We start from the raw sequence: 288,358 nt of genomic DNA on the forward strand, positions 1-288,358 counted from the left end.
CACAAAGCAAATTGATGGAATCCTGTCGCACACTGCAAATAGAACTACACTTCCAGGTGTACACTGGTCCCTTAGGACGTCTCCCTAAAACCTCATCACTTAACACCTCTTCTGCATCTGCAGACACAAGTATTTCTTTTTCAACTGGACGACCATCTTTTACCTCATATGCTCGACCACTGCTGTCAACTGCATGCACCAAATCATTGTCCTGAAAATAACTCTCCTCATTAAAAAATGCCTCACTATTTGAACTATGCATCCATTCTCCTAAGAAAACTTCACAAAAATTATTTCGATTAACTTCCCTCTTCCATCTACTATTTGATTTGAAAACATAGATTACCTTGTTTAGTTTCCTAATTTTATTAATTACCAAAATAAATAACTTTCGCTTAATTTCGAAAGCCTGATCAATAATTTTCTCTACATTTTTCTTTTTCTTATAAAATGCCACTTTCTGTTGGCCTTTCTTAAATTGTTTTAGCAAATTGACAATTACCCTGTTGCGGAACATTCGCCTACGAATGTCCCTGAATGTATTTTCCCTTCTACTGCCATGCACAGAGTTATCTCCTGCTCTAGCAGAAACTTTTTTGATGGGCCTTTCCTTTCCATTTAAATTGGCTCTCTTTTTCTGGACTAAAACTTGTTCTGTAGTTATAGTTTTGTTTCTACAAATGTTTCTAAGGAATGATTTCGTTCTCTTACCCGGAGCTTTCTTCGTGCGTTGAGGTGATTTTAATGTAGAGGACTGCTGCAAACATTTAGTAAATTGCTGTTTTTGACGTTTCGTAGCCTTTCGGATTCTATCCTTAGACGGCATTGTCTAATTTCTAAATAATCTGCAGTTGAATCTGTGGTAAAATATAATAAAAAATGTTATTAACCACTATTACCAAACAGTAAATCAATAACAGTAAGGATTTGATTCAGCAATGCTATAAAGATGATTCAGTGAAATCTTCTTAATTTTACTGTGATAGTGATAGTATTACAGGGCTTTCATGCAAATGACTGCCCACCCTGCAACAAAAAGCCCACATGAAACTTTACGCACATTAAATTGTGTACTTACCTGCAATAATACATATGCCAGTGTTTAGGTCCCTCCACCCTGCCCCTCCCCCTCCCCACCTCCCTGCCCCACCGTAACTCCCTCCACGACCCGCGGCTGCTATCTTGCAACATGGTGCATCTTGTAAATCACTACTGCATTATAAAAGTGACGCAACAGCAGCACAAAATAGGCGCACAACCATCATAAATCTGCCCCTAACACTTTAAATGATTGATTCAGGATGACGATAAGGTGTGGACTATCTAGAAGTTTGTTTGAGGTGATGCCTACTCAGGGTTGCAGATGAAATTTAGACTTGTTGAAGAGTACAGAGGTGATAAGACAAGTACAGGCCTACCAAAGAAGTGAATCATGTCCACTGCACTCTTGAACAAAGGCCAGACCTCCTCTATCTCCCTGAACATCACTAAATATCATCTGTACAATGTGATTCGTAATGTTAGGAAACACAAGTGATGTAATTGAAAAACGTGAAAATATTTTTGCAAATTTAACAATCACATCACCTGTATTTCTTCAGCTTACTTATCTCATTATGCAGATGTAGTCTACGTCCTATGTAGAAGCACACCCTATCAATACTTAAATTACCCAAGCACACATGGGAGTGTATTTACAAGGACCTTGCTCCAGGGGAAATGTCTTAAATTAAAATTGGAAAAATTACATCAAAGGGACTCAAAGGCCTTGTAAATATGCCCCAAACAACCTATGAAACACTAGCAGTACATATCAAGAAACCTAATTGATTTCAAAAAAACGTTTTTAAACCTTTTTTGTAAAACAATTATATACCTACATTCATGGGGAACTGACTTAAAATGCCCTAATACACATGAAAACGTTTTTTTAAGGTCCTTGCACCTTTTTTTCAATAACTTTTAACATGGCTATGTAACTCAAACAATCAAAATCAAAATTTTTCAAGCACAGCTCCTATGTACAACCACACCTTGTCAGTACTAATACTTTACATTATCTGCAATTACAATTGGAAAAAGAATGCAAAATCTTCTTTGAAAGCATAATGCAAACACTTGACTCAAAACATCATTTTAAATACACAGCTGGCTTTCTTATTTACGCAAAAAAGCATACAAGTCTTTATCTAAAATATAGAAACGATAACTCACCTTAACAAATGCTTTTTGAATTTCAAAACAGTCTCAGAAACACACCAATTTTTCTTTAGCAGAATAAAAGGTATGCACTCCAGAGGCTGGAACCAACAAAGGCACTGAAATGCTGATATTCATCACACATATCTCTCATGTCAGCCAATCAAAACTCTTCCCTCACTATTTTCAAATCAACACCCTTCCCCCCTCTGCCCTTTCTGCCCTTTTTCCATAGCAACTACTGCCTGCCAGACCTCTCATGTTTACAAGTTCACATAACAATGTTTCAAATGAACTCTGAACTCTCAGTACACCTGCTAATCCACTGCAATCTTTCATAACATCATTTTTTATTAACCATTCAAATTACATCTTTCAAAGAACACATCCATGCACCCTAACTTTCTGTTTTCAGCAATGGAAATACACCAATCACTACTAATGAATCATTTGCACTCAAACTCCACAATTTTTGTTTTCATTACAAACTTCACTATTTCAACTGCCATTTCATTCCCACACTTCATCTGACTGCAGCAAAAACTCCTCTAGCCATGTTTCCAGTCTTGATTCTTGGACATAGCTACATCCACTGGGCTCACATGTATGCTGATAACAGAAATTTACACAACCTCAATTTACAAAATGTGGAAATCAAATGGATTGGCCGAAGAGGATTGAAATGTCACCAATTGATACCATTGGTGAAAACCTTTTTACATTTGCCAAACACTGACCTCATAATAGTGCACTGTGGAGGAAATGATTTGGGCACTTTGACTGGGGTAGGTCTGGAAATGCTCTTAAAAGACACCTTTGAGCAATTGATGACACTTTTTCCTCAAACTGCCTTGGTATATTCCAATATATGCCAAAGACAAAAATGGAGGTGGTCCAATCAATTTTGTCCACAAATTGAGAAATCGAGGAAGCATGTAAATAAGTCTGTTTCAGCTTACATGAGAGACCATGGAATGGGCTGCATCTACAACAATAACTTGCGTTACTACATGCAAGATATCTACAGAGGAGATGGCGTGCACTTCTCAGATGAGGGCAACAGAGTTTTCATACAAAATTTAAGACTGTGTATTGGTTCCTACTTATAAGTACCTAGAACTTGCACAGAACACAAAAGCTCTTTTCAGAGCTACCTTAACTTTATTTACTCTTTTGAAATTTCGAATGTACCTTGTTTTCACTAATTTTCACTTATGTTCGCTTCCCGGTTTGCTACCCGGTTCGCGTACCGGCAGCTAACAGCGCGAAAAATTCAAAACATTTTTTCGACATATATGAGCCTCCTCAGCCACTCTCAGAAAACATAGGGGGTCAGGGTACGTCTAAAGTGCCCCCTTCTACCCATTCTGAACATTATTTTTTTTTTTAAAACCTTTATTTATAAAAGCACAGTACACAGCGTCTGCCTACAACCCAGCGGGGCCGGCCGCTATGACACATACGGAGGGACATAAGAAGAGATTAGAAGACAGTACGCCGTTAAAGCAATCTATTGAGCATACATTGTCATGTGGAACATAGCACCATACCTAATAGGATAAGAAAGGTTTAATTTTATGATTTTGTCGAGAAGAACAACAACACACAAACACATGGTATCATACTGGCAAGGGTCGTAGAAGGGGGGGGAAAAGGGGAGCTATAACAGACAATTAGAGGAACGCAGCTGGTGAGGGGGGGCGAGTACGAAGGAGAAAAAAACAAAGAGAAACCGGAAAACAAGAAACGGAACGTCAATCATGGGGAAGAGGGGAGAGGAGCCTCATAGTCAAGTGGGGGGGAGCAAATATCTCCGCGGTACGAATTCCACTGAGCCCTGACCCTGGACCACTTCCTGGGACGCCCACGTGCCTCATATACCGTTTTTTCTCGAAACATGCACCAGTCCATGTTCTCCTTCCAGGCACTTAGCGATGGTGGTCTAGGGGAGCCCCAGAGCTGAGCTATATCTCTCTTCGCGACCATATTGCCCAAGGTGACCCAGAGCGTCTGAGCAGCATTGCAATCCGAAGGCTCCCACACATTGAGCAGGCAACGTCGTGCTTCGGGAAGGAGGGGTATTCTGGTAACACGACCCATAACATCATGCACTCTAGACCAAAAGGCCGAAACCATCGGGCATTCCCACAAAACATGAAGGACGGTACCTTCCATACCGCACCCACGCCTGCATCGTCCATCCGAAACTAAACCCATTCGTACCAGACGCGTTCCAGTCACATACACATGGTGGAGGATCTTCAGCTGGACAAAACGAAGCCGAGCCGGAATAGCCACCTCCTTAGGGGAGGACACAGCGGACTGCCAGTCCTCGTCGTCGAGTTCGAGCCCGTCAGCCGTCCAAGAAGCACGAAGTTTCTCCAGTTGGTCAGCCCTATTGTTAATGAGCTTTTTATATATCAAGGAGATCGTGCTATTGGGGAGATGTCCGTCCAAGACACGGTCCTCCAAGGGGGAGGACTGCGGAATATCAGTACCAGGGGGAAAGACGGAGGACAAGGCATGTCGGATCTGCATATACCGAAAGTGCTCCCTGTCGTCGAGCCGGTATTCCAGTTTCAAAAGAGCGAAGGATTTCACCGCGCCCCGTGCCCACAGATCCTCCACCTTACTAATCCCAATCATGTCCCACTTATCAAACCCTTTCGTCGTCCACAGGTTGCCCAGCCGATCCGAGTCATACAGCGGCGTCATACGCGTCAGCTTACCGCCCCAGCCCGTGGCCACAGTAGCATCCCTCCAGGCCCGCACCGCACACTTCGTAGGACCTGTAAGGAGACGGATGGGTGATTTTGAATACAAAGCCCTATTAAAGTTGCCACCGGGCAATAACATTTTATCCAGAGCAAAGGCGGGAGCAGGGTCCGAAAAGTACGCCGCATGATTGATAGCGCTCAGATGTGAGGCCCAGTAATAGCGTCTAATATCCGGCAAAGCAATACCCCCATCGTACCAAGAGAGGGTGAGCTTGGACAATGCAATACGGGCGCGACCGTCCCAAATTAGTTGTCGCTGCAGACTCTCGACCTCGCGAAAGTAGCGAGCAGGGACAGGGTCGAAAAAATTCTGCAGGGCGTAGAGAAAGCGGGGGAGCGACATCATTTTGAAGAGCGCCGCTTGACCCAATGGGGATAGGGGCAATTCACGCCACCTTCTCACACCCTGCTTGAGTCGGCGGAGCGGAGCATACAGGTTCCGCTCATAGCGGACTGAGGAGACCGTAGAGACATAAATCCCCAAATATTTGAAACCGTCCGTCGACACCAAGATGGGGAACCTGCGAGGCAGAGGTGGTAGAGTCCCGGCTATAGCGTAGACACAGGACTTGGTCCAATTGATAACTAACCCGGAGTTCTTACCGAAGGATGTAAGAACGTCGAAGAGGACATTAAGAGACTTTTGAGGGGAAGTGAGATAAAGGAGGATATCATCGGCATACAATGAGACGCGATCCTCGAGATCTGGTGTCCACCGAATCCCCTTAATCGAGGGTTCCCACCGAAGCCACGCCGCAAGGGGTTCAAGCGCCAGCACGAATAGGAGCGGGGAAAGCGGACAGCCCTGCCGAGTGCCACGGCCTAATGGGAAGGGGTCAGAGCATCTACCGTTTACCACAACTTGAGCAAGTGGTTGTTCGTAGAGGAGCTTGACCCACTCGATAAAGTTAGGGCCAAAGCTGAACTTAGCGAGGGCCGCCCACAGATAGGGCCATTCGATGGTGTCGAAGGCCATAGTGGCGTCCAGGGAAGCCACCACTGCCGGCTCTGCGAGAGTTGCAGCCCTCGCGAGAACACCATGAAGCCTACGCAGGTTAAGGGCCGTGTTCCTGTGCGGGATGAAACCGAATTGATCCGGATGGAACAAGTCGCAAATCACCTTCAGCAACCGATTGGCCAGAACCTTGGCCAGGATTTTAGGTTCCGCGTTTAGCAGAGAAATGGGACGGTAGGAGGTGCAGTGGTCACGAGGTTTGCCATCCTTATAAATGACCACTATGGTAGCTAGGCGCTGCTCAAGTGGGAGGCTACCAGCCTCAAGCGCATCGAGAAACATGTTGCGCATATGAGCGGCCATCTTGTCCGGACAGAGTTTGTAGAGTTCAATGGGCAACCCGTTCGGGCCCACCGCTTTACCCGAGCGTAACGATCGGATGGCGAGGGCAATCTCGTCTACGGTAAAGGGAGCCTCCAAAGCAAGGCCATCTTCTTCCGAGACAGTAGGGAGAGCTATATCACGCAATAACAGCCTGGAATCAGCCTCATCACGATCACTCACCGGGGTATAAACCTTCCGGAAGTGGTCCACAAAACAATCAACAATCTCGCCAGGGTCGGAGACAGTCACACCAGATTCGCGAACAATAACAGGCACAACACGACTCGCTCGTTCAGCCTTATCCAGCCATGCCAGGAGTTTGCTAGCTTTGTCACCCACATCATAAAGCCGGCCCAATTGATTCTCTCGCATCTTCTTAGCAGCATCAGTAACACAAGCCTTGTAGTCAGCCTGTTTCAGTTCCAGCGTGTGCAACAGCGCAGGCGTGTCGTCCCCACCCAGCTCACTTTCAAGCGCAGTGATCTCAGTCTCAAGGGCCTGAACAGCCTCCCTCTTAGTCCTTCGCTCAGCAGCAATGAGAGATAATGCGGAGCCCCTGATAACCGTTTTAAAGGCTTCCCACAGAACAGTAGGGGAGGTGACAGAGCCCACATTTTCGTCAAAGTAACAGTCAATCGCCTTCACCATATCTGAGCGGAGCCGGGGGTTTCGGAGGTGCCAGGGAGGGACAGGGGGAATCCTGTTACCAAGCAAACCACCCACAGAAACCCTAATCATCAAGGGGGAATGGTCCGAGATACCCCGGGGGAGATGGCGAACCTCCCGGACAGTGGACAGAGTGGAAGCCAGCATAAAAAAATAATCTATACGAGATAGGCTGCCATGCGCACCAGAATGGAAGGTATACTGTAGGAGGGACGGGTGTAGTGAACGCCAGACATCTACCAGACCAAAGGTATCAGCCATCTCATTGAGCCACATCTGGGAAGGCGGCAGAACTCTTGAGGGCAGCCGATCACATTCGCCAGACATAACAGAATTGAAGTCCCCACCCATGATCAACAGTCCATCTGGAAGACCAAGAAGGGTCTTGCCAAGGTCGGCGTAGGTGGTAGCCTGCAGCCCCGGGGGAATATATACAACCACTAACACAATTGGTTTACCCTCCCACCTCCCGGAGACAGCAGCATACCGCCCCGATCGTCCAATGTAACATCGTCAATTGCAAGGGCTAGGGAGGATTTCACCATGATACCCACTCCCCGGGACCCAGAGGTGAAACCAGCGTGAGCTACCAACCGGTAGCCCCGACGGTCGAGAGCCTTACAGGCATTACCGATCAAGTGGGTCTCCTGAAGGAACACAACATCAGGGGCATGGCGCCTCAAAAACTGTAAAACAATGCCACTTTTGATTCTGTCACCCAAACCGTTGACGTTCCAAGAAAGAACCTGCATCTCACCCCCCCCCCCATCACAGCAAAGGCAATCTGCCCCGACCCCCTCCCATAACCCCAGTGTCGGAATATTTGCAATCAGTGAAATACCATGAAAAAGAGAACAGAACAAACAGAACGAAACACAACCAAGACCCCAAGAACCATCCCCCAACCAAGAACCCGTTACAACACCCCCCACCCACTTCGCACTATCCGCAAGGTGTCCCGTTTTTTTTCTGTTCCCGCCCTTAAGCTTATCCTCATGGCCATGGTGCTATCGCGCCTTGACTATGGGAATGTGGTCTACAATGGCGCCCCAGACTACCTGATCCGTCGCCTTCAACAGATTCAAAACCAGGCTGCCCGCCTGATTTACGGACTCCCTAAATTTCATCATGCTACCCCGTTGCTACAATCTTTGCATTGGCTACCGGTGAAGGAGAGGGCTCTCTTCAAGCTGGGCTGCATGACTTATCAGGCTAGGTCAGGGACTGCCCCTGCCTTCCTCTGTGATGTCATTTCACCCTACCTTCCGGCCAGAGAGCTCCGCTCATCTCACCAGGCCCTCCTGACAATTCCCCGCTTCAGGAAGAAGAGGTCCGGAGGGACAAGATTTGCGGTCCTAGCTCCATCTTTTTGGAACTCTCTTCCTTCTGCCCTCAGAGCCTCTACCTCCTATGCGGAATTCCGCAAACATCTCAAGACCTTCCTGTTCTCCAGATCCCTTGCAGTCTAGTCTCTGTCCCTGTCCACTGAATCAATGCTACCTAGCGCCATGAAACCGTTTCGGTATAAGCGCGCTCTACAAATATGTTAAAATTCAAATTCAAATTCACCCTGCACCCCTGCGGACTGAAAAGCCACCCCAAACTGCAGTGTGCCTGTCGCCCCATCTGGTCTACACAAAGAACCCCCCGAGGAGGAAGGGAGAAATCACCCGCACCCGTACCGCCCCAGGCATAAACATAGAGCACACAGTGAATTTACTCAGTAGAGTCCATAGTCTCAGGTCGGACCTTCGGGGGCCCACGTTACTCCTGGGCCGTTGCGCCACCTTCCGCACCACCAGGGCCTCCACTATCAGTATCATCTGTCGGCAACGAGTCCAACCAGTCATTAGCACGTCCGGCTGATCAAAGAAATAAGCTCGTTCTCTGAACTCTATCCACAGGCGAGCTGGAAACAACATGGCGTACTTCAGTCTCCGGTCCCTTAGACGACGCTTCACTCCGAGGAATCCAGACCGCTGTCGTTGCACTTGGGGAGTGAAGTCAGGATAGATGGAGATAGAGTTATTGTCGTATTTCAACGGGCCGTGTTTACGAGCCGCCTGTAGGATAGCTTCTCTGTCCCGATAATGAAACAGCCTCGCGATGATAGGCCTCGGCGGGCCACCTGGCTTCACTTGACCTCCTGAGAAATGATAGGCACGCTCTACGGCAAAGAACTTGCTGAGTCCAACTGGAGTGAGTTTAGCGACAATAAGTTCCTCGACCAGTAAATCGATCGAGGCAGCACCATCACTTTCCGGCACTCCAACCAGGCGTATGTTGTTCCGCCTGGCCCTATTGTCGTAGTCTTCCATGCGTCTGAGCAGTAGGTCGTGTGAGGAGCGCAGGTTCCCAATCTCGGATTGTGCCTCCGCCATGTCGGTCACCAAGCTCGACGCCTTCAAATCCAGTGCCTTCACCCTCTCGTTCGTCTTGGCCAGATCGGCTCGAATAAGAGTAACATCCACAGCCACCGTGTCTATCTTGGACACGATGGCTTCGTATTAAGACCAGAGATGGCGGCCAAAAGGTCTTGGAGTGACACTTCAGTGGAAGACGACATGTCCGTTCGAGGGCCTTCAGAGCCACCACTAGTGACACCAGGGGAGCCTCTTGGCTGGGTATAGCGCTCGATCATATTAGATTGGATCGACCCACCCCGAGTCATAGCCTTCCTGCGTTTCTCCGCCTTGGGTTTTGTCGCCATGTTGCATTCAGCTACAGCCGAAGACACCCAGGTGCAGCGGGACGATGATAAGTCCAAAAAACTCTGAGGTGTAGTGTTAAGAGAGAATGCCACGGGTCTCCTTGCAGCCCGAGGAAGGAGAGCGTGCACCGTGAGAGTGGCAGGCGAAGACAAAGTAGGAGGAGACAGAGACGATGAGGCCGGAAACCGAAAGTGAAAGTGGCACACCACCGGTGGGCCAGATGCCAGGCAGCCGTTGTTGTTGCATTACAGCTCGGCCATAACAGGCAGGCGAGACCCCGGTTGCGTCGGTGGATAGGCCGAAAAGTTGAGGACGGTAGAAAATTGGTCCCCAAGGTCCGATTTCGACCAAAAAAGGATCAACAGCATCAGTAAGAGTAGTACTCCAAAAGCCCGTCGAAGTAATCAGGATATGTGCAGGATAGATCAGGAAGGGCGGCGCGGGTCTCGGGAGCTCTCTGCTCACGCGACCATCTTGGATGCCCGCGTAGCTCCTCCCCCCATTCTGAACATTATTTACCCTCCATCTTGTATCTCAATTCTACCGAAACACAAAATGGAGGACTCCCGTAACGCTGCAGGTTCGCGTACCGGGACACGCACTGACAAGCACTCGCTCAAAAAAGGTGGGAAAGTAATTTACAAAAAAAAACACAGAAGACACTTTCACCAATTAAACATTAGCTCATACTACATACCAATCCCTACCATTTTCACAAATTTGGTTGGAATTCCATTTAGCCATTTAGCATGTAGAACTCTCTAAATTCCCTGAGATAAATTACTTCACAAAACACATTTGAAGTGTTGGAATTGACAACCAATTAAAATGTTACTTTAAATTTCTACTATTATATCATGACATTTGATTGGTTATGTACCTGAATATATATAAAGAAAGAGAGAGAAACACAGCCATTTTGACTACTACTTCTTGAAGTACATATCAAGTACATTTCAACTGATAACTTGAAGTTCGATTTGAAAGGTAAGATATTATTTTAAAAACTGAAGTATGTTCTGTACTGTAAGCTAATTAGGAAAACATTTTCTGATAGTTATATACTATCCCTCTGTAATACTTATAGAATAAAATAGACTTCTCTGTTTTAGTTATGGATGGAGTTAGACTTGTCTTGTATAATTAAGAATTGACTTAGAGTTTATTTCATACATTTTTTCATATTTCTACTTCCAGTTTGATACCATACACTGCCCAACGGGCTGCTTTGGGCTGTCTTTTAGTCGGCTTTTGGCTATAAAAAGCCTACAAAATCCGTCGGCCTGTGAGGCGGCGTCAGTAGCGGACCATTGTGCGAATAGGCCGAAGGCAGCACAACGCGCTGAGATCCGGACGGCACCGAGGTGGTGTCCAGCAAGTTGCCGCACTGGTCTGGCCATCCTACAATGCTGCGCCGAAAGACGGCGTGGGGCGCCCCGGGGGGGGAGGCGGCGCGAACGGGCCTCCCCCGCCTCCTCAGGTGGAGGCTTCTCAGCTGCAGTGGGGCGCCCCTTGGCATCCAACTGAGTTGCGCCCGCTCTTGCGGCACAGTGCCTTATCCGCCATCCAGCTGAGTTGCGCCCGCTCTTGCGGCACAGTGCCTCACCCGCCATCCATCTGAGTTGCGCCCGCTCTTGCGGCTACAGCGTCTCGCCCACCATCCAGCTGAATTGCGCCCACTCTTGCTGTGCAGCGATAGGCGGCTGCCACAGGACTCTCAAAATGGCGGCCGGCTCTTCGGATTTGGGCCTGGTCCACTAAAATGGCCCTGGGACACCTTGGAACTCGGACGCTTGCCTGCTAGGGCATGGGCCCCATTTCCGAAAGCGTCCCCTCAGCCTTGAAGATTCTACAAAAGTCACCGGGGCCCCCGACTCCCGCAGGCTTCCGGTGGGGAGCGGCTGTCATGATTGCTTGTGGAATGGCCACGACGGAGCCACGAGATGGTGGTGCTCTCATGCTGACGCCAGCTTCAGTCTGAATCATCCAGAAACACTGTAGACTACCAATTCGATCAGTTCCGGTGGAGCCCCAACGTGACCCGGTAGGGAAGAACTTGCCCTCCCCTCTTTTGACTGATGGTTCTTGTTGCCTATCTCTTCTGTTGCCATTTAACTGAACCTTTTTTGACTGCCGAAAGAGGTTCTGGTCCGACCGCTGCTTGGTGGAGACATTTTGACTATATCCTGGACCTGCCCGGCCTCGCCCAAAATGGCGCCGGTATAAATGGGACTCGCAACTCCTTGTTGTGTACTGGTTGCCCAGCCTTGATATCACGAGATACGTATGCAGTTTTGAAGCACATGGCGGCGGGGACGAGTACTGATTGAACATTTGGACATTCCTATTGATATTAAGTTCTGATGTGTTATTGATTAGTGTACTATTGAAAGTTCAAATTAACATCACCCATGGTACTTGCCCGCAAATGTATATCTAGATAATTTTTTTGTAAGTGGCCCTGTTGTATTTTAATTACAAAATGTACGTCCACCGATTCCGCAACTGTTAGACACCTTAGTTCTTGCAACAGTGTAAATGTCCCCTCATCATATACGATTTCAGTTTGCTCCGTGGCCGGCCCACGTGGTTATAGGCCCGTATTTGTATACTGACATTTTGACAATAAAGGTTTTTAAAACAAAACATGGTAGTAGTATTTACATTGGTAAAGTTTTTACTTTTAGTCACTGTTTTCGAATCAGTAAAAGGCAAGTGAAATAAAGCAGTCCAATTACATGACGGATAAAAGGTATAATACGTAGGAACGCAGTAAAGATAAATGGTCAAGGGCAGTTGTGTTTTCCACTCCTGCAACATAAAGTGATCGATAAGAATCTGATAATCAGGCGTATCGGCGACTAAGACAGCAGGCCAAGCCTCTTTTACTCAACGGCTCCGTCATGGGACGAAGAAACGCCCTTTTTCTCGAAAAAGGAATATATTTTACTTGCAGGACAGTTGTAAATTTTCCGGGAAAGTACATTAGCCTGGAACATTATAACATATATGTTTAAAAAAAAATAATGTACGAAACCAATAAAAAGCGTCATTTTTAGGTCATATGACCAAGCTTTTCATCATTAAAATAACAAAAGTAAAATGAACCAATGAAAAGTTTTATTAACAAGTCACGTGACCTGTTATGCTTACGTTACGCGCTGCGCGCCGCGCCCCGGATCACTTCCGGGTGCGCTAACGCGGCGTGTCATATAACGCATTACGCGACAACGTAGGTCAAGAATATAGTCAAAATGTCTCCACCAACCAGCGTTCGGAACACAACCCCTTTCAGCAGTCCAAAAAGTTCTGTTAAATGACAATAGAGGGGACAGGCAACAAAAACCATCAGTCAAAGAGGGGAGGGCACGTTCTTCTCTACCGGGTCATGTTGGGGCGCTACCGGAACTGATCGAATTGGTAGTCTACAGTGTTTCTGGATGTTTCAGACTGAAGCTGGCGTCAGCATGAGAGCACCACCATCTCGTAGCTCCGTCGTGGCCATTCCACGAGCAATCATGGCAGCCGCTCCCCACCAGAAGCCTGCGGGAGTCGGGGGCCCCCAAGACTTTTGTAGAATCTTCACGGCTGAGGGGACGCTTTCGAGAATGGGACTCAAGCCCTATTAGGGAAGCGTCCGAGTTCCAAGGTGTCCCAGGGCCATTTTAGTAGACCACGCCCAAATCTGAAGAGCCGGCCGCCATTTTGAGAGTCCTGTGGCAGTCGCCTATCGTTGCATCGCAAGAGCGGGAGCAACTCAACTACATGGTGAGCGAGACGCTGTAGTCGCAAGAGCGGGCGGTAAACAGCTGAATGGCGGAAGAGGCACAGTGTAGCAAAAGCGGGCGGAATGGCAACTAAAACGGTAAAGGGGCGCCCCACTACAGCGTGTCTTCAGGTCAAGCGGATTGTGGGACAAGGTCCAGAATAGAAGAGTCATCAAAAGGCAAAAAGTTCCGCCGGACCCCGGGAGCCGGCCGCCTATGTCGGGGCGATCTCAGGCTACACCAGTGCTATAAGACTTGGGGAGGGGGTCGGAGCCAAGCGTCTTCTCCGAGTCCGTGCCATCACACCACCCCTCGGGGGCCTCCGTCAAGCGGTTTAGGGAGGTACCATATCACATTGTTTTCAAATGCAGTCAGGTCCACAAACGACCCTCACTTACTTTGAGAATAGTGAAGCTGCAGTAGGTGCAAATAAGCTTCAGACAGTGTTACAAGCGCTGCTCAGAACTCTGAACTATGACACCCAACATCCAGAACTTATGCCATTTGAGAATGGCAGTGACATCGAAGCAACTCAGGGACCAAAACCATTAACGTACTTTGACGTATGAAAATCTTACTTGGGGAGGGGGCAGGAGCCAAGCGCCCCCTCCCAGTCGGCGCCAACTCACCGTATGTTTAAAATCTGAAGCCATCGTTCTACAAACTCAACCAACCTTGGATGGAAAAATCTAGAAGAATGTACAAACTGAAAACCAGTTTTGGTCTGCATAGCATCAGCAGCAACGCTTGCTATCAGAGTGCATGAGTTTCATGCTCGATCGATTGAGCTAGCCGGATCGGGCAACAAAAAGTATAAAATAGTTATGTAAATAGTTATATAATAAAATGTTTTACCCTGTTACTTTGCTGGTGTGTTGTATATATTTATAATATTTGCATAGAGTTTATCGTTATTTTGGGCGGGGTGGGTGGTGGAGCCGAGCTGTCTTGCAGCCATCATGGTGTCGAGCTCAGTTCATCTCACTATTTTCGTATTTCTCATGAAGGGTTGTTCCTAATGTTTCTATTTTAGCAAGGTCAAAAAGAGATCCAATTAGTGGCCTACTGATTTTGCTTGATTCCTTTTGTTTTTTTAAACAATTTTTCACTATCTGCAAAAACTAAACAGAGTATTGCGACTCTGTGCTTGTTTGTAAATAGAGAATGAACCAAAGAGAACCAATTCCAAAACAATAAATGCTTGGATAACAATGAATCAAATGGAGAGGGAAGCAGGCACGACGGATTACAACGGGGGCAAAGGCCTGTGTTACCTACTCTTCACTATTTGCAAAGAGAGAATACTCCTAAAAGAAAAGAGGAGGGGGGGGGGCAGCGTTAAAAGCACATCAGCGTGCATAAATACGAAAATGTTTTTACCTACCACGTACTTGACATTTGACAGCTTTTGATATATGCTATTAAAAAACCAATGAAATTTACTGAAAAAACCATAGGTTATAGACCATATATAGTTAGGAATTAGCATTTACAAAACCTTGAAAATTCACTGAAAAAACCATAGGTTATAGACCATATATAGTTAGGAATTTGCATTTACAAAACCTTATTTTACTCACATAAAACCATTGAAATTCCATATATAGTTAGTTGCACTAACTATATATCGCGCACCCGCAATCCACTGCTGATGATGTCACATATTACATCATTCATGACATGGTCAGTGACATCACTGATGACATCACTGATGACAACACCCAGTGACTGTATGTTTCTGTAAAGTTAAAATATGTCTTACATATTGAAGAATGAGTGGATGTATAAGTGTCTGGATGAAGGATTTAGTAGGTGCATGACTGACTGTATGAGTGAGTAATTAAATGTGTCTCACTGAGTGCATGGGTAAGTGACTAAACTGTCTTAATTTGTGCATCATTATGTCTGTTGTTCTGTAAACTGCTGCATGTGTTAATCAGTAGCTATATGAGTAACTATATGGGTTATTGATTGATTGACAAAGTATTTGTATGGGAGACTGAGTGTGTGTGTGGCTGGCTGGGAGATGTGTGACTGTGCAGATCAATGTGTTCTTGTATCAATGATTGTATAAGAGAGTAAGTATGTGTTAGTATATGTTTGAAAATGTAAGGCACTCTATGTTTAACTGTATTGATTAGAAAATGGAAGTGTGATTGATTCTTTACAGGACTGACTAGGCGTGTGAGTAACTCCATGGATGAGTGGCAGAGTGTGAGTGTCTATATTGGTGTATGAGTTCATATGATAGTGTTGTAAAGATGAGTGATTGTATGTATGAATGATTGTATGAATGAGTGAATCTGTGTGTAGACTTAGGAATCAGTGAGTGCGTATGTAGTAACTAGTATTGGTGTGTCAATGGTTTAAAAAATTATATTCTGTATTTTACACTGGATGTAACAGAGGTTATATTAAAGTGTGAGGAGATGCATTGTATTGTCACATGAATGATATCATCAGTGATGTCATCAGTGATGTCATTTGAGATGTCATCAGTGATGTCATTTGATGTCATTTGAGATGCCATCAGTGATGTCATCAGTGATGTCATTTGTGATGTCACTGACCATGTCATGAATGATGTAATATGTGACATCATCAGGAGTGGATTGCGGGTGCGCGATATATAGTTAGTGCAACTAACTATATATGGAATTTCAATGGTTTTATGTGAGTAAAATAAGGTTTTGTAAATGCAAATTCCTAACTATATATGGTCTATAACCTATGGTTTTTTCAGTGAATTTTCAAGGTTTTGTAAATGCTAATTCCTAACTATATATGGTCTATAACCTATGGTTTTTTCAGTGAATATATATATATATATATATATTACCTACTGGCGGTCGCCAGTAGGTAGTTATAGTTAGGATTTTTTTCAATGCAAAATCTCAAAATTCTATTTGGAATAACTTTGGCGCCAGTTGACGAATCTGCCTGAAAATCTCCTCAAATTTGCCTCGTCAAGCTCCGGTCCTTCCCTGAAAGTTTAGGGGGGATTCGTCAAGCGGGGTCCGAGATAAAAGGGGGGTCCCAAAACGTGTTTTCCCTATGTTAATTTCCATAGGGCGATCAAACTCACTTTTAGCCCAAACGGCTAAATGGATTTCCACCAAACTTGGCAAAATTGTAGGGACTGGTAGCCCGATGTGCCTTTGCTATTTCTCAAGATATGTGCTGCAGTGGATTTTGAGTAATTTAGGTTAAAAATATATATATATATTTGTGACAGCGCCCCGGTACGTGCACCAGGGAGTGCTCCGGGCGCGCCACGCGACTTGCGCACGGAAAGCTGATTGGCTCTCGGGTGTCTGTAAACATTCGAAACAGTCCGGAGTGGCCGCCATCTTGTGTCTCGGTAGGATCGAGACACAAGAGGTGGCCAAAACAAAGGGGGAAATGACCATAAGGGGGCAGGGTAGACCCCCCCTGACCCCCTAGGTTTGATGTGGGGGCTATAAAAGGGCGCCCGGTACGCGCACCGGGGAGCGCACCGGGAAGCGCACAAAAGAGAAAAAAGAATGCCAGAGTTTAAAATTTTTTGCAATATTTTATAAATGGGAGGTAGTTCTTAAAAGAACTTTTTTAAAATTCCTTTTGTTGGTTTGAATGTTTTTATTATTTTTCTGAACATTTTTTTTTTGTATTTTTGAACAATTTTATATTTTTTTGGAAATGGCTCAACAGGAGCAAAAAAAAGAAAAGAATTACTGCTTCCTTTTCTTGCTGCATTGGTGGTTGTCCACAGCATTATTTATTAAGGTGACACTAAGTTCACCATAACATAATGTTTTGCCACAGAAAATGCAAACTATTTTTATGGTGCCAAATTTTTGTTGTATATTTGGCACCATTTGGCGTCCTTCAGGTCCAGAAAGTGAGTTTTCAGTAGAGGAGGTGCTGGCCACAGGGGGTGGGTTGTTCTGAAGTTCCTGTACTTATTGGGATGCCACCTCTCCATGTGGCGGATCATGTTAAAATTTCCAAATGAATATTTCATTTTGGGATTACCCCTGGAGAGGACTTTGCCACAAATTAGACAGGTGACTTTGGGGGCGTTCACCTTTTTCTGGTCTGAAGGAAATGAAAAGAATTGCCAAATAAAGTGCACTTTAACGTGCCTTTGCCTTGGTTCTTCAGGCTGGAAGCGCCTTGGTTGTTCCTCCTCCTCCTCTTCTTCCTCCTCTTCTTCTTCTCCTCCAAGGAACTGTGGTGGTGGACCTTCTTTTCTTGGTGGTGGTGGTGGTGGTGGGGGTGCACCAGCTGCAGCTACAAGTGATGCCATTGCACTGATGAAAAATAGCTCTTGCTCTCTCAATGAAGAAAGTTAGAATGAGGAAAAAAGGAGGGGGCTTTCATCATTTGGAGAAAAAAAATGATGAGAACCAATGAAAAGTGTTATTTTCAAGTCACATGACCCGATGCGCTTACGTTACGTGCTCCGGCGCGCTTACGTTACGCGCACCGGGCAGCGGAGCACTTCCGGGTGCGTTTACGCAGCGCGTCATAAGACACATCGCGTGGCAACGCGATACGTCGTGCTTACGCGACACGCCATAAGAAGCATCACGCGGCTGTTTTCGATCGCGGCAATAGCGCTAACGGGGCGCTCACCGGAGCGTCATCAGTGATGTCATCAGTGATGTCACTGACCATGTCATGAATGATGTAATATGTGACATCATCAGCAGTGGATTGCGGGTGCACGATATATAGTTAGTGCATCTAACTATATATGCGAATTTCAATGGTTTTGTGCGAGTAAAATAAGGTTGTGAAAATGCTAATCCCTAACTATATATGGTCTATAACCTATGGTTTTTTCAGTGAATTTTCAAAGTTTTGTAAATGCTAATTCCTAACTATATATGGTCTATAACCTATGGTTTTTTCAGTGAATTTCAATGTTTTTTTAATAGCTACTATCAAAAGCTGTAAAATGTATTCTTTTTTTTTTTAACCAAAGTACACTCCCCGGTTCGCTTACTGGTGCGCGTACCGGGCGCTCCCCCGCGAAATAAAAAAAAAATGTTTTTCTTTATTTTTGCATGTATCAAAATCCTAATCCCCCCTCCGAAAACCTAGAGGGTCACAAAGTGTCTAACATGCCCCCTTCTACCCATTCTGAACATTGTTTGACCTCCATTTTGTGTCTCAATTCTACCAATACTCAAAATGGAGGACTCCCGTAACGCTGCTGGTTCGCGTACCGGGGAGCGCACCGGTAAGCGCTCGATAAAAAAAGGTGGGAAAGTAATTTACAGAAAAACCACTACAGACATTTTCATCAAATATAGAATAGCCCCTACTACATAGCAGTCCCTACCATTTCCCCAAATTTGATGGAATTTCATTGAGAAAATTATGCTGTAAGCCTGATTAAATATCCTGAGGTAAATTACCTAACCAAAACACTTATGAAGTGTTAGAATTGTCAACCAATCAAAATGCTACTTTCAATATCTTCTATTATTTCATGACATTTGATTGGTTATGTACCTGAATATATATAAAGAAAGAGAGAGAAACACAGCCATTTTGACTATTACTTCTTTAAGTACATATCAAGTACATTTCAACTGATAACTTAAACTTCTATTTGAAAGGTAAGATGTTATTTTAAAAACTGAAGTGTTTTCTGTACTTTAAGTTAATTAGGAAAACATTTTCTGATAGTTATATACTATCCCTCTGTAATACTTATAGAATAAAATAGACTTCTCTGTTTTAGTTATGGATGGAGTTAGGCTTGTCTTGTATAATTAAGAATTGACTTAGACTTTATCACATACATTTTTTGATATTTCTACTTCCAGTCTGATACCATACACTGCCCAACGAAAAAATCACTGTTTAAAAAACCAAAATAGCTGTCTGTACTTAAACCCAACAGTGCCCTATCTGTACTGATATATTTTTTTTAAATTCATTTTACAGCACAGAAATGGAAGGAGAGCAAAAAAATAACGTGGAAATTGTTGCAGAATGCAACCAAGACACAGAAAATGATTCAGAATTCTTTGATGAATCAATGGACATAGAACTTCTGCAATGTGTTGAAGCTGTGGATTTCTTAATTGAAAATGAGACAAAATCTGACCAAGAATTATTAGAAGTTCTTTTTAATTTTGAAAACAAATCAGAAAAATAAATTTATATATAATAATTCAAAAATTGTTTGAGACATTATTCATTTTTATATGTATTTTTTAAACTAGTAGCAAATTGATTATAATGTAAAATCAGACTTTAAATATACTCTGCAACTTTAAGTTTGCTCATAGTTACTTCCTTTCTTCCACTATATCATCTCCAATGTGTATTTAACATCTCTTTATCATGTCCTGCCTCCATTGTGTTTCTGCTTTCCTGACAGACTACGCTATGAATTCCATATACCACAATACCTTCTGAAACAACCTGCAAGATATCTACTAAGGAAACAATGTATTTTTATTTTTAGACTCTGCATTTGTACCTACATGTTGGTACTTAAATAAAATAAATAAAAAAAAACAAAAATAACAATCAATAAACATACAATATTTGAACATTCTTTCATCCTATTTTCCCAATATTACGCTTCCCGGACCGCTTCCCGGTGCGCGTACCGAGCGCTCCCCCCGCAAAAAAAAACGATATAAAAATTATTATTTTTTAACCCCGCGAGGCCCTTTTAAAGCCCCCTCATCAAACCTAGGGGGTCAGGGAGGATGTACTCTGCCCCCTTATGCTCATTTCCCCCTTTGTTTTTGCCACCTCTTGTGTCTCGATCCTACCGAGACACAAGATGGCGGCCGCTCCGGACTGTTTAGAATGTTTACAGACACCGGAGAGCCAATCAGCTTCGCGAAGTTCCGTTACGCGTCAGGTACGCGAACCGGAGCGCTAACCGGAGCGCTGTCACAGATATATCTGTTTTTTAAAACGTTAATTTCTCAAAATCCACTGGAGCACATATATTGAGACATAGCAAAGGCACGTCGGGCAAACCATATCTATAGTTTTGCCAAGTTTCGTGTAAATCCATTCAGCCGTTCGAGCTAAAAGTGAGTCCAACCGCCCTATGGAAAACTCAATGTTAAAAACGCGTTTTGGGACCCCCCTTTTTTCTCGGCCCCCCCTTGACAAAACCCCCCCAAATTTTCAGGGGCTGCTCAGAAACAAAATGTGCCATTTTCCTGAAAATTGCAGCCAATTCCGTCCACAAACGCCAAAGTTATTCGACATAGAATTTTCAAAAATCCCATAGGAAAAAAAATCCTAACTATATATACCTACTTTCGCAGTAGAAGCGCTTCTCGGTTCGCGAACCGGGCGGCAAACTAACGGCTGAATGGATTTGCATGAAACTTGGAAAAATTATAGGGACTGTTAGCCCGATGTGCCTTTGCTGGGTCTCAATATATGTGCTCCAGTGGATTTTGAGAAATTAACGTTTAAAAAACAGATATATATGTGACAGCGTCCCAGATAGCGCTCCAGATCGCGTACTTTTCGCGTAACGGAGCTTTGCGTAGCGAAGCTGATTGGCTCTCCGGTGTCTGTCAACATTCTAAACAGTCCGGTGCGGCCGCCATCTTGTCTCTCGGTAGGATCGAGAGACAAGAGGAGGAAAAAAACGAAGGGGGAATTTAATGAAAGGGGGCTAGGTAGACCCCTCTTGACCCCCTAGGAATGATGTTGGGGTTATTAAAGGGTCCCGTGGGGCAAATAATAAAAATTTGATTTTTCGCGGTAGAAGCGCTTCTCGGTTCGCGAACCGGGTCGCAAACTGGTAGCGAAACGTGAATTTGCCATTTTGTCTTTCGATTTAATTAAATTACTAGGTATAAGGGGGTACGGGAGACATATCCTGACCCCTTATGTTTTCTGAGGGTGGCTGAGGAGGCTCATATATGTTGATACATGTCTTCCAGCGGCTGTGCGTGAGCGTTTTTTTTTTTTTGCTGCGTGACGTCTGTTAACGTTCGATTCGATGGAAATCAGGAACTGTTGACCGCCATTTTGTCACTGCGAGTAAATATTTTGTTAAAAATAATTGTTATAAATTAATCCTTATTGATAAACATTGTCTGCGCCATCTTGTCTTTTTTGCAATGCCACACTTTTGTTGAGCATGGCAGCCATTTTAGATGCCTTGACCAGACCCACTCTCTGCACGCCGCCGATCCTCAGCATGGCTCCCCACCCTCGCCACATCTCCCCCACGCACTGGTCACCCCCGCTCTCTCTCTCATGCATGGGCCAGAAACCTCCTCCCATGTGCGCTGCTCTTCCCTGAGAATCACACCCTGTGCCCGCCCGACACCACCCTTTCACCCTATTCACTACCGCACCCTCTGACACTCCTCTTCCTCTGTGTCCGATTGTCCAGGCCGGTCCTAGGCTATCACCTAGCCCTGCAGATGTAGTTTATGGCCCCAGCTGTAGAGAATCACCCCTCTTCAAAGGAGTTACAGTAGATCAAGGCCCCCACCCGATGAGATCCGTCACACCACACGCATTCCTACTATAACCATCCTGTATTGTGCTTGAGGAGGGGATTCTCACTGTGAGGGTGTGTGGGACCGAGCCTGAAGCGGAAGATTGCAGGGATGCCTCTTTGTAGATCAAAGTTTTTACAATTATGTGTCACATTAAAAATATATAGCACTCCAACAAAGTAGTAGGATTATAACACTTTAATAACTTATAAATATATAGAACGCAATAAAAACAGTAAATACATTTAAACATTTTTTTGAAAAAAGAAGCAACAATGGTCAGTAGCTGTGTTTTGTGCGAATAGTCCCAAGGCAGCACAACGTGCTGAGTTCTTTTTAATCCTGAGTTGTTTTAATCCAATGAAAAGTGTTATTTTTAGGTCATATGATCAAGCCTTCCATCATTAGGAAACCAAAAATAAAATGAACCAATGAAAAGTTTTATAAAGAAGTCACATGACCTGTTATGCTTACGTTACGCGCTGCTATAAAAAGCGTAGAAAATCCGTTGGCACGTGAGGCGGCGTCAGTAGCGGACCGATGTGCGAATAGGCCGAAGGCAGCACAACGCGCCAAGATCCGGATGGCACCGAGGTGGTGTCCAGCAAGTTGCCGCACTGGTGTGGCCATCCTACAATGCTGCCCCGAAAGTCGGCGTGGGGCGCCCCGTTGGCCTGTGAGGTCGTGTCAGTCAGTGGGGGCTGTTTGAGGATCTGACTGCATTGGAAAGCAATGTGATGCTGTGCGTCGCCCCCAAGATGGAGGCTCCTCGGCTGCAGTGGGGCGCCCCTTGGTGCTTCACTCGCTATCCAGCTGAGTTGCGTCCGCACTTGCGGCTAAGGTAGGCCGAAGGAAGCACAACGCGCCGAGATCTGGATGGCACCGAGGTGGTGTCTAGCAAGTTGCCGCACTGGTGTGGCCATCCTACAATGCTGCGCCGAAAGTCGGCGTGGGGTGTCCCGTTGGCCTATGAGGTGGTGTCAGTAGCGGACCGATGTGTGAATAGGTCGGAACCAGCACAAGGCGCCAAGATCCGGATGGCACGGAGGTGGTGTCATAGTTGAGAGTTCTGAGCAGCGCTTGTAACACTGTCTGAAGCTTATTTGCACCTGCTGCAGTTTCACTATTGCCCTGGTGTGGCCAAAGATCGCCCATGACATAGGCGGCAGGCTCCCGGGGTCCGGCGGAACTTTTTTCCTTTTCCTTTTTGCATCTTGTCCCACAATCCATTTGACCTGAAGACACGACCAGGTCCCTGAATGTGTGCAGGGGGACGCTATTGATTGAATCAAAATGGCGGCTTCACACAAAGCTGACTCAAGCGTTGCTGCTGATGCTATACAGACAAAAACTGGTTTTCAGTTTGTACATTCTTCAGGATTTTTCCATCCAAGGCTGGTTGAGAGTTTGTAGAACAATGGCTTCAGATCTTGCCCTCCTCTCTTTTGACTGTTGGTTCTTGTTGCCTATCTCTCCTGTTGTCATTTAACTGAACCTTTTTTGACTGCTGAAAGGGGTTCTGGTCCGACCGCTGGTTGGTGGAGACATTTTGACTATATCCTGGACCTGCCCGGCCTCGCCCAAAATGGCGCCGGTATAAATGGGACTCGTAACTCCTTGTTGTGTACTGGTTGCACAACCTTGATATCACAAGATACGTATGCAGTTTTGAAGCACATGGCGGGCGGGAACGAGAATTGATTGAATATTTCGACATCCCTATTGATATTAAGTTCTGATGTGTTATTGATTACTGTACTATTGAAAGTTCGAATTAACATCACCCATGGTACTTGCCCGCAAATGTATATCTAGATAATTTTATTGTAAGTGGCCCTGTCGTATTTTAATTACAAAATGTACGTCCACCGATTCCGCAACTGTTAGACACCTTAGTTCTTGCAACCTAATGGCCCGCTCGTTGCGTTCCTCTACAGTGTAAATGTCTCCTCATCATATACGATTCCAGTTTGCTCCGTGGCCGGCCCACGTGGTTATAGGCCCGTATTTGTATACTGACATTTTCACAATAAAGGTTTTTAAAACAAAACATGGTAGTAGTATTTACATTGGTAAAGTTTTTAATTTTAGTCACTGTTTTCGAATCAGTAAAAGGCAAGTGAAATAAAGCAGTCCAATTACATGACGGATAAAAAGTATAATACGCAGGAACGCAGTAAAGATAAATGGTCAAGGGCTGTTGTGTTTTTTACTCCTGCAACATAAAGTGATCGATAAGAATCTGATATTCAGGCGTATCGGCCACTAAGACAGCGGGCCGAGCATCTTTTGCTCAACGGCTCCGTCATGGGACGAAGAAACGCCCTTTTTCTAGAAAAAGGAATATATTTTACTTGCAGGACAGTTGTAAATTTTCCGGGAAAATACATTAGCCTGGAACATTATAACATATATGTTTAAGAAAAAATAATGTTCGAAAGCAATAAAAAGCGTAATTTTTAGGTCATATGACCAAGCCTTTCATCATTAGAATAACAAAAGTAAAATGAACCAATGAAAAGTTTTATTAACAAGTCACATGACCTGTTATGCTTACGTTACGCGCTGCGCGCCGCGCCCCGGATCCCTTCCGGGAAGCTGCGCCTCGCGCACTGGAGTACTTCCGGGTGCGCTAACGCGGCGTGTCATATAACGCATTACGCGACAACGTAGGTCCAGAATATAGTCAAAATGTCTCCACCAACCAGCGGTCGGAACACAACCCCTTTCAGCAGTCTAAAAAGTTCTGTTAAATGACAACAGAAGGGACAGCCAACAAGAACCATCAGTCAAAGAGGGGAGGGCAAGTTCTTCCCTACCGGGTCACGTTGGGGCGCTACCGGAACTGATCGAATTGGTAGTCTACAGTGTTTCTGGATGTTTCAGACTGAAGCTGGCGTTAGCATGAGAGCAATAGAAAACAGAAAGGGAGGTCTCCTCAACAATCCAATGACGGGACGAGGAGTAAGATTAAAGACAGAAATCAGAACAGTCCCTGTTAGAGTTCAATAAAGGGGATGATAATATCCACCATGTATCACCATAGCTCAAGAAATCCTACCAAATAGGTCCACTTTGATAAATTGTATACAAAAAAATATGAAAACAATTTTAGTAAAAATACAAAGCAATTTATTAAAAATATACAATGTTACGCATCAGTTATTGTGCCACAATATACAATATTAAAAAACGGTGTAAGCACCCTCTTATTGATTCAATGGTGCACATATACTAAACACACACAAAAAAAGGAATTAAAAGCAACAATTAATGGTTAAAAAACAAGTTGTCGACGGATTGTGGGATAAGGTCCAGAATGGAAGAGTCATCAAAAGGCAAAAAGTTCCGCCGGACCCCGGGAGCCGGCCGCCAATGTCGGGGGCGATCTTAGGCCACGCCAGGGCAACACGACTTGGGGAGGGGGCAGGAGTCAAGCGCACCCTCCCAGTCCGCGCCACCACACCGTATGTTGAAAATCTGAAGCCATCGTTCTACAAACTCTCAACCAGCCTTGGATGAAAAATCTTGAAGAATGTACAAACTAAAAACCAGTTTTTGTTTGCATGGCATCAGCAGCAACGCTTGCTATCAGAGTGCATGATCGATTGAGCTAGCCGGATCAGGCAACAAAAAGTATAAAATAGTTATGTAAATAGTTATTTAATAAAATGTTTTACCCTGTTACTTTGCTGGTGTGTTGTATATATTTATAATATTTGCATAGAGTTTATCGTTATTTTGGGTTGTCATCAGTGATGTCATCAGTGATGTCACTGACCATGTCAGTTACGCTCCCGGTACGCGAACCGGGGAGCTAACCGGAGCGCTGTCACAGATATATATATTTTTTTAAATGTTAATTTCTCAAAATCCACGGGAGCACATATATTGAGACATAGCAAAGGCACGTCGAGCAAACCATATCTACAATTTTGCCAAGTTTCGTGTAAATCCATTCAGCCGTTCGAGCTAAAAGTGAGGCCAACCGCCCTATGGAAAAATGAATGGGAAAAACGTGTTTTGGGACCCCCCTTTTTTCTCGGCCCCCCCTTGACGAAACCCCCCCCAAATTTTCAGGGGCTGCTCAGAAACAAAATGTGCCATTTTCCTGATAATTTCTGCCAATTCCCTCCACAAACGCCAAAGTTATTTGACATAGAATTTTCAGAAATCCCATAGGAAAAAAATCCTAACTATACATACCTACTGGCTATCGCCAGTAGGTAATATATATATATATATATATCACTGAAAAAACCATAGGTTTTAGCCCATATATAGTTAGGGATTAGCATTTACAAAACCTTAATTTACTCGCACAAAACCATAGAAATTCGCATATATAGTTAGATGCAATAACTATATATCGCGCACCCGCAATCCACTGCTGATCATGTCACATATTACATAATTCATGAAAAGGTTCTCCAAGGACTTGTTTAGCCTTGCCTCCTATTGCTGAAGTCTCAGAGACAACAAAGACTTCACCTGCATCTTGCTACCAGCACCTAGGCTCCTCTGCTGTGAATCCTACTCTGCCAAGTGGTGCCAATTCCAGCCCAGGGCCCTTGGAAATGAATTTTGGTGCTGCAGTCAAGAAACCAACACATCATCTCCAAAGCGTCATTTCGGAACCATCGCATGCCTGCGGAATCGATGCATTGTCACTGGCTGCATCGAAGCCGTAATCCCCACTCGCCGAGTGAGTAACGTATTGACCTCAACTTACAACGGTGCCCGACTTTGATGCAGCACTTCCAAAGTACCGTCAGTGATGTCATTTGAGATGTCATCAGTGATGTCATCAGTGATGTCACTGACCATGTCATGAATGATGTAATATGTGACATCATCAGCATTGGATTGCGGATGCGCGAAATATATAGTTAGTGCAACTAACTATATATGGAATTTCATTGGTTTTATATCAATAAAATGTCCAGCTAACTATATATGGTCTCTAACCTATGGTTTTTTCAGTGAATATATATATATATATTGGTTGTCATGTGAACAAGGCTCCGTTGAGCCGAAACGTCTGTGAAACTTTCTGCCTAATAAAAGTTTGTAACACCTCGAGGTCCGTGTCCGGTGTCCTGTTTGCTGGCTGTGGAAGCAGCGTGTGCTGGAGCGATACGGAGTTCGTGATATATATATATATATATATATATATATGAATGCTCATGCTTGGTTTTCCAGTTGCTTGAAATGCACTCGGACTCCAATGCGGGGTTCCAAGCTTACCCCATTAAAACGGTATGGAAGACGCCAGCCAGCTCCCCTTTCACAGTCAATACCACATTGCCTGACGCGTTTCGAAATAATTCTTCTTCAGGGGCGTGGGTGTTGAATCAAGCACACTCCCGGGACCGTCTCCTTTTATATGCTGATTTAGCGCGCCCTCTGATTGGCCGCTCTGTATGAGTCTACGCTTTGCATTCTGGGAGATGCAATGCCCAGGAATTTCCATTCTTCGTGCTTCTTTTCTGTTGGTCTATTTAGAGCTCATAGATGAGCTCCGTCCGACAGGCGTCCCCCTAGATCCTGCATTGAAGCCCCACTGCAGAGCCTGTTGAAAACAAACCCCGTGGCTCCCGGGTATGGGGTGGTGCATTTCGACAGTTCGAACCCCGCCAAATATTAATGCTCATGCTTGGTTTTCCAGTTGCTTGAAATGCACTCGGACTCCAATGCGGGGTTCCAAGCTTACCCCATGAAAACGGTATGGAAGACGCCAGCCAGCTCCCCTTTCACAGTCAATACCACAATGCCCGACGCGTTTCGAAATAATTCTTCTTCAGGGGCATCTCCTTTTATATGCTGATTTAGCGCGCCCTCTGATTGGCCGCTCTGTATGAGTCTACGCTTTGCATTCTGGGAGATGCAGTGCCCAGGAAAAGAATGCAGGCGCGGAGTGATTTTGGAAATTTGCCTGAAAATTTCAAAGTCCCCATTTTTGTAGTTTTGCTTTTTGGCTGTTTGTGGGTCTTCTACTTGTTTCCACCTGGGTTGGCCATTGCTGGGAAGGTCTAATACCGGATAAAAGTGTTTTGGAGAAAATAAGATTTGAAAAAGTTTTGCCTTTTTGCTCAGTATCATGTTTTCGGGGGCCTGTTTGGGTGGGTTCCTGGTGTTTGGGGGTGGGTTTTGGGGTCTGGGAGCACTGCTGGCACAGTCTAATGTTGATTGCATTTGTTTTCCAGGACATCCATGGTGGAAAAGTGGAGTTATGACCTAGCTGCACAGCGCGTTTGCACAGAAGGCCGAAAAATATTCTAAGTATGAGATTTTCCATTTTAGCTTTTTGCCTGTTTGGGGGTGTTGTGCTTTTTTGCAGGTGGGTTGGCTGGTCTTGGGGCATTGCTGGGAAGGTCTAATACCGGATAAAAGTGGTTTGTCGAAAATCAGAGTTGAAAAAGTTTTTGCCTTTTTGCTCACTATCATGTTTTCGGGGGCCTGTTTTTAGGGCTTCCTGGTGTTTGTGGGTGGGTTTTGGGGTCTTGGAGCAACGCTGGGTATGGATACTTTTGATTGCAAGTGGTTTGAAGTAAATCCATGGTGGCAAAGGGGAGTTAGGGCCTAGCTGCAGAGCAGGCGCGGAGTGATTTTGGAAATTTGCCTGAAAATGTAAAAGTCCCCATTTTTGTCGTTTTGCTTTTTGGCTGTTTTGGGGTCTTCTACTAGTTTTCGCCTGAGTTGACGGCTCTGGGGACATTGCTGGGAAGGTCTAATACCGGATAATAGTGGTTTGGAGAAAATTAGAGCAGAATTTTATTTTGCGCTTTTGATCACTTGCCTGTCTTGGGGGTGCTGTTTGGCGGGCTTTTAGGTTGTTGTGGGTGGGTTTTGAGGTCTGGGAGCACTGCTGGCACAGTCTAATGTTGATTGCATTTGTTTTTCAGGAAATCCATTGTGGAAAAGCGGAGTTAGGGCCTAGCTGCACAGCGCGTTTGGACAGAATTCCAGGTAGTAGGCCCATTTTTGCTTTTTGCCAGTTTGGGGGTGTTTTGCTTTTTTGCGGGTGGCTAAAGGGATCTGGGGCCATTGCTGGGAATGTCTAATACCGGATCAAAGTGGTTTGGAGAAAATCCATGCTGAAAAGCGTTTTGGCTCGTTAGGGTTTGCACTAGCAGCAGGATTGCATGTTTTTCGGGGTGTTCTAAATTATTGCAACTGAGTTCTGGGGTCTTAGAGCACTCATGGGAATGTGTAATTTTGGTTGCAAGTGGTTTGAAGAAAATCCATGGTGGGAAAGGGGGATTTGGCCTAGTTAAAGAAAGCGTTTGCCACTATTCTTAACTTAGGGCTCGTTAGGGTTAGCAGTATTGTATTGCATGTGTTTGGGCGGGGGCTGTTTGTGGGGGATTTGCGAGTCTTGGAGCGATGCTGGGTATGGATACTTTTGCTTGCTTGCAAGTGGTTTGAATACAATCCACGATGGGTAAGGGGGGATTTGGGCCTACTTTACTTTCAAAGTACGTTTTGTCACCATTTTTCTACTAGGCCTCATTTTTTGAGATCTGATTGGGGGTCTTCTACATTTTTGCGACTGGGTTTAGTAAAGGTCTGGGAGCACTGCGTGGAAGCTCTAATTTTGTTCTAAAACACAGTTTACAGTACACCTAGCTTGAGGGGAAAGATCCGCTAAATTAATTCGCCCATACTTATTTATCCTTCAAAAGGAGACTCATACAGAGTACGCACTTTCAAAAATATTGTACTGTCTATTAGGAAACTCAAAGTGTGACTTTTTGCACTACACAGCGTACATACCTTATATTTATTTGTCAGTGGTGTTCTAATATCACTTCCTGTTTTTCCATCAATAATTACAGGCCGGGTTTCAGTCTGTGCATTGGGAAAAAAAGGATGAAGTCAGGCTTCAAATTAGCGAGCCGCAATTCAGCATCCGCCAGGCAGGCAGTGGACAGGGTGTCTTCTGGTCACCAACATTGATGGACGGAGCGTCAGCTGGAATGGAGGATTTCCGCTAATGAGAGGAATGGTTTGATGCATGCAACTTACCAAATTCAACAGGACAACTACAACAACATACAGATACAGTATCCGTTCTTTTCTAATTATGTTTTAAGTAATGTTATTGCTGTGAACTTCTATGAGTGTGACTCTGCATTTCTTTGATCTCTGCTTCTAAATTGATCCCTAACAGCCATTCTATAGGTTTTACTTCTGCTATTTTCTAAACCTAATTTAATGTAAGAAGTGTTTCTCTGAGTGCAGAGATAGACAAGTGATAACGCATAATTATTACCGCAGCCCTGTACTGTCGCATTTGTCGAAAGTACTACTTACTTTTAAGTACCATGCATGCAGTAGTGAATGCACTTCCTCTATGTCACTTAAAAGATGTATGGTTAGCTTTGTACCCAAAGATTTCTTTATCTTCAATTATTGTTTGTCCATGCTGTGCTTTTTTTTTCTTCTCTCTTCTCTCAACAAAACTTTCCCAAAATCCCCCATTCCCATCCATTTTCCAAACCCTATCCCTCTTCCCCCGGGCTGTGTGGTTGTGATTGATGTGTGACTAAATGACAGCAATAATTCTACACACTTGCTGGGGAGGATAAGGTCATAGCAACAGGCTGGTGAAGGAATCCGAGGATATATTCTATTCTTACTCAGCTTGACACTCAGTCACTATTGGCAAATGAAAGCAAATTTTCATGTGCGCCATCAACTTGATTGGTCATCAAGAACATCCTCCTCCTAGACGTGGCAAATTATTACGCTGCTGTGCCCTTCACCTTCAGTACTATTTCTTGTAGTAGTAGCCAATGTCAAAGAAATTCAACGCAAGTACTAGTTATACTTTCAATACTTCACTATTTGTTAGGCTACATTGTGGCACTGTTCTAGTGTACTGTCACCTGCTATATTCTCTATCGTACCGTTCTAATGCTACGGTAAGGACAAACAAGGTTTCATTTTCTTTTTTTTTCAGGTGCTGCAACTGCCACTGTGTAACACCACAAGTACATTGACATTTCATCCGCCCAGGATTGCCAACCTTAATCGCCATTTCCCGTGCAGCTAGCCCTGCGCCTAGCCCTATTTCCAAACACAAATTACAGGTAAGATAAGCGTTTGGGGGGAGGTAGTATAATGAAGTATTAGGAGAGACGAGAGACTGACGGTCCTAGGACTATTGAATTCACTTACTCTGTGAGAGGCACTTAGTTTTGAAAACATTTGGGCCATTAGTACTTACACAACTTGAATCAAGATGCCACTTAAGTTTCTGGACTGTTAAACCTCCACCCACCAGCCTCAAAAGCAGTAAAAAACATGTATGCTAAGATAAAGTTTAAAGTATATTTATATATCCTAACATAAATAATCTCCTGCAAGACCCAACCCAACCCACCCCCCCGAACCCCAACGAATGTCCCTGAAAACTAAGTCCAAAAAAGTAGAAAACCAAACTCCCAATTCCCACCCCCCAGAAGTCTTTAAAAAAGGGGCAAGGGGCAGTCTCCTCCTACTGCTGGCTGCTGTTGAGTTTTCGGTCCAGGTCGGCATGCTCCTTGCGGAGGGCCTCGAGCAGGGTTTTGGTGTTGAGGAGCTCCTGCTCGAGGTAGGAAACCCTCAGAGAAAGGCGGTGCATCCTTTTTTTGCAACTGCTGTGGGGGGCAGCTGATTTCTTTGCTGCTCGGCGGTGGCGGGTGGCTGCGGTACCCCGGCTTCGTACCGCTGGAGACCTGCTGTGCTGACTGGCTGACCCAGGGAGCGTGGAGGAGGATGCAGGTGTCGCCGTGGATGTTGTTGACGTACTAGTCTGCGTGTCCTCCTCCTCCTGGGCCACCAACTGCCGATATTCGGCGACAGTGGCCTCCAGCCTCCGTTGCCGGGCCCTTTTAGCCAGCTCCTTCCGTGTTGGTTTGGAAGGAGCATCTATATGAAGAAAGAAAGACATAGTCGGTAACCAATGCTCTTTAAGATTAACACAAAATGATTCAGCAGAAAGTTGTGTCACAGTGGAACTAGCAACTTGCAAGCGCAGTACATAACTATTGTGGCCAGTATCTATCTAACCTCCCACCTCCCACTTCTTCATCCTTGCTCTAACATTAGTGGGAGTTTAACGAATCAATTCTACGAGCACTATGGACTCACTCCATTTGAGTCGACTATGACAGTACACCAGTCTTATTCTTCTTCTTCTCTCTTGTTTAGCAAAATTGGTACGTTAACTTCTGCAAGCCGGCATAATGCCAGCGCAGTCAACTTGCACCCGAGAAAAACAGACACCAAGCATGATGAGTGAGACAGACTTGTGTTACTGTACCAGTCCAGTACATGCAGGTGGTGATGCTCTTACTTTTCTATTATGGGTGGCGCTGAGAATACTCTGTTACAAGGGCTACTGCTTAATTAATTTAACTTTCACCCTACAGTGCCAATGAATACTAGAAAAGGAAAATGAAGAAGAAAAATAATCTGATTATCTATCACTGCACATGGTATGTATTTGCTTACATATGGGATGACTTTAGGTGCTTTGCTTTTTATTGAGTGAACAGTGATACATCCACACATGAATGACCGAGTTCTACTAAACTTATTAACAGAGGTAGTGAGTGGCCATCGTAATAGCCGGATATATGCTGTGCTTGCAATACAAACTACTGCTACTATTCATGGTAGTATTCAGACAAAATTACAACTTCTTTTCCTTGCCTTTCCTACACTGGGACGGACGTGTGGGTGCAGTGTTACATGCTCTTCAAAGTAACACTTAGTTCATCCAGTGACCGTCTACTCTCTCTAGATATACATATGCTATCTAAGAGTCAGATAGTACCATGGTCCAGGCATCCATCCATTCAAACTATAAGTCAATCATTCTTCTTCATGTCTCTCATCTGGACAAACCTTACATTTTCTCACAGGGAGCACACTATGCAGTCTGCAATCTCAATAAGTAAGGAATATAAGAGCTTACCACTGCCCGCCACTACCGTGGCAACCCGCACAGCAGTTTGGTCCGGCACTTGCACCGCCTCCTCCCCAGAGCTTTCCTCCTCCACCTCCACGCTGGGCCCAGCACCAGATGTTCCACCTACAAAGTACATTTAAGAATGTTAGATGTCATAGACATACACCACTCACTAGTATGAAGAAATGTGAATACAGAAACCAATCTAATAATTGGTGACTGTCTACTCTAAAGTAAAAATGTCCCTTGTGGGTGTTGTCTTGCTTCACTTTTTGGCACAACTGATGAATGCTTGCTTTTTAACACGCACCATTTTTCTCATAACAGACAGAAGCTTCACTTCTAAGAACAAATTCTCATCACCACTAGGACAGAGGGACCAACGATTCAGCACCAAAAAGAAAAATTAAAGTTCAAACCAGGTGAGGGCTCGGCTCGCCCACAATAAATATGTGAAATAAATCACTATAAGCACTTTTCCATTTCTAATCAACCGTTTACGTTTTATGACAAGCTTGATTTTAATAAATATTTTTACTTTTAATAAAGCTTTAAAACTTAAATAGACTCTGTGGTTTTTGGTAAAGAGTGAATGAGCAAAAGGTTTTGCAATTTGCAAGTATGAGTCCGTGCCTCTGACACTTCTGGACTCTGACTCCGTACTCTTGTCCTGCGTTGGATAATCATCATTGGGTATCAATCATCGATGAATTCGGGAGCTAAAAGACTCTGCCACACATCTAGTCAGTAAGGAGATTGGGGGTTCTTCAAAGACTGATATCACTGAGGTATGTGGAAAGTCTACCTGCACCTATTATAATTGATAAACAATGCACTATTTAGTGTCCATAGTTCTGTTCGTGCAGATTTGTCCCTGCAACAGTAGTAGTATGGATTGTCCTCCTATCCAAACCAAAAGTAAAGTAGTATGTTATTCTTTCTTGGTGGTCATTCACCTTTTTATTGTTGGTAATTGTCAAAGCATAAACATTTAGAAGACTTGAAAAGACATTATGGACAATCCCAGAGGACTGCACTCAGTGCATAGAGCTATTGCTGACTAGAATGGGAGTTTCGTTTAACACCTTTTGCCAAATGTGCAATCTTAGTTAGCTACACAGACAGACTAATAAGAATAATCTAGTAATACCACAGGGAGTCATAGTCGAGGCAGGATAAGAATTTAGATACAGTCTACAAGAAGATCAAAGACGATTTAAAAAAAATCGAATGAGGAACGCTAGGAAAAAATAGGTACTCTATATTAAAATTAAAACTTACGGGGGCCAGCAAAAGAGCCTTCGGCTGACCAATCCTGGCCTTGTTCAGCAGCATGAGCCTCCTCCAATGTCCTCTTGCCCCTGGAGGGAGCTGATGTACAACATGAAAGAAAGAAAGACCCGAAAACATGGATGATTGTTGTCAACCAAATCAAACATTACAAAAGAACAATAACAAAATATTTTGGCGAAATAGCAAATAGACAACCATTCCACGGGATATATTGACCTATCTCATGTGGTCTACTACGATATTAGTATTGCTTGATTTGCGGACCGTCAATTTGGAAAGTTATGTGACTCACTAAACAAACTACTAAAAAGGTTCTCCTAGTGTCATATGGTTATTACGTTTCTATATATTGTGTTAAGTTAGCATGTGCTTATTAAATGTTTAAACGCCATATTTTCTTTCTGCTTCGGTTTGCACACGACACCTAGTTGTTATTGCAGCTTTTAACCTAGACGAAAGAGGTGATTTATTTGAGAATAATATGTTATTGCACTGGTATCAGTCGTGCCTGGAACACTTGGTACAACTGTCTGCACACTGAGAACTGCACACTCTCCGAATAACCTAACACAAGGTTGCTGCAGGCCTGATCCTCGCACCACGTTGGTCATAACACAAATAATGTTTGTGCCAACATTTGGCTCTACGTGAGTTTAAGATACAGTTACAGGGAATGAGAAAACACACACTTGATGCTGAGCATGCTGAGAGCTGGTAGCTGTTGATGTGATCTCCTCCTACTGAGAATTAGAGGTATGGGTCCGCCCTGCTAAGAACCCAGATGAGACCTTCTTAGATATAATAATATGCTAATTAGGGTGCGCGAAATATAGGTGATACAGAATTCTATAGATTTTTGCATCATAACATGTTATCACCTTTTGCTTACTATGGATTAGTGACTATGCTGCTGACTCTGATTTTTATAATATGTATGTTGATATTATACAAGATACTGCGTTTGAGAATGCTGCATTGAAAAATAAACATTTCAAACTTGCACGTGTTTTCATTGCCTCCCAGTTTCGGTTTGGAATGATAATATAACGAAAGAGTGTTCATGTGTTCCACGATACCTGAGGTATTCTAAGTTCATGTTCTGGATTGTCTAAGTCATTGGGAAGTATTTACTGCCGATGCAACACTGTAGCTAGCTTGGTAAGGGGATTTCTGAAACAAAGGTGAGTTGTGGGTCACCCTAACTCACCCAGGTTCTAGATCTCTGTGCACAGTTCTGTGAGAGAATGGAAACCCTGCGACATGGCGCCCATACGTTGATTGGCCTTATATCATGACACTCGAGTAGTATATCATTCAAACCTTAACGCCTTCATTCCCGTTTCCGGAAAACGGCAGTGTCGGAAAAACCTACCTATTTTTGAAATAGGTCTTTTCAAGCTTGAATCTATCTAAAACTGTTTCTTTGAATTACTACCCAGTTGTGCTACAAAGTAATCTTTGTGTTTTCACTTTCCTGTGCTGACATGGCACAAGCCGTGGACATCCCGCAGCATAGTAGCATTGCGGTGCGTGACCATTTGCGGATGTATGATGTTCCTGTGGAAGGCTTGGCTGTGGTTCTGGTGGTGAGTGCGGAACATGCTTACCCGTACGAACTTTTTTATTCATGGGTGACATTTCCGGCAGTGAATGTTAATACTGGTGTGTTCCACTCATACACTGCTTCGGATGTACCGGCTGCGTACGCTCCGTACAGAGCACTGGAAGTTCCTATTGACGCTTGGCAGCATGGAGTTTGGTTTGGTGGCACCCTACCGCACGCTTTAACCGCTCCGAGGTTAGGTCCTTTGTCCATTCCGGGCACTCCTTGGCCTGCTTTGGCTGGATTTACCCCTCACCCTCAACGTGCCACTTGTAACGTGGCTGATCTGCGGCGGCTTCATGAAGTCGCGGTGGGAGTGATTAGAGCGCTTGTTCATTACACTAGCCGTAATGTTCAGGACGCGGCCCCTAGAGGCGCACAGCTTCGAGCAGAACATGCTGGTCTGAAAATCAATCCGGTCATGGTTAATTCCGTGATGGGTAAAAAGCCCCAGGAAAAGGACGATTTTCCGTTCTGGCTTGCTGAAAAGTTCGGCCAGCTGGAAGCTGTGTTTCCCAATACGAGTCCGGGTGATAAACACCGGATTCTTACGCTAAGTTTGCCGAAAGATCTGGCTCCTGACCTTGCTGACTGTGAGACCTGGGGAAAAACTTTTGCAGCGGTCTATTCGAGGTGCTATGGCTCCCCGTCCGTGACCAATCTGGGTGGGGTCCTTAAACGTGTTCAAGACGAACACGGACCAGAGGCGGCTGTTGAATTGGGCATGCGCCTGTGTGGCTCCTTTGATGTGGTTTGCGATCTGATCCTTGCGAATGTCAAGGGGGATGCAGTGAACTTTCAAGTTGCTAACGCATTAGCGTTGGTTCCCGAGGCCGACCGACCCCGACAGTTGGCAAAGATTATTGTGACTGCTTACAGAATGGTTGGCCGCAATGCGAAGGGGGTTAAATCCTTTCCTGAAAAGGAGAAGAAACAGCCCCAGGGTCAGACATCGGAAACTAGTGGTCAACAAAAGTCCAAAAAGCAAAATTGGCCTAAAAAGCAGAATCAGGGTAAGCAACAACAACAACAAACACAGGTTTCTGCTCCTGCGTCTCCATTGCCTGCGCAGTCGGATCGTGTTTATGATTTGCGCGACCGCGCGATGATTAAATCGCCTGAGAGGTTTCAGGTTTCTGACCAACGCTCTCCTCGTTCCTTTCAGGACTCATCGGCTCCGTCAACCGGTGGTGGAGGGGGCGGCAGGGGCCGGGGTGGCCAGCAAGGACGTGGTCAGCCCCGCCCACGTGCCAGTGGAGATCAGCAGGAAGGCTCTACGCCCAAGAGACCACAGTTTACCACGAAGAAAGTCGCTGCCCTGACCGCGCATCGTTATGCCCCAGATAGTGAGAACGCGGCTTCGGAATCTGACGTGGGCTCTGACCTTGCTGGACAGCGCAGCAGAGATTACCATAGTGAGAGAGGCCCTCCGTCCACTGTTGAAGGTGACAGAGACTGATTCTTATGTTGTGATTGAAACGGCTGATACGCATGTTGCTCCCCCTGAACGACTTTTTGAAATTGTCCTGTTAATTGAAGGTGACATGCAGCGAACTGTAAAAGGGGTATTTTGGGAAAATCTCTCGTCTACGTATGACATTTTGCTTTCGGAGGCTGACTGGCCCTCACCTTTTGTTCTCGCAGCTCCGCGAGGGGAGGAGGTAATCCTACCCAGCTTCGCGCACACTGTGCCGAGGGTGGAGGCGCTGCATTTTGCAGAAGAGTGGGCTCTGGCGCTTGCGCCGGCTGTGTACCGCAATCAGTGTGGCTGGGATAAATTGTCACCAAGCCACGAGATTCCTTTACGGTCACAACCACAGCCTCAACCTCAATATCCCATACGGCGTGAAGCGAAAGCTTCAGTCGCAGCTATCCTTGAACAATTGGAATATCAAGGTGTAATTGAAACGAGTGTGTCACCGATGAATAACCCCCTTTTTACTGTGAACAAGCCGGACGGCTCATATCGTTTGGTTTTGGATTATAGGCATTTGAACTCGCATTGCCGTAACTGTGCAGTACAGAATACGCACGGCTCTGCGTTAGTGAATAGTCTTGAGCGTAAACGGTTCAAAACCACGCTTGACATTTCCAATGGTTTTTATGCCCATAGATTAGACGGTCTAAGTTCCCAATTGACCAGTTTTACATGCGCCGGTGTGCAAAAAATGTTTAAACGACTCCCAATGGGCTACAAGAACAGTCCTGGAGTTTTTTCCGCACGCATTGTCTCTCTTTTGGAGAGCTTCGACCCAGTTGCTTGTTCGTATGTGGATGACATTTATCTCACAGACGACGATCTTTGGGAGCATCTGTGTCGAGTAAATAGCATAATTTGTAACTTTGCTGACATGGGTTACAAGTTTAACTTTGCAAAGTCGCACATTGCAGAGTACACTGTGTTGTTTATAGGTTACGAGCTTAACCATGAAGAGAAGGGTTTAGCACCCCATTTCCTGGAGAAATGCGCACAATTGTGCTCTCCGACAACACTGAAAAAATTACAATCTCTTCTGGGCTTTCTGAATTTCAGGAGGACATACATTCCGGAATATGCCCAGCGTATCAAGCCTTTGTATGCTTTGATACAACCATCTTTTTCCAAATCATGCTGGCTGCCTGAGAATTCGGCCATTCTGCAGTCTTTGCAGGCTGATTTGCTCGCTTCTGAATACTTACAGACTCGTGATAACCAGACCAACCTGGTGATAAGAATTATCCCTGGGGCGGTGGGTTTCACGTACCTGACTTTTAATGAAGGAGATACAGTACCTATTGCTTACAAGTCACACTTGTACACTTCGGCTGAACTGCTTTTTTCCACTGTGGAGAAAGTTTTGGTGGCTGTGCAGATGGCAATTCTTAAGGAACGTGCCCTGTCACAAGGAAAGCGCATGTTGGTTGTTACCCCGTGCCCAGCCTTAGAGGCGGTTTTGAAAGCCAGTGTACCTAATTCCAAAGCTTTGCACCCTCGGTGGATTCAATGGGCTGCATCCTTGACGTCCCAGGATGTCACGTTTATTTTTGACGCCACTTTACGGTCACAGGAGTATTTACAGTATGAATTTGTTCATCCTGCTCCTCTAGCAATGCGGCCGTTGGAGGATTTCCATTGCATCATTTACACTGATGGTTCGGCGCAGGTTGCGCATGGCTCTAAACATGCCTACTTTTCCGCTTGCGCCATTGTGGTCGGTGCCATGGTGAAGGATGAGTTCGAGTCCAGTGTCGTGCACACGCAGACGCTTGGGGACTGCACCGCACAATTAGCAGAGCTTCGTGCGCTGATGCTTGCATTAGAGTACGCTGATCCTAGTGTGACGACTTTGATCGTAAGTGATTCTTACTACTGTGTCCAGTCTTACAATGAAAACTTGTTCTTTTGGATTCAGAATTATTTTCGTGACTCCAAAGGTAGCACAATAAAACATAAAACGATCTGGGTCCGAGTGGCGGAACTTAAAGAGAAGTTGCCACTCGTCATTGTGATTCATACTCTCGGTCATCAGCGCGTGGGGGTCCACGCTGTTGGCAACTCGCTTGCTGATGAAGCAGCGAAGTCAGCGGTATCAAAATACTTAGTTGCAGCAGTCACGAGGTCCAAAAGCAAAATAGATGATGACATCTTGGCAGCTATTGCTGCAACGGAGAAGGGAAGTAAATATCCTGCGGGGTTCCCTTCTAAATACACATACCACTTAAGTCCCAATAAGGTTCCTTATGTGAAAATCCCTGAAGTTGGCGAACGTCTAGTTCCCAACTCGGATCGCAGAGCTGCTTTGATTACAGCGGCGCATGAAGGTGTGGCGTCTGCGCATGCGGGCGCCTCGGCCACTGTAACTCAGCTACAACAGAGATTCTGGTGGCGGGGACTGTACAAACAGACGCGTGAATATGTTCTTCAATGTGACATTTGCCAGCAGATTAAGCCTTCAACTGCTGCGCGTCCGCCTCAGACACAGTTGTACATCTCGAATTAACCGCTTGGATGTGTTTATTTGGATCACTGCGGTCCATTTTCTTCTGATGCTGCGTATAAGTACATCTTAGTAGCAGTTGATTCATGCACACGTTTTGTGTGGGTATGGCCGCATCGGAGCGCTGATTCACGTACTGTCATTAAGGATTTGCGAGTCTTTGTGGGAATTTTTGCCTGTGGTACCTTCCATTCGGAGCAGGGTCCGGCATTTGCCTCTAAGGCGTATAAGGATGCTATGGTTTCGATGGGGGTCCAAGTCAAATTTTCGAGTCCCTACAGACCCGAGGGTAATAGTGTAGTTGAACGAATGAACCGCGACTTAAAGCAATCTTTGACAGCTCGAGTTATAGGCACTGGCAGAAACTGGTTAGCCCACCTCATAGGCGTGCAGCGTGCGCTTAATAATCTCCCTAGAAGGTCTCTGGGTGGGCGGACCCCATACGAAATGCTCTTTGGTATCAAGATTTTTGTACCTGACCTCGATGGGCTAGACAGCAAGGCCCAGGCCACGTCCTTTGACGTAGATGAACATTGCAATGTTTTACAGAATCTACAAAAGACCAGAGACAGTCTTGCAAAGGAGCATTTGCCCTCCACATCGGATGATGCGCTGCAGATCCCGGTAGTTGGCTGGCTACCCCAAGTTGGAGAACTGGTTCGAGAGAAGATCGATAACAAGAAAGAGTTTGGTCCCTCATATCGAGCACCGGTTCGAGTTCTTGGAGTGAAGGGCACAAGAACAGTCATTTTACCACCACTTCCAGGTCGTAAGGAAAACAGATTTATTTCTATTGACAATGTCAAGACACACAGGGTGGCCGATTCTTCATAGCATGACACCGACTGTATCCTGTCTTTCCATGGTGAGGCACTCTGTGCTGGCTATTACATCTGGTGCAGAACAGGAGGTGTCCCTCGAGATGCCTGCCATATCCAGTCCTTTATTAAATACTATTCATGATACTAACATTGATGAGCTAAACTACACTTATCCTGCTGATTTATCGATGCCTGATTTACAGACCCGTTTGGCAGGCCAGTCCAGATTCTCTTTTGACTCTGTTTCGGAAACTTCAAAGAAACCCACAAACATTGCAAGATATGCCACGTTGTTTAAAAAACATTTTTTAATTCCACCTTGGACATACATTTGGTTAACCCTATTTTCATTCTATCTTTTTATGTCAATTGGTTTTGTGTTTTATTTTTCCGCCTGATTGATGGTCACTACGTTAAAGAAAGAACAGGAATTCGGTACCTTAATGGAACATTGGCCCCTCTTTCCTCTTCACATTCTGCGCACAGACTGAAACGAAACTTAAATACAGTTAACATTACTGCTTGGCCTGTCCTTGATGGGATTGTGTGGGATGCGGTTAGGTTTCAGATACATGGGCCTACTGAAGTGATTAAGGTTCCAAATGTGCTTAGAGTAAACATGGGAGATGTAATTAAACAAGATATTCGTTCTGATGATTGGGATATTCAGGCCGTAGAAGCATTGTTCTCTGATTTAAAGTATTATGCTGCCTTCGATGCTGAGGATCTGTACACAGATTCTATTAATTACGGTGATTTGTTTTGTTTTCAACACTATGGTAATCATTTTTTACATAAGACAAATTCCAGGAGGGTTGCTGTAAATTATACACAATGGGAACATTGCCCTACTCCCTTTGGGGTCAGTTCCAATACGTTTCTGAAAAAATACACCTATTTCACAGACTTTAATCAATCTAATCCCGAGTCATTTTATTTTAAAATGACACAAAAGTCCATGTCCAAAGTTAGACTTACCGATACAAAATTGCTGTATTCGAAGTCCTTTCTAGACAGGTTGGCTGTAGATGGCTACGAGTTTTGGAAAGGAACAATTGACCTTAAATCGGTTTGGGGTACCAAAGATTGGCAGGTACAAGGCACTGAGGCTTTGCACCGTGCATGTCTCATCCCGAATCACATGTTGTTTTTAAATTCATCCATTTTCCAAACAACATGCTTTGGATTGGCTACTTCTAAAAAATTGAATACACCGACCATCCCAGATTTAGAGGAATATACAGGTTGGGGTAATTTTACTGATTTGTCCATTCAGGAGTTGCAAACTCTTCTACGCAATTCGTCCTTTAACATTTCCAGTTCGAATTCCAAGGGTTGGCTGGTATGGCATAGGAGTGCTGATTCTTGCCAAAGCCGTTTTCTGGGTTTGGCTAAGGGGTTCACAAAAGTCAGACTCGATCCCCGTTTTGAAGAAGACTATACTGTCACGACTTATTCTGTGGGAAAGCTGTGTCAGAATTGGTTACAACATTCCACTTTGGCTGCAGTTAAACTACATCTGTCTCTATTAAATGATAATGTGGATTTGAACGATTTTATAAAAGGCCCAGCTAAAGGTAGATCTAAACGATGGCTGTATGCGATTTACAATGAAATTTGGAAAGTTACCCAGGTTGAGGCTGCTAAACGCCTGAGAGCTATTGATCAAGCTAATTTAGAGAAAGTGCTTGCAGTTGTTGATAACAGCATTAACACGCTTTCTTCCCGAATTTACACGTTAAATAATATTGTGTCTTCTGTTGTTGACATTGTACATGATGAAGTGTCCGTGTTATATCATGGTCAAAATCAATTGCGTTCTGTGATGCAATTCGCGTGGACACTACAGACTCTTAAGTCTGGTCGAGTGCCATGGACTTTTCTGAACGTGTCTTCATTATTTGCCCCATTTAATCTGACTGAAAAACAGCGAATGCTATCAATGAGAGATGCAACATTTTCTATGTTACATATTGAAAAATTAGAATCCCTACCATTTTCTGTGGCTGAGGTAACTGCGCCAACATGGCTTATCCATGGTGTTATAACTTTACCTTTTGCTTTGTATAAATTTACAAATTGTATGAAATATATAGCCATAGGGCAATATGAACCATTAGGCAGCGCTTTCCTCCATGAGACATGGTCTTTACCATACACGTATAGATGCCTTAAGGAGGGAAATGAAGTGAATTTGAATGGTGAAGAATGCACACAGTCGCCTGACCGCTCACTAATATGCAGACACATCCAGTTGCATGGTTCTTGTAATCAGGACAAACCTAATTTGGCCTGTGTTTTGAAAGGGACACCAGTTCCTGCAATAGTTCCCACGTTCACGTTGTTGTCCAACGGTAGTTATTTACTTTTGAATAACGAGTTTTGTTGTGGGTTAGAGGCTGGTATCGCATATGTGGTTACCGTGTCAGAAAGGGTGGTTTGCTGCAAGAATGTGTTGTATCCACCCACGCATGGGAATTCAGAAGTTTTAATTTGGCCGAGGATACCAACCTTGAGAGCTGAGTTCAATGGTTTAGGCCGTATAAGAGCCCTTTTGTCTCAAAAACAGGTGGCCCTGAGCTCTGCCCGCGAAACTTATGTCCTTCACATAGCAAACACACGCACAGAAGTAGAGGCACTTTTAAGTACTGATTTGCCGTTTCATTTTTGCGAGCTGGTTCATCAAATCTTCAATGCCTCCTCCACAACGAGCCTGGCTCAATTTTTTAAAATGGTTAGCAGTGGTCTTGTGACTACATTTGAAAAAGTATTTGGTATTATCCCTGCGTTCTTTCATTCTATATTCGCTAGCCTGTTTGGCGGATTTCCTGTTTTGCTGGCTTTGGCTGCAGGCGTTCTGGTGATATTTTATTTTATAAAACATGGATGCCCATCCTGCGCAAGGAAACGCACAGCCCCTACTGATGCAGTTTCGCAACCGGATGCTTGATTATTATGGATCCCTGCCGCTTGCGACCTTAAGCACGGCTTTTGGATTATCCTTCAGATTTTCCTATTTCACCTGTGTCCAGCCTGTGTTTCATTGCCTGAGCTGTGATTTCGACTGGGCCATTGATTTGTGTCTCTGTTTACCGACTTCTCCTGACGTCAACTTTGATCAGCTGATGTACCCCGTAGTGGCTCACGAGTTGGTGTGTTCTGGCGAAAGGGTTATGGCTGTGGCAGCGATGCATGGACTAATGGGTCAGTGGGACATATTCGCAGCGGCGCATGACTTTCTGGCACAGAGCGTTCTCGAGAACCCACTGAGTTGTCCTCTGATGTTGCTAGAGGATTCGGTGTTGGAGGAGCACGTATGTTCTTTCCCATTGCTTAATTGGATGGCTGAACTGTTTTCGGATGATGGCAGTGATTTCATGTTGGAAGCTGTAGCTACCTATTTTGCATATTCATTCAACGAGGAATGACTCTGAATACTTCCATCATTATGGCACGTGACTTTTTAGTAATTCTGAATGGTGCCATTTTCAATACGAACATTCGATTTTTTCATATGTTCTAGGCCTATTAATTAAAATTAGGCCTCAAGTTCGACTTTTTATATTTTGTGTGGCCACTATAGGCATTCATACATACATTTTTGTGTTTTTGAATTTTACATACATTTACATACATTTAGCTTGGCTCAATATCATTGAACTCTGCTTTCATGTCTTGCCTCTCATAAAGTATTGGCTTATATTTTTTTCTTTTAACCGTCCTCGGATCATTGGGGGGGTGTCATATGGTTATTACGTTTCTATATATTGTGTTAAGTTAGCATGTGCTTATTAAATGTTTAAACGCCATATTTTCTTTCTGCTTCAGTTTGCACACGACACCTAGTTGTTATTGCAGCTTTTAACCTAGACGAAAGAGGTGATTTATTTGAGAATAATATGTTATTGCACTGGTATCAGTCGTGCCTGGAACACTTGGTACAACTGTCTGCACACTGAGAACTGCACACTCTCCGAATAACCTAACACAAGGTTGCTGCAGGCCTGATCCTCGCACCACGTTAGTCATAACACAAATAATGTTTGTGCCAACATTTGGCTCTACGTGAGTTTAAGATACAGTTACAGGGAATGAGAAAACACACACTTGATGCTGAGCATGCTGAGAGCTGGTAGCTGTTGATGTGATCTCCTCCTACTGAGAATTAGAGGTATGGGTCCGCCCTGCTAAGAACCCAGATGAGACCTTCTTAGATATAATAATATGCTAATTAGGGTGCGCGAAATAGAGGTGATTTTTGCATCATAACATGTTATCACCTTTGCTTACTATGGATTAGTGACTATGCTGCTGACTCTGATTTTTATAATATGTATGTTGATATTATACAAGATACTGCGTTTGAGAATGCTGCATTGAAAAATAAACATTTCAAACTTGCACGTGTTTTCATTGCCTCCCAGTTTCGGTTTGGAATGATAATATAACGAACGAGTGTTCATGTGTTCCACGATACCTGAGGTATTCTAAGTTCATGTTCTGGATTGTCTAAGTCATTGGGAAGTATTTACTGCCGATGCGACACTGTAGCTAGCTTGGTAAGGGGATTTCTGAAACAAAGGTGAGTTGTGGGTCACCCTAACTCACCCAGGTTCTAGATCTCTGTGCACAGTTCTGTGAGAGAACGGAAACCCTGCGACACTAGGACTGGCAGGCAGCAGTCCGCAGCACGCGAAGTGACAGACAAACTCCATTGTGATTGCAGATCAGCGACAACACTAAAAAGTTTCCTACTGCATTAACTAGTCATTAAAATACTCAAACTATCAATCCACCACCACTATTTCTTCTTATTGCCAGGTGTAAAAAGGAAGAACTGGACTTGAGTCTGTAGGGGCAGATTTACAAGCCCCATGCGGCTCTTTTGCTCCGTTGTTGCGTGACGTTTGTGACGCAGCGGCAGAACAAAAGAGGAGCCATGGTGTGGCGTATATTAACAACGTGACGCATATGGGAGATGCATCACGTTGTAAAGCCCTGCGCCATCAGGGGGCGTTCTGGCGCAAGGGAGGGCGTTCCTGCGCAGGAACGCATCCTAAAAGTGCTGAGGGAAATCTACAAGATTTCAATCAGTCACTTTTAGAACAATGATGCGTGACTCAAACCCTGCGCCTGTTTGAAGCAGACGTACGGCTTGACGCAGCATTGGGGAGATAGGGCACCCCAGAGCATTGCTGGAGCTGCGCCATCGTTGAGACGCAACTCCAGCAATGTGCCGCCTTTACGGCACAGATGCGTAACTCTTCGGTGACGTTTTGGGTCAATGGTGCGCCGCATTGTATCTACGCCGCACCATGGGTGGTGGTGGCGTGGCGCACAATTACTGGCGCATCCCTGCTACTTTGCAGGGAAGTGCCGGTAATTAAAAATCTGACCCTTAGTGTCTAGCATTATGCAGTTCTTTAAACTACACTCATACATAATTTCTCAGGCCAATGAAATGAACACAAAATCGAAAACAAATAAGCATAGTAGTAACGCTACTGAGAAGGAGAGCAGTGCACCTGAAATGCACAGAAGATTTTGAAATATAATTTACCTACAATGTAATCAGCAGCATTATTTCTCTTGGTAAAAAACAAACATTTGCAATATAATAACACACAGAGCAGGAGAAAACAGAGTAGTGAAGAAATAGCTACTACTACTCACCAAGCCCGGGGATCTCGAGGCCGAGCAGGTCGATCAAGTCACGTTCCCGGTCTAGGAGATCCGTCCAAAGGTGGGTGGCCTGGTTGTAGGTGCGCCGGACCCGAGAGTGTTGGTACATGGCCCGGCACACCTTCTCACACCGCTTCCGGCGCCCCCTGATCCCGTAGCCGCTAGCGATCTTGCCGTCTGCCATCATGGTCTTGGGGAGGCGGCGCTGGACATAAAAAACTAGTGCGGCCACATCCTCCGCGCTAAAGATGTCCCGGGCTGTGACTGTCTCCCCCCTCAAACTCCCGCAAGGGAGCTGGGCACGGGGTGAGGGACCCTTCCCCTTCTCAGGCTGCTTCCCGGCTCCCTTTACCAAGGTCTGAGCAGAAAGGAAGGTAAATAATAAAGAAGAAATAGAATAGGGAAGAAGAAAAGAAAAGAGTTTAAAAAGGTAGTTTAAAATTAACCAAAAGTAGCAGAAAACACAAAAATATAGAGCTAGAAAAATAGAGGGATAGATAATAAGTAAAATAGATCCAAAAAAACTTCAAACAAGCAAAGGATGGCAGTGATTGACAGAGGATACAGAAAGCATTCCCAGAACCATAGCAATGAATGAAAAACAAGATGGCCGTGCCCGTTCACGACCGCGTGGGTAAGTTTGCACGAGATTTTCCTCGCGATCATGCGCGAACTTGTACTAGCGAGTCGCACACTTTGCGAGATTACACATAGCGCCCGGAAATGGAAATACATGATGCAAACAAAATGGCCGCGCCCGTGAACGACCGTGAGGGTAACTTTGCGCCGTTGCGCTACAATCGGCTCGTTAAAACACACAAAACCTTGCAAACTAATACGCCGCAAAAAAACAAAACGCATATTCGCACAAATTCTCGGCTTCCGAATTGGATCTCGCGTAAATTTGCGCCCCGCGAATCCCGCGAAATTGCAGAAAAACATTTTTGCAAAACTGAAAGCACTCAGCAGGTGCAAAAGTTCAACCTCATCATTAGTAACCATTCCCTGTAGTGCTTCCTGAGGGCCCCCTCCAGAGATCAGTTGCCTACTTGCAACTATTCTATGACCCTGCTCTGACTCTCACAGCAGGCTCAGAGAATAGATACAAGTAGGCCACAAAGGTCCTGTGAAAAAAAAATTGTACTGCAACAGAAAGCAATTACAGATAAGGAAGCAGGTGCCAGACTCAGTGACACATTAATCAACCCCAAATAATTCATGTCAGTTGAAGCAGGGCAGGTGTGCTGCCTTTTCCCCCCATAATCTACAGTGATGAACCAGAGGGTGGCAGTGATGTACCAGAGGGTGGCATGGGTGAACCAGAGGGTGGCATGGGTGAACCAGACGGTGGCAGTGGTGAAACAGAGGGTGCTGTGATTAACCAGACGTAGAAACAACATAGTCGTGACCGATGCGACCCGACAAGTAAGTTCGCGTTTGCGAACTGGTACAAAACCCTTGCAAACTGGCAGAAACCCTTGCGAACACACAAAAAAAAATCTGCAAATTCACGAGAGTTCGTGGATTTTGCAGATTGCGAATTCGTGAATACGCAAATTCGCGAACCGCGAATTCACAAAATTCGCCCATGCTTAAAAAATATAAGGAGGTAGGATAGATTGCCCCTGACCCCTTAGGCCTTCTCAGGGGGTCCTTCAAGGAATCCAAAGGTTAAAAATAATGTTTATTTTTTAAAAAAATAACAGAAAACACGATAGGTCAGCGCACAGGGAGTGCTCGGTGAGTTCTCGGTGCGCGGACCTCGGTAAAAATTATTTAAAAAAATAAAGTTAAAAATCGTATTTGAGTGTTTACATGTTAGTTGGCTCTAAAAAGAGCCGTTGTGTTCATTGTGTTTTTTTTGGTACCTACAAGTAAGTACCAATGCAGAGTCTGATATTACAGAGATAGACTCTGTTCCCTTCATCAGTGAAATGTACACCATCTGTCCTATAGATGCCTTGCATGTTGTAACACAAGTTGTTGTAGTATATACAACCCATTTAATAGCCTTTCATGTATGCAGAAACAGATTTATTTACATGTTTCCTTGCTTTCTCAATCTGCAGACAAAATTGATTGGACCAATTCCATTGCATGCATTTTCTGCTTGCACCCATGTCAAACATTGCGCAAGGGGCCTGTAAATATGCCTCTCTTTTTTGTATATTGTATCTCAATTTATGCCATTAGTAAAATCCTTTACCCATCTCTCAAGGCATTTTATATTCTTGTCTGTGTGGCAATCTTATTACTCAGCATGCATTTTCTGCTTGCACCCATGTCAAACATTGCACAAAGGGCTTGTAAAAATGCCTCTCTTTTTTGTATATTGTATCTCAATTTATGCCATTAGTAAAATCCTTTACGCATCTCCCATAGCATTTCATATTCTTGTCTGTGTGCCAATTTTATTACTCTGCATGCCTTTTCTGCTTGCACCTATGTCAAACATTGCGCAAGGGGCTTGTAAATATGCCACTCTTTTTTGTATATTCTATCTCAATGTATGCCATTAGTAAAATCCTTTACGCATCTCTCAAGGCATTTCATATACTTGTTTGTGTGCCAATTTTATCACTCTGCATGCATTTACTGCTGGTACCCATGTTAAACATTGTGCAAGGGGCTTGTAAATATGCCCCTCTTTATCTTATATTCCATCTCAATTGATGCAATTAGTGAAATCCTTTATGCATCTCCCACACCAGTTCATATTGTTTTCTATCTGCTATTCCTATCCCTCTCCATTTATTCACTGCTTGCACCCATGTTAAAGGTTGCGCAAGGCGCTTGTAAAAAAGGAGCATATTTACAAGCCAAATTAAACTATTAGCACTATCTCCGTACCAGCATTGAATCCAAGCATGAGAAACACTTTAAAAAGAAGTCTACCCTGTAAGCTAAAAGATACAATCTGTGAGCACACACAGCTAACATTATGGAAAAAGATGAAAATATAATTCCTTAATTCACATACACACTCAGTGTATTCCTTGTCAAAAAACTTAAAGCCAGACATTTCAACCAAAAAATATTTAGAATGGTAAATCGTTTTAGACACTGAGAGTGAGATGAGACACACACAAACAGACAGATGGTGTAGGCAGAGATTGAGATGACACACACATACAAATAGAGAGTTGGTGGAAGGAAAGAGTGAGATGAGGCATGCAAAGAGGGAGATGGTGCAGGCAGAGAGTGATATGAGACACACAAAGAGAGATGTGATCTAGTGTTTGCTATGTGCTATGTTAGTAGTGGTCTATATTATGTCATATTTTTCTTTTTAACAGATTGTAAATATCTACAGAGTAATAATAGATTATGCCTACCAACCGCAAACAAAGAGTTTATAAGCAAGCTTTATCAATCAAGAGGACTGACTTAGAAGATTCATCCAGAAGAAAATCTTCAGAAAAAAGAAAAAATGCTCCTAGTAATGCACCTGTGCTTCCAGTTTTTTTGCAGGATAACTTGAATGGACTCTTGTGCAAAGGTTATTAGTTTCTGGCAACGAATGCATTGCATCATCAAATTCTTAAGTTCAGGTTGGATATTTGCAACCATTGATGCTTGCATTGGTGGTGCTGTTGCTTCAGAAGAAGTGCTGGGAGCAGAGCCATGCTCCTCTTTTTATTACAGATGTATTTACTCCAATTGTTTGGGTGTATATTCCGGGCATGGCATTCCCTGCTATAAGTTCCAAAGCTGTACTGTTTCTGTGGATTAACTCTTGAAAGTACTGTGTGACAGATTTTACATGTGACAAAAGGCGCATTTACCTTTTTCTCTCTTTCTGTTTTTTTTTTAATTTCTGTACTATGGACTCTCTCTGTGTTCTAGGTGTTTCAGGAACAAACTCTTATGAAGATGAAGTAGAAGAATGAACTTTTTACACAAAACAATTGTTGCATCTGTGGTTCCTGTTCTTCTGCAAAATTACAATGGACTGTTGTCCGAAGGCTACTAAATTATTGCAATGTATGTATTGCATCATTGAATGTTTCAGTTCTGGCTGAATGTTCGCCACCATTGAAGATGGCATTGGTGGTACTCCGGTTCTTGCTGTAGAGGTACTAGGAGAAGAGTCCTGCTCCTGAGATCTTTGCACCACAGCTCTACTCCAATTGTTGGGGTGTATATTTTTTACATGGCGTTCCATGCTGTGGGTTCCGAATGAATATTTTTTATTAGGATTTCCTCTAGATAACACTGTGTCACGGATCTTGCAGGTGACCAGTGGTGCATTTACTTTCTTCTGATGTTCTGGAAAGCTGAAAAACTTCCAGACTATGGACTCCTTCTTCTTACTTGGGCGAGGGTCCTCTTCAACAAAGTCTTCATTAGAAGAATGGTCAGACTCTGGATGTTCAGCCATTTTGAAGTATTTTTCTGTAGCTAGGAGCTGTAGAAAAAAGGTGTTGCTTCTCTGAAATCCAAAGAAGAATGATGAACATGGGAGGGGTCTTTCAACAATTGGAGTAGGAAGTATTATAAACCAATTAAATCTTTTGTTTTAAGGTCACATGGTTGGACGTAAGCTTACGGAGCGCTTACGGAGCGTTTATGGAGTGCTTACATAAGCTTACGTTGCATTTACGTTTTATTTACGGAGCGCTTACGTCATCTTATGATGTGCTTACGTGGTACGCACCCTTGTAAGATTTATAATTGTTTAAATAAAGTTATATATGTTGTTTAAAAGTTTAAAATAAACATGTTCTTTATTATCCCAGTTAATATGTTCCTTTATATTCTACAATGAATATGTAGATATAATGATTTAGCACCCTCGTGAGATTTATAATTGTTTAAATAAAGTTATAGATGTTGTTTAAAAGTTTAAAATAAACATGTTCTTTACTATCCCAGGTAATGTGTTCCTTTATATTGTACAATGAATACGTAGATATAAAGATTTAAAGTTTTTATATCTTTCGGAGGTAAATAATGAATTCCTGTGTACATGCATATCTGTGCATGTACATTTGTGCCATGTGGCACACATACATGCCCTAAAACCATGTATGTGTGTGACATGGCATACCAATCAGAATCAAGGGTGCAACAGGGTGTCAAAGTGACAACCTGTCTCCCTTGACAATTCGGTAATTTTACAGATTCGGTATTTACTGATTCGGTAATTGCCATTGATTCCTATTGGTCTCAAGATTTATAGGAATCAATGGCAATTACCAAATCGGTAAATACCGATTCGGTAAAATGACTGAATAATACAGATTCGGTAATTTCAAAAGAGAAATTACCTACATCCCATTTACGTACTCTTAAATATTGAATTGGTATGATTCAGTATTTAAGAGTAGGTAAATCGAGATTACCTATATCTGGCCCATAGAGTTGTAACATATCTATATAGATATGTTACATTTCAGTGCTTTGGAAGTAATACAGTATACTATAGGTAAACACCTTATAGATTTATGCTGTACCACATCCTTATAGTTTTGCACTTTGACATTCACTATGACAAACTTTTACATACAAACATAGAAATTTTGTTATTTTTTTAACTAGTAGAGGTAGTTCTTAAAAGAACTTTTTTTTGCTGGAAAAACGTAGAAAAATGAACTTTTTACACAAAACAATTGTTCAACAGGAACAAACTATGAAATTGAAAGAAAAAAATTATTTGCTGCATCTGTGGTTCCTGTTCTTCTGCAAAATTACTTCAATGGACTGTTGTCCGAGGGCCACTAATTTATTGCAATGTATGCATTGCATCATTAAATTTTTCAGTTCTGGCTGAATGTTCGCCACCATTGAAGATGGCATTGGTGGTACTCCGGTTCTTGCTGTAGATGTACTAGGAGAAGAGTCCTGCTCCTGAGATCTTTGCACCACAGCTTTACTCCAATTGTTGGGGTATATATTTTTTACGTGGCGTTCCATGCTGTGGGTTCCGAATGAATATTTCTTATTAGGATTTCCTCTAGATAACACTGTGTCACAGATCTTGCAGGTGACCAGTGGTGCATTTACTTTCTTCTGATGTTCTGGAAAGCTGAAAAACTTCCAGCCAGACAAGGACTCCTTCTTCTTACTTGGGCGAGGGTCCTCTTCAACAAAGACTTCATTAGAAGAATGGTCAGACTCTGGATGTTCAGCCATTTTGAAGTATTTTTCTGTAGCTAGGAGCTGTAGAAAAAAGGTGTTGCTTCTCTGAAAGCCAAAGAAGAATGATGAACATGGTAGGGGTCTTTCAACAATTGGAGTAGGAAGTATTATAAACCAATTAAATCTTTTGTTTTAAGGTCACATGGTTGGACGTAAGCTTACGGAGAGCTTACGGAGCGCTTACGTAAGCTTACGTTGCGTTTACGGTCTATTTACGGAGCGCTAACATCATCTTACGATGCGTTTACGTAGTACGCACCCTCGCGAGATTTATAATTGCTTAAATAAAGTTATATATGGTCTTTAAAAGTTTAAATTAACATGTTCTTTATTATCCCAGATAATGTGTACCTTTACATTGTGCAATGAATACGTAGATATAATAATTTAAAGTTTATAAAACTGTCAGGGGTAAGAGCTCGAAGCTTTTACGGTGCACGGACAGAGCTCTTACGTTGCGTGCACGTGCGACGTACCCTCACGAAATTTGTTACTACTTCAAAAAGTAATATACTGTTGTTAAAAGTTAAAAAAAAACATTTTCTACATTAAAGCAGATATTGTCTACCTTTAATATCTACGTTAAAAACCTAGATATGATGTTTTAGAAATTTAAAAAAATTGTCGGGGTAAGAGCTCAGAGTGTTAACGGTGCGCGGACCCTGTAATCATATAAAGAAAAAACTTGAAAATAAAAATGATATATATATTATATTAAATATACATATTCACTGAAAAAAACATAGGTTTCAAGCCTTACATAGTTAGGTATTAGGATTTAAAAAACCTTGCAAATTCACTAAAAAACCATAGGTTTCAGGTCATATATAATAGGTATTAGCATTTAAAAAACCTTGCAAATTTACTTAAAAAACTATAGGTTTCAGGTCATATATAGTTAGGAATTAGCATTTAAAAAACATTGCAAATTCACTGAAAAAAAACATAGGTTTCAGGTTATATATAGTTAGGTATTAGCATTTAAAAAACACGTGCAAATTCACAGAAAAAAACATAGGTTTCAGGTCAGATATAGTTAGGAATTACCATTTAAAAAACCATTGAAATTGCTCCTATATAGTTAGTTGTACTAACTATATTTCGCGTACCCGCAATCCACTGCTGATGATGTCACATATTACATCATTCATGACATGGTCAGTGATATCACTGATGACATCACTGATGACATATCAAATGACATCACTGATGACATCACTAATGACATCTCAATTGACATCACTGATCACATCACTGATGATATCATTTATGTGATAATACGATGCAACTCTTCACACTCTAATATAACCTTTGATGCACCCAGTGTTAAACACAGACAACCATTCTTGAAACCATTGACACACCAATACCAGTTACTACATACGCACACACTGATTGCTAGGTCTATACACACATCCAATCATTCACCCATAGAATCACTCATACATAAAGTCACTCATCAATACAACACTATCATCGGCACTCAAACACCTATACAGACACTCACACTGCCACTCATCCATGGAGTTACTCACACATCTAGTCAGTCATGCAAAGAATCAATCACACTTTCATTTCCTCAACTATACAGTTATACACACAACACCTTACTTATTCAAACATATACTAACACATACTTACTTTGTTATACAATTACTGATACAAGTACACAATGATCCATACAGCCACTCGCACAATCAGTGGCTCTTATGTATAGTCATTTATATATGCCAGCTACCCACACACACACTCAGTCTCCCATACAAATTCTCGGGCAACCAATCAATAACACATATAGCCACTCATATAGCTACTGATCAACACATGCAGTAGCTTACACAACGACAGACATACTGATGCACACATTCAGACAGTTTAGTCACTAACCCATGCATTCAGTAAGACACATATAATCACTTACTCATACATTCAGTCATGTACCTACTAAATCTTTCATCCAGACACTTTTACATCCACTCATTCTTCAATATGTAAAACATATTTAAACTTTACAGAAACACACAGTCACTGGATGATTTGAATTTTGAATTTTTAAAAATGTATAGAGCGCACGTTCACTATGCAGTTTCTTGGCGCTAGAGGGAATCCTGGGCGGGGAAAGACACAGGAGACTAGAGACTAAAGGCTTGCTGGAACAATAGGGTCTTAAGTGCCTTGCGGAAATCCATATAGGAGTTGGAGAGTGTTCCAGAAGGTGGGCGCAAGGACCGAGAATTTCTGGCCTCCAGAGCTTTGTTTCTTGAAATGGGGAGTGACAAGTAAGGCTTTGGTGGATGATCGTAGATCTCTAGGAGGGCAGTAGTTAGTGATGGCAGAGTTGATGAAAGCAGGAGCCGTGCCCGCCCGGGATTGAAAAGTAAGGCAACCAAGTTTGAAGAGGGCCCGTTGTTTGATGGGAAGCCAATGAAGAGCAGTGAGGAGTGGTGAGATTTGGATAGGCCGTGTACCAGGCGAGCTGCCTGGTTCTGCACCAGCTGAAGGCGTTGAAGTGCATAGGCGGGAACACCATTATAAATAATGTTACCGTAGTCGATCTTAGATAAGACCATGGCCATTACGATCAGTTTGAGTGCAGAGGGAGAGAAAAACCGGGATACTTTCCTAATAATACGCAGGGTAAAGAAACAAGAAGAAACAACAGAGCTGATGTGGGAGTGGAGTCTCAAATGATGATTGAGTGTGATACTGAGGGTCTTGACTGAATGAGAGGGGGTGGGGGTAAACCAAGAGAGGGGGGGCCAAAAAGAAGGAGACCAAGGGTTACCACTGCCGCCAGTCAGGACCAGCTCTGTTTTATCCGGGTTGAGTTTAAGGTGGTTCGCATTCATCCAATCCCGGATAAACAGCATGACGGACTGGAAGCTAGTGATGCCTAATGAGGGGGAGGAGAAATTAAATATAAATTGGAGGTCATCAGCATAGTTGTAAACTGTGACCTCCATTTGTTGCAGTGCGAAAATAAGAGGGAAAATGTAAAGATTGAATAAGAGGGGGGAAAGAGAGGAGCCCTGAGGGACGCCGCATTGTACTCTACGAGGCGGGGCAGAAAATTCGGCCCGGTGGACAGCCTGGGTGCGGTCAGCCAGGAAGGAGCCTATCCAGGCTAATTCTTGTCCCCCTATGCCCGCAGCCCTGATGTCATCAGTGATGTCATTTGAGATGTCATCAGTGATGTGATCAGTGATGTCACTGACCATGTCATGAATGATGTAATATGTGACATCATCAGCAGTGGATTGCGGGTGCGCAAAATATAGTTAGTACAACTAACTATATAGGAGCAATGTCAATGGTTTTTTAAATGCTAATTCCTAACTATATGAAACCTATGTTTTTTTCAGTGAATATATATATATATATATATGTAACCAAAAACACCCAGAAGCTTTGATGAGACTATGCTGGCTTCAGTAAAGGTTCCCTGCAGCTCAGAAAGAGGAAGCTTCATCTCTCCTAATGCCCATTGGTTGCGGGCAGTGCGATCCCTCTGCGGCCTGAAACCGCCGCATAACATGTAACGAAAAACGCCCAGAAGCTTGAGGCCGTACAGTACTGCAGGTGAGTAACAACTTTATTTAAACCAAGCAGGCAGTTTAACATCTCTTTGAAGTCCATGGCCTTACGCGTTTCGATGCCGCTGTTTGCATCTCCTCAGAGGCCATGTCAGTGGAGGTGATTAGTGGCTACCGCATCTCCCCTGTCAGGATCCAGGTCATGCGCATGCATTGCTTTGCAGACCAGGTACAACTAAGCACGGAACAGGAGTGATTTGGCCGGGAAACTACAACTCCCAGACTCCTCGGCAGAGGGGAGGTGACATCAGTACTGCTGACACGCATCCTGTTGCGTGTAATTCGTTTCGTGTCTTGTTCCTTGCCGGCTGGCAGAGGAGCAACTTTTTCTTGTTTCGTCCAGGTTTCCAGAGATTGGAGAAACCGGTGGTGTACGTTCCTGTTCCGAGGTAGGAGCGGGTATTTGTGACTGTGGACAAGTTTTCTCGGAGCGCGTTGTTTCCTACCGCGTTGCCGTTAAGGGAAGAGCTTGTCCTTGTACTTATTTTCGGAAGCGGAGCGCTGTAGTGTCCAGCTACGCGTTGCAGTTTTTCATTCATTTTACGGGAAGAGAATTCATCTTCCGGAGGCATTGTGTGATTATTTACGGAATCAACTCGGTTACCGAGGTTCCACTGGCGGAGAGCAGTAGTGGTCTCAACTATGCGCTGCCATGCGGTAATCCTTATTTCTACACTTGGTATCACACTTGGAGAGCAGTTTAGTGCCTGGAGTTCCGGGGATCTTTGGTTCTCCATATGGATTACAGAATTGTGTAACTATGCATTTACTCATGGTTTCTTTTCCATGACAGAGCGGAGTGTTTTGGTTCTTGCTCCCTACACACTACCGTATCTGTAAGATTTTGTGCATCATATTTAATTATCCTTTATTTACTTTCATGACAATACCAAAGGGAATATTGACCGGAGTGATCATTATATTATTTCCCTCATCAGAACCCATTATTGTATGGCATCCTCACACTATAGTCATGGTAGGCGGAATGGTGGTAGATGTTATTATTCATGTTGAGGCCCTATGTTTATTCTGTATGATCATAGCGTGTTGTTTATGTTTCATTTAGACGCAATATAGTCAAGGCTGGTGGTGAATGAGGAGGATCTCTTCTGGAGTTTTGTTTCCTTTATTTTGCAGGTACTAGTGATTCTTTAGTGAGACCATTTGAGAGTAGCCAATGTATATGGAATTGTTCTAAGTGCATGTTCTTTGTCGTTACCAGTTACTCCCTTTCCCTGTGGTCCCTTCCCTTTCCCTCCCTTGTTCTTTTTTCCCTCACCTAATGCTCAAATACTCTGTGTATTACAAGTAGAGTGTTTGTGACGTTGGGAGGTGGACCATTATATACTACAACCGGATCCTGCGGAGCTGAATCTGACAGAATTACACACCCAAGAATATAGCTCTGCCCGGTTCGGTTGTCATTATAATGGCTACCATGGAAGATGTTCTCTATGCATTAGTTATGGTTCAGCAGGAGTTAGCCTCTTCCAATGCAGAAACGGCAGCGTTAAGGGAGAAGGTAGACAAGTTGAATAGGAACCCTTTTAATGCATCCTCTCCCCAGGTACAGGTTACAGTACCTCCTCCTATCCCTTTGGCCAGCCCGAGCGCTATTCAGGAGACCCGGCTAAGACACAGGTATTCCTTACTCAAATAATGCTTTACTTTTCTTGCAAGCCAGCATCATTTCCTAATAACCACTCACGTGTGGCGTTTGCCATCTCCTATCTTGTAGGCGATGCTGCCAACTGGGCGGTTCTTCTTGTAAGAAAGAACGACGCTATACTATCGGACTGGTCGGCGTTTCACACCGAGTTCGAAAGAGTGTTCGATCAAAGGGCCACCACGTTCAGTGCTGACCGAGAGCTTCTCACTCTTAGGCAAGGAAAGCATGATTTAGTGTCTTATCTAACTGATTTCAATAGATTGATTGCGGAAACTGACTGGCCTGAGGAAAAAAGAATGTCTCTTTTCTATCAAGGGCTACGAGAAGGTTTAAAGGATATAATAGCGCAAATCCACCCTCAACCCGTTACATGTACGGATATGATAAATTTGACATTAAGATTGGATGGCAGGTTAACAGACAGAGGGGGCGATAGGAGACGTTGGGACAGAGTCTCTTTTAATTCTGAGGGAAACCCTCGTAGAGCCCTACCAACATCAGAGACCAGCAGTGAACCCATGGAGATCGGTGCAGTGAGAGCGCTGTTATCTAGAGAGGAGAAAGAGAGCCGCCGAGCTTTGGGGTTGTGTATGTACTGCGGGAAGAAGGGGCATTTTGTAAAAGAATACCCCACCAAACCTAAGACCTCGGGAGAATGGAATCGGAGCAAAAAGTTAGCGGTCTCTGTCATAGGTACACTCGAGAGAAAATCTGAGACACCGCAGGAAAAAGAAGAGACACAGCCTTTGAAGATTCCTTCTCTAACGATTTTGACCTTGCAAGAGTCAGAAACCCATATCACCCTTCCCATGAGACTTTAGAGTCGAATATATGATCCCATTCCGCATTCAAAAATCCTGCATACCATGACTCCGCATTATTTACAACGCAGAGCCATTACTCCACAGTACAATCACTCTGCAAAATGTAACCACGCATATAACTTTACAACGCATGCCTTTAAAACGAAAAGGCATGTGTGGTGAAGTTATATGTGGGGAAAAGTTAGAAAATTTAGAAAATGTACTTACACTATATATATATATATATATATATATATATATATATATATATATATATATATATATATATATATATATATATATATATATATATATATGTATATATATATATATATATATATATTCACTGAAAAAACCATAGGTTTTAGGCCATATATAGTTAGGGATTAGCATTTACAAAACCTTATTTTACTCGCACAAAACCATAGAAATTCGCATATATAGTTAGATGCAATAACTATATATCGCGCACCCGCAATCCACTGCTGATGATGTCACATATTACATCATTCATGACATGGTCAGTGACATCACTGATGACATCACTGATGACATCATCCAGTGACTGTGTGTTAAAATATGTCTTACATATTGAAGAATGAGTGGATGTATAAGTGTCTGGATGAAGGATTTAGTAGGTGCATGACTGACTGTATGAGTGAGTGATTAAATGTGTCTCACTGAGTGCATGGGTAAGTGACTAAACTGTCTTAATTTGTGCATCATTATGTCTGTTGTTCTGTAAACTGCTGCATGTGTTAATCAGTAGCTATATGAGTAACTATAAGGGTTATTGATTGTTTGCCCAAGTATTTGTATGGGAGACTGAGTGTGTGTGTGGGTGGCTGGGAGGTGTATGACTCTGTGCATAGATGTGTGAGTAGTTGATTCACTAGATGTATGGGTTCAAAAGTGCATGTGGAAACAGCTGTATGGGCGGTTGACTGTCTGCATAAGTGTATTGGTGATTGAATGGATTTCTCAGTGCTACATGTCAAAGTAAGTACATATGTAAAACACAGTACATGTGAGAGTTGACATATATAAATAACTGTGCATAAGAGCCAGTGAATGTGTGAGTGGCTGTATGGATCATTGTGAACATGTATCAGGGATTGTATAAGAGAGCAAATATGTGTTAGTATATGTTTGAATGAGTAAGGTGTGTATAACTGTATAGTTGAGAAAATGGAGGTGTGATTGATTCTTTGCATGACTGACTAAGTGTGTGAGTAACTCCATGGATAAGTGACAGTCTGTGAGTGTCTGTTTACACTGATTGTATCTAAGGTTATATTAGAGTCTGAAGATGTTCATTGTATTATCACATAAATTATATCATCAGTGATGTGATCAGTAATGTCAAATGAGATGTCATCAGTGATATCATTTAAGATGTCATCGTGTTGTCATCAGTGATGTCATATGAGATGTCATCAGTGATGTCATCAGTGATGTCACTGACCATGTCATGAATGATGTAATATGTGACATCATCAGCAGTGGATTGCGGGTGCGCGATATATAGTTATTGCATCTAACTATATATGCGAATTTCTATGGTTTTGTGCGAGTAAAATAAGGTTTTGTAAATGCTAATCCCTAACTATATATGGCCTAAAACCTATGGTTTTTTCAGTGAATATATATATATATATATATATATATATATATATATATATATATAGTGTAAGTACATTTTCTAAATTTTCTAACTTTTCCCCACATATAACTTCACCACACATGCCTTTTCGTTTTAAAGGCATGCGTTGTAAAGTTATATGCGTGGTTACATTTTGCAGAGTGATTGTACTGTGGAGTAATGGCTCTGCGTTGTAAATAATGCGGAGTCATGGTATGCAGGATTTTTGAATGCGGAATGGGATCATATATTCGACTCTAAAGTCTCATGGGAAGGGTGATATGGGTTTCTGACTCTTGCAAGGTCAAAATCGTTTGAGAAGGAATCTTCAAAGGCTGTGTCTCTTCTTTTTCCTGCGGTGTCTCAGATTTTCTCTCGAGTGTACCTATGACAGAGACCGCTAACTTTTTGCTCCGATTCCATTCTCCCGAGGTCTTAGGTTTGGTGGGGTATTCTTTTACCAAATGCCCCTTCTTCCCGCAGTACATACACAACCCCAAAGCTCGGCGGCTCTCTTTCTCCTCTCTAGATAACAGCGCTCTCACTGCACCGATCTCCATGGGTTCACTGCTGGTCTCTGATGTTGGTAGGGCTCTACGAGGGTTTCCCTCAGAATTAAAAGAGACTCTGTCCCAACGTCTCCTATCGCCCCCTCTGTCTGTTAACCTGCCATCCAATCTTAATGTCAAATTTATCATATCCGTACATGTAACGGGTTGAGGGTGGATTTGCGCTATTATATCCTTTAAACCCTCTCGTAGCCCTAACTATATATGGCCTAAAACCTATGGTTTTTTCAGTGAATTTCAATGGTTTTTTAATAGCAAATATCAAAAGCTGTCAAATGTGAAGTACGTCATAGGTAAAAACATTTTCGCATTTATGCACGCTGATGTACTTTGAACGCTGCCCCCCCCCCTCGCTTTTCTCTTAGCAGTACTCTCTCTTTGCAGATAGTGAAGGGTAGTTAACGAAGGCCTTTGCCCCCGTTCTAATCCGTCGTGTCTGCTTCTCTCTCCATTTGATTGATTGTTATCCAAGCATTTACTGTTTTAGAATTGGTTCTCTTTGGTTCATTCTCTATTTACAAACAAGCACAGAGTCGCAATACTCTGTTTAGTCTTTGCAGATAGCGAAAAATGGTTTTAAAAAACAAAAGGAATCGAGCAAAATCAGTAGGCCACTAATCGGATCTCTTTTTGATCTAGCTAAAATAGAAACATTAAGAACAACCCCTCATGAGAAATACGAAACTAGTGAGATGAACTGAGCTCCACACGATGATGGCTGCAAGACAGCTCGGCTCCGCCACCCACCCTACCCAAAATAACGACAAACCCTATGCAAATATTATAAATATATACAACACACCAGCAAAGTAACAGGGTAAAACATTTTATTAAATAACTATTTACATAACTATTTTATACTTTTAGTTGCCCGATCCGGCTAGCTCAATCGATCGAGCATGAGACTCATGCACTCTGATCTCCTTGGCCTCAGTCAAGCATCAATAGTAAAATTTTAATACATGAGTGTTCGTTCATGGTTTTGGTCCCTGAGTTGCTTCGATGTCACTGCCTTGCACAAATGGCATAAGTCCTGGATGTTGGGTGCCATACTTCAGAGTTCTGAGCAGCGCTTGTAACACTGTCTAAACCTTATTTGCACCTGCTGCAGCTTCACTATTCTCAAAGTAAGTGGGGGCCGTTTGTGGACCTGACTGCATTTGAAAACAATGTGATACGGTACCTCCCTAAACCACTTGACGGAGGCCCCCGAGGGGCGGTGTGATGGCACAGACTCGGAGAAGACGCTTGGCTCCGACCCCTTCCCCAAGTCTTATAGCCCTGGTGTAGCCTGAGATCGCACCGACATAGGCAGCCGGCTCCCGGGGTCAAGCTGTCTTTGACGTTTTGTAGCCTTTCGAATTCTATCCTTAGACGGCATAGTCTAATTCCCAAATAATCTGCAGTTGAATCTGTGGTGAAATATAATAAGAAATGTTATTAACCACTATTACCAAACAGTAAATCAATAACAGTAAGAACTAGATTCGACAATGCTATAAAAAAAAAAAGTATGCACAAGGGTGCAGGGGGTATCACTTTGACACCCTCTGACACCCTCAAAACAGGCATAGGTGCCATGTGGCAAGCAAACCAGCCCTAAGGGCAGGTCTGCCTTTCACATGACATAGGTGTGCGAGCACACATGTGCATGCACACCGGAATCGGTATTTTACCATGAAGTTTGATTTCATGCTAAAATACCGATTCGTTAAGGCCTTTGGGACTCAGAAGACTCCCCCCTACATAACAAATTAACAGAATCGGTAAAATTACCGATTCGGTATTTTACCGAACAAATAATTTTTCCGATTCTGTAAATGTAGATTTACCTACACGTGGCCTTGGATTTAAGCCTCTACATACCGATTTGCCGTAACCGGTCGGTAAATGGCCTGAAACGACCACCTACATCTGGCCCTAAGTGTGCATGCATTTGATTTCAAACAAAGTTTTAAAACATTTTATGTAAAACAATAATACACCTAGGGCCAGATGTAGGTAAATCACATTTACCGATTTTGAAATACCGAATATTACCGAAATTTACCGATTCTGTATTTCAAAATCAGTAAATGGGATGTAAGTACCAACATCTGATTTATTACCGATTCCTTAAAAATTCGGTATTTACCGATTCGGTAAATACCGAATCGGTATTTGTATTGAATCCTATGGGCCTTGAAGCCCATAGGATTCAATTCAAATACCGATTCAGTATTTACCGAATCGGTAAATACCGAATTTGTCAAGGGTGCAGGGGGTATCACTTTGACACCATCTAGCACCCCCAAAACGGGCATGTGTACAATGTGGCACACAGACATGCCCTAAGGACACGTCTGTCTGTCACATGGCATATGTGTACATGCACAGATGTGCATGTACACAGGAATCGGTATTTTACCATGGATTTGTATTCCATGGTAAAATACTGATTCTGTAAGCCATGTGCCAATGGAAAATTCGCTACCCACATTTCAATCTTGCATTTTCGGTAAAATTACCGAATCGGTAAAATTACCGATTCGGTAAAATTACCGAAAACGCAACATTTAAGGGCAAATTAATTAATTTTACACATGGGGGCGTATTTACAAGGGCCTTACACTACAAGGAAAATGACTTCAAATGACCAGACACACATGGGGACGTATTTACAAGGCCCTTGAACCCGGGGGAAGTGACTTGAAATTGCTAAGCACACATAGGAGAGTATCTACAATGCCCGTGCAACACTTATGCATCATTTTTTACATGTACACCGTAACATTAACAACACAATTACATCATATATCTGTTCCGCAAAAGCGACACATTGCAGGAGTCACATCATTTTACCAACAAAAACAATTTCACCAATACCTTAAGAAACATGGAAGTGGTGAAAAAAGCCAAGCTTGACGTTACGGCAGCCACGAGGTAGCTAGGCTCCGCCACCCCCCCACTGCTCCAAGCATGTCTGTCCCACCGCCCGCCACGCCCATTAACGGTAACATGAAATAGATACAAATCAGCAGATACCTACCCCCATTCCGGAAACTCCCGAAGTGCAACAGGACCACGGTTACGCCCATCCGGAAGATGAGGCCTCGACACGTGCAGGGCGGGGCCCGGCTAACCGCCATCAGCCGTGGGGCGGATGGCCCAAAATGTATTGGTCTCCCGATTCCCTTCTTCTGCCGCCTTGCAGGCCACGGGGGGGGATGTCTTGCCTCCGCCTCCGACCCCCCCCCCTCTTATCGCCTGGTCCGGACATCACGGATATCAACGCCAGGTGTCGGCGTGGGGTGCGCTGGGAGGGAGAGGCGGCGCGAACGAGCCTCTCCCACCCCCACAGGTGGGGGCCCCTCAGCTGCACCCCCAATGCTCCACTCACCCAACAAAAGGGTTCCTCCACTCTTGCGATGCAGCAGCGCTGCACTCACCCAACAAAAGGTCTCGTCCACTATTGCGAGGCAATGATGCTCCGCTCACCCAGCGGGGGTCTCGTTCACTGTTGCGGTGCAACGACGCTTCTAGTTTCCTGCGTCCAGAACCCTTCTCCTCAACTTTGAAGATTCTATAAGAGCCACGGGGGCCCCCGACCCCCGATGGGGAATGACTGCCATGATCACCCACGGAACGACCACGACGTAGCCGCGGGACGTCGGCGCGCTCATGCCGGCCTCAGTCTTGAAATCACCAAAATCCTGCAAGACTACCAACTTGATCAGTTCCAGTGGGACACCAGTATGACCCGGTAGGAGAGATTGTTCCCTCCCACCCTACTTTCACTGATGGTTCATTTCACCAGTCCCCTCTGCTACCCTTCAACGAAAACTTTTGGACTGCCGAAAGAGGTCCCGGTCCAACCACGAGTTGGTGGAGACATTTTGACTATACTTGGACCTTCCTGACCTCACCCAAAATGGCGCTGGTACAAATGAAACTCTCAAATCCTTGTTGTGCCCCGATTGCTCAGCCTTGATATCATGAGATATGTATGCAGTTTATAGCACATGAATTGATATGGGATAATGTTATGTTATGTTATACAAGGGTTTTATATAGCGTGCGGCTACTCAGAAGAGTGTCCCGACGGATAAGACTGATTATATGTTCGGACAATGAATTGATCCAGGATGGGTATTGATTATACGTTCGAACAATGAATTGACATGGGACGGGTACTGATTACACGTTCGAACAATGAATTGATATTAACTTCTAATGCATCATTGATTACTGTATTTATTATTGAAGGTTCGAATTGTCGACACTTTTGGTACTTGCTCACAATGAATTATCGATATGATTTTGTTGCACTTGTCGCACTTTTTACTATGAAATCAACGACCACTGACTCTCTGTTATGTTTTCCACAAATAAATACCCCCCCCCCCCCCATTTACAGTTCCAGCCTGCTCCGTGGCCGGCCCACGGGGTTGTAAGCCCGTATTTGGGCACCAACATTTTTATTAAAGGTTTTTGAAAAAGCAAACGTAGTTGTAACGCGTAGATTGGTAAGTTTCGAAGAAATGGCCACTATTTCCGATTTTTTTTTTTTTTAAAAAAAAGCAGGTGAAATGAAGCAGCTCAATTAGTTAAGGGTTAAAAAGTATAGTACACAGAAACATTGAAAATATGAATGGTCCAGGTTTGTTGTGTGTTTTTCATTTTTCTACAGCCTAAAGCAATCGATAAAGATCCTGGTATTTAGCCTCTACTTTATATGCTACCTGTATCAGGGAAGTTGTTTTAAATGCCCCTAAGCCACCCCGAACGAATGTCACCTGGCCCCCCTAGTACGAACGAAAATGACCCCGTACCACTGTACGTTATCTCTCTTCCTCAAAAATGACAAAAATTACTTTCTAGGACGTTTTGGACATTGATGATTTTCATATGATCTATTTATTAAAGTAATACTCATCTCTCCGCATGAAATTAACTTTCCACACGCTACACAAGTCAATCTCATCTGCCTAAAGTTCTTTTACAGATTTGGGACCGTTTCCCTTGCCTCTGACTCACTTATTGCTAAGTCATTGGTGGATGTTTTTGCCGGTCGGGGATTATCCACCAAATCTCAAAGTTGTGCTTTAGAATAATTAAGAGAGTGCCACCTCTCCATGTGCCGATGCATGGTATGATTACCATAGCTATATTTTTTTTCGGTCCCTCTCAAGAGTTTTTTTTTTGCAGATGAGGCAGGTAACGAACCTGGCATTAACTTTCTTTTCATGAGAAGGAAAAGAAAAAAATTGCCAGATAAAATTCACTTTCACATGGGACGTTCTTGGCATTTCTTTCAGAAACTTTTACATCGCTGTGTCATTTCTTTGTCTATCCTGGTTAAAGCAATGTCATGTAAATAGTTGTTTAAAAAGTTTTTTTTAACGTGTTTACTTTGTTGGAGCGTTGTATATATTTATAAGTTATTAAAGTGTTATAATCCTACAACTTTGTTGGAGTGCTATATATTTTTAATGTGACACATAATTGTGAAGACTTTGATGTACAAAAAGGCATCCCTGGAATCTTCCGCTTCAGGCTCGGACCCACACACCCTCACAGTGAGAATCCCCTCCCCAAGCACAATACAGGATGGTTATCAGATAGTAGGAACGCGTGTGGTGTGACGGATCTCATCGGGTGGGGGCCTTGATCTACTGTAACTCCTTTGAAGAGGGGTGATTCTCTACAGCTGGGGCCATAAACTACATCTGCAGGGCTAAGTGATAGCCTGGGACCGGCCTGGACAAACGGACACAGAGGAAGAGGAGTGTCAGAGGGTGCGGTAGTGAATAGGGTGAAAGGGAGGTGTCGGGAGGGCACAGGGTGTGATTCTCAGGGAAGAGCAGCGCAAATGGGGGGAGGTTTATGGCCCATGCATGAGAGAGAGAGCGGGGGTGACAAGTGCGTGGGGAGATGCTTGCGAGGGTGGGGAGCCATGCTGAGGATCGGCGGCGTGCAGAGAGGGTCTGGTCAAGGCATCTAAAATGGCTGCGGTGCTCAACAAAAGTGTGGCATTGCAAAAAAGGCAAGATGGCGCAGACAATGTTTATCAATAAGGATTAATTTATAACAATTATTTTTAACAAAATATTTATTCGCAGTGACAAAATGGTGGTCGACAGTTCCTGATTTCCATCGAATCGAACGTTAACAGACGTCACGCAGCAAAAAAAAAAAACGCTCACGCACAGCCGCTGGAAGACATGTAACAACATATATGAGCCTCCTCAGCCACCCTCAGAAAACATAAGGGGTCAGGATACGTCTCCCGTACCCCCTTATACCTAGTAATTTAATTAAATCGAAACACAAAATGGCGAATTCACGTTTCGCTACCAGTTTGCGACCCGGTTCGCGAACCGAGAAGCGCTTCTACCGCGAAAAATCAAATTTTTATTATTTGCCCCACGGGACCCTTTAATAACCCCAACATCATTCCTAGGGGGTCAAGAGGGGTCTACCTTGCCCCCTTTCATTAAATTCCCCCTTCGTTTTTCTCCTCCTCTTGTCTCTCGATCCTACCGAGAGACAAGATGGCGGCCGCTACGGACTGTTTAGAATGTTGACAGACACCGGAGAGCCAATCAGCTTCGCTTCGCAAAGCTCCGTTACGCGAAAAGTACGCGATCTGGTGCTCTATCTGGGACGCTGTCACAGATATATCTGTTTATTTAAATGTTAATTTCTCAAAATCCACTGGAGCACATATATTGAGACCCAGCAAAGGCACATCGGGCTAACAGTCCCTATAATTTTGCCAAGTTTCGTGTAAATCCATTCAGCCGTTTGAGCTAAAAGTGAGGCCAAAGGCCCTATGGAAAAATGAATGGGAAAAAAGCGTTTTGGGACCCCCCTTTTTTCTCGGCCCCCCCTTGACGGAACCCCCCCAAATTTTCAGGGGCTGCTCAAAATCAAAATGTGCCCTTTTCCTGAAAATTTCAGCCGATTCCGTCCACAAACGCCAAAGTTATTAGACATAGAATTTTCAAAAGTTCCATAGAGAAAAAATCCTAACTATATATACCTACTGGCGACCGCCAGTAGGTAATATACAGACACACACACACATAAATATATATATATATATCTATATATATATATACATATATATGTATAGTGTAAACATATATATATCTATATACATATAAATAAAAATAAATATATAAAAATAAACCAAATAAAGCATATATATATAAGTAAATAAATATTTTACATTTATATTTGTTTTAAAATGTACCCCAAAACCCAAACATACCCCTGAACCCTAAAAATACCCCTGTACCCCAAAACCCAAACGTACCCCTGAACCCTAGAAATACCTCTGTACCCCAAAACCCAAACCTACCCCTGAACCCTAAAAATACCCCTGTACCCCAAAACTGAAACATACCCCTGAACCCTATAAATACCCCTGTACCCCAAACCCCAAACATGCCCCTTAACCCTAAAAATACCCCTGTACCCCAAAACCCAAACTTACCCCTGAACCCTAAAAATACCCCTATACCCTAATACCCATACCTATCCCTTAACCCTTAAATACCCCTGCACCCCATAACCCAAACCCACCCTTAAAATACCCCTGAACCCCAAAAACATATACTCCAACACCCCAAACTAAAACCATATAATTACCATACACTTAAATATAAAAACATATGCTTTTACCAATCATGCTTTTACAACGAATTTCGTTGTAAAAGCATGCGTGGTAAAAGCATATAATATATAATGGCATGCGTTGTAAAATTTTGCGGAGTAACGGTACCTGCGTTATCATGGTATGAGGAGTAAAGGTATGCGGAGTAAAAAATGCGGAGTGACGGTGTTTTACCTTGAGAGTCAGCTACACGTCCATCAGGTTAAGGTCATGAAAGATTCGGGGGCCACGGGCAATTTTATAGACAGTGGTTTGGTGTCCTCTTTATCCTTAGAACGTGTGCCTAGAGACACGCCTGAAGAGGTGTTAGCAGTAGATGGAAACCGTTGAAATCTGGTCTCCTCACAGAACAGACTGATGTAGTGGTACTGTCTGTTGAAGTGCCCGAGGCGAGACATAGCAAAGAATTATCGTTGAATATCATAGGGGCCCCTCAGTACAAGGTCATTTTGGGAATGCCCTGGTTAAGCCATCACAACCCTACTATTGATTGGAAGGCCAAACAAATACGGTTTCTGTCGGATGAATGTAGGGAGCACTTGGAAGCTCATAAGACGTCTCATACTGCAGCTTTGATGTTACCAGTGGTAGTGGCTGCTGCCGCTGAGAAAATGGTTACCTTGCCTACTGAATATCTGTGTTATAAGGATGTGTTCAGTGAAAGTAAGGCAGAGCAATTGCCTCCACATAGGATGTATGATTGTTGTATAGATCTAGTTGAGGGGGCCACCATTCCATCTTGTCGTGTGTATGCCTTGTCAGTCCCAGAAACTAAACATCTGAAGGAATATATAGATCACTATGTGAAGATTGGGTTCATTAGGCCGTCCAGATCTAATGCTGCCTCTCCTTTGTTTTTTATCAAAAAAGCGAATGGTGGGGGGGCGTGGCTAGCAGCCAACGATGGCGGCCGCAGCTTAGAGAGGCTCCCGAGGCAAGGCGGCTTCCCGCAGCAATCCGAGCTAATTATCCGTATCTTCACAAGCTCTAAGGGGAGGACCAGACCTGGAGACCGTGCAGCTACCAACGCAGCAATTTTGGGGTCAGCGAAGGCCCGAACTCGCATCGAACTGCCGAGCGGAGACCGGAGCGGGGAAAGGCCTAATGCCAGCCTGGAAGCAGCGGAGTCGCTGCGAGTTCACAGCCGGCCGGAAGTGAGCTGGTGGCGGCAGTGCGGAGCAGGAAGCCCCGGCCCGTCGTGGATGTTACTCCAGAAACCCGGCAGAACACTTTCCGGGGATCCGAAGTCACGAGGGAAACTCCGCGGCGCCTGTCAATCCTCCACAACTCCGCAGGACTAATCAGGGGAGTGGAAGAAGAAGTGAAACTCGGACGCGACGCCGCCATTTTACTGCCTACGCAGATACCACCTCGCGGACCTCCACACGGAACGGACGCCACTAACAGTGCAAGATCCGACCTGATCTGTCCACCACCCTGCTGCAGCCTCTGGCAACACCGCAACCACTCGCATAATGTCGAACAGAGGCCTCAAGAACAGCACCACCCAGGTTAAATTGGACAAATTTGCGTATGAAAGGCAGACACCGCCTCAAGAACAACGCAAGACCTCGTGAAAAACAACCGAAACAGAGGGTGCGAAAAAGGCCACGCTTGAAGACGTCTTGGCGGCTTTAGCCCAGGTGCAGGCGACAGTTGGGGCGATGGCCACGGAAGTCACACTGATACGGGCGGACCTCCAGAAAATGAGTGAGAAGGTCAAACAGGTCGAGGTGGTCACTAAATCCTTGGTCGAGGATGTCTCCGAACTGCAAACAGCGATGGAACGTTTACAGACAGACAACAAACAGCTCAGAGAAAAACTGGATGATCAGGAAGGCCGTTCCCAGCGCAACAACGTCCGAATTTTGGGTGTGCCGGAATCCGAAGACACGGGAGCGATGGATCTCTATGTGGAGGACTTGATTAAAAACCAGCTCCAGCCCAAGGGACTCTCAAATTTCTTTTCCGTGGAGAGGGCCCACCGAGTTCCGGGGGGAAAACCAAAGTCTGGAAGCTCACCCCGGCCTATATTGGCTAGACTATTTAACTTCAGGGACCGTGACACCATATTACAGGCGGCGAGAGTGGCGCCGGCCATCCAAATTCAGAACTCGAGGATTGCCTTTTTCCCGGACTACACAGCCGAAGTCTCCAAAAGGAGAAGGACGTTCTTGGGAGTTAAGAAAACGTTGAGAGAAAAGGAATTACCATATTCGATGCTCTTCCCGGCTCGGCTCAGAGTCGTGGCGGACAAAAAAGTGTGTTTTTTTGACTCTCCTGACGCTGCCCGGGACTGGCTGGAGGGATGGCACACGGTTGGTCGGCAGCGAAAATCTCACAGGCCGGACTAGGGAAGCGCAGACCATAGCAAAAATGGTTCACAAGTGTCTGGTCGCGGGGGTGGCGCAGAGAGATCCCCCTCCCGCAGCTTTACAGGAGCAGGAGGAGAGGAATGATTCCTGACCCGGGTTTTGTCCCAGCGACATTCAATGTTTATTGACTTTACATTCTCTTTGCTGCACATGGACTCTGGCATGGCTAACCCAAGAGCACTCAGGGATGCCGCCTGCTCAGGGAGACACTCTCCCCCCTACACGCAAGTACTTTGGTTCGGGGATGGGTTAGGCACTCTGCTCAGTTGGGGGGGCGGGCAGTTGAAAGTCCGTTAGGCAGGGATGCAGGGAGGGGGGGAAGGGGGAAGGGCTGTTTTTTGACTGTTAGGAAATTGTATGTTAGGTCACTGATGAAGACGAAATGTTCACCCGAGCTAATCCCAGGAGGGGGAAATGTATGGAAGACTCCAGCCCACATGAGAACGCTCATCATCCTCCCACACGTTCACACACCCACCATGGCTGCTACACCTCTCCTCCGACACCTAGTGGCACCCCTGGGACCGAATGGTTGACATCCCGGCAGCTGAAGGGGGGAGTGTAGACCCCGAGACACAGTGCCCCTCCTTGCGTTTACTGTCTTGGAATGTGAGAGGACTGGGGGACAAGGTGAAAAGGGGGCTAGTACTCACTGCACTCAAGAGACACAAGCCCACGATAGCTCTATTGCAGGAAACCCACTTAACAGGGGAAACCACCAAGGCCCTAAATAGAAGAGGGTACAAGATGATGGTCCACTCAGATTTCACGTCCGGTTCTAGGGGTACCGGAATCTTAATGCAAAAAAACACACGCTTCCTCCCCCTGCACACTAAAACGGACGATCAGGGCTGCTTCGCAGCATTACAAGGACAATGGGAGGGGAGACTTTTCAACCTAGTTTCAGTATACATCCCACCAGCACTTCATTCAGTACTCCTCCCTAAACTGGGCGAATTTCTCCTATCTCTCCCGGATGGGGAAATTATTCTCGGAGGGGACTTTAACACCATTCTGAATACACAACTTGATAGGTTCCCAACACCAGCCCCCGCGGGAGGGGTACCCCGCCTTCAGCAATTTTTAACAGCCATGGGACTGGTCGATATTTGGGGACACCTCCATCCCGTTGTACGGCAATACACTTTTCACTCAGCAGTACATGGTAGTCTGTCTAGAATCGATCACTTCCTGACCCTGGGGGACGGACTTCATTACATAGACACGATGGAGATCCACCCGCTAGGGATCTCGGATCACTCCCCACTGACCCTAACTCTCTCCTCACAAACGCAAATGCGTAAACGCATCTATCCCATACATTCTGCGTACCTCAAGATCCCCCAAGTTCGCAAAGCTCTTAAAAAGACTACAGCACAATACTACACTGAGAATATACACTCGGTACGCTCAGCCGAGGTGCTTTGGGAGGCGTATAAAGCGGTGCTGCGGGGCCAAGCTATAAATTCTGTCACGGGCTTCAAACGACAGCGGGCTCAGGAGCTGGATGCTATGGAGTTGTCCTTACAAACTCTGACTACAACTCATGAACAACATCCCACTCCATCCACCATGCATGCACTTACCCTACAACAACAATTGTATAATGATCATCTGCGCACACAAGTCAGGGAACGCCTGTCCGACACTCAGAACAGGGTCTATGAGGTGGGCGATAAGGCCGGGAAAATGCTGGCGTGGCTCGACAAAAGAGATGGAGACTCGAGAGGCATTCCAAAATTGAAGGATGAGCACGGGGAGGTTCACGCTAACCCGAGACACATAGTAGAATTGCTTGCAGACCACTTCGAACAGGTGTACACCCCCGAACACACGGTGACGCCAGAGATGGCCAGAGATGTATTGGCCCCAGTTGGGGTTAATGCATTAACCCCGGAAATCTCGGAGGAGTTTGAAGCGGACATCACCGCTGACGAAATTCAACTAGCGATCCGTGCTTTAAACCCGGGCAAGGCAATGGGACCTAACGGTATACCGGTGGAGTGGTATCAGGCGATGCCGGAGACCCTAAGTACACATCTGCTTGAGATGTTCAAAGACTGCTTGGAAAAGGGTACGCTCCCGTCGGATCAGAGAGCGGCAACCATAGTGGCCATCGTTAAACCTGGCAAGCCGCCTGAAAACTGCTCCTCCTATCGCCCCATATCGCTGCTTAATAGAGAAGCCAAGATTTTGGCCAAACTCCTGGCATTGAGAATCTTGCCCCACCTGTCTTCCCTTATACACCCGGACCAGTCCGGATTCATGCCCCATCGTAACACGGCACTAAACTTGCGCAGATTGCATGGAGTGCTGGCACGGGCGGACATAGTGGAAACTCCAGCAGTGATAATGGCACTTGATGCTAGGATGGCCTATGACCTTGTGGAATGGGCCTACCTCTTTGAGACCTTATCACGCATGGGCTTCGGCCCCCGCTTCATTGCATGGGTGAGGTTACTGTACACTGACCCACGGGCACGAGTGGTAGCTAACGGCCATATCTCCCGAGAGTTTCCCTTGGGTAGGGGCACGAGACAGGGCTGCCCCCTATCACCGTTGTTGTTCGCTCTCTCATTAGAACCTCTAGCAACCCTGATTAGAACCTAACCCCACCTACGGGGTATCCCCTGGAAGGAGGGCTGGGAGGATCGACTGTCCATCTATGCGGACGACATGCTGGTCTATCTCACCAACCCGGAGAGGGACGTCTTGTTGAGAAAAACACATGAACACAATTTTGGCGTTCACGTGACCGCTTTGACATTCCTAATGGTTATTTTGTTTTCTTGTTGTTCGGGGGGGGGGGTGGTGGGGGGGAAATTACAGAAATCATACCGAAAACCAATGAAGCTTGAAAAGACTTAAGCTGATGTTGCACCTTTTTCTCAAGACAGCAGTACCATTGTTTCTACTACAGTAAAGTGTCTATTAAATGCATATTACTGCCATTTGATCAACATTGCTATAGCGGCCAGCCCGATGGGTTGTAGGCGTTCCGCTGTGTATCTTGTTGGTGCAATAAAGGTTTTTGCAAAAAAAAAAAAAAAAAAAAAAAAAAAGCGAATGGTGATTTGAGAGCATGTGTGGACTATCGCATGTTGAACAAAAACACTGTGAGGAATAGATACCCCCTACCACTCATATCAGTACTCTTGGATCAGGTGCGGGATGCAAAGATTTACACCAGACTGGACCTCCGGGGTGCGTATCATTTGGTGCGCATGCGGGAGGGGGATGAGTGGAAAACTGCCTTCAAGACACGTTATGGGTTGTATGAGTACACTGTCATGCCGTTCGGGCTCTGTAATGCTCCTGCGGCATTTCAATACTTCCTAAACGATGTCTTGAAGGGGTTTGTGGACATCTGTGCGGTAGTCTATATTGATGATATCCTGATATACTCTGAGAGGATCGAAATGCACCGACAGCATGTTTCAGATGTATTACAGAAATTGAGGGAACATAGGCTTTACTGTAAGTTGAGCAAGTGTGAATTCAGTGTGCCCAAGGTGGAATTTCTGGGTGTGATGCTTTGCCCCTCTGGTTTACAAATGTCTGATAGAAAGTTGCTGGCTGTACAAGAGTGGCCCATTCCCGCCTGTGTGAAAGATGTCCAGAGCTTTCTAGGGTTTGCGAATTACTATCGCAGGTTTATACTCCAGTTCTCACAGGTGGCAGTGCCTTTGTCCAGATTGCTCAGGAAAGGGGTGTCTTTTTTTGGACTAGCGAGGCAGCAGAAGCCTTCAGAAAATTAAAGGAGGCTTTTACCACCGCTCCCATTCTAGCCCATCCAAAACCTGAAAACCCCTACATAGTGGAGGCCGGCGCTTTGGATGAAGCGATAGGGGCTATCCTATCCCAGAGAAACCAGATCACAGGGCAGCTGCATCCAGTAGCATATCTGTCTAAGAAACTCAGCATGGCCAAAAAGAACTACACCATTGCAGAGAAAGAGTTGTTGGCTTTAAAAAGGGCTTTCCAGGAGGCAATACCTGTGTGGAGCAGCCTTTCCGATCACTGTCTTCTCTGACCATAGAAATCTTCAATTTATGAAGACGGCCCGACACCTCACTCAGAGGCAAATTAGATGGATGCTTTTCTTTTCAGAATCGAAAACCGGACTCGCTATCCAGACAGGTCAGACAGACAAGGCCACTTGCAAGGAAGTGTTGGAGGCCATCGTGGATCCGGCAAAGGTGGTGTGTATCAAGTGGGTGACAGAGTATGGCTGTCCACTAAGAACTTCAGGTTCAAGTTGCGAAGTATCTTCCATCCTAGATACATTGGTCCTTATGTCATCCTGAGGAAGATCAATCCTGTGGCCTTCAAATTGACACTGCCTGGTACTCTTCGGATACATCCTGTGTTCCATTGCAGCCTGCTGAAACCTGCTTTCTCTGCTAGGAGACGTGCTCCTCCTCCAGTGTTGTGTGACGGGGGTTTCGAGTACGTGGTGCGGAGCAAAGAAGCAAGTTGGATGGTGGAACCTTTCTTTAAGAAGCACCTGACCAAAATAGCCCAATTAATATTTCCCCTCTAAATCTCAACGAGGGAGTAGTGTGCACACTGACAACCACCCACCATCACAATGGCAGTTCTATATAGAACTTCGGGATACAGACGTAATTTTAAGCAAAGGTGCACCACAACAGGGACATGTGAAAACTAAGGTCTTCTAGTTTGCACAAAAGATATATACAAAAGAAATTTCTCGTATGAAACCGGACAATTTTTTTCTCAAAAAAGAATTTTTCTTTATTTATTCCAAATGTTAAAGGACACAGCCGACGCGTTTCGTCCCTACGGGGACTTCTTCAGGGCGAGATAAGTAGAGGAATCTCCTTTAGCGCGACGATGTTGTGTTGGAGAAGTCCAGATGTGACTTCTATGGACAAATTATGTGTGGTTGCTGGAACACTGGTTTCAAAGATGTCCAGAGTTTCGTATGGTTCAATAAATAGCAAAATATTCTCTTATAATTCGATAGGGGACCTACGGTTCCTGGAACTAGCATTCATATGTAGTTTGGAGGCCAAAAAGGGATGTGTGTTGAATAATGGGACATCCCATGGGGTCAATATTTTCAAAGATTGCAGCAAGTCAAAAGGAGTGCTTGGCCATTGATTCAGTGGCTTCAAGCAACATGACCCCTTTCTTGTATTGTTTTAGTTTATGGTATGATGTACAAATGTCCGTACTCATTCGAATTCCGCTACAGATTCGTAAAAACAAACGCTGTTCCAGACACGTCCGTGGTAGTGTGTCGTCCCCTTCCTGTCTGAACCAGTTCGTATAGAGCCTGGTGCGGAGCATTAAGGACTCGAAGTGGAGAAGGGGTGTGCTGTGGTATCTGGTTTCCTGGAAGGGGTACTCAGCTGAGGATGATTCCTGGGAACCGGTACAAAACATTCATGCCCCTGAAGCCATCCATTCCTTCCATCATAGGTTCCCTACGCGGCCTGGTCCTAGGAGGCGCTTGGTGGGAGGACGTACTGTCAGGATCCAGGTCTTGCAGACCAGGTACAACTAAGCACAGAACAGGAGTGATTTGGCCGGGAAACTACAACTCCCAGACTCTTCGGCACAGGGGAGGTGATATCAGTACTGCTGACACGCATCCTGTTGCGTGTAATTCATTTCGTGTCTTGTTCCTTGCCGGCTGGCAGAGGAGCACCTTTTCCTCATTTCGTCCAGGTTTCCAGAGATTGGAGAAACCGGTGGTGTACGTTCCTGTTCCGAGGTAGGAGCGGGTATTTGTGACTGTGGACAAGTTTTATCGGAGCACGTTGTTTCCTACCGCGTTGCCGTTAGGGGAAGAGCTTGTCCTTGTGCTTATTTTCGGAAGCGGAGCGCTGTAGTGTCCAGCTACGCGTTGCCATTTTTCATTCATTTTACGGGAAGAGAACTCATCTTCCGGTGGAATTGTGTTATTATTTACGGAATCCACTCGGTTACGGAGGTTTCACTGGCGGAGCGCAGTAGTGGTCTCAACTATGCGCTGCCGTGCGGTAATCCTTATTTCTACACTTGGTATCACACGTGGAGAGCCGTTTAGTGCCTGGAGTTCCGGGGATCTTTGGTTCTCCATATGGATTACAGAATTGTGTAACTATGCATTTACTCATGGTTTCTTTTCCATGACAGCGCGGAGTGTTGTGGTTCTTGCTCCCTACACACTACCGTATCTGTAAGACTTTGGGCATCATATTTAAATATCCTTTATTTACTTTCATGACAATACCAAAGGGAATATTGACCGGAGTATCATTATATTATTTCCCTCATCAGAACCCATTATTGCATGGCATCCTCACACTACAGTCATGGTAGGCGGAATGGTGGTAGATGTTACTATTCATGTTGAGGCCCTATGTTTATTCTGTATGATCATAGCGTGTCGTTTATGTTTCATTTAGACACAATACAGTCAAGGCTGGTGGTGAATGAGGAGGATCTCTCCTGGAGTTTTGTTTCCTTTATTTTGCAGGTACTAGTGATTCTTTAGTGAGACCATTTGAGAGTAGCCATTGTATATGGAATTGTTCTAAGTGCATGTTCTTTGTCGTTATAGGTTACTCCCTTTCCCTGCGGTCCCTTCCCTTTCCCTCCCTTGTTCTTTTTTCCCTCGCCTAATGGCTCAAATACTCTGTGTATTACAAGTAGAGTGTTTGTGACGTTGGGAGGTGGACCATTATATACTACAACCGGATCCTGCGGAGCTGAATCTGACATCCCCTGCGTGTTTCCGTAATAGGGGGCTTTCAGTGCTCCTTCTTTGGTGGCAGTTCATTTTTAAGGTCTCATTTTGCCAATTATCGCCCTCTAGTGGGTTACCTCCGCTGCAGCTAATTATGGACAACAGCGGCATCGAAAGTTGAGTTTTCTTCCTGAATATTTCTGTTTCAATCTTGTTTTCAATCACCTTACGTTTAATATCCAGGAAGTCTACACTCTCCTGACTGCTGCATAGTGAATTGTAGGTTCAGACAGTTCTGGTTCAATATTTCAATGAACCTAAAAAGGTCTTTTCATTGTCCTCCCAGACAAAGAAGACATCGTCTATGTAGCGGAGCCATATATTCACCCTGGTGGTCCAGTGCTCCAGGACATCACTTCTGAGCACCCGCTCCTCCCACCAGCCCACCAAAAGATTGACGTAGCTGGGGGCCAAGCAGGTGCCCATCGATGTACTCTGGGTCTGTTTATACAGTACCCCGATGAATAGGAAGACATTTTCCACCAAACACAGTTCGATCATTTGTAACAACATTTTAGAGTGAGCTTCAAGGTGTTTACTCCTTGATTTCAAGAAGTATTCACAGGCTCTCAGTCCATCAGTGTGTCGAATACTCGTGTATAAACTTTCGACGTCTAAACAGACTAGCCAAAAGTGCTTTTCCCAGTTATCCTTCTCTATCTTTTGTAGAAAATCTTTTGTGTCTTCGATGTGCGATGTAAGATCTTTCACATAATCTTTTAAAAAATGGTCTACATAATGAGAAACATTTTCTAGTAAGCTATTGGCCTGCCTGGAGGTTGTAGGGGGTCCTTATCAACCTTTGGTAAAAAGTTTAGAAGTTCTTCGTTGGCCCAACTCCTAATGTGTTGATGTACTCTACTCTGTAGGTTTGTGAGATAGGAGTGATCTACTCTGTTGTAGCATGTGGTGTTGGATAGCTGCCTCATTGCTTCCTGTATATAAATTTTCTTCTCCCGAAGGACTATATTACCACCCTTGTCTGAGGGTTTAATGACAATAGTGTCATCATTCTGTAAATCAATGAGTGCAGTTCTCATTTCAGGGGTAAGGTTTTGTCTACATAGTGGCTTGTTGAGAAGTTGTTGCATATCATTGTTCACGAGATCATGGAACAAATCAAATAGAGACCCAATCCAGTGGCGTACACATATATCAGTGACTCAAAAGTGACTCAAAAGGGGGGTCCAAATGTCCTGCTCCCCACTACTCTCTTATCCACATTATAAGGAGGTAATGCACTGTACTCCCTTGTTCCTTGATAAAACTTTTTATCGTAACGAGCCTGGAAGACGCCTTTCCTCAGCCGTCTATTAAGAGTAGGGTCCAATGTTTGGTGTGGACTTGTGCGACCAATTTTAGCTTGGTTCACTTTGAGTAGGTGTTCTGTGGTGTTGCCCGGGAGAACAGGTCTTTTAACGTGGGCAGAGTACAGTGCATTACCTCCTTATAATGTGGATAAGAGAGTAGTGGGGAGCAGGACATTTGGACCCCCCTTTTGAGTCACTGATATATGTGTACGCCACTGGATTGGGTCTTTATTTGCATTGTAGATTGTGAGTGGAGGGCGACCCTTTCCGTATTCCCTCTGAGCTCCTTGGTATTGTTTCACTGTTACTTCTGCCAATGAGCTTGGAGTTCCTTCTCTCTCCATATATATTTTATTGAACAGATTTTTTAAGACTGGCACTACATTGTCCAACATACCCAAGTATACCTTGATTGGAAGCCCATCTGGGCCAGCTGCTTTACCCCTGGCCATTTTTTTGCATTGCACTCTAATCTCTTCCTCCGTTATACTTGCTTGCAAAAATATCCTATGTTCTTCTGTCAGCTGAGGGAGAGTTATTAACTTTAGCCATTCCTTAGCTCCCTCGGGTCCTGTTACAATATCTTGCTCATATAGGTCAATAATGAAAGATCTGGCCTCCTCCCAAATATCATCATCCTCATGTAGGAAGACTCCTGTCCCTCTTAGGATTAGATTCTTTATCAGGTTCCTTATCCTGTCCGTCCTTGCCTTCCAAGATAAAAGAGAGCCGCATTTCTCTCCACAAGCAAAGTGCTGGAGCTTGCTAGCATTCCATCTGTTCTTTAGATTCTTGTCTAAATTGGCCTGAAATTCTGCCCCTAGCTCTTTTTCCAACTGCGGCACCAAACTCTGGGAGACCAAAGAAACCCTCTGTAGATCTATCTCTTTTTCATTTCAATAAACTTTATTCGGTTTACATACTAGAAAACCATAAAAAGTTACAATTCATCTATAAAAATGTACAAAGCACATAATACATAACTGAACGTACAATACAAATATTCCAATTTATATACAAAGATTATTGGAGTAAAAAGGACATCACATTGTTTCAATTTAAAAATTAATTCATAAAATGCAGCAGCCAAGTCTTTTAGGTTTCCGGACATTTTCTGTACCTTAGGGAACATTTCACAAAACCAACCACAAACGGAATACATTCAGGCTTTAATAATTGCAAAAAATAGAGGGCGGGGTGAACCTGTAAAACTTTTTTAAAAGAGATTTTAAAAAGAGCCTCCGAGGGGCTTCATAAAAATTACAGAAGAACACAAAGTGCAGCAGATCCTGAGGAGATATACTGTCGCAACCACAGGGTGCTAACACTTGTCCTTTGTGACTTCCCTTCGGTACGGCTAATAAAAGATGTAAATAATCCAATCTAAACCTGATCAATAGGAAACGCTTGTGAGCCGACAAAGACCACGAGAGATATGGCTCCATATCTAGAGATGATTTCAGCATCATGTGCTTACGGACACTATTTTTGAACAGTTCCACCTCCTCTCTTTTAGCTTTTTTACGCATAATAAAAGATTGTTTCACAAAAGCCACATCTGCCCTGGTAATACCGTCAGGTATTAAAAAAAGATCCGGACGACCCAACTCTCTAAAGCACCCCTTTAAATACTTTAACCACGGTATATCGATAATGTGGTCCAGGCTCAAGGTCTCAAGGTCTATTTCAGTAACTCTTGAGTAAGGCCAGGTCTTCATTCAGCCAACATTTGAGCCAAAAAAGAAATGGGGGCATAGCCAGAATGTCGCAAATGAATGTAAGGCCAGTTTCTTCATGAACTATTAGGTTCGAGGTCCCTTTAGGAACCCCCAGCAACTGCTTTAAAAAATTGTTTTCCGTCACCTGGACACCCTCCAAACCTGTATATCCCCACAATTCGCTGCCATAGCTACCGATCGATACACTCTTGGCTTGATAGATCTTCATCCTTGCAGCAATTGGACGATTGCCCATTTTAGCCGCGAAGTTAAAGATCGCTGCATTGGGCCTGGTCACCTCTCCCCTTTTCTTCATAAGTAGTGTGCCCCAATCCAGATGATCGTCTAGTAGGACACCCAAAAAGGAGAACGTTGAGGTTATTGGCACTCTTTTTCCGTTCACCTTAAATGTGTACTGCCTCTTGGGGCGACACCCGCCCTGCACTGCGTAGGATTTCAAATTATTTATGGCCATATCTCGGATTGTCCATGAACCCACGAAAAGTGTCAAGCAGGATCTGTAACCTTTTAGCGGTACGTTCCAGGAGAACGGCATCATCTACATATAGCAAGATGGGCAGGCCCCTGCGTCCCACGTACGGAAAGTCAGCCCCGGTTTTCAACAAAGTCTTATCTAGGTCGTTGATGTAGAGGTTAAAGAGAAAAGGAGCTAAAATAGACCCCTGCCGTATGCCCCTTTCTGTATTAAAAGCCCTGGTGACCCTCAGATCCTGGGCGTATCTAATGTTTGCTCTAGTATCTCTATGTAAATCCATCAGAAAGTCCACCAGATTTGCCTCCACCCCCATGGCCCTCATGGACTGCCACAACTTCCCCTGATTGACACAGTCAAAAGCGGAGGAGAGATCCATGAAGGCCATGTAGATTGTCTCCTGGCGGGCAACAGTGTACTTTCCGAGGATCAAATAGAGATTAAGACATTGTGCCATGGTAGAGTGACCTGGGCGGAACCCATACTAGATATCAGAAATAATCTTATTTTCTTCCGCCCAGGCCGTCAGCCTATTTAATACAACTCCGCCTATGACCTTAACCACAGACTCGATAAGGGAGATTGGTCTGTAATTCATAGTGCTGTTACGATCTCCCTTTTTAAACACTGGGACATCTCTTTTTCCTTTATCTTATTTATCCTATCCGCTTTAGCCTTTTTCATCAATTTCCTCTTACTAATCATTATGGAGCTTACTAGCCATCTTAAGTAGGCTTTAAAGGCCTCCCAGACTATCTGGTCCTTAGCTGTACCTGTATTAAACTTGAAGTATTCATCTGTTTTTTCTTCTAGCTCTAACCACACTCCTTCATCCAATAGCATGGTCCTGTCCAGAATCCACCTTCTTTGACACTTTTTTGTTTAAACCCAAGTGTCAACTCTACGGCTGAATTGTCTGATAAAATCCAAGGGATATGCATTATTGACTCAACTTCGGAGAACATCATCTGATCCACCAAAAAGTAATCAATTCTGGAATGATGTTTATATTTCTTGCTATAAAAGGAAAAATCCCTAGTGTTCCCATTCTTAGCTCTCCAGATATCGAGCAAGTTAAATTCTTTAATAATGCTTTTAAGCGCAGCAGACATTCTGGATGGGGTATTATATTTTGTTTTTGAGGTACGATCTAACTCCTTATTCAAGACCCATCACCCCCAATTATAATCAGTGCAGTAGTGTTTATCAAACTGGCCTCTAATTTTAAGAGCGCTTCTGAATTGTCTTCAATCAGCCCACAGTAAGATGCACACACTAAAGGTGTACCCCTGACTGTCAGGGTAACCACCAGCCATCTCCCTGACTGATCTGTATCAAATTCTTCTACCTTTATGCCAGCATTGCCTCTGATGATTAGGGTGACTCTCTTTGTGCTTCCTTTTTGTTCTGAACAGAGCACCCCCGGAACCCATCTGAGCTTACCAAAGCCCTGCTTGCACTCATGAGCCTCTAGGTGAGTTTCTTCTAAAAAAACAGATGTGGGCCTCACTGTTATTGACAAATTCACTGACCCGGGACATCTTCATCCTACTCCTCAGGCCATTTCCATTCCAAGTTATTAACTTGATTTTATTTGACCTATTCATTTTCATGGCTCCCTGAGCTCTACCCACGAAGCTCTAACGCTGTTAGGCTTGTTTGAGGACTACATTTTTTTGTTTTTTCCCTCTTGTTCCCTACACCCAGTGCCCCCCCCCTCTCCCACCCAGGAGGAACCCTCCTACCATTCCCTTGCCGATGAAAAACCGCCTGTTCGGGACCCTCCCTAAGCGGCAGAGGCACCTATCCTAAGAAAAGGCAAATACAAGAAGAAAGAAGAAAAAAAGAAGAAAAAGGCTCACCCATTCTGATTAAATAATAGTAAGCAATAGCAAGCTATACTAAATCAACTAGATTTTTACTATATTTATTTATTTTCTTTTTTTTTCCCCATTCTTCCACACCCTTTTTTGCTGTAACATACTCATGACATATCTCCCACATGATTTGTATTTCAGCGTCAGTGTAAGTGCCTATCTTGATGCCTATTCAAATCTGAGTTACTCCTTCATTTGTGCCATAAAAATATCAACTTCTTCAGGGGAACTGAAATTATGCATCTTATTTCTCCACATCACCTTTAGTAATGCTGGAAATTTCATTTGGACATATGCCCCCAGTCTCCTCAACTCAGGCATTCTGGATGCGAGCTCCCATTGCCTTTGCGCTGTTCTCTTTCCAATGTCTGATCGAATTTGGTAGTTCGCTGAGTCGGATTGTAGTGCAACTTCTGTTAGGGCTCTCCCCAGGACAGGTTCCTTAACTGCATAGGTGTGAAAATTAATCAGAATTTTTCTGGGGGGTTTCCTGTCAGGATGTACCTTGAAGGGATCTCTGTGAACCCTCTGAATGTCCTTCTCCAAATCTATGTCCAGTCTATCCTTCAAAATTCCCTCCCTAAGAAGTTTACAGAAAAATGCCTTAATGCCTCCTCCCTCCGAACCTTACGGTATTCTAAGGACTCTCAAGTTATTCCTTCTTGCCTGCATCTCAAGCCTTTCCAGGTCCTCCTGCAAAGTTTTATTTTGAGCCTTTAATATCTCTGAGTCCTTAGTGTTCCCTTGCACGACTTCCGAGAGGACCTTAACTTCGGATTCAAGAATCCCAGTTCGTAAACCAATATCATCCATTTTAGCCTCCAATGACTCGCACTTCTCATGTATCCCTCTCTGGTTTGCCTCAGAAATCTCAAACTTGAGAGTAAGTCACCACTTAAACATTGGAGCAGTGACTCTAGTTGTGACTGGCCTGCATCTACCCCAACCGCCCATCTGCCCCCTTTAAGGTATCTCTATTTGATCCATCCGAAACACTGTTACTAACAGCTATGGGCATAGACATGGATGGCACTGATGGGGTATTAGGAGGCTGATCTATCATTAGGGGGGTGTTTTCATATCTAGATAGTTCAACCCTGGTGACATGGCAAGCCTCTTTCTCAACTCCAGTATCGAGCATTAGGGGTGAAAAATGATTCTCGACAGAATGCGGGGGGAAACTCTGCTGGAGACCAGGTGTCTGTCCTTTAGAAATGACTGCCTGCTCCATTATTTTAAAGTAAGATTTAAGTGAAGTGGTAGTTTTAACTGATGGACGTACTACATTGGCCTCCCTTCGCCTTCGCCTTTTAGTGTCTCCGGGTTTGGTACTTTTCTTTTTTCTTGGGGTAATTGGAAGTACTTCCCCCACAGTTTTCTCCACCACAACTTGTTTTTCCTTATTTTTAGCCTCGAGGTGCCAGCGCAGTTGGTATCTATTTCTTGAGGGGAATACCAACCCTCCTTTGGGACATGGAGCGTTCAGAGATTCACCAGGCTCAGCCGTGCTCCCTCGCAGAGGTTGTTCTACAGGAAAAATAAACTTACTGTTTACTCTCCGCTCTACCACTGTGCTGCCCTTGGGGGAGCCACAGGAAAAAGAGAGACCCAGATGGGAGGAGAGGATTTTTTAATCCATGGGCCGGGCTTCACCCCCGCTGAACGCCCGTCTTACCGCATCTTTAGAGGAGCCGGAGCAATCCTGCGTTATGGAACCCTTCAGCAAGGAAACAGCCCGTCGTCGTACTGTGCTGACTCTACCTTCCATGGCTCTGAAGTTGATCCTGGCAGCAGCAGCTTGGATTCTCAGCCATAGCTTGGTTTGGCGTCCTCCGAATCAACCATACGCTTCTGGCTCCGCCTCCAGATCCATGCACGTTGCCACTCTGCCGGACGGGAAGAAAAGGAATACTGGCAACTTCCGAACCACTATATGCCGGTAAACCAGCTGCACTTAGGAGGAACCATCTATATACGGCCCAGAGAGTCTATTGGTCTCCAAAAAAACTATCTGAAGCGACTGGGAAGGAATACAATTGCCCCAGGTGTAAGTCCCCCGCAGCGGATGACATCCATATGTTTGTGGATTGTCCGAGAATTAAGCAGTATTGGACTGTGCTTTTTTGGAAGATGTGCTGCATCAGCAGTTGGAAGCTAGCCCCAGTAAGATTTTCTTTGGCCTCCCAAACGATTACTGTATGAATGTACCTGCTTCCAAATTTGTGTTCTATGTGATAATTATTGCAAGGAAGGAAATCTATAGGGCATGGAAATCCGAAACTCCCCCGACCTTTGCTGAATGTCTGAAGAATATTATTTACACCAGTGAATCTGATATGGCTTGTGATAACACATGTAAAAGCAAGATTTGGGCGGCTCTAGTGGTCTGGAGGGAGAAGTAGAGTTGGTGCTATGATTATGCCAAGGTACTGTTGGTCCTGTCCTCCTTAGTAACATAAGGTCCCCCATGAAATGTGAACAGGAGTGGGAGAAGGAAACAGTAACATCTTGTAGGGAAAGCTCCTTTCTCTCTCGATAAGCCTCACCCAAGGGTCTGAATCGGATGGCATGGATTGCTTGGAGGTATCCCATCAAGAGCTTTCTCTAAGGCATGTATGAGGACAAAAAAACAACACATATAAAAAAAAACATACTATAGCGTATGTGATCAACTAACTGACAAAATACATCATGTATATGCTGTCCACAGCTAACAAATCAGCATTAATGCAGGTAAGGCATAACTTTTATGCACAATGCATGCATTTAGTTTGCTTGAAATACCGAAAATGCTGACCTCATGAATAATTATTTATGTAAATCACCAAAATCGTTTATCACAGTGGGATTGATATGGATATTTGAAAAAAGCAGCCAAACTAGTAATCCTGTGTTGCCTTAATACAAATATATAACTCATAATTTAAAAATGCCACTGCTGTCAAACGGTATTGTTCATGTCCGCTGTTATCAGCCAATGTACCGACAGCTCCCCCCAGCTGATTACAAATCCACAACAACATGACCTCTGACCTCAACTTCGAAATCGAAGTGTTTTCCTGCCATAATATCAATGTCACAATCCTGATATAAACCAGGCACCGGGAACTGATAACTGCAGTCTCATCTCGGGGTCGCATATTCAGACAATGAGTATACTTGCAACTTTAAATCTACCGAGCACGTGCTCCCAAACCCTCAGGACTCCAAATACCATAATTCCACAGAATGGTGAACTGTTAGGTGGATGATGAACATTTGATATTGTTACTGCGTGGTCAGTGTCAAAGGCGTCTCACACCGGGGCCAAGCTATTTATAGAGTAAAAAAACGATGACAGCTGGCATGCGATCAGTCTCAATATGGCACACCCTCATGGTTGAGGGGGACCGAACATCAAAATTGATATAGCCAAAACCACCTCACCACATCAGCGTTGGCGTCTGCGGTGCCCAGTCACCAGCTTTTGAAAACAGAGATCCCATGCTGGCAGTCGCGAAAACAGCCCCACTACAAGAACTTCATCATCTGTCGCAGTCATCCTCGTTCCTCTTCCTGGCTGCACAGCTGGGGGCTCTCCCATTAGCACTCCAGTACTCCTCCACAAAAGCGGTCTGAAAATATATAATATATATATATGGAAAAACATACACAGGTCTTAATCCCCAAAAATGTAATTAATGTACAAATAATTGTAATTATTAATATAAACTAAAGTGGTGAGTAAAGCATATATATGATTATGTACATAATAAAAATAGAAAAACAATATTTAAGCAAAATTAAAAACATGACATTAAGAATATTAACAATCACTTTCAAATTAAAATGAACAAACACATATTAACAGACATATCACACAATTAAAGAGATAACATTTCAATAAAAAAAATACAATTAAATAAAAAAAATTGTAAATAACATAAGCCCCTGCGTCCCACGTACGGAAAGTCAGCCCCGGTTTTCAACAAAGTCTTATCTAGGTCGTTGATGTAGAGGTTAAAGAGAAAAGGGGCTAAAATACACCCCTGCCGTATGCCCCTTTCTGTATTAAAAGCCCTGGTGACCCTCAGATCCTGGGCGTATCTAATGTTTGATCTAGTATCTCTATGTAAATCCATCAGAAAGTCCACCAGATTTGCCTCCACCCCCATGGCCCTCATGGACTGCCGCAACTTCCCCTGATTGACACAGTCAAAAGCGGAGGAGAGATCCATGAAGGCCATGTAGATTGTCTCCTGGCGGGCAACAGTGTACTTTCCGAGGATCAAATAGAGATTAAGACATTGTGCCATGGTAGAGTGACCTGGGCGGAACCCATACTAGATATCAGAAATAATCTTATTTTCTTCCGCCCAGGCCGTCAGCCTATTTAATACGACTCCGCCTATGACCTTAACCACAGACTCGATAAGGGAGATTGGTCTGTAATTCATAGTGCTGTTACGATCTCCCTTTTTAAACACTGGGACATCTCTTTTTCATTTATCTAATTTATCCTATCCGCTTTAGCCTTTTTCATCAATTTCCTCTTACTAATCATTATGGAGCTTACTAGCCATCTTAAGTAGGCTTTAAAGGCCTCCCAGACTATCTGGTCCTTAGCTGTACCTGCATTAAACTTGAAGTATTCATCTGTTTTTTCTTCTAGCTCTAACCACACTCCTTCATCCAATAGAATGGTCCTGTCCAGAATCCACCTTCTTTGACACTTTTTTTGTTTAAACCCAAGTGTCAACTCTACGGCTGAATTGTCTGATAAAATCCAAGGGATATGCATTATTGACCCAACTTCGGAGAACATCATCTGATCCACCAAAAAGTAATCAATTCTGGAATGATGTTTATATTTCTTGCTATAAAAGGAAAAATCCCTAGTGTTCCCATTCTTAGCTCTCCAGATATCGAGCAAGTTAAATTCTTTAATAATGCTTTTAAGCGCAGCAGACATTCTGGATGGGGTATTATATTTTGTTTTTGAGGTACGATCTAACTCCTTATTCAAGACCCATCACCCCCAATTATAATCAGTGCAGTAGTGTTTATCAAACTGGCCTCTAATTTTAAGAGCGCTCCTGAATTGTCTTCAATCAGCCCACAGTAAGATGCACACACTAAAGGTGTACCCCTGACTGTCAGGGTAACCACCAGCCATCTCCCTGACTGATCTGTATCAAATTCTTCTACCTTTATGCCAGCATTGCCTGTGATGATTAGGGCGATTCTCTTGGTGCTTCCTTTTTGTTCTGAACAGAGCACACCCTGAACCCATCTGAGCTTACCAAAGCCCTGCTTGCACTCATGGGCCTCTAGGTGAGTTTCTTCTAAAAAAACAGATGTGGGCCTCACTGTTATTGACAAATTCACTGACCCGGGACATCTTCATCCTACTCCTCAGGCCATTTCCATTCCAAGTTATTAACTTGATTTTATTTGACCTATTCATTTTCATGGCTCCCTGAGCTCTACCCACGAAGCTCTAACGCTGTTAGGCTTGTTTGAGGACTACATTTTTTGTTTTTTCCCTCTTGTTCCCTACGCCCAGTGCCCCCCCCTCTCCCACCCAGGAGGAACCCTCCTACCATTCCCTTGCCGATGAAAAACCGCCTGTTCGGGACCCTCCCTAAGCGGCAGAGGCACCTATCCTAAGAAAAGGCAAATACAAGAAGAAAGAAGAAAAAAAGAAGAAAAAGGCTCACCCATTCTGATTAAATAATAGTAAGCAATAGCAAGCTATACTAAATCAACTAGATTTTTACTATATTTATTTATTTATTTTCTTTTTTTTTCCCCATTCTTCCCCTCCATTTTTTGCTGTAACATACTCATGACATATCTCCCACATGATTTGTATTTCAGCGTCAGTGTAAGTGCCTATCTTGATGCCTATTCAAATCTGAGTTACTCCTTCATTTGTGCCATAAAAATATCAACTTCTTCAGGGGAACTGAAATTATGCATCTTATTTCTCCACATCACCTTTAGTAATGCTGGAAATTTCATTTGGACATATGCCCCCAGTCTCCTCAACTCAGGCATTCTGGATGCGAGCTCCCATTGCCTTTGCGCTGTTCTCTTTCCAATGTCTGATCGAATTTGGTAGTTCGCTGAGTCGGATTGTAGTGCAACTTCTGTTAGGGCTCTCCCCAGGACAAGTTCCTTAACTGCATAGGTGTGAAAATTAATCAGAATTTTTCTGGGGGGTTTCCTGTCAGGATGTAACTTGAAGGGATCTCTGTGAACCCTCTGAATGTCCTTCTCCAAATCTATGTCCAGTCTATCCTTCAAAATTCCCTCCCTAAGAAGTTTACAGACAAATGCCTTAATGTCTCCTCCCTCCGAACCTTCCGGTATTTTAAGGACTCTCAAGTTATTCCTTCTTGCCTGCATCTCAAGCCTTTCCAGGTCCTCCTGCAAAGTTTTATTTTGAGCCTTTAATATCTCTGAGTCTTTAGTGTTCCCTTGCACGACTTCCGAGAGGACCTTAACTTCGCATTCAAGAATCCCAGTTCGTAAACCAATATCATCCATTTTAGCCTCCAATGACTCGCACTTCTCATGTATCCCTCTCTGGTTTGCCTCAGAAATCTCAAACTTGAGAGTAAGTCACCACTTAAACATTGGAGCAGTGACTCTAGTTGTGAATGGCCTGCATCTACCCCAACCGCCCATCTGCCCCCTTTAAGGTATCTCTATTTGATCCATCCGAAACACTGTTACTAACAGCTATGGGCATAGACATGGATGGCACTGATGGGGTATTAGGAGGCTGATCTATCATTAGGGGGGTGTTTTCATATCTAGATAGTTCAACCCTGGTGACATGGCAAGCCTCTTTCTCAACTCCTGTATCGAGCATTAGGGGTGAAAAATGATTCTCGACAGAATGCGGGGGGAAACTCTGCTGGAGACCAGGTGTCTGTCCTTTAGAAATGACTGCCTGCTCCATTATTTTAAAGTAAGATTTAAGTGAAGTGGTAGTTTTAACTGATGGACGTACTACATTGGCCTCCCTTCGCCTTCGCCTTTTAGTGTCTCCGGGTTTGGTACTTTTCTTTTTTCTCGGGGTAATTGGAAGTACTTCCCCCACAGTTTTCTCCACCACAACTTGTTTTTCCTTATTTTTAGCCTCGAGGTGCCAGCGCAATTGGAATATATTTTTTGAGGGGAATACCAACCCTCCTTTGGGACATGGAGCGTTCAGAGATTCACCAGGCTCAGCCGTGCTCCCTCGCAGAGGTTGTTCTACAGGAAAAATAAACTTACTGTTTACTCTCCGCTCTACCACTGTGCTGCCCTTGGAGGAGCCACAGGAAAAAGAGATACCCAGATGGGAGGAGAGGATTTTTTAATCCATGGGCCGGGCTTCACCCCCGCTGAACGCCCGTCTTACCGCATCTTTAGAGGAGCCGGAGCAATCCTGCGTTATGGAACCCTTCAGCAAGGAAACAGCCCGCCGTCGTACTGTGCTGACTCTACCTTCCATGGCTCTGAAGTTGATCCTGGCAGCAGCAGCTTGGATTCTCAGCCATAACTTGGTTCGGCGTCCTCCGAATCAACCATACGCTTCTGGCTCCGCCTCCAGATCCATGCACGTTGCCACTCTGCCGGACGGGAAGAAAAGGAATACTGGCAACTTCCGAACCACTATATGCCGGTAAACCAGCTGCACTTAGGAGGAACCATCTATATACGGCCCAGAGAGTCTATTGGTCTCCAAAAAAACTATCTGAAGCGACTGGGAAGGAATACAATTGCCCCAGGTGTAAGTTCCCCGCAGCGGATGACATCCATATGTTTGTGGATTGTCCGAGAATTAAGCAGCATTGGACTTTGCTTTTTTGGAAGATGTGCTGCATCAGCAGTTGGAAGCTAGCCCCAGTACGATTTTCTTTGGCCTCCCAAACGATTACTGTATGAATGTACCTGCTTCCAAATTTGTGTTCTATGTGATAATTATTGCAAGGAGGGAAATCTATAGGGCATGGAAATCCGAAACTCCCCCGACCTTTGCTGAATGTCTGAAAAATATTATTTACACCAGTGAATCTGATATGGCTTGCGATAACACAAGTAAAAGCAAGATTTGGGCGGCTCTAGTGGTCTGGAGGGAGAAGTAAAGTTGGTCCTATGATTATGCCAAGGTACCGTTGGTCCTGTCCTCCTTAGTAACATAAGGTCCCCCATGAAATGTGAACAGGAGTGGGAGAAGGAAACAGTAACATCTTGTAGGGAAAGCTCCTTTCTCTCTCCATATGCCTCACCCAAGGGTCTGAATCAGATGGCATGGATTGCTTGGAGGTATCCCATCAAGAGCTTTCTCTAAGGCATGTATGAGGACAAAAAAACAACACATTTAAAAAAAAAAACATACTATAGCGTATGTGATCAACTAACTGACAAAATACATCATGTATATGCTGTCCACAGCTAACAAATCAGCATTAATGCAGGTAATGCATAACTATTATGCACAATGCATGCATTTAGTTTGCTTGAAATACCGAAAATGCTGACCTCATGAATAATTATTTATGTAAATCACCAAAATCGTTTATCACAGTGGGATTGATATGGATATTTGAAAAAAGCAGCCAAACTAGTAATCCTGTGTTGCCTTAATACAAATATATAACACATAATTAGGCTGTGGGGTTTTAGGTTTAAACCTATAATAACTGATAAAACCCCACTGAAAGATAAATAGCCCTCACTGGTGGCAACATATAAACACTGAAAAAACACCTGCACAACCAAAAACTAAATGCCATTCAAAGAAAGGAAAAAGAGAGTGAAAGAGACATTTTTTTCTTCCTGATGTCAATACAATGTAACTTTCTTATACAAGCTAGCAGTAAGGAAGACTGGCTAACATTATTCTGCTTGAGTTTTGTTCTTTAGGGATGCCACTAAAAATGTTGTTTCTTCTTCCTTTTACTTTTTTCAGTTTTGTGGCCTTTGGTCTAAAGATGCAGGGTTTAGTTTCATGTTCTAGGTCTAGTTTATTGTATAAAATGTATAGAATCAGAAAATATCAAACTCATATTTGATATTTTGGCTGCATTTTATTCTTTCACTGATAGGTAAAATGGCTGGTTTCATAAAAATCTTTCCTAATATGTGTCATCACATTCACCCACAGAGAATGGGTAAAACCCCTTAATACATCAGACCATAGTTTCTAGTGAGTCAGTATTGATAGTAGGTGAATTGCCAACACCTCAGGCTTTAAACATTCAATGCAAGGTATAGTGACAAGTATATATATCACCAAGCATCTGGGGTGGTGGTGAAAACATGACACCAGACTTTTGGAAAGCATTGAACTCAGTGTCACTTGTAAGGCTCTGCAAAAGGTTCTTTCCAAGTTCAACAAAGATTGGAGTGATATTGTTTGTATTTGCAGTGATTCAGCTACGTATATAAAAAAAGTTGTGTGATGACCTGTCAAAATTGATACCCGAGCTGAAGTGTTTTCCTATAGGAGATCCTTGCCACTTGTTAGATGGTATGCTGAAAGCATATTCACCATCTTCAGAGTTAATAAGGGATGCTATTGACTTTTTCGCCCATTCTAGTGCACTGTTTTCTTATGCACAGGAACTAAAACGCAAATATTTATTCTTTCGTGCTTTATGTGGCATCAAAGAAAGAGTGATCCCAACTGTGTCCCTTAGCTGATGGTTCTCAGCCCAAGGGGCTATGAATGCTGAGAGGGGCTTTTCACAGAATATTACATGGGTAGGAAAGAACGAGCGCACATGTCCCAAAGACTCACTGAAGAAGTATTGTAGGGTGTACTACAATAAGATTAATTTGCAAAAATCTATTTGGAACTCATATACACTATAAGTACACTGTCTATATACCATGTTCTTTCAGTGCAGAAAGTAAGCAATAATAAAAGCAAAACGTTCCATAAACACCGGAAAAAACTTTTTCTGTTGTTTTTAGTGGCGCGAAAATGTGTAACCACTGATAACAACTGTTTTTTAAGATATTGAAAACACTGAAAAAAAACACCAGAATTTACCAAAAATAGAAACTGAAAACAGGACAGCCTACACATAATTTAAAAATGCCACTGCTGTCAAACGGTATCGTTCATGTCCGCTGTTATCAGCCAATGTCCCGAAAGCTCCCCCCAGCTGATTACAAATCCACAACAACATGACCTCTGACCTCAACTTCGAAATCGAAGGGTTTTCCTGCCATAATATCAATGTCACAATCCTGATATAAACCAGGCACCGGTAACTGATAACTGCAGTCTCATCTCGGGGTTGCATATTCAGACAATGAGTATACTTGCAACTTTAAATCTACCGAGCACGTGCTCCCAAACCCTCAGGACTCCAAATACCATAATTCCACAGAATGGTGAACTGTTAGGTGGATGATGAATATTTGATATTGTTACTGCATGGTCAGTGTCAAAGGCGTCTCACACCGGGGCCAAGCTATTTATAGAGTAAAAAAACGATGACAGCTGGCACGCGATCAGTCTCAATATGGCACAACCTCGGGGTTGAGGGGGACCGATCATCAAAATTGATATAGCCAAATCCACCTCACCATATCGGCGTTGGCGTCTGCGGTGCCCCGTCACCAGCTTTTGAAAACACAGATCCCATGCTGGCAGTCGCGAAAACCGCCCCACTACAAGAACCTCATCCTCTGCCACAGTCATCCTCGTTCCTCTTCCTGGCTGCACAGCTGAGGGCTCACCCATTAGCACTCCAGTACTCCTCCACAAAATCGGTCTGAAAATATATAATATATCTATATGGAAAAACATACACAGGTCTTAATCCAAAAAATGTAATTAATGTACAAATAATTGTAATTATTAATATAAACTAAATAGGTAAGTAAAGCATATATATGATTATGTACATAGAATAAAAATATAAAAACAATATTTAAGCAAAATTAAAAACATGACATTAAGAATATTAACAATCACTTTCAAATTAAAATGAACAAACATATATATACAGGCATATCACACAATTAAAGAGATAACATTTCAATAAAAAAATACAATTAAATAAAAAAAATTGTAAATAACATAAGCATTAAAGAAAAAATAAATTAAAAAAACAACAAGAAACCAAAAGAAATAACTCTAGCAAAAGTGTTTTAGACTTTACTCTAAATTCATATTTACTATCCAAATTAAGAAAAAAATGGGAAAGTGGGGGTCTTTGGAGGGGTTAGATTTGCTATTCCCACACAAAGCTAAGTAACATTAGGGAAAGTATTGGACTTTGGACCGCAGTAGTGGGGCGGAACGCCCCTCCGAGGGACAGGACTACGTCAAAGATTGGTGGTCAGCTGTTCCCCTTTTACCAGCTTCTGTCCTCTCTTAACAGAATTCCACCCCGTATTCTCACGAGGAATGGCAGTATGAGAGGATGGACCCCTATGGAACAGCGCTAAGGAAAAGAGACATGGATCCTTTAATTGGGGATTTCAATATGACGAGACTCCTCCCCTAATGGACGTCATTGCGTCTGGTTCGTCAAAAGAGGGAGGAACCAGGAAGAAGGCGGACGTCGTTTCCCCGGAGGAAGAAGAAGACGACGGAGAGCGGAGAAGAGGAGAAAAACCGAAGACTGAGGAGGAAGAAGACGAGACGGGCCGTGTACAGAAGATCAGAGACGTCCCCGACAAGCCAGGAGGCCAACGTCTTCACGAGCCACCCCGCCACGCTCCCGCGGGAGGAGCGTGGCTTGACCAGGTACGGGGCAAAGTAGCGGGTTGGGTGGGAAGACGCAACCAGCCAGCCGAGTGATAGCCCACCTGTGTATAGTTATAAATACGTCTGTACAGCCTGCAACCCTTCCCTTGTCACGAGCACTTGAGCACGGTTTACGAATCTGTACATAGCACTCGTGCACTTGGTTTCCCTCACTCCCGGCCCTTGCATTCCATACCCGGACGCCCCCCTAACCCCTCTCTTTATTTCTTTATTTTGTTTTGGTGGTTCCTGATGGAGTGTCTTTCCAAGTATCCCTGGCTTACTCAATCTGGAGTCCCCAAAGAGCACCAAGACGGACCCTGCTGTGTTTGCCCGAGAGAGACTAACGAGCCAGAGGAGAAAGGTATATATAAAAATAAATCCCTCTTTGAAATCCTTAATCAAAGTCTCTGGCTCAGTGACTCCTACCCCTATCGCCCCTACCACCCCTTTACAAGCGGTTACATCTATCATTCCAAGTCCGGCTGTTGCATTAAGTAGGGCTCTAGCCAAGTTCTCCAAAGGTTGGCTATCCCACCCACAGGTGTTGGAACTTAGCTTGGTGCGCCAATGCTTAAGTTTGAAAGTCCAGGATGTTGTAGCCCCACATAACCGCACTTTACGTTATTGTTAGTGTGGCAGTTTGTGCTTACTGGGTTACTAACAGTCCCATAAAAGGGTCAGGGATGCAGTGGTAATTCAAACCACTTTTTCATTCTTTAGAATAGCACATATAAGTGCTGCTCTTAGACAACACATTATTATTTAAACATGTTTATTTCAACAGTCTCATGCTGTTGCTTAGTGCAAGAATAATTAACCACCGAGAATAAAATTAGAACAGCACTAAGGCATGTCCGTAATAGTGAGAATGGTGTGATCATTTCCACCATTATTGAAATGTTCCTAGCAGCCTACTAGCAGACTACGTCTAAGCATTACACTGACATTATGGAGTAGCTAATTTGCCTTCAGAGGTTCTTCAGATTTGGTGCACTACATACCTATTCACAGGGAAGAGGCTGTGATTATCAGACTTTGGCCAGGAGAAAGTCTTCCCATGGAAGGAAAATAAATCAGTCTGGCTCAGTTCCTCACCTCTCTTTATCAGCTCTCAGCATAGGAATTGATGCTGTAGCAGTACGGCAGTCTGACAGGACCTCATGAAATAAGCTGGGTTGAAGACCTTTCTGATTCAGTAGTCAATTAATTAGATTTTTATAGTGTTGACCACTGACTTTTACCCTGCATTTGGGGGACTTTCCACTTAGTCCAAGACATAGCCGGTATGAAACAGTATGACAAAAACACAGTTCAGGCTAGCGTGTGAGGCTGATGTGTGCTGAGCTCCAAGAGCGCTGAAGGAGAGCTGGGGAATTGACAGAAAACAGGCAGGCAGACCGCTCTACCACTGCTCTACTGTTTTACTGGTCAACGATTGGAGCAGAACCGTGTTGCGGCGGCGGTAGCACTCTACTTGGAGGCGAAGCTCCTATATCAGCTTCGAGCATTGTTGGGGTCCTGCCCAGTCTTGAGTTACTGGCTTAAGTGAAGCGAGGAAGTAGGAGGTAGGAGCAGAGCGCGGAGAGGGCGGACAAGTGAGAGCGTGGCTGTCTTTAAATGTAAATGTAAATGTATTGCGATTTATATAGCGCACTTATCGCCCAAAGGCATCAAGGCGCTTGCCTTGGGAACCCGTCTTGGTATTCCCCTATGAGATAACCCAAGTACAAGGTGAAAGCCAGGCATCCCGCCGCGAGGGGCCGTAGTGGAGATTAAGCAAGCTATTGCCCAGAGTCGCAGAGTGTGAACCCGTGAGTCGAGTAGGCACAGGAACGAGAATTATCGAGTCCGTGGAATTTTTTGAGCCCAAGACCAGCCGAGGCGGGGAATTGAACCCAGGTCCAGGACCAATCTCAGCTTCCGGGTCTGCCGCCTCTAACCCCTGAGCCACACTTCTCCACACTTTAGTGGCAGCTGCAGAGTGTAGAGCCCAGGAAGCCAGCGGAAGCGGCCCAACTAGGTTGGGTGCGGCTTTCAGTGCTCCTAGTGTGCCCTGCTCTCGGGTTGCCCTCTGCTCGACCCCCTAGCCTTTTGTCAACCCCCCTCCTCCTGTGCGGCAGCAGTCCTAACTGCCACACCTAGCCGCCGCTGCCTCCTCTCGCTCCTCCCGCTGCTCCCTGCTGCCTTCTGTCACCCCCTCTCTGCCCTGTCCACCCTGCGGGTGACACCAGGGTTAGCACCAGGGCTAGGCATGCTTAAAGACTTCTGCCTCCAAGCAGCCCACCTGCCCACCCACCCACGAGACTCATTGCCTCCCTATTTAATAGTTGTATAGGGTGCGCAGGGAGAAGGTGTAGTCTTAAGGAGTCTTTTCTGTGCAATACCACGTAATTTCGCGAAGAATGGGGTCAGGGAAATAAAGGCTGTCAGTCACTGCCGTACTCACGGATAGGAAAAGAAAGAGTAAAATACTGGGTGAATCTGGCAAAAGACTAGCTACAGAAGGTCTCTACACCCGCACGGCAAACAACAGCTTGCCCGCAATTGACTGAGTCTCACCGGGAAAGGCATTGGGAAAGACATCCAAAACTGGCTATCAACCGAAAATATATACAAATTCTCCTGTTTGAAAGATGCGGGGGGCTTCTTAAATGGCAGCAATCCCGAATCAAGAGGGCTTCCTTCCCCATTGTACCCGAAGGTCCTATCCCTGCCAGATATAGCAGTGCCATCAACTTTACTGCTACATAGGGCTCAAAAAACAAAGCAAGACGAGGCGAGAATAGCACGAGACGTAGAGAGTTCTACTGCTGTTGAACAACAAGAAAATGATAAAGGAGCCGAGTGGTAAAAGGAGGAAGGGCAAGAGACGGACAAGCAGGAGCCAAGTACAGGTGCGGGAGGCATCTGCACAAAAACATGGAGCCCAGGGGAAAGTATGTTGACGCCGAGTACAGATCATGAAGGTGCAACACCCTCACATAGGCTTGACCACCAAAAAATGTAAATCGCTGAGGACTTGGGCAAGTGGAAGATCCCATTGGAGCCAAACATTATGATTGTTCCTAATTCAAATCTTAATCCACATCTGCCGGAGGAAGCACAGGTACCACAGGAACCCCCCCACCCATGGAATACCAACACACAGACATAATTTCGCTTGCGAAACAGGATAGTAAGAAGGGCGGTCTCTATCTGCCCACCCGAACTGTGCAAGAGCTTTCCCAAAGGTACAATCAAATAACAGAGCACCAGCAGGAGAACGCAGAGGAAGGGGAGGCTGAAAAAAATGTCAAAGCCACTCGGCCTTTTGAAACTGATGCACAGTTATTAAATACGCGAGATGAAGGGGTTAATAGCCTGGAGAGCGAAATCAATATACAACGAGAAACCTCTAAGGATGAAGAAACTGACGTGCCATGCCTCACTACTGAGGAATGGAGAAAGTTGGTAACCTCTTATCTACCTGATGTACCCCAGGCCGAAGGAAATAAAACACAGCAAGACTTACCAACTGAGGAACCCCCAATGGACTCAAAAGATTTATGGGGCTCACTCCTTAACACTATGCAGCTTTCGCTCAAGGCAATGCAATATTATTCATATAAAGTGGACATTCAATTTTCTCTCCTCAATTTTCTGGCGGTCCACGTCTCAAATATTGACAACAGGCTGGCAGAGATGAGTAATCTCATTGAGAGAGTACAAGACAACACCCACATTGTCCATCCCAGTTGTTCCTGCTTCACCATCATAGACAAACTTTCAACTATATGGACACTCATGGGGGAGCTCCTCACCGACATGAAAAAGACAAAAAAGGCTGCAGGATCGACAAATACCATCATTCAATACAACACTATGGGCAAATGCGACCTAGCGGCAATGTCACAGCAGCATTCGGTGCAAGGAGCCCCCAGCTCCCCTTATAAAACCCAAGGGCCCCTGACTCAAACCAACTTGCCGGAGGTTATGGGCGGCACTCAAGGAGAAACAGGGTCAGGGTACCTCCCCGCAAAAGGGGTTCAAATTACTCCAGAGGCGAGTCCGGGACTGGAGCTTGCCCACAACGAATTTACTAATTTTCAACAGGAAGAAACAAATTTGGGACAAGAAACGATCACTGACCCTGATACATCAGGACAAACCCAAGGTAACAAGGCGTTAGGTAAAACGAGGTCTGGGCTGAAGAACCGCCGGAAACAGAAGAGAAAGGGAAACAAGCTAATTACCAACAAGAATGCTCTTATTAAGTCATATTTTCCGATATCGTTCACAGCCCAAGTAGGAGACCAATCTTTGCCAAGTGTAAACAGGGTATCAACACCCCCAAAGCCCTTGCAAAGCTTAGAGATCTCCCCCAACCTAGCAGATGGTTCCACGCTGAAGATTTCCTCAACCCAAGGAAGCAGCACGAATGAGGAGCACATAATGAAATCAAGTATGGAGGAAACTCCGTTACCTCAGTCGATGATTACTTCAGCTACCCAAACAAGCCATATGAGTAACGGTAACCCAAGGAGCCTAAACTCAACCATCAGGATAACCAGCCAATTGTTACTGTAGAAAACTCTAGGATGAGCCATACAGCAAATGCCCCACTTAGGGCACGGGCAGACAAATCAACACTTATGGCTCTGACAAACTCCGGGATTGGAGCTGCAAGCTTCAGGGGCCCATTACAGCAGCTCTCAACAGGAAGGAATTGAAGATAATTCTGTTTATCCTGGAATATAAATGAAAAGGGAGAGGGGACATCTTGAACAGAGGAAACATTTTGTGATTACTAACTAGCAGTAGTAACCTGGCAGAAGTGGCCTCACGTGATCTGGTGTCCGTAGAATTTGAATCTCATAAACATCTGCCACAAGAGATATAAAAAAAAACATGGGCCAAACAGGAAATAACAGAAAATAATGAGGGAGGAAGAACATCTAAATGCCTAGGTTATCCGAACCTTTGCTACACAAGTTGCAATCACACGATGAATGTAATCAAGGTCATATGGGTGCTATAAAGAAAAATTATTCGGTACTCAAAGATGCACGCAGCGCACAATCCCACATCTGGAATCCCGGGCTAGAAGGTGATAATAATATGTTAAACAACTGGTCCTGGATATCTCGAACCATCAACTCCCGGTCCAGGAACATATGACAGGGTAGGAAATTTGTCAATAAAGTCTGTTAATTAAAGCTCTGTTCATGGAACATTAATGGACTAGGGTCCAAAGCACTGGACAAAGAACTTCTGTTCCATTTCCAAGATTTCGATCTCATCCTATTGCAAGAAACCTGGGTGGTTGAGACGCTGCATCTGCAAGGATATAAGTCTAATCATCTTCCGGCTTGCAGGGAAGCCAAATTTGGACATCCAAATGGAGGTCTCTCAATTTATACTTCCTTCAAGAGTATAAATACAGCTAAGGAACTACTCAACTCGGCAACAACAACCAACGGCATACAAGCAATTAAGTTGGAGTTATCAGGTCTCACTTACAATCGGCAGTTGATACTTGTTAATATTTATCTCCATCCGCGGTATAAAAAGACCGGCGCAAAATTGTTGGTTTCTAAGTTGGCAGGATTACTTGAAGAAGAGGCCTCCCCGAATCTTATAGGCTCGGGAGACATCAACATGTTTCTAACAGGGCCTTATGAAAGAGACAAAACAGTGGAAGAGCAATTCCGGGCCTGTGGGATCCCACATCAGAAAGCTAATAAGTGGGGTAAGCAAACCAGCTCAGCAAAGGAGCTCCTCAAGGATCTGAAAAACTTGAGCTGGGTCGGCCTGGACGGGCGCTTTTCAGGAGATTGCCCACCCACAGCTACGTTTTACAGCGCATTATCAAATACAACAATTGACTACACTTTTACATCATTTTCTCTGTTTAATAAAATAGTAGACTTCATGATAGGCATTTCAGACTATTGTGATCATCTACCACAAGAGCTTATTCTGGATGCTTATGGGACTGCATCTACTGAGCAAGCGGACCTGCTTAGGCTCGGTGTTCACGGACAATTTAAGAAGGAATAAATGTAAAATACTTAATTTGGAGAACTTCCTGACCGAGGTAAAATACTTGTGGGAGGAAAATAAGAGATGTGCTTAAAAGTTGGGCTGAATTTACTGAAAACCTTGGCACACGCTACTCAACAGAAGAAAGGAGGGGCGTAACCGCAGCAAAGGCCTTATTCCATACCATTGAGCATGCAAAGCTACCATCTAAGAGGAGCTTAACTGACGCAATTAAAGCAAATAAAGCAAGGAATAAATAGAGCAATATGAAATCTTCGCCGGGTAGGGCCAGATGTCAACCTCCCAGATGATTTAAGATCACTTAAAACTAGCAAGAACATTTTTTTCTGGTTAGCACGCTGCGAAGCTGCAGAACAGCATGGACCAAAATTCTACATGATGCAAAAGCCAAAAACAACGCCAGGTTCTGGCACACAGTGAAGAGATTACAGAATCCAAGGGCTCTTGGAATAAATTCTCATATCACTGAAGAGGATTGGTTTAAGTATCTTTGGGACCACTTTAATAGTGGGCAAATTAACAATATTCAGGAAGCTCTGGAGCACAGCAGAGGTCAATTAAAGCAAGATGATACAACTATCCATGGCTTCACGATAAAACATATTACAAACAGAAATTCCAAGGGCAGAGCGGAGGGTGCACCAGGCCCCAATGGTATACCACCATTTTTATATAAGCAAGACCCGGATTATTGGGCAGCCGAACTCCTTTCACTCTTTACACGCATTATGTGAACAGAAAGAATACCAGACTCTTGGAAGGGATCCATTATCTCCCCGATATACAAGAAAGTCAGTATTAATAGACAATGAGGTCAAATAATATGTGGGATTGCTGTTGAAAGAATTTACAGAATGGGTATCTGTAACGGCATCTATTACAATCAACCAATCAGGCTTCCAGAAAAGTATGGGCACTTTGACAAACATATTGGCTTTATTGCTTCTAATGGATGCTACTAAAAATATTAATAAACTGCGATATGTCTGTTTCATAGACTATTCGGCTGGCTTCGACAGCATCAATAGGAATAAACTCTGGCTAAAACTCTCCAAAATGAAAATCAATACCATACTTTTGAACCAGCTGATCTTACTTCATAGCGATACATGGATACAAATCAAGCTAGGTGCTGGGGAAAGCATATCACGGAGAAGACCCACAACCAAGGGGCTGAAGCAGGGGTGAGTGCTGACGCCAATTTTGTTTAACCTGTTTATGGCAGATCTCTTGCCAGAACTGGACAAATGCAACCATCACGCCCCCAACCTCCGAGGTCTCTCCCTTTCAAATTTGCTCTTTGCAGATTATTTGGTCCGGATAGCCGTACTTCAATTGGCTTACAACACCTGATAAACACCATGAGCAATTTTCTAGCAAGAATGGATAATGTATAAATTTGGGCAAAACTAAAGTGATGGTTATCAACCAGAAAGAGAAATCACAGTGTTTTCAATGGGAGTTGGAAGGTCTGAAACTCGATATCGTAGGAGAATTTAAATATTTGGGTGTAAGTTTAGACACTAAAGGTACGTTCCTTCTGCAAAAACCAACTATAAATGGCAAAGGAACTCTAATAGCAGTCGCATAAAAAAATATTAAACAAAAAATAAGCGGCCCGAGCTTCACACCCCAACTACAGGTAATTCGAGCAAAACTCCTCCCAAACTTCACCTATGGAAGTGAGTGCCTCAGAGGGAGAGATGCCAAGATCCTGGACAGGAGAGTAACAAAGGCTATGAGAATAATTTTTAATCTCCCAATGGTTTACATCACCAGCCCAAATAAAACTAGAGGTTGGCCTACCGAAACAACAGATAGCACGAAAGGGGGCATATTTAAAATGGTGGCACAAACTAAAGGGAGCAAAGCCAGGGGCATTAAACAAACATTTATGGAATGAGCTTAACCGGAAAAAAGAAAGTGCAGCTATGACCTATCTAAAAAACTCAATTGACAGCTTGGCCTTAAAAGTTCCCTGGGGCACCATCGGGGTCCATAAAAGCTTCAAGGAGCTTGTTAACAAAACAGTAAAGATTTTGGCCCATGTCGAGGATAAAGCTACCCTTTCAGAAAGGGCACAACCTTATCTAGGCGCTGGTTTTACCAGGGCCAAAAGGACAAATTTCTGCACCTGAGGATAGGCATTACCAACATTGTCGCACTTACCCCCATGGAAATGGATACAATCAATAACATTGTGCAGATTGTGTGCTGAGGCAAAAGGTAGATATCCTACACCTTTAGTGTATATGTAAGGATTTAGACAAGGAACAAATCGATAATAAAGCCTGACCTAAAAAGATTACAGATAAGAACATGCAGTGAGGCAGGGAAGGCTTGTTTTGAGGGAGAGGACATCCGGCTGGCCTGCTGCCTGGTTCGTTTCTTGGACGTGGCAGGAATAAAACTAAGGATGGCGGAGCAGGAACAAAAGCTAATGAACACCATCTAGCCGCATTTTTTCCCTGACAAGCAGCCAGACTATTTTAATCCTGCTTATAATATAATTTTATAGGACAGTGATCTGCAATCCTTGGAGCATCTTTAAAGACTACGGATATCTCATGGTTATTGCTTTGATATGGCAGGGATTCTCTTTCCTTTTTTAAAACTAAAACAAGGTTTTTAAGATTTATAGAGCAATCTTATTGGTGACAGTACTATCTAGTTTTAATATTTTAAGCCAATAACCACAAGTGCTTAATCATCTTATTTAGAATAACTTGATGCAAAATATGTTATGTTCATGGAAAGAATAATCCCCACTGAGACTTTGCTCACAGAAATATAGAAGTACTGAATCTGGCTTTCCTTGAAATGACTCCAGAGATGATTATGTAATGGCGAACTCAGTATCTGACTTGAATGAAATAGTAATGATCTAATCATATATATTTTAATCAGTTGTATTTTCAATGAGCAATGTTATGCAATGGTTTTTATTAACGAAACATATAATGAACATTATATTACAGTTCAGACTACATTCACGTCAGAGCAAAACCATACCCCAAAATTTGGACACCCCAAAATTAACTCCAATCCTTTCTCCTACAGTTTACTGGATCGGAAACCGTGTTATACCTCAATTTCATGAGGCAATGTGTCCCCGCAATAAGGCACCTCCCCCCAAAATTAGGAGAGTAAAAATAATTAAATAATGAGTTCAACTCAATAATTGAGTTCTAGATCAATACAAACTTAAAGGGTTTTATTGCAAAAAAGTTAAAAAGAAGTGGTACAGAGTCAATGCCTTCAAGGCTCTCAGAGTATTTAAAAATCAGATACTATTCAATGGGCAAGAAAATCATAGGAAAATTGGGCAGCAACCCTGGAAGCATGGGAAAGCTTAGGAAAATCCATGACTCACCCCCAAAATCGAGGGGTTCTTATGCGCAATTCTTCCATAGTCAGTTAGGAAAGCTGCAGAATTATAATGCTGGGAGCAATAGGTCAATTTCTTCAACAAATCAGTACTCAAGACTAATACACGGCATTACCTTAACACACAAGCACCATCCTATTTCTATAAAATGTATTCAACACCCTCTAAGCTAATGTCATCCGGAATGTTCAAACTAACATCAAACATTCAGGCAATAGACTTTCTCCCAGTGAATGGACCCAGTGAAGAAACTCGACTATATAGATACTTGTTGCAATCTTACGTCCCCACCATAGATAGTTCTGCACTAGCAAGACAATTATTGTGGTAGCGACCGCTGAGTCTGTCACCAGGCTAGGTCACCCCCACTGCTGCGTGCCTGCCACCGCTGCCTTCCAGCTAGTCACCTCGCTCCAGTTTATTTCTACGCTTCGGACGACCCAGCCGCCGCTGAGCCGCCCGCCCCAGACTCTTCCCGCCGCTGCCTCCCTGCGGCCCCGCCCCCGCCAGCCCATTCGCCGCCCCACTCCCATCACCCAGCTGCTCCTCCCTCCCGGCTCCTCACTTATGACGTCCTCAGAGCGACCGCGCAGCAAGCAGGCAAGCCCGTCTGCGCCTGGACCGTGCCCAGCACCAGAAACCCTGCATGCCGTCGATGCCAACGTACCCGATGAAGCTACGACGCCGCCACCCTCCGCGCACTCAACACCGGCCAGAACCCCACCTGCTACCTGGCCACCCCGAAACGCACCCACGGACCCTTCACCTACCAGGAGTGCAAATTTACCTGCATCCGCCAAGGACCAGCACCCGCCAAACCTACCACCAGCAAGAATCCCTTCAAGTGCATCCTGCTCAACACCCGCTCCGTCCACAAGCACGCAGTTGAACTCTGGAACCTCCTCGACACAACAGCACCGGACGTCGCCTTCCTCAGGGAAACCTGGATAAACACCTCCTCAGCCCCCGACATTGCCATAGCCATCCCAGAGGGCTACAAGATCACCCTGAGGGACCGCATCAACCAAACCGGACGAGGCATCGCCATCGTCCACAGAAACACCGTCCGCATCACAACCTACTCAGACGACACCCTCCCCACCGCCGAACACCTGCACCTCCAGATTCATACCGACCCACCGACCCCGGGACTACCCTCAGAGGCACCCTAATCTACAGACCACCAGGTCCACACACTCAATTCAGCGAAGCCATCGCAGACTTCGCAAGCCTGCACGCCCTCGCCTCCCCAGACTACATCCTCCTAGGAGACCTCAACTTCCACCTGGAGAACAACAATGACAGCAACACCACCACCCTGCTGGACAACCTCGCAACCCTCGGACTCAAGCAACTAGTGAACACCCCCACCCACTACCCCGGCAACACGCTTGATCCTGTCTTCTCCTCCAGCAAGCACATCTCCTTCAGCCACTCCACTGGACTCCACTGGAAAGACCACAGCTGCATCCACTTCGCCTTCAAGAAAACCACCACCCACCACCACCCGCAACAGGCCCCCCGCAGAAGCTGAAGCAAGATCACCGCCGACCAGCTCACCACCTCCGTCAACCGGAACCCTCCCACCATCACGACGGACCACACCGAAGCAGCCCGCAACCTCGCACAATGGATCACCGACTGCGCCGACGAACTCGCACCACTGAAGAAACCACCCAGCGGGCCCCACAGCAAGAAAGCCTCATGGTTCACGGACGACCTCATAAACTCAAAGAAAACATGCCGCTCCCTGGAGAAAACTTGGTGCCAGAACCAGACAACAGAGAATATGACAGCCCTCAAGAACGCCACCCGCAAGCACCACCAACTGATCCGGACCACCAAGAGAACCACCTACAAACAGCGCCTGGACAACAACACCCACAACAGCAAGGAACTCTTCTGCATCGTCAAAGAGCTCTCCAACTCCAGCGCCAGCAACAACGACATTACATCCTCGCAAGACCTCTGCGACTCACTAGCCTCGTTCTTCCACCGCAAGATCGCCAGCATACACGACAGCTTTGGTGCACAGACCAACGACCCAACCACCGTACCAGCGCACCCAACCGCCACCCTCTGCACCTGGAACCTGGTAAGCACCGAAGACACCGACCACACTATGAGCACCATCCACTCCGGCTCCCCCACCGACCCATGCCCACACCACATCTTCAACAAAGCTGACTCCATCATCGCACCCCAACTCCGCGACGTCATCAACAGCTCCTTCGCATCAGCCACCTTCCCAGAGAGCTGGAAGCATGCAGAACTCAGCACCCTCCTGAAAAAACCCACTGCGGACCCCACGGACCTCAAGAACGTTCGACCCATCTTGCTTCCCCCGTTTCCTGCCAAAGTCATCGAGAAGATGGTCAACAAACAACTCTCCACCTTCCTCGAGACGAACGGATCCCTCGACCCGTCACAGTCCAGTTTCCGAGCCAACCACAGCACCGAGACCGCCCTCATCGCAGCCACCGACGATATTAGATCTATGCTCGACAACGGGGAAACCACCACACTCTCCTCTTGGACCTCTCAGCAGCCTTTGACACTGTATATCACTGCACCCTGATACAACGCCTCAGCGACACCGGAATCCAAGGCGTGGCCTTAGAATGGATCATCTCGTTCCTCACTGGTAGAACCCAGAGAGTCCGCCTCCCCCCGTTCCGGTCAGCAGCTACCGAAGTCATCTACGGCGTCCCAAAAGGATCCTCGTTCAGCCACACCCTCTTCAACTTCTATATGGGCCCCCTCGCAGCCATCGCACGCAAACACAACCTCAACATCATCTCCTACGCCGACGACACACAGCTGATACTCTCCCTCACCAACGACCCCGCCACCGCCAGAGCCAGCCTCAAGGAAGGAATGAAGGACGTCGCGGAATGGATGAAGCTCAGCCGGCTGAAGCTGAACTCTGACAAAACGGAAGTCCTCATCCTCGGACCCTCGCCCTCCACCTGGAACGACTCCTGGTGGCCACCGGCCCTGGGCATCGCACCCAAGCCAACAGACCATGCACGCAACCTGGGCTTCATCCTGGACTCCTCCCTCATGGTGACCAAGCAAGTCAACGCCGTCTCATCGTCCTGTTTCAACACCCTGCGCATGCCCCGAAAAATCTTCCGATGGATCCCCACCGAAACCAGGAAGACGGTCACCCAGGCCCTCGTCACCAGCCGCCTGGACTACGGAAACACCCTCTACACCGGAACCACTGCCAAGCTCCAGAAAAGACTACAGCGCATCTAAAACGCCTCGGCAAGACTCATCTTGGACATCCCCCGCACAGCCACATCTCAGTCCATCTGAAGAACCTGCACTGGCTCCCCGTCAGCAAGAGAATCACATTCCGACTCCTCACCCACGCACACAAGGCTCTCCACGATGCGGGCCCCAGGTACCTCAACAACCGCTTTGCATTCTACATGCGAGCTCCACTCCGCCAGCCTTCGCCTCGCCACCGCCCACGTATTCGCAAAGCCAACGCCGGAGGAAGATCCTTCTCCTACCTTGTGGCCAAGACATGGAACTCCCTCCCCACCCACCTCTGGCTGACACAGGACCATCTCGCCTTCAGGAAGCAACTCAAGACCTGGCTGTTCGAGCAGTAACGACCCCCCCCTCAGGGCCTTGAGACCCTAACGGGTGAGTAGCGCGCTTTAAAAATTCCTTGATTAATTGATTGATTGTAAAAATAAACCATTAGGTCATCAGCATACTGTGTTCTGAGAAGTCTGAGGGGAGAGATGTGTGCAGAGGAGTCACAGAGATGGCATCCATCTTGATCAAAACTGAGATGTATGCAGACATATGGCCTAACAAAAACACATTAATAACTTCACTTTTATGTATTATATGAAATGTGCTTCAATCTAAATTATAATAAATCATGATATATGCAGCATCATGTGTAAAATTGCATGTCATACATTATTATTAGTGCACAAAAATTTGAACTTAAAAACAATCCCACAACTGTCAGGCTTTGAAATGTAGAAATAAGGGAACTTGTAGCACACTTATGTCGCCTTAGGTGTTAGCAAACTCATTGTTTGGATGATTTTGCACTTTCACGAGCTCGCGAAAGATAAAGACATGCTACATATGGACTAAAGGCAGAAAGTCTAACTTAATGTGCTCAGATTGGAGCCTGACTTTGGGATCTTTATGCCATACCATGCTTGTATATATGAGTATGATGTCATTCATTCAAATGTAGGATATTATTTTAGGGATTCTATTTTACAGGAATTCTAAATAAAATCCAGGCTCTCGGATTGGTGACAAGAAACGTCAAACCAAAAAAAAAACCAGAATAAAATCAGATAAATCAGCATAAAACCAACATAAAATGAATATATGTTAAATAGCATAACATTATGCAATAATTAGCACAAATAATGTATTAAGCCTTGCCCGTTTCAAGCAATAAAATAAAGTATTATATTATTTAAAAAACGTTATCATATCATGATCTCTTTTACGAAGAGATGTGTTTTGATAATTAAGAAGACTAAGCATGATATTGAAAATGCCGTATTGGGAAAAAATAATGCGTCTTGGAAAAAAAAGTAAATGAAAAAGAAAAAATATCCATGAATAACTCTTCTTCTGTATGACAGTCTTGTAAATGATGCAGGATTCTGTGCATGTTTCTTGTCAAATCAGGGTACAACTGCTCCTAATTGTTACCGTAGGATGTTTACAGGTAAGCGGGATTACAGGCAGTATAGGAGTGATAGATGAGATGTATGGGTTACACAGGCATGTTACTGGCTTCTCGTGAGATGGATGGACCAGAGAACTGGAACAGATGTTGTAGTTCCAAAGCACTCGGAGATGGTGAGAGTGCTACGATCGTTGACACAAATAACATCAGGGAACAAGTCAGTCTTCAGGAAGCTCCTCAAAGGGCGATGCTGGTCCATCATTGCGAGCATTTTGCAACATAGGCAGGTGCATTGCTCAACATTGCTTATGGTGTGACTGCAGTAGCACGTCTGTGTCTAGGAAAGCTAGTGGCAGCTGCTCCAGATGTAGTTCCAGGATGATTTAAGTGGCACAGTTCATACTTCATCCACCAGAAGACAAGTCTTAGATAATCCATTTTATGAAAAGACAAAATCCAGCTTTAATGAGTCCAGTACGCCACTCATGTATGTCCCAGATAATACATTAGGGTTTCTCTGCACTTTTGTTCAGCTGGATATGTGTACTACATGTTTTCAATTGCCTTGTTGACTCAGGGGGGAGATGACAATGCCCCAACGGATCAATAGTACTTCTTTATCTCAAACTTGCCAATACTCATAGCACTGTGTAACCAAATTTTGCCTGAACTCTTCTGAATAAATCAGTTTGTTAGTCATAATTAAGTTCTTCAGGAGTTGTTTTGGCTGCTGTGAGGAAAAGAACGCTGAGGGATGGGCTTTGTCCTCACTCTGTAAACAAGGGAATTTCTTTAGGAAATTTGGATGGATTATAGTGATGGAGCTTCACAATGCTCCCTTTGGAGTATTGATTTATATCTTTAGGATATGTAGATCAATGTTTATAAATGTCTGCATCATGATGAAAACAATATATTCAATTCATTCAAATAATGATCTTCTTTGTTTAGAGTGGTATATGCCTGTAAAACAGACACCATGGGACCCATTATGATGTCGGGCGGATTGCCTCCGCCAGGCTGGCGTTGGCCACTGCCAGCCTGGCGGAGACAATCCGCCCGACATCCATGTCCTGATTCTCCCCCACCAGATTAGGAGGGCGGAGGGGACAGTAGCGGACGGAAAGACCGTCCGCTAAGGCGACCGCGGTGGTAATAGATCAATATGGTGGCGGTGTCCGATGGACACCGCCAGCCATATTACAATGGCTATATGCAGAGGTCTTTCCGCTGCGGCAATGCCGCCACGGACAGGCAGGCGGCAATTGCTGCGGGGGTCCCCTGCGGGGCCCCCAGGTGATGACAGAGGTGGAGGGGGACATGGGTGGTACCTATGGTACCCCCCCACATTTGCATATGCAAGGCGGCAGGCACCGCGCGGTGCCTGCCGCTTTGCATATGCATATGCGCAAAACATTTTTAGCATTGTGGCGGGCGGTGCAGAGTGCACCGCCCACCACAATGCTTAAACTACAGGATGTGCCCGCTACAGTGGCGGGCACATCCTAATTCCCCCCACGGGACCCCCGCCCTTATGGCGGGCGGTCCCGTTCTCCGATAGGGTGACGGGCGGACGATGTCAGCCCGTCATCCTAATGGGGCCCTATATGTTTTACAGTCTCAGTGTCCCTGCCATCTAAAATAGAGCCAAGAATAATCATATACAGATAGATTCATGAAGCCAAATTGCGATCGCAATAGCTGCGAATTCGCAATGGCGATCGCAATTTGAAGAAAAGGAATTCATGACAGTGAAAACTCAAAAATTGCGAGTTTGCAAAGTAATTCGCAGAATCCAGGAAGAAACCCATTAGCGAATCGGAAACTGTGAGAAACCATGGATTCTGCTAATTAACTTGCGAAATTGCTAAATAATTGCAATCGCTATTCAAGTAAAATCGCAAAATGCGAAAAACCTGAAAATCGCTATTTGCGACGCACAATTTAAGGAGAACCCAAACCAGGTGGTAACCAGTAAGTAAAAAAAAAAAAATAACTTTAACAAACTACCAACAGGTGCAGGCCTGACCAAACACACTTAAGGATATGCAGGTGGAGCATGAGGACTCTCACAATGCCAGGACTCTACATGGTGGTCAGGTGGCGAAGGCTACAGCGAGCAGCACGGAACAGATGCAGGATCCAGGAGCGAATATTCCGCCAGCGGATCACCCTTCTGGGCCAACTGATGAGTAAATTTACTCTAAGTACCGCCTGAATGGGGCAATGATCATTAAGCTGAAACGGGACCTAGACCCCCTGATGCAGCACCCAACAAGGAGGACCAATGCCGTGCCCACCCGTGTCCAGGTCTTGTGCAGCCTGCACCTACTGGCCTCCGGAAGCTTCCAGGGGATAGTCTCTGATGCAGGGGGGATATCCCAGCCCTCCATGTCCCGCTGCCTAAGGAGTTTCCTGGAGGCAATGCTGACCCGGCTACACCACTACATCTCATTCCCGACCACCCAGCAGGACTTGAATGACACCAAGCTTCCTTTCTACAACATTGCGCAATTCCCATATGTAATAGGATGCATTGACTGTACCCACATCCACATCTGCCCACCAGCACAAACGGAATACATGTACCGCAACCGCAAGTCCTACCACTCCCTCAATAACCAGATGGTGTGCAACGCCAAGACTATCATCACGGACACACGGACATAGTGGCACAATATCCGGGGAGCACACATGACTCCTTCATATTCCGGCACAGCGGCATGCACACACGACTGGCCAGGGGAGACTTTGGCGAAGGACACCTACTAGGTAAGTACACATGCCCCCAAATAGTACACTGTGATCATGTATCTGCGCAGAACAGGCACTCACCCTGTGCTTCTTTCCTTCAGGTATATATTTACAACAAGGGGTGGTGAGGGACAGAGTCTCTGAATTAAGCAGAAAGCTCTCACCCAGTCAAGAGATCAGGGCTAGATCCAACACCGTTTTTTAGCTCACTGCACCATCCCAGTTTCAGAACCTGGCTGTATGCAAATTAGTCTGTTCCTGTCCCAGTGCATGATGGGAACAGGGCAAACCAAACTACAAAAGCCAATTCTTACACTGGGAAGGAAACAAGCTCCCGGGGACCGGTTTCTGGCATTACAGCCGTCTTCGGCCCGGTTTGCTTGAATCCTGATGGTGCAATGAGCAAGGGTCTCACATCTGAGAATACCCTTCCACGCTTAGGGTGGACAAAAATATTTACAACAAGGGGTGGTGAGGGACAGAGTCTCTGAATTAAGCAGAAAGCTCTCACCCAGTCAAGAGATCAGGGCTAGATCCAACACCGTTTTTTAGCTCACTGCACCATCCCAGTTTCAGAACCTGGCTGTATGCAAATTAGTCTGTTCCTGTCCCAGTGCATGATGGGAACAGGGCAAACCAAACTACAAAAGCCAATTCTTACACTGGGAAGGAAACAAGCTCCCGGGGACCGGTTTCTGGCATTACAGCCGTCTTCGGCCCGGTTTGCTTGAATCCTGATGGTGCAATGAGCAAGGGTCTCACATCTGAGAATACCCTTCCACGCTTAGGGTGGACAAAAATATTTACAACAAGGGGTGGTGAGGGACAGAGTCTCTGAATTAAGCAGAAAGCTCTCACCCAGTCAAGAGATCAGGGCTAGATCCAACACCGTTTTTTAGCTCACTGCACCATCCCAGTTTCAGAACCTGGCTGTATGCAAATTAGTCTGTTCCTGTCCCAGTGCATGATGGGAACAGGGCAAACCAAACTACAAAAGCCAATTCTTACACTGGGAAGGAAACAAGCTCCCGGGGACCGGTTTCTGGCATTACAGCCGTCTTCGGCCCGGTTTGCTTGAATCCTGATGGTGCAATGAGCAAGGGTCTCACATCTGAGAATACCCTTCCACGCTTAGGGTGGACAAAAATATTTACAACAAGGGGTGGTGAGGGACAGAGTCTCTGAATTAAGCAGAAAGCTCTCACCCAGTCAAGAGATCAGGGCTAGATCCAACACCGTTTTTTAGCTCACTGCACCATCCCAGTTTCAGAACCTGGCTGTATGCAAATTAGTCTGTTCCTGTCCCAGTGCATGATGGGAACAGGGCAAACCAAACTACAAAAGCCAATTCTTACACTGGGAAGGAAACAAGCTCCCGGGGACCGGTTTCTGGCATTACAGCCGTCTTCGGCCCGGTTTGCTTGAATCCTGATGGTGCAATGAGCAAGGGTCGAAGAGGCTGAAATGCCAGAAACCGGTCCCCGGTAGCTTGTCTCCTTTCTGGTAAAGAATTGGCTTGGTAGTTTAGTCTGCCCTGTTCCCATGATGCACTGGGCCAGGGACAGACTGATTTGCATATAGCCAGGTTCTGAGCTGGGATGGGGCAGTGAGATAAATAACGGTGATGGATCAAGCCCTGATCTTTGGACTGGGTAAGAGTGGTCTGCTCAATTCAGACACTCTGTTCATCACCACCCCCTTTTGTAAATCGATTTTGGCCACTATAGGTGTGGCAGGGTATACTCAGACATGAGTCCCTTTCTCACTGCTCCATCAGGATTCAAGCAAGCCGGGCCGAAGAGGCTGAAATGCCAGAAACCGGTCCCCGGTAGCTTGTCTCCTTTCTGGTAAAGAATTGGCTTGGTAGTTTAGTCTGCCCTGTTCCCATGATGCACTGGGCCAGGGACAGACTGATTTGCATATAGCCAGGTTCTGAGCTGGGATGGGGCAGTGAGATAAATAACGGTGATGGATCAAGCCCTGATCTTTGGACTGGGTAAGAGTGGTCTGCTCAATTCAGACACTCTGTTCATCACCACCCCCTTTTGTAAATCGATTTTGGCCACTATAGGTGTGGCAGGGTATACTCAGACATGAGTCCCTTTCTCACTGCTCCATCAGGATTCAAGCAAGCCGGGCCGAAGAGGCTGAAATGCCAGAAACCGGTCCCCGGTAGCTTGTCTCCTTTCTGGTAAAGAATTGGCTTGGTAGTTTAGTCTGCCCTGTTCCCATGATGCACTGGGCCAGGGACAGACTGATTTGCATATAGCCAGGTTCTGAGCTGGGATGGGGCAGTGAGATAAATAACGGTGATGGATCAAGCCCTGATCTTTGGACTGGGTAAGAGTGGTCTGCTCAATTCAGACACTCTGTTCATCACCACCCCCTTTTGTAAATCTTTCCTTCAGGTGACAGCGCCTACGGTCTCCGTGAGTACCTCCTCACCCCATACCTCAACCCTGCCACACCACAGCAATGGCGTTACAATGCTGCACACATACGCACAATAAATTGCATTGAGAGGACATTTGGGCTTTTGAAGAGCCATTTCCGCATACTTCACAAGACTGGTGGGGCCATCAAAGACACGCCTGAGGTCTGCTGCCGCATCGTGGCCGTCTGTGCAATACTCCACAACATTGCTACCAAGAGCAGGATACCAGTGGAGATATCTGGCAGTGAGTCGGAAGGTGACAACCGCCCACCTCCACATGTGCGTCATGCACACGGGGAAAATCCTGCAGAAGGACACAGGCGCCGCAACCACATCACTATTAACTGTTTCTAGTGCACCCATTTCCCTCACACACCACTGCACTCATGCATGACAAATGTAATAATGACATGAGTTGGAGTTAAGTGAGACCATTACATTTTATTCTTAATTCACAATATTGTGGCCTTTGATTTCCTTGGTGTCACATGAGGACAGTATTGCTTCATGCCTCCCCATGCAGGGGTAGAGGGCTTGCTTAGGTGTCCAGCATGGCCCTACAGACAGTGTTCAAGGTGTTACTGGCGCCTACGTCGAGACGCACCGAGTCGTCTCTCAGGGTCCTGATGGACGTGTTGGCCTGTGATCCTGCTGTGGGCCTGCTGCTGCGGCGGCGTTCAGGCACCGGCGGCAAGGACATGCTGCTGTTGGTCGACGCAACCTCGCTGACATCGTCACCCCCCCGGTTCACCATGGGCAGTGGGCTGCATGCTGAGCACTGCTGCTGTCAGCAGTTCAAGTGACCTGGCCACATCTTGGCAACACTGTACCATTTGCCCCTGCATGGCAAGTGATCTTCATGAAAGTTGCGATGTAGCATTGCCTACTATGTGGTTGGACCTGGTGTAGGCCGACAGGCGGGAATGTCTGACTTATTATCGAAAGACACAATATCGTATTACACTAATATCGGGACAAATATATCGACAGCACTATTAACGATTTCCTATACTTTACTATACACTTACAAAAACACCGTTATCATTTATATCGACTACATATATATCGATGTACATATATAGATCACATTAAAATACATACACATGAACTAAAATATCGAGATCAATAATATCGTGAACAATAATATAGTGTAATCAAATATATCGACATTTTATATATATACATTTACACTTTTTTTTACATATTATTATGTTTTTTGCAATAAAATACACACTTCTTATTGAAAGTTAATTTTTTTTTCATTGTTTAAAATAAGAAAAACTATTCAGTATTATCTATTTTATAACCTACACATTGTAAATGATTTTTTCCATTATATAAGTTAACTTTTTTTTCCTTATTTTACAACATAAAACTCACAACAGAAATTCAAAAATACAAACTAACCAATCAACACACAGATTTTGTCATATAACCAATAGCAAACTAATTACTAATTACAATCCTCTATATAAACAATTACACACAAAACACAAACCACTTGCTAAAAGTAACGGAAGGAGATACATCTCTGGATGAATTTCAGCACACCAACAAGAACATCAATGTTATCAAGATACAATTAAAGATTTCAAGTAAGTAACTCTAATAAACAAAATGTAAATAACTGCTACTATTTGTATTCCTTGCTAAATACCCGCTGCTCCTTTTCTTTTACTACTACAGAACACTCTACTAATAAATAACAGATAACTGATTTCGGAAAACAGAAAAACTACTAAAAATGTAAATATTATCTCTATATTACATTAATGTTGTAAGCTTTCTAATAAAATAATACTTATGAGTATAACCTAACCATTTTAATTTCTCTCCTAATGCTACAGAAAACTCTACTAACTAAAACAAGACTACACAACTCTTAAAGAAATATAGAAATATCAAAGTAAGTATACTTTAACACTAAATTAACTGGAACAATCCCAACAAATTAGCACATGTTGTAATTAATTATACATACATATTTTTTTCTCTACTACCACTACAGGAAACTCTACAGACAAACAACAGCGAACAATATCCGAAAACAAAAGATACTACTAACTAAGTAAGTATATTGTAACAATAAATTAACTTGTAAAATGTTCTAAACAAAAACACATTAACTTTTATAACACATATCGACTTTATTTTTCCAGCTCCAACTACAGAAAACTACACTACTAAAGAACAGAGAACACTAATCCAATTTCTAAAATAAAAATAACTAAGTAAGTATTTCTAAACAGAAAATTAAGTGTTAAAAACGACAATCATTAGCACTTGTTGTAATTAATAACAATTATCTAATTTTTTTACACAGCTAACACTACAGGAAACTATACTAACAAAATTCAGATCTCCAAAATCCGAATACCAAAGATACAACTCACTAAGTAAGTATATTAAAGCACTAAATTAACTGGTAACTTGTTGAAAACCTAAAACATGTTGACTGTTCTAACACATATCTACCTATTTTTTTCAGATAACACTACAATATACTCTACTAAGAAAGAACAGACAACTATACTCGAAATCCCTACCTAAAACAAAATAAGTAAGTATCTTCTCTATTTTTATAACAATCCTACACTTATTAATATCCACTTTTATAGGAAAAATTAGCACTGAAAGTCTAAATATACACAAATTCTAGTAATAACATTGTAATTATTTTTTTTCCTTACAGATCAAACAACATCAGAAAACAAAATCCACAGCAAAAGAATAAAGCATATCAAAATATTTCACTGATTTCAAAACACGTAAGTATATACATTACTATTGTTCACTTACTTAGGATTAAAAACAATTTTTCCTTTTAATTAACTATTATATATATGTCTTCTAGATATACAAACAACAAAATGACAGAAGGAGCAGAATTTGTTACCAGCCAGAAAGGAAAGCTATTACTCTGCTACATGGGTTACACTTATACACAAGAAAAGCAATATGGAATGAAAGTAAATTGGAAATGTTGTAAATATTATTCAAACAAGTGTTATAGAAGGGCAACAACGAGAGAAGCAACTGTACTGTATACTAGGGAACACAACTATCCACCAAACGTAACAGAAATTGAAGTTAGAACAGCATTGGAAAATATAAAAGAGGCAAGCACAGGTTCCCAAAAACAAACCAACGTCATATTAAAAGAAGAAATTCCTAAAATTCCTAAAACTGCCACAACACAGATGCCAAATATTCTTTCACTAAAAAGAACTATAGCACGAACAAAAAAAATCTACTACTACTACCACACCACCTCCAAGAACATATAGTGATATCAATTTAAATGCCAACCAAATTATAACTTTAAACAAACAACCGTTTATCATTTAGGACAATGAAAACAATGAGAAAAGACTTATTATTTTTGGGACTAATATGAATCTATTAAAACTTCAGCAAAGCCAATATTGGATGATGGATGGGACTTTTAACATCTGTCCCAAACCATTTTTCCAATTATACACTGTACATGGCCTCTACCAAAACTGCAACATACCACTACTATATCCCTATATCTGAACAAGTTTTGTCTAAAAAATTATTGTAAAAAAATTATTAATAATATTTAAAATATTATTATTAATTTTTTATTTTATTTACTAACATATGTAATATTATAAATAAATGATATTACATATTACATATAAGCATATTATATTTTCTTCTTCTGTAAAAATTATTTTAATTTTGTTTAAAAATTATTTGCACAAATATACATGTTTCATAAATGTTAAATAAATAATTTTTTACATTTTTTCTCTGTGCTAAATATTCAATACCTAATAAATATTTGTTTTTGAAAATATGTTTCTAATTTTCTGTGTTTTTACTACTATAATCTCACAATTATATTATTGACAAAATGGAATTAGGTGCTGGACACTAATTAAATATAAATTACTATTCCAACTCCAGTCTACATTAAATTGAAGTAGGTGCTGGACACTAATTAAATATAACTTACTATACCAACTCCAGTCTACATTAAATTGAAGTAGGTGCTGGACACTAATTAAATATAATTTACTAGTCCCACTCCAGTCTACATTAAATTGAAGTAGGTGCTGGAAACAAATTAAATATATTTAATATTCCCACTCCAGTCTACATTAAATTAAAGTAGGTGCTGGACACTAATTAAATATAAATTACTATTCCAACTCCAGTCTACATTAAATTGAAGTAGGTGCTGGACACTAATTAAATATAACTTACTATACCAACTCCAGTCTACATTAAATTGAAGTAGGTGCTGGAGACTAATTATGTATAATTTACTATTCCAACTCCAATCTACATTAAATTGAAGTAGGTGCTGGACACTAATGAAATAACAATTACTATTCCAACTCCAGTCTACATTAAATTGAAGTAGGTGCTGGACACTAATTAAATATAATTTACTATTCCCACTCAAGTCTACATTAAATTGAAGTCGGTGCTGGACACTAATTACATAAAATTTTATATTCCCACTCCAGTCTACATTAAATTAAAGTAGGTGCTGGACACTAATTAAATATAAATTACTATTCCAACTCCAGTCTACATTAAATTGAAGTAGGTACTGAACACTAATTAAATATAATTTTCTATTCCCACTCCAGTCTACATTAAATTGAAGTAGGTGCTGGACACTAATTAAATATAATTTAATATTCCCACTCCAGTCTACATTAAATTGAAGTAGGTGCTGGACACTAATTAAATATAAATTACTATTCCAACTCCAGTCTACATTAAATTAAAATAGGTGCTGGACACTAATTAAATAAAATTTACTATTCCCACTCCATTCTACATTAAATTTAAGTAGGTGCTGGACACTATTAAATATAAATTATTATTCCAACTCCAGTCTACATTAAATTGAAGTAGGTGCTGGACACTAATTAAATATAATTTACTATTCCCACTCCAGTCTACATTAAATTGAAGTTGCTGTTGGACACTAATTAAATATAATTTACTATTCCCACTCCAGTCTACATTAAATTGAAGTAGGTGCTGGACACTAATTAAATATAATTTAATATTACCACTCCAGTCTACATTAAATTGAAGTGGGTGCTGTACACTAATTAAATATAAATTACTATTCCCACTCCAGTCACAATTAAATTAAAATATTTAGTATAATTTATTAATTAATATTTAAATAAATATTTTGATTTTTTATATTTTAATTAACTACAAATTATATTAATTATTACATTTTACCAAAAATGTTAATATTTAATAACATATTTTATTACACTCCCCACCCTTATCCCCTATAAACCCAATAACCCGCTCCTAAAAATATATATGAATTGTGATTATTTTTTATATTTTTTAATATATTTTGTACTGTATTCTATTTATAATCAGTAACAATAATAGTAATTCCAATTATTTTAAAAAATGTTTATTATTTGCTTACATATATATTAAAACACTCCCAACCCTTCTCCCCTATAAACCCAATAACCCGCTCCTAAAAATATAGATATTATTTTATTAATTATAATATTTTGTAATTATGTTTTAAATTATTTTTATTTATAATCAGTCAAAATAATATAAATTTCTAATTTCTTTACATTTTTTTAATTAAATTTTTTACATATATTTTAAAACACTCCCCACCCATATCCCCTATAAACCCAATAACCCGCTCCTAAAAATATATATGTAATTTTATTAATTATATAATTATTAAACAATTTGTTTTTTCTTTTCTATTTATAATCAGTAAAAATAATAGTAATTTTTACTTTTTTTAAATATTTTATTATTTTTTTACATATATTTTTAAACACTCCCCACCCTTATCCCCTATAAACCCAATAACCCGCTCCTAAAAAATATATATGTTATTTTATTAATTATATAATTTTTAAATAATTAGTTTTTCTTTTCTATTTATAATCAGTAAAGATAATAGTAATTTTTTATTTTTTTTCATATTTTATTATATTTTTTACATATATTTTAAAACACTCCCCACCCTTATCCCCTATAAACCCAATAGCCCGCTCCTAAAAATATATGTTATTAATTATAATATTTTTTAATATTTTTTTTTGTTCTATTATAATCAGTAAAAATATTAGTAATTTCTAATTTGTTTAAAATATTTTAATATTTTGTTACATATATTTTAAAACACTCCCCACCCTTATCCCCTATAAACCCAATAACCCGCTCCTAAAACTATATATGAATTTGTATTATTTATATTAATTTTTAATATATTTTTGTATTTTTATATATCACTTTTAATTATCATTATAAATTATTTGCATACATTATTTAATTTTTTTTACTATTAAACGATATTTTTTATAGTCGATATTTTATCTCACGATATACTTACTTTCGATATATTAATATACATACTAATTACGATATTTTTGTAATCGATATTTCTTTTTTTCGATATTATCTACCTACGATATTAAATCTTCGATATTATGTCTTATCGATATAATTTTTTCGATATTATGTCTGATTACCGACAGGCGGGCCAGTAGTTGGCGGTGGCGGCGGGTCATGTCCTGCTGGGCTACCAACAGCTGGCTATTTTCAGGGACAGCGGCGGTCATCTGTCCGACATTTTGGCCAGTCTTCTGCAGCTCAAGATGTATCTCTGCCAGGTGACGCGCCTGTCTTTGGTGTACCGCCAGCATGCGGCGTTCAATGGCCAGGCCAGGATCAGGTAGATGGAGTGCCCTGCTCGTGCCTGTTGAGGCTTGACACTGCTGGCGCCTCAGTCCGCTGGACTGGGATCTTGCTCCGGCTGAGCGCCTCGTCTGCCTCCTAGCCGCTGGTGGTGTGGCCTGTACAACAGCCGTGGGTGTCTGTTGGGTTGGTGGCTGGACACCTGTGGCTGCAGGGGTGGCCCTGTCCACACGGGGTGGTGGTGGTGGAATCACTGCAGGTGGCTGGGATGGACCTGGTTGTTGGTCAGATTGGCCCTCACCCTCGGTGTCCTCCGGTACCTCCTCGATATGTAGGGCCTCGCTGTCAGTGCTGGGTTGGTCGGCAGCACCTGTGATGTACAAGGGTGCATGATTAATGATATGTATCTTGCACATGAGATGTTGCTACATGCATGCAGGCTTGTTTTCCCTGACTGGCTTTTTGAATTACTATGATTTGACAGGTCTGGCTGTTTTGGGCTATCTGGGGAATTATGATTACACTACAACTACCACAATGCATTGGGGCATTTCAGGTGTGCATGGCCTGCATTACTGGGGATGTCATATTGCTAGCTCAGGAGTCATGGGCATTGTTAGGGGACGGGGTCGCAGTCGCATGGCACTTACCTTGTGATTGTGGGCTGGGTCGGGACGAGTCCAGCTGAATTACACCCACGCAGGCTTCTGGTATGAGGGTGTCCTCGACAAGGTCCTCCAGTGGAGTGTTGAGTGTGGCAATTGGATCCCCTCCACCGGTGGAAATACGCTCCCCAAGCCTCTCCGCAATGCGCTCCTTTGCACAACCTCTCAGGTCGTACCAACGCTTCTTCAAGTCGTCGATTGACCGCTGGGTCACCCCGACTGAATTTACTTTTGCGCGGATGCGCAGCCAGATCCGGCGCTTGCCGAAGAGACGTCCATGGTCCTTGCAGACCCCCTCAATGAGGTGCTCAAGTTCTTGTTCAGAGAACTTTATTTTTCTCTTCCTTCCTTGGCCACTGCTCCCTGCTGCTTCCTGGGACATGTTGGTGGGATGTGTCCTGCTGGGGTACTGCAATATCACTGTTGTGGAGCTCTTCATAATGCTGCTTCCACTGTCTGGCTCAGTGATCTGTTTGTGGGAGGAAAAAGCCTACTTCCTGGTTGTGATGTCATCAATGGGCTCGAAAATGCGACTTCCTGTTTTTGCGATCTCGCAGTTAGCGAGATCGCAAATTGCGATTTCGCTAATTGCGAGATCGCAATTTCAACATGGAAAACGGGCGATTCTGCAAAATTTAAGCGATTGTAGCAAAAACGCAATCGGAAATTGCGGCCGATTGCGATTCGCATTTTTCAATCGCATTTCTTCATGAATGCCATTCTGCGACTTTCTAATTGCGATTCTGTATTTTTCGCTATTAGAAATTCGAAGATGGCACTTTGATGAATCTATGTGATAATTCATTGAAGCTTTCCACACATATGGTAATTTCAATGTGTCAGAGTCTCATAAACTGATAGGGAACCTTTTCCCAAACTGAGCCTTTGGGCACAGGATACGCTGTGATATGTGCAGCCTAGAGATCTTATCGAGCTCTGTGGGAACAAAAATGTGGTTGAAGCTCTGAAACCAAGGGTTGAGGAACTGTTCTTTCATGCACTAATGACCATTCAGTAGCAGCAGAATAACAGTCATCATTGTCCGCCACATGATGAAAAGAAACACTCCTGTAGTGATACAAACATAGGGCCATGGCAGTATCAGGTACCTGTTACAAAACCATTGATCAGCTAGAGGTTATTTATGGCATAAAGCAACTTGGGAGTGTGATAAAAAGTAATCTGTGCAGAACTCAGATTCATTTCCATAAAGCATTGCTTCTCAAATATTGGCACAGTTTTGGTTGATGTTGAGTTATGCGGGGGTTCATAACAAACTACGGTGTTGCTTGGAACATTTACAACTTTAGTAATTGTAGCATCAGATTCTTCCATGGAATATGATTAACAGACTTTGGCCATTTGAGAGTGTTCCCTTGTCAGGAAAACATACATCAGCTGGGCTCAGCTCCTCCACTCTTGGTATCGCCTCTTAGCAAGGAAATGGATGCTGCAGCAGTAAAGCAGTCCGGCAGGAACTCTTGCAATTACTAGGCCTGGGTGGCAAATTTAATTCCTCTTGCCGAATTGGTGGAATTTAGTAATTTTGCATAAGTCTTGTATTTCAGAGTTCCAGCCAAATGTTAGCAATCGCTGTGTGGCGGAACTTGAATCGAATGGCCCCGCGCTCTTTAGCACAACGTGGTGGTGTTGGAGATGATTGTCAGCATTGAACAGACTACAGACGCTAAATCGCAGTGCAAGCAGTTCAACATGCATATTTTCGTCCATTGGCGGAATTCTATAGAATCTCGCTGACTCTTTATGTAACTCTGTGGAATTCAGTGGACCGAAATTTCACAAGGTCCGCCCACCCCTAGCGATAACCTGGGGTGAAGACCTCTCTGCTTCAGTGGTCGATTCATTTCAGTTTCTAAAGGAGTGCCCACTGATTTTTATCCCACATAGGGGGACATTCCACTTAGTCCAAGGCATAACCAGAATGAACCAGTATCACAAAAATATGTAAATTCAGACTGCATGCTTAGTAAGCACATCCACTGTCAGACTTTGAAATGTAGATATCGGGGAACTTGTAGCATACTTATGTATCCATAGGTCTTAGCAAAATAATTGTTTGGATGATTACACACTTTCACAACTTCTACAGAAAGATATGGACATTCTGATTATGTTAAAAGACAGTAGATAGGAATCTACATGTAGTGTGCACTGTTCCTAACGGAGACACACCTGTTTTCCAAACAATAAATAACAAAATTACCAAGGTTGATTTAACACTTTGTTAGTTTATAAGTGCATTTTTTAGTCTATTTGTATTTTACATTAATTCAAACGTGTCATCTAAACATGTCAACAGTCACTAAATACCATCTGGTGTGTTTATACACCTTTCTGTAATATATAGTGAGAAATGAATGAAAAATTAAACAATCATGCTGCTACATGATACATTATGACATAAACGACTGTCATTGTACTTCTTGTATACACTTGTGTGTCAAGACAACATCATGTTCATAAGTACATTTTCAACATTATTCTTTCACTGAAGCAGCGCCCAATGCATTTCGGGACCTGGGGTACCCTTCTTCAGGGGAAAAAATCCTAGAAAGAAAAGCATTAATCACTGATACATCTATTCATATACAATATTTATGATACAAATGAAACGTAAATAGATAAACCATAGACACTCATAGGGGGGGTTGACTCTAACAATGTGTTACTCTAAAAAATGGACATGTGATTATTTCCAAGATATCATGTCTCTACTAGCAACAAAACTGTGCAATAAATCTCTAGATCTATCCTACCATATAAATGATGTATCCAAGGTCTAGTATATCTATCCACCTATATGTTACAACAGAATAGGTTTCGGGGTATCATACACTATCTAGTGCGATGAGTTAATATTGTAAAACACAAGAATGCATTCAGACTTATTCACTACTAAGGGGCACATTAGGATGGCGGGGGGGCTTTGCCCGCCCGCCACCCTAGCGGAACTCGGGACCGGCCGCCTAAAGGGCGGGGGTCCCGACATTGCCATTAGGATGCGCCCGCCACAGTGGCGGGCGCATTCCTTAATTTAACATTGTGGCGGGCGGTGCTCACTGCTCCGCCCGCCACAATGTTAAACTACAAAAGCAGGCCTTTGCACAATCGAAGCGGCAGGGTGGATGTGCCTGCCTGTGTGGCGGGCGCATCCTAATCAGCATCACGGGACCACTGCACATATGGCGGGTGGTCCCTTTGGCCGTTGCGATGGTGGGTGAACTTTGTCCCCCCGCCATCGTAATAGACCCCTAAGTAAGCCTGTCTGCTGTATGGCACATAATCAGAATGTCTATATATTTTGTAGAACTTATGAAACTGTTAAATCATCCAAACAATTATTTTGCTAAGACCTATGGATACATAAGTTTGCTACAAGTTCCCTGATATCTACATTTAATTTCTGACAGTGTTATTTTAATTATTTAAGTGCATGTGTGACTTTTAATGTGTAATCTAAATTTTCTATAAGTTTAATTACAAATTATTAATTTAGCGATGGATTTTTAGATTTGAAGGCGGATTAGTGTGGGAGCTTTTATAAAAATATTGAGTACTAGCAGCCCGCCCCAGCGTTACCTGGGAAGAGAGACGCACACCTGTACCATGAAGGACATTTCCTTATATTTAAGAATTTGATCATGAAAAATACATGTAGATAACTTGCGACATACAAATATTACACAAAGTGCAGTGTATCCCAAGTGAATAATCATTCACTTGGGATACACTGCACTTTGTGTAATATTTGTATGTCGCAAGTTATCTACATGTATTTTTCATGATCAAATTCTTAAATATAAGGAAATGTCCTTCATGGTACAGGTGTGCGTCTCTCTTTCTTTTGCCACCCTCCTTCCAATGTTTCCATTGCCATTGAGCCTGTTATAAATATTAAGTGATACAAAATCGTATGCCATAGGAACCATTGTTTTTCTATATAAACGTACTGCCCTGGTTCCGCTGTGAGTAGGGTTCCCTTGTTTTCACATTTCCCAGCGTTACCTGGGGCAGAAAAGGGCTGGGAGCAGTACACCCGCTCCCGCCCTGACCCCCTCCCGCACCGACTCCCTCCCGCCCTGACTCACTCGTGCCAGCCTGGCAGAGGCAAACCGCCCGACATCGTAATGGACCCCTTAGTTCCAGGGAGCGATTGTGTTATTGCGAGAAATGGTGTATCACAATAAATTTCACTAATTCGAGTTGAACCTAAGCAAATAATAACACACGTGTGGAAAACACACTTAGATGTTCCCTGGTCTATTTGATGTAATAACTGATTCTCAAGCCTACCTATTTATGCGATATCCCAATTAAGCAGTTCGTTCACCAAATGCTGACTTCAGAAAGTGCCAGACTTCTTGAATTAGAAATGTGCAATCTTCAGACTACTCGAGTACTGTTAAAAACAGTAAAAAACGTATAAATACTAATCTGAAACAACAGAGTTCATTGTGCGTGTATGAACTGAAAAGAACTCACGTACCATCAGATATAAAGGAGTGGTAAACTGTTCGCTCTTTCACAGTAAGGTGTCGGACATTAATCACTGTAGCCTCGTTGTCATTCTGATTATGTGCCATACAGCAGACAGGCTTACTTAATGTACTCAAAATGGAATCTGACTTTGGTTTCTTAGAACACAACATAAGAAAATGCAAGAACATGATTTTGAAGGGGTTACATTTACTTACTTACTTACCTTCCAATGAAAGCAAAAGTAGAAACGTTTTGGACTTTGGAAGGGTAACATTTACTATTTACGCTCAAATCTAAGCAACACTTGTTAAAGTATTGTACTATGGAGAGTTTAGAGTTATTAATCCACTCCAATCTAAATGACAGAAGGGAAACAGTTGGACTTTGGAGGTGTTAGATTTAATGTCACCACTCCAATCTAAGCAATAGTAGGTAAAGTGTTGGACTTTAGAGGGGTCAGAGTTACTATTTCCACTCAAACGTAAGGAAAATCAGGGAAAGATTTGGATTTTTGAGGTGATAGGATTACTATTTCCACTCAGATCTAAGCAACAGTGGGAAAGAGTTGAACTTTGGAGAGGTTAGATTTACTACTCTCACCCAAACATAAGCAATTGCAGGAAAATTGTTTGAATTTGTTGTGGTTAGATATACTATTCCAATTCCTAATCTGCCTCTTAGGCTCTGACCGCTGCCCCAATGGGATCCTGTAGCCTGTCAGAGGTGACAGTCTCTACCCCTGCCCGATGCGCTCTGACCGCCGGTATCCTAATCTGGAGGTAGGACAGCTGCTTCAGATGTGGGACGGACAGCCACCCACAGCCTGTCGGTGGCAATCTGCCCAACATCCTAATAGGCCATAAATCATTATATACACTTAACAAATTAACAATTATTTAAAATACAGCAAATAATGGATATAACAAATATACAATATTTGTATACATATTAAACAGGTAATTTTTAATTAACCTAAAAAACTCATTGCAAATTATAATTAATCTATACTACTATTATAAAGAGAGAACTTGCACCTTTTTTGCCAGGTAAAATCGGGAACCACAGCGCCAATCTACACACCCGATACATCTATGAAAATGTCAGGGTGTGTAGATGGACATAGGCTATATAAATTTAAAAAAAAAGTAAATTAAAAAAATTAAGTTTGTAAACAAAGTAGTCCTCTGAAAGTAGCGCCGGCCGGGACCTAGCGCTGGCCGCGACGCGACGTGCGTGATGACCGCGATGCAACGTGCGTGATGACGACAAAGGAGGAGCGGCGGTGCAGTGACGAGCGGCTGTGCAGTGAGGAGCGGCGGCACAGGTAAGGAAAGGGAAAGTTCAGTGCGAGACTGTGTGATGCAGGGGGAGGCAAGAAGGAGGCAGCAGTAAATGAAAATGTCAGAGCGCGAGTGAGTCGGGGTGGGAGGGGGGCGCGAGTGAGTCGGGGTGGGCGCGAGTGAGTCAGGGCGGGAGGGGGGCACGAGTGAGTCAGGGCTGGAGGGAGTCGGTTTTAAAGAATGTCAAGGTTTGGTAGGTTTCTCAGCTGATCTCAGGTTTAAATACTGTAGTCATCCCAGTTGAAGCTCCCCTATCTAAAACATGACTTGCTATTCAGAATGTGTGTTCCTGCTCAAACCATTAAAAAAAGCCACACTTGTCTAATATCGCTACACCCAGGACACTAAGGAGAGCACAGATGTTGGTTCAACTTTGGCAAGCTATATTGCTGCATAAGAGAGACTGGAGGGAATTACTGTCTTTTTGGGAAAATTCCTGAAAATCTGACAAACATGTTCAATATATGGTCATAGACAGCCAATCAGAGACAGTGACATCTGGCATCCATCAGTAGAAGCCTTCTAATGTGTTCAAAATAGAAGGCTGCGTTAGGTTTCCATAACTGCTAGTGGTGATAACTTGGATCACAGGAATCCTAAATGATCATTTCAGTTCCTGTTGCTCTTGAAAATTTCCACATGCCCTTCACCTAGTTTAATCCATACTTGTATGGTACCCCACACTAAAGAGACTGAGATGAAGATATATATGAGTTAATCCTCTTCAATGGTATGACCCTGCAACAGGGAGACGGGAGGGGATTGCCACATTTTGAAAGAAAATGTAGATTTTCCACAGCCTCAGTGGGCTGAAAATCTGGATTTTATTAAAGACACTAAGGGTAATATTATGCAATAAATCCTTTATTGCCACCACTCAGCAGCATGTTAAAAGCTTCTAAAATAGAGAATATAGAACGTTGACCAACATTCCAATACAATAAAACCCCCATCAACCAGTCCTCTTCCTTCTTTTCTTGCTTCTGCTCAATCAGATAAGCACAACTCTTTGTATCTCATATAGTTTTTAATCTTACTGGTTGTGTGTTTGTAATGAGTGCTTTAGATGTAAGTCAATATGGAATGTGACATTTAAATGGTGCGGGCTTTAAATATCTGGTATTATGTGGCTTTGTCTTTGCCATCTACTCTAGGAAACTTTATGAGATATTACTCTCTGTTATCTTGTACCGCGAGTTACTCACCCCATTTTTTCACATGTCGTGAACGTTAGTCCCCCCCCCCACCCTGTTTCCTTATCTCTTGAGGGTTTTACTTCAAGTTAGGCCTTTTTCTCACGGGCAATCTGTTTCTTTTAACAGTTTAGCCTCTTGAAGGGGTTGCCATGGTTCCTGACTGCGAGGGCTCTCTCCTCACCTGCTGCCCCTCGCATATTCGGGCACTGTGATGGAGAGCGCTGCCTTCCTGCAGGGACATCTCCGGTCTCTTGTGATGCAGCTAGAATCTCATGCGCTTGACGTCGCTCTCTGCAAACGTGTGTGCACAAGGAAAACTAGACCGCTAAAGGAATTTTGACACTTCTTTTTATCCATAGCTGACACTTTCCTTAAAACTCTCGCTTAGACAGGCTTGACTGTCACGCAACAGCGTCTCTTCAATCAGCTGTTTTATTTTGTTTGAGGGCTTGAATTTGATTTCTTGTTCATCGGAGCGCCTTTGGAGGTCTTTCATTCAGGGTTTCAGAGATCGTTTTTTGGAGGTATTTTATTAGAAACTTGTGGATAATTACTTAAGCGATCTTAGTGAGTAACCTTGAGATTTATATCCTAGTTAGTACATAACTTGGTTGTCTTCTTTCTACCTTGAGGGTAATTGTATCATGGCAGTGGTTTTGGGTACATACCTTTTGAGATTAGTGTATAATGGAGCATGGTGAAGGATCCATGGAGGAAAATTTTATAAGTCCATTGAGAAAATCACCACAGAGGTGTCTCTTAGGATGGAAAGGAAATTTGAGATACTGGCTTCAAAATTATCCAGGATGGATGAGGAACGTTTCTGGTCAACACCAGAAACAGAGGCTGCACATGGGTCAGCTAAGAAAGCTTCTCGGAAAAGGAAGCATGTGGTTACTAGTATCCCACTGAGTAAGAAAATAAGACGTCGTTGGTAGAACATGTATGCTGTAGTGACAGGCAAGAGGAAGATGCCTTGGGCATCAAGGATGGGCAAACAAAAGACCCGCATGATGAGGTGTCAAAGAAGTGTCGCAGACACAAGGCTGTGATTTGTGATGAGTCCCCCGAAAAGGGCAGAGGTAGAACTTAGTTCTTCATCTGACTTTGATTCAGATGATGATATGTTGTAAAATAAGAAACTGCAGATGGAAGGCGCGTTGAGCAAGGAGTGTTGTTCTCTGTTAGACCCCCTGGGTCAGAACATGTTTGACCCTTTACTGATTAAGCACCCCCTGTCACCAGAATGGTCTCCTTTAGATCACGTGGCTGATTATGTTCTGCATTGGATTTAAAGGGAGACACCTAAAGAGGTGCGTGTAAGACTGGGGTCCAATTGTACACTGCCCACTATTGATAATAAAGTGTTGCTGACTCCAGACCTTGATTCCAATATCATTGTCTTTATTGCAAAAGGGTATTAACAGGGGTCTTAAATCCTGCCAGGACAGGTTGTTGGCTATCGTTGGCCCACTTACTATGATTTTTGACATGGCTGAGTAGGCTTATGTCTTCAAGAACAATGTTGACATGGAGAATTGTGTCAGTGGGTCCAGAGAGTCTTTTGCCTGTTAGGTAACACGAATACTGCGCTCTCTACTGAAAGAAGGAAAAGTATTTTACTCAAGGTAGACCCGAAGTTAGTGGATCTGGCATCTAAAGAGGAAGGGCCTTCGGCCAATGGTCTCCTTTTTGGAGAAGCTTTTATTAAGGACCTTTTGAGGTATGTGGGGGCCTTTAGCTCTCTACAGAAGTCTCAAAGAAAGGTAAAAAAGGTATTCAACAATCGTGTTTTTGGGTTGGCCGGGAGAACAAAGAACCGGTTCCGAGGCCAAGGCATCACTAGAAGTTCTTTTTTACATGATTATAGAGGATACCAGGGCCAACAGTTATTCTGGGGTGGTGGATTTTACCCCCAGAGGCAAAAATCTAGGGAAAGATATAACCGCAGAGACAGGCGGAGCAGAGGAACAACTGGTAAGTCTAGGCCTTTCTGTTATCCCCTTAAAATTGGGCGGCAGACTTGCCCAGTTTTATCAGGCATGGTTTTAACAAGGGAGCCTTGGGTTTTAAAAATGGTACAGGGGTTTCGCATAGAGTTTATAGCTCAACTAGTTTAGAAAGTTTTACCAAGACATTTAGTTTTCCCAAAGGATTAGATGAATCTAATAGCTATAGAGGTTCAAGAATTAATAAAGAACGGGGTAATAGTAAGAGAGAGAGATCAAGTGAACGGTTTTGTGAGCAACATCTTTCTGGTAGAAAAGAAAGACAAAGGTATGCGTCCAGTTATTAACCTGTGAGAGCTAAACGATTGGGTGGTTTACCACCACTTCAAAATGGAGGGGATACACTTGTTGGAGGATGCTTTGCTAAATGGGGATTGGATACCCCGACTAGATTTATAGGAGGCCTACCCTACAATTCTGATTTGCATGGATCATCAAATGTTTCTGAGGTTTGTGTAGAAACAACAGATGTGGAAGTCTGTTTGCTTGCCTTCTGGTCTATCGTCTGCATCCTGGTGCTTTACGAAGGTTCTAAGGCCTGTGGCAGTGTATCTGAGAGAGAGGTGTACGCCTGAATATTTATTTGGACAACATACTGTTAATGGATCAAGACAGGAGGACTCGATACCACATATGAAACTAGCTGTTTTGCTTACTGGAATCCCTGGGTTTTGTGGTAAACCGATCAAAATCACAGTTTGTACCAAGTCAGCAAATCCAATTTTTAGGTTTTGTAGTAGACACGGTGGAGGAGGTATTGAAGTTGCCCAAAGAGACGTTAAAAAGGATTTGAAAGGAAATAAGGAATACTCTCAGGTCAAACTGTGTCTCTAAGAATGTTGGCACGCATTGTTGCCCTTCTGTCATATACAATTCAAGCTATTTTTCCGAGTCCTTTACATTACAGGGCCTTACGACGACTAAAGTCTTTTCATTTGAGGAATGGATTAAAATATTCAGAGAATGTAAGCCTATGCCTAGAAGCAAATTAAGTCACAATAGGGTAACCATTATCCCTCAGAACCTGGGCAGTAGTGAAATAGATATACAATCGGTTCTGTTGGGTGCGTACTATTTCTTCAAATTTTTTCTGAACATTTGACAAAATATTCATTCATTTCCAAGCGAATTAATCAAAAGAAATGTGAATTCAAACCATCTAGGATATCACCAAAGATTTTTATAAATGGCATTCATTTATAAATATCCTCAAAGCAGTAGTATAGAAGTATCTGCAATCCACTCGAGGTTGAGGGCAGGCAAGGGCGTAGTCTTAAATATCAGCGTGAGTAATCCTGAAGCGCTCGGGTAGCGTAAAACCTTCCTGGCCCGTACGCGATCACTGTGTGAGATGACAGCGGTCTTGAGAATCAGCGCGATTAATCCAAGGTTGCTCGGGAGCTATAATTGTTTTTGGCTCCATCTTGTGGGATCAAAGTGAATAATCCATGATCGCTTGGCAGCGGTAAATTCTTCGTCCAAGCTTGCTGTGTGATTGCAGCTACTTCTACACTAAAGAATCAATAATCTAGGGAGCCTGAAATTCCTTGCCAGCCACATACCACAAGTGGGTCGGCTTGTGCTAACCCAAGGAGAGCCAAACCGGGCCTGCTTTGAGTCTGCCGACAACCCCCCCTTCACCTAGTCCTGATGAAGACCCATATTGACCCTTTAAGAGTGCTTTTCCAGGGTTGAAAAGTCGACATTTAGAACCGCTTGGACCAGTTCTAAGGACTCTGCAAAAAGACCAACTAATGTGGTCCGCAAAACTCTCTTAGGGATTTTGCATTACCGGCCATTTTCCTCCCCCTTCCCCCTTTACCCAAATCACCACTGTGTATATTACACTTTCACAAATATCACTGAGCACTGAATGTCACCTTCTTCACTTTATGCGCAACATGTACTGATAACAGCCTTGTAAATATTTAAATAAGTGTATTTATAAATTTATGCAATTTATAAAAATCTTTTGTGATACCCTAGATGGTTTGGATTCACATTTCTTTTGATTAATTCGCTTGGAAATGATTGAATAATTTGTCAAATGTTTAGAAAAAATTTGAAGAAATAGTACTCACCCAACAGAACCAACTGTATATCTATGCCTAGAAGCAAGGCATGATTTGACTTGGTGGTTGAGAAATATGGAAGCCTGGAATGGCCAAGCAATTTTTGGAGTGAATGCGGATCTGATTGTAGAAGCAGATGCAAGTTTGGAAGGTTGGGGTGCAAGCTGCGGATTGCAGAGAACTGGCGGGTGATTGACAGAGCAGGAAAAGAAGCTTCATATAAATTGTTTAGAATTGTTAGCAGGCTCCTTTGCGATAAAATGCTTTAGGGATCAGTCTGCCAGATACTCTGTTATTTTGAGGATGGACAATGTTTCTGCTGTAAGGTATGTGAACAGGTTGGGAGGCTCTTGCTCAAAGGGTTTAGCACACTTAGCAAAAGTGTATTGGGAGTACAGCATGGAAAGAACATTTTTATTCAGGCAGAACACATCCCAGGCAAGACCAATTTAGTGGCAGATTGGTACTGACAAAATATTTATGATTCCAGCAACTGGACCTTTGACAGGACAGTATTCTTGAAACTGAACCTACTATGGGGCTCCTTTCAGGTAGACCTCAATGAAAACATAATCAATACAGAACTGGAAAGGCTCTTCGGTTGGCACCCAGATCCGGAGGTGGCCGGGATAGATGCCTTTCTCCAGGGTTTGAGGGGTCTGCATACAAAGGAATTGTGTAATGATTGTGCATATTACATTTCCTTGATAAACCCACACATATTTGTTAATGTCAGATATTCAGGGCAACATTCCTTTATTAGTGTTACAGGATTTATGTTTGTCTATTTGAGAATTGTTTTGATTACATCTTCAGGTTGCAATGAGATTCTGATGTTAGTTTGCCACACATAGACCGGAATGTGTCCCTACAAAACCCATTTAATTTGTATGGGTACACAGAGAGACCAAGAGGAACATAGGGGAGATTTCTCAAGAATTCATGCAACACAATGCATCAAGCTGCCTAGCTGCACTATATGAAAGGGAAAGAGCAGAAATGTGCCAATTTTAACATTATACGGCACATTCCTGTTCTTTCACTGTGTTGGCAAACAATGTGTTGCATAGCGCCAACACCGGAACCCTTACACCATGGTGCAAGGGTGCTTGGATTGTAAACAGGATTGTTTTTGTACAGGAAGGTATGCCTTACTGCACAAAAACAATCCTGCTTACAATGCAGGCACCCTTGCACCAAGGTGTCCCTTACTGCGCAAAAACAATCCTCTGAGTCATTTCCCTCAGAGGAATAAACAAGGAGGAATAAAGATATTTCTCCTCATTACGCCTCTCCTTTGGAGGGTTGCATTTTGACGCAGTCACAGGGATACCAGTAATGGTAAATTTGGTAATGTGCCAAAATTCATGAGTGGATGAGTGGGAACACCCATGCTCCATCCATGGAACACTTCCCTAGTGGAGAGTTCTGCAATGCAGTGATTTGTGCTGCGTTCCACTACTCTAGATGTATCATCCACTCAGGGACAAGCAAGGAGGCCTTGCATGGCTTGATAAATCTGACTTAGTAGTTGCGTCACCCTTGCCTTCCCTTGGAGGGAACAGAAGGATGCAACTCAATGATAAATATGCCTCATAGTGTCATGTCTTTGTTCTGGCAAAAAGGTATGCAAACACCCTGGCAGTGAAAGAGTTAAATCTTCTCAAAATGTCTGCTCATAGCACTCCTGCCATAAACCAGGATCTAAAATCTGTCCTATCTCCCAGGATGCTTGTTTCTTGTTCAGGGAAGACCTGGCTTGGCAGTTCGAGCTGGACTGTTCCCATAAAGCACAGGGGCAAGACTGATTTGCATATAGCTGAGTCTGAACTGAGGTGGCGAAGTGAGCTAAAGAACAATGATGGATTCAACCCAGATCTGTGACTGGGGGTGAGTGCCTGAAAAGGTTCAGAGCTCCATCCATCATCTCCTTGTGTTTGCTTTGTTCGCCCTAAGTTGGTAGGGTATACCCAGACGTGGGCCTCTTCTCACTTTCTCTTTAACAAAGAGAGGGACAAGGTGGTCTGTCTAACGGGGCCCAGCGTACATGCCCAAGTACTGAAGAAAAAAAGAGACAGTTCCCCAGTGTAGAGGGTGGGTGAACCAACGTGAGTGGAGGCACACAGGAGGAGAATCCTCCTTGTCGGAACTAGAGTCCTCACACACCCAGCAAGCTAGGTGTCATGCTTCATCATATGGACTTGCTCCTCATGGGTCGGTGGTGCAATACCCGACGGGCACCCATAAAGGGGCTCTTTAGCAGAGATCTTCTGTTCCTGCCGTATGGTGACATGGGTGTGAGGGCCCTAGGTGTGAGTGTAGATGTGAATGAGTGGTGTATTAAAAAAGGTTGGATAGATAACAAGGAAAGTTTAATAAAGTGGTAATCCACCTTCTTAAAAATGAAAATAGAGGCTGCTCGCTGGCTTAATGGTCCAGGGGAGCAATGCTCTACTCTATGCTTGAGGTTGACATGTTTCATGCTGCGTTTTCGGGATGATACCGTGCATTTCATCAGGACCTAGTATCTATCTACACTAAGTGGTCTGGTGGCAAGGTTCCTACCTCCCACTAGTATGGTGTGGTAGCACACAGTCCCGCCAAATCTAGTGATACCTAGACAGGGATGATACAAAAGAGACATAAAAGTAAAGGTAAGTGGGGTCATCAAAACAGCCCCACAGTACGAGGTTCATCAACCAAGAGCAATGGCGCTAAAGCTCTGTGCTGACGATAACAAGTGATATAAAGAGGGGAGACAACGTTAAAACACTGTTAATGACTAGGAGACAACACAGTAAAGAATGTAAACAGGTGTAAAACTGGGAAGATGCCTCACCCAACTAGGTGGCTTCAGCGGTCTTCTCATCAGTAAGCACCTCAATTCCGGGTGCCCTGTGTAGGGGGGAATAAAACACCATGGCATGGATCAAGGGCCAAGGTGCCCCTTGCAGTAAGGTGACTGGCTGTGAGTGACCCACCTCGGAGGTGAAGAGCTGACCGATCACCCCCCACCCCTTCCCACTTTGACATTGGAATCAATCTAGCTTTACTAATGAGGAGTGTTACCCCGAAATCGGTCCCAGGATGTTTGTTTTCGCTTCAGGGAAGACCTGGCTTGACAGTTCAGGCTGGACTGTTCCCATGAGGCACAGGGGGATATATGACGGTACCACGTGTACTTTTACAACGCGTACCGTTACAACGCTACTTTTACCACGCAAGTCGTTACAACGACTTGCGTGGAGGGGCGCTGGATAGTAAATTTTTTAATTTACTATTCCAACTCCAGTCCCCGTGGACTCTAGGGAAGGAGTTGGATAGTAAATTAAACTATTTACTATCCTGGAGCGCCCCCCAGCGCGAGTCGTTGTAACGACTTACGTGGTAAAAGTAGCGTGGTAACAGCACCGCGTTGTTAAAAATGCGTGCCAACCGCTGTATACCATTCAACCCAGGTCTGTGACTGGGGGTGAGTGTCTGAAAAGTTTCAGCGGTCCTTCCATCATCTTCTTGTGTTTGCTTTGAACCACGTGGCACGCAAAGTTCAAGTTCCCCAAAAGCATGTGTACATTCCTCATCTCTAGCTTCTTGGCATGCAATACAGCTCCACTCCCAAAAAAGTCAACCTTTTCCTGGTCATCCAAAAATGCATATCCCTACTTGCTGCAAACAAAATATTATCCAAATTATGAGTCAACCCTCTAACCCTGTCACAACCATAAACAATTATGATAAAAATTAACAAAGTCTTCTAAAAATCACAGAGGACATTGTTCAATCCATTGGCAAAACTTTGTCAACAAAAATCCAACTATCACACTGCAAACCCACTAATAAAAATCCTCTGGATGCTCCAGCAGTAGTTGAAAACACAATTTAATGTTGCACTTTGTAAACTCATCTCCATGCTCACTTTGACTGACAATTCTGTTCACATCATCACCACTAGCATTGTGTTCCGTGCTATCCTACAGGATCAAATAATTTACCAGCTGATCCACCAGCCGTGGCAGGTGATGGATCAAGGGAAACTCTCTCACTGTTTTCTTTAGTACAACTCCTAATTAGGACGGGGTGAAACTTAAATTACTTAATGTATGTAGGAACTTGTGTTACTGATTGAAGGGGTAAAATCCTTCTCAAGTAGCAACCGCAATTCCTGTCAGGGTGAAGTCACAAGCAAACCCAAATGAATCTGTGCTTAATCTCTGGTAGCTTTGCACAAAAATAGGCTTAATTTAGAGCCGGGGTCTCCAAACGGTCGATCGCGAGCTACCGGTAGCTCGCGGAGACCCCGGGAGTAGCTTGCCTAGCCCTTCGCTCTGATTGGAGCAAATCCGTGGATGGGGCGGGCGAAGGGGATGATGCGACGCGATGACGCTCCTCTCTATTGTCTACTCAAAACGCGCTGGCATCGCACTGTCTGCCATTGTTCGACGGGTGCCAGCACGGAGCAGTAGGAGACGTGACTTCTCCCCCTCAAGCAGCCAGGAGACGAGCCTTCCACTGCAGGTAAGCAGCGTTATTCCGCTGATCCTTCCGTCGCTCCAATCCACCCTCTCTTTGCTCCCAGCAGCAGCATGCGTGACCCCAGCCGCCCCCGCAGATGCCACCAGGACACCGAAAACTGCTCTGACTCACTCGCGCTTTCCCGGTCCTGCAGAAAGAGGTGACTCTCCCTACCCTCTCCTCAACCACACCCGAGGGCCCCCCCCTCCGCCCGGCGGAGAAGCGGCTGAACTCTGAAGAACACGCGGATGAAAGTCACCTTTTATTTTTCTGCACCAAGCCCAAATAAAGTCCTGCTGGTGAAGATGCAAAGGGCAGAAAACAGCAGTCTGTCTGACACCTCGTGGCACCGTGAGAACCCCACATTTCCCAAACACAGTCTTCTGACTCGGAGGTCACACCCTGGAACCCTAGCATCAGTACCGTGAAGTGCACTATGTTCTTTCATTTCCAAGAGGCTTTTTGTATGCACCTTGCAGCTGCTCCTAATTCACATTTACTCCCGGTTTACTGTTTCAGCACTGTAAATGACCCCCAAAAACAACTTCCATAGGCAGTGCTAGGCTAGTTACCTGGCGTTCCAGTCACTGCGTCCATAACTGATGACACAGCAGGCCCTCTGGGCCCTGAATGGTGCTCTTTCATATGTTACACATCGACACCAATCAGAATGGGAGCTATTTTTGCCTCTTGTTTAACAGCTGTACTTATTCCAAACAGTCACCTTTTACAAGTGTAAATCAGTTGAAACGCCACCATAGTCAGAGTGCAGAGTCAGTGCAGATTCAGAGTGAAGAGTGCAGAGTCAGTGCAGATTCAGAGTGAAGAGTGCAGATTCAGAGTGAAGAGTGCAGAGTCAGTGCAGATTCAGAGTGAAGAGTGCAGAGTCAGTGCAGATTCAGAGTGAAGAGTGCAGAGTCAGTGCAGATTCAGAGTGAAGAGTGCAGTCAGTGCGATTCAGAGTGAAGAGTGCAGAGTCAGTGAGATTCAGAGTGAAGAGTGCAGAGTCAGTGCAGATTCAGAGTGAAGAGTGCAGAGTCAGTGCAGATTCAGAGTGAAGAGTGCAGAGTCAGTGCAGATTCAGAGTGAAGAGTGCAGAGTCAAGAGTGCAGAGTCAAGAGTGCAGAGTCAAGAGTGCAGAGTCAGAGTGCAGAGTCAGAGTGCAGAGTCAGAGTGCAGAGTCAGAGTGCAGAGTCAGAGTGCAGAGTCAGAGTGCAGAGTCAGAGTGCAGAGTCAGTGCAGAGTGCAGATTCAGAGTGCAGATTCAGAGTGCAGAGTGCAGATTCAGAGTGCAGATTCAGAGTGCAGATTCAGAGTGCAGATTCAGAGTGCAGATTCAGAGGGCAGATTCAGAGTGCAGACTCAGAGTGCAGATTCAGAGGGCAGATTCAGAGTGCAGATTCAGAGTGCAGAGTGCAGATTCAGAGTGCATATTCAGAGTGCAGATTCAGAGTGCAGATTCAGAGTGCAGATTCAGAGTGCAGATTCAGAGTGCAGAGTGCAGATTCAGAGTGCAGATTCAGAGGGCAGATTCAGAGGGCAGATTCAGAGGGCAGATTCAGAGGGCAGATTCAGAGGGCAGATTCAGAGTGCAGATTCTCTCGGAAAAATGCGCGAGTTGATTCGGGTTCAGTAGCTCACGACGATTTTCACTGGCCAGAAGTAGCTCTGACTACACAAAAGGTTGGAGATCCCTGATTTAGAGGCAATGTATAAAGTATTTATGCAGCACTTCAAACATCAATAATTTGAAGACACAGCAGAAGACAAATCCCTCACCAATTTAGAAAAAGAAAGTACAATTTTACTTTAATTTGAAACATTAAAAAAAAGATTACTTGAGACCAAATGGCAAAAATCTAACCAGTAGAACTGGAGATATGCAATTTTGAAGATTTAGGTAAATATAGTGCCAAAAAGCACACAGCGCTTGAACTTTCCCAAGTTCAGGTAGACCGCGACGGAGTGCCGGATATAAGGACCAGGTTAATCCAGCTGAAAGAGTTTACTTCCAAAGACCAGCATGAAGAGTTCCATTTGCACTGGTGGGGGCCACAAGGAGCTGGGAGAGCATTGCGTCACTGTATGCAAAGATCAGGCCGCACGTCATGGATGGTCGTTGCTGTAGTTCGAAAATCCTGTTGGGCTTCCCAGATGTTTGTTGCTGGAGATCTGCATTGGCGGTCTCCCCAGGCTGTCGATGCAGAAGTGTGAAGTGCAGATCTTGAACTGCTGATTATCACTGGCACTCACCTGATGCCATGCCAGGGTTACAGGACGTGAATGCAACCTCTTGGGGATCAGGAACCTGTCAGATGTCTCCCACTAGGAACCACGCTGCAGGAGCGACGATATTCCCAACCCTCTATCCCTACACAGACCGCAGCCCGCAATAGGTATAGCACTGAACACTACAGCCTGTGCCAGGAGAGGGGGCAGGATAGACAGGAACCCGTCCCGGGGAAGAGGAAGGCTTCGAAGGACCCAGTACGTCTCTAGTTCTTAAGGCTTTTCAGGGGTACAGAGAACAACACACCCCGCAGGAGGTGTCAGTATCGCAGGACAGGAGACGTCGTGCCTCTTCTTTAGTATTGAAATCTTCTAGAGTTAACTCCACTCTATAGTAGGTTCCTGGATACTTTATATATACATTCGGGGAAAAAGTCTTCCGACATAAAAAACCCCTTCCGTCCTGGGTATGTGTAAACAAACAAAACGTCCCGCTTCCCAACAACCCGAAAATTCAGTGGCCACAAAAAGAAAAGGGAAAAAACCCGCCAACTAGCAGCTGGTTCGTAAATGAACCCGAATAACACAAAAGGATATCGAGTGAGGTCCAATATCCGGAAATGAATGCACTGGCGTCTTGAAAGGTCCGCACGCAGCCGCGTTCAAACTCCAATGCAGAATCAGGTCAATAACCCAACAAAGTCCGTACTCTCAATCCCGATACCGGAGGTATCCTTATCAGAGCGAAGCCTCGCTCAGCAAGCAAAATGTCTCCCAGTAGGACAACACGAACACAGAAAAGACAACGTGACCGGTAACTAAACCAAGCACAGACTGCCCGGTTTTTGCTCCTTAAAAGCGATCACATGGGTCAAGAGGGAGGGGCGCAAAAGACAGCATGTGCACAGAGAGAGGACTGGGCGCAGCCCGTTCTAAATCCCAACAGAACCCACCTCCTCAGAGGTCAGGATTGCTCAGAAAGGTTCAGTTGGAGTTAAAGGCAACAGGTCTGGAGCTTGTTATGTTCCTGTAGCTCAGAACAGAATGACAGTCAGCTGACCTTTGGAGTAATCTCAGCCTAGGATGATGAGCGCAGGCCTAGTCTTCCTTCCCAGCAAGCAGGGCAGCAGGGTAACAGTCCTTCTGACAGCAGACCAGGACAGCAGTCCTTCTTCTGTGGTCTGTGGTTTAGAGTATACTGAAAAGTTGGGTCTGAGGCTCCAATATTTATACTTGGTGCCAGCTTTGAAGTAGAAGGTTCTGAAAGCATCCACTCCCAGAGGTGTTTGGAATTTTATGCCTCCTTGCCATAACCCCAGCTTCTCGGGGTACACAATAGACTAGTGCTAAATCCTTTGTGAGTGTGCAGAGGCAGGGGCTTTGTGATGTGCAAGTGTGGTAGATGGCAGCTCCTCTGCCTCATCAAATCAGAAATGGCACACCCTGTCAACACTATTCCTCCTGTATCGCACTGTCTGGGAGCAATACACAAAGACCAACTGCCATCTACACCTAGTAATGTGACCCAGGATATAGGCTGCAGGCATGAAATGATTGGGACAAGAAAATACCAGCTTTCTACAAGTGGCATTTTCCTAACTGTGAATAATAGTGTAACCTAAGGTTATCTTATGGGGGAGGTAGGCCTTGCAGTAGGGAAAACTAATTTAAGAGTTTTTCACTACTTACCATGTAAAAGTTAACATTAAATGTACAAACTGTTAAATACACTGCACCTTGATCAATGGGCTTTTTAGGGCTGCCCCTGATATATGCATTAATAAGGAAGGTTTCGTCTTGGCAAAAGGCTGATAATGCCAGGTCAAAATGACCATTTAAACTCCACACACAGGCTACAATGGCAGGAATTTGACATGTTTAGAAGGGCACTTAAGTGGGTGGCACAGGCAATGCTGCAGGCCTTGTAGTAACATATAATTTACTGGCCCTGGGTAAATTTAATGCAACTCTACTAGGGAATTAAATGTGCCAGTTGGGTGTGAGCCAATGTTACAATATTTTTGTGGGGTGAGAACATGCACTTTAGCACTGGTTAGAAGTGGTAAAGTACACAGAGTCCTAAGGTCGACAACAAGATCAGCAAAAATGGAAGAATCAGGTCAACCATTTGGAAAAGGCTAACCTAAGGCTGACAGATCTAGCATGTGCCCCCCTCCACCCAGCTGAAAGTGGGGAGCACTATCCAACCTCCTGGGAGCTCTCATCATGAAGGCAGAAGAGTCTGGATAGACCATCAGCTTAGCGTGGTCTGAACTAGGACAGTGTTCCACCGTGAAGTCCATTCCCTGCAGGGAGATGGATCACCTCAACAGCTTAGGTTTTTCACCCCTCATTTTCATGAGCCGTCTGAGGGACATGTGGTCTGTCTGAACCCGAAAGTCCCAAACAGGTATGGTTTCAGCATCTTCAGTGCCCAGACCACAGCAAAAGCCTTCCTCTCAATAGCACTCCACCTTTGTTCCTGGCGAAGTAACCTCCTGCTAATGAAGGCTACAGGTTTGCCTAGGCCTCTTCATTTTAATGTAAAAAGACAGCCCCTACGCCAGGCTCTGAAGCGTCTGTCTGGACAATTCAGTCCTTGGAGAAGTCAGGAGCCTTAAGTACAGGTGCTGTGCACATGGCCTCCATGAGGGTGTCAGTCTTTTTGACAGGCCTCAGTCCAGATCAACTTTTTGGGCTTCTTCTTTGAAGTCATCTCAGTTAGAAGGCAACAATGGTGCCATACCTTCTAACAAACATCCTGTGATAACCTGTGAGGCTCACTAAGACTCTCACTTCAAATTGAGTTTTGGGGTTTGCCAGACCAGCATAGGGGGGTTATTATTAGTCTGGCAGTCAACTGACTGCCAGTCTCATGCAGACGTGGCAGTGGCGGTCTTCTGACCACTCTATTATGGCCTGGGCAGTCAGGCCGCCCTGGGACCACTGCTACAGTAAGGGATCGGAGATCCCTGGCAGTGGTGTGGCGGTATTGAGGCCGCGATATGCTTGGCGGGGGCTGCAGCCCCACAAACATATGATGAGTTCCTCTTTGCCACACTTTTCGTGGCTGTGCAATCGGCATGGAAAGTGTGGGCATAAGGGAAACAAAGGGGGCCTTATTGGGTGCCCAGGCAACTCACAAAATACGGATGCATACAGGGAGTCACAACATGTTCCCCCCTGTGTGCATGCATACCAGTACCAACACGGCATGGACTGTAGTAGTCCATGCCATGCAGGTACTGCCTTTGACTTTCCCATTGCCTTGAACAGACTGGAGCAGGCCCTTGGATTTCTTCCCCACCTGGAGACCTGAGGGTGAGCTCGATCCTTCTGCAGCATTGCACTGCTTTGCCCTGAGGTCCCCGCTAGAGCTGCTCTGACCCGGAAGAGGAGGCGAGGCGCTGCGGCGCCAAAGTGGAACCAGGGGTTGCAGAGGCAATATCCGACAGTCCTGGAGAGTGGAGCTCACCCGGGGCGCTTCGGTGACACACCTGGGAAAGCCCAGCTGCTGTTTGTTTGCCCTACTAGGGTCTAACAGCCAAAGAGGAGTTACAAGGGGGCTGGAGTGTGGGACCGGGAGCAGTGGGAGTGCATCCCTTATGGTTTCCAGAGCAGCCGCCAACGTTTGACCTGCGCCAGGAGGCGCCTACATGAACTTCCAGGGGCTACAGCAGCGTAGGACGCAAGCGGGCATGCCTGGGCCGCGGGCGGGTCCGTACGAGCCTGTCAGATGCCGGAAGAACCTGGGCTGGGCTACCCCCCTTGAGTGTTGATCTTGTTTAGCCAGGAGCAACTGGGGCAAGCATTTTTTTGACAATACGCTGATGTTACTACTTATTAATCTTTGCAGTACTGGCAAATCATATAACTACTAAGTGACTTGGCAAAAGAGGCATTTTTTTCAGTAACTTTTTTCTTGAAGTATTACCTCGCTGGGACTGTGACAAACATGGGGAAAAGAAAATTAACAGCGAATACCATTGCAAAACAGCCTAGCAAGCCTAAAGATGCTTAAATGCCCCTGTTAACTTACCTTACGGGGCTGTAGGAGTTATAGAAAAGCTGATATCATGTGTGGAAGAATCTCTAAATATAGACGCAACGGGGTTACCTAGCAATAGCAAAGAAACACTGCTACCTGAAATAGTGACAGACAAAGCCCGCTTCCTGGGCTTTTCAAACTTGAGCTATTAAAAAATGGAGGCATCCAGATAATTGCCGACGATATTTCCATTAATGAGCTGGATGCTGAAACTTCACCGCCATCAAAAAGACCTTGTAACCCAAAATCAGCGGAGTCACTGCTTAGTTCCCCCCGAGTAATATCTCCCCGAGAATAGATCTAAAAATAACCTGAAGAAACAGCAAGAGAAAAAAGGCAATGTTCCTTCGCAAAAGGGCAAGGGAATTGAACTGCAATTAAAAAACAAAGGAAATGGTCCCCAAAACGGAAATGAGAAGCTGTTTAAAGTGATTATGGACCTATCAGATTACGTGGAAGGTAGATTAGAAAAAATGTAATTAGGGCTGGAGAAAGTTTTAAGAAACCTGAGTCAAACGATGCAGATGGGGAACACGTGTAAGACGGACAATGTAAGTTTACCAAAAGTAACACTAGGTGTAAAACCTAATTCCTCCATAGTATCTGATATTAAAGAAAAGCATGGATCAGAAATAAACACGGGGTGAGTTATGATAAATTTGATATACTATGTCTACAGGAGACCTGGGCGACAGATGAAGTCCATCTGAATGATTTTAAAACGTACCACACCTCTGCAATTCAATCAATATACGGGAGCCAAAAGGAGGGTTATGCGTGTACATTTAAAAATTTTTGAATGTATTAAAGATCGAATTGATAAAATCTGTCAACTCTTTTATTCAAATAATAATGATTTGCATAGACTCTCGCCATATCTTGGCTTTTGTTAACTTCTGTGACAATGTAGAAAAGGGTCAACTAGGGCCTATTTTAAAACAGTTAAGCGAGGACCTAGGCAAACTAAGGGCAAATATGGGCACTGAAATGATTACTTTTTGGGGAGGGGATTTTAATGTTAATTTGTGTAAGCAAGCTAGGTTGGGCATCTGTGGGATGGAGGTAGAAGAGGATGTATTCCCAATTCACTATGTGCACACTTCCAAGGGGGAGATGTTAAATGAAATTTTGTTCTCATATGATCTTGGGTTTGCCAATTGTCTGTGTACCTCGAATGTTGAGTTTGATTACATTTTTATTGGTAGGGGACTTCGATCCACAATTGACTATATAATTGCTCATAACCTTCACCCTAATTTTATTGCAGATTATAAAATAAGTTCTAATGCACTGAGTGACCACCTGCCCCTGAGTATCAACATGTGTTTGCCCACTGATGTTGAATTACATCCAAATAACCAATTGGTATGGACCAAGGGCATCTCCCTTGCTCGTTTAAATGAATACACCTTATGTTGGTCCAGTCCCAACCCTGCTGAACTGAATAAGCAAATTATAACAAAGGCCTATGATTTAATTTTAACAAGTTTGGGGGAAACTACCTCCAATGATAATTTTTAGCAGGCCTTTTCCGAGATCACCTGGATTATTCAAAACCTACTAATTATGAAAACGAAGGGTACACAATCCTGTAAAAACGATGGTTTGATACGCATTGTACAAAAACTTGTACACAGCTTTAAGAGGCTTTACAAGGACTGTAAGAGATCAGGAGGAAATCCGAGAATGTAGAAGGAAGTACAATTTGGCTAGAAAAACAATAAAGAAAGAGTTAAAAGACCTAGCCTGGGATGCCCTTCATAAATCATCCCTGAGCAAAGATAGCTTTTCATTCTGGAGGACAGTTAATGCTCCGTTCTTCTCTAAGTCTGACTTTGCGACTTAGCGATCGCAATTGATGAGAAAACCTGGATAGATTTTTTCTCACATGTGTATAAATCACAGGTTAGTGTAGATAGTACCACAGCCATTGCACATAGTCAGGGAGGAGACCCTTTACATTTTCTGCCAATTGAACTTCATTTTAATCATGAAGAGGTCATTGGGGCGATTAACGCAAGCCGGGGCAGCAAGGCTCCCGGCCCTGACGGGGTCCCTATTGATCTTTTTAAGTTAACACCTTCAAAATGGTTCCCCTTAATAGCAAGGGTTCTCCAAGCTTGCTGCAAGAATGGCTTTATTAAAATTTGGTCTGAATCCATATTAGTACCGATTTTTTTAAAAAGGGTATAGGGAAAATCAGGCATTTTATCTCCCGATATCCCTACTCGACTCACTGAGGAAGGTAGCAGGATGGATAGTCTTAGCCAGATTGCAGACTTGGGCAGAGGAGAATAACATTTTAAGTGACGTCCAATATGGTTTTAGAGAGGGCCTCGGCACAAATGAATAGGATTTAAATGTAAGTATTTTAATAGGAAAATACACCCAGACAAAGGCAGAGAAGTTTTACGTAGCATTTTCAGACCTTACAGCCGCCTTTGACTGTGTTATGCACTGCAAATTATGGGACATCTTGGCGGACTTGAAGGTCAATCAGGTGTTGGTCCAGTTCCTGAGACAACTATATTTAAGGGCCACGGCTAAGGTGCGATATGGTACTAAAGGGGAGTGTACTGCTCTGTTTAAAGTAGAGAGGGGAGTGAGACAAGGCTCTGTCTTGGCGCCGTTCCTGTTCACTTTATATACAAACTCTTTGGAATAGGAACTGGCAGGTAAGGCTAGAGACCTGCCATACGTGAACAAATGTCCTATTGTCTCCCTTCTCTAAGCAGACGACGTAGTACTTATGGCCCGCATGCAGCTTGGTCTGCAGAAGGTCCTCACTTCGTGCACCAGATTTATCGATAATCTGGGGCTCAAATTAAATGTTCAAAAAACTTTTATTATGACTTGCGGGAGGTGGAGAGAAAAATGCAGCAGTCTCCCTTTGGGAGATAACAGGGTTGCCTCCACCAACATCTTCACGTATCTTGGTGTTGTGTTTGAGTAGTCAGGATCATGGGGGCAGGCAGTGAAGGCGAGGACCCTTCTCATCATGAAGTCGACTACGGCCGTGGTTAATTTTTCAAGGAAAATGGGCAAAAGACCTCCGGTGATCCCCTTAAAGATTTATCAAGCTAAATGTGTGAGCATTGCGACATTCGGGCGGGAGTTTGGGGGTTTTATGACGTATCTTCTATACAACGCGTGGAAACCGCTTTTTTAAGGTATATTTTAGCAGTACCTGTGAGCTCCCCAGTTTTTAATTGTCATAGTGAGTTGAGTATCTCTTAAATTACAGATGTGATTAAAATAAGACCGGTTCTTCTCTGGCACCGTGTTTGGACCTCCAGTTTTTTGGGCTCAAAGAGGGAAATCATCATGGACCCAATGAATTTAGATCATGCAAGTAAGATCACCTGGCCAAAATATGTTAAGAATTTTATATTTGATTTGGGGCATCAAGAATATTACATTTCTCCTGAGTCAATGAATTCTATATCACAGAAGGATTTAAAAGCAATTTGCATGTCTCATTCTCATCTTGAGTCGCTAAGAATGACTGCCGTGATGAATAAGTGTATGGTAGTCCAACATCAATTGACCCTGATTACTTATGATATCCAACCATATCTTTTACGCTGTACTGGGGGTTATGATAGATACCTTTTAACACGTTTTAGGTTTGGCATTTTTAATCGTCTGATCAGCTACCCAAGGATGAATGACTGGTCTAGTAACCTCAGCCCATGCCTTTGTGACAACATTTCTCCTCAAACCACTATTAACGCAACTTTATTTTGTAAACACTACAGTAAGGAAAGATCAAGATGGATTATGCCCTTATTGAAGGGGGGGGGGGATGGAGACAATGCCGTCCTGCTTTTTTATATCTGCAGCTGCTGGACAGCGTGTATTGTATTGGCGTTATGACTAGCTTTCTAAAGAACATAATGAAAGCAAGGAAAAGGATGTGTAGCTAAAATGTCTATGTAAATGAATGTGTCTGCATTATTAGTTGTAGGGTTAACCTGTTCTTAAATGTTTTAATATGTTTAGCTTTGCATTGTTTTTTCTTTTTATCAAATGAATTGTGGAATATGTGCATATCTGTATTTTATCTGCCTGCTTTTGTAATTTTAATGGCTAAGATAGAATAAAGCATATTTCATTTTGATTTCATTTGACTTTCCCATTGCGGTGTCTATTTCATAGGCATCGCCCTGGGAACGCCGTAGAACACCCCTCATGACAGGAGAAAACCCCAATTCCGGCCAGTAGTTCAAACATGGGTTTGACTGCGGGGGAGCAGGGAGGTCTCCCTCCCACTCCACCGAACTCATAATAAGTCCCATAGTCTCAATCTTGGCCTGGAGGAGCTGCAACTCACCCCTTCCCACTGGTGCAGAGACAGAATATTGAGCAAAAAATATTGAGTTGCAAAAATATCGAGTCATTAATATAGTGGTGCCGAAACATCGACAGCAAGAATATTGTGGTCAAGAATATTGACTTAAGGTAAGTAATATCGATTTTAAACATATTGGAGTGTTTAATATTACAAAAATATAGTTGTTAAAAATATGGTTGTATTAATGTTATGTATTTTAGTATATTTTTTCATATGTATGTGTTGTATGTTTTCTTGCACAAGAATGGCTTGCATTTTTATTTTATGTGTTACATTTTTAGTAGTTTTTATTTTTTTAGGTTTGCGTTTTTGGGTCTGTAGCGGGTTGTGGGTTTATAGGGGAATAGGGTGGGAAGCACTTTAGTTATATTAAATGTATTATTTTTTGTTTACTAATATTTGTTTAATTAAGATGTTATAGTGTTAAATGTGTGAAGTGATTTATTATTAATTAGTTAATAATTGGTCGTTAACTAATTTTATTTATTTTATTTTAATTGTGGTATTTATAGGTGTAAAGGGTAGAAAGTATTTATTTTTAATTTATGAATTCATAATTGGTTATCAATTAATTTTAAATAAATCATTGTTAATTATTATGGTAATTGTGTAATTAATTTTAGGTGTTTGTTGTGGTGTTTATTGGTGTAAAGGGTGCAAAATATTTTTTTTTTAATTGATAAATTAATAATTGGATGTTAATTAATTTTAATTAATTAATTGGTATATAATTATGGTAATTGTGTAGTTACTTTCAAGTGTGTGTCGTTGTGTTTATAGGTGTAAAGGGTGGGAAGAAATTTATTTTTTATTTATGAATTAATAATTGGCTGTTAATTTTAATTAATTAATTGGTGATTCATTATGGTAATTGTGTAATTATTTTTAGGTGTGTGTTGTGGTATTTATAGGTGTAAAGGGTAGAAAGTATTTATTTTTAATTTATGAATTCATAATTGGTTATCAATTAATTTTAAATAAATCATTGGTAATTATTATGGTAATTGTGTAATAATTTTAGGTGTTTGTTGTGGTGTTTATTGGTGTAAAGGGTGCAAAATATTTTATTTTTAATTGATAAATTAATAATTGAATGTTAATTAATTTTAATTAATTAATTGGTAATTAATTATGGTAATTGGGTAGTTGCTTTTAGGTGTGTGTCGTGGTGTTTATAGGTGTAAAGGGTGGGAAGAAATTTATTTTTTATTTATGAATTAATAATTGGCTGTTAATTTTAATTAATTAATTGGTGATTCATTATGGTAATTGTGTAATTAATTTTAGGTGTGTGTTGTGGTGTTTATAGGTGTAAAGGGTAGAAAGTATTTATTTTTAATTTATGAATTAATAATTGGTTATCAATTAATTTTAAATAAATCATTGGTAATTATTATGGTAATTGTGTAATAATTTTAGGTGTTTGTTGTGGTGTTTATCGGTGTAAAGGGTGCAAAATAATTCATTTTTAATTGACAAATTAATAATTGGATGTTAATTATTTTAATTGGTAATTAATTATGGTAATTGTGTAATTAATGTTAGGTGTGTAGTGGTGTTTATAGGAGTAACGGTTTATAGGATTATAGGAGTAAAGTAATTTGTATTTATATTAATTAATATATGGTTGTTAAATAATTGTAATTATTAGATACTTATTTGGCTAATTGTTTATTTTGTGTGTGTTGTTTTTACTTTTAAAGGGGTAAAGGGCAAATACATTTTAATTACTTTATTATTCGTTGTTAAAAGTAATTGTTTTTAATCTAAAAAAGTATAATTGATTTATAGTTTAATTTAGGTGCGTGTTGTGGATATTATAGTGTTAAAGTGTGTGTAGGCAATGTTTCTTAGTTTTTTAATAACATAGTTTTCATTGATTATTAAATATGTTAATTGTGGAAGTAAATGTAATTAAAAATGTTGATGTGTTTTGTTATTGGTGCGGTGTTATAGGGTAGGAAAGAATGTAAATGTATAGTAAAGTAAAGTAGAGTAAAGAACACCCTGAGGATTCCAAAGGTACCCAGGGTTTGTGGATTCCCCTGGAGGAGACTCAGAAATTAACCAAAATCCAGCATTTTTTTCTTTTTAAATGGTAAAAAAAGAATTAAGAGTCTGTTTTTTCCCTGCAAATGGTATCAACAAAGGGTTTGTGGTGCTGAAATTACAATTTTCTCCGCCTTCAGGGACAGGATGACGTTTGTCAGAAAACCAGAATTTTCTACATAGTTTTGTCACTTTATTGGGACAGCCTATTTTTGCTATTTTATGTGCTTTCAACCTCCGTAGTGGTAGAAATGAGTATAAAGCAATAATGGATCCTATACATTTCTGAAAAGTAGCCAACATTCTGAATTCAGGAAGGGGTCATTTGTGTAGATGCTGCAAGTTTTTTTATAGAAACTGTTGAAAATATAACTAATGCAATTGAGTTGAAAAGAACTGCCTTTTTATGCCAACGTTTTCCCCTAATAACATCTTCTAAGTATGACAAAACTGTTTGAAAGCAATATACCGTTACATCCCCTGGAAATGGAAAATTTGATTTTTTGCAGCTAAATTTGAGGATTGCAGGAGATTCGGGGTAGGAAAATGTTGGGGGATCCATGCAATTCACACATCCTTGAACTCTCTTGGATGTCTAGATTTCAGAAATGCCTGGGTTTTGTAGGTTTCCCTAGATTGACGCTGAGCATGGGACCAAAAACGCAGGTGTCCCCTTTGCAAAACCTGGCAATTTTGTGATAGATACTTTTGATGTCTCCACAATATGTTTTGGGCCCTTCCCTGCCACGTGTACTTGGCCCACCCCCACAAGTGAGGTGCCATTTTTATCGAGGGACCTAAGGGAAGGCTGGATGGTAGGAAATTTGTGTCAGCCCAGTGATCACACAACTTTCCCACACAGAAATGTGAAAAAAATACATTTCAGTAAAATTGTAGGTTTGTAGGGGATTCTGGGTAGGATAACGTAGGGATCCATGAATGCCACACATCCCTGGACTCCCCTGGGTGTATAGTTTTCAGAAATGTCTAGGATTGGTAGGTTTCCCTAGATGGCCGCTGAGCCCGAGATTAAAAAAGCAGACAACCCGCGTAAAACAAGGTCTTTCTGAAATCAATAATTTTGAAGTCTCCACAGTACATTTTGGGCCGTTTCCTGTTGTGGGCTCTAGGCTTACCCACACTAGTGAGGTACAATTTTTATCAGGAGACTTGGGGGAATGCTGGGTTTATGGAAGTTTGGTGCTCTCCTTAGATTCCAGAACTTTCCATCACAGAAATGTGAGGAAAATATAATTTATTTAATTTTTACAAAGTTTGAGGTTTGCAAGGGTATTCTGGGTAACAGAACCTGGTGGGAGTCACACCTGGATTCCCCAGGGTGTCTATATTTCAGACAAGTACAGATTTGCTAGGTTTCCCTGTGTGCCAGCTGAGCTAGAGCCCAAAATCCACAGCTAGGCACATTGCAAAAAAAGGGTCAGTTTTCTCTGTAAAAATGTGATGTGTCCACATTGCCTTTTGAGCCATTTTTTCTGTCACGGGCACTAAGCCTACCAACACAAGTGAGGTACCATTTTATTTGGGAGACTTTAATTCATGATGGGTGGTTTGTGGACTGCGCAGATTACAGAACTTTCCATTACAGAAATGTGAGGAAAATGTGTTTAATTCTTTTACAAAGTTTGAGGTTTGCAAGGGATTCTACGTAACAGAACCCGGTGAGAGCAACACAAGTCACCACATCCTGGATTTACCTGTATGTTTAGTTTTCAAAAAATGATAAGTTTGCTAGATTTCCTTAGGTGCCAGCAGACCTAGGATCCAAAATCCACAGCTAGGCACATTGCGAAAAAAGTGTCAGTTTTCACTGGAAAAATGTGATATGTTCACGTTGTGTTTTGGGCCGTTTTCTGTCACGGGTACCAGGCCTACTCAAACAAGTGAGGTACAATTTTTATCAGGAGTCTACCCAAACAAGTGAAGTACAATTTTTATCAGGAGACTTTGGGGAATGCTGGGTGGTGGAAGTTTGTGGCTTCCCGCAGATTACAGAAATTTCTGTCACAGACATGTGAGGAATTTGTATTTGTTTATACAAAGTTTGATGTTTGCAAGGGAATCTGGGTAACAGAACCTACTGAGAGCCACACATGTTACTCTATCCTGGACTCCCCCGGGTGTCTAGTTTTCAAAAATGTAAAGATGTGCTATTTTCCCTAGGTTCCAGCTGATCTAGGGTCCAATTTCTCACAGGTAGACACATTGCACAAAAAAGGTTTGTTTTCAATGGAAAAATGTGATGTGTCCATGTTGCATTTTGGAACGTTTACTGTCACTGGCACTATGCCTACCCACACAAGTGAGGTGTAATTTTTTTGGGGAGACTTGGGGGAATGCTGGGTGGCTGGAAGTTTGTTGGTCTCCACAGATTCCAAAACTTTCCATCACAGAAATGTGAGGAAAATGTGTTTTTGTTTTACAAAGTTTGAGGTTTGCAAGGGATTCTGGGTAACAGAACCTGGTGAGAGGCTCACAAGTCACCCCATCCTGGATTCCCCTTGGTATCTAGTTTTCTAAAATATACATGTTTGCTAGGTTTCCCTAGGTGCCGGCTGCGCTAGGGCTCAAAATTCACAGCTTGGCCAGTCAAGTAAAAAATAAAGTGTATTTAAACCATCTGATCTTTAAACCACATCACATACATTATCATTTAAAAGAAGTCTACACATTACAAAGTCATTTTCCTAAGCAATAAGAACATTAATAACCTTAAAACTAAATTCCTACCAAATTTAAAACCACTGATTTCATTTAAAATTACAAGGTGCCTTGCTTCTCTTAAGCCTCTATTGGACCAGGGAACCTATAAACACCCTGCATAAATTTCCCAATGGCTATCGCAATATCTAAACGTTCCATATCAGCGAGAAGCTCCCATGCTTGTGAACGCGCCCTAACATTATACTTTAAAAAAATTGGACGAAGTATTAATTTACGTAAATCTAAAAATTTCAGCCAGTCCAATAAAATATGTAAAATACTAATTTCATCCCTAGATTACACATGCATTTGCCATCTTGTTGAATTTGGCCAGATTTTATTGCACTATTTATTACAGTCGGATTGATACCGATTCTAATCCTTAGTACATCCATTCTTAACCAACGGTTCAGTAATGTATCTAGGTAGGGATAGGTCTTTCTCCCAGCTGTTACTCATACATTTTACAGAGTCTTTCATACTCAAATACTTTCTGTTGGCTGCTCGTGACAATTCTTTACCCTGCATTCTAACTGCACTCTTTGTTACATTGATTTGCAATGTCTTCTGATCTATTTCCACATTCAGGTGATCACAAATGGTCTTAAGATTGCGTCTTGTGGCTTTAGCCCACTTTCGCTCACTAGATTGAATCTCTTTCATGACCCACTGAGACACCTTTGTAACCTCCCCAAGACTCAAACGGTTCCAAAATCTAAGTAAATTTAGTTGCACCTGAATGTTCCAAGCCGTCAGGCCGAGTTCCAGTCTAATTGCCTGGATCATTGCCGAGCTAGGGAGAGAGAGTAAAGATTTTAAGCATTTCCCTTCATCTTTATCCCAGGAACTTTTGCCATCAATATAGATTTCTGAACCAAATTGGAGTTGCAGAGGGATCATTGCTTTATAGGCCGTCAATAGAGGTTTACGGGACATATCACCATAGCTCTGATTAAATCTTTTCAGCCCACATACATACCGTTACGTGCGCTTTTACTTTCTGCTCTTCTAGGTGCATACCCAACTTCAAAGAATTTGTAAACCATATCTCGAGGTATTTATATTCATTTACAGTGTCTAGTTTTGTTTGACCCAGGTACCAATTAAACTTCCGATTTCTCTTCCCAAAACATAATATTTTTGTTTTGTCCATGTTTACTGTAAGTCGTTTTGCCGTACAATATTTACTGAATTTATTCAGCTTCCCTTGTAGACCCACCTCGGTTTGGTCCAGAATGACTAAATCGTCGGCATACAACAAACAGGACAAATGCCTTCCATTTACCTTTGGTCATGCGCCACAGTTTAGCAGATTGCCAAAAAAAGGTCAGTGCTTAGTGGGCTTTCTGCCGGCCTGGGGGTGCAGAAGATTGGGGCTATTGCCCCAATATGCCCCCAAAGGGGGCCGAAAGTCTGTGGCAATTTGTTTTTGAGGTGGTGGCATTGGTATGCCCATTCTGGCCAGCCCCCACCCCTACATATAAAAAAGCCAGCATAAACACAGGTGTCTAGTGGGCTCTCTGTCCAACCCCGGTCAGAAAGACTCAATGCCCCCATTTAGAATGTGGCAGCAAAGGCCCATGCACAATGGGCCGCTCCCCCCTCCCTGGTATCTAGCGGCTATATCCCCTGCTTGGGCATCGCCCTCCTGTAGTGATCCCCAAGCAGGGATCCACTGGGGGGGGGTACCATTGTAAAGGGAAGATTCTCCCCTTTCCAATGATACCTCTCTCGTGTGTTTCAGTGCTCAGGGCTGAGATAACCTCAAGAACACCGAAACAGTGAAGCAGACACTAAGGGACCCATTAGGATGACGGGCGGATTGCCCCCGCCAGGCTGGCGGTGGCTACCACCAGCCTGGTGGGGGCAATCCGCCTGACATCCGCATTCGAATCCCCCCCAGCCATATTAGTATGGCAGGGGGACCTCGGCGGACGGAAAGACCGTCCGCCGCTTTTCCGCCCCGGTCGCCTTGCGGCCGGGTGGAAAAGGATTAATATGGTTGCGGTGTCTATTAGACACCGCCAGCCGTATTACAATGGGCCTTAGGGAGATGCCTTTCCGTGGCGGCGATGCGGTCTTCACTCTGGGGGCCCCCTGCGGGCCCCCAGAGTGAAGGAGAGATGGGGGGTGCACACAGGGGGGTACCTGTGGTACCCCCCTGCATTTGCATAAACAAAGAGGCAGGCACCGCGCGGTGCCTCCCGCTTTGTTTATGCAAATGTAAAAGTGCATTTTTAGCATTGTGGCATGCGGTGCTGAGAGCACCGCCCGCCACAATGCTAAAAATACAGGATGCGCCCGCCACAGTGGCGGACGCATCCTTATACCCCCGTGGGAACCCCGCCCTTATGGCGGGCGGTCCCGATACCCGATGGGATGGCGGACGGACTAAGTCCGCCCACCATCCTAATGGACCCCAAAGTTTCAGTTTCATTTTCAATTAAATGACATCAGCACGCCATTGTCATTACAGTGAAAATAAAACAAGCATTGGAATAGCCAATAGGTCTCGCTTTTGGGACCTTTAAAGTGTTTAGCTATGCAACACTTGATGTTGTTGGACGAAGGATATTGTGCTGGATAACTAAACACTTATAAGGTCCCAAAGGCGAGACCTATTGGCTATGTCAATGCTTGTTGTAATCTGAAATCCATAGACTGCAGGCGCAAAGTACTGTTCCATATTTTCAATGCTACAGACTTTAGGCAGTAGACTACTGCTTTTTTATGGCAACACAACAACCTACAGATGTCTTGGAGAAGTTGTTTGTTTTACCTTTTGGTAGACGAATGTCAAGTTTGTGTGTCAGAATTAAGTGTGCAAAAATTCGTGCACGTTTTTGGCCTCAAAAGCGAATTGCTTCCAAGAGGTCTCCTCCATCTATGATATGGTTGTGAAGGTCTAAAGGAAGGAAGGGGTACCAATATATTTGAGAAAACTAAAACAACAACAACAACAAAAAACCAAATAGGCATGGACAGATTGATTAGTGGCACATGCGCCCCCTAAAACTCATATATTTATTGGTGACTATAATATGGAAAGTAGGCTTTGTGTTTCGCTTTATGGAAGGTCAGGAAGTGCTCATTTATGACAACATTGCAGCACACTTGTAATGTCTATTTTTGTAATGCTGCTTAGGTTACATAAAATAAATAAAACACATGCACAAAAGTCAGAGAGTTCGATGGGCCTCCAGGGCCAATACTGGGCTGCCGGTACAGGAAGACACATTGGGATGCAAATGCTAAATGTAATATAGTGCAGTCTGCCTCCCCTAAACCCAGATTCCCCCAAGAGAATTCAAGAGAGAGGGACTTTAATAGCGGTATAGCCCATCTACGAAGGGCTATAAGGCTATTAGAACATTCTGTCACTAGAGGACAGAATGTTCTAACAAAAAAACAAAGCCTTTTGGAAGAGTGAGGGGATTGGAATCCCCTCAGGCTCCCTGAAGCCTTTGTTCACAGCCAGAGAAACATGTTCTAATTGATCTTACTTAAAAGGCCTTTTAATGCGCTGACCACGTCCATGCCAGCCGTGATTCATGCATGTGTGAAGCAAAGTGTGTACCGCAGCATTAAAGCGAAAAGAATATACAATAATAAATATAACAGTGTTCACATACACAGAAAAATACAGAATTGCCTCTGGTGCTTAAATAATGGCATGATACTGCATATACACACGCCTTCAGAAGCAGCCCATTGACGTGCAGCAGCATGTTTATTGTTATATTTTGTAGATCGCAGTGGTCACCATAATAGGGTTTCTTGGCACTGGTGTCAGCTTTTCAACATTTTACGAAATGACATCAGGTTATCTAGACTAAGACAGGACAGAAAATGGCAGAATATCCCAGTCACTGGCTGCAGCCACAGTAAAGACCCTACAGTCAGTCAGTCATGGGGTGGGTCTTTGGTAAATAAAATGTAAACCTGATTTATGGCATTACAATTGTGGATTGCATTATAACCCACCTAGGGGGCACCTTGACCAACCACTGGGTAGTCTAAGCTGAAATTACAACCTGCTGAGTTGACTGAATAACACGATGAGGACTAAAGAGAGGTATGACTGATGTAAGGATGTCTGGGGTGGTACTGACAGCGTTGTAAACGCTTCTCCCTTAGGGGGAGCCTTAGCTAGAAAGCCAGTTTACAAACCGTCACAAAGCTCACCCCTCAGTTGTCTAATTTTAACTGTTCATGTCCTGCAGAATGCCTCAAGGAAGGTCTTGTCCGTCTGCATTGCCTCCAGCTCCTAATTCCCTGCATGTGTACCGGTAGGTCTGAACCCCCAGTTCGTCGCCATGGAAATGAACACAGTAACCACCAGATGGCATGGAGTTGTACTGGTGACATGTAATTGATAAATTAGCAGTCCGTAAATGAAAGCAGAACCTCTAAGGCAGAATCATAGGGGCATAATGCAGACAGCGCGTATTTTTAAAACAAAAATTCAAGATATTTTCGCCATGTTTCTAAAAAAAAAAGTGTTCATACAATTGTAATCAAAGCCCATAATTCACAAGAATCACAACCTTTAAGTGAATCACTCTGTATCCCACGCAATGGAGAGTATACTTTTTACATGTAATCTGCAAGAATGCATTATATTAAGGAATCTGCTATGGCTTACTGGTGCAATATCTGGGTGAGAGAGGGGCATTTGTTAAAGAGCTCTGACTCAGTCTCCCGTTGCCAGTATTCCTCGGCATCGACACACAATTACTTTTATCATTTGTATGAATGATAGATTTCTTAATACATGGAATATGTAAATCTCACTTTAGACATACACTCAGAATATGGCTTTTTGTATGCTGCCGGCATTTCCTCAATTATCTGTGCATCTCTAACCTTGTACTCTATGTGAACTCTCCATTTGTCACATGAAGCATTAGTTATGTGTCATCCTTGGGGAGGGTATATGCACTCCCCAGGAAGTCCTGGTTCTCCGGGCAATTGTCCAACCAAAGGGTTCCGTCACTGGGTTGGGAGGCCAGGTTCAGGTGTTTCCTGACCTGGAGGGAAGGGCAACTGTAATCAGTGTCCTGACAGATTTGTCTTCTAGGGCTACCACTCCAGTTGGGAGGGTGCAGGACTCCTTAAAGGGGTGCAGAGGGAGGGAGTCCTCGCCTCTGACCTCAGTGTGCATCACTTCGGATCACAGTAAGAAACCGGTGCGTCAACTCCTCTTAGTGTGAAGAACCAACGCATCACCTTCCCTGCGACCCTTTTGCTTGTTTTGCGTTACACATCCCAGGTTGTTAGACCAGTTGATGGAGAGAGGTCCTGAACTGGTGGGAGAGTTGTGTTCTGGGGGTGCTTCTCCTGGGAGAGTACCGGACCTCAAGGAGCGTTAGGGAGAGGAAAAACTTCACTGGTGACCTCTGGTCAGCCTGAGGGTGAGGACGCTATGTTGGAGGATCAGTGGCAGTTTGTATCTACACTGAGAGGAGGAGTGGAGAATGGCTATTATGTGCCAGGGGTTACTGCCCCCCACCCTGAAGATTGGCAAGGGCCAGTGATATCTGGGTGGCCTAGGGCCTGGTCCTGGCTGTGGACAACTAGGGAGTACCAATGGGTAGCCTAGTTTGGCCTGAGAGTTTTTTTACAGAGGGAACCACATGGGTTCAGAGTGGCGTAGAACCGGAGGGTGTGCCTGCAGTTGCGGGCCCACGTCCATGTTCTATCGCCCAAAGCAGGGAAGCCCATAAAGGTAGTGATTGGTCAACCCTGCGTTTTGGCTGGAAGGGGGTTGTGTTGGACTTGGCCCTTTTTGCAGGGTCATCCCTAAACTTTTTGTCTTATTTCTGACATGGTGTTGATGGTTTTAGGCCTCTGGACACTTTATCACTAATGTCCAGTGTAAAGTGCGTGCGCTGTCTGTGTTACATTGGTCAGACTGGCCTGCCCTCTTACAGGAATGCATTAGGGATTGCCTGATCAGTGTGTCAGTGGTAATTCCTGATATAGGAGGAGCAACGTGGTCGAGTTTAGTATATTTAGAATTGTAATAATAAATACTGCGCAATGGTGTGCGCAGATTTATTATGACTAGTAGGGAAATACCACTTTTAGAAGTTGACATTTCTGTGTGCTATTTGTCTGCCTGTCTGGTGTGAATTGCATGTCTGGCTTGTGAGTGACAGGGGCTGGGAGGTGTGTGTGGCTCCAGGAGGGGAAGGGTGAGTCAGCACTAGGCTGAATGTGACATCTGCATTGGGAGCAGTGGGAGGAGTAATCACCTGACCCTGGATGGATATGTGCCTAGCCTGTACAATGATGGCTCCGCCCCCTGTGGTTTGTCTGATCATCTAGTCCCCACATGACAGAGGGGAAGAGGAGTTTGGAAAACAAAGTGCCTCAATCCCCCCCAAACCCTACACTGCAGACAAAGGAGGGAAGTGGTATACATGTAGGGGCTGTGACCCCATGTTTTTGTTCTGTGCTGGTGCTGTTCCGGATCCTGCTGGGGCATGCTGCTTCTGGAGCCCATGAGGAACCGCCATGAGGGCTTGCATCCCTGGGACCAGCATTGCCCCCTTAATCCTCCAGGACTTTTGCTGCATCTTGTGCTTTATTTTGATTTCCCCCAGAAGACGAGGAGAGCGTGTTCTGCACAGCGCTGAGCTGTAGCCCCTTATAGAGGGAATTCCGACATAAGGATTCCCCCGTGAAGACATCCCGAGCGGGAGCCCGCCCCGCTTATGGTGTATTTGAATTACGGTTGCCCACCCCGCTTATGCTTCTATCTGAGCAGGTGCCCACCCTGCATCTGTGCTGTTTAGGATTGTGAGTTTGTTTGGCGGGAGCCCACCCCGCGTTCTGCTTTTGAAAATCACCGCCGCAGCCCGGGTAATAGGAGCACCGGAGCAGGAAGCCAGGCAGCCTTGCCTGACTGTAGGTGGGGCTTAGGAGCCATCCGGCAGAACAGGGACAGGAAGTCCCGCCCACCGCAGAAGCCATCTGGAGCCTTGCGGGCTCCCCATCGCAGTCCCGGTCCATGGAAGGGGGACCGGGCGAAGTACGGCCAGACAAAGCGTCCCCAGCGAGGGAGGAGAACAGAGTGCGGGCCCCAACACGGCACCTTGTGGTGCTGGTCCCACAGCGAGAGAAGAGCCTGCAGAGCAGAGAGCCTGGTGAGTCGAGCCTAGTGGGGAGGGGGCTGCCGAGGCACACAATCGGTGCCTTCCCCCGTAGTTGTTCCGCACAAGGCACTGAGGCACCAGAGCCTCTTTGAGTTGGTCACAGCGGTAACGCCATGGCGGACCGCTGCAACATGGGAGTAATCCTTGTTTAGAGAGCCCAAGAGTGGGGCCTCCGAGCGCCAGTGCCCATTTTCCTGAAAATGTGGCCACATTCAGTTAGAGTCCGAGTGGGGACTCCCGAGGGCACCTTGAGTGCCTGTATTAATTCCTTAGGGGGCCTTTTGTTGTAGAGCCCCTGAGTGGGACAGAAGAAGCACAGTGGTGGCAGGGCTGATTTCTTTTTCCAGCTGCACTGCACCAACACAGCAGCTGCAACAATGGGGGCATTTTTAATAGAGCCCCACTGGGGGCCCAGAGGGCACAGTGAGTGCCAGTGGCCCCAGTACTTTCACAGCTGCACAGCAATTAGGGGCAGCTGCAACGTTTGAGCTGGCATTTCTTTGAGGTCATTTTTAGTGAGACAGGAGTAAGATGCACTCCCCTGCCCCAGCTCAATTGCACACTTGTGAATTCTGCTGCATTGGCAGCCACCCTGACATTATGGACATAGGGCATTTGAGCCCTCTGAGAAGGCCAGTTGGCCAGGGGGACTGTTAGATTGATAGGGCGCCAAGCCCTAATGTGATTTATGTGGTGCACAGGAAAATTTGATTTATGTACTGTGATTTATGCACCCTGATTTATGCCTCTAATGTGATTTATGTTATAAGGTTATTTGCATACTGTGTTTATGCTTGTGAGGTTATTCTCTACTGTGATTTATGCCTCTAATGTGATTTATGATTAGGAGGTTATGGTATAATATGTTTAGGTTGGCGCATAATGTATTTTACGCCTGATGGGATACTGTGCATAATATGATTTATGTGGCAGAATACTGCTGTGTACAATGTTTGCCAGTAGTTACTGGTTGTGTTCTACGTTTATTATAGGTGCTACATTTACTATGTTCACTTTGGGATGGTTCTGACAGTGGTCCAATTGGCCCTGTCATGTGTATATAATCCCCTGTAAATATTACCTGGTGCCAGTTGGCACAGTGTATATTGTGGGATTACTATTCTAATGTGTTTCTGACAATACAAAGGCTGTTTTTTTTATATAACTTTGTGTGGAGTTCCTTTTGGGGTGTGCCTAGTATGTTGCTGCTGTGTGTGTGTTGCGCAAACACTTTACACATTGCCTCTGGGATAAGCCTGACTGCTCGTGCCAAGCTACCAAGGGGGTGAGCAGGGGTTATCTTCAGCGTGTAACTTCCTTGCCCTGTCTAGAGAGATGGTTTCTGCCTTGCTTTGGCACAAGCCTTAGCCAACCAGTAATCCCAATTATAACAGCACTGAACAGGGATGCAAAGACAGTATGGTTAAGTTGTTGCTACATTTTGCTCACCGTGGACATAAAGTGTCCCTTTCTAAATTTCAATTCTGTTGACAGGAGGTCATCTATTTAGGTCACCTACTGTCGAAGGAGGGTCGCAGATTGACCCCTGAGTGCATCAGCACTATTGTTAAAATGCGTATCCCTACAACTCAGAGGGATGTGTGCACTTTTATTGACAACACTTCCTACTGTCACCAATGGATCCCTAATTATTCATTACTAATAAAGCCCTTGCTTGCGCTAACCACTAAAGATGTGCATGAGCCCCTGCCTTGGACGCCTGAATGTCAGCAGTCTTTTGAGCATTTAAAAGTTGAGCTTTGCTCTGCACCTGTGCTTGGTACACCTGATTACCAGAAGCCGATCGTGCTGTATGTACACGAGACGGCTGGTTGTGGGCTCTCTTTCTTAACACAGGCCTTTGGAGGTAGGCAACGGCTGGGTGCCTAAGTTTATTATCTGCTTGATCCAGTCCCCAGACCCTCCTGAGCTGTCTAAGAGCGGTCGTGGTCGTCTCCATAAGGCAATCGGCTGGGCTCGTACTTGATATTAACCTCACATTCACGATGCCCCATGCAGTGGACACCCTTTTGAATAGGACCAAGACGCAGCACCTTACTAGTGCGCATCTGACCAATTATGAGCTAACTCTCTTTTCCCCATGAATATCACGATAAAAAGATGTGCCACTCTGAACCCAGCCATGTTACTACCCCTCCCTTCTGAGAGTGAGGAAATTGACATACATGATTGCATTTTTCGGACAGAGGAAGGGACAAAGGGACGGGTAAACCTGACTGATGTTCCCTTATCTGACCCCAAGGGGAACTATAAGTTGATGGCTCTTGCTTCAAATTACCAGAGGACACAACCACTGGAGCATATGCACTTAGTACACTGCATATGGTGGTTGAGACATCACAAGTTCCCTATCAGTCCGATCAGGCAGCTGAACTGGTCGCCCCTATCAGAGCTTGTGAATTGACCGAGGGACTGGATGTTAATATTTATACTGACAGCCAGTACGCCTTCGGGTCGCCCATAATAGTGGGCGGCTCTGAGCATAGAGAGGGTTCCTTACTTCACATGGGACACGTATCCAACATGGTCCTTTTATACATAGGCTTCTGTCCGCCTTGACACCTCCTAAGAAATTGGCTATAGTAAAGTGCAGTGCACACAAGGCAATTTCTGATGATGTGAGAAGGGGTAATGAATTTGCAGACCAGACAGCTCGAACAAAGATGAAAAGGATGTTTGTAGCGGGTCCCGCCCTGTGGGTGCCCAAAGTCACTATGCTTGAGGATATGTTAGACAATGTGAAAGATATCCAGAGTGAGGCAGCGGTTGAGGAGTTAGCAGTATAGCAGGAAAGCACAGCACACTTAGATGAGGAGGGTGTTGGAAGGATAAGTCAGGAAAACAGAGATGGATGTTACCAGATGCATATGTCCTCTCCCTGGTCACTATGGCACACAGGCTGGCCTACATTAGTGCAAAAGGTATTTGTAGACTGTTAGATCCTGTATGGCAGAATGACAACATTCCCAAGGTTTCTGCTCATCTAGTTAAATAATGTATGGTATGCATGATGTATAATCCTGGAAAGGGCAACCATGCACCCCCTGGTAATTTTTCACCCCCTTTCTTCCCTTTCGAGGTCCTTCAGATGGATTTTATCGAAATGGAACAAGTAAACAACCTAAATATGTGTTAGTGGTTGTTTGTGCATTCAGTAAATGGGTTGAGGCTTACCCCACTAAAGAGAATACATCCATGGCGACGGCGAAGGCACTCCTAAAGGAGTTCTACCCTCGTTTCAGTTTGCCCCGTTTGATTTGGAGTGACAACAGAAGTCACTTCAATTCAAAGGTTATTCAGTGGGTGTGTGATGGTCTGCACATCAAACAAAAATGTCATGCTCCAAACTACCCCAGTGAGCAGGTCTAGTTGAGAAGTACAATGGTACTTTCAAACTGAAATTGGCAAAGATTCAGGAGAGCACAGTATTGCAGTGGCCAGATGCTTTAACATTAGCTCTTTTGTCTACAAGAGCTATAGCTCACTCTAAGACAGGGTTGTCGCCGTACGAGGTTGTGTTCGGTTGCCCAACGAATGTCTGTGGCGTCCCACCTTCTTGACGGTTTTCAGAGATTGAATACCCTTTGCAGGTGGATTATCTGCATGAGGTGACTAAAAACTTGGGTTCTATTCACCCACAGATCCATGAAGCCCTACCACCGAGGGGCCAGGACACGATATTCGGCCTGGAGATTTTGTGCTGACCAGACACTTTCAGAGGAAAGGAAGCTTGGAGCCATGATGGAAGGTGCTCGCGCAAGTGCTCCTTCCCACCAGCACCACCGTTGAGGTTCCGTGACAATTGTAAGTGATGTTTTTGACTCGCACGGATATGGTCGAGTCTGATATCTATGAACCGCAAATAACGAGTTTAGTGGATATGTGCAGTTTCGCTGTGCTAACCTAAACCGTTCGTTTGTTACGTGGGTTTTTCTATCTGTACCCATGGGTTCCATCTTAGATACGGCATCCATTTTGTCTCTTGCCCTCAAGTAGCCAGCGAACGGACGTTGTCCGCTTCGCGACCCTGGGACTCCCAAGATACTTGCGGAAGCCACATGTCCTTTGAAACTGTCTTTATGACGAGGGGGATGATACTGTAAGGCAGATGGCCCCGCTCGAGGCTCATCTTGCCGTGCCGGTCTATTGTCTCAGCCGTGCATCTCATTAAGCACGTCCCTTTGGTGCCTGTAGCTCGCGTTTCCTGATACCTCCCTTTTTACACCCTTTCCAATCCCCCACTGTCTCCACCTTCCTCCACACCTGTCCTTGTTCCTTCTTCGATCTGTTTTACTGCTGATTGGAATGTACTAATGGTGGGAAGATGGGTTTTTACAGTTGGGAACCGCCAAATGCTTCCGCACTTATGTTCCGGACCTTGTGTGTATCAAAGTGACCAAAACGACCCCTCTGGGGGATAACTATGGGAACCAAGCCATAAACCTTTGTGTACCTTGTAAACCTATGGGTAAATTGTGTATAAAAGGAGCAATCCACAGAACCAATTTGAAGCAGTCTCCACAAGTAGCACATGTTGTACTTGCCGTGATTTCTGTGTTTCCTGCAGTAAATAAAGCTCGAATCTTTGACGCCGAAGGAAGTGTCCTGTGTCTCTGTCACTTGTACGCCGGAGCAGGTTACCCACGAAGGTTTTAGGTGTTGTTCCCTGGCACCGCTGGGTCTTAAATAACCCAGTCCTTCACCGTGAAGGTGGCCGGACGGAAGAATTGAATACATTCCCAACACTGCTGCAAGGTACTCCTCCCTTTACCTTACGACCAATGGGTGCTTGACGGAGTCATTGACTCTGAAACTAAGCAGGTGCCTGTTTCATTCCTTTCTTTGATGCCCGGCTGACGTGGGTACAAACGGAGGAAGAAAACAATGCAGTGTTGAATGAGGCAGTGCCTCCTGAGATCAGGGCCATCCAGGAGCCCCTGTCTGCTGCCCCGTCTGTGCTTGAGCCCCAGTCCATTGGCTCCTCTATGTATGAGCCCCTTTTTGCAGACCCCTCTGTCCCTGCAGTAGCTAGGTATAATCTGCGCCCCGACGGAGGAACAGTGCACCAAAGGAAAAGTCAGATTAGCAGGGGTGGACTCGATAAGTCAGGCAACAGTAGCATATGGAGAGACGGGATTGGTGCATTGTTCGGACATTGGACAGGATTGGTCGAGGGTGCTCCCCTGAGAAGGGGGGTACCTTATCCTGAGCGACGTAGGATTCTTCAAGAAAGAGCTGGTCCGACAGCTCCACCGCCGGTGCTGAACAGCACCAACAATTGATGAACAATAGGAGTCTACCAGTGAGGCTCTCACAGACACTGGGAACATTTGCCCCTTCTGGTCTTCCTGTCATTGGCTCCATTGCACATCCTTTCCTCTGGTTAAAATGTATCCATTTGGTTGCCCCATTATGGAAGAGGAACAGCCATTTGCAACCCCCCGTTTTGGGCCGAATGAGTCTGGTTGGTCTAGTTGGTCAACAAGGAGTACAATTGTTTTCATAGTAATTCTTCTGATTTCTCTGATAACAGTTCTTGGAATAGTATGGTTCCTAGAAGAGAAATTTCTTTGCACTCTTTGATTGGTACAACACCTGTTCCCCTTGAACACATGTTTGTCACTTTTGCCCCACATAAAGATGAACACATAAAAACGTATGTAGATAATGTGTTTTTGCACACACTCCACCAGACCCATGATACATCTACTGTTACAAACTGCTGGATCTGTGGACTTCTGTTACTCATAAAAGTGAAAGCCTGCTGTCACTGCCTATGTCTTTTTTAGGCAGTTGCGAGGGGTGGTTTGAATTGTTCTCTATGGTATACATTCATCATCATAATAACTTTATTTCGACTTTTAGGTCATAAAAGTACAGAGATTAAAATACAACAACATAAATTATAACATCCATATCTTAAATTGCGATTTTGGCATTATAAAAAAACCAGTAAAGAGCAGCATAGGCGATAGCATTCACAAAATTCATACAGTTGTAGCATTTGGGGCCCAATTGTCTGAAAAAAATAAGTTAATATAAAAGACGTTAAAAATCTATTAAACATTATATTGGGGCCGATTAAAAACAAACATGCACTCCAGAGTGAAACTACTGAAACTAGAAAATCATGTTGTCTAGACATCGATTTCTAAGGATCGCCCTCGCTTTATCCACATTTCCTGAAGAAATTTGGACATTGCAATAACAAACAATGGTTCCATCTCAGATTTTAAAATTCTGAGTGTAACCGAATAATTCCTTATGCCCAGGTTCCTGCATAATTGTATGATCCATTTTTTCCTAGCCTGCATATAGGCCAGGCAAAAAAAGACCACATGAGCTTCTGTTTCTTCTTTCACATGGCAACCAGGGCAGAGAAAGCAAGAATCATCTGTCCACTTGTTTGTTGTTGCAAATAACGGAAGGGTGCCATATCTGAATTGGAGGAAAAGCCTCCTTGTCGACAATGGATGTATTATGTCCAAAGCCTGTTCGAAAGAATAACTAGATTTGTAGTTCAAAAACACCCAAGTCAAGCTTGCGGTGGAATACACTTGATTTAAAGACAACAAATTATAATCTTTCAGGAGTTTGGACAAGGTTTTTTTCGAGGTAATTGCACATGCTTCCTCCGGGGTTGCCCAAAAACCCTCCCTCCCAATTGCCTTAAAGGAATCCCTTACAAAGGACAGCCAAGGTATTCTTCCCACTGTTCCTGGTAGCTGTAAAAACATCCTGAGCTCCTCCCTGTAGTGGCTTAATTCAGCAGTACTCCAAAGCCGGTGCCAGTATAGCAATGATCGGCTTGAGATAAGATCCGCCACAGGGAGGACACCCAGGTCCATCCCAAGTGGGACCAGTGAGGTGTTAGTTGGCAACGCTATGGTACCTCGGAGGAATTTATTTTCAGTTATCGTTAATGTTTTGGTTTTACTGTGCCCCCAAAGTTCTGCCCCATACAAAACCATCGACCAAGCTTGCACTTTATAGATCTCCAGTAGGGGACTTATTGCCTTCAGTGTACAGCCATTGTTAACTTTCCTTATCCCACCTATTGTCTGAGTAAGCCTCAGATTCGCCTTTTCAATTTGGGGGGTCCAGGTCATTTTATCATTCAGTGTCAGTCCTAGATATTCAAAAACACTGACACGCTCCAATGGAGTATCATTCATAACTGGGTGGGGGTAGGAAGAAGATTTGGCGCTAAACACCATATATTTTGTTTTGTTGATATTAACTTGGAGTTTCCTCTTCTTACAAAAAATCTGTAAATTCCCTTAATACTCTCTGCATACCCATGGGTGACTTTGATAGGAGCAGGGTATCATCCGCAAACATCAGTGCGGGAAATTTGTGGGAGCCTATATTTGGGGAATCAAGATCCTTTGCGTGGTATAAATCTTCACCTAAACCATTAAGGAAGAGCGAAAAGAGGTTTGCCGCCAGTACACAGCCCTGACAGACCCCCTTATCAACCGAAAATGGGTCAGTGAGTTGTGCGTCTTTTCCATACCTCACTCTGGCATAAGTGCCCTCATGAAGGCGTTGCAATTGTAAACAGAGATAAGGTGTGACCCTCATGGTATCCAGGATCTTCCATAGTTGATCTCGGTCAACCATGTCGAAAGCTGACTTTAAGTCAACAAACGTGAGGTATAAACTCCCCTGCTCGAGTATTACATGCTTCCAGTGAATCAGCTGTAACCTAAATAGTTGATCCACTGTAGACATCTTGGCCCTGAAGCCTGCTTGAAGAGGGATAAGTATAGCCTGTTCTTCAACCATCGATAAGGCTAATAGGCCTGTAATTCAAAGGTTCCATCAATCAATCAATCAGGAGTTTGTTAAAGCCCGACTACTCACCCATAAGGGTCTCAAGGCGCTAGGGGCGGGGGCGGGGGGGGGGTGAATTGCAGGTTTCATTCCATCAAGGAGGGGGTCTGTCGAAGAGCCAGGTTTTGAGGTTTCTTGCGAAGATGGGGAGCGATGTTGTCTGTCTGAGGTGGAGCGGAAGGGCGTTCCATGCTTTGACCGCGAGGAAGGAGAAGGAGCGGCCTCCCGATCTGGTCTTTCTGGTGCGGGGGACCACGGCGTAGGAAAGCTGGGCTGATCGTAGGGTCCTTTGGGGTGCGTGGAATTTGAGTCCGCTGTTCAGGTATGCTGGTCCGGTGCCGTGGAGGGCCTTGTGTGCGTGGGTGAGCATCTTAAAGGTGATTCTCGCCTCGACGGGGAGCCAGTGGAGTGTGCGCAGGTGCTGGGAGATGTGGCAGTGTTTTGGCAGGTTGAGAACCAATCTTGCGGCGGCGTTCTGGATGTTCTGTAGCTTGCAGATGAGGTTTTTGTTTATTCCGGCGTAGAGTGCGTTGCCGTAGTCGAGTCTGCTGGTGACCAGGGCGTGAGTGACTGTCTTTCGGTGTTCGAGGGGGATCCATTTGAAGGTCTTACGAAGGAGGCGGAGGGTGTGGAAGCAGGAAGATGATACAGAGTTGATCTGGCGGTCCATTTTGAGCTCGGAGTCCAGGAAGATTCCCAGGTTGCGTGCATGGTCTGTGGGGGTTGGCGGGTTTCCGAAGGCGGTGGGCCACCAGGTGTCGCTCCAGGCATCGGGGTTTGGGCCCATGATGAGTACTTCTGTTTTGTTGGTGTTTAGTTGTAGGCAGCTGATTTTCATCCATTCGGCGACGGCTTCCATGCCTTCTCGAAAGTTGCTTCTGGCGGTGTTGGGCTCGTTGGATAGGGAGAGGATGAGCTGGGTGTCGTCTGCATATGACACAATGTTGAGTCCGTAGGTTCTGACGATGGGGGCAAGTGGAGTCATGTAGACGTTGAAGAGCGTCGGGCTGAGGGAGGAGCCCTGGGGGACTCCACAGGTGGTAGGTGTGGGGTCCGAGAGGAAAGGGGGAGTCTGACCCGCTGCGGCCTGCCGGAGTGGAATGAGCAGATCCAGTCGAGGGCCTTGTCCTGGATTCCTGCATCGTAGAGTCTGCGTATTAGGGTGCGGTGGGAGACTGTGTCGAACGTCGCTGATAGGTCGAGGAGGATGAGGGCTACTGTTTCTCCTTTGTCCAGTAAGGTGCGGATGTCGTTTGTTGCGGCAAGGAGGGCGGTTTCCGTACTGTGGTTTTTTCTGAAGCCGGATTGGGAGGAGTCGAGGATGTTGTGTTCTTCAATGAATGTGGCGAGCTGGCTGTTGATGGCTTTCTCGATGACTTTCGCTGGGAACGGGAGCAGGGAGATGGTGAAGGTTCCAATGTGGATCCCTTTTTGTAGATTGGGACAATCTCAGCGCCAGCCCACGTCGGCGGCGCAGGGAGACCGTACTGAATTGCAATAAAAAATGCTACAAGGTAGGGGGCCCAGATTAGCTGCTCTCTTTTAAATAAGTCACCCGGGATTTTATCCAATCCTGGGGCTTTATTGGGTTGCAATTTAGCCAGGTGGATTCCACTTCTCCTAATACAAATGGGGGTGCATCAAGTAGACTTCGGGGGTTAAAATTACAAACTGGAGTGTTATTTAAATTTGATTCTAGAGGGGAAGTAGAGTACAGTTCCTTATAATACGATAACCAGGTGCCCTCGTCAATGTTAGGGTCAAGTGTAGTTCTACCTTCTACTTTCCCGTGGTGGACAAGATTCCAAAAACTTTTACTGTCTTTGTGATCAAGGACCTTCTTGATTTCTTGCCACTTGGCTGTTTCCCATTCAATTTTTGCATTTGAGACGGTACTTTTGTGGGCCTTCCTAGCTTCCCTAATACGCAGATGATCGGACCCCTTGAATTCTGTCAAAAGGGCCTGTTTCGCTACCCTGCATGCTTTAGTATACCATGAATTCCTGGGGCCTCCAGATTTAAAACTATTCGAGCCACTCCTAAAAAAAAAGCCAGCCAGAGCCTCAGTAAGTCTGTGATGTAAGGTTCCTATTTCCCTATCAAAGTACATTAATTTCCCTGCCAGATCACTTACCCTCTCTAATACTGGGATGATACTAGCATACAATTTACGTAATGATTCCTCTGATTCTTTTACCTTGGTCCATCTTATCCGCCTCCCCCCCTCTACGATGGCCAGATTGTTTTGGAACTCCTCTTCACCAGTATTATTAGTCCCAGACCATTGGCAGTCCCAAGTCATGGCTAGAGGATTATGGTCACTCTTGCATCTTTCTCCTATAGCAAAATCAGTCACCTTTTGCCATAGCTCCATACTAATCATGATATAGTTAATGGCCGAGTACTGTCCAGGTCTTTTAAACGTGGGCCGACCGGGACTATCACTTGGGAAGCGGCCATTACAAGCCCTTAATGAAAAATTCAGGGTCAAAGATGTTATCTGAAGGGCTAGCGGAGTCCATAAACTGATGGAATACATATTTAGGGGGGGTTGACCAGGTGGAGTCCTCTTCCTCAATGATCACAGGTATAGCTCCATTTAGCGGTCAAAATGGCAATTAAAATCACCGTAAATTATGAATTAAAAATTTCCTTCCAGTCTGCCTGAAAGGTTTGTCAGACTGGTGATTGTTGGTGAAATCCCACCATACTTCACCGGGCGGGAGTAAACATTTATAATTGCAAATTTTTGGAAGTTCTTATGAGTCATGGTAATGCAGATTATGTCTGGTGAATGCGTCTCAATTCGCGTAACTTTAAAACCAAGATTTAAAGCGACCCAAACACAGAGCCCCCCAGATGGTCTCCCCATTGGGCCCTTAACAGCCCCCTCGCAATAAGCCACAAAACCTGCCCTATATTTTGGTTCCACCGCCCAGGTTTCCTGGAAAGCACATATTTCGTGGGTGCCAATATATTCCCCCCAATCTGGCTGGTCAAGTTTCGAGATAAGGCCCGCTATGTTCCAGGACAATATTTTTGAACCAACATTAGTTGCCTGCTCTAGAAGCCCTTCCAATCCCTCAGTCTGCGTACTAGGTATGCCATCACATGGCAAATTACTATCTGTGGTCGGGTTCCCAGATATGCCCATTTCGGATGGGGACAACATATCACTATATTCGACTGAGTTCAACTGTATTCCTGTGGCACTACAGGGAACTTCTTCACCTGTGGGTGCACTTTTTTTTATATTGTAATCAGACCACTCAGTGTACAAAGGCTCTTCAATGGAACCCATGCTTAGGTCTAGTTTCTCTCCCACACCCTCCTTAAACAACTTATGTTTCGAATTACAACCAGAAAAACACAATTGTTTTATGCAAATTGTTCTCTTGTTTATATCCTTGTCTACTCCCGGATGCAGTTCGTCCACCATTAAAGGTTGTCCTAATTCCTGGCCTCTAAGTCAGTCAACTCCATCCATCCCATACAAGTCTGCGAAGCGATTAAAAGTGGGGACAAAAAAAATAGTTTTGAACCCTTCCAAATCCCCCACACTTTGCATTCTCTAGGGGTAATACAGTGGTTGTGGTACATGGGACGGGCGGTAGAAGTAACAGGCATTAATACCTCTCCAATCCCTTTGGAAGTATTGGTCAGTAATAAAACCAACCACTCGTCTGTCCCTAAAGTTGACTACAATGGAGTCCCCAGGTATGTCCTTAGGTCTATGCCCCACCCAGCTTGCTCTTCTTACAAACAAGACTTCCCCGTTAATATGTCCTGGGAGGGGTCTATTCTTGTTTAACCAGAAGGTTACTTTATTCTTCAATTCTTGGTAACTTTCTGTTTTTCCATCTTTTAACTCCGGGATCCTGGTGAGCACAACAACATAGGGAAAAAAATCCGGGGGCAAGTGAATACACTTTAAGGAGGGATTTTCATATGTCTCATTAATGGTCTCTCTATCAGTTAGGGTAGTCTTCTTACATAGCTCTTCTGTATTTTATGAGCCTGTTTGGGTCTCTTTCCCATGCCTACAATGGTTTTTGGCCAAATCAACCTTATCATTTTCTATAGTGGAAATAGGCCGGTTATTATCCGTAGGGGCCACAGGGATAGAGATAACAGGCACCGGAGAAACCAATGAGGAAGCTATTATGGTAGGAACCTTCTTCGTGTTTACTCCAGATGTGTTATCTCTCATAGTTCCCTCTACCTGCGCTTTTAAAGCCTCAACGTTTTCGAGGGTGGATTGCTCGAACCTCTCCAGCCTCTCGCCAATTAGCCTTGTTCTCTCTAAAAGGGGTAGAATTAGAGACTTTACTAATTGGCCTATCTGGTTAATGGAGTCTTCAGATAGTTGGGCCAAAGGAGTGATTAGGTCTGCCACAGTTTCATTCGGGGGTGCTGTGTGGGGAGCTGGAGATGACACCGTTGATGCTTGTATGGTAGATTCAATGGTCACTACTTTGTTTGTGGACATAAGTGGTGCCCTTGAGGTTTTCGGTATCTTCGAGCATCTCCCTCGCTGAGCCCTCCCTCCCCATTTCCTTTTGGCATAATTCGCCTTTTTTCCCCATTTGTCTTTATTGGGGAACATGGGGTGACAGTATTTGGTGTATCCACACTTGTTGTTGGGCTCAATGTTGCAGGAGAACAAGTTCTATTTAACCCAGATATTTCTACCACACTTCCCTCCACATTTTCTAGATTATGTTCTGTGCGTGAGAGTCAATTTCTAGCAATATTCCCCTCTTGTTTTTTTGGGGATGGGACTAACATTAGAGGGCCCAATGAGGTGCGCCTGGTATACATTGGCTCGACAGATAAGCGGCGCTCTGTAAGAGCGATTTCTCATTCAAGTACAGAAGTGGCCCTGACGATAAATTACACTACCCCCCGCCCCCACTCCCTTCCCCCTTCCAGAGCGAGTTGCCATTGAACAATGCAGATATGCTTTTGCTCCCAGGAAAATAAGTGTCTCAATAAGTCTCAGGGGAGCAGTCCACAGTCACCGAATAATAGGGTAATAGCAGCATTCTCCTTGTAGGACTATCAATGTTCAAATGAGGGGCTCAGCCCAGCCCTGCCTCACCTGGGCTAGACATAGAGTCACAATGTATCAGGACAAAACTGTAGTATTTAGCTAAAAAGCAACAATAAGAAGTTGATAGCAGAAGTCAACCGCTCGTTTTAAGCGCCACCGGGCGCACAGTGATGGCTGCGAGAGGCGTCCAGCCGCTAAGGATCTTGGGGGATGTAGTCCCCCCTCCCGGCGGTCGCTGCGGTGTCCTGGCGGCTGCGGCTGCGGCTGCGGTGGGGAGACCAACGCTGGTGTCAGGGGCTTGTGGCTGCAGGCAAAGAACAAGAGATGCGGTCCCCAGGTAAGTCCAAAGAAGCTCCCGCTCCCCAGAGGTCAACCGCTCGTTTTAAGCGCCACCGGGCGCACAGTGATGGCTGCGAGCAGCGTCCAGCCGCTAAGGATCTTGGGGGATGTAGTCCCCTACTCCCGGCGGCCGCTGCGGTGTCCTGGCGGCTGCGGCTGCGGCTGCGGTGGGGAGACCGACGCTGGTGTCAGGGGCTTGTAGCTGCAGGTAAAGAACAAAGAGCAAGAGATGCGGCCCCCAGGTCAGTCCAAATAATACATTCACTATCATTCTTGTACAATAAATATGACATCTGCTGAATATTTCACAGTGTCAGAATATATATGTGTCCACCAAAGATTTACCCCAGGAGAACAAGGAACCCCTGATACATCATCCCAACAGCCTGCATAAATGTATATGAAAGAGAGAAAAATTTAACATGGCTTCAAAATTAAATATTGTATTTCCAGGGATTTACTGCCACTGAATACTTTTGTTCCTTCCAGATGCACAATATTACTCAGGATGAGGCAATACCAGTTCCAGTAGTCAACACAATAGCTGGGTTTTGTGTTCAAGGGTTTGGGAAGGTGAAAGTGGGTGAGAGTAATTGCAACTCACGAGTAATAGCCCGCCTTTGCACCCACCACATAATATCTACTTTGTTTGTGGATCTCAAGCTTATGTTTGGCTTCCTAGGGGATGGCCAGGTATATCTTACCTCTCTTTCCTCCTTCCCCCAGTGTACATAGCACCATCCAATTATCATAAGGACCATCGATTACAGTGTAGGAGTGCCCATCTGTCTCAAATTAGAAGGGTTGTTTAACACAGAAGACATAGATCAAACAGATACCACTCTGCAGCAGTTCACAGATGCTCTGAAGGGTATTTTACCCTTTGTGGTCATATGTCCAATAGCCTTAACATTAGTCGGCTCACCAGGGTTGTGGAAGGGGTCATTAATACCACAGCAGGGATTTTGACAAATATTACAGCTGAGCTCCAGGCTATGAGGCGTGTTGCTCTTCAGAACAGAATGGTGTTAGATGTCATCCTTGCTGATCGGGGAGGGGCCAGTCACGTCATCGGCAGCAGTTGTTGTGTGTACATACCGGACCACGCCCCTAATGTATATGCTGCTATACAGAAGTTGCATAGGCTCGCATCTGATATGCACCAACAGAATGCTACCTGGACTCTTTCTGGTTGGTTCTGGGGTTTAATAGCATCCTGGGGATGGAAGATTCTTATTTTCCTGATAATAATTGCAGTTGTCATTTTCACATGTTGCCTATGCATACATTTAATTCCTGATTGTTTTGTGCTTACTGTGTTGGAAAATTGACACTCACACCGAAGGCCCCAACACCTGGTGCTAAGTCTACGACCATGATGCTACAGGCTTTTCATGACCTGACGCCCATACATAAGGGTATTTTTGAATATCGTGAAGTAGTGTGGCTCACTGGTTAGAGGCGGCAGACCCGAGAGCAGAGGACGGCCCGGGACCAGGGTTCGATTCCCGGCGCGGCAGGTTTCTGGACCAGGGTCAACGGACTCGATAATTCTCTCGCCTCGGTGCCCACTCTGATCAGCGATCACACTCAGCAACTCTGGGCATTAGCTTGCCTCATCTTCACTAACGGCCCCACCAGACCGCCGGGGATGCCTGGTCTCACCCTGGAGATACCCATTAAGGGACCATCTCTCAGGGAAGCCAGGAAGGGTTTCGCAGCGGTCGAAGCGCCTTGGGACCCTACGGGTAAGTAGTCCGCTATATAAATGCCAATACAATATTAAAAATGTGTGTGTTAACATGTAATAATGGTCTTTATATTATGTGAGCAGTTATTGATTTCCTATCATTAGACAAAATTGCCGGTAAATGCTAGAAGGAGGGTCTGTTGGACTGAGAAAGGCGTCTAATCGACTCCTTCTTGCATTGTGCGAGTTAAGCTAGCATTTGCAGCACCATTTTGTATTCAGCTGTCATTTTGTACGATGATTAAAAACAAGCTTCTGCTTCATACTGCCTGCCTCAGCAGAAAACAGCCTCAATTGTTTTTCTTTATTATTCAAGGATGCACTTTGCTGCACTAATGAATAGATCTTTCTGTCACTGCATGCCTTTCCCAGAAGGTAGGCCTGCTCCAACTCTCAGATAGATGGGCAGGGGCAGAGTGACTTTGAAACAAAGATAGCATGTACACAGTCCCAGGATTTTAACCCATCCTTCTGTACTTTCTTTGTTCATCAGTGCCCAGACTGGAAAATTGCAGTCTGGGCAGGTCATTAGGGGTGCTCCACTTGAGTGTATGACTAATAAATAACTTTGGTTTGCATTCTCTACTGTCTTACCAACTCTTCATCTGTATGGACGGCTGAGAGGTGGTCCTGAGTGATCCGGGTGGCCCTAATCGGGTCACTTCCTTCATAGACTAGCACAGACATAATTGCTACACATACATTCTCATTATACCCCCCCCTTGCTATAAACCAAGCTTCATACTAACAATGGCTAGCATTCTATTGTACAACTCTTCAAGATAATGGGAAAGAGGAAGGCAGTAGAGGCTTTTGCAGGAAGGAAGAAGCCAGCAAAGTTCCACAAACCAGTTAAGTCAGCAGATGGCAATTGCACTCTAGCAGCAATTGATGACTTAATTGAGGAGGTGGAAACCATACTAGCTAACAGGAAGGAGCTAACCACGAATGGTACAAAAAGAGATCTCTTCGTATTATAGCAAACAGGATAAATCGAACACTGTAAAATCTCCTACCCCCTCTATCATAGTTCACCAAAATCATAGTGAGATAGCTGCACAAATCCAACGCCTTGACACCCATTGGGCAAAGTTTGCGCACAATAAGAATCTTTTCATTCATTCATTCATTCATTCATTCATTCATTCATTCATTCATTCATTCATTCATTCAACCTCCTCCCTAAAGCCTGCTACAAGCAAGCTTGCTTGTTCTGACTCCGCCTCTTTGGGTATAGTATCTCCTAGCCAAGTCAGACCCACAAATAGTGAACCTGTAATAGTAAATTCCACCAACAGATACTCGTTGCTAGCAACCTTGCAGGAAGACAATCATGTAAGACAAACAAATCAGGCCCAATGCAATACACAGCCGATAGTTAGTAGTAGGGAAACTGGGACCCAGACTGAGAACATAGACACCCATGTACTTATGACAGCCCTCTCTGCCAAAAATTAAATACAATACAAGATGAGGCTATGGCCCTTAAGAGGATTATTGGGAACCCATCACTGCGCTCGAACACTATTACAACTGAGATGAGCAAAGCCCAAGACAACTGCGAATATCCTATGGGGAAATGAATCTATACCCAGAATGTAAGCGCTCTAGACAGGCGCTTACCTAGTCCATCGCTCTCTTTCTTTTCAAAGGAGCCTGCTTGTCTAACAACTTCTTGGCTCACACAATTAATTATTCACCCATGTCATATAATCATCTGTCCACTCTGGAAGCATGCTCCATAATGCCCCCTTCCTCTAACTACGGTGGATTCAATACAAAGCCCTCAGGTACTTACATTCTAAATAGGCTAAATCGCGCAAGACAAGAAGAATTGTGGCAGAACTCTAGATTAAGCTGGGGGGCTCAGGTAGTCAACATTTGAATTTAATTGTAACAAAAGATACCAGTAGGTCAAAAAAGGAAAAGAAAGTAAACTGTCTAAAAAATGTGTTGATTAGGGAACAGTCACCAAGTCCAAACTTAAATAGTACGTGGTGGCCATCAAATGATTCCCATCAGATACCCGTCCTGTGCCGCCCTACATCATTTTGGATCCTTCACCCGAAGGAAGTGATGTTCAGCCACTTGAGATTAGGTGAACTGTAACCTAACCAAGTGGAAAAACCTCAAATGTAGTAGTTTGGTGTGTGTGGCATAAGGAGGGTAAAAGTATATAGCAGTGCACGAAAGTGGTAAAGTAACAGTGTTAGAACAGTGTGTGATTTTAAGATTGGGTTGTAGAAGTGGAAAAAACTATTTTAATGATATCCTATCCACACCCAACAATAAAAACAGTGCATGGTAGTATTAAACATATAAATACTCAGATGTATTAAAGGTCAACATGTTTCTGCGGTAGTTGGAGTCTCAAGATCTCCTCCAGCTTCATCAGGACCTTGGGTCAATACTACTGCATAGTGTGAATATTTGATGAAAAGTGAAATAAATGTCTCCTGAAATTCGCCCAATGTGTGGGGAATATGTGCTCCACCTCACCTGGCTACAGCTCAGGTAAAAAACGGAGCACCGCTCTGTCCGTCGGTACTCCGGACATCCACCTCCCTCCACGACAGCCAAGAATTCACACTATGCAGTAGCATTGACACAAGGTCCTGATGAAGCTGGAGGAGATCTCGAGACTCCAACTACCGCAGAAACATGTTGACCTTTAATACATCTGAGTATTTATATGTTTAATACTACCATGCACTGTTTTTATTGTTGGGTGTGGATAGGATATCATTAAAATAGTTTTTTCCACTTCTACAACCCAATCTTAAAATCACACACTGTTCTAACACTGTTACTTTAACACTTTCGTGCACTGCTATATACTTTTACCCTCCTTATGCCACACACACCAAACTACTACATTTGAGTTTTTCCACTTGGTTAGGTTACAGTTCACCTAATCTCAAGTGGCTGAACATCACTTCCTTCGGGCGTCATGTCATGTCATGTCATGAAATTTGTATAGCGCACTACATACCCAGAGGGTTTCAAGGCGCTTAGGAGAGGGGGGAGGATTATTTGTCAAATATCCACGTTTTAAGCTGCTTTCTGAACGCTAGGTGATTCTGGGTGAGGCGAAGGTAAGCGGGGAGTGAGTTCCATGTTTTGGCAGCCAGGTATGAAAAGGATCTGCCTCCCATGGTGGTCTTGTTGATGCGAGGTACAGTGGCGAAGGCTTGGCTGGAAGAGCGAAGTTGGCGGGCGGGGGTGTAGAAGGACAGTCGAGAGTTGAGGCAATCTGGTCCGATGTCGTAGAGTGATTTGTGTGCGTGGGTAAGCAGTCGGAAAGTGATCCTCTTATTGACGGGTAGCCAGTGGAGGTCTCTCAGGTGACCAGAGATGTGTTCGTTGCGTGGGATGTCTAATATGAGCCTGGCTGATGCGTTTTGGATTCGTTGGAGTTTCTTCTGGAGTTTAGCGGTGGTGCCTGCATAGAGGGTGTTTCCGTAATCCAGTCGGCTCGTGACCAGAGCATGGGTGACTGTTTTCCTTGTTTCGGATGGGATCCAGCGAAATGTTTTTCTGAGCATGCGAAGAATGTTAAAGCAGGAGGAGGATACGGCGCTGACTTGTTTGTTCATTGAAAGTGAGGAATCTAGGATGACGCCTAGGTTCCGTGCGTGGTCTGTCGGGATGGGTGCTTTTCCGAGGGCTTCCGGCCACCAGGAGTCATCCCAAGCCGAGGGGGATGTGCCTAAGATGAGGACTTCTGTTTTGTCTGAGTTCAGTTTCAGGCGGCTTTGTTTCATCCATTCTGCGACTTCTTTCATTCCTTCGTGTAGGTTAGTTTTGGCGGTGCTGGGGTCCCTGGTGAGAGAGAGGATAAGTTGAGTGTCATCCGCGTAGGAGATGATGTTGAGATTGTGTCGGCGAGCGATGGCCGCAAGGGGGCTCATGTAAACGTTGAAGAGGGTAGGGCTGAGTGAGGATCCTTGTGGTACGCCGCAGATGATTTCAGAGGCCTCGGACTTGAATGGTGGGAGGCGGACTTTCTGGGTTCTTCCATTGAGGAACGAGGTGATCCAGTCAAGTGCTTTTCCTTGGATTCCGGTGTTGTTGAGGCGTTGTAAAAGGGTGCTGTGGCAGACTGTGTCGAATGCTGCAGAGAGGTCGAGGAGGATGAGGGCGACTGTGTCTCCATTGTCCAGTAGAGTTCGAATGTCGTCTGTTGCTGCGATGAGGGCGGTCTCAGTGCTGTGTTTTGCTCGGAAGCCAGATTGTGAGGGGTCGAGGGATTTGTTGGCTTCGAGGAAGGCGGCGAGCTGGTTGTTGACTGCTTTCTCGATGACTTTGGCCGGGAATGGAAGAAGCGAGATGGGGCGGTAGTTTTTGAGTTCGGTGGGGTCTGCTGTTGGTTTTTTCAGAAGGGCGGTGAGTTCAGCGTGTTTCCAGTCATCCGGGAAGGTGGCGGTGTTGAAGGAGCAGTTGATGACGTCTCGGAGGTGCGGAGCTATGACGGAGTCTGCTTTGTTGAAGATGTGGTGAGGGCATGGGTCTGTGGGGGATCCAGAGTGGATGGAGTTCATCAGGCGGATGGTGTCCTCGGTGGAGATTGGGTTCCAGGCGTTAAGGGTGTTAGCGGGGGGAAGATGGTCTGCAGATGGTAGGGTGGGTTGGCTTCCGGGTTGGTTGTCGAAGCTGTTGTGGATGTCGACAATCTTGTTGTGGAAGAAAGAGGCTAGGGAGTCGCAGAGGGTTTGAGAGGGGGTGATGTCGTTGGAGTTGGCCGAGGGGTTGGAAAATTCCTTGACGATGTTGAATAGTTCCTTGCTGTTGTGGGCGTTGTTGTCAAGTCGATCCTTGAATGATGTTTTCTTGGCTTTTCGGATCAGTTGGTGGTGAGTACGAATGGCGCTTTTGAAGGCATCCTTGTTGCTGGTGGATGGGTCTTTCTTCCAGGTCTTTTCAAGGGAGCGGCACAGTTTCTTGGATTTCTTGAGGTCATCGTTGAACCATGAGGCCTTCTTGTTTCCAAGTTTGTGAAGACGTTTTTTCAGTGGTGCTAAGGTGTCGGCGGTGTTGGATAGCCAAAGGGTGAGGTTGGAGGCGGCTTCGTTGGCATTAGAAGAGAGGGCTGGGGGGTTAAGAAGGAGCGATGAGGAGATCTGGTCGATGGTGATTTTATTCCAGTTTCTTTGTAGAGTTGGTTGGTGGTGGTTGATGGGTTTTGGTTTGTTGTAGGCGAAGTGAACGCAGCTGTGGTCAGTCCAGAGGAGCTCCGTAGTGTGGCTGAAGGAGACATGATTGCTGGAGGTGAAGATTGGGTCGAGTGTGTGACCTGCGATGTGGGTGGGGGAAGTGACCAGTTGTTTAAGTCCGAGGTTGGCGAGGTTGTCTAAGAGGGTGGCGGTGTTGCGGTCGTTGAGCTTTTCGAGGTGGAAGTTGAGGTCTCCTAGGAGGATGTAGTCTTTGGAGGGGAGCGCGTGTGGGGTGATGAAGTCTGTGATGTCTTCACTGAATTTTGCGCGGGGTCCTGGTGGTCTGTAGAGGAGGGTGCCTCTGAGAGTTGTCTTGGGGTCGATGTGGATCTGGAAGTGAAGGTGTTCGGAGTTAGCGAGGTTGGCGTCGGAGTTGGTGGAAATGCGAATGGATTTCTTATGGACGATAGCGATTCCTCCTCCTGTATGGTCGGTGCGGTCCTTGCGTGTGATCTTATAGTCATCAGGGATAGCGATGGCGATGTCAGGGGCGGAGGAGGCGTTCATCCATGTTTCCGTTAGGAAGGCGACGTCAGGAGAGATGGTGTCTAGTAGGTTCCAAAGGTCAATGGCGTGCCTGTGGACCGAGCGGGTGTTGAGAAGGATGCATTCTAGGTGGTTGGGGTCGGGGATCTGTGGTGTGGTCGTAGCGGAGATGTTGTCGGTGCCGCTGAATCTGCAGGAGTAGCAGGAGAAAGGTCCATGGGTGTGTCCAGGAGCGGCTTGGACGCAGTTGGGGGCGCGGCCGGGGTTGAGGGCTAGGAGGGTGGAGGCATCGTAGGTAATGCGGGGGGGGGTGGGCATGACAGGGGCCAGGGGGAATGGCGCTGGGCGCGGTCCAGGCGCGGACGGGCGTAGACGGGCTTACCTTTGGCGCACCTTCGGCGAGGACGTAGCGCGTGGACGCTGCGCGTGGTACCATGTGGCTTAAATGGATGGTGGAGGGGGCGGAGCGTGGGAGGGTCAGCTGGGAGGCGGGATCAGAGAGGCGGGTCAGGGGAGAGGAAAACAAAATGGAGGGCAAAAATGAAAGTAAAAGCAGGGCACAGCACAATGCTCGTCAACAGGCAGCCCAATGCTATCAAATCCTGCAGAATACCTCTATCAAGGCGCCACTAACAAAGGTACTAACGTTGCACACTACAGCAATGAAGTGCAACTAATAAATACACAGAGCGCTAGTCAAAATATTACAGTCAGGTTTCAGAAAGCGCCAAGCGATAATCAGCTTCTAAGCGCTAATGCAGAAGCTGTGATCAACGCGGTTAGCTTCGCTGACAGTGAGGTACAAAGCGTGAAGCAGGCAATTCAGAGTGCAACAAGCACAAAGCAATTACATGAAATAACGTTCTCACAGCGCAGCGCGAGCAAGAGCTTCTAAGCGCTATTAATCTATCTATGTCAACGATACCAGGCGCGGTCAGGAATGCTCGGTGCAAGGGCTTCAGCTGCGATGCAGGAGTACTCAATCAGAGAATGTAGCAGGAGAGCTTGGGGGGAGCGACCGTTCAGGATGGGATCCCGGTGAAGGATCCCAAATGATGGGATCCCGGTGAAGGATCCCGGTGAAGGATCCCAAATGATGTAGGGCGGCACAGGACGGGTATCTGATGGGAATCATTTGATGGCCACCACGTACTATTTAAGTTTGGACTTGGTGACTGTTCCCTAATCAACACATTTTTTAGACAGTTTACTTTCTTTTCCTTTTATGACCTACTGGTATCTTTTGTTACAATTACGTTATAGGGGATGATACCACTGTATGGTCATTAAACATTCCCCATTGACCCTCTTCATTGTTAATAGTCAACATTTGAAGACATTTCATTCACTACCCCAACATCGAAATAACTTTAAGATAAATACCTGTACTGTCTTTTTGACAAATTTCCTTAGATTAAAGTAGGGAACCAGAGAGGACGAGGATTCACTAATAAACAAAGTGACACATTGGATCAGAACTAAACGCCAATGTCTTTCTATAGTAAGGTCTGACATTATAAAAGCAGAATGTCTCCAGCAAGAATAAGGGAACATGGATGACTTAAAGTTAACCTTCCATTCTAAGTTTATTGGCAACCTGATAGTATAAATCTACGAACCCACTCATTCTTTGAATCTAAAATTAGTTTTAGACAGAAGAAAACCTCGCAGACGAGAGAAATAGTCTTCCGCACAACGCAGAGGGGAGGAACAACCTAGATCTAGTAGATTGACTGAATGAGCGGGGCTTGGTGAATTTAATTACCAAAAGCACATATGGTCATTTACACTTTGCGTCCCCTCGATTAGAATTTGATCCCCAAGCCACTCATTGTGCTCACTTATATAAGCAACACCCACAAGACACCCAGGTAATTTTCACCTAGCAGTGTGATAATAGCATCAGTGCAACTACATCTGGCTGGGCCCCTGGCATGCTTGTTAGCTTAGCTCCAGAATCCCTGAAGATAGTATCCTGGAACATAGCCGGACTTAACCAAAAACATTCAGAGCCAGTTTGTCAGGAATAAATTTGTAACTTTGACCTATGTCTTTTCCAGGAGAACTGGGCAAGAAAGCCTCTAAACAAATTAGGCTATATAACTTTTAGCATAGAGGCTCTACCATCAAAAAGAGGAAGACCTTCGGGTGGGTTGATCATTTGGATAAAAATGTATCTAAATGTTACCTTAGAAACCTTGCATACTGCCTCAAAGACATCTTAATGTTAACGCTGAAATTCCCAAACATGACGCAGACATATCTCTTTAACATATATATAAGACCAAGGAGCGATCAAAAGAAGCACCAGGTATCCAACTGTTTGAAGACGTCCTTGATTCCATTGAACCAAATGGAGTGGTTCTTGTGTGGGTGATTTTAGTTGTTGTTATGATTCAATGGCAGGAATAGATACGATCTTACAGGAGGAAAACCTGGTCTGGCAGATCCCCCTCCTTCCCACAAATAAAAAGATGGTGTGTTCCACTTCAGCAATGCAAATACTCCACCTCACTATAGAAAGAGGCCTAAGGGCATGTAATGGACGATTCCCTTCAGATATATGAATGCTTGAATACCTTTCCAGAGGAAAGGCTGCATCACGTATTGATTATGTGATGATGAGCATAGCACATTGGGCTCACATACAGGACTTTATGGTAGCCAAAAGAGGAAAGAGGTGAGAGTGATCACTTCCCACTATGGTTAGGTTTGTCTGGGAGTTGGATTGCTACCCATCAACCTCACCTAATGGACCCGAGGAAAGAGAACATGCATCCGCTAGTTAGTAATAACCGGAGATCAGTCAAATGGCCCATTATACTACACCAAGTTGAGCCCCTTACCAACATATACAATGTCTTTTGCGAACTCTTAACGCCTTATGTGGAGTTTAGTCGGGAGCGCACGCCCATCACACAAATCCACCAAAGACTGGTAGAGAATATAAAAATTCACTTAACCAAAACTCAGACGGTATTGATAAATCAAGACCTAAGCTACAGCCTTCGAACTCCTGCTTTAATAAGGAATGCGCCTCAGCCAAACGTCAGCTCCTTGGAGCCTTTAAAGCCAAAATCATACCCCAGATCAGACATGAAAGAGCAGAATACAAAAAAGCACAGAGGATAGCGTTGAGGAATTGGGAAGATGCTAACTGGAGTGATCTCATAATAGCTGCAAAAACCAGAGACCAGTCTATGTTCTGGAAAATAATAGCTCATGGTACCAAAGAGAGCAAGACGGCTAATGATTATTTTCTGGACCCTTGTACTTGGCACAGACACTTTTCTAATTGATATGCCACACCTGATGTGCCCACTCCAGACTCTTCAGTCCCTACTGAGGGGGCCCCTGCTGTTAGCACAAACTGTACCTCTTCAGTGTAGTACAGAGGACACTGCTTTAGCCATAGCTACTATTAAGCTAGCTACTATTAAGTCAGCAAAGGCGCCCAGCTCTGATGAGAGTCCAGGGGACATTCTGAAACATACCCAAGATGTGTGGGTAGCATATGTGAATTTGCTGTGTAACGCAGTAGCCAGGGGAGAGCCCATTCCAGAATCCTGGAAGGGGGCGGAGATAGTCCCTATTTACAAAAAGGGCAGCAGGGATGACCCCTCAAATTACAGGACCATAAGCCTGATAGACATTCTGCAAATATGTTTGCTAAATAAATCTGGGCGTAGCTAAATGATTGATTAGGGAGAATGATATACTCTCACCTAGGCTGGCGTTAGACAAAGAACAAGTACAATCAATTAAGTTTTTAGACTCTTAAGCCTAGCCTGGAAGTATACAAAGCTAAAACTTGGATATTTATATGTTGCTTTCACTGATTTGAAAGCAGCATTTGATTCTATTCCGAGAGATCTTTTATGAAAAGCCTTACACCACCGGGGATTGCCAGAGGAGATTTTAAATCAAATGATAAGGCTTCATGAGGGTAACCTTGCCAAGGTACACTGGGGCACAGGAGGGGAGCCCACAGAATAGATTCCGATCAGGAGGGGCGTGCGCCAGTACTGTGTCCTGGCGCCAACTCTGTTTTTACTGTACGTGAATGATATGGTCCAGTATCTGCAATCATACTCCCATTATTCATCTAAGCTCGGAGGTACTCATATCTGTGCCTTAACATTTGGCATGATACAATCTTATTGTCCCACACACCAAGGGAGTTAAAAAACGTACTTGATAGCCTTAATAATTATTGTAAACTAAAAGGCCTTGAGATAAAACCTAGCAAAACCAAATCCATGGTTATTAGACCATATAAAACTTCAAAAACAGAATAGCTTTGAATGGGGAGCCCTTGGCGTGTGTTTCCAACTTTGCATATTTTGGCGTTACCCTATACTCAAAGCTTTCATGAAAGCCACAAATAAACAAATCGAAGACAGTTTTAATGCAAAATTCCATCCCCATTGTAAAGGAACAATATTCAACTGTGTCAAAGGTCATTACGCACACTCTGGAAGTATATAAATCTAGAGCCCAAGCCGCCACCCTCTTTGGATCAGTGTTATGGGGAGGTGAAAACCTACTTCCTTTACATGTTGGGGAAAATAAAATCTTGAGAATGTTTACATCCCTCTCCCAAAATACCCCAATGATCCTGTTAACTTATGATATTAGTATAAAAAGGCTAGGAAAACTTAGGTGTATGTGATTGTCCTATTGGTTAAGAATCTGGACTACTGTGGAATTAGAAACTTACAGGCATACCTTGAGTGAGTTATTGGAATTGGATGTTCATGTCACTTTTCCTTGGTTGGCCCATATTCGAAATTGGCTCCTTGATTTAGTATGAGAAGGTATTGGGTAAATTCGAGCCTACTGACGCTGTAATCAAAGAGAGAGCTTAAGCACATCTATTGTACTTTTATCTTGCACAAAGTCACTTTACACTGCAAGTTAGGGAGACTTACTACACAGTTTTTGTCTTTTAAAATGAACCCTAGCTTTGAGCCATTTTTAGATGGAATTGAACCTCAACTAGCAGAGACACTCCAACTGAAATTTTGATATGAGATACTTCAGATAAATGTATTTACAGCTAAATTGGTGATAACTCAAATGAAGGCAAAGGACCCTAAGTGTACATTATGTCCATTAGGGACAATCTGTACTGCAAAATTAGATACTCTGAAAAGTAATGACTAATGGCCGGATTATGACCCTGGCTGTCCCGGAACCACTGTCGCTCTATGGTGGTCTGACTCCCGGCATACCTGGAGGTCTGACCACCAGATCATGATGCGGGCAAGCAGACCATCTTCAGTCCGCCTCCCGACCAATGCCACCACCAAGATCTGAGCTCCAGTAGCAGCAGCGGTGGAGACAGCAGCAGTGGGAATTATGACCTTCCTTTCTGCAGACTTTTCATGGCAAAGACACCGCTATTGAAAAGGTTGGCGTAAAGGTAGGTAAAGAGCCACAAAAAGGGCTCCAGGGAGAAAAAACCCCTGTGGACTGTGGCAGAGGCCCATGTTGTGCTCCCTACGCCAGCACGATCTGTGTGTGCACTGTTTGCCATGCACGACATGGTGCATGGAAACAGTGCGCCCTACTTGCAGAAGGCGCAGCAGTGTGGCCAGCATTGGCTTCAGGATCTCTCCTAGAGCTGAACTATTCTGCGGCCGTGGCTGCGTCACTGACACACTGCCAGCCGAGCGATGATCTTGTAATGGGACGGTTGGAATGCTGCTGGCTTGGAGGCGTGTTACCGACCGCCATGGTGACGAGATGGCGGTGTGACTGCCAGGGTCATAATCAGGCCCTAAGTTTGGAAAAAGATAATAGAAGTCAGATTAAAAAATGCTTTGATCTGGTTGTATAGAAATATGAAGAGATGTTATCTTTCATGGGTATTCAGACAAGATATTTGGCCCGATTCACAGAACTAATTTAAGACAAAATCCCAAACTTACTACCATTTTGGTATTCACAGAAGGCACTCACTCATTTTGGTATTCACAGAAGGCACTTACTCATTTTGGTATTCACAGAAGGCACTTACTCATCAATGAGTAAGTGCCTTCTGTGAATACCAAAATGAGTAAGTTACTCAAAATGACTAAGTTACTCATTTTGGTATTCACAGAAGGCACTTACTCATCAATGAGCAAGTTCCTTCTTTGAATACCTAAATGAGTAAGTGCCTTCTGTGAATACCAAAATGAGTATTCTTCCTAATTCAGGAGTAACAGATTATTATTTTTGAAAGGGTACTATGTACTCCTATGGTGCTTCTAACATAGGTTTGTATATTAGTGTCCATCTCTTGCTTAACCCCTTCACTGTGACGGCTATTCTGCCGCAGTGCTAAGGGGGCGGGGTGGAAGAGCGGCGGGCGCATGCTGGTAACGGAACCGCTCCGTCACCAGCGTCCGTTGCGCTGTGCTTATGACGGAGCTGTTCCGTCATGGCGGCGGGCAGGCTATGACGGAACCGCTCCGTCATCAGCACAGTGCCACCGCAGCTGATGACGGAGCGGTTCCGTCATCAGCATACAAGGGGTTAATGCCAAACTACCGCCGTCCTTCTCCATACTGAACATTGTCCTTCCTATTTTAGATCCTGGGAGTGTTCTACAGTCCATGGGAGTTGTTCCCCCACACATACTTGGCATATTCATTTACAGGTATCTCATAAGAAGTAGGGTGTTAATGTACAGCCATTTACTTGTACACTAGATTAGTACTTACCTTGTGTTTTCTCCTTTAGGATTTTTGGAGACCACCCCACAGAAGAACCAGTGGACGTCTACCCCTTCTTCCTTCCCTTGTTTTGTTTCCCTCCTTCTCCACCTTTCCTCTTTTGATTTGACCTAGTTGGGTGAAGGAGGCAGGTGAGGGAAGTCGGAACTTAGCATCACTTGCATCCATTTTGTCCCTGCTGTAAGTCCAGGTGAGCCTCACATATATTTTGGGTGTGTGTTGTTTACTGTTTAGAGATATAGGTTGGGAAGTTGGTTAAGTAATAATACATTTTAAAATATGTATTCATTTATTGAAAATTGTGTTATTCATTAAATTAGATGTTGATTGTGCTATGCTTTTTAATTTCAATAACATTTTATTTGTTGGTTATTATGATCTTGAGAGTATAGTGTAGCATTTTAATTACATTAGTATTATTTGTTTCAGCTTATAATCAATCAATCACACAGGGTTTATACAGTGTGGCTACTCACCTGAAAGGGTCTCAAGGCATTGGATAATCATTATTATATATTATAATAAATATTAAATTTGCTTAATGTTTGTTCAAATGTAGACATATAATGTTTACATTTTAATATTTAATTTTTTTTATTTAATATGGTTGCTAAAATATGTTATTTATCTGAAGTGAACTACTCTCTCTACTGTTTCCCCGACTGGACTGGGGCTAGTAATTTGTACTCCTCCGAAGTCCAATACTTTCGCTACTGTTGCACAGACTGGAGTGGGAATAGTACATTTTACCCATCCGCAATCCAATGCTTTCCTTACTGCCGCAACGACTGGAGTGGGAATAGTAATTTTTATCCCTTTTGAGTCCAAACCTTTCCCAACTGTTACACAGACTGGAGTGGGAATAGTAAATGTTACCCTTCCTGAGTTTAACGCTTTCCCTACTGTTGCAGCAACTGGGGTGGGAAAAGTACATTTTACCCAACCTGAGTCCAACACTTTCCCTGGTGTTACACAGACTGGAGTGGTTATAGTAAATGTTACCCCTCCTGAGTCAAGCGCTTTCCCTACTATTGCACAGACTGGAGTGGGACTAGTAAATTTAACCTGTCCTCAGTCCAATGCTTTCCCTGCTATGTTTGTTACTCTTAAAGTCATTTAATGCAGTAAGCATGACACGTTTCGGCCAATCCTGGCCTTGATCACGTATGCGCCGCAAGAGCTTAGCTTACATTTATACTCATCTCATGGTGCATAGGCATAGAAGACATCCTGAAATATTTGATAATACTCAATAATAAAATATTCCAACTGCAGTAAGAGAAAGGGGTAAGTTGTTACTGATACTACACTGTAAAATAAACAAGTTGCAAAGTGGTTCAAGTATCCAGGATAAATAAAGTGCAAGTGCTATGTCACAATGCTGAATCCCAGGATTCGATGAATAAATCTAGGGATGTTAACCTAATTCAATTCATATTTGTGGTCTCACATTCCAAAATAGGTATATCTGCTAAGAATTATGATACATCACTGTAAAATACATTGACATATATATGGATAAATACAATATATGGAATTATAAATCGCTGTTATAAATACACCAATAAGAGCTCATTGTAAAACCATATATCCAATATCCAGAACAGATATAAGAACAAATTCATGCTAATGCTGATGTTACTCAGTGATAGAAATCCCAATAAACAACAGGATAAATCCATAATATAACCAATGTTCGGGACATGGCCAAATGGATTTCCATTCTAGCCATCCCATGGAATCCCCATGAAAAGTTTTAAAGGAGAACACAAAATTATCAGTACAGAGTACATACCACTCATCACTGCAACAAAACTAAATTACCCACATATCCACTATGCAAAATACCCCTTTATAATAACTGCAGTTAACATGTCACCAAATTGCATATGGAAACAGATACTCAAGGGAAGGGGCAGTAAAAATCCCTAAGGGATCTGATATGGGAAACAGGAAGAGAAAAGATCCCCAATTGTGCAGGAGAATATTAAAATATTAAGGAATGAAGATCAGAGAAAAACCTTTAAAGAAAGCTGTAAAAATCATAATCTGTATTACGCCCATTGGGAGCCTTGGCATCTAGATTGAATCTAGATTAAGAATATAAGGTGTCTCCAGTTGTCTAAGTACCCTCTCTCTATTGCCTCCCCCAATCAACTTGGGAACGGAATCAATCACAAAATATCTGATGGGATTTACATTGTTAAAGTGGTGCAGTTCAAATTGCCTCGCACTTGGATAACTCTGATCCTTTTTTGTGATTGCTCTCAAATGTTGAAGCACCCTCTTATGAACTTGTAACATGGTGCTGCCCACATACTACAAGCTGCAGTCACATTCTAAGACGTAGACAGCAAATTCAGTTTTGCGGTTGTACACTCTTGTTATCTGTTGTGGTTTCTCACAGAATGGGATGATGTATTCACTGATCATCTTGCCTTATGTACATGCCATACAGGAGCTACATTTGTAAAGCCTATGTTGCTGCTTTAACCACCTACTTGGGGTCACAGCTTCAGGACTAGGGTTTACAAGATAATTCCTCATGCAGGGAGCTTCGCAAAAAAATATAGAGGCTCATTTGAAAAGTGTGGGGCCCAGAACAGGGTCCTTCTGCACTAATGACCAATATCTGTTGCAAATGGCCCTTAATTCCTTCTCCTGTTTGCTGAATGTGAGAATGAGTCTAATGGCTGAATCTTGCACCTTCTTTTACTGATTAAAGAGGAGAGCTTCTCTGATTTAATGATTGGCTTTCTGAATTGCCCTTTCCAATACTGTTTGTGTGTAGCCTCTCTGTATGAATCTGGCAGTCATGTCATCCTGCATCTGAGTGACATCAGCAGGATGACTACTATTCCTTTTCAGCAGGAGCATTCTCCATATGGGATGCTGTTTTTCAGGTTTTTGGGGTGATAACGGCTTGCATGTAGGGTCAAGTTCCCTGCAGTGGACTTTCTATGTAGACAAGAATCAAACTTGTTGTCTTTGATATACACTCTCAAGTCCAAGAACTCAACCTCCTAACTGTTAATATGGGCCACAAAATGAAGGTTAACTGTATTCTTATTGATACTCTCAACAAACTCGCTTGCCAATTTGAATAAACCTTTCTAAAGAGCAAATAGGTCGTTGATGTAACTTAAACAACATATTATGTGGTCCTCCCAAAGATCACCATGATCAGCGATGAGCATGCACTCCTCCCATGTGCATACACGCCTAACTGGGGCCGAAGCTATGCTATGCTGGAGGTTATGCTAATGCTCCAGAAAACCTTGCAGGGCATTTTAGAGGTTTCAGTCCTAAATAACAACATTTTAAAAAAGACACGGCAACCAATTTAAGGATATAATCGGGGAGTTGGCACAGATTAAAAACGTGATGCCCACATTAGTAAGACCAGTAGAAGCCCAGGAGGAAAATAAAGTGCACAGGCGGGAAAGGCGAGTAGTCCCTTAGAGGATGTACCCACAGAATATATATCCTACTGCCCAATGATTATAAAAAGGTATAGGAAAAAGAGGTATAGAAAGCAAAATACAACAAGGCGAAGGAAAGGGAAAAAGGCCCCAGTTAATTGCCATCCCATGAAGCAACAGGAGTATATGGGGTGGGGGGGGGGGGGTAACCCCTGCTCATAAGATAACGGATAAGGTAGTAAGGCAAGAAATTAAAAAGTTAAATTTCGCAGATATAGGAGCAAGTAGCAGTAGACCTGTAGAACAACCCAGGAGGATAACAAGGATTAGAATGGGAAAAAACAAAAAGGTTACCAGGAGGATTCACCCAGGGGCAGAGGAGAGTGCGGCAGCAGAATGGGGAATGGATACGTCCCCAGGTGGGGAGCTTACCAACCTAAGGCACGGGAAGGGGTTAGAATAAGAGGCAGGGAAGAAGTAAGCAGGCCCACTAGGGGAGAAAAGCCAGATGGAAAACTACAACATCGGCAGCCAGAATCGCCTGCTGATACTTGTATATTTGTAGCAATAGGATAGGGAAAGGGGGGAGGAAAGAATTAAGAAACTAAACCCCTTCAATCGTTCCCAGCTCCTCTCCTCATTTGCAAAGTGCCCCAGCCTAAGATATGTTAGCACTGCTGACTTAAAAGAAGTAGGGTTCACGGTCAATAGCAAGGGGGAGGAAATAACAAAGGTTCTACTCCACTCAGCTCTAATAAAAGATGCTATAGAAAAGGCGGAGACTGAGATGCTCTGGGAAGGAATTAGAATATTCAAAAGGGAAGAAGTGTTATTGGACAAAATAGGAAATTCCTTCCTAAGGAACCACGCGGCATTGGGTGAAAGACAAATAAAAATGATTAACCTGGGGAGAGGCAAGAAAGACGCCCTTGAAATTACGATAATACCAAATGATCAGAGGTGGGAAGCTGAAGATGTCCTTGCTGGGAATAGATATAGAGAGTTGGCATACATGAACGGTGAGGAAGATGGTTATATGAGTAACATTGATTAGGAAGTAGGGTCCTTGCACAGCCTATGCATTCTGTCCTGGAATGTAAACGGATCTAATAGAATAGTGGCACAGGTAGATTTTAAAAACACCCTGAGGAAAAACGATATTGTATGCCTCCAGGAAACTTGGCTGTGCGACGAAACCCCTGCAACCGAAGGCTTCACTCTCCATGTAAAACCAGCAAAAAAGAACATAGTAGGTACACCTTCTGGTGGTCTGATGACGCTGGTCTCAACAAGGATAGCTAAAGACATCGAACCCCTTGAACTTAAGTGTAACTGGGCATTGGGTAGTAGAGTGCGAACTACAAACAACATGTTGGGGGGCAAAAAATCTATGCATAATGAATGTGTATATACAGAAAGGAAAAACAAACAAGTATAAGGTTGACCTGGAAAGCTTAAAAACAGACCTGGAAGATTTATGTGATTGCTATCCAAGAGATGTGTTCATGATACTGGGGGACTTCAATCATAGATTAAATCTCAACAAAACGGACTCCTGGCTGAGGGATCTGCTAGGAGCATACAAAATAGAGCTTGCACAATTTCCCTGCTGTGATATTTCAACTCAAGATGATGAGCTTGGGCAACTGTTGGGGGCCTTGGGACTGGTCTGCGCGAATGGAAGAAATGGAGCGGACCTGACCGCGAATCGTACTTTTAAAGTAGGGCAACAAATGTGCCCCATAGATTACGCTTTCATACAGGCCTGGAACTTTCATTTGATCAAACAGTTTTAAGTACTCAGGGTGGAGGGTAGTGATCATTATCCACTGCAGGTAGAACTACAGGTAAATAGCTCCCCTCATAGACAAAAAGTGCTATCAGTAGAGGTGGAATATCCCAAGCGACTAACCACGCGAATTATTGATGAATATATAAAGAAACAGTGCACACCGGTTAACCGTGAATTTAGATAATATAGCACCAGAAGAGGGTATAGCCTGGTATGTGGATATAATAAGGCAACTGGTGGACTGCCTCAGGATAAAATTAAAGCACAGTAAATACAAGTCAGTAAATAATGCGAAATTACACCCTAATAATATCAAACATTGGTTTGATGATGAATGCCGGAAAGTAAAGGCCGGTATTAGGAAACAGGAGAGATGCCTTAGAGGTAACTATAGTGATGAAGCGGCATTAGAACTTAGGAAATTAAAGATAAAATATAAGTCAATTATTAGAGATAAAAAAGGATCTTTAAGGAGAAATGTTGGGGGAACCTACTCGAGGTAATCGAAGAAAAACATGTGAAAGGTTTTTGGAAGTTAATATAGGAATTCACGGGAAAAGTCCTAGGGACCCTGCAGTGCTACGTGCCAGAGAACAAGTGGGTGACCTACCTAGAGGAAATTTATGGTAAATGGCCAAGGAGGGAGGGAACAATAGACGACGTCTGGCCCGGAATAAGGGAAGAAATTAAAATACGCTTCTCCCCAGACCTAGTTAGAGGTATAATAACTAGGTTAAATCTAACACAGGCAGCGGACCCAGATAATCTACCAGCTGTCATTATAAAAACGAACATAGAAACAGAGTTTTTTTCTAATATGTTCATAGGGTTTTAAACACTGCCAAATTCCCTGATAGTTGGAAAGGGGCTATTATTTGGCCAATACATAAAAAAGGCGATGTAAACTCCCCCAAAAACTATCGCCTAATAAACCTTCTGGACATAGGTGAAAAGGTTTTCTCCAAAGTAATTATAGGTTTACTAAAGGAGTGGGTGGATGACAAACAGATAGTACCCCCAGAACAGGGGGGTTCAAAGAAGGCCACTCAACGGTTGACCACTGTTTTGCTCTTTTGTCCATTGCACAGAAGTCGATCGATCAGAGGGGTAATTTATTCTGCTGTTTCGTGGACTTCCGTGCAGCTTTCGACCTGGTGGACAGGGAACAGCTGTGGTCAACACTGGTAGGGTACGAAATACAGGGTGACCTGTTAGCCCTCATCCAAGCACTGCACACAGAAAATTGGGCACAGATAACATTGGACGAGGAGGGAGGATTGACTGAGAGAATCCCAATTGGAAACTGTCTAAGGCAGGGGTGTGTACTCACCCCCCTATTGTTCGCCCTGTTTTTAGCAGACCTACCCCAAAAATTAAGAGAGGTTAGGGGGCGAACCCAAAACTGGGAGGAAACCAGATATCGTTCCTCCTTTATGCCGATGATCTGGTGATTATGGATCAGACGGAGATAGGCCTCCAGAGAAAATTAAATAGGTTTAAAGAATATTGTACAAGTAAAAAATTAGTAGTAAACATGGAGAAGACAAAAATTGTATGTTTTGGAAGGAGGAAAATTAAGTTCTCATGGTACCTTGGCACAGTTTTGCTTGAGAGGGTAACTGACTATAGATATTTGGGACTGTGGTTTTCTGGTACCATGAAATGGTATACACACTTGAAAGCATTAAAAATTAAGGCCTAAAAACGGCAGGGGAGCTTCTTAAAATCTCCCAATGGGCCAAAGAGGAAATAGCCACTAGCGAGCTACCCTGGGAAAAAGAGACTAGAGCTTCAATAAGTAATGCATATGGGGTGCTCGGCCTGAAGGTATGTCCGCCGCAAGACCTTATAACTATTGGTAAGAAAGAATTAAGGCTTCAAGGGCCGATTTGTCCCATATCTATGATCGGGAGTACCTTTTACAAAAGACCTCGGTAGCCCACATGTCATTGGCCTGGGAGAGCGACCAACATTTCCCCTATGTGGACCGGCTACCAAGTTATAGCGTAAGGCGGGAAGTTTTAAAAATGTGAATTGGGATAAACCCAAGTTATATGAATAACGGGGTTCGAAACCTAATGATAGGATGTAATGGTAAATGCACTTGCACATTAGGCACCACCTGCGATATTTTACACATTTTACTAGATTGTTTGAGGTTTTTAGACATACAAAAGGAGTTTTTATGTCCGATTTTTAAAAAGTATAAGATTATGAACAGGATGCAAGCCGTTACCTTGCGGTGGAAATGGGGAATTTAGATATAGCCTGTGCTTTGGGAAAATATATGAACAAAGTCAAGGTGTTCTTCAAGTGCACAGAGTAGAAACTAAAAAAGCTCCTCCTTAACATCACATAAAGGTGGAACAATTAAGGGATAACAGTAGTACATGCTGCATGTTGAAGGAGTTCATGTATAGGAATGAATTAAGTGATTTTCATAACTTAAATGTCATAATACTCTGATTTTAAAAAGAAAGTTACATTCTATGTAATTTGAGGTGTAATATGTTTTGTGATATCGCCGTGTTACGTTTTGTTGTTCTTCTTTTTATCAGTATAAGAGGTAAAATGTACTTTTATGGTTGTAACAAACCAAATAAAGTTTTGCTTGACTGACTGACTGGAGCCAAAGCACATACCCATTGCGGTCCCCTGCTTCTGATGGAACACCTCTCTGTTGAAATAAAAATAATTATTCTCCAGTCACCATTGAATCATAGATAGTAACATACAGTTATGGCAATACATGCACATAGGTACGTTTCATAAAATGTTCAATGGCATGCAACCCATCTTGATGGTTAATGCTAGTATACTAAGATGAGACACCAAGGGTCATTAGGAGATCATCTGAGTGCCAGGGAATGTCATAAATATGTTTCAGAAAATCCCCAGTGTCTAAGATAAATGAGGGTAGACTTTTAACAAAATCCTGCTGGAAAAAATCTATGTAACAAAAGGTATTTTCAAAAGTGCTCTGTCGTGCAGAAATGATAGGTCTAGCGCGAGGTCAGGTTACATTTTTGTGCACTTTCAGCAATAAATACAGATTGCCTAATTTAGGAAAGTAATTTTTCAAAACATGCCATTCCTCATAACATAGAAGTACCTCATCTCTCCATTTTGATAACTGTAAATGATATTCTAAATATACTGAGAGTACAACCTCCCAGCTGCTCCTTTCGTAACATGCCACATCATTCAGTTGGTTTATATATACCTCCTGCAGATAGCCCAACCTAGACCAAAGAACAACGTTACCACCTTTGTCAGAAATGCAGACAACAACTTGGTCCTGCCTTTGAAGTTTCTTTAGAACGTTGTGGTATTGAACCTGTTGGAAGTGATACTTCCTAGTCTACATTGAGTGATGTGATTCAGTTTCTCCACATTCTCTGCAACCTTGTCATTGAACATATCAATTGCATCATGAGGCATAACTGGAATGAAAGCGGATTGTGGCTTAAAGGGAGTAGATAAACTACTAGTCATATCTACAGAAAATTCATTGATTATGGTTTGCGTAGACATGCCTTGAGCTACCAATGAGCTGTCCACTTGTAAATTACAAAGATCTCATAGTACGGGAAGGTTGACAACTTGAAGTTTCTCATGTTCACATATGTAGGGAGTCATTTCATCTGCTTTGCGACTCTTAGCTTTTAGGAAGTGGAGTTTTAATTTCCGAATACATTTAAAGATGTCTATCCTTGTTTGGACATAATTGAAGTTTTCTCCGGACAGTAAGAGAGGCCTATGGAAAGAAGTTGATTTTCGGCCTTATTACATATTAGACTGGATAGATTGATAACTATGATGTTCTTGGTTGAAGGGATTATTACTTTCTTGACCAATTCTTTTTGGGTGCCTGTTGCTTTGAGGAGTCTCCTGCTGCATTTCCTAAGTTTGCTCCGTTTTTTATTTCTCCCTTGCTGCCTTTGACCCTCGTTTATCTTGGTCACAAGGTTTGTTGACGATCCCTCCATAAAAATCAAGGTGCATATTACCAAGGAGGGCGATAGGCAATTATCGCTGATTTAGCGTCTGTTTTCAGCCGCTAAGTGGCGATAATTCTGTTGCCCTATTAGCAAGCTGCTGCTAACTGATGTTAGCGACAGCTTTTAGGCAATAGCGAGCGTTTTGGGGCCTGCTTTGCATGTTAGCAATATTTATCGCTAATGATATGCAAAGTGGGTGTACCCAACCAGTTAGCGACTGAAAGCAGTCGCTAATGTCGCTATCCCCTATTAGCAAGGCAGGCGTAGCATTGGAAATATTTGCGCTAAGCGCGAATATCTCCAAATACTAACACCTGCCCATACCAGTTCTTAGCCATGTTATCCAATGGGATGTGGATAACATGGCTAAGAGCATTTCGTCGCTAATGCGTGAATATCGCTGTATTCTCAGCGATATTCACGCATTTCGCCGCTGTCGCTGGATATTTTAGCACAATGGAGAAAAACTTTGCTAATAACATGTTGTCTCCGCTAACATATCCAGCGATAGGCAGTGATAGAAAAATCGTCACTAAGCCTATTTAGCGATAAATATCGCTACTTGTTGGTAATATGCCCCCAAGTTCCTCCACCGGAGAGAACTTATTAGACCTGACTAATCTCGATGAATCCTTCCATCCTCTGAGTCTGCTTCACTCTCTGCCGCAGAACTAGATTAATTCACTGAAGCGACATCCCCTAAGCCATCGTCTTGCTTGGCCTGATTACTCTCTACCGCAAGTTGGCTTTTCATAGAATCAAATCTTCTTGCAAATGTAAATATTTGCCTGCCTTTTAGTCTGTCTTATCCAGTTGAAATGTGTGTACTTTGCGGGCCTCAATAACATCCTCCTGATTTTTTAGTCGTGGTGAAATTTCCTCCCGGTATTTTGAGATTAGCTCTTGATCTTGTGCCAAAGTGCCTGATTCCTCATTCAGTGTATGGATTTCTTTTTGGAGTGTCTCCCTATCGATTTTGGAATATTTTACCAATATCTGAACTATGCGTGTAGATGCCTCCATGTTACTTTTCGCCCACTCCTTTCACATTGCAGGGTTAGGGTTCTCAGAACTAGTTACAAGTTACATACGTAAACCGCGGGGAACACGTCCAACTTCCAAATATTTTTTAAGGGAACGTGGCTCCCACCATTTGGCTTGTTCAATTTCGTCTTTACCATTTCAGCCCGTGACACCGCTATTGTCACATGGGGCTGATTAATCATCTCCACATCGGACAAGTTCCCAAACAGCTCATCCACTGCCTCTTCCATCTCACGCAGCGTGTTGGCCAACATTATAACTGTGTAGAATGGATACTCACTAAACCTGCATCATGTTAAATGTTCAGTGAATCAGCAACACCTCCCAACCTGTATTCCCACACTCACCCCAGCGGGAAGGAAAACTTTACCCGGGTCCCCCGACACGTGCCAGGGAACAATCCTCACTGAGTGTACTTCTGGGAAGAGGGGTCTGGCATTTACTTCACAATGAAGATTGAACAAAAACGTCAGCCACCGATCAGCTGTTTGCCACTCAGCCACAGTTGGGAGGGGGTCCATGTCACGGAACCAGCCGCTGCTCCGTATTAAATTTCAGGAAACTCCCGTAAACTCTTCCAAAATGAGACAGGCACATGAAGAAATGTATTACAGATCAGTCAGCATGCTATGTCATGGCCGATCCTGGCCTTGATCACATACACCCCTGGTACAGGGATCAACGGGGAGCACCATAGGTGCCCCTAGGCTACCCTCCAGTGGCCTTGCACCGATAGGGGTCCTGGTGGAGGCCCCCAAAGTGGGATTGCCACACACTTTCCTGTGTCGGGAAGGCCGGCACAGAAAGCCTGTGGGAATCCTCCAATGTAATCCCTGGGCCACAAAGAGCTACCTGAGGGATTGATGGAGGATTTCTGAATGGCAGCCGGGCTCTCGTAGCCCATCACAACCCATTAGAAAATCTGGCTTGGATTCCTTTCCGACCGACCCCATCAAACTGGGTCGGTCAGAAAGGAATCCGAACAGCCAATTCCGATGCGGTCGGAACGTCTCAGAGGAGATGTTTCCGTTCGCATCAGAATTGACCCCTAAGTCCATTATTATGTATTTTCCGGCCTCGTACTATTAGTTGGATGCCTTAGGACAATATTTAGGAGATCTGGCTGTAGGACTATCTACCTTGTTACAAGATTATAATTTAAAAGTCAAATAAATAGAGCAATCATTATTAGTTTTATGGCATCTAATAATAGTCTGCCAGACAATTATTGGAAGGATGATGCATGTTTTGGAAATTATATTATAGGGTTTGATGCAGTCCTTAGTATTCATTAAGTTATGCATGGCTTATATAGGAAACTTCTAGCATTTACTCCAGAATGTAAATCTGGTAACTCACTGCTAAGCAGAGGTAGTAACAGTTGATAACAAAACTCATTACCTATTGCTGCTACTTCATAAAGGCCTTCCAAGCCAGGCTAAAAGGACTTTCTGAGAGTCTCTCAGCTCAGTGCTGCTTGACTGCTTTGAGTGAAAGCAAGACGGGGAAGGAAATGGGTGTGGTTAAGAATGGTAGGTAAGATTTTCTTTTTGTCATTTGAGGCAGGGAGGAGAGACCATGTTATCTTTGACTCCTCCATTACTCCTCTGCCGCTGCATAGAAATTTAAATAAGAGGCAGATATTTTGGGGGCCATACACAACATAAAATCATAGACAACTCAAGCTTTGCTCTCGTCTATTTGATGTCACTCAGAATCCCTCAGTAAAAATCATCCCTGTAATTCACTTTTACCCATCAATAATTCTTGACATATTACTTTTTCAGTTACCTGTCTCATATTCCTTTTTTAATGTATGATTGCTTTAAGTCTTCTGTTACAAAAATATTTCAGGCCTGATTGCGACTTTGGCGGTGTGGGAGCAGGCCGCCACGCCAGAGCACCGCTCCCACACCACCATAGTCGACCGGTAGCCGCCAGATTATCAGTCATTTTGTGGTCTGGAGGGCAGGCAGTGCTGCGATTCTGAGGCATTGCAGTTCTAAGGCTCATATGTGAGCCTTTGAACTGCAGCACCGAAGGAGCGCCAAAGAAAGTTTCTGCATGCCATGGACTGTTAAGTCCATGCTGTGCAGGAACTGGGTATGCATGCAGGAAGTGGGGCAAACCAGGTGCCCCACTGCATTCATCTCAATGGCCCTCAGGCACCAGGGGGCCCTGTGTTTTCTCACTTCCACGGTTTTCATGGCGGGCTCACCACCATGAAAACTGTCACCGTAAGGAAACTCAGGATATGGTTGGCGGTGCCACAGCAGTACTGCTAGCACATTGCCAAGCCAGACCTCTGTGCCACCACCGAGGGATCGCGGATCCCGGGCAGTTGCTGCAATTCAATGGCGGTCCGACCGCTAAACTCAGAATACGGCAGTTGGACCACCTGGGTGCACCTCCACCACTGCACCACCCTGGGTTTGGCGGTCCACGGACCGCCATCTCGGAATCGGGCCCTTAATGTTTATAAACTTTAGCCTACCTACAATAATTCATTGTTGTGGCAAAATACAAACTAATTCTGGGCTAATAATGTCTTAATCTTCTGGTCTGTTAGAATTAGACATAACAACTTGTTTGATAATTCTCCAGCCCAGATAATGCCACAAACAGGACATCTTATAAAGAAAATGCATTTTTAGGGACCAAAGATTCTGCTTGTATATGTTACTTATTTTCATTTCCTCAGAACCAAAATAAGTAACTACAGTGTTTATGGTCACAAAGAAAAAAAAAAGAAAAATTAACCATGAATTAAATAAGCACTTAATTGTTCACAAAAGTGTTTCTTTGCTCCTGCCAAATCCTTGTCTATTAGTGACAGTCGCTTCGTTGTATCATGGACTTTGGGTGGCAGTCACTGGAAGATGGATTTCTCGAACTGACAAGCTGTCACTGCTTCAGGGCTGCAGACGCTGCTGCCAGACAGCTTTACACAAACAGACCTAGTTTCCCACTTTTCACTGTGGATATGTACACGGTCAGCTGCTTGCTGGCATTGAAGATCCGAGGTGAAGCCTTCCTGAATAGGGCCGATGTCTCAAAAGTGTGCAATATCCTTTATCTTTTCTAATGGCCTGCAAGTGGCTCTTGGTTTCCAAACTACCAAAGGTTACAGAGACGGTATTATTAGGCTCATGTTTTACTCGTACAAAACAAGATCAATTCAGAAGTTATAGTTAGTTGAGCTAACTATAACTCATGCCCCCGCAATGCACTGCTTATGACTTCATATATTACATCACTCATGACATGGCCAGTGACATCACTGAGGCCATCTCAAATGACATCACTGATGACATCATCCAGTGACTGTGAGAGTCTAAAAAAAGTTTATGTGTGTTAAATATATATAACAGGTGTATTGGTGAATCAGTGGTGTATGATGAGTGCCTGATTGGTTGATTCAGTGGGTGTGTGAGTAACTGTATAAGTGAATAATTAATTCTGTCAGTGAATGGATGGGTGAGTGACTTGTGTGAAAGTCTGTGTCTGTCAGTTGGTGTCCAAGTGGTTGCATAGGTAATGTAATGTAATGTAATGTAACAGAGCATTTATACCGCGCAGCAATCGCTCCAAGGAGCATCTAGGCGCCAGATACTGATCCAGAGATATAGGAAACAGGTTGGGAGTAGGTGAGAGCTCATCCAACTGTTACACTAGGGCTCTAGCACAAGTGTCCTGTAGCTTAAAAACCCAGGTTTTCAGTCCCTTTCTGAAGTCTTTTTCATGTGTGTGAGTGGGTACTTGAGTTTCTGTATGGGTGGGCGATTGGTTATCAGAGTATGTATATGGGTGTCTGAATGTCTGTGTGGGTGGGTGAGTGAGGTGTAAAGGTCTGTATGGATGACTGCGTGGGTGAGTCAGTGGCTCTATGGGGTACTGAGTTTGTGAGTAAGTGGCTGTATGGGTGAATGCATGTGTGTATGACTGTGCCAGTGAGTGAATGGATGTGTCAGTGGTATATGGGTGAGTAACTGCATATGTGGAAGGCAGTATAGGTGAGTTTGGAGTAAATGAGTGACTGTTCTATGACTGAGTGATTGCAAGAGTGGCCCTATGGGTGAGAGTCTGTTTGTGTCAGTGACAGTATAGGTGAGTGAGTATGTGTTAGTATCTGTATGAATGAGTACGTATGCGTGTGTGTATCTGTATGGGTGAGTAAGTGGCTGTGTGATTCACTGTATGGGTGAGTGAGTAGGTGTTTAAGGACTTCTATGAGTGTGTGACAGTGTGTGAGTAGCTTTATGGGTGTATGAGTGGATATGTCACTGTCTACATTAGTAAGTGGGTATATGAGTGGCTGTGTGAGTGAGTGGATGTGTGTGTAGACCTATGAATGATTGAGGGGGTGTGTAAGTACTCGTATGGGTGTGTAAATGGTTTTGACAATGGTAGTGTGGAAGTTGGCGTGGGTATATTAATGATGATGTCATCAGTGATGTCAACATTGATGTCATTTGAGATGCCATCAGGGATGTCACTGACCATGTCATGAGTGGTGTAATATGTGAGGTCGTAAGCAGTGCATTGCGGGGGGAGGAATTATAGTTAGCTCAGCAGAGAAATTCAGTAGGTATAGTTGGCTCAGCTAACTATACCTACTGAATTTCTCTGATTTTGTATGGGAGAAACATGAGCCTAACTATAATGTCTCTGTAACCTTTGCTTTTTTTCAGTGAATTTCTAAGGCTTTTTTAAATGGTAATTCCTAACTATAACGTCCCTGTAACCTTTGTTTTTTTTCTGTGAATTTCTAAGGTTTTTAAAATGATAATTCCTAACGATAACGTCATGCAACCATTGTTTTTTTTACTGAATTTCTAAGGTTTTTCAACTAGCAGTCATGTTTGCAGAGTGGTGGAGAAAGGGGACAGGGGCACTGCCCAGTCCTCAGGAATCCCACTGTGTTGTACCTACAGGTGGTATCAGGATGGCTTCTTGACCCACAAAGTCCCTCAAGAGTAAGGTGAACTTCATCTCCCAACCAGTAGAGTATCACAAGCCGCATTTGCAGAGTGGTGGAGAAAGGGGATGTGGCCTTCGAAGACCTCTGAGCAATCCTGCGGTGTGGGACTCACTGGAGATAACAGGAGGGGTAGTTAGACCCCGAAGACATCCTTGGGGGCCAACTACCCCTCCTGTTACCACCAGTATGGCCCACACAGCACGAGTGCTGAGATCTGGTAGGAGGGCATGCCCCTTTTCTCTACTGTCTGCAAACGCACCTGCTGGTGCATTACTAGTAGGGGATAAAGTCCCCTTGGCTATTGAGGGTCCTTGGGGGCCAACTACACCTCCTGTTAAGTCCAGTAAGTCCTACAAAGTGGGTTTACTGAGAGGTGTTTGGTGGCCGCGCACTACTAGTTGGAGGATGAAGTCCCCTTGGGTCTTAAAGGTCCTTCAGGGACAACTACTCCTCCTGCCAAATTGAGTAAGACCCACACAGCTGGATTGCTGAGAGGTTGTCAGAGGCCATGCCCCCTTTCTCCACCACCCTACAAACACACCTCCTGCCACACTTCTCGTTGGGGAAATAGTCTACTTTAGCCCTGAGGCCCTCAGGAGTAAAATAGACATCATTCCCCAACCAGAAGCGCACCAGGAGATGTGTTTGCAGAGTGGTAGAGAAAGGGGGTGTGGCCTTCAAGTCCTCTCAGCAATCCTGCTGTCTGGGACTACTGGAGGTAACAAGAGGGCTTGTTGGACCCCAAAAAGCCTCAGCATTCAAGGGGATATCATTCCCCAACCACCACTGCACCAGGCGGTGCCTCGGTAGACTGGTGATGTAGGGGGCCTCCTATTAATAAATATTTGTAGTTTAGGGATGGGGCTGTGTAGCCCCTCTTCCCTCTGCTGATTTTTGCCCCAGGGACCCCATCCCCGGGCCAGCCTTTTTTATTAAATGGGGAGGGAGACTCCCTCCCCGGGAAGATTACCCCATACCCCGGTGCCCGGCCTTTTCCTTTTTTTTAAACAAAGGAAGGAGGCCCCCTTCTCTGGGCAAATTTTGTCCCGGGGGTGCCCATCCCCTGGGATCTTCCCTTAATTAATTAATTTATTATTTAATGGGAGGTGGGCTGAGTGGCCTATTTCGTTCCTGGGGACTTCATCCCCTGGGGCCAGGCCTTCATCTTTTTTGAATAGTGCGGATGGGACCTGTGATGCCCCCTACCCTGGGCCAATATTTCCCCAGGACCCCATCCCCTGGGGCATGGCCAGGTCATTGGGGACCGTGGGGAGCCTCAAGGCCCCGTAGCCCCTGCCTGCTCCCCATCTCCTGAGGGAGCCGGTATTACTTTTGGACAGAGGGAGCTGCTAACATGCAGCTCCCTCTGTCCAAAAGCAATTCTGCTCCGCTTCATGAAGCGGACCAGAGTTTGCTATAGCTTGACAGGAGCAAGCCGTAGCAAACTGCAATGTCCCAGGGATGGGCGGGACATTGCTGGAGCCGGAGCTGCTTTCCACCTAAATGTAAGAACTACCCAGAGTTCTCTGCTTTTTTTTATATTGTAGGCACAACTCTATTTCTGAAAGGTATTGTTTTGACTTATACTGGGTGATTCCTTGTGTCTGGACAAAGCTATAATTCTCTAAAGAGCTCTAATGAGAGCGAAACACGTGTCAGGGGTTGTTTTTATTCATTTCAGGCTGGCTTGGATGGTATTTTACCAATCCAAAGCTGTAAAACTGTGCCTGGAGTGGTAAACGCTTTGATCATTTTACAGTTCGGCATGGGTAGCACTTTGCTAATCCAATGCTTAACCCCTTCAATGCTCATGACGGAACGGTTCCGTCATGAGCATCGGTTGAGCTGTGCTCATGACGGAACCGTTCCGTCATGACCACGCCCGTTTCCATTAGGGCTCAGCACCGTGCGGTAAATCGTACCGCACGGATGTGGTTAAAGACCTTGCTGTAGAAATGGGAAAAGACTCTGTCCCTTTCTGTATCTTTGTGGATGGCACTGTGCTAATTTGAGGCAAGCAAATTTAGAGTCTTGCTGGTGTTGAGAGTGCTCTATATTGGAGGTGCTTTCCACCTAAACTTGAAAACTACCCAGAGTTCTCTGCTTCTTTTTTATTGTTGCATATATATATATATGTTCACGTTGTAAAAAATGGCAAAAACAATGGGATCGATCCCTTGTAGAGAAGTTGTTTTAAAGAATTGAACTGTATTTATTATTTTAATTAGTTCAAGGACACTCGGGCAATTTACATGTTATTTTAAATTAGCATGTTTATGTAAAATACCTGCCGTGTGCCCATAGCTATACGCTGTCTTTGAAAAACGTTGTGATTGTGTACAGTGAAAACGCATTAGGATGTTTTCTATGTTTTTGCACATGTGATCTATGACGCCAAAAGTGGGAGGGGCACCTTGCACTTTAAATGTAGACTATGGTGTATTCAAACTGTGACACGTGATCAAGGGCTTACGGGCTTGAAACGCGTTGTGTTGGGTCACTTAAAATAAAATCACTGCCCACTTGAAATACCTCGGAGGTCTGTGTCTCTTTCCTCGCCTGTCTGCTGCTGCGGAGTATCAGGAAGTGGTTCGAGTGTTTCTATATATATATATATATATATATATATATATATATATATATATATATATATATATATAAGATATTGGTTGTTCTTAACTTCTTTTTTTCCTACAACCTTTAAATAAATTGCTGGCATGTTGCTAATCTAAGAGCCCAGGAGGCTTATCTTCTACAGTAGATCATTTTTCAAAAATACCCTGTATTTATGTACATTTCAGCATGCAATATGTGTGATTGGAGAAATGCCTGAAAACATAATTTAAAAAAAAAACCTGAGAAATGAGAGTGATAAAAAACTAATGACCGTATGAACTGATTTCAGTCAGACCGGAGCCAGAATTTTTATCTAGAAAAAGAAACAATTACAAATTGAGTAATTATTTATGAGGCACACTTGAATTGGTTAAAACGTACTGAATACCATGGGCCCTAGTGCAAGCAAGGAAAATAGACCACTTTACTATTGGTGGTGCAGTAAAATGCAGCAAATATCAGGGCTCAATGGGCCCCTCGGGGCTCTGGGCACCCAGTGCACTGCACCTGCTGCACCAATGATAGCTAAGCCCCTGACAATCACTTTAACAGCTGAAGCATGCTGTGACTTGGCTGGGTCAGTGGGAACTTGTCATTGTTACTGCAGTGGAGGATGGAGCGCAGTTATCAGCATCGGGCCATTGGGCACAATACAGGACAAACACATAACCAGCATCAATTTGAATCGACTATTATGGCCTGTTCTAAGCACTTGTGACAATTGTACCCTCTTTCCTCTTCCTCACTGAAACGATGCTTTACAATCTATAATTACATCCAGTAGTGGCTGCAACTGACCAGGAGTGGTGGGGCAGGGGGAGCACACAGCCTCCCAGAAACCCCTACCCAATGACAACGCTACCTTAGCAATGTTGTGATTCGTCTGAGCACCAGAGTACGGCGCTCAGACAGGGACTGGCTGGCTGTGCATGTTCTCCACACAGTCTGTAATACAACCTGCATGGAGAACATGCAGAGTATGCGTGATGCTTTGGCCAGCTCAAGACGACCGGCCATACCCACTTTTGGTGCTACCACCACTCCTCCCCCTGTGACGCGGGGAGTTCAGTCCTACCCGCCTGGCTTCAGCTGCAAGCTGAATACAAAAAACAAAATGATAATGAAGAACTTTATTATCATTTTATTTTTTGTATTCAGCTTGCAGCTGAAGCAGTGGGGCGATGCTCCTCCATCTTAGTAGGAGGATTACATCTCATCTTAACTATGACAGCATCACTTATCTGGGTTTGACCTAAATATTGGCTGCCTCAACTGGAAGTCATCTAGAATAATGCAGCTGTGCTTATTCTTGAGCTCAAGAAGAAATCACCTTACCCTAAATAACTTCAAGGGCATACATATCAACTTTACATACTGTCAATGAGAAGAACAAAAATATCAACTACACAATAAAGAATACCAATATGGGTAAGTATTTACAATTTTTAATATTAGTTATTAATTAACTTAAAAACATACATCATCTTGAACAAATACTTTGAAATGCATATAATTTAAAAATGAATGTAATACATCACAAACATAAAAAAATATTCTTCACAATAAATGTAAAAAATGATAAGCATATTATGTAAATAAATACAATTACCAAATAAACATGAATAATTAAATAAAAGATACTAATAATTAAAAATAAAAAATGCTATGTGTTAAAACATATAAAATATAGCTTTAATAAAATAAAAATTTTATTTCTTCAAAAATAAAAATATAAAATGAAAACATGTAACTATAAAAACTGAAATTAAATGAAAAAATATATGTCGTTTTTTTTATAAAATCACATAAAAATAAATTAGACTTGGAGTGGATCGTATTCACTAATCAACATTAGAGAAAGTGTTGAACTTTGGAGGGATCAATCAGATTTATCACTCCCACTTCAACCTGAGCAACAGTTGGAAAAATGTTGGACTTTGCAAGGGTCAGATTGACTATTCCCGCTGCAGTGTAAACAGTAAGGAAAGTGTTAGACTTTGGAAGGGTCAGATTTACTATTCCCACTCCAAAGTGATCAACAGTAGGGACAGAGTTGACTTTGGAAGAGTCATATTTACTAATCCCACACCAACGTAAGCAACAGTACAGACTTTAGAGGGGTACAATTACTATTCCCACTCCAACGTTTTCAACGGTAAGGACCTTGGTAGATTTTGAAAGACTCAGATGTGCTACTCCCACTCCTAAACTAAAAGAAATAATGAAATATAGATAAAAAATAAACATGAAATATATGTCATCAAAAGTATAAAATAAATATATTTTTATACTATATAATTTCTATAAAGATTTAAAAAGTAAAAATATATTAACAATTTGGATTATAAATAAATTAATATAAAAACTATTCACCAATTAAAAGCATTAAAATATATATTTTTGAAAGACATCCCACCCTACTGCCCTGAAAATCCAATACTCATCAAAAGAAATAAAAAAATTCAAGAACCATTTAACAAGATATGTTAATTCAAATAATTGTATTACTTTAAATGGAATTATATCAAATAACTAACACTTAGTGCAATTGATATATAATTATTTAAAACAAATAATTTGCTAAATTAATAGAGTAATAAATTGTTAGTTTAAAACTGCTCTTTACCAATTTTGGAAAATAAATCTATTAAATATTTAAAAAATATAATAATCTACATAATTAAGAATCAAATTAACAAATTAAAAATTATAAGTACACTTTTCATAAACAATCAAAAAATATATGTTAAAAAGCTTTTCACCCTGTTGCAACAACCCACTAATAAATAAATAATTCAAACGAAACAGAGAAATCTTTAAGTATATTTCCAAGATAAAAAATACACTATGCTAAAAATTAATTACATGTTCTCAACATTACAATAATATTAATTTACAACTCTAAAGGTAATAAAACACAATGAAATAATTGGAAAACAATGTTGTCTAATGCTATATTCAAAATATTAAATGCGTTAATGATATTCTTATCTGCAATATTCTGCCCACAATATTCTAGACATCACAACATTTTGACATGATAGTTGTGTTAAATAATGTTTTTACAACTATATTAAGGTCACACAACTTTTGGAATTCACTCCGAAGTTGGAAGCTGCAAATGTTCCTAATTCGATCATTTTGGAAAATGTCCTTAATTCCTGTCTTTTTGCTAATTTTGGTAGAAATTCCAACATTTTTGCAAATGTTGTCCTGAATTCATTCATTTTCCGCCATTGTTAACTCTGAGTAAGACAAGACTCTTGTTTTTCAAAAAAGTATATAATATATACATGTGGTGTGCTTTGGGTTAGCCTTTTTCAACCACTGGATTATTTAGCTCAGACACTTCAATCATAGTCTGGATCAGCCCAAAGGAATCTTTCTCTTGTCTGTTTGGGTGTATTATTTTACCTCTATTATGATGCTCTGGGGACTATTTTACATCTGGAAAGTAGTCACATTCTGTTACTTAAATTATAAATGGATTTTATTTGTAGACCAGTTGTACAACTTCCTCTCAAAAGCTTGTTAGACCTGGAATCCCTGGTGTGGCTTTCCTCCTAACTTTTTGCTTTCAGACCTCCTGTTTTTGCTGACTTCATTTTTGAAGGCTTCTGACTCTGCACACTTTAACAGTGCTAAATTGTTTGTGATCTGTCCTTAAGACATGTTAGATAAGCTTATACCCAATATGCAATTCTGATGTACTTGTAAGTTTTTTTTTTTTTAAATTATATTTTTATTGCAGAGTTATAAACCACAGGATAAAATTAAACAGCCAGTGCACTAGTGGGCTCCCCCCGTCCAATGACAGTTCACAGTTGTACACAGCCATTCAGCCCGCATCCCGGAGGCCGGGCGGCATATCAAAGCGCTCGAGAGGAACACAGCACAGTGTACGTCCCGTTGGGACCCTGGCGGAAGGTCGTTGTACGTATCTGCTTTTACCCCCCCACCCACAACAACATTCCCGTCAGCCATCTCCGTGGAAATCAACGTAATTGCCCCTGTCGGGGCCCGCTCTAGGCTATTCGGGCCTTCATGCCAGGCCGTCCCACCCAATCAGTCCACCCGCCACTCAATACCCCCTGTCCCAGTAGTTCCAAGGCCTCAACCAGCAACCCTCCAATGGCTTCCGGCCCTCCCCGAAACCCCCTACAACTAACCCCCCCAAAGCCCCCCCCCCCTGGCAACTGCTAAGGTGTGTGCTTCGCCCTATTGAACTGGATGGTTCCACTACAGTGCGTAGTTGCATACTTCTGTGTTCGCCCCGCGGCGTCCAGCGGCTTAGTCCTCGCCGTCCTCATCCTCAACCAAAGCATCACGCAGAGCCTGTACCACTAACTCCCATGCACGCGCCGCATCCAGAGCCTTCTCATTCCCCAACTTCACTGCTTGCTTCATCCGGAGCACGCTCTCGCAGTCAGACCATCGCAGCAACTCATTCTTCCATCTACGCAATGAGGGACCTCCCCTGGCCTTCCAGTGCCACGATATTTCCCTTTGAGCCAATATCAGACCCAGATCTATGAATTTACTTGTCACCTTGGTGTGCTTAGTATGCGGGAACCAGAGCAATAGACACGCCGCCATGTTGAATTCTACCTCCCTGTCAGTCACTTCATTCAGGAGTTCCCCTACCTCCGCCCAATAGGTTCCCAGTTGTGGACATCCCCAAAACAAGTGGTCCATGTCCGCCCCGAGGGACGAACACCGGGGGCAACAGGCATCCGGCACCCGAAAGTGCCGCTGTAGTTTCTCTGGAGTTAAATAGGCCCTATGGAGCACATAGAAATGGACCTGCTGAAAGCGCGCGTTCCTGGTGCCCTTCCACGTGCGTCGCAGGATATGGCCCCATGCTGTATCCGGTATGGGCCGGCCAACGCTCCCTTCCCATTTAGCTTTGAGCCCCTGGAGTGGTTCCAGCCCTTCGTTCAGCATCCTATTATGGAGGCACGTCACAGCTTTGAATGTACCGGCCGCCATCACCACATATTGGCACGCCATAGTCGTCGCGGGTTCCAGGAGCCCCTCTTTCCAGTGCTTTTGCATGGCAGCCACTACAGCCGCGTGTAGGAGGAAGCCCCCCTCAGGCAGTCCGAACTGGCCCCGGAGCACGTCGAACGGCGCCAACGCCCCATCTATGTACAAGTCACCCACCACCTGCAACCCCGCTTCCTCCCAATCCGATAACGGGGACCAATCTCCTCCGTGCGGCAAAGCCGTCAACATCCCGATCGGGATCTCCGGGGCATAAGGCCGCGGTGCCCTCGCCCTCCGAAGGCTCCTCTGCCAGCACAGCCGGAGCGTCCGCTCCTCCATGGTGAGGGCCCGTAACTCGAGCCGTTGCTGCATGATGATGTATGACAGCACGTGGCGCTGTATCCCCCGACCCCGGTCTTCCTCCGGCCCCCGGAACACCCTGGCTACGTTCTGCGTAAGGACCTGCAACTGCGCCGCTAAATAATACAGCTCAAGGTCGGGCACGGCCATGCCCCCCTCCAACTTGGGGCAAAGTAGCGTGCTCAGGGCTATTCTGCGACGGCCGTGCCCCCACAGAAAGCCAGTAATCATTGACCGCAGTTCCCTAAACACCCCCTGGGGAATCCAGACAGGTAGCGTTCGGAAATAATAAAGGAAGCGGGGGAGCGCCACCATTTTCAACAATGCTATCCTGCCCAGGACTGTCAGCGGGAGGGTCGACCAGAAAGACAAGCTACCCCGCAGTGACCGGACACAACGGCCAATGTTACCCTCCAAAAGGTCAGCAGCCGAGTGGTAAATGCGGACACCCAAGTAGGTGATGCAAGAGGGTTCCCATGCCACACCCAAGTCGCTGCTAGGGGCTGGCGATCCCGCTCTCAGCGGAAACACGCAGGTCTTTGCCCAGTTGACCTTAAGGCCCGACAGCCGGCCGAACTCGGACAGCAGATCCATCGCTCCAACCAGTGCCCCCAAAGTGTCAGCTAGGTACAGAAGCAGGTCATCCGCATAGAGCGATATATAATGCCATTGCCCATCACTCGCTATTCCCGCGTATCGGTCGCCTGACCTCGCATGGACCGCCAAGGGTTCCATCGCCAGGGCAAACAACAGAGGGGAGAGAGAGCATCCCTGTCGTGTTCCCCTGCCCACCGGGTACGCGGCAGATACCAGGCCGCCCAATCGAACTCTCGCCGTCGCCGAGTTATACAAGACTCTCGTCCATCTTCGAAACCCGTCGCCCATGCCAAACCGCTCCAGCACTCCATCCAAGAAAGGCCATTCCAAACTATCGAAGGCCTTCTCGATATCCACGGACAGAACCGCCGGCGCTCCCTCCCCATCCAAGATGGCGTCCATTATTCCCACCAGGCGGCGGATATTCGTCGCCGTGCTCCTCGTGGGTATAAACCCGACCTGATCCCTGTGCACCAGGCCCGTCATGTGCGGGGCCAGTCTAGAGGCTAGGATGCGACTCAGGATCTTATAGTCCACCGTCAGCATGGACAGCGGGCGATAAGACCTCACGTCCGCGGCATCCCGGCCAGGCTTGAGAAGTGGTACTATCAAGGCCTCCCGCATGGAGCCAGGCAATGCCCCCTTCTCGAAGGCCTCCGCATACACCACCAGCATCCTGGGCGCCAGAGCGTCCACGTAGTGCTGATAGAACTCGATCGGCAGTCCGTCCACCCCGGGCGTCTTGTTACGGGCCTTATGTTTGATAGCCACTCGAATTTCCGTAAGTGTGATCGGGCTACCCAGGTCCTTCGCGTCGTCCTCATCCAGGACCGGAAGCGGCCTCTCCCCCAGGTACTCCACGATGTCCTGAACCCCCACTCCCAACTGACTCCGGTACAAGTCCTCATAATATCCCCTGAAGCGGTCCAATACAGCTGCCTGGGAGTACACCATCTCTCCCTGCGCATTAGTAATGCTGAGGATCGGGCAACCCCTAAGTTCCGGGCTAGCTAGTCTGGCTAAGAGGGTACCCACCTTGTCCCTTTCTGCGTGTGCCCTGATAATGTACTGCCTATAGTCATAGCATCTCAAGCGTTCCGTCTCCGCGGCTACCACTTTCTTCGCCTCCAATAACTGGGCCTGTAGACCTGGCCTAGTTGGCCTGCGGCGCTCCAAGTCCCTCAAAGTTTCCTCCGCTTTCATTAAGTCATTCAGCACAGTCGTTCGAGCGTTCGAGAACCTGCCCAAGCACACCCCTCTCACCACCACTTTCATTGCATCCCATTCAGTAGACCTACTCGTCGCCGTTCCTTCATTCACACCGAAATAACTATCAATGCCCTGCCGGACCGCATCGTCGAACACAGAATCCTCTAGCGTCTCCGGCCGAAGCCGCCATGTTGGTATTACTGAGCGCTCCCTCTGCCACTGAATATGCACCAACAGGGGGTTATGATCGGATACAGTCCTAGCAAGGTACTCAGCGTGGGTAATCAATGGGGCTAGGGAGCTCCCGCAAAGCACCGAATCGATCCTGACATGTAAATCATGGAGAGCGGAATAAAAGGAGTAATCCCTGGTTCCCCTGTGCCTCTCCCTCCAGACATCCAGCAACCCCCATCGTTCTTGCCAGTCCTTCCTGTGCGCGGCCAGCCTGCGCACAGGAGAGTCTACTAGGGGGGGATGGGACCTATCCAGAGCCACATCCGTAATCGAGTTGAAGTCCCCCCCTAGCACTATCGGACCCGCCAGGAAAGAGGCCAAGGACCCCGAGAGGCTATCAAAGTATCAGCCTTGGTCAGTGTTCGGTGCATAAACACAACAGAAAACCACATCCCGTCCATACAATCTCCCCTCCACCGCTACAAACCTGCCATCCGGATCTATTACCTGATTCAGCACTTGAAAGGGTATCCCCGCCCTCACCCAGATCAAGACCCCCCTGGCATACGCTGAGTAAGTGGTGCCAAAAACCTGGCCCGCCATCTTTTCTGCAAGGCAGCGCACTCTTTTTTGGTGAGATGAGTCTCCTGGAGCATAGCTATCTGAACCCCCCTTCGTACCAGGTATGCATGTACTTTGTGACGTTTCACCATAGTCCGCAGCCCCCGGACATTCCACGTTAGGCATTTCAAATTAGGTAATGTCCCCATTCCAATTCCGTACAGTCCGAATCAAACAACAACGGTCCATGACCCCCCCTATGCAGTTGCCCCCCCCCAAACAATCCCAAAACTGAAACATTCCCCAAACCCCACTCCCCAGGACAGAGCACACGAACCCAATGGCCGCCCCCATCCAAACCTTGATCCAACTTCTCGCACACTTACCCTGTGGTCTCCACCACAGTCGACCTTAGGGCCTAGGGGGGGTGAGTCGCCGCCGACCCCAGCTAGCGGAGCCCGCGTCCCGCCCTTCATCCCCTCCGAAACACTCAGCTCCCCCACCCGGCAACCCGCCCTCCAGCAACAGGATATCACCCTACCATGAAGTCCCGGTCTAGCCCCAAGTCTATCTCAGCCGCAGAAAATGTCGTCCGAAGTCTGTGGGGTCACTTTCGGCCCCTTCTGGCTCTCCGCCTCCGAAAGTTCCTCTCCTGTTCTGCTGCCTTCTCCTCCCGAGTCCGTTTCGGCCCGTTCACTGTTCTGTTGCGACCCTGTAATGGCCGCCGTCGCCGCGAGTGCATCCCTCTTCTCCGCCGCCATTTGAGCCTCCCGTTTCTCCCGCTGGCGCCTGTTGCGGGACCTGATGCGTTGTGACTGCCGCACCCGGGGCTGCTTGGGCTGGTCTCGCCGACTTTGGTGCGTCCTGTCCGTCCCCGCTCTGTACGACTCAAGCCATTGCCAGACTTCGTCCGGAGTCTGGAAAAAGTGTGTGGTGCCATCCATGATAATCCGCAGCTTGGCCGGGTAGAGCAAGGAATATTGGATGCCTTCCTCCCTGAGCTCCTTCTTCACAGCAAGGAACGATGCCCTGTCCTTCTGGACCGCCTGCGTATAATCCGGAAAGATCGTTACCTTGCTGTTCTCCATCTCATAAGGGCCCGACATCCTGGCCCGCTGGATGAGGAGGTCTCGGTCCTTATAGTGGAGGAGCCGCACCACCATCGGTCGGGGGGGGCGGCCAAGCCCCGGCGGGCGAGCGGGCACCCGGTGAGCTCGCTCCAGAGTGAAAAATGGAGTAAGCCCCTCCGGCGCCACCACAGTGCGGAACCAGTTCTCCATGTAGGCCACCGCATCCTCCCCCTCAATCCGTTCCGGCAGGCCTACGACCCGCACGTTGTTCCGCCTATTGCGGCCTTCGGCATCCTCCGCTCCGCTCTAGAGTGTCCAGTCGGGCCAAAATGTCCGTGATCCTGTGCTCCGCGGTCACCACCGATGGCTTCAGGTCCAGCAGCAGTTGGTCATGATCCTTGACCCGATCCGCCAGCTTCGCGTGATCCGCGCGTAGCAGCCCCAGGCCCGTGGCCACTTGGGCAATGTCATTGTGCAATGCCTCCTTAGTGGAGGTGATCGCCTCAAGGATGGCATCCAAGCGCCGGTTCAGCCGCTGTTCCTGGTCAAGCTCCGGGGAGGGACTCTCGCTCAGCCGGGTCGATGTCGCCGAGTCCCCCTCGCGGCTCCCGGGCATCGGCCCTCCGATCGCCGCCATATCAGGGCGCTGCGTCACAAGTCCGGCCACCCGTACTACGGGACACCCGTGGGTCCGTGCCGGCCACCGGGCACCGGGCAGTGCTATGTCCCCGCCAATGGTCTCAGGAGCAATGACCAGGCGGACGAGCTCCGTTCCGTCACCCCCACCGGGCCTGTGGGGGGAGGATGAGTCTTAGGGCGGAGGCCGACGAGAACCCCTGATCTCCTGGGTGAATCGGGCAACGTCCCCCGGTCTCAGGGCATCGCGCCACCAGTCCCAGTGCGTCGGGCAGTCGGGTGCAGGGTCCCTCGCTGCTTGGCGACAGCCGGACTCAGGGCTGAAGTTCGGGACCGTCCGACCTCCCCGCCGCCATTTTCTTCACACCCCGGACTACACCTCGGCCGCCTCTTCCTCGATCTCCTCGGGGCCAGCAGTCCCCCAGCGACTCTCCGAGTACGTCCAGCTGTCCCCATACACTTCAGAGGGCAGGAACGTCGTCTCCGGGTCGCCTAGGGTCCCGAAAAACAGGAGAATTAGCGGGATTCCGCGCGGAGCTGCGAGCTCACGCCGCCATCCCGATCGGCGTCCAAGCCACGCCCCCGATGTACTTGTAAGTTCCTATTAAAGTGGCACTACCTGTCCCCAGGGCCTCTAAATTAAATACTAATAGTGGGCCAGCAGCACTGATTGTGCCAACCACTTAAGCAGTACTTTAAACATGTCTCAGGCCATGTTGACCTGGCAAAGTGTACCATTAGCAGGCCCACACCTTCTTTTTTTTATACATATATGTCATCCCTCATGCAGGCCCTTGACAGCCCAGAGGGTAGGATGCAATGTTTTTAAAGAGTGGGACATGTACTTTTAAGTCCTAGTAATGTCCTAGTAGTCAAAAACTCTTACATTTATTTTTCTCTAATGCAAGTCCTCCCTCTTCCATAACATTGGAATTACCTTATTACATTTGATAAGGATAATTTCCAAATGGGAACAGGGAGCCAGCTCATGTTTGGTGTTTCTGGAATTGTAATGAAAAATCCTAACTTATGGTGCAGTCGGATTTTAAATTAAAATGTTGAATGTGCCACTATTAGAAGGTTGGTATTTTTTGCTTTAGCCACTTGGTGCCTGCAGCCTGTCTCTGGGTAGAATGACTCCTAAACAGCCACAAACAATGGAGAGCTTAGGTGTGGCTAGATGGGCCATCACTGGCAGGATGGGAGGAAGGAGCTGGGCCCAGCCCTCCTTACACTTGATTAGGTTGTGTCTCGTCTCCACACAAAGGGCTACATACCCCAGGAGTTGGTCTGGAACCAGGGGCAGGAAGGTAGGGCACCTGTGCACCTCAAAGGCATGCTTCTGGAAGTTTCTCCTCACTTTAAAGGCAACTTGGGTATAAATACTGGACATCATACACCAACTCTTCAGCACACTTCTGGACCTGTGGATATCCAGCCAGGAAGAAGGAATGCTAAGCTTCTGAAAGGATTACTACTCTGCTGGGCTGCTGCTCTGAAAGTCTGCTGACCTGCTGCCCTCTTGCCTGGGTGAGAAGGACTGGACCTGCATCTCTTGAACTCAGAACCCAGACTGACTCCATGGACTTGTTAGCTGGACTCCCGATCTGAAGCCTCAGAGATATAACAGGCTTCCAACAACCTTCACCTGCACCTGGACTCTGCCTTCTGTGAGTTTACCCCGCCAAGTGGTGCCACTCCAATCCTGTACTCTTCTTAGTGGCCTTAAGGTGCTCAGCCATCCTGTGTGGACCCAGCAGAATGGGCACATCTTCTCTGCTGTTCGGCGTAAACCCAAGCAGAACTAACTCATTGTTGTGCTGTGTGGATTGGACCCATCGCAAAGACCTGCACTGTTTTGCTGCCCATCATAACCGTAGCAGCACCACGTATCCTTGGGTCAGGCCGGGGCTTCTCTCGTCGACAGGAGCCCTAAAGACAATGCTGGACTCTGCTTCGCAGCTCTTCGGAACTGATGCATCACCCAAAATGCGCACTCATCCCCGGCGCCAGACTTTGCATCACAAGCCCCGTCAACAGGATCTTTGACGATGATGTAGGCCTTCGCATCACAGCTTCACTGCATGTTAGAACTGATGCATTTCTTCGACAAACCAGGATTTAAGGGACTTTGGGGATCATTACGATGGCATAGCAATCGCCACCGCCGGGCCGGCAGTGGCGATCGTTCCGCCATCACAATGAAATTTACCCACCGCCATATTAGAATGGCGGAGGGTATCACAGCAAATGCAAAGTCCGTCCACTGCTTTACCGCCGGTGGCAATCGTAATGATTGCCTGGTGGGAGGAGCAGGCACCGCCAGCCATATTAGGATGCCGGAAATGAAAAGCCTTTCCATGGCGGCGATGCCACCATGGAAAGGCTGGCGGGAATGGGGTCTAGGGGCCCGTTGCGGGCCCCCCTTGTGTCTGAGGGAGGTGGGGTGCACTTGGGGGGTACCTATGGTACCCCCTAGATTTCACGGCACCAGGTGGCAGGCACCATGTGGTGCCTGCCACGTGGTGCAGTGAAATGCTAGACATGTGATTTTAACATTGCGGCGGTTGCTTCTGTCAGCAGGACCCGCAGTAATGTTAAATTGCAGAATGCGACTGCCATAGTGGCGGGTGCATCCTAATTCGTGGTGCGGGACCATCACATGTCTGGCGGCTGGTCCACACACCGCAGGGATGGTGGGGAGACTCAGGTCTGCTCGCCATCCTTATGAGCTCCTTTGTTCTACAAGCCTAACTGGATACTTGTAGTCAGCCCACGCTCCAATGTGGTCGGTCTGAAATTGTGAGTTTGTCCTGGTCTGGCATAGCCACCTTTTCACACAAGGCACTTTGCGCTTTTTTGGCACTAATTTCACAAAAATCTTCAAAACTGCATATCTCCGGTTCTACTGACTGTATTTTTGTTGCTTTGGTCTTGTTCTATTAATTAAAGAAAGTTCTATGTTTCTAACTTGGTATGGGATCCTTTTGTGTGGTTTTTTTTCATGGTATTACTGTTTGAAGTGTTGCACAAATACTTTGCATATTGTCTCTAAGTTATCCTGACTGCTCTGTGCCAAACTACTAGAGGGTTGAGCACAGGCTAATTTACGGTTGGATAGTGACTCACCCTTGTCAACGATTGTGGTTGCTGCTTTACCAGCGCTCACACCCCAGTCTCTCAACAGCCCAATTTCTTACAGAAAGTAATTCAAATGTTAGTTTTTGTAGTTTCAAGATGACTTACACATTGCTCCAACACATAACGTACAGCCATCTTAATTTCTAGGTTATGACATTTCATGTTCCTTCAAGTTGAATGCCACAATTCCCTGATGTAATGTGACATGATGCAATGCAATGGACATCTTGAAAGTATTGAAAATAATAAGGGGAATATTTATCATGGGGTTAAGTCACTGTTACACCCCGTAATGGGGTGCAAAAGCGACACAACTCTTAAGTGTAATTTATCTAGCACCATAAGGTAATTTTGCATGGCCCGGAGTGGCTTGATGAATCCAAAGTAATGCAACGCAGCGCAAATCTCTGCATTGCGTTACTCTGCCCAAGAGAGGTGTCCCATGGGTGGTGCGTTGTTGCTGCCATCCAACACCCATTAAGTTTGGTGCATTCCCACATTTGCCTAAGTGGTAGACATGGGAATGCATCAAAACTGCTAAGCAACTCCAGGGGAGGCATAATGAGGAGATATTTCCTTTCCTCTTTCTATGCGTGCCGCATTCACCAGCACACAAAGAAAAAGGAGAATGTCTCAGGGGATTGTTTATGTGCAGGAATGTATCCCTTCCCGGACAAAACAATCCTGCTTACAATGCAGGCACCTTTGCACTATGGTGCAAAACTGCTTGCTTTGGCTCTAGGCAGCACATTGTGCGCCAGCGCTGGGAAAAGACAGGAATGCGCTTTATTATATTAAATTCTGAACATTCCTGCCCTTTACCTGTCACGCATCGCAGCACATCAAGTTGAAATGGTATGCTGTGTGACTTGTTGGTAAATATGCCCCTCTATGTGTTCATTCTTTCAAGGTTGTTGTCACATTGCATCACGTCATACTCCATCATGCAGCGTGGCTGTCTTTGAGAAATCATGAGAAGATAATTTTCTATAATTTCAAGGTAGCCACTAGATTCTTTCATACCTTGTTGCATCACATAACGTGGCGACCATCTTGAAAATATAACAAATATATTTTCAACACGGCCAGTAGATGCTACTGGATTTGCCAATGGTAGCATAGTAGAAAAGTATCCGGCCTTGACAAAGTGAAAAGCAGCACCAACAAATCTTCCACAATTTACCACAATAAGCTTTATCAATGTTTATTTCCATTTTGCATTGTTTCCCATTTTTTTGCATTCAAAGTATACATTGCCTCACTTAAAGATTGCATCCTTATATTTCTTTGTAAAAGTTTTCTCAATTAATTTAAAAAAAAATTTCAACCAGTATTCAAAATTCCACAACATGTCTTATACGCACCGTCAATTTGAAAGTTCCCATGAGACAGACTACAATAGTAGTAACTACTTTGAGCTACTGTATTAGAAGTATTCAGTCGCTGATCTTTGATGTTTGTCATTTGAATCCCCAGTTCGTTCAGGTAACATAGGGTAATATTATCAAGAAAGGGCGATACATTATCGCTGCTTTTATCGACAGAAAACTGCAGCTTAGGCGAAGATAATGGATTTAATAATATGCCCTTGTGAATTCTCATAGAAGCCCAGGTTCTGGTGCTAACCTGGGCTTCAATGGGAATTCACAAGGGCATATTATCAAGCTCGTTATCGCCGCTTTAGCGGCAGTTTCCTGCTGATAAAAGCGGCGATAATGTATCGCCCTTTCTTGATAATATGGCCCATAGTTTCCTATGTTTTGGCAGGATCGCCTGATTTTAGATTGTGACAGCGTCTTTCACAGTTGTGCACTCGTGTAACCATTAGACTTACATCCCTTATCGAAGGAAATGCTAATTCTATTCAAGGAAAATCCTGCACTTATCCTACGACAAGATTAATGACCCAAAGTGCAACATCACTTAAGGCTGTATACCAATGCTAATGGCTCTGTATGACGTCATTGTGGCTCTATTGAAACCAGACAGCTATCCAAAAAGGGACACGTATGGCATAAATGGTTTTACTACTGTGTAACTGAGTGCCAAAAGTGAGTATAATTACGCAGTAGTAAACATCACACAGGGTGCTGGGAGGCATTTTAATTTGCCCGCAGGACTTTAAAAATATCCTTAAACTTGAGAGTTTGTAGCCATTCACAAAATCCTCGCCAGTCCCTTCTCACCCAGGAAACGCTCTGAGATTTGCTCTAGCAAAGGGCAAGAGTAACTATCCTTCCAGGAAGGAAAGGAAACAAACACCGAAACATTTTTGTGGAGGTGCAAAGGAAAGGTTTTTCCATGTGGAAAAAATGTTTTCAGGAAAAAAACAGTACAAAGGAAATGTGCATTTGCGCACCCAGCTTCATTCCCACAATTTATTTCTTTGCAATGTGGAAATAGGAGATATTACATGGCATTTCCAGTAGTATGCCTGAAAAGCTGCACCTCTCATAGTTTTCCAGTCACACTACAAACATTGCTTATGAATTCACAAAAGTTATACGCTTACATTTGCGCATAGAAGTGTGTGTATTGGTGTAAATGTACAACTTTGCATTGTGGATCGAGCCTTCTATTTGTGGGCCAGATTCACATAGGCATGTTTGATAGGCCTAAGTATCTTCATTTACATGTAAGATCCTGACAAGCGTTAATGGGTTTAATTCTGCATAATGCTCCATACCAAAGGAATAGAACACTGTAGGTGATGGGTGAGCAGAGCACGTTGCACTTTGCCTTGTAAGTTTGTCAATGCCCATGAACTTGTGAGTTTATGGCCATTCACAACACCCGATTCGACCATTTCTCCATGTGGAAAAGGTCTAAGATGTACTCCAGCAAATGGCTAAGGCAACTGCCATACCGTGGGAGGAAGAAGAATGGACCACCTGCAGACTTGATAATAGAAGGGCTCTCTCCTCAGGGAAAATTCTTTGCCCATGAAGACAAAATTTCTATTTGCACAATGGTTCTGGATTGTCCCAGAACCTAATTGTAAAGTACATTAATTTTTACACCAGTGAAATGAAAGAAATGGGAGCCCAGGATTACGTCAAATGATATTTCCTCCACGTCCCTCTCTCACTTATCTCCATTACGAGATAAGATGCCCCTGTGCCTCGTAGGTACACCCACTACCAATATAAACAGGCACCGGCCACTCCAAAATACCTGTTCTTTTGTGTCTGTAGACACGGTGGGTTGGGAGCGGCTCACTCACTCCAGCAAAAGTTTGTTTGCTGCCTTTTCACCACACTGGACGTATTGTGGCTCCCTGCTGCGATGTTGGTAGTTCTTCTGGGTTGGGCACGCACTTTCTGGTGTGCTCTGGCGTTCCTGGCAGCTTGGTTTCCTGAAGTGTGGGGATGGGGGTCTGGGATACGGCTTCTGTGCTCTTCTCTCCTGGTGGTTCCTTATCGAGGCATGTTGCGGGGGCATTTTTCCTTCAGTTTAGGTGGGGGAGGTTGTCCGCATGTCGGTGTGGAGCCCCTCCCTCGTTCCCTTTTCTTACCATGCCGGAGGTCTGCAAGGCTTCGCTCCGGCTGGCTTGTGAGCATTGTTCCCGCTGGGTCGTCTTCTCTTACTCTTTCCTATTTCAATCTCTGGCTGGAGGTCAGCGTGCCTAGTGCCACCATTGGCAACACACCCCACCCACACAAACACATAGCATGCATCTTAAATAAAGAAATACACAACACAACCTTTGGTCTGGTAAATATTGCTGCAGGTTTATTCCATAAAAAAGTATGTAATATGGAGGGTTATCTTACGGGCAATCCAAGGGCAGGCAGCTGTAACCAACTGTGCTGCCTGCCCGCCTGATGAGCCAAGCAGCACTGGGGAGAACCCAATCAGTGCTACACCTTATGGGGTGATCCTCTTTCCGGATCACGTGACACATTGGTCCCTTATTACTCACGCCCCTTTCAGGGCGGATCGTAGCAAGGCAAGCTCCCAGTTGTTCAGGCCCCCAAGCGCCTGAAGGACTAACGGAACTCTGACGCGCTTTTACAGGAACCTGCAATGAGGCTCCTGGGATTTGGCTCTGGCACCCCTATTGTGCCCTGCAGAGGTACCTTTCTGTACCCATTTGCTTTCAGATCGCCCTGTAACTCCGCCACAGCTCTGGAGGCAGACTCCGTCACCGCCAGAGCCCCCCACAAATCCAGCTATATTCTCACCTGCAATCTCACATCTCTAGAGCCTCCTGCAAATCTAGAAGGAAGAGATCCATCCCTACTGGTGATAGATGAACCCCATCTATATCACAATGGCTGGATCAGCTGGTCTCTGATGAAACCAAAGGCACTTTTGGCCTGTGAACTTGTGCCAAGAACTATTCACCCTCCTGCGGGGAAGTTCCACTGCCTCACATGACTCAGCCCTGTGCCAACCCTGGGAGGGACGATTTCAGACACCATGCCTCACATTGCCCCATCTGTTTTCTTATCTCACCTAGTTGCCGTCCTTCAAGCCACGTGTGTGCCTGAACACCTGCGTCCCCCATCTCTGGGACAGTAGCCCACTTGTTAGGTGACCGCTCCCACAACCCGCCTGCCTACTTTGTCTATTAGGGCGAGAAGGATTATACTTAACATTTGCACAATCCCTTTGCTTTCTAAATCATGACGCACAGGAATGTTCATAACTAGAAGTATGTGACAATGAGCAAGGGTGCCCTCCTGCCCTTGCCATGCATCCCTGTTAGAAATGGGGGTCTCTAGTTGGCAAGGGCTTGCACCGTTGTCCAAGTAGGGACCCTTCTTCCTAGTCAGGATAAGGGAGTTGCCCTCCTAAAATAACCCCTGCTCACCCCCTTGGTAGCTTGGCGCGAACAGTCAGGCTTATCTTAGAGGCAGTGTGTAAAGCATTTGCACCTAACCAACAGCAATACAGTGTAAGCACTACAAACGTACACCACACCAGTTTAGAAAAATCGCCAATATTTTTATATACAAGACAAAAAACGATAAGAATCCACAATACAGTACTATCTACAGTTATCAAAATACTCTTTAAAAACAAACAGTTCCTTGTTGTCGATAGCTCCGTCCGGGGCTATCACAGCGTCATAAGCAAACAAATTCAAACAGGTCAGGCTGGTCTCGGTGTCGTGGACCAGCTACGGTGTCGGGAAGACCCACAAACAGTACCTGTTAGATATGCAGGGTGCAAAGGCCCTTGAAGTCACTTGCATTGCAGGTCGAGCTCCTTTCTGTTGGGATCAGGAGCGCTGGTGTTGGCAGGCGTTGTGTGCTGTGGTGCGAAGTGCAGCGGTGAGGCGTGCAGTGCCCTCAGGTTGCGTTGCGAGCAGCGGCTCAGTGGCCGCATCAGATGGCAGCATCGGTGTGACCAGGGTCACAGTGCTAGGTGAAGGCGGTGATCGTCACATTGCTGGAAGGTCACGGAGCAAGCAGCAGCATCGTCATTGCTAAAGCGCTGTTGTGGGCTGACTAGCAGGAGTCGATGGTGCCGGCATTGGTAAGCCAAGGCTGCAGTGCGTGATGAGGGTGGTGCATTGTGTAACTTTTCGAGAAGTGCCCACGGACCACAGTGCAAGCAGCGGCGATGATTTTGGCATGGAGAGGCGTCGTGGGCGAGGCCAAGACGTTGTCATAAAGCGGGGCTGGGCAGAATGCTGTGCCCACAGGTGATGGTGCGAACAACGGCTCGGGGGCGTCAGCAGGTGGCAACAGTGAGGCCAGGGTTTGCAGTGTGGTATTGCGGCAGTGCTCTCTGCTGTGTCCAGGCTTCGGCGTGGAGCAAGGCGGTGCGGAGTGCTGTGCCCACAGCTCGCGATGCGAGCAGCGGCAGAGTGGCGGAGTCGTCAGGTGTCGTTGGTGAGACCAGGGTTGCGGTGCAGCGTTGCAGCGGTGCCCTCTTCGGTGCCGTCAGGACACGGAGTTGACAGCAGTGTCTTAGATGTTGTTGAGTTACTCTTTCTCTGCTGCAGCAGAAAACACACAGTCCCCAGTGCTGCGGGCAGAAGAGCTTGAAGTCTTTGCAGTTCATGAGACTTCGTGAACAGGGTGCAAGCTCTACCTCAAGCCCTAGGAGAGACTCACAAATTAGGTTGCAATACGTCTAGTCCAGGCCTTTCACTGCCCAAGGCAGAAGCAACCACTGCACGTCAGCCTAGCAAAGCACTCAGCAAAGCTGTCGTTCTTCATTACAGCTTCTCGGGCTCTTCTTCTTGGCAGTCTTCTTGATCCAGGTGAGTTCTAAAGTTCAGCAGTCTGGGCCCCAGTATTTGTACCCAAAAATCCTTTGATCCTCTAGGCAGAGGGTGTCTGTGCCCAGCCAGAACCAGTTCTGCCTTCTCTGGTGTGATATCCCAGCAGGGGGTGGAGACGGCATTGTCAGAGGCAGACCAGGCCTTTTGAGGTGCAAGGAAATCGCCTCCCTCTTCCCCCAATGCAGCCCAAGTCTATTCAGCTCTTTTCTGACCTATCAAGACTATCGGAAGCCACCCTCGCTTCCTAGCCATCTGTCGTCCAAAACCCAGACAGGCAATCCACTTTCCAGCAGAGGCACACTGGATGACTGAGCAAGATAATACCTACTTTCTAAAAGTGGTATTTTCAAACACAGAATGTAAAAATCACCTTTACTAAAAGATGCATCGTTAGATTCTGAGTTCAGGCATACTAAATGTTATTTTCCCACTTAGTTCCCAGGGCCAGTTATGTTTATAAGATGTTATAAACCAACTTCCCATTCTGTCCCATAGGGAACAGGTAGCTCTTTGATCCACACAGGAGCGGGATACTGAAAACTTCAGTTCCCTTAGCAAAGGACTTTGCAGGTCTTACCGACCACTGTGCGGTAGACCTCAGAATATTGAAGAGATGCCCAAGACAGGCAGAGAACGGCTGTTCTTCCCGGATTACCAGAACAGTTATACTGGTTCTTTGACGCAATTAATATGGATGATACTCCACCTGGCTGCACACTTTAGTCCTGAGGAAGACCCACGGGCCAATGTCTTACACAACCTCTGTGCCGCAAGTCGGGTCAAAACGTCGACAATCATACCTCCGCACCTGGACTCAACATACACCCATTTATGACGTGCCTTCACAAGATGCAATTTGTGATTGTAAGAAATATTGTAAATAGACCATGTAAAATACCTTTGGGCCAGAGCATCATTGATTGATAATTCTTTATCAATCCCACTACGTCCAACTTTCTAAATTCTTTCTCCTTTCTACCCAACTCTTGGGATTTCTATCCCCACTCACTACCCTTGAGCACTCTCCTTTGCACGTTCGTTCAGAGCAACCTGTTTGTTGAAACTGTTTTGTGTGTTCACTCTTTAAAGAAGCAAAATAACTTTTTATGCTACAGAATACATTTATTGATTTCTGTCAAAAAACTTGGCTGTTGCACATTTTTTTAAATGTATATCTCCCTTCTTTGGATTGATCTCCAGCAGCTTGAAATTAATTAGCTCTAAATTGTAAAGTAACATTAATAAGTATTATTGTGTGTGAAATATTGGTTAAGGACCATTGTCTCTCATATCGAATTGTACCCAGGTCCTAAAACCGTTGGGTTACCCCATTGCTTGTAATAGGAACTCCCGCTTACAGCGGTTGCTGTATCTGTCAAGATGAACCCATAATCGCCGAGCCCCGGCCAGAACCGACAACCGTTTTTCCATTTGCCATTAGTTGCAGCATTCATCAATAAGACATTGAGAGGCCCACATGTATAACCCCTGGGGGCTCAAGGACCTTGTTGGTCAAGCAGCAAAATCTTCGCTCAATGCAATAAATACAAAAAAGACTTCTTACAGAGCATACAACCCACAGTGCCACCTAGGTGCCTGTAGAAAGGTGGATACCTGACTATGGTTACCCCAGATTTTTTGCCTTGTGTTTAGCTGGTTTTTGACTTAATTGGCCTGGTTCCCTGCCAATCAGGGCCCCAGGCTATCTGCTCTCTCTTTAAAATTAATTCCATGTACCCTAGGTGCATAACTAAATTGGCTTGGGTCACCTTATCAGCCCCTGTACAGAGCACTATAGGTGCCCAGGGCATAGGTGCATCCAAGGCCTACCAGGGGCTGCAGCATATCTTTTGCCACCCCTGGCTCGCCATCCAAAATTGACACAACTGGCTGATCACTCAGCTGGGGCAAGGTGGTGTAATCACCCCGTGCTTAGTTATAGTATACCTATATCTAAACCTATCTGGACACATATATACCTATAAGTCACTCCTATGGCAGGCCTTAACAATCCTGGAGGCAGAGTGCTTGGTTTTATGTGAGATGGTGCTCTAGCATGAGCTGAGCCTGTCTGCAGCGGTCAGGACCAATTCCCTTAGCTGCTCCGGGATATTGCCATACCATATACTATTAAGTGCATTATAATCCATCGCGGTTATATGTTAACTTTGGTTTGGCTTTATCAAAACATGTTGTGTAAGGTTTCATACGATTTGGAATACTATCCCCTCGACAGTCCTGTTGACGGGAATAGCATTCCACAACTCTAGAGGGAGAAGACATGTTACTTTGCTAAAACGCGGATGATTTTAAAAGAGCCTCAGCATCACGAAATGGACGCTTCTGCCACAGACACGAGTCTGACCTCCTGCTGCTGACCGAAACTCAGCTGAGGAGGCCTGGACAAAGGGTTTCCTGTCACGGGGAGGTGTCACACCAACCCAGACAGGAGATAGTGGATTGTAGCAGGGAGGTTTGAAAGAAACCAGACAGTGCCTGGGGAGCACAAGGCTTCCCCTTGCATAATCCGGTCAAACCGGTTCTGGGGCTCAGCAGCCCCAGTCCCAGCGCGACCCTGGACAAAGGGAAAGGGGTGTAAGCACCCCCTTCCTGGGTCCCACCCATAGGAGGGACCTAGCAGGTAATCCAGCCCACCAGATTGGTATAAGAGTGGGAGCAATGCCCAAGCATTCAGATTATTCTGACTGAAACTTATGAAATGAAACTCTGGACCCTTCAACATCCTACTGACGTAGAAGACTGAAGAATCTTCCTTGTGGTCAAGGAGTGACCACCCTGTGCAAACAGGCACCATCCAGCACCTCGACTTTTTCTTTGTTGCAGTTCCCGCCGGAACTCAAGTGACAGAGTTCGACAAGACCCAGCGTGCCTTCCTTCTAACAGCCCGATCCACAGTCCCTGCAGAGCTGAGACCCGTGGAGGCGACCTGAAGGATGGGGCCCGCCATCTTGGAAAGACCACGAGGCGCTGACCGTGCAGCTCCCGAGGCACCCTTGAAGCTGTGCATTGGGGTTTGAGAAGCCCCAGCCCTGAGCCACTCCTGCAGTGAAGCTCACCCCTCTACACTCACCGAGTGCTGCGTGGGGCCCTTCTGCACCTTTTGGCTCAACGCGTTGGTCCGGTCATTTGCCCGTTGGCTTGTGGCCCCAGACCTGATGAACCTTTGAATTTGACTTGCCAGTCCGGTTGCTCTGGACTGGCCCTCGCTCCCCTGAAAAGGAGCACCCACTCTGACCTTCCTGGTCCGAGTACTAAGCGATCTTTGAGTCCTGCGTGGGTTGCGCTTGCCAAGGGTTGTTTGCTCCAATCCGGAAGCCGACACAGCCGACAGCGAGAGCCTTTGTCGGACAGCTCGTGATCCACTCCTGGACATCCTCGGTGCCCCAGAGGTCACGTGGCAGCGGAGAGAAGCTTCTTAACATCGACCTGATTGCGCCCGACATTGCCTGGTTCCTTCCCGGTTCCACCCTGGTCACTGCTGAGTGACCCAGACTCTGTTCCCTCTGCTTTCAGATCATCTTTATCTCTGATCCACCCTTGGATCACACCGGACACTTCTCCTCTCGACGCCTGCCGCATCTTCATCTTCAGGCACCATCGACCTGCGTGACGAAACCCGACACTACTTCGCACCTGTGCACCCGCTTCCTGTGGGTGAGGTAACACAGCAACGCCGGTGTTCCTACACTGGTACACACCTCTAGTGTATGTGTCTAAAGTTTTATCCTTCTAGGTCAGTCGGAAGGTTCCTTAAACAGTAACTTTATAACTTTTACGCACCATTGACATTGCATTGGTGCATGCGTGTGCTTTAAGCGCTGCACCCGAATCCCACGGGCTTTTCCCGACTTCAGAATTGCTAGTCCCGACTGCTCCCAGTGATTCCCTAGGCCGTAGGCCTAACCACGGTTCGATTGGTATCTCTTATACCACTTTTTTAATATATGGTTTGCGTGGCCCCTGGGCCTCATCCATAATTGTGCAACTTTCATATGTTTAACTGTGCTTTTGTTTAAACGCTTGTGCCTCTAGACTCATAAAGAGTATAGCGGATTATTCTAGTAATAAATACATATATTTTTATAATATATAACTTGTGTGGTGTCCTTTCATTTGATATTACAGGATTGTGATTGGTAAAACAGCTCGCTTGACACAACCTCTTAAGTTAAGCCTTTAAGGCTGCTTGGTCCATGCTACCATTAGGATAGCTTGTGTAATAAGGTTGACTTACAGCCAGACACCATAAGGGTTGTTTGGACTGATACAAGGTGCCCCCAGAATTGGAGACATCATATATCAGGCCAACTTCTCACATCGGTGCGCAGCGGTGCGGATTTGAGCTTGCTGTTGTTTTATCATTGCAATCTTTTTGTCAAATTGAAAGATCACATCAAGTACCTTAGGTACATATTAACAAAAGCTTAGCATATTTAAGTTCTACTGAAATTAGTAGTTGTAGATCAAAGTGCTTAGCACACCCTGCCTACAACTCACTAGCAAGGTACAGTAGGAAAACACTTAGTGTAGGTAAGTGCACCACTTGCACCTCACTAGCAGACATGTCTGGCACAGGTGAAGCTTCCAGCTCTCTACCTGCGGTGGTTGACCTTACCAAGGCACCCTCCAGCTATGACAAACTTAGCCATAAAGACTTGAGTGCCTTATGCATTGCAAGAGGGCTAAAAAGGGGTCACAACCCCATCATTCCTTCCTTGATAGCTATCCTAGAAAAGGATGATTTGGAGAAAGCTAGTGCAGTTCCCCAAGAGCCAGGAGATGGAGTAGACCCCCCTGAGAATGAGGACACCCCAGAGGTGGAAGAGGAAGAAGAAGAACCTGAATCAGAAGAGGATGGGTCAGTTCAGGATCAGAGGGGTAACCAGGTACTAGTGGGGAGGCTTAACCAAACCAACTTGGACCTACATAGGACTGGAAAGGGCGAGCACCTCCCCAGATCCTATAACATACTTCCCTCAGGTAATAGAAGGTTGAGATCTCCCTTAAGGGATTCTCATATTTCTAGTGCCTCAAGGGAATCTCAAAGGGGAAGGACTTCCCCCCAGAGAAAAGAGCATAGGGCCAGAATGAGGGCTGTCCAACTCCAGATAGAGAGGGAAGAGTTAGCCCTGGCTCAAGCTAAACTTGCTTTAGCAAGAGAACAAAAGTTGTTTGGATTAGATTCCACTGATGGCAGCAATATTCATAGAGAGAAAGACAGGTCCTATGATACTAGAAACCTGACAAAGACTGTGCCCCCTACAAGGAAGGGGATGACATCCACAAATGATTGACTGCTCTAGAGAGAGCCTGCATGGTACAGCAGGTTCCTCAAGAACAGTGGGCAGCAATCTTGTGGCTTTCCTTTTCTGAGAAAGGGAGAGATAAGCTCCTCACGGTTAGACCTGAGGATGCTAAAACTTACACTGTCCTGAAGAGTGCTCTAATAGATGGGTTTGGCTTAACCACTGAACAGTACAGGTTAATGTTCAGAGACACCCAGAAGACACAGACTCAGGACTGGACTGATTTTGTAGATTGTGCTACTAAGGCTCTGGAGGGTTGGCTACATGGCAGCAATGTACATGACTATACAGGATTGTATAATTTGATTATGAGGGAGTAGATTCTAAGTAATTGTCAGAACCAGCTCTTACACCAGCACCTGGTGGACTCAGATTTGACCTCTCCCCAAGAATTGGGAAAGAGGGCAGATAAATGGGTCAGAACCAGGATTAGGCCTAGAAATCAGGGTAATGACCAGAAGAAGGAGTCTACCCAGCCTCAAGAAAAGGGTGGGGATAAATCAAAAGAGAAGACTTCCCCAGGGCACCAAAACCTCCAAGGAGGGGGGTGGGTCCCAAGACACTTCCTCTACACAGAAAAAGCCATACTGCCATGTCTGTAAACAGACCGGCCATTGGAAATCAGACAGCTGTTGTCCAAAGAATGGCAATAAAGAAAATATACCTCCAAAAACAGCTCCAACACCTCCTGTTACTGTTAGCAGTAATCCCCCAAGAAGTGGGAGCACCCCCAGGAATTTGGGTGGGTTTACTTTTGGAGCACAGGTGGACTCTGGCCTAGCCAGGTCCCCAACCACTGCTGTCTGTGAAAATGGCATGGGGTTTGCCAACTTCACTGATTGCCCAAACACTTTGAGCAAGTATAGACAGGAGCCCCTCATCAATGGCTTGAAAGTTGAGGCCTTTAGAGACACAGGGGCTAGCATCACCATGGTGGCTGAATGTCTCGTCCCCTCAAGGCAACTTTTACCCGGTGCCACATACCAGATGACAAACATTGATGGAATACAAACCAATCATCCCATGGCAGTAGTAAGTCTCAGCTGGGGAGGTGTCACTGGCCCAAAGAGAGTGGCAGTGTCAGCAAACTTGCTTGTAGACTGCCTACTTGGAAATGATTTGGAAATCTCAGCCTGGGCTGAGGTTGAACAGAAAATCCATTCTAGAGTGGTAAATGCCCATGGAAAGGTTAGTTGGGCTGTGTTGGCCACAGCCCCAATCCAAGATGTCCTTCCTGGAAAGGTTGGTAGGGCTGTGCAAGACTCATCCCCATCTTTAGCTAACTCCCTTCCTGAACAGAATAGCAGAGCTGTTATGATAACAGCCCATACCCAAACTGAGTCTCCTCCTGAAAAGGTTGGTGGGGCCGTGATGGCCACAGCCCAAACTCAAACTGATTCATGTGTTGTGAAGCCTGAAATGATTGATCACTCCACACAAACAGAGAGCATTAAGGAGGAAGAGAAATCTCCTCCCAGAGGTTATTAGGCCTAGCCTGACAGAGCCCCTGATGGCAGTGGACCCTTCTCAGGTGGGACCCAGTCTGAAGCAGGTAACCTGCCCCTCTCTACCTTGCCTTAGTCAGCCCAGGGCTGCAGAGGACAAGAAGGACAGTGAGCCCCAAAGGGCCCCCTGTTAAATAAAGCACCCCCATCAGCAGATTAGGGGCACCGAAGTTAGCAGCCCTAGCCAGGTGAAAACTTTAAAAACTCCTGAGGGATCCCCCTTAAAGGTAGTTAGGGACCTCCCACAGATGGATTCTGTTGGGCACAGCCAAACCTGGGACCCAAAGGGCCCAAACCTGAACTGTCCCTCCAGTAAGCCAAAACAAGGGACCCAGCCTCCAGCTTTAGGTAGCCAGAGGTTGACCCTGAGAGCACAGTGCAACTCAATTGAAGAAAGAAAGGCACACAGGGTGGAAGATAATTGGAGGAAGCTGAGCCCTAAATTAGTGGAGCCTCACTTCAATACTCCATATCAACACCAGCCTTTTACTTTGCATAAACACACCCAAGGTAGTGATTCCCTATGGTGGAGACCCTCTAATACCCCAAGGGTGAGGGATTGCTTAGTGGACCATGAGACAGGGGGTAACCATGCTAGTGCAGGTACTTCCTTTTATGGCCACTCAGGCAATATAGGCATACCTGGTCAAGAATAGCCTTATCTCCTTTCGTTTGGGGGGGGGGGGGTGTGGGAAGGTGGATACCTGACTATGGTTACCCAGATTTTTTGCCTTGTGTTTAGCTTGTTATCGACTTAGTTGGCCTGGTTCCCTGCTAATTAGGGCCCCAGGCTATCGGCTCTCTCTTTAAAATGGATTCCATGTACCCTAGGTGCATAACTAAATTGGCTTGGGTCACCTTATCAGCCCCTGTACAGAGCACTATAGGTGCCCAGGGCATAGGTGCATCCAAGGCCTACCAGGGGCTGCAGCATATCTTTTGCCACCCCTGGCTGGCTATCCAAAATTGACACAACTGGCTGATCACTCAGCTGGGGCAAGGTGGTGTAATCACCCCTTGCTTAGATATAGTATACCTATATCTAAACCTATCTGGACACATATATACCTATAAGTCGCTCCTATGGCAGGCCTTAACAATTCTGGAGGCAGAGTGCTTGGTTTTATGTGAGATGGTGCTCTAGCATGAGCTGAGCCTGTCTGCAGCTGTCGGGACCAATTCCCTTAGCTGTTCCAGGATATTGCCATACCATATACTCGTAAGTGCATTATAATCCATTGCGGTTATATGTTAACTTTGGTTTGGCTTTATCAAAACATGTCGTGTAAGGTGTCATATGATTTGGAATACTATCCCCTCGACAGTCCTGTTGATGGGGACAGCATTCCACCCCTCTAGAGGGAGAAGACATGTTACTTTGCTAAAACGCGGTTGATTTTAAAAGAGCCTCAGCATCACGAAATGGACGCTTCTGCCACAGACACGAGTCTGACCTCCTGCTGCCGACCGAAACTCAGCCGAGTAGGCCTGGACAAAGGGTTTCCTGTCACGGGGAGGTGTCACACCACCCCAGACAGGAGATAGTGGATTGTAGCAGGGAGGTTTGAAAGAAACCAGACAGTGTCTGGGGAGCACAAGGCTTCCCCTTGCATAATCCGGTCAAACCGGTTCTGGGGCTCAGCAGCCCCAGTCCCAGCGCGACCCTGGACAAAGGGAAAGGGGTGTAACCACCCCCTTCCTGGGTCCCACCCATAGGAGGGACCTAGCAGATAATCCAGCCCACCAGATTGGTATAAGAGTGGGAGCAATGCCAAAGCATTCAGATTATCCTGACTGAAACTTATGAAATGAAACTCTGGACCCTTCGACATCCTACTCGACGTAGAAGACTGAAGAATCTCCCTTGTGGCCAAGGAGTGACCACCCTGTGCGAACAGGCACCATCCAGCACCTCAACGTTTGCTTTGTTGCAGTTCCCGCCGGAACTCGAGCAACATAGTTCGACAAGACCCAGCGTGCCTGCCTTCTAACAGCCCGATCCACAGTCCCTGCAGAGCTGAGACCCGTGGAGGCGACCTGAAGCGTGGGGCCTGCCATCTTGGAAAGACCACGAGGCACTGACCGTGCAGCTCCTGAGGTACCCTCGAAGCTGTGCATTGGGGTTTGAGAAGCCCCAGCCCTGAGCCACTCCTGCACCGAAGCTCACCCCTTTACACTCACCGAGTGCTGCGTGGGACCCTTCTGCACTTTTTGGCTCAACGCATTGGTCCAGTCACTTGCCCATTGGCTTGTGGCCCCAGAACCAACGAACCTTTGAATTTGACTCGCCAGTCCGGTTGCTCTGGACTGGCCCTCGCTCCCCTGAAAAGGAGCACCCGCTCTGACCTTTCTGGTCCGAGTACTAAGCGATCTTTGAGTTCTGCGTGGGTTGCGCTTGCCAAGGGTTGTTTGCTCCAATCCGGAAGCCGACACCGCCGACAGCGAGAGCCTTTGTGGGACAGCTCGTGATCCACTCCTGGACATCCTCGGTGTCCCAGAGTCCACGTGGCAGTGGAGAGAAGCTTCTCAGCATCGACCTGATTGCGCCCGACATTGCCTGGTTCCTTCCTGGTTCCACCCTGGTCACTGCTGAGTGACCCAGACTCTGTCCCCTCTGCTTTCAGATCATCTTTATCTTTGATCCACCCTTGGATCACACTGGACACTTCTCCTCTCAACGCCTGCCGCATCTTCATCTTCAGGCACCATCGACCTGCGTGACGAAACCCGACACTACTTCGCACCTGTGCACCCGCTTCCTGTGGGTGAGGTAACTCAGCAACGCCAGTGTTCCTACACTGGTACACACCTCTAGTGTATGTGTCTAAAGTTTTGTCCTTCTAGGTCAGTCAGAAGGTTCCTTAAACAGTAACTTTATAACTTTTACGCACCATTGACATTGCATTGGTGCATGCGTGTGCTTTAAGCGCTGCACCCGAATCCCGCGGGCTTTTCCCAACTTCAGCATTGCTAGTCCCGACTGCTCCCAGCGATTCCCTAGGCCCTAGGCCTAACCACTGTTCCATTGGTATCTCTTATACCACTTTTTTAATATGTGGTTTGTGTGGCCCCTGGGCCTTATCCATAATTGTGCATCTTTCATATGTTTAACTGTGCTTTTATTTAAACGCTTGTGCCTTTAGACTCATAAAGAGTATAGAGGATTATTCTAGTAATAAATACATATATTTTTATAATATATAACTTGTGTGGTGTCCTTTCATTTGATATTACAGGATTGTGATTGGTAAAACAGCTCGCTTAACATTACCTCTTAAGTTAAGCCTTTAAGGCTGCTTAGTCCATGCTACCATTAGGATAGCTTGTCTAATAAGGTTGACTTACAACCAGACACCATAAGGGTTGTTTGGACTGATACAAGGTGCCCTCAGAATTGAAGACATCATATATCAGGCCAACTTCTCACAGTGCCAAACAGGACAAGCCGAGGTTTGAACCGAGCATCCTAATTCCAAAGGAAAGGCACCACAATCCCAACCCACTCTGCAGGTCACTCACCAAGGCACCGCTGTAAAGACCCAACCGTGAACAATGCCCCCTACATGAAGCTTGAGTGTCCCTTGTGAATAATGCAGGCTGTGGTTTGTGAGACACTGCACTTGAGCATGCCCTGTAACAGCAGGGTCCTTCCCAGACCCCATTGCTGGCACCGAGCAGCGGCGCACATTCCTACTACTCCTACACAATTGCTACTGCTCCACTGATGCCGTGCAACGCGCTCCATCTCAGGAACCTCCGGCGACAATAGACACTTGGAGTCCCTTCCCACTTTACCTTACTTTTGTGTCTGGGAATTAGGCTAGGGTACTGGATGATTATGGAGACCTTTGCACAACCGCGCAGGATAAATCATGCACAATACCATGCGGGTGTCCGCCTGTGCGCCACAACAAAGAAAAAGTATCACCTCAGTCACGCAACCTCACTCCCCTGAAACAATCTGAAATGATCTGATCACCCAGAGCGCCCGCCATTGGCATGTTTCCAAAGCACCACGCAGTCATGCTGAATGGCGCACCTTGTTTATTTCCTGCTGCACTGCGCCAGATTAGACATGAACTGGCAAGGGGAACTAAGTGACCTGCCCCGGATCACTCAGTGCTGAGCTGGTGCCAGTGCCCCCATCCTGTCTCCAAAACAAGTGCAGATACTGCACTGGCAGTCACGCAGCGCCAGCGCCAGCGCCAACGCCAGCGGGATCCTAGACCACCACTGCCTGGCCACATGCCCAAGACTGTATCCACAAATGGGCTGGACTCCCTGGCCCCATGATTATAGAAATTTCCTTTGGGCGGGGATCCAAGCGGGGCCATGCTCGGCCGGGAACAAGGATCTTGGTTCCAAAACTCGTAAGGAGTGGGTCAGCTGGAGCAGGCCACCAATGCCAACCATGTACCCTTGGACCTCCTCACAGCCGCAATCCCATGCAGTCGCACCGGCAGGCCCAAAAAAACACCGCCTGGATCTACTCACGAGCAAGACAGTCCAGTCTGCACACCCGGAGGTGAGCAAGCGGCCCCGACCCCCTGAAGTCAAACCCAAGACGGGGAAAGAACGTGGTGAGCCACCCCCCAAAGAAACAAAATTCCAAGCTAGATTCTCCCAGGTTGTAATTTTAGAGCCTCCAAACAATGTTCACATTTATTTCCTGGTCGGGATTCAAACTTCCGGCCATCCCCTTCATAGCTATCACTTTTAGTGTAGTGCTTATTGCTATAGTTATCTGGTGCCCTTCAATGCAGACATGTGGCGCCTGAAAACACAACCAAACCAAACAAACAGAATTGGTCTGCAATTTACCCTTGATGAATCAGGTGACTCAAAACCCCGTGGGTGGCCACCGAATGTGTCCTGTCTACCGTGTATGGTCTGTGCCGAGCCAATCTCGGTCCTGTGTTGGAGAGTCGCCAATAAGAATGAAGAGTTTCCAACCCAGCACACACGGGGAAACAAGGCGCATCAAAGAAATTTCGTCTCCGCAGACTCAGTATCTCAAGCGCAGAGTGCAGTTTGATAATTTTTTATTTTTCAATGTACATTGAATCAACAAACACCCGTTGTGCTACATCTTCAATTACAGAAAACTCTTACACAATAGTGCCACCAATGCAGCAACAATCATCAGCGCCGGTGCCCGTTGCTATGTGCTAGAAACCACCAGCACAACTTAAGCACTGCAAAATTACTGGCAAGGCAAACGAGGCCCTTTGTCTACCCTCAGTACAAACGCGAATTCATGTGGAGACATTAACCAGTGCTGGGCCCATGGCAATTCAAAAGAATGGCAGTAGTGAGGATGATTAGGAGGGAAGGTCAACTGACAGAGTCTGCAACAGGGATGGCTACTAAGGTTGAGTCTGGCGCCTGTCTCTTGCTTGGGCTTGGCATTCGTGCCAGGGGTCCCGGTCCTGTCACAGGGATTTTTGCAGGCCAGCTCTTACGCTGGTTTGTCGGCTGTAGTATTCTTACCTTTCCATTCCACTAGAATTGTTATTGTATATTCCTGCTTCTACGTTCTATATGTGGGAGTTGGGTAGTCAAGGTTAGACATCTGTTGGAGGTGGTTGTTTAAGCTGTCTCTCTTCAATAAACTATCTACAATCAACTTCTCTGTCTATCTGGAATACATCATAATTTTGGCGACGATTGGCTGCATTGCGCACTTTGGCTGGATCCTGTGCTTTTGAGACTATAAACTTTAAACAAGTTTTGAGTGATCAGATTATGATGCGTACAAAAAGTAAAAAGATTCAAGAACGTTTGTGGATGGGGACTGAATCTTCTCTCAGCGCAGTGTTAAACATTGCTAAAGGGATTGAACAATCTGAGTTATTTGTGGGTGAAATTAGAGGTCAGGAAGTTAAAAACAAAGTAGTAATTCCTGAAGTTTCTTTAGTAAATCATTTTTCTAATTATAAGAAATCCCCATTTTCCTCTGCTAAAAAAGAGATTGTTGGGAAAGAAAATAAAACGTTGGGGAAAAAATCTCAAGTGGTATGTTACAGATGTGGAGGTAACGATCATGTAGGAAGCTACAGGGGTTGTCCAGCATGGAACAAAATATGTTTAAAGTGTAAGAGACCAGGTCATTTTAACCAAATGTGTAAATCATCACAGAAAGTAAATTTGTTGTCATATGAGGAATGTGAAAATTTTGAGCAACCTTCAGAAATTAACAGTTTATTGTGTGTTGGAGATACCAAATGTAAGGGTTTTCCTAGTGATATCATTATAATCAATTGGGAAGAAATACCTATGCTCATTGATTCTTGTGCCTGGTATACTATTGTAGGTAAAAACGTTTTCAACAGACATTGGAGTACTATGAAATTGTCACCACCTGATATACACCCAGGTGGCTATGCTGGAAAAAAAATTGACTTGGAGGGGGTTATTTGGGCTGATATTAAGTTTAAAGACAGAACTACAAAGGGCAAAGTGTATATTGCTACTAAAGGTGCATCTTGGAGGTGGTTATTTAAGCTGTCTCTCTTCAATAAACTATCTACAATCAACTTCTCTGTCTATCTGGAATACATCATCGGCCTCTGTTCCTTGTGGCCTCTTGGGTGCCGGGCACTGGCTCCATCTGCTGCATTTAGCCTTGGGTCTTGCCGGCTCTACCTTGTCTGTGGCATTTCCTGGGTGGCCTGGCCTGTTGTTTTGGGATTGGACTGACTTTCTTCCTTGTGGGTGCTTGTCTCCTGGCCTTGTCAGTGGCGGTGCTCTGATCAAGGTATGGGTTCTGTTGTGCACAGGTTTTGGTGACTCCTTTGCCTGTAGCTGTCCCAGGTCTTGTTGCGGCTCTTCGGAGCAGTGCTCTGACTATCACTGTGCCTCGATGGCCATCTCGGTGCTGCTGTTTTTTTGGCACTTCTGGTTCACTGTTGTGGGGGGTGCTGTGCCTCTCAACATCTGCGGTGGGAGTCTGCTAGAGGGGGATGCATTGCTTCTTGTCGTTGTTGTCTCTGTCCCTCTGGTTTGGACTTACTTTCTTGTTTTGGGTATAGCTGTGCTATATTTGTTGGTTGTGGTTGGTTTTGTTCCTGCCTAGGGCCTGTCTTTTTTCCCTTGGCTGTCGGTTTTCGTCTGTGTCCTGTCTCAGCACCTGTGGTTCTGTGCTTGCACACCTGTCGTTAATTTTTCTGGGGTGTCCCCCAGGCTGCTGGGTGCCCATGCTTGATGCAGGGCAGTGCCTTGTGCCAGCCCTGCCCCTGCATTTCAGCTCTTCCTCTGTTTTCAGCTTCCTGAGGGCTGTAGTGGTGGGTGTCTTCGGGGAGGGGTGCGCTCCTGTCATTGTCCCTGTTTGCAGCATAAGTGTTTGTTTAGGCTGTTGCTCGTCACTCTGTTGTGAGTTTTCTCCCTCTTGGGTATGGCGATGGTCTTTGTTTTTGTCTTCCCCTGTGCGCTGTTTGGTGGGGTGCTGTTGTTGCTTCTTTCTGCCTGGTTGTTCCGTCTTGATTCCGCCTGTTGGCTGCTTCTTGTACCAGAGCTCTTTGCCTGCTGTTCCAGTGGTTTGCTGGCGAGTGGAGGCTTGTTGGGCGTTTGCTGGCCTCTTGTTTTGGGCTGGTCTGCCTTGCTGTGCCTGTGGGGTGTGTGTGCTGGTTTCCCATGTGCTGTTGTCCCATCCTGTGGTCTTCCTTGGTGTTGCCTCTCCAGTTCTTTTAAGGGGTTTCTGTATCCGGTGGCCATACTACCCTGAATGCAGCTGCTCTCGCCTGTTCTCTGATGTTCGACAGTGTTGTGCCTGGTTCATCCCTGGTTGGGTGTCTGCCAGGGATTGCTAGGTGCTGTTGGCTTCGCTGCCTCCTCTGATCTCCTGGCCTGTGGTCTGTGTTGTGTGGCTTTCTTTGGTCTGGTTTGAGCTTCGCCCTCTTTGATTCCATGGTGGGGCAGTGATCTCTAGCTCCTGATTCTCACGTTTCTGGGTGGTTGGGGGCAGGGCTGTGGCCCTGTATGTTCTGCTTGGTTCCTGCTTGGCCACTCTGGTTGCCATGGCTTCTTTCGGCCCGTGTGGCACTGGTCCTGGTCCTGGCCTTTGGTTGCTGTTGGCGAGTTGTGGCTCTCCCATGTTCCTTTTTCTTTCCTCATCCTTGGGGTTGCCTGGATGTTTGGTGTCCGGTTGTTTAGTTTCCCCGGTGGTCTGGTTTGGTTGCCCACTTGGTCCTGTTGGTCTTCTCACAGCACCTTTTCTCGATTGCCTTCCTGGGTCCCCTGGGTTCTTCCTGCGTGCTGTTCAACATTCCTCTTCCTTCTGTGGGTTGGTTTCAGCACAGATGGGCTTCGTGGCTGTGTTTCCGCAGTGCTGCGGGTCCCTCAGCCTGTGCTCCTGATCTGGGTTGTTCATTAGGCGCCTGTCCTGTGGCTAGTTGGTTGTGGTAGTTTGTCCTACTGGAGACTTGCCTTTCCCTTAAGGAGTGTGATGGATCACTCAGAGCTCCCGGCGGGCCACCTTGGTTCCACTGGGTTGGGTCAGGGGTGGGGGGTTTGCGATATGCACAAGGGTCTTTGTGTCTCAATTAGTTTTGCTGGTTGCATTCCTGCACACCCCCGTTGGTCCGTCTCTTCTGCGTTTTTTAGTGCTGTCTGGGCCTTTTCTGGTTCCTGCCATGCAGGCTATTTCCTGTGGTCGCCTGGGTGTGGGATGCCTTGGAGGCTGTTCAGGCGCCTCCTTTCCACTGTTCCCAGATTTTTTTGTGGGTGTTAGGGGGCGTCAGTGTGGGGGTGGTTGCCCTACAGTTTCCTTGGCCTGCGAGCCTCTTGGTGGCTTCCCTCTGTTGACCTTGTTCCAGGGTTCTGGTTCAGTGGGATGGTTGTCCGGTTGCTCTGGTTCCTCTGGTCTGTCCTGTTCCTTTGGTCCCTCTGCTGGTGTGTGGTTGGGGCTTGGTGACTGTCGGTGCCTTTGTCTCTCAGCTTTGGTAATCTCTTCTGTGCGTGCACCCTTTGGGGGTCTGCCTGGTCTTCTTGTGCTCTGCGTTGACTCTTGGCTGCGACTTGGTGTGCTCATGTGCACGTAGTTCCTTTCCCTTTCTCTTCCTCTGGCACTCCGGCTGACCTTTGGGGCTTTGCGGTCTTCTTGCTGGGGTCTGTTGTTCGGCCTGGGTCTGTTCTCCAGGTCTTTTGTGGGTGTTCCTGCCCTCAGTGGATGTGTCCCTCTTGCGGATTTTCCTCTGGTTTTGCAGGCTCCCTTGTGTTCCCCGTTGTTTCTTTCATCTGTGGGGGTTTCTCCTTCTCCCTCTGCTGTTTTCTTACTTTTATTTTCTGGTTGCAGTGTGTGTCGACTTACAGTCCTTGGCTCTTTGTCTTGGGGGTCTTCTTCTTTCCCGGGTTTGTGGCGGGCGTTCATCCGGGTTTCGGTTCACTGTGTTGGGACTGACCGGTCTTTCCTGTTTGTTTGACCTTCCTTTGGGCGCCTTATTGTGTTGCTCTGGGCTGCAGCTTGGACAGTTGGCCGGGTTTTTTCCTTGGCTTGGTATGTCTCATTGCGTAATGGAGATAAGCGAAAGGGACGTGGAGGTAATGTTTATATTTTTTACCAGTAATCACATTTCTCCTAGTCCTACTCTCGCTTATCTCCATTACGGACTGCCCTCCCTCCCGATGGTCTGGCCAACTGTGTCTACGGTGGCTTGGTACGTACAGGTATTGTGGAGGGGGCGGTGCGTTTATATATTGGTAGGTGGTGTGTCTAGGAGGCAGAGGGGCCTCTTATTACATACTGGAGATGAGCAAGGGTAGGACTAGGAGTAATGTGATTACCAGTAAGTAATATAAACATTCCCAATAGTATGCATGAAAACATGCGCTTGGCACAGCCTTTCACGCATACCTCAGGGGGTGTTTTGTAAAAGGAAAAGAGTGTAAAGTACATTAAACTCACTTGTATACTTTATTTTACGAATTGAGCCCCACAAAATGGCATGCCGGGTTCATTCCCTTTAGTCATGGTAATAACCTTATCGTGAAGGGCATCTTGAAGCAGTAGTTTTTACACGAGGTTCATCACTGGTGACGTAAGAGAGGGAGGAAGGGGTGGATAGCCACAGTGCTTGTGGGTGAGAAGAAAGGTGAAATCTAGTTTTAAACCGGATGTAGTGGCATTTTTCAGCACCATGATATTAATCCATTCCGTTTTCACGGGGCTGGCAGTCTTTTAATCTGCTGCAGATTTATAGCCGGTCAATGAATCACACTAGTGTCTGGGACTTACCGAGATTAATGACTTCTGGCTCCTAATATATTGAGGACACTGTCTCAGTGCCAGTCTATTAAACAAATGCTTTTGACCCGAAATACTCTATATCTATTTACTTCCCTGTGCTTTCTGGAATTTTTAATTGTTATGTTATGGTAATTATATTTAATATAGTGCTCGAATCACCCATGGGCATCTCGGCTCTGTCTAGGGCTGGCAGCAAGTATCCACAAGGACAGGCTACTTCAAAATGGGTAGGCAATTTGCAATAGGAAGAGGCATTCAGTAAAGATAGGAAGATTATACAGGAAGCAATTATGAGCAGTTTAGGAACATATTAAAAATGTATTCTGTAATAATAGTAAAAGTCAGTAAGAAGCGGGCGTGAGGAAAAGTTAATTAAAATGATAGAACGGCATACTAAAGGATGGAGGTATTTACGTTGCAGGTGTAGAGTTGTCGTAGTGATGGGGGATCGGGGATTGGGTTGGGAAGCAGCAGCCAAAAAAAAACTAAAGATGTAGCCCTTTCATATCCTTGGTAATGTTTGGATAGACTGGGGGTTCCGAAGAGTTTAAACATTTCAATGAACATTGTTGATTTATGCGGCTGCAATCAGCAGCCATTTTTACACACACCATCTGTCCCAATGATTATATTAAGTACTGGTTTGCAGGCCTGTTCCCCTGGGGTCTGGCCGATGAAATCTACTTTCCGTGCATCTCACAGGAAGGGAGAAATGGCACCTGCGTTCACTTCCTAATGCCATCACTGAGTGCATCGATTAATTACTGACTTGTCACATCTTCAGCCAGTTATTATAGTTACTGCTGAGTTTCTGTTATTGCTGACTTGGCGTCAAAGTACGTGTCTCAAGCAAATTCAAACTTTTGCTTATGCATTATCACAGGACCTAAGGAAGGCCTAGATTTATTATCATTCATGCAATTGAGGGCGTTGTTAAACATTTCAACCTTATTGAACATAGGCTAAAAAATGTTACAGATTCAAATTTACAACGCGCCGTGTTAATGGTATGTTTTGTGGGAGACATGCAAAAACCCTGCTTTGGGTGATTCTTAGCATTACCTGTGGCTTAAATGTGGACCAGTGGTGTTTAGCCTGGGAGTTGTACTCGAGGTATGCGTTCAAGTAGACATTTTGACACGTAGATACTAGGAGAAGGGTTAAACTGTAAGCTTTATACTAGGTGGGAGTTCCTATAAATCAAACGGTACACATAGGGATATCACACAATATGCCACTTCCCTTTTTTAGTGCCTGGTTTGACCAGAGTAAGGACTTGACAGAAAGTCAGGTTAGCCTATTTAATGTGATCTGACTGGCTGTATTTGAGATTTCAGCCTCAGATAAGTACACTTTCCAAATATTATTAGATACATGCGTTATTGTGGCACAATCTGAGGGCCATATGTACAAGGGAAGTGGTGGAGCGTGTCGTTAGCCTCTTTGACTTAATGCCGCGCTCACCACTTCTGAAACGCAGGGCTGTACCATATTTACAAGAATATGGTGCAGCCCTGCGTTTCCCTGGCACAGGCGCTAAGTGTAGCAGCTTAGCGCCAACGCAGGCGCCTTTGCACCATAGTGCAAGGGTGTCTGTGTGCAGGGGAAGATTGTTTATGTACAGGAATTTACCCTTCCTGCACATAAACAATATTGAAATGCTACCCCCATAATTATCTGTGGGGATATGAATATCAATTTAACTGGTCAGGATATAGTCGGGGGGATAAAAAAGATATAAAGGTCGGAAACCACAAGTGTGTAAAGCTCTCCTTAACATATTAAAGGATTACGGCCTGGCGGATGTTTGGAGTACTCTATTTCCAGCAGACCCTGGATTCACGTTTTACTCCCACCCCCATAAAAAGAAAGTGAGGTTGGATTATTTTTTTATGGGTACCACGTACTTAGCTAAAGTTAAAATGCAGATTTACCCTAAAATCGCATCAGATCATTCTCCTATTGCTTTAACACTTTCAGGGTGGGGGGTATTGGGCAATGTTAAAAATGTTTCCATTGACCGAAAGTTGTGTGTGAATGATAATTTTATAGATTATATGTCAGGGTGGTTAAAGGATTTTTTTGATAATAACAGGGACTCGGCTAACATTAGTATTGTGTGGGACACCTTTAAAGCTTGTTTTAGGGGGGGAGGTTTTGGGTTAGCTCATCAAACAAAATTAAAGATGGAGATGTATTATCTCGAGCTGCAACTGGCTGAGGAGAAATTGACTCGGGGAATTGCTACTCAGGGTAATATAGCCACTTTAGAGGATGAGGTCGCTAGAAAAAGGGCAAACATTTTGGGAGTTTGGGATAGTGAGAGTGCGAGAAAGTATCTGACACAGAGGAAAACCTGTCACGAATATGGTGAATCAGTAGGAAGATCCTTAGCCCTTACATTGCGAATGAATGAAGCAAGCCGAAATATTATTGCACTAAAAGGTAATACAGGGGTTTTAAGGTCTGATCCAAAAGAGATCTTGGCTATTTTTTATCAATTTTATTCTAATCTCTACACTACGGAGCAAGGCGGGACTGTTGAATTAAATCTTACTTTACTAGGGGAGCATTCTAAATTAGAATCTGTAGCGGCCGACATGTTGGATACCCCGATTAAGTTGGAGGAGCTAACCAATGCAGTAAAATCGCTGCCGATGAGGAAGGCACCAGGCCCTGACCAGTTACCTGAGGAGATTTATAAAGTCTTTTTTGATGATTTAAAAGAGATGATGTTGGTTACGATTAGGGCGGCTCAAACCGGGTTAGCACCAAAGACATGGAATGAAGCTACAATTGTAGTCTTCAGTAAAAAGGGTAAAAACGTAGAACTCCCTGGCTCATACCGGCCTATTTCACTTTTAAATTGCGACTGAAAAATATATTCTAAAATCTTAGCTAATCGCCTATCTAAAGTCATATCTTCTTTAGTATCCCAAGACCAACACGGCTTTATACCTGGCCGGGGGACGGTGACACATATTAATAAAGTTATTACTTTGTTTGATATTGCGGAGGTTGAGAGACGTAAACTGGGGTTGATTCTGTTAGACGCAGAAAAAGCGTTTTACGGCGTGGAATGGCAGTACTTATAGTTATTAATGGAGAGTATGGGATTCCGTCAAAAGTTCGTGACCGCAATGCAAGCTTTATATGAGTCACCGATAGCGAGAATAGCATCAATGGGATCAACCTCAGAAATAATGCGGATTACTAGAGGCACGAGGCAGGGGTGCCCCCTTGCTCTCCCCTACTCTTCGCATTATATATCAATCCATTTATTTTAATGCTCTCCAGAAGCAGGTTTATTAAGCCCTTTGTGGTACGCAGTATCCCCTATACAGTATTCGCATATGCGGATGATATCGCGATAACGTCAGAGGACCCGGCCTCCGCAATGATTGAGATCGAACGGTTAGCTGGGAAATTTGGCCAGATATCCGGATATAAGCTGAATGCCACGAAAACGCAGATTGTATGTACTGACACTGTGGTATTAGATGATTCAAGAGTTGTTGTGGAAGCTACATACTTGGGAGTTAAGATTCGGGCATCAATGTCTGCTGTAGTGGAGGCAAACTGGGGATCACTATATAGTAACATCGCAGATTCTCTGGAGAGGTGAGGGAGGCTGGATTTCACCCTGATTGGCCAAGCGAACATCTTAAAAATGAATATATTGCAGCGGGTATTATACCTTTTTAGAGCAATGCCGTTAGAAATCTCAGTAATCCAACTGCAGAAGTTGCAGGCTTTATGCTCTAAATTGCTATGGCGTCCTGGGAATCCGCGAAGAGCCTTGATATTTATGACATTACCAAGTGCTAGGGGCGGTTTAGCAGTACCTGATTTTCTTTTGTATTATTATGTCTGTTTTCTTCAAAAAATGGTTGTCTTACTATGTGGAGCAAATGAGGGCAATACAACATCAATAACACTCAGCAGCTCCATTTTTTATTTAGTTTTAGGAACTGAAGCTAATCGTAGTTTATTCCGGGAAATTGAATTGAGTTATTTTAAGAGAACTAGGTTTAAGACCGTTGATGCAGCAATCAAAATATGGAAGAAAGTGCGTAAACTAATTGATCTAGGAGCTCTTTCTTACTATACTCCGATGAATGTGACAAAATTGCTCCCATCTATATTTGGCGATAGGACTGCGAGGGTTTGGCAAGACAAAGGAATAGGCTTACTAGGTGACTTGTATGATCTGAGGGGAACTATTAATAAAGTTTGAGGATTTAGCAAAGGCTTATAATTTATCACAGTTACAGTTTTTTAAGTTTCTACAAATATGCGATTTTTTGTTAAAACGGAAATTAAAACTGATTTCTAATCCTCTGATTGAGGCTATAAGGTCTCAGAGTAAAATCGGAGTGGTGTATAAAATTTTAAGTTCGGGTAAAAAAGACGACTTGGAAAAACATACCTTACAATGGTCATTGATATTGGGAGAAAACAAATCCGATATATCATTTGAAGATGCACTCACTAGATCAAAAGAAGTTCTTATGTCAGCAAACTTAAAAGTTCAACTCTTTAAAACTTTATTTAGACTATATTATACACCAGCACGGATGAAAAAGTGGGGTAATCGTTATAATGGTAAATGCTTCCGATGTGGTGCGGAAAATGCTGATATAGAACACATATTTTTCAGTTGTGTTCAATTGAATTTGTTTTTTCGTGATATTGAACGCTTTTTATCTATTATTTTAGGGGATCCACTCCACATTACTCCTGCCTTGATGCTTTTCGGGATGGGGCAGCTAGTTTCAAAAGGGTGTATTATGTATAAACATTGATTGTTTTTATTTGTTGCAATGCCTGTGGCCCACTTATGCATTGCGGGGGATTGGTTATGCCCCAAACCACCAAGGTTTGAAGTTTTGAGGGCAAAAATGTATAGATTAGCTAGTTTGGAATCTAGCTTATATTCATTAAAGGGGGCAAGGAAACGGAAATTAGGGTTGATGATATGGGAGCTTTTTTGAGCTCATATGAATAATTGATCGTATGACCACCTGAATCTTATATTGATGTATATTTCCAACTCCGATTTACGAGCACTCATCAGCCATTGTATGTGATCGGGTAATTATCAAAAATTGATTGTATGACCATTTGACTCATATATTAATTTATGATTACCAATTTTGATTTTTGAGCATTTATAGCCATTGGATATGATAGTATTTGTGAACTTTCAATATTCGGATGTATTAACTCTCTTAGGCATTTAGCTCCTGTATTTCTTGAATTATTGAGTTATTTTATGTATATCAATTGAAGTGTTATATTATGTATCTGAAAATGTGGAAATAAAATATATTTTAAAAAAACAACAATATTGAAATGCTGTTTTTTAACTTCTATGTTTGCTGCTTAATGCAGCACACAAGAAGCCCTTCTTGAGGCTCTAAATGGTTGCACCGCATTGGCTGCTAATTTGTGACTAAGTTGCACTTGCTGAAATACTTTAAGCATCAGTTGTGTACAGTCAATATCAGCGTAATTGTGTTTTGACTCAAAGAGTTTAATTGCCACAGTGGCAGCAGCCTTGGCAACTTCCATCATGATTAGCACCATGGGTAGATTGATTAATACTATGAAAGATTAAGTCTCCTGTATCATATATATTTTTTCCCTTTTTATAGCTCAAAGTTAAGATTGAAATAAGTGTAATCATTTTCTTTCTGACTGCTGTAACTACCAGTTGCTGATACTAAGTTCAATATAAATACTTCCTATTTATGCTGGACATGCCCGAAGCCATATAACTATAATTCCACATTATTGTTTATATATCTGAATGGGAGGATCGAGTCTCTTTTTGAAAGTTTCTCTCACACTAGAATCCTTTTCAGCAAAATGTCATCAAATTTACTATCTTCTTTCACATCTCAATCTTCCATTTCTGGTGCACAACCCAAAATACCCCAAAATAAACCTCCATCTCCTGTCACCTCCTCCAGCAATCCTATTCTAGACAAGATCCTGAATAAAATCAGAGCTTTGCAACCCTTCATGATGGCTGCAAATGAAAAGCTTCAAGGGATTGAAGTTAGGTGGATGGCAATGGAGAATAGGTCAGAACAGCGGCGCAGATGTGCAAGACATTACTTTAGAAAATCACAAAGATGGAACAGGATATTTATATGCTTCAGAAACATATTGAAGGCCTTGGCAATGGAAATACCTTCACAACATGGCTGGCTGAGAGGATTGAAGAAGATTTTTTTTTCTTCCTAAATAAATGTTTTCCTGAATATGGTGAATCTCCCGAAGATACCGCCACTTAATTTGCAAAAAGGGCACTGACTAAGAAGAAAGACTTCTTCTAAATTTAAGCCTCGAGGAATTATAATATCATTCCTCGAATGCACAGACCTTCTATGTTTTCTTAAAGCCACTAAAGATAAGATTCTAAAATGGTCTGGTAACAACATATATATATACCTGGAATTGACACGGGCAACTAATGACAGGAGAAAATTCCTTGCTTTGAGACATGCGCTTAGAAAGTTCAAGAAATGACATGGGATATTGCATCCATGTATTACACTCATATATTTGAAAAATCACTTATAACAGAGTTACTAGATCTTTCGAAGAGCCTGCCAAACTGTAGGATCATCTGTATAATCTTTCACCATAAAAAATGGATGTTTCTCAATTGAACCCTTAGTCTTTTTTTACTTCTTCATTCATAAGCCTTTCTATTTTTCTGATTCTATTTATGTTTTACTTGTAGTTTTGTCATGTTACTGACTTGCATATTCTGTTTATTTCTTTTGCTGTAGGTTCTGAGACTTGGGTACCCGCCTTTGATCTGCTGTTATTGTTTTGTCTCTTTTATATGCATATCTTTCTTTTTTCCGATCTTATCTGATCTCCCATCTGTTATGCTTCATTGCTGGTGTTTTGCTATTATGCTTATCCACTTACACGTCTTATTAGTGTATCTTCTTCTACTGATAGTCTTGATTCTATAGTTCCCATTAATCCTGTAGAGTGTGCTGTTTGTTCCTGTTGTCCCTCCTTTCTAGATATCCTATGGTTATCAATGTCTCGTGGAATATTTGAGGCCTGGGAGACCGAATTAAAAGCCAAAAGGTACTCCCTCATCTTGCAAGGTTAAACACTAATATTGCATTTTTGCATGAAACCCATTGTAAAGCAGTGGACTCTGGAAGGCTGAATAGAAATTGGGGTGATAATTTGTTATTTTTCCCAGCTGTTGGTTAGAAGTCATAAATCTTTATTTGTTGAAGTTATATTATAGGCCTTTATATATTATTTTGCTATGCGAAACTCCGCGAAGTTACAAAAAATCTCTGTGAAGTTCCAGTAGTGGCGAAGTGCAGTGCGAAGTGCAGTTTGTGCTGGCATTCTTGCCGCTCGGGTAGAGATTTTACCCTAGCTGTCACTTGCTATCGCGAACTTACCACTCGCGATTGTGAACTTACTGCTTGTGATCGCAAATTTACAGTTCGCATTCACGAGCGGGGAAAAAAATCCTGCACAACGCGAAGCGGAGTTTTCTGCACTCCGCGAGCTCCATGGAGTGCGGAGTGCAGAAAACACCACAAACTCCATGAACGGAGCAAAGTTCACCACCCAGGCCTAGTTATATACTAAGAATGTTAAAATACTGGTTGTTGGGTATTGGTTGCTATAAAGGTGGAGAATACACCTATGGCTTTGTTTAACATATATGGTCCTGTGAAACCTGATCCTTCCTTCTGAAATAACATCAAGACTAAATTAAATACCAATTTGTCAGACCTGGCCCTTTTTTCAGGGTGAGGCCCAGATTTTTGCCTTCCGTTGCTGAGCCCATTATTGTTGGCGTTAAGACTGCACTTTACCCTTGATAACCAGTGCTAAAGTAATTGTGCTCTCTCAGTAAACCATGGTAAAACTGGCTTACACTTAATTGGCACATATAATTTACTTTTAAGTCCCTGGTATATGGTACCACATGTAACAAAGACTTGTGTAAGTTAAATGCTGCTCATGGGAAACAACACTCCTTGTGCCACCCACTAAAGTAAATATTCAAAACGTGCCACTGAAGCCTGTAATGCAGTTTTAAAACTGTTGTTTCCACCTGGCAAAATAAAACATTTGCCAGGCCTAAACTTTTCTTTTTAATATTTATAGTTCACCCCCCAGGTAGGCCCTAAAGGTTAATAGGGATGGTGCATTGTATTTTAAAATGTAGGATATGTGCATTTAAGTTTTACAGGTCCTGGAAGTGAAAAACATCTAAATTCGTTTTTTACTGTTAGGCCTATCTCTTCCATTCACTAACACTGGGTTACCTTATTACATTTATTAAGTACTAACATTAGAATGGGAGCAGATGGAGATATGTTGTTCACACTCAAATTTATTGTACTGTAAAGTCCTCTTTAATGGTAAAGTCGGATTTTAAGTCATAAATCTGAAAATGCCCTTTTTAGAAAGTTGTAATTTTCTTATATCAACTATTTGTGCCTTCTGCTAGTTTCCTGGGTGGCAGCGCAGTGAAAGGCTCTGCTGTTGGCATTTGTGTATTCCTTCCCAACAGCGACACAAAGGGGGCTTTAATGGGGACAGGATTGGATATCACTGCAGGATGACGGGGAGGGGCTGTACCAGCCCCTCTTACAATTTAAAGGACTCTGCCTCCTGCACATACTAAGGAACATGGCACAAGGTGTGCCCTGCCTTTTGTCATCCCCAGACAGTTTGGAGGCTTGTCAGGGGAAGAACTTTCCAGAACCAGATGTGGGGTAGGACTTTGAGTCCCCTACACAAAAGATTGCACCAGATATACATTTTGGACCTCCATAGCACTAGCTAAGGAACCCTCTTGAACCTGTGGACGTTACAGAAGAAGGACTTCCCTGATGCCAGAGAACTGCCCTGTTGCTTGAAGGACTGCCTTGCTGTCTGAGAAGGAAGATTGGGCCTGCGTGCCTTCATCCCAGGCTAACGTGCGTGACTCCAATGGTCAGGTGAATGACATCCTGTGTGAGCTACAGGGACAGAACATCTTCAGAGGCCTTCCTGCACCTGCCCGGCTGAATGGCGGCAACTGGACCTACTTGGACCGGCAACTGGAACTGTGTGTGCCTTGCTGCTGGCCTCTGCTGGAGTCCTTATCCCCAAGAGGCTCCCCTCCAAGTCCCCAGGTCCTGGACCCTTCATTGGAATCAGTGCGTTCTCCTACCGGCGCAACTGAGGGCTTCATTGGAACAGATGCAACATGATGCAACCCAACACATGACTTCACATCACAGTACCTAGCAACTCCTGATCTGTGAACTCATCGGAACTGACGTAATTCAAAGCAGGGGGGAAGCGATGCAATGCTGTCCAGATCAACACGGGACCTCGCATCTCAACACCAAGGTCACCAAGTGAGAATTCCCAGTGTGCTGAACTTGGTCCTGTATCCTGCCTGTGCTCCACCGTAGTTGGACCCAACTTGTGACTTTGCCCTGGTTTGGTGTGACCAGAATACTGCAGTTGGCTCTTCTTCTTCCTGTTGCTAATTTCACTTAAAAATTAAAATTTCAATATACACGCTTCTAGGGATTGGAATGTTGCCATTCTGGTACCATTTTATTGATTAAAATGTATCCTATTTCTTTTGGAGGGGGGTTTCTTCTGTTGTATTTTCACTTTATTACTGTTTGTGTACTGCATAAATACCTTTGACTCTGAGTTAAGCTTGACTGCTTTCTGCCAAGCTTCCAAAGGGATAAGCACAGGTTGATTAGGAGACTTGTGGTTCACCCTAAAAAGGATTATGGTTGTTGCCTGAGTAGGCCCCCCACCTTCTTCAGCCAATAACCCAATTTCTTACTGTGGTGTTCATGGTGGTATCCAGTGCTTGTGGTTGTGCAGTGCCACTCAGTGATTTAGTGCAAAACAAAAATCCCATATAACAAATCTGACATCAGATTCAACCTCTTTTTGATTTCTCCTTGATTAACTATTTTCCCTTTTACCTCCAAATTGAATTCATACCTAATTTTCGCTAAATGTAATTCCTACCTTATTTGTGCACCTGTAACTCATGCCTGCAAGTATGGAAAAGGATCTCAGCAACCTTTGTAGCTAAACTGTGGCAGAGCTGAAAGGGTTTTTTTTCTGGGAGAGGGGGCTAATAGTAAACAGGGCATCAATATAAAGGAACTTGCAAAGCCTGTAGGGCTTTGTCAGAAGCCCACCAGCTGTGTACTACATCACAGAATCAAAAAGTTGAGTATGTGGAGGAGGAGGTAGTAATCGCATGGAGGAGGATGAAAACCCTCTGACCATGGCCTCTGAGGAGAGAGAAGGGCCCACAGGAGTGAGATCCTATAATGGATCTAGAGCAGGCAGCAGTTTGTCTTTCCATAACCTGTCCCCATAGAAACTGGAGGACAGGAGGGCTGAAAGGGAGTTCAGGCTGCAGCTGGCCAGACTCAAAGTGCAGGCTGCCAAAGAGGAGGCAGCTTCCCAGCAGGCCTTAGAGGAAAGGAGATTGGCCCTTGAAGAGAGGCTGGCAATGCAAAGGAAGGTTGAGAGCCCATTTGAGGAGATACATATCTCGTTGGCTCATGAATTAAGTCTGAAGAAACTGGACCGAAAGACAATGTAGCTCACAGAGTCCAGCAGAAATGGTGGCAGCAAACATCAGTGGAGCCAGGACGGTTCACCTCCTCACGGATCTGGTGCCTAAAGTTTGGGATGACATAGACTAGAGGTTTCAGGCATATGAAGTTGTGGTAGTAGATGCACAGGGCCCCTGAGGAGGATTGGGGAACCAGCATCTGGAGACATATACCCAATGAAGAGAGGGATTCACTGCTGCTCCTAAGGAAAGGTCACAGGATGAAGTGCCCTCTCATGAAGGAAGTCCTTGTCAGGAAGCAAGGTCTCACCCCTGAGTAGTATAGCTTGAAGTTCTGGGACAGCCAGAAGTGATGATACTATTTTTAGAGGTGAAAAAGCTATTCCTCCTTCATCCATGAGAAAAGGCATTATTGATTTGTGTCACAAAGATCATTGCGGCATTGTAAAAACCAAACAAATTGTTATACAGTGGTATTGGTGGCCAGGTATTGATGTTCTTACAGAAAGAATTGTTTGAGAATGTGTCACTTGTGCCAATTCTGATAAAGTTCTCAACACGCTTAAACCCGACATGTGTGAACCTTTAGTTCCAGAGGGTCCTTGGCATACTGTTGCCATAGACATTATGGGACCAATTGGAGAGGATCACAAATTTATAATCTCTATGATTGATGTATTTTCTAGATGGCCTAATATCACCATTGTAGACAAGATTGATTCTTCATCTGTTTTGAATTTTATTGACAGAGTTTTTATTGAAGAAGGCCTCCCCAACCAAGTCATTAGTGATAATGGCGTTCAATTCACGTCCAAATTAACTAAATCTTACTTTGAGCGTGTTGGTATTGTTCACAAGACCACCTCTCTTTACAACCCAAGTGGTAATGGACTTTGCGAGAGGTTCAACAGGGTCCTGAAGAATGCAATACAAATAGCTGTGCAAAATGGAGAGGATTGGGAAACTTCAGCTTTTAAAGCTGTCTGGTCCTATAGAACCAACATTCATGATGCGTTGAAAATGTCACCCTTTGAGATCATGAGAGGTCGAATTGCCAGAACCAAATGTAATCCCAAATGGTTACACAAAAAATCTTGTTTAGACATATGTATGAGTGAAGTTAGAACTCATGTCATTGATAAGCACCTAGAGTATAAGAGAAATTTTGATAAGAAATGTTGCTCTAGCACTGCAGATGTTAATGTTGGTATGTGGGTTAAGGTGAAGAAACCCTGGAAAGTCCGTAAAGGGGATTCTCAATTTTCCGAACCCCTTATGGTTAAGAAAATTCTTCGCAATGCTGTCCTTCTTAGCGATGGTAAAGTGTGGAATCTTAAAAGAATTGCAATCTACAGAGGCAAGAAAAATGTAGCAAGTGACTCTGTTAATTCTCCTGAGCTTTCACTTACTACCACTCCTAATTCTATCCCTTGTGAGGATCATGGTGGTTTTAGTGTATCTGAAAATCTTTTTCCCAATTCCAATCCTCCCTCTTCCGATGTAATTGATTTTCCTCCCAATGCGGATGTTGTAGACTCTTTCCCCAGCATGGATGCGTCTGTTCCTTCTTCTAGTGTTCCTGCTACACTTGATTCCATTCCACCTAGTCATGATTTTAATTCAACATCTGTTAATGAACCTTCTTGTAGCAGTGATGTATTTGTGAATCGGAAACGCATTTGCTCTAAACCCAAGTGGCTAGAAGACTTTGTTTGCTGATTGTTTTTTTTTGTTTTCCTTTTCTTTCCCTTATTTATAAAGGGGAAGATGTGTTATGTTGTCCCTTTAATTCTTTTCAGAATGTTTCCCTGTATTCTATTGTATCCTAGTTTCCCCTCCCTAGCAACTATGGTAGTTGCTGATAAAGAAGTCCTGTGTAGGATGTTCCCTACCTTGCTCCTGTGTTCCTTTAATAAACTACACCTTTCAACTATAATAGTGTAGTGTTCAACTTTACACTACCCCACCAGTCTTGGGTAGATTTTATGGATTAAATCGGGGGGGGGGGTGAAGAGCAGTGGATGGTGGGTGAAGGGCAATGATTTTAGTAATTACAATGAGCTGTACAATCTGATTTCAAGAGAGCACATGTTCAGTAGTTTTTTTCCAGAACTGGGCCAACACCTGATAGATTCCAAGCTCATGGACCCCAGGGAGCTTGCAAACAAGGCGGACTGCTGACCTAGCACATGGTTCCACAAGAAGTACCTGGGTGTGACTCCAAAAGTGGTGATCAGGTTCCTGCCAGCAGAGAGAGTGACACAGAGACAAGTCCCAAATGAAGGTGGGAGGAAAGGGCTCCCATGCCTCTTTCTCAGAAATAGGGGTAGATTCTGGTGGGTTGAGGGCCAGAGCACACCATTTCCAACCCTGCCGTTTTAATTGTTATCAGTTAGGACTTTGTCTGCCCTAAGAAACCATCCACTGGTGGGAACTCAACAGTGGTGGCCAATGTGGCTTTAGGGGGAAGTAGAGCCCCAGGATAGGGAGACCAGAATATTAAAGCCAAAAACAAGGACATTTCCCAAAAATAAAAGAAGGACTACAATTGTACGTCAACCCAGCACACAGAATGACAGTGCTTCTTAGAAGAGAATTACAGAAGAGGCAGTAAGAGCATACATAAAATGCCATTGTTAAAGCCACTAGCATGCCTGTTATATAAATTGCTTTCTAATAACAGCTGCTAACTATCCCTGCTTTGCAAAATATAAAAATATACCTCAGACCATTGTCAGCTGACCCTCTCTAAAACCTGGGACATGATCTTAATTTTCTGAAATCTGCTGGGACAGCTGGCGAAAAAACAGGATTGTCTGTGTAAATCCAGGACTCCTGATCACCCTACACCAGGAGCTAAGGATAGAAAGTGCCCTAGTCTCCCTTAGATGGGAGATAAACTCAGAGGTTAGGCTTGTGATCCCTGAGGGTGGGAGTCATCACATTCACCAGACTACCGCAAATAGGATCTCTGTCATGGCTCTGAGGGAAGCTGGTGCAAGCCAGACCATGGTGGTGGAAAGGTTGGTATCCCCAGATCAGTACACAGAACAGGTATGTAGGGTGACTCTGGCCCATGGGCAGGACTTCTTCCGCCTAATGACTCTGGTATCCTTGGAATGGGGCCGGGGAAGTAACATAGAGGAAGGTCATAATTAGTCCCCAGATACTCATTGACTGTGTTGTGGGAAATTAAATACCATTTGTGTTAGAAGAGTTGGGAGGGGTGGCTGCCCAGAAGGCCCCAAAAGCTTAGGTTTCTGGGGTACTACTTCCCAGAGTAGAGTATGAAGGCCCAGATGGAGATGCAGGAGGTGGGTACAAAAGGAGGACCAGTGGATCAGGGGTTGCCGCTCTGACAGAAGAGCACCCCAAGGCACACCTTGGTGAGACAACTTCTGCCCTGACTCTCATAGAGACAGAGGACATGAGACCTGCACCTGGCAGACCCCTGAATAACACAGACAGTGTGTGTAACCCTTGAGAGGGGTGGTGGTTTCCCCTTGGAATTCCTGGCTTGCCAGGCAAGGGTTCAGTCACAGGGTGCATACCATGGGTTTGAGCAACCAGCCTCAGGATTTCACTGCTAATCTGGTGAAAAGGAGAGTGGAAGTAGGGTGCCTAATAACCAGGGCTGTTACCTCCCACTCCGAGAAACCTTTGAGGTCAGGAAAACCTCAGGAGCAAGTAGAGGACTCATTGCCAGCCACAAGAATAGATGTGAGATGTGAGGCCGCCCAAGGTGCCCACTTTGAGTCCACACTTGGCAGTGGGTGGCCCAGGGCCTGGCTCTTGACACTGACAGCTGTCCATCAAGTTGATCAAGGTATTGACTAGTCTGCCATAGCTTTGGTGGTTAGAGTCATTTTGGAACTGGCCCTTTTACAGGGTCATCCTACCTGCCAGGGGTGTTGCCTTCTGTTGCTGAGCCCGTTTTTGTTGGCATTAGGACTCTTCACACATTACCCCTACTGACCAGTGCTAAATTGATTGAACTGTCTCCCTAAAATATGGTAAAATTGGCTTACACCTAATTGGCACATTTATTTTACTTGTAAGTCCCTGGTATATGGTACCACATATACCCAGAGACTGTAAATTAAATTCTACTAGTGGGCTGCAGCGCTGTTTATGCCACTCACTAAAGTAGCTTTTTAAAATATGTCTCATGCCTGCCACTTCAGCCTGTAGTGCAGTTTTAAAAACTGCCATTTATACCTAGTAAAATAAAACTTTTGCTAGACCTCAACCTTGCTTTTTAGTCCTTGAAAGGCCCTAGAGCAGGCCCTGAAGGCTCATAGGCTGGGTGAATTGTGTTCAAAAAGTAAAATATGTCCTAAAATCTTACATGTCCTGGTGTTGAAACACTCCTAATATAATTTTCACTGTTGCAACGTCTTTCTCTGCCATTTATTAACATTGGGTTAACTTGTTACATTTAATAAGTGCTAAGTTTGAATTGAATTGTTTACAGTCAAATGAATTGTAATATTTTAATCTATAGTCCTTTTTAATGGTGAAGTCAAAATTTAAGTCACAATTCTGAAAAGGCCCCTTTTAGAAAGTTGGTATTTTTTTATCCCAACTACGTGTGCCTTCTCACAGAGTCCTGGGACACATGACTGTGTATAACTCTGCTATTGGGTTTGTGTATTCCTGCCAGGCATTGACACAAAGGGGGCATAGGTGTGGACAGGGGAGGAACTATACTCAGTCCCAATTACAGGTCAAAGGGTTCAGCATCCTGTGCTTCCTGCACACACAAGAGAACATGACACCATGTCTGTCCTGCCTATTGTCAACCCAGGCAGTTTGAAGTCTTGACAGAGGAAGGGGAAAAACTTCCCACAATTAGATGTGGGAGTAGTGCATGCGGCCCCTAACACACACAAAGCCTGGCACCAGGTATAAATATCAGACCATCAGAAACACTCATTAGAACACACCTAGACCTTTAGAGTTACAAAAGAACGACTCTCCTGCCAAAGGACTGCCCTGCTACTTAAAGGACTGTCTTGCTATCCAAGAAGAAGATTGGATCTGTTGCCTTCACCCCAGTCTAACCAGAGTGATTCCAAGAGTCAGCTGGCTGACCTCCTGTGTGAGCTACAGGAATTCAACCTGCTTCAGATGCCTTCCTGCATCTGCCCAGCTGATCGGCTGCAACTGGACCTGTAACAGAAGCTGCCTGAGCCTTGCTGCTGGCCTCTGCTGGAGTGAGTCCTGATCCTCAAATCGTGTCCCCCCCTGTTTTGGATCATTGGCTGGAGACAGAGTGTACTCCTCCTGGTGCAACTTAAGACTTCATCCGAACCAATGCACCGCAATGCAGCTCCATGCTCCATGCAGGACCTTGCATCGCAGAACCTCCCAGATCCTGATCAGTGGCCTCATCAGAACCGATGGAGAAAATCTCAACATGACACAGCACCTTGCATCACAGCATCTCGCAGCTCCTGATTGGCGACTCCCTCAAAACCGATGCACAACTATGCAGATTAACGCAGGACCACGCATCTCAACACCATGGACATTAAGGGGTCGATTACGATGCCATTTGGAAAGGCTCAGAATTGGATTCTGATGTTCCGAATCCAATTCAAAACCCATCTTACAGACCGTTCGGAAAGGTTTCTGAACAACTGATTATGATGTTGATAAAGCTTTCAGACTTTCCGACTCGTTCCTGATGACATTAGGAGGAACTGAGTCATTTGAAGCCGACTCGTACATGTCTACGGACTGCGTTTCCGATCGAGCGATTATGATGTCAAATTCAGAAAGCCTTTCTGAATCAGTTGTTCTGACTCGGATCGGCTGTCTTTGGTGGGCTGTATAAGGTCCCCCTTCACCTGGGGCCTTCTGATTGGGGCCCGTAGGGGTTCCCAAGGGACCACTCTTTCCAACAATGCACAATGTGGCAAGCACCAAGGGGTGCCCATTACAGAGTGCATAATTTTCCCCAACCACCCCTTTCCTCAATGGAAGCCTGCGTATTTGGTCCATCGGATCCAAAAAGTATTGCTTTCGGTCAGAAACCATTCTGAGACCGATTTGTTCAGAATGCTTTCCGACCAGCATTGTAATCGACCCCTAAGGTACAACTCCCAATGGGCCAAACTCAGTCCTGTACCCAGCCTGCACTCCATCGCCATCAGCCTGAACTTGTAACTTTGGGGGTCATTGTGATGGCAGTGAATCCGCCACCCGCAGCCTGCCAGTAGCGGATTCACCTCCATTGTGCTGCCATTCTCTGCCTGCCAGATAAGGATGGCGGGTGAGGTGCTGGCAGATGGAAAGCCGGTCCGCAACAGGTCCGCCACAGGCAATTGTTACGATTACCTGTCGGACCAGGCCAGCATACCCAGAATTGTGACATGCCTGCTAAATGGTGGCGTTGCCTAACAGGCACCGTACGCCACAGTAGGATGCAGCATCCCTGCCAGTCTCTGAATGGCGGTTCAACCGCCATTCAAAGGTTGGCGGGATATACTTTGTGGGCCTGTTGTGGCCCCCCCTTGTGCAGGGGCAATGTAATTATGCACTTGGGGGGCACCATAAGTTCCCTGCACCAGGTGGCAGGCACCACATTGTGCCTGCCAGGTAGTGCAAGGAAATGCACAACCTTCATTTTTAACATTGTGGCCGGTGCTGCAGCCTGCAGCACCTGCCACAATGTTAAAAATGCCTTTTGCAGCCGCCACAGTGGTGGTCTCATTGTAATTTGCTGTGCAGGACCGCCACCATATGGCCGGGAGGTCCTGATTCCCGGGATGATGTAAGCCCGTCCGCCATTGTAAGGAGCCCATTTGTCTCAGTCTGGCACAACCAGATAACCTCAGTTGGTGCTTCCTGCTTTGTGGTGCTAATTTCACTTAAAACTTTCAAATTCAGTAACTCCTGTTGCACTGATTGGATTTTTGTCATACTGGTATAATTTTATTTATTCAATTGGACAAAATTTTGGTGGATTTTCTTGTGTTGTAGTTTGACTTGATTACTGCTTGTGTGCTGCATACATAGTAATGCATTGCACCTTGCCTTGCATCCAATTAATACTGACTACTCAAGTTAAGCTATCAGATGGCTAAGCTCATGTTAATTTAGTAACTTTTGTGGTTCACACTGACAAGGACTGTGATGTTGTCTGAGTGGAGTTCCCACCCGCCCTCAATCAATAACAACGGGGCATATTATCAAGCCTGTGCGCTAAAATTATCGCCGGTTTATCGGCCGAAAACGGCCGATAAAGCGGCGATAATGGGCTTGATAATATGCTCTATGGAATTCCAATCGAAGCACATGTTAGATGTGAAGACATCTAACATGGGCTTCGATTGGAATTCCACAGAGCATATTATCAAGCCCATTATCGCCGCTTTATCGGCCGTTTTCGGCCGATAAACCGGCGATAATTTTAGCGCACAGGCTTGATAATATGCCCCAACATTTCTTACACATTGTGAGTTCCAGTATTATTCTTGGAGTATATTTCAACCAAATACTTGATCCATTTTTAGATCAAAAATCCAAATGTAAGTTATGCTTGGTTAATCCCATTAAGCTTTGAAAAGAGCAATTACTTCTTTAAAATCAAATCAAATACTGTTATTAATTAATTTAATATTTCTACAGCGACAGTTCCTCCCTTTTTGAAACAAATGATGAATCCCTTATATTAATTATACCAACCTATAGTCACAAGATTTTGACAATTATTTTCAGCAAAATACACACCCATTTCTTAAAAGTTTGACTAGAATAATATTAAAAGGGATATCTTCTTAACAGGAAATTTTACATGTGGCAAGTTCCAAAAAATGGGCTATGGCTCCGGGTCCTGATGGCTTCTATATTGAATTTATCTCTCATTTTTTCCTCTAAATTGTTAGAATTATATAAATCATTCCGTTTCTTTGCTGGTGCTAGTGGTAGTTTTTTACATGCATTTATTACTGTTATACCGAAACATGCCAAAGACTTTTAGACTCATTTCACTAACTAACTGTGATTGTAATATATATGCGAAAATTCAAGAAACTTGTCTTGAATCTGTCACTCTGTAACTCATTAAAACCAACCATTTTGGATATCTAAATGGTAGACTAACTTTAGGTAATGCATATGGCTTTTCTAATATTATCAAGCATGCTTCGAAACCCAAACGTCCGATTGCTGCCTTATCTCTATATGCAGAAAAAACATTGAACCGCATCAATTGGAATGATATGTTTAAAACAGTTCCTTCATTTTGTTTTGACACATGTTTTATTTCACTATTTAGATTGCTTTACTCCTCAGCTAGAGCAAACATTTTTGTAAATAACTCGTTCTACTTATACTATAAAACGTAGTCAGTGAACTAGGGGGCATATTACCAAGCAATAGCGATAATTATCGCTATTGCTTGGTTAGAGACAAAAATGTACCGCTGAGCTGCGGCGATTTTTACCGCAAATAAACCTTGGTATTACCAAGGTTTATCGCAAATGCGATAAAAATCGCCGCAATGCATGAATATCGCTGAAAAGTCAGCGATATTCATGCATTACCGAGCTAATGCTCTTAGCCATGTTATCCACCTCCCATTGGATAACATGGCTAAGAACTGCTCAGGGCAGGTGTTAGCTTTTGGAGATATTCGCGCTTAGCGTGAATATCTCCAAAAGTTGGTAATAGGAGATAGCGATGTTAGCGACTGTTTTCAGTCGCTTAAATCTTGGCACGCCCACTTTGCATGTCATTAGTGATAAATATCACTGACATGCAAAGTGGGGTCCAAGATGGTCGCTATCTCCTACTAGCTGTCGCTAACTGGTGTTAGCGACAGCTAGGTAATAGGGAGATTATTATATCTCTGCTTTCTTGGCTTTTAAAGCCAAAAAAGCGGAGATAAACCCCCTTGATAATATGCCCCTAGATCACAGTGCCTTCTTTCTCTTGTATTACTTTCCTATATCTAGAACCTCAGGCAGACGGACACTCTGTGCTCCGCTTCAAGGAGACAAGCCAGGGGTTACCTTGTGTTTAGCAGGCAGGAGGTTTCCTCGTCAAGAGTGTCTCCGAGGACCCCCGAGCTCCGTTCCTGCATTCCGTGACTGTCTTTGGCTGCGGAGGTGGTGCTGCACGGTGAGTGACGCTAGCGCCCAACGCTGCTGACCCTGCACCGGCCGCAAATTACGTCAACCCGCAGGCTCACTGAGCACACTAATCCCGGTCACAGGCGGCGAGGGGAGCTCGTTTGAACCACAGCGAAGCCAGGCAAGTGTCATTTGTGATTCCGGCTCCACTCATCCCTGCTTCCAGCCCCTCCAGAGCCGGTGACTCCCCAGGCCTCTATCTGTGGCCTAGGTGCGACCTTTCTGAGGCTCACAACTGCGAGGAGAATATCCAACTGGAGAATTTTCTTGGGGTTGAGGGTGACTCTGGGTGACACAGCAGTTTATAGAGACCTCATAGACGTCTTGTACGGTTATATTGACTTTGTACTCTCTTGTCGTGTCTTCTAATGCTGCAAATATAAAGAAACAGCTCGCTAAATGTTACCGCAAACCCTGCTTCCAGTTTCGGGCATTAACGTGGCAACTTAATGCATTCTGGGTGCTGTAGTCTTGGTTGATGCTTGCTGAGCTAGTTTTTTTTACATCAAACACAGCTGAAAAATATTAACCAGGGGGTCTACAAGTACAGAAAAAAATCCCCCCGGGGTTCCCAGACGCCAGTGCATAAAGATGGCGCTTAAAAAAAATGCCCAGGTATGGAAGTGGAGGGTAATCCCACAGGTCCTGCATAAAGAAGGATAACAAGGAGTAATTACCCTACAAACTCAGGAACACAACAATGGTAATCCCTTCCCTCAAGGGCTCATTACCCACTTCTTTCAAGCCCCAGGCGGTCTAAGAGACTCAGACAAGGGAAAAGGGAAGATAGAGACCGTCTCAGAACCATCAGGAACAAGGGTCAGCGCGGACACCATTCCTGTGAGCCCGCCACCGCACAGAAAACAGGAAGTCTTGAGACCAGTCGTAAATGAACCGCTAGAGTGAAAAGCCCAATACGGGTCATAGCGGATATCCATCAGTTGCCTATAGAGGAGGAGGATGATGAACATAAGGAGGTGGTCGTAGCTGAACCAATAATGAGCACATGTAAGAGAACTGCTCCAACAGCAACACCCTGGGTAACTCAGAAGACAACTTCACCAGGAAGACATGATTTAACTACCCCTTCCTGCAAAAACTAGAACAGACCATTGAAAGAACACTGGATGCATTGCTATGGCAGTCTACAAAGATGGAAGTACAAATCGATTTATTGCAGTCAGTGGCTCAGCACCAGGTGCGCCAAGATGATAAGCTGGCAAGACTAGAGGCGTTACTTGAAGTTCAAAAAGCCAACGCAGCACACACTAGCTCCTATGCCGCCATCATAGAAAAATGGTCTGGGCTACCAGAAGTACTAAAGGACATACTGGCACTAGCCAAAGGACAGAGGGAGATGCTCCCACTAGAACAATTAATCCCAAAGGCGTCCGTAGTGAGGACTGCGCCACTAGAAAATACCATCTTTCTCCCAGCAGATAGCTGTGCATCTAATGAGCCGCTAGAACAGCCAAGTAATAAGAACATCCCAGAAGCACAAGGGAACAGGGACTCTGAGGCCCGACCACTTGTTACAACAATCAAAGTCTCAGAGAGTAATGTATCCCTGCCAGAGAAGGTGGATGGAGCAGTGGCAGGGGCAGAAGCCCAGCTCTCAAGGAAGGCCAAGAAAAAGCTGAAGAAACAACTAAAGAAATCCAAAGCTAAAAGAAGACCAACATTAACAGCACTATCAAATTCTGGAGCTAGAGAGAACAACAATAATTCAAAGACACTTTTCCCATTTTCAACTTCAAACAGGTAACCAAGGCCAAGACGACAGAAGAACATTCTGTGTCAGGGGAGGATCGAAGTCAACAGAATACTCACTGGGAGGGCCACAAATAGTTCGACAAACATTAGCGAAGACCCTAGACGTGGCAGTTCGGCAGCGAACACTACATGAGGCCCCTAGCATCCAATGTAGGGCCTTTAGCTCTCCGGGCCGGGAGTCCCAACACAGGATGGCGAAATATCCTCAAAGCAACTAGGACAAGCAGCAAGAAGAACAAATACAGGCAGGATTACCAAATGAGGCGATAGGCAGACATCAGGCTGGAGATCTCCATAAAAACCCACCAAACCTGAATTTTCAGAGGTATACCCCCTGGGGCGATGGACAGACACGGCGCACCTTCAAGCACACTAGTCAATCAGTAATCCATGAGGTGATGCTCACGCCCAGATATACAGCCAAAGGTTCTTTCGACATTCTGAACAGATCCAACATCGTCCGTGTTAGACCTAGCACCATTGGCGTGGGACTCCCTTCCATTTTTCGCTGTTGTCTCCTCTGTTTTTGCTGGTAATAGATGCTCTGGGCGCTGTGCCACTACCATTCAGTGCCATAGCACAAATGCTCCCTGTGTAAATATGGTTGTGAATTGGTATATCCCTGATTGGCCCATTTGGTTTACCTGCTAGTCCCTAGTAGCGTGGCCTGTGTGTGCCCAGGGCTGGTAACCCAAATGCTGCTGGTGAGCCTGCAGCGCTTGTTGGTGCCACCCACAGAAGTAGCTTGTAAAGTGTACCTCAGACCTGCCACTGCAGTGTCTGCATGCAGTCCAGAACTGTCCTCTTGGCTGTGAAGTGCCCACACTTCCCAGCCCCTGACCCTTCCCTTAGCCTCATGTCAGTCACCCCTATGGTAGGTGCATTGTGAGCGTAAGGTAGGACTTGGCTTGATATTTGTAGCATGTCCTGGTAGTGAATTCCCCTACATTTTGTTTTTCACTGCTGCAAGGCTACCTGTTCTCCATAGGCTAGAATGGGCAGACTGGCTATTACATCATATAGTCCTATCTGACTCAGGGAACATGGTAGAAATTCGAATTTAGTATGCCTGAGCTCTGAATAATAAAAGAAATATTTTAGTGAAGTTGGTTTTAATATTCTATGTTTGAAAATACCACTTTTAGGAAGTATGTATTTTCTTGCCTAAGCCTCCAGTGTGCTCTGCTGTTATGTGTATTGGCTGTCTGGGTTTAGAGGGGCAAGTCAGACTGATTCAGACCTGGGTTGCATAGAGAGATCTGCATTGAGTACTGGGGAGGGGTAGCTCCTTGTCCTGAATAGGGCTGTGCCTGGCAAGGTGAATGCTGGCTCCACCTCCTACGGTGCGTCTGATGGCGGATCCCCTCTTTCTGAAAGGAAGGATGCAGCCTGGTAAACAAAGTGCTCCAGGCCTGAGCAGAACGGGTTTTGGCTGGGTTCAGTGACTAGAGACTTCTGAGAACAAAGACTTTTGGGGTATAAATATCTGTGCCCAAACCCCTGATTTTTGGTATTGCTCCTGGATATCAAGAGGAACCTCTGTCCGTGTTACTGAAGGAATCTGCAAGTGAGGACTGTCCTTGTGCTTGTGTGCTGTTTCTTGGATTGGCCTGCAGTAATTCCCCTTGGACTTGGAAGAAGAGGGAAAAAGACTTTTGAGAGACTTTTTTTTTTCCTCAGCAATCACCCAAGGGCTAGAAGAGAGCTAGCCTCCTGCTGGAGTCACAGGCACATCTGACTCCCCCACTAGCCTCCTGATTCCTCCCAGCGAGGATTTCTATCTGCAGGTGAGGCCCCTTTAAGTTCCAGGGCCTCTAGTTCTACTACAGAGAAGAGAGAGCTGAAAATCATCGCTGACGCCGCTTGCGAGCCGCCGCAGCTGAAGAGCGTAAGAAAAATCCACGCTGTGCTGCAGCCAAGCGCGGGCAAACCAAAGATCATCGCATCGCACGCTTGCAGACCCCAAAGTGCTCGCTAGCCCCAGAGATCATCGCATCGCACGTTTGCGGGATTTTCGAAGGCTCGCAGACCCCGGATCATCGCATCAAAACATCACAGCACGGATGCCGAGCCTCCGCCATTTTCATCGCATTGCACCCGGATCGCCGCTCCCTCCCGGGGCGCCATTTTCTTTCATCGCAACAAGATCGCACACACAACAGGGTCAACGCATCATTCTCCAACGCGGCAAGGATTCAACACATCGCTGGCCTAGCGTGAGGAAATCTGTTGCTCTGTCCCGCACGCACCCGCAGCCTGGCGCATCATCCTCCCTTGCGGCAAGGATTCAACGAATCGCCGGCCTAGCGTGGGGAAATCATTGCTGCAGCTCCTTTGCGATATTTTGTTGGTTTTGCTATGAAATCCAGGTACTTTGTAAGTAAAAGGGTCGCAGAGACCACTGCTTTGAACTGAACCGCTATTTGAACACTTTGAACTCTTTTTCCAGCTTTTCAAGAGTACCCCCATTTTCCAGAATTGTGGCTTTTTACCATTATTGGTCTTGTGTTAAGTCTAAATATAAAGATACTTATTTTTTATAACTACTTGTGTGGTGTCCTTTTGTAGTGTCCTTCACTGTGTTATTGTGTATGATCATAAATGCTTTACACACTGCCTCTGAGATAAGCCTAGCTGCTCGTGCTACGTTACCACAGAGTTGACCAGGGGTTATCAAAGGGTGTAGCCTCCTTACTCTGACTTAGGAAGAAGGGTCCCTACTTGGACTGTGGCCAGCCACTGCCAACTAGAGACCCCAATTTCTAACAGTCCGCCTCTTTGACCACATTGAATCCTCGACACAGATCACGTCAGATAACATAGAGTGGGTAAAATTTATAAGTCTGGAGAGGGACTCCCACGGTGATTCCACCCTTGTCGGATTTGTACAACAGCAGGCCCAACATGCCGGCCTCAGCGAAGCTTGACATTTCGCAGACTGGGGTATTGAGGTTACCGCCCTCAGTGAGCCGAAATATCCACACTTTCTAACGCCCAATTATGATCAGCATGAACCTACATCAATCCTCAAAGGCACAATGAAAAAAGTCTAGGTGGGAGAGAGAACCCAGGGAGACTAAGAATCCCGCTAAATATATTGCACAGAGAGACGCAGCGTAGAGTGCAGCCGCTCCAGCAAGTGCTGGCCCATACGGAGGATATATGGCAACAGTGTTCCTAATCAAATATACAGCAATTATTACAGAGGATGCTCAACCTCAACTAGTGGCCAAGATCGCAATCTAATATTCATTTCATGGAATATTGCTGGGTTAAGTAACATCTTTAGAGATAAAGTCACACTAGACTATCTCGCAAAGGGGGACATATTGTGCTTTCAATAGACCTGGGCCAAGTCAACCACTCCAATTGGTGGCTTCTATGAACATCACACACCAGCGACCAAAAAGGCCATCTTTGGACGCCCGTCTGGGGGTTTATCCATTTTTCTAAGTCACGCTTGCAAATTTAAAATCAAAGAAATAAAAGTAGAATCATCTGACCTCCAAGACATTACAATTGAGGGGCTGAAAATGGGTCAACAGTCTCACCCCCTGCTACTAATTAATTGTTACATTAACTCAACTAAACTTCAAAAGCAACAGTCCATGGAATCCTTTACCAGCATCCTGGAAGACATACTCATTAGTTTTGAGCATCATAATGTGATAATTGTGTGAGACAACAATACAAGAGGTCTGGATCAGATCCTGTTGCACCCAGCAATGGGAAGAAGTTGGGCTCACTCCTCTCCAACTTTAATCTACATTCCACTCATGGAATAAAAAAAAACTGTCCTTCTTGGATCCCTAAGTCGACCTTCAGGAATGGTTCCACCGTAGACTATATTTTTGTTAATGAAGGGCAGGCTCACAAACTATGTGACTTCACTGTGGACGACAGAGATGAAAGCGACCACAGGCCTCTCTGTACCTCCTTTAGTCTGGCCCAGGAACTGGAGGAAGCCTAGGAAACAATTGGCACAACCACAGGTGATGAATGTCATCTAGCCCTCAAAAGAATAAAATGGACATCCAACCTTAGTCATAACCAGTTGGAGTATGTAGCCAAAAGGGAGGCGGAACTTAAGACACAAGATATAAAGAAAATCACACATTTTTGGGAAACACTGATAAAGGATTTATAGAAGAACTTGGGTAACATCAACCAACCGAGAACCAGCCCACACTCAAATCAACCCATGCCAGAACAAAGAAAACCGAGGTGCCTGACACAAAGTAAACAAGCCTTTAATAAGGCAATTAAGGCAAAAAAGAAAGGTGTCTACTCGTCACAGATGACCTCCCGCCCTGCCTTGCGAGCTACACATAAGAAGAAAGTATGGGAGTTGAAAAGACAGTGGACAGAAAAGAACTGTCTTAAAGTGTTCTCACTAATTAAAGAAAAAGACAACAGCATGCTATGGCGATATATCAATAGTCTGAGCTCTGGAAGCCAGCGCAAAGTAAATAGTGTTGCAGGCAACGTGTGGGAACAGTACGTGAAGGGTCTGTACACTAGTGGAGTAAACAAGATGGGCTCTCTCAGCCCAGAGCGGTCACAGGTGGCAGCTGTAACCATTAAAACTCAGAGCGTGCAGAAAGAAATTACAGTGCCCAGTCAGCCCGTCACTTATACAGTGGAGGAGACTGTAAGGTGCATTAGGGCGATAAGAACAGATGGGGCCCCTGGCCCAAATGGCATCCCCGCCCAAGTCTTCAAAGCCGCTCCTGCCTTTTTTGCATCCATACTTACCCCGTTATATAATTATTTATTCTTCACAGCAATTTTACCAACATCCTGGAAAGGCTCTGTCTTATTTCCAATACCTAAGAAGGGAGACCATTCGAACCCTGGTAATTATAGGCTCATAGCCCTGCTTGAAATAGAAGCAAAGGTTTACGCCCGACTATTACTAAGGGACCTAGCGGCTTGGGTGGCCAAGGACGGTATCCTCCCACCTTTCCAGACTGGCTTCAGGGCAAATAGTTCCACTATGGATAACATCTTAGCACTCTCTCACCTCTCGAAGCAAACCGTATTGAGTAATAAGCTGCCACTGTTTTGCAGCTTCATAGACTACTCCACGGCCTTCGACCGACTCAATCAAAGACGGTTATGGGTAAAACTTGAATCTTGGGGGATCCCGGAAACCTTGCTAAAAGCAATAAAAGCTCTCTATGAGGGGACATGGGTCCAGGTCAAACTAAGTCCAACAATAGTAACACCAAGAATCGAAACTAACACCGGACTAAAGCAGGAATGTGTTTTGGCCCCCTTACTATTCAACTTGTACACGGCAGACATGGGGCCAGCCTTGAAAGGCACCAGCCTAGTTCCTCCGAGATTGGGAAAATTGGCTCTGGGAACTCTCCAGTATGCGAACGATACAGTGATCTTGGACCACACTAGGGTGGGGCTCCAAAGAGCATTAAATAGTCTTGCAGTATACAACAAGGAAAATAGCCTACAGATCAATGAGAACAAGACCAAGATAGTAATCTTTGGTAAATACCCTCACAAAAAACAAGAAATATGGTCTTTGGGTGAGCACCGAATCAGGACAGCAACATCCTACAATTATTTGGGGATATGGGTGTCGGAGAGGGTCACAGTAGCCAAACACACAAAGGAGTTAACACTGAGAATTAACAAAATAATTCTGTCTCTCAGACGTCTAAGCCATCGCCTAGAAAGTCCATCTATAGAACCCATGCTGAATGTACTTAGGGCAAAAAAAAATCCCGCAATCACTTACGGTCACTTAGACTTCCCAGGAGCACTGGAGAAAGTCATCAATGCAGCCCAGATAAAAGCTTATTAGACCGTGCTACAAGCTCCTAGGCAAGCAAGGAACACCAGGATAAGGCTGGAAATAGGATTGCACAGACCGGACTTGGCACTTCAGGGGACCTAGTAAAATATTACATCAGAGTACTGAAAGCCCCTGAAAACAATCTTAAATATTTCCTAAAAATCTTTTTCAGGGCAGAGGGTTCCCCATGACACTCCAAGTTGGAACAAGCAATAGACCAACTGAAAATCGAGGCAAAGAGCATGCCCTTCACAAAATTCGTTATTCTGCCTGGGCCAAAGCCATGAAGCGCCATGTCCAGACCATCTCGTCTGAACTGGATCTTTCATCACACCGGTATAACCCCCTCACACTGGCCCTGGATAAGTCATATACTCCTGGGAAAGCTCAACCATACTTGCGAGACTCACTCTCAGCCCAAACAAGAAAGAAAATTCTGTACTTGCGCCTCACGGCCCTCAAGATTTCGGACTGTAACCCAAAATGGGCACGTACTGACAGCATCATCTCCTGCCGGTTATGCAATTTCCACAGAGAATCCTGGCTACATCTCTTATGCTGCTGCCCAAAGCTGGTCAGCGATCGTCATCGTTTGCTGCGCCCAGCCCTAAGGGACATTGGACACAGAACTTGCAGTAAGGCCTCGGATTGGTGCTTTTCAGAAACCACCACTTGCTTGCCTGCCAGAGTTGGCAAGTTTATCCATCAAATTAGAATTGCACTTGATTCCCATCAAAAGGACGAAGAATTCAGGGTTCCTGTCACTCTGCAATGAAAATCATCTGGTGCCCTAACCCTGTCATCACCTAATACAGGGGGTTTTCGCAAAGTCACTGGAATCATAAGTCAAACTTGGGTCCACCATGGGGCATGCTACAAACTCTTTTTAATGACAATTATTATCACAGAGGGAATTACCCTGTTGGATTTTTATATAGCCATTGATCCCAATAGGTATAAAAATGTGAAAGCGTGGTAACCCAATATTTTAACTCTTTTTTTTATTGAAGTTTTAAATGGACACAAAGCAGTAAATAGAGCCCATGTAGCCACAGTGCTATTTTAAAGCTGAGTACTGGGTTGTTTCTGGGGGTAGGGTTGTTGGGAGGGGGGCGCTGTTCCTGTGTTTTACACTGTAAAGATTTTAAGTAATCGCACAGTTAGTAAAAGACTCTTATATCTAGAACCCTTGCCTGAACAAGTGCCAAGTAAGCCTACCATTGATGGTATTAACCACATCCATGCGGTACGATTTACCGCACGGTGCTGACCTCTAATGGAAACGGGCGTGGTCATGACGGAACGGTTCCGTCATGAGCACAGCTCAACCGATGCTCATGACGGAACCGTTCCTTCATGAGCATCGAAGGGGTTAAATGTAATGACGTGCTGATGATGCTTCATTACATATGGCTAATCCTTCTACATCATTAAAGCCACTTTTGGATTGTTCACTGACAAAATATCAACCCCCAAAATATCCCCACACCAAAATATTGTGACCAACACATCAATGTCATAAATATCGTCATCCTTTACTTATAATGATAGGTACGAAAATATTGGGAAAAAATACCGATGTCCTTAATAAAGTTGTATTAAATATCAATTTTTAAATATATATAAAATAAATATTAACTATATTAAATAGTAACATTAATAAAAAAAATCTATAATAAATATCTTAAAAAATATAACAAATAAACTAAATCTGAAAAAGTTAAAAACACATATATACTAATTCATATATTTAAGTTATTAAACTAATAATTTTAATTTATATTATAATTTAAAATATATATATATACATACCATTAACATAACAGCTTTAACAAAGAATATGTTCTAATTAAATAAAATAATTAAACAGTTTAAAATTCTTTAAACATTACTTTACACATTCAAAATTTATAATTTTAAATAAAAACATAATATAAATTATAATAGCATAAAATAATATAAAATATGAAATTGAATACATATCATATTTCCACTACAATGTATAACAAACTTTGCAAACTATTAAAATAAGTATACGAAAAATATACTACTCCCACGTCACACAATGCACAAATAATAAAACTGAGTAAAATGTTCAAATCTCCTTCCAATAAATGCAACAGTAGGAAAAGTGTTGTATTGCGGAAGGGCAATATTTACTGTACCCATTCCAGCCAGTACAGCAGTAGAAAAACTATTGGAGTGCGAAGGAGTAAAATGTACTATTCCCACTCCAATCACTACTACAGTAGGGAAAGTGTTGGATAACAGAGGGGCAAAATGCACTATTCCTACTCCAGTCAGTAGAACAGTAGGAAAAGTGTTGGATGACGGAGGGGTAAAAGTACTATTCCCACTCCAATAAGAGCAACAGTAGGGAAAGTGTTGTAATGCGGAGAGGTAAAATGTTCTATTCCCGCCCACTCTAATCAATTCAACATTAAAAACAAGCAAAATATCTTCAACAACATACAATTATTTTAAAAACAAAGTAAATAAAAAATAACATAAATATGTTGGAAAAAAAAGACAAATATATTTATTATAAAAAATAAAAAAATAAAAACCTATAACAATGTGCAAAACATATATAAAATACCTACAAATAATATTATAAATAAAATATAAAAATATTTTCATACAAATACTTTTATTTAGAAATTATTTATTTACAAAAACATTATTTATTAAATACATTTTGTTTAGCTACTTCCCACCCTACAACACTACAAAGCTCACAACTTGTGCCCCAAAAATTATTTACATTATTAATATGAATATTTATCATCAAACTCATTTTCATTAATTAAATATTACTTATTAATGAATTATAATTCATGTACTTCCCACAATATACCCCCAAACACACTCATAACATTGAACAAAATATTATGTACACAATTAGCATAATGAATTATTAAATTGATAATTAATATTAAACACATAAATAATTATAAATTGCTTGAAATTAATTTTCTTTCTACCCCATAACCCTACTAAACCCACAACTCACAACTAAAATCTAAAAAAAATGTTTTATTGCACAATCACCATAATTATCAATTAAACAAATATTATTAATATAAAAACAAAATATAATGTATTAGAATTAATTTACTACCCACCCTTTACCCCTATAAACCCCAAACCTGCACCTACAAATGTTTTTATTAAACAAATGACTTAATTATTTATCAATTAATTAATTATTACTAATTATCAACTAATTAATAATTAAATTGAAAAAAAATCTTCCCACCCTGTACCCCTATAAACCTCACAACCTGCACCTAAAAATCCCCACAATAAACACAATTAATTATCAATTAAATAACTAATATTACTTGACAACTAATTATCAATTTAATAAAATTGCTTCCCACTCTTTACTTCTATTACCCCACAACTCACACCTTTAAAAAATAACACAAATAACATATTTAATTATCAATTAGTTATTACTAATTAACTGCTCATTAATTAATTAGGAATACATTACTTCCCACCCCTTACTCCTATAAACCCCCACAACCCATGCATAGCATGTACCCAAACAAATGTAAAAGCACAATTAACACAATTAAATATCAATTAAATAAATAATATTAAATATAAAATAATCATTCATTTATTATAATTAAGGGGTCTATTAGTATAGCGGGTGGATCGCCACCGCCCGTATGGCATTGGCGATCCGCACGCCATTTCCCACCGCCCGCCTACCATTTCCCCCCACCATATTACGATGGTGGGGGGGACCCCGGCAGATGGAACGACACTCCGCCGGTTTTCCGCCAGTCAGACAGTCGACACCCTATCACTCTGCATATCTCTCCTACATAGCTACTCATACTCCCATGTATATACCCATACAGCAACTAACACACCATACACACAAGGATACAAACAGTCACACGGCCACTCACATCATATATGTTAGAAGTAGTGTCACTAAGTAGTAGTGTGCCTCGTATATTAATTTAACTTTTGTAGTGGGTTAGTTTATATGTTTAACGCTTTTAGACTCTTAAAAACACTTACACTAACTTGATGATGTCATTAGTGATATCATGAGTGATGTCATGAGTGATGTCACTGACCATGTCATGAGTGATGTAATATGTGAGGTCATAAGCAGGGCATTGCGGGCGTGAGTTATAGTTAGCTCAGGTAACTCTATGTGCTGAATTTCACTGGCTTTGTATGAGTAAAATGTTAGCCTAACTATAATGTCCCTGTAACCTTTGTTTTTTCAATAAATTTCTAAGGTTGTGGTAAATATTTGATTTACCGTCTTAATTTCTATGCAGGTAAGTACTTATACAAAAATAACTCAATCGGAAAGAAAGAGGCAGAGTCCGTGGTGTTAGAGTTCTTAGGGGTTTTATTCCTTAAAAAGGAATGGTCATGGTACCAGATCGGATATCGGGTTCCTGCCACCACTGGGGTGCAGGAAGGGATAGAGCAATATTGTATTGACAATACATAGCTTATATACTTAAATCATATAATAGAAACCAATACAGTAGGCGTAACAGCTGAGAGAAACAAGATAAGAGCACACACGTGGTAGTGATACGTAATTAGAAGGCGTGAACTAGGCGTGAACATAGAGGCGTGTGCTAGAAACGTCATATGTAAGTGTCACAAGTAGGTGGGTACAAAGCAGAATATTGCAATGTCAGCAGAAATCTGAGGCCTGGATGCGCGCGCAGCTGCATGACGTGTGATTGACGTGAAACTGGAGGGTGCAGGGGACTTGACATTTACACTAGCGGAAAGAGACAGAAGTCTGGCATGTCAGGTCAACTCGTACCACTATCATATCTGATATCTGATGTTTAGGAACCATATTATCTAAAAGGAAAAGGTCTCTGGGGCAGAAGCTATTCTATACTGACTGTGAGTGCGTGTATAAGCGTCTAAGTGTCTGCATGAGATGCGAGGGGGCATGGGCCTACCATGGTAACAGAGGCTATGAATTACTTGCACGGAGACAGTGAGGCCGGGCCCTTTGCTCTGCAGCTGGGGGGATGTTTACTTAAACTAGTAGGTAGGAATGTATTTTCGAGGAGCGGAACAGATAATGCGAAGGTTGAATTTGGTCTTGGCAGGCAGCAGGCTGAGCTAAGCGCCGTGAGCCGCGCAGGGAGTAAGGCAGAGGTCACGGGTACAGAGGCAGCCCAGGCTGAGGCGTTCAGAGTCAGAAGGCAGAAAAAGGCTCGATGGCAGAATTCAGGGCCTACTTCGCCAGAGCTGAAAAACGTGTAAAGTACACCACAAAAAGACGTTGGCATAGCATATTTAGAAACTGAATATTCAACCCATTCATGGCGGGTCTGAAAGAGGACATGTTAACGTTGGACGCAAATGTATTTGCGTCTTCATAGCTGGCACAGGAGGGAAGTTACATGCACTTTAAGTTCGTACATGGAGACGGTGGGGTACACGTTAGGGAACATTTCTTGACCATAAAATTTATATTTCCTCATTCCCTCCTTGTTCCCTACGGACCCTTCATGATATATCGATCCTCATGAATCGATCAGTCTGTTCTTGTAACATCATTTGCTCTTCTTTCTTCTTTTTGCGCTTTGAGTGAAAACTGGAATGTGCAATGCACGATGTGGCGCACAGTCCACAAATCGCTGGCCCACATTGTAGGCACAGGCAGCAACTGAATACTATGACAAGGGCAATGCCTAGGAAGGATAGGATCTTCCATCCCCAAGCAGTCAATGTTGTCCAGAACCAACCGGACCAAGTCCAGGTGCCTGGATTCTGATGTATCAAACTTGCAATTTTATGAAGACGTGTAATAGCTTGGTATACCGTTGGCGCGTTTTCTGGAATGAAAACACAGCAACTTGAACCGATGACCTTACAAGCTCCGCCTCTATCTGCCAAGATGACGTCAATTACAAGACGGTTTTGAAGAACAACAACCAGCATGGCGGACTGCTCCTCTGTTAAGTTGCCTAGAGCGGAAGTAGTTTCATTCACTACTGCTTCGAGTGTTCTAGTTAATCTACGTATTAGTTTACTGTTTTGGACGGGGCCTGTGAAGAAAAAGAATCCTTTATTGAAATCTGTGTATTGCTCCCATGCCGTTTCAGTATAGTCGACAATCGGGAGATCTCTTCTGAGTCTACTCTTTACTAGATTTGTATTTCTGTGATAATCAGGAGGGGCTAGGAAAACAGGTGGCAGAAGGAAGGCAATGTAACAGGTACCATCCCAATCTGGAGGTAAGCGTATGTATGCGGTATGGCCACAAACAAAATAGGAATGACGAGTAGCTCTAAAGGAAGACTTGCCATGATCACTGAATTCGACCACAGTAGTACATTTGCTATGACCTAAGTGTACTGAACCCTTCTTTCTGACACATAAGTCACCTGTGACTGGTAATACTGACATAGCAGGGAGAACTGGTGCAGCTTCGGATTCAACAGTAAGAATCATGAGGTTAATTGTATAATTACCTAATCCATATACTTCATTTTCTAGATCAGTTCCTGTCCTAATGGGAAGTCCCTTCTTGTCAGGGTAGCAGACGTTGAGCAGAACTAGGTTCAGGTTTCCCCAAATCCAATTCCCCTCGAAAACAGCAATATCAGAATCTAAAGAATTAATTAATCTAAACCATGCACCACAGGATCCATTGTGAGTGAACGGGTACGGAAAGAGAGGCAGAACCCCTTGTATTTCTGATAGGGAGGGAGTCGGCCACATATCCAACAGTTTGTAGCATTGTTAGTCTGATGGGAGTGATGTAACATACTAATGAATGTGTTGTTGCGCAGCGCAAGTCTGTAAGATAGTTCATGAGGCGGTAATTCACTAAAAGAATGTTCGGCAGTTACATTGTAAGCAGAGTGTTCACGCTTGAAGATAGGGTAGTATATTGGCAGTAGCATACTAGCAACAATAATCAAAAGACTTAGAAAAAACATAACCAATAATGTCACTATACAGTGACTGCGGAGTGATTTACAGTAGGTACGTTTCTTGAGTTGTCTCTCTCTCTCTCTATCTCGATCTAGGGGATACATGTCAGAAACTATTTAACCGATTCACCTAGGGGAGGACTTAAACAATTAAACTGTCTGACTTGCTAGATCGAAGTTTTGTTCGATACTCCTCTTGGGGAGTTTTTTCTCGCTTGGGAACTTTAGAGTCACTCGATTCGAGGCAGTCCTTTGAGGGGGTGGACGAGTCAGTTTCTGGCAACAGTTCGTTACATTTTTTAATATGACTCGTGTGGATCCACCCCTTTCGGCCTTCCACTTTAATCACGGTCCTCGTGGTAAGAAGGACGATCTTCGGCTCTTTCCAGCGGGGCTCCAGCGGGCTTTTCCTGTCGAAATTGCGAATCAACACAGTATCGCCGGGACGGACATCGTGTGGCTTTACATCAGTGTTGTCGGGAAAGGCTGCGGCAACCTGTGAACGACATGATTGGAGTGCAGACATCAAGGAGGCAAGGTAATCTGTCAGCATATTACAATCAACATCGGTGATTTTCTTAGGCATGGGCGTCCCCCACATATTCGGTGGTCTGCCAAAAACCACTTCATACGGGGATAGCCCTGATCTCGAATGGGGGACCATTCTCATGTAGAACAGTGCAACTGGCAGGGCGACTATCCAGTCGACCCCTTTCTCTTTACAGATTTTGGCAAGGCGTGTTTTCAGTGTCTGGTTATGTCTTTCTACAAGGCCAGCGGCCTCGGGATGTCGGACACAATGGAATCTCCACTGATATCCCAGCAGAAGGGAAACCTGTTTCATGAGCTCGGATGAGAATGGCTGTCCGTTATCTGAGTACACGATACGAGGCAAGCCGTACCGTGGGAAGAATTCTCGGACCAGCTGCCTGGCAGTGGTCGGGGCAGTATAATCTGGGACTGGATATGCTTCGGTCCATCGGGAAAGTGCACCAACAACTACGAGGACATACTTAAATCCTCGACATCGGTCCATCTGGATATAATCCATCTGGAGGACTTCAAAAGGGTGATCGGGAGGATGAAATCCACCTTGCTCTACAGGGACACTTTTACCTGGATTGAACTGACAACAGATCATGCAAGTACGCACTTTCTGTTTTGCTGCTGCTCGTAAGTGTTTGTTGTACCAGAGATTCTGTAAACTGTCTAACATAGCTTTCTCTCCTAGGTGGGCTGGACTATGTGCTGTATTTATTATGACTTGAACCATAGAGTCAGGGAGAAACCATGTAGATTTTCCCTTCGTCATCCATCCTTGATCTGTCTGAATCCCTCCTAGTTCAGTCCATTTCTTGATTTCATCTGGAGTGGCATGTGTCTGAATATCGATTACATCTAGTGTGGGATCCCTAACTGTCATACAATGTGTCGGTACTATGGTCTTTGTCACGTCAGTTGTCTGGGTGTGAGTCAATGCTGTATGTTTTGCTGTTTGGTCTGCCAGGTCATTACCCTGGGAAACAGAATCTGTAACTTTAGTATGTGCTTTACACTTCATGATGGATATGCCTGAAGGCAGATGTATTGCTTCTAACAGGGCTTGAATGAGGGAACCGTGTTGGATCTTGGCACCGTGAGAGATCATAAAACCTCGTTCTTGCCATAACACTCCGAAGTCGTGTACGACTCCGAAAGCATAACGGGAATCTGTGTATATGTTAACATTTCTGTTCTTGGCTAGTATGCAGGCTCGGGTCAGAACAATGAGCTCCGCCGCTTGAGCAGACAGTGTGTCAATACGATGTGTTTCTTTGACTTCAGTTTCAGTGGTCACTGCATACGCGGCCACTAATTCTCCTGTACTTGTTCTCATACATGAACCGTCCACGTAAAGTGTCAGGTCTGGATTTGTCAATGGAACATCTGTTAAGTCTCGTCGGGGCTTTGTTACTGCATTATTGATCTCTATACAATCATGCGGGGCTGGATCTGTCATAATCGAAGGTAACAATGTTGCGGGGTTTAGAATGCTACAGCGTCTGATTTCTATGTGGGGCTGGAATAGCGTTAATTCATAACCTGTCAGTCGTGCTATAGTCAAGTGTTGAGTCTGGGTTCGGTTTAGAAGGACCTCTACAGAATGTGGAACTCGTACTGTTAATGGATGTACTAATACAATTGAATCGCTCTGTCTGATTGCTAGGGCTGTCGCTGCAACTGACTTTAAGCACGCAGGGAGTGCCTGGGCTACTGAATCCAATGTACTTGAAAAATAAGCGCAAGGCTTATGTGAACCTGCTTGATCTTGAGTGAGGACAGACAACGCTGTACCATCACGTTCTGTAACAAAAAGTGTAAAAGGTTTGCTGTAACATGGTGTTGCTAGAACTGGTGCTTGACATAAAGCTTTCTTTAATTCCTGAAAAGCCTGTGTATGTTCCTGAGTCCAAGGGAGGGCAGTCGAAGTCGCTGCCTCCTGTGTTGTCAACTGAATGAGTGGTTTAGCTAGAAATGCATACTGAGGAATCCATTGTCTGCAGTACGAGGTGAGGCCTATAAAGGCCCGCACTTCCTTTTGTGTCTGGGGTTGCGGCATATTTACAATTAGCTGGATGCGATCAGGAGTGAGCTGTCTCCCCACTTTGGACAGCAAGTGACCCAAGTACACAACTTGCTGAACACAGAATTGTAGCTTCGAAGGAGACACCTTGTGTCCCTTGTCGGCCAGAAAATGTAAAACTGTCAGTGATGCTTGTTCACATTCGGGTTCACTTCGTGCGGTGATCAGCAGATCATCGACGTACTGTAGTAAGGCAGTGTTAACTGGCATTTGGATACAATCAAGTTGTCTTTTCAGTGCTTGGCTATAGATGCTGGGGCTTTCTGTGAATCCTTGAGGTGCGCGTGAAAATTTGAAACTTCGTCCATTTAAACTGAATCCGAAGAGATATTGGCTCTCTGGATCAATGGGCACACTGAAGAAGGCGTTCTTGAGATCAATTACAGTAAAGAACGCTGCTTCTGAATCAATAGCAGTCAATAAGGATGAGATGTCGGGAACCACAGGGTACTGTGGAACAATGCATTTATTCAGTTCTCGTAAATCAATCACCAGCCGATATACTGGCGGTGCATTGGGATCAGTACGTTTAAGAATCGGAATGATAGGGGAATTACAGATATTGGAGTCGGTCTCTACGACCACTCCTTGGGCAATGAGCTCTTCAATGATTTCCAGTAAAGCCACTACAGCATCGGGTGGTAACTTGTATTGTCTGATTCGGGGTAAAACAACACCTGGCTTGAGTGTAACACGGTAAGGTGTAATGTGCATGCAGCCTACATCGGTTGGGCCTTGTGCCCACAGGTGTTTCGGTACATTTTTCAATCTGACATCAAACTCTCGTAATACATAGTGACCCTTGAAGTCTCGCAAGAAAAGTCTAACTCCTTCCGGAGAACAGCATATCACAGCTCCTAGAGCCTTCAATGTTTTGATACCTAACAAGTTTTCTGGACATGATTTCGTTAGTAACAAGTCTGTAACACGTGATAATGGACCTACTGCTAGGGGGACAGGTTTCGATACCTCATTTACAATAGGCTGTCCTGAAAAACCAAGGGAAACATTCTGTGAGCCTGAGAGGGGTGCCCCTGGGACTTCATCATGGCTGATTGTTGTGCGGCTTGCCCCTGTGTCAATTAAAAACTTTCTGTCTTTTCCCAATACTTGACTGTGTACATAAGGACCCTCTTGATCTACAGGAATCTCAATAAGAGGCAAGCCAACCTCCCTCTCTAGGCTGTTTCATGTGTATCGCTGATAATCGGGATAATCTGATTGGGCATACTGGCACATCTGCCGTGAAACTTGCTGTGTCGCGGCAATGGGCTGTGGCTGTGATGCCGCTGCGGCTTGTCCTGTATGTGATGAAGCATGCATAGTCTGTGAATTCTGCGAAGTCTGTTGTTGGCCCTGGTCTTGTCTAGGCGGATGCGGTCTTTCTTTAGTTTTACCTGTTGCTATATTGTGTTTCAGGACTGGACATTCATGTACGTAGTGACCTGGCTGCTTGCAATAGTTGCATGTCCCTTTAACGGGAGCTGCTGAATTATTTGTCTGTGTCCCACCCTTTTTCTGACCGTCAGCTGGGACTGTCTGGGCAACTAGTATTTTCATTTTCGTGTCTTTCATACGTCTTTGTTCATGTTCTTGTTCTTCTCTAATTCTGTTCTGATGATATTGTAACATTTGTAACATCTGGGATGGCGTATTTGCTTGCCATGTGCTTTCGACTTTATATACTCGATTCTTAACTTGCGTTAGGGAATTCTCTACTAATTTACTTACAAAAAGGTGCGGGTACGACTCGCTACTTGGTTTCAGGCCACTATTAATAATAAAACATTTCTCGAATCTTGAATAGAAGTCACTAGTATCTTCATCGTGTTTCTGTTTACAGGCTGAGATTGCGTCCCAGTCTTCCTTTTTAGTTGTCAATAATCTTGGCAAGACCTGTACTATCAAACCTGGTAATGCTTTAGCTTTTTCCCCAAGGCCTAGCCCTGGAGTACGAATTTTTTCCTCGTCTTCTATTTCAGTCCATATTATCTTTTTATCTCCCACCTCCCATTCTCTTTCCTTGAGCTTCTCGTAGATGCCGGTGGGCAACAGAACCTTTAACAATTTCATAATATCAGTATAGGTGTAATCTCCCATAAGTAACATATCCTTAAGTTCTCTGTGAAAACCTGCGGGGTCTTTATCGTGACAGGGTACTAGTTTCTTCATCTCCAATAATTCTAACTTAGTCAGAGGTGTGTATACATACACACGTTTCAGTGTATTATCAGTGCCCATAACTGGATGTACTTCTCGTAATGGGTTCTGCCTTTCAAAATGCTCCATATGAAACATTTTCCTTTCTGGGGGCGGAGCGGAAACATATTGTGGGCCTAAGAAAGTGTTATATCTGTGCCGTTGTTCTAGAATTATTTGAATTAACTTGGTATTTAGGCCTCTCCATCTATTCATAAGTAGCGCTTCTAATGTATCAGGTAAGGGACTTGGATCAGAATGTTGATTTCTGTATAACGTGAGGAGGTGCTGAATCATGTATATACCTGCTAATTTCTGCTCGTCTGGGGAAAGGTTCAGAAATGTCTGTGCTACTGTGTCATCATTGTATATATTAGGATTGTCAGCCCATAGTACTGCTGACCGGGCTAGTTCTTGTTCATCCATAGAATTGAGTACATGGTACCCCATTCGTTCTCGAAGCATTTCATCAGTGTCTTGAAACAGATATTCAGGAGAATTCGGTTTTGATATGCCAGAGAGAAAAACTCTCTTGCTTTCTGGGCGAATGCCTTTCCTAAGGTAAGTTCCCTTACCTACATACGCTATCGTATCTGTAGTCGTTTCTGGTTCTTCAGGTCCTTCCTCCTCCTCGGAGGAGCCATTTTCTTTTTCTTTTTCGTGTATTTCTATTACTGCTTTTCTTATTTTCTTGTACATGCTAGATATGCAATTCTGTCTATCATGCTTTCCTTCGGCTATATTTTGACCCCACCTGTTTAGTGCTTCCTTTCTTCCTGGTCTACCCCAGGCCTGTCTCGGTCTCTTATTAAGCAATTTATGAAAAAACGTAATACATATGCTTGAGTGTCAACTTTCTGGTGTGCCAGGGCCTCCTTAATACTTTCAGGATTTTCCCCAGTCTGAACAAAATGATATATTCTATCTAGGTGATCAGTCATCCCCGGGAATAACACTAGGTAATCTGTGGCTTGTCGCAATCGTAGTGATGCTATCAACATTCTATCGTCTTTACCGGGTACTGGATCATATCTGCAAACTGGAAGGGGTTCTTTGAGTATGTCGAGACTGGGTGATTGGGGTGTATATGGCTTCAGCATGTCCCTAACGTGTAATCTGTGTGTTGCTGGCGGGGTCTGAAGACCCCCTGTTGCACCTCCTGGGGCAGAGGCTTGGGCATTATCTCTCTGTGGAGTCTGTATGTGTACCTGAACTTGTCTCTTAATAGGATCAGGCAAAAACGGATTTGGTATTTTAACCTTAGGTGTGGGAAGAGGAGGGGGTGGAGGGACAGGCTGTCGAACGGGGGAACTCTGTTGCGGTAATGGCGGGATATGGTCTTGAGCCGGGTTGCCACCCCCGTCACCATCAGTAGGCGGTACACGGGCAGGTGGGTTGGTGTAAGCGGGTGCTACATCATCTAGATAGGAAGACAGGAATATGTCTTTAGTGGTCCTGTGGTTTACTTTAGTTGGAACCAATGGTGGCGGCAGATCTTTCGGTATTTCTGAATTGGCTTCAGGCGAACCCTCGGCCACTAAGTACATGCCATTTACAAGATTGTTTCGTGCGCGGTCTACTTGTTCGGCTTTTACTCGGATCCCTTCTTTAACTAATTCGTTTTCTCGGACTCTATCCGGCGCTTCTCTAAGTCTATCTTCTTTTCGGAGTTCTTTTTCGGCTCGTTTATGTGATTCCTTACGCCATAATTCTATGGCATCTTTCTGTGATTGTCTGGCTTTCTTTCTCCATAGTGCTTCTTCTACTTTCAGGATGCACTCGGCATCCCATGTTCCTGTAGCGGGCCATCTGTGTCTTTCTTCTAGGTGCTTAGTATAATCGGCCCATAAATCTAGATACAGTATGGCGTAATTTCCAGGCGTGTCCCTAGGGGGGATAGGAATTTATTCCTCTAGCATCCCTTTCCTAGTTCCTATCTGCTTTAACTTATTGAAAAACGGCATCTTGTCTACTTAGTACTGGATACTCAATCCTTGCTACTTAACTCTGAACACAACTAGTTACACAAAAACACAATAATGCACATTAAACAATCACTCATACCACGACATTAATCACATGAGAGAACATTTTGAACATATATCTCTACCCTCGGAACTAGATGTACTGCTAAACAGCACAGATTCCATGTCGAAGACAGTGCAAGAACTTGAATAACGGATATACTGCTAAACAGTACAGATACACTGTCTAAAACAGTGCAGACCGCGTTTGTGTACCCAAACCCGTCTTTACCGGATACATAATAATGCACCCGTCTAGATACGTCCCAGCAATGGTACTCACCGGGAAGCACGGAAACAGAAGGCCTCGGAAAACTCGACTGGACTGGACCGGACTCGACTCGACTCGACACGTGGATACTTCGGAAACTGGTGGGCCTCTTGACACCTCGGACCTTGCTTCTTTCGGCTAGGCTCTGGTCGGGATCCTCCGCACTCCTCACCGCCTCGTCTGGGTGCTGATCGCAGTCTCCGTCACCTCCGTGGGCCAGAGGGAGATACAGGAAATCCTGCGGGTACGCGTAGTTCCGTCTTGACTGATGGCAGGGGGCAAAGCTTGCAACGCACCAACCGGCGCGTGGGGTGGGGGAGGGGTCCCTGTTCGGGCGCCAAAATAATGTGGTAAATATTTGATTTACCGTCTTAATTTCTATGCATGTAAGTACTTATACAAAAATAACTCAATCGGAAAGAAAGAGGCAGAGTCCGTGGTGTTAGAGTTCTTAGGGGTTTTATTCCTTAAAAAGGAATGGTCATGGTACCAGATCGGATATCGGGTTCCTGCCACCACTGGGGTGCAGGAAGGGATAGAGCAATATTTTATTGACAATACATAGCTTATATACTTAAATCATATAATAGAAACCAATACAGTAGGCGTAACAGCTGAGAGAAACAAGATAAGAGCACACACGTGGTAGTGATACGTAATTAGAAGGCGTGAACTAGGCGTGAACATAGAGGCGTGTGCTAGAAACGTCATATGTAAGTGTCACAAGTAGGTGGGTACAAAGCAGAATATTGCAATGTCAGCAGAAATCTGAGGCCTGGATGCGCGCGCAGCTGCATGACGTGTGATTGACGTGAAACTGGAGGGTGCAGGGGACTTGACATTTACACTAGCGGAAAGAGACAGAAGTCTGGCATGTCAGGTCAACTCGTACCACTATCATATCTGATATCTGATGTTTAGGAACCATATTATCTAAAAGGAAAAGGTCTCTGGGGCAGAAGCTATTCTATACTGACTGTGAGTGCGTGTATAAGCGTCTAAGTGTCTGCATGAGATGCGAGGGGGCATGGGCCTACCATGGTAACAGAGGCTATGAATTACTTGCACGGAGACAGTGAGGCCGGGCCCTTTGCTCTGCAGCTGGGGGGATGTTTACTTAAACTAGTAGGTAGGAATGTATTTTCGAGGAGCGGAACAGATAATGCGAAGGTTGAATTTGGTCTTGGCAGGCAGCAGGCTGAGCTAAGCGCCGTGAGCCGCGCAGGGAGTAAGGCAGAGGTCACGGGTACAGAGGCAGCCCAGGCTGAGTTGTTCAGAGTCAGAAGGCAGAAAAAGGCTCGATGGCAGAATTCAGGGCCTACTTCGCCAGAGCTGAAAAACGTGTAAAGTACACCACAAAAAGACGTTGGCATAGCATATTTAGAAACTGAATATTCAACCCGTTCATGGCGGGTCTGAAAGAGGACATGTTAACGTTGGACGCAAATGTATTTGCGTCTTCATAGCTGGCACAGGAGGGAAGTTACATGCACTTTAAGTTCGTTCGTACATGGAGACGGTGGGGTACACGTTAGGGAACATTTCTTGACCATAAAATTTATATTTCCTCAAGGTTTTTTACATTCTATTCCCTAACTATAACTTCCCTGTAACCTTTGTTTTTTTTAAGTGAATGTGAGTGTGTGTATATATATATATATATTTTTTTTTTTTTTCACTGAAAAAACAAAGGTTTCAGGGATGTTATAGTTAGACTGACATTTCACTCGTACAAAACCGGACAAATTTAAATTCAGCAGCCGTCAAAGTTAGATGAGTTAAATATAACTTGCAACCCCGCAATTCACTGCTTATGACCTCATTCATGATATGGTCAGTAGCATCACTGAGGACATCTCAATTGACTTTGTTCATGACATCATCCAGTGACTGTGAGTGTTTTTAAAATGTAAGAGCATTAAATTATACATAACACGTTGTATTGATGAATCAGTGACTTTGTAGTGCCTGTATGGATGATTCAGTGTGTGTATGTCTGACCTTATAACTCAGTGATTAGGTTTCTCAGTGAATGTATGGGTGAGTGACTAGGTTTTGAGAATGTCAGTATCAGTCTGTCAGATGGTGTCTCAGTGGCTGTATAGGTTGGTGAGTGGGTACATGAGTGGCTGTATAGGTGATTGATTGGGTGTCTGAGTACATGTAATGGTGTAGGACTGTCTGTGTAGCTGGCTAAGAAGGTGTGTGACTGCCTATGTGGATGAGTGAGTGGGCGAGTCAGTGGTTGTATGGGTTAATGTGTAAGTGAGGGGCTGCATAGGTGACTGAGTGTGTGTATGGTGGTGTCAGTCAGTGAATGAATGTGTCACTAGCATATGGGCAAGTCACTGGATATGTGAAAGCCAGTATAGGTGAGTGTTGGAGTATGTGAGTGACTATGTGTGAGTGAGGGATTGTAATAGTGGCTGCATCAATGAGTCTGTACTTGTGTGAGTGACTGTATAGGTGAGTGAGTATGTGTTAGTGTCTGTACGTATAAGTTAATGAGTTTATATAACTGTAAAGATGAGTAAATGGCTGCGTGAGTCTCTCTCTAGGTAAATGAGTAGGTGTGTGAGTAGCTCTATGAGTGACTGACAGTGTGTGAGTAGTTGTATGCGTGTATGAGTGGTTATATCAGTGGCTGTATTAATGAGCGAATTGGCGTATGAATGGCTGTATTAGTGACTGAGTTGGTGTAGACCTATAAATCAGAGAGTGGGTGTATAAGTACTGGTATGGGTGTGTCAATGGCTTTCAGAATGGTAGTGTGGAAGTTAGAGTGGGTGTATGAAAGTTTATATGGAGTGTGAGTGGGTATGTGAGAGATTCTGTGGATGATGCCATCAGTGATGTCATCAGTAATGTCATTTGAGATGTCATGAGAGATGTCACTGACCATGTCATGAGTGATGTACTATGTGAGGTCATAAGCAGTGCATTGCGGGGGCGGGAGTTATAGTTAGCTCAGCTAACTCTAGCTGCTGAATTTCTCTGGTTTTGTACAAGTGAAATGTCAGCCTAATGTCAGCCTAACTATAATGTCCCTATAACCTTTGGCTTTTCACAGAATTTTAAAGTTTTTTTAACTATTTCCTAACTATAACTCCCTTGTAACCTTAGGTTTTTTCAGTGAATTTCCAAGGTTTTTTTCAGTGCCAAATCCTAACTATAACGCCCCTGTAAGATTTTTTCAGTGAATTTCTAAGGTTTTTCAAAATCTATTCGCCAGCTATAACATCCATGCAACCTATGATTATTTTATTGAATTTCTAAGATTTACAAATTGTATTTTCTAACTAAAATGGCTCTTTAAGGTGTATTTTTATACACTTGTATTTTCTTCAGTGGATTAATAAGCATTGTTCTTTTTTCCTTTACATTTTTTTGTGTTTGTGCCGACGAGATGGAAACAAAACCAGACTTTCAATGACCACCAACACATCCAAAAATAATATGTAAAAAAATTAATTCTGAACATTGCACCATTTATACTGAAATATATTTACTTCTTTCAAAGCAAGTTTTATTGAATTAAGTTTCTTTACAAATCACATTTCAGACCTATTTTCATTTTTTGCAGTTATTCAGGAGGTCATAACAATGCTATTAACTGCGACGATTGTGCCTTTTCCATAAGGTTTAAAACACATATATCCACACATACTACATAATTTTACACACTAGGGGTTTCTTACAGTATTCTCTAAAGTCATGTTTTTGTAAAGAGTTTCTATGAAAACCATCCCTAAAACCTATTTTATCTTTTCGCTGTGACTCCGGAGATCGCAATGACATTGGTAATTGTGATTCCCCTGGACACGGCGCAAACACGGAAAACAAAGGCAGACATTAAATGGCCACCAACACATCGAAAATAGTATGTAAAAAATATCCATTCTGCACATTGCACTACAAATATGATTATATACATACTTCTTTCAAAGCATGTTTAAAGTCATATTTTTCTACTAAGTTTAATTAAAAAGCATCTTTAAGACCTATTTTCTATTTTCGTTGTTATTTGGGACATTGTAATGACATCGTTAACCGCCAAGATCACACCTTTTTCATAAAGTGAAAACAAATATATGCACATATATTACAGTATTTACACACTAGGGGCTTCTTACACTTTAAACTAATGTTTTTTTAGTGTATTCCTAGAACAACCATCTCATATGGCCGAGATACCCGCCACCCCCTCTCAACACAATCCCCAAAAGGAGGGAAACCGGAAACAGTTCTTGAAGTTTTTGGAAGTGGGATGGAGTGACCATCCCGGCCGTATTTATTAAAACAAAATTAAAACATTAAACGTTTCATGGTATGTACAATTTCATTACCACATTGCGATGTTTGGCTAACCTTAACAGATTCTCTAATACAGAGGTTCTCCTAGCCGAACTAGCATCCTACAAACATTTTCTTGACATATTGAAATTGTACATCCTAACGTTTAAGGGCCAACGGCAAGGTCATAACCGGTGTCAAGATCCCTAACCCGACTTACCCCTCCCACTTGGGAGGGGCGACAGCACGGAGGCGTACCTCAAGTGCAACTACTACCAATTTCCCCTGACTTGACGGGGGCACCTAAAGACTCGACGCCAGTTAAAGGTCGTTCGAATACTCGTGTGAGGTATCTAGAAGGTATCGTAGACCTTATCCCAACCCCACACAACTTACCGCATCTGCCGTCGCAGATGTCACTGGCCCCGGGAAATTCCCCAGGAGGGGGCTGTAACCCCTCCTACAAAGGAAGGGGCCTTGACCGCCTTTTCCTTTACTTCCGGCGACCCATCCTTAGAAGGGACCGCCTCCCCATTGAGGGGCCAATGGCCACCTCTCCCGAGCGCTCCCATCCGTGTTGGGTGACGCCCACTCATAGGGATCTACTAATTAGTGCTCACCGATCATGACCTTACCGCCTACCAAAATAAATACGACAGTGCTAACTAAACCTAAGAATACATTGGCCACTATGACCGAAAGAGCATGCTTAAAATTCAACACTATATCTGAATCTCTTTAATGGCAAAAACGTACTCAAACCGACCATTCTTTATTATACTCAACATCAACATGACTCCACAACCTGTAAACGAAATGGAAGCAAAATTAATCAACTTTATTACAAACAACTGGCTGTCTTCAGGGGCTGGTGGGTGGGTCAAAATTGGCTCTTCGTTCTGTCCCGAGCTCACGTGCAGCGAGGAGGTGCAGCTTCAGGGCACAAGAACAAGAGGATGTCTTCTGGTCTTGCGTCCCTTTTTATCCGTCTTCAGGGCGGGCGTATACCCGCCCCTGCCTGCCCCGAGGGCGTGGCTGGCTGCGTCAGTGTCTAGGCCAGCCCACTCTAGGGCGGGAACGGGCGCGCCCCAGCTACGCCACTTCGGGCATACCAGCCGAGACGCGCCCCCCGCCCAAAAATGGCTTCCCGGGGGGATCGAGGCACTCTGCCATAAGTTCGGGGGGACCGAGTTGGTCGCCCCTTTCCATATGGCCGAGATACCCGCCACCCCCTCTCAACACAATCCCCAAAAGGAGGGAAACCGGAAACAGTTCTTGAAGTTTTTGGAAGTGGGATGGAGTGACCATCCCGGCCGTATTTATTAAAACAAAATTAAAACATTAAACGTTTCATGTTATGTACAATTTCATTACCACATTGCGATGTTTGGCTAACCTTAACAGATTCTCTAATACATAGGTTCTCCTAGCCGAACTAGCATCCTACAAACATTTTCTTGACATATTGAAATTGTACATCCTAACGTTTAAGGGCCAACGGCAAGGTCATAACCGGTGTCAAGATCCCTAACCCGACTTACCCCTCCCACTTGGGAGGGGCGACAGCACGGAGGCGTACCTCAAGTGCAACTACTACCAATTTCCCCTGACTTGACGGGGGCACCTAAAGACTCGACGCCAGTTAAAGGTCGTTCGAATACTCGTGTGAGGTATCTAGAAGGTATCGTAGACCTTATCCCAACCCCACACAACTTACCGCATCTGCCGTCGCAGATGTCACTGGCCCCGGGAAATTCCCCAGGAGGGGGCTGTAACCCCTCCTACAAAGGAAGGGGCCTTGACCGCCTTTTCCTTTACTTCCGGCGACCCATCCTTAGAAGGGACCGCCTCCCCATTGAG

Source organism: Lissotriton vulgaris, chromosome 5 (genome assembly GCF_964263255.1).
Source record: "Lissotriton vulgaris chromosome 5, aLisVul1.2, whole genome shotgun sequence".
In the NCBI taxonomy this organism is placed as follows: Eukaryota; Metazoa; Chordata; class Amphibia; order Caudata; family Salamandridae; genus Lissotriton; species Lissotriton vulgaris.